General features: G+C 39.2%; 2 protein-coding genes and 4 pseudogenes across 2 annotated transcripts; 3 read left to right on the top strand and 3 right to left on the bottom strand.

The window, feature by feature from the left end:
- The window catches only part of LOC100395695 (testis-specific chromodomain protein Y 1-like), a 12312-nt pseudogene extending 7157 nt beyond the window's left edge, over positions 1 to 5155 (bottom strand).
- A 40634-nt stretch (positions 5156 to 45789) lies between these two features.
- LOC144581313 (THO complex subunit 2-like) lies at positions 45790 to 175827 on the top strand. Its single transcript, XM_078364496.1, has 33 exons — positions 45790 to 45872; positions 64114 to 64172; positions 73330 to 73421; positions 77117 to 77168; positions 83126 to 83196; positions 84016 to 84137; positions 84703 to 84836; positions 102270 to 102436; positions 116300 to 116392; positions 120021 to 120176; positions 121080 to 121252; positions 122513 to 122708; positions 143582 to 143623; positions 144049 to 144179; positions 144282 to 144383; positions 148522 to 148606; positions 150060 to 150153; positions 150932 to 151012; positions 152932 to 153028; positions 155253 to 155370; positions 156273 to 156452; positions 157459 to 157623; positions 161282 to 161557; positions 162599 to 162740; positions 163177 to 163334; positions 164203 to 164331; positions 164677 to 164808; positions 164891 to 165075; positions 165581 to 165759; positions 166001 to 166103; positions 167584 to 168014; positions 168210 to 168268; positions 175570 to 175827. The coding sequence occupies exons 1-33, from the start codon at positions 45802 to 45804 to the stop codon at positions 175696 to 175698; spliced, it is 4404 nt and encodes a 1467-aa protein (XP_078220622.1). The 5' UTR covers positions 45790 to 45801; the 3' UTR covers positions 175699 to 175827.
- LOC144581272 (procathepsin L pseudogene) lies at positions 100276 to 101362 on the bottom strand (annotated as a pseudogene).
- LOC100402839 (testis-specific chromodomain protein Y 1) lies at positions 169326 to 171154 on the bottom strand. The gene has a single exon (XM_002748910.6). It carries the CDS (start codon positions 170668 to 170670, stop codon positions 170011 to 170013), a length of 660 nt encoding a protein of 219 aa, XP_002748956.4. The 5' UTR covers positions 170671 to 171154; the 3' UTR covers positions 169326 to 170010.
- Positions 175828 to 190254: 14427 nt separating the features above from the next.
- LOC118150949 (testis-specific chromodomain protein Y 2-like) lies at positions 190255 to 199679 on the top strand (annotated as a pseudogene).
- Positions 199680 to 230908: 31229 nt separating this feature from the next.
- LOC118150948 (testis-specific chromodomain protein Y 1-like) lies at positions 230909 to 231647 on the top strand (annotated as a pseudogene).
- The last annotated feature ends 56711 nt before the right edge of the window (positions 231648 to 288358 follow it).

The following is a 288358-nucleotide window of genomic DNA, read 5'->3' as shown; positions in this document are numbered from 1 at the left end:
ATAGAAAGGAGTGGGGTGATTGGGAAGGGATAGCAAGGGGAATATTACCTAATGCAGAAGATAGGGTGAGGGATGCGGCAAACAACCACCATACCATGTGTATTCCTATGTAACAAACCTGGACGGTCTCTGAATGTACACCAGATTTTCAAGTAAAAGAAATTTTTTTTCAATATTTTGTGTTTTAATTATTATATGGACTTATATTTATGACTTCAATTATTGGTATAAACTTTAAAAAGTTTAAAGTGAACAATATAAAGTAAGCTGCTCTTCTAGTTTTCCATCCTTCACATTTATATTACTCTCTCAGATTATATCTGTAAACACTGAGTGTTTATTAATTATTTACACTAATTGTAATAGAAATAGCATTTTTTAAGAGATGAGTTAACCACAATTTCTTTTACCTTTAACTTCTCTGGACATTCTTTTTTAAAACCTTATTTTATTTAGATATATATTGTTCAAATACCATTATTTTATCTAGATATTTAGCTGGAAGTCACCCTGTAAGCAAATTATTGAATATTTGTTTTACATGAAACTAAAATCTATTATATAATAAACTTTGCCTCAATTATTTTATATAAAATTTGTAATCTCAGTTAATATAAAGCAAACCAAAACATTTTCTAACATAACCGCGGAAACCAAAAGCTCTCATGTGGTATTCCAAATTGAAAGTGTTTCCAATTTAAGTATTTGAAACAACAGGTTAAATGGACAAAACTGTAAGTCTTATACACAAATTAAAATTTGAAAGGTAAAGAACCAATGCTTCATAGGTAAAAATGAAAACAAAACTACAGGGTAGAGAGCTTTGAACAATTACAAAAAAAGTCAAATCAATCAAGTCATTCTGGGTACGAAAGATCAAGAGTTGATGTCAACTAAGTAGAAACTTAATAAAGGGAGACAATTCCATTATAGTAAGCTTGTTTGTGTATGTGTAGTTTACCATACCACCTCCTAGGGATAGATAACGCCTTTAAAATTGAGATCTATTATTGTTAATGTGAGGACTTGATTCCTGTTTCCAAAAAGTGTCAAGAAGCCATCATATCCTAACTTCGTGTGTTTTTTCTTGTCTTTTGAAGAGATATGTGAAAAATTGGTGAAACACATTTCTGTTTTACCTAACTCCAAACGAACCCTCAGTTGAAAATGCCACAAATTGTCACAAACATTTAAGTTGCTGAGAACGAAAATAAGAGTTATTTTAAACAACATATAAACCACAAACAGGGGCAAAAGGTGAAAAGATCTATAATTGGGAAGATCAGAATATTTAAAAGCAGTTTGATACATTGCAGAATGCACATATTTGATACAAAATATACTGAACAACAAGACAATATGCATTAAGTCCCTAGCTTCAATGTGACAAGAAACTGAAGGCTAAGGCGGCATTATAAACAAGCCCCCTTAACGTTGGAAGAGAGTGCTAATACAGATCCAGTTCTTAAAAGTGACAGTTTTTACATTGTTCTTATTGAAAATGCTAATCAAATGCTATGTAAGTATTTGATAAGTAATAAACTCCTTGGAGAGGCAAAGCAAACCTATAATTCAAAGTTAGCACATTATGACATTTTAAATAGAGTTTTCTGAAAATCAAAAAACACAAAAATTAAAAGAAGCCTATGAGCAATGTAAAGTAAAGACAGAAACTGAATCTGTCTCGAGTTTTACAGACAAAGAACTTAAAAGATCAGTTTTAATTACGCTTAAAGGAAAATGAAAAAGAATGGAAAACAACATGAGAGCATCAGTGACAAGTTTTATATGTAAAAGTTCAGATAAATACCACAGCGACTGAAATAAAATCGGCAATATACAAGTTCAACATCAGATTTGAGCAGCTAAACATTCAGACAATCTGAATAAATGAAAACTGATATAACAAAATCCAAGAATAGAAAAGCAAATTATGTGAAAAAACACCTAACAAATAAATAGAACACCAAGAGGTACAACAATATATGCAACATGGGCATCTCATAAATACAGAAAAGAAGAGGTAAGAAAGTAATATCTGAAAGGTAAAATGGCCAAAAATTTTTCCGAGTTCATTAAGAACCTGAATCTACAAGTTGAAGGACAAAAGTGTTCAACCAGAATAGAGTCTGTAATAGAAACATCAAAAAACGTTATTGTCAATTAAGAGCCAAAGCAAACAATACTGCAAAAGAAGAAAGGTATAAGCAACCTTTTATGTATAAGAATGTCATCATTAAAATTAACACGTGACTGTTCAGCCAGAACCACAGAAGACAGATGGTAGTAGGATATCAGAAAAAATGTTCTGAAACCTGACATCTGTAACTGGCGAAATGATACTTATGCAAAAATGAGTAGATAAAGGAAAGCTAAAAAAGATTGTGAGTAACCATTTTCTAAAATAAAAATGCTATTACAGGTACAGTCCTGGTAAGGTTAACTGTTAATGAATATTCCATATGAACATATGCAACCTGAGACAATACTATACATTGAGAGGAATAAAAAATTTCAGAGAAGTTAGACTCTTATTTTATTGGTTTGAAGTTGCCTGCCCTGCAGTTTTGCTTTTCTTTTTATATATGAAGCAGTAATTTTTTTTTATAATTTCAGAGTTAATTTTTACGTATGAGGTTAATGCTTTTCGTCTCTTAAAAATGTTCTTAATAATATTTGAATCGAATGTTATTATTTTACTTGGGAATCCTACATGTGAGATTTTGGTTTTAGTGGTAATGTTATAAAGATTTTTCTTTACGTTTTATTAACCGAAGTAACTAATTTCATAGGAAAATATGAAGCAAAATCTTCTATTGTAAAATGAATTTAGATTTTATGTAATACAAATGTACAATTATTTTCTTACATAGTGACTTTTAAGTACATGTCTAAATAAAGTAATCAGAGAATAATCAGGGAAGCATCCAGCAAGAGCAACACGTATGGTGATCCCTGGTGGAAGCCTGCTTACCTTATTTAAAATATAGCCAGTTCGCTGTGGCTGGAAAAGACTCTAGAAGGGAAACAATTAGAAATGATGAAGTCCTAGAGGTAACAGAGAGCCACGGAATATTCGAAAGGACACCTAAGGCAGCAAAAGGAAGCAATCTTCATGCTTTCCAGACTGTGTTGGCGACTGCTACGTTTTGGACATTCCCGAAAGATGTGCATCACAGTATGTGGCCAGTTTCCCAGATAATCCAGCAGATGAAAGCATCGCAGAGTTCAACTCACAGACCTTAATGATTTCAGACTCGTTAATGTACGACGACGTAGCAATCTATCATTGTTAGGTATCATCAGAATTCTTTGTCCCTTGGTCAGAAAAAATAAGGAGCATGGTTGCAAACAGCAAGAGCTGTGGAGGCAAAAATTTAAAAGGTGAACGTAAAAAGCTCTTGATGATGCATTTGGCGTTGAGTGGTTTGCCTACTATGAGACTGGTCTTCAGGGTTTCTAGAGATGAAAAAAATATAAAATAAATGTGCAATTCATCATAAGCTGAAGGAATAGATGTGACTTATGTTGGTTGGCCCTTGACTTGGGCCCTAGACCAAACAGCACCTGAAGTGGAAACTTGGCAGGAGAGCTTAGCCTGGGTCCAATCACCAGCTGATGTAATGCCCCAGGGCCAAGATAATTAAGCTTCCTGAACACCAAGTTCAGCTAACAACAGAAGTTTAATAAGCAAAATAAATAGGCTCTCCACAGTAAAAAGGGGGCTCGAGATTTTCCCACTCTACGGCTGAGTCTGGTATTTTTATGAACTGGGAAGAGAGATATGTTTTGAGCTCTTTGTGAGCTCTCTTGAAGAAAGCACAACTCAGTTTGGTTTAGGATGAGAACGAGAACAATTGAGAGGCCAAAGTAAAAGCTTTGTTTTGGGACATTGAGTTGGAAAAAGCAGAAGCTGAAACAATAGTTTATCAGTAATTGGCTCTTTGTTTTCTGATATAGAACTCCTAAAATCTGAAATCTCTAAAGTGCTGGTATTTTATACACTAATGTTGACTGACTGCTTCAGGATGGGATTCGTCAATATAAAGACGAAGGCATAATCAGAGAGTAGAGACTCTTAGGTTCACTCGAAATCATTCTGCAATGGGAGAAGTGCTGTAAGTAATGTTAGCAGTAACCCATTTAAAGTGGCTGCTGTCAAAATGCCAGGTGCAGTGAGGAAGAGAATCCCAGGGCTGTGCCTCACCTACTCAGACACAGTTGTGGCTGTCCAGCCACAGCTGCAGACTCAGATGTAACTGTGTTCTCCAGAAACTGGGATAATCAATCCCAGAAAGTTTCTGAAGTGCCTTCTCTCATTGCCTGGCCTCTCCCAGCCCCCAGCGCCCCCTCTGACATTGAAGCAAATTTACGGCTGAGCCCAGGTACTGTCGTGACCTCACCTACTGTGCTGACAATTGTGGTTATGTTGGAAGAGCAGCCCTCTGCAACCTCAGTTTTCTCTAATTCGTTGGCACCAGTGAGCACAGGAGGCTCCGGGAGTTGGGTAGGACTAAAGGCAGCTTGGCATTGGCCTGGAGGTTTCTCTCTGTAAACAGTATTGGCAGGATGAAGTGTAGCAAGAGACAGACAGGCACCTGGCAGAAAGAAGGAGACTCTCAGTGAACCATTCCTAGAGGAACGTGTAAGTAATGGATTGTCTAAAATCTATGCAACAGGCTGCATGTTCTGGAGATTATAGAGAGAATTTATACCTCCTTCTGTTCCCACTCATAGCCATCCATGGAACATGAGGCACATTCCTTCTACAACATGAAGCCCACATGAACTCCAGACTCAGGCAGATCTTGGAATAACCTGCTTGCAAAGCGGAGCTATTAACTGTGGGTCTCCTCTCCACTGAGAGTTGTACATTTATTGGGATTACAAGTCTGTGGTTAGATACATCTCCTCTCCATGAAGGGCTGTAATATGCATCTACACAATCTTCCTGCATAAAGAAGGTATGCACTATGCATCTCCTCTTAACTGAGGGCTGCAGACATGTCAGCACAACCTACCTTCAAGATTGGAGTTTTCTACTCCGTGTCTCACCTTTATTGAGTGTTGCATAGCAGCAAATATATCCTTCTTTTGAAAAGGAACTACCACTTTGGGTCTCCTGAGATACTTTTCTGTTGTCCACGTACCTCATTCTTACTGAACATGGCACAACGACTCACGACTAAATGGCAAACCTGAATAATGAGTCAAACAAATAGGCCTAAAACACGCAAACTTGCCACCTTTTTGCTTCCCAAGAATAAAAATATAATAGAACAAAGCAGGGCTTCAGCCCTTCAAAAAGTCCAGACCTAAACCTTTCCCAAGCCAGGGCTGCAACATCATTTTGGATGCTCTGCAGTGTCTGATATTTCTAGGCTTCCGGATGTCAGCACATCTGGATTCCCCAGTACCTGCAGGGGAAACAACTAGCGGTATGCCTAATTTAGCCACACACTTGCAGAAATATGACGCCTGTGCTCTCATCTGGACCTAGTCAGATTATCAGCATATGGGCTCTGCTGTATGCAGTGGCTTGACTCAACACTCCCTCATACTCATGCACCTCTTGCTACACTGTGCCTGGCTCGCCAATAGCAGAAATAGTATCTGAGCCTGCAGTGTGAGTCGTAGGCAACCTGCCAACTTGAAAGCGTAAAATAAATCTAACAGCCATTGGAAACATGAGCAAAGGTGCCACCATCCATAGAGATTTTTGTCTGGTGAATCAACACCCTAAAGATCCTGTGACAAAAGTCACACTGATCATCAGTGACCAGTGGGTTATTCAATTATGCCAATGTAATGGAGCCTCCATAAAATATCCGAGAACAAGATTCAGACAGCTTCTGGATAACTAAGCATGGAATGTGCTCTAGAAAATTATGTGCGCATAAAAGAAGACACCAAGCATTACACCTTTATGGAGAAAAAATGATAAATTGTCATTGCAGCATAAAGTCAAATATAAGTTCAGTTTCGGTGAATGAGCATCAGTAAATTTCGTGTTGAAAATGTTTATTCTAAAATGCAAGTCTTTTTATTTAGAATATTATGATTTTGAGGTATTTTTGCCACTATAAAGTAAAATCAATATCTCAGATGTTTCTATGTCTCTGTTTGGAGAAGACAAGCAGAGGCTGCCTCATACCCCATTACACTCTGCATTCTAGGAGATAGAAATACAAGAAACAAACATTATTAAGAATTTTTCTGTCACTCAATTCTAATAAAACAGATTTCTGGTCTTTTATCTAGTAGCAGCAATAAAGTTCCGGGCTTGAAAGAACAGGCTAATGTTCAACAGTCTGCTTTTATGTTGGGGCATAAATGTACATAAAATTATGACATTTGAGAAAAGTTGCCATTTTATTATTGATTTTAAGTCTAGAGTACTTAAAATGCCTGGATTATATTAAATAAATAGCTTAAACATTCTCAGTTCTCCTTCAAAGCCTTAGTTATGACTGAAATTTTAGACATGGATCAGGGCATCTTGCAGTTAATGATGCTTTCCATACAGCCCAGTTATTGTGTCCTGAGCAGATAGACTGACAATTAAATCTAATCAAATTTCTTTTGCAAATACTCTAAAGTGAATTCACAGATTTGTGCTGAGCTCCAAATTTTCTTTAGTACTTCACACGCTCTTTCACTGGCCTGTTCCAATTACATTTAATATTACAGTATACAAGGGCCAAACATTCGTCCAGCATGACTGGATTACATGAGGCAAGCTTCTAGATTTGAATCCAAAGCTTCTGGGTGGAAGTTGAAATCATAAACCCCTGAGAGACCAAGCCTTTGGCACATGCCTTTTATGCTGTCGGCTTTCACCCATCAAACAGCCTGTCCTTGGCAGAGGCTTCACCAATGATATTTGGAAATGTAACACCAGCACAGCCATCTGGATTCTGTCCAAAGGTCTTTCTTTACTATAATGCCTCTGTATCTGCTGGCAATTTCTTTTAGCCTTAGAGGGAAATACATCCTCTTGATAAAAGGCTGGTCTTTATCTTCATCAATATTTCTTTGCCCACTTTTCACTATTCAAACACAATAGTGCCTATTTGCTGTTCCAATGGCTGTTAAGGGATCCATTAATAACAATACACCTTCAATGTTAGTTGAGTTTGTGTCCATGAAGAAGTAACCAAGGCAGACATCTGATATATTAGTGGGTGTGTCTGGCTTCTCTTTCCTATTCCAGGCTGTTGTGCACCAGGATCTGATGAGACTCTGACAGGCTTCTCTTCTGCCACCTTGAACACCTTGTCCTGCTTATCTGGTGCAACAGAATCCGGTTTCTAGGGTTCCTGAAAGGTACTTACTTATTCCTTGCTGTCAAAGAGTATCTAAGGGGCACGTGTCTTGATAGTTCAATTGATCATCTCCACATATTTCAGGTCAGACAGCTGAAGTGCTTTTCTAACGTTCTTGCTGCCAGGAAAACACTGGCTGTTTTTGGATTTTTGATGGCTGCCAGTGAATGGCGTTTTAGGAGAGCTCTTAGAAAACTGCTATTGGCAGATGTGGAAGCTCCATTTTTGGCATTATTTGAAAAATTCTACTTGTTTCAGTCTATGTCCCTTTCTTCTGTTTTTCTGTCTGTCACCTGTTAGAGTCACAAATACATATTTCACAGATCACAAGATTCTGCTCTGGTTCCCAAGTGTCATTCTGTTTGTCATTACCTTTGCACTGAGCTAAATACTCTGTCTCCGTTTTTTTTTTTTTTTGTTTTGTTTTGTCTTTTATCAAGGGTGGATTCCACCTAAAATTCTGGGAAGACATAAAGGAAGAGACAGAATGGAGGCAGTTGCTTCGCTAACTTGCTATCAGTTGAGTCTCCATGTATCCACTTCCTTCTACCTCCAGTTCTTTATTAGGTGTTTCTCCCACTAATAGAGGCTTCAATAAGGCTCTTCCACTTAGTGACCACCTGTGTACTAAAAGTTGTGTGAAGAAGCAGCTATGTTATATCGCTTAGGCTCTCCACACTTACTTTCTGCTGAGACAGCATGCATTTGGTCTCATAGTGCCAGGGTAGCTGGCTAAATGGTCTCAGGTGAGAGTGGCTGAATCCACAGGTCCTGCTCTGTGGTCTACTGCAGTGAGCTTTCTAGCTCCCTGTTACTCTGTCTACTGTGCCTGCTATAAAAATTACATTGAACCTTGTAAAATTATATTTTCAGATTTATGCTAGTTTACGTTCAATAACACACAAAAGGCTTATTCCTGTATAGCTTGACCCATATTATTTCACTTTACGCATTCTCAATATTATACTCTATGCACTGTATGTCAAAACTAAATTAGTAACAGTTTTGAAAAAAAATGTGTGTGTGTGTGTGTGTGTGTGTGTGTGTGTTAAATTATCTAGAGAACAAACTGTAATGGTACACATTTTAAATTTATTTAATTCTTTGTAATTGTCAAAGTGTTTATATTTAACTTGATTTCTTTAATTTATATCCTGTTTTGTGTTTGTTCATTTTACCCTGAAGTATCTCACCAAGTATTTTTTAAAGTGTAGCGTGCTGGTAATAAACTCTATCTGTTATTTGAAAAGGTAATAATCTCTCCCTCACTTTTAACGGAAGCATTGTTTTTACGTGTGTTTGTTTTCAATTTTTTGTTGTTGTTGTTGTTGTTTGTTTGTTTTTAAGACAGAGTTTCGCTCTTCTTATCCAGGCTGGAGTGCAATGGCGCGAATTCGGCTCACCGCAACCGTAGCCTTCTGGGTTCAGGCAATTCTCCTGCCTCAGCCTTTCCAGTAGCTGGGCTTACAGACGCAAGCTCACATGCCCAGCTAACTTTTTGTATTTTTAGTAGTGACGGGGTCTCGCTATGTTGACCAGGATGGCCTCTATCACTTGACCTCGTGATTCACCTGCCTCGGCTTCCCAAACTGCATGGATTACGGGCGTGAGCCACCGCGCCTGGCCCGGAAACATTGTTTTAACACAATATTTCTGTTTGAAATTTTCTTCTTACTTCTCGTGGGACATATTGGTCTACTGCTTTCTGGCAGCTGAGTTTTTAGAAAATAAACCCGCTGGTTTTTATTTATTTATTTATTTATTTATTTATTTATTTATTTATTTTTGATAGTCCTTATTAATGTGTATTCACCTATGTTGCTTTTGCAATTTTTAAAAATTTGTTTTAAAAACTCTAATAATTATTAAGATGTTTAATAATCATTAATTACAAAATAAATTATGTATTCTTAAACTTGGTATTTTATCGAAAATAGTTTATTTCAATCTCAAATGTAAACCTTTTTAAAGCTGTTATTTCTATGTGCTAATCTACGAGCCAATTTCCATGAAATCTTCAGCACAGCCATTCCAACTTTGTCCTGAGTACGATTTATCCACTTCTTCTAGATTTTCTGGTTTAGATGCATAGAGGTGTTTGTAGTATTCTCTAACGGTAGTTTGTATTTCTGTGGAATTGGTGGTGATAATCATGTAAGTTTGAGTGTGTTACTTGAAGTTGCCAGAGCTTCTTTGCTGGTTTTCTTTTCTCAAATTTGTGACATACTTGACCATTTTTTAGTAGTCAAACTGATATTTTGTCTTTTGCACTTTAATTTCCAAAATGCTTTTATATACCTCTTTGACAGTGTTAACATTTTTTAACATACTTCTTCTCTTCCTGACTTAATAATTTCAATTCTTTTTTCACTATGTGTGCTATATTTTTTTTCAACTCTCCTGCCTCTTTCTCCCAAGTAGCTGAAACTACAAAGGTGCACTACCACAAGGCTCATTACTGATAAAGATGTTGTTTTACCATGTTGACCAGGGTGGTCTCAATCTCTTGATCCTGTGTTTTGAATGTCTCAGCCTCCCAATGTACTGACTGAGATTAGAGGCATGAGCTACTATGCCTGGCCCAAAAAATATTCTTTAGTAAGCTTGCAATTTGGGCTGTACAGGACAAATTTCTTGTAGTTACTTATATTTTTCTTTCTTCAATAAACTGTAAATTTCTATTTCACTTTTTGATTTTTTATTTTGTTTTTATTTATGAAGGGCATTTGTATTTTTAAATGCTGTAATATTGAAAGTCAGATTTTCTCTTTCTAGTGTTGACTGGATTTTCAGAATTTATCCTATAGGCTCTTTCTGCATAGAAAATGAGTGTTACTAACCTTCTTCTTGTTTTTGTTTGATTAGTTTTGAGTCTGAGCTGGTTGGGGGCACATAAGGTTAACATCTCAGTTTATTTTAAATTTTCATTTATATGTGTTCACTATTGAAGATTTTTGTTGACAAATTTCAAACCTCTTAAGAGAAATAAAAAAAAATAGAAAATATAATATTCATGTTCTTTAAATCTTCCAAAAGTTGCTTGAGCGGGAGGAGAAAAAGCCTGTAAAAGGTCTAGGAAATGAAACAACGACTACCTCTGTTGGAACCTCCATATTTGAAGCTGAATTCAGTCCACAAGTCCTCCTGAGGTTTGAATCGCAGGGTTCCTTCTTTTGATCATGGCTTTTGCAAGCTTCTCCAGAAGTATCTGTAAGGCAGCATTCCTCAGCAGTGGTTAATAAAGAAGAAGTAAATGCTGTTAATCTGTGCTTAAAGGTAATACAATTTAATTGATGTTTAGTATAAAAATCTTCTTTAGAAAGCTGTTAAACCTTCAGATAGACTCTGGAATTACAGATACTTGCATCATGCTGATTCTGCCACTGCACCTATTGTACCGTTGAAGAGACAGATATGTAGTCTTCTGTAGTCCATTGTCATGCTTTTTCTAGAGCTTGACTTTATTTTACTTTCGGCCTCTGTGTCTTTGCACCTCAGTAGGACTTACATAGATATAATATAAATACATTCTTGTTTTAAAAGTGCATGTTCAACCATCTGTGACTTTTTATGCAAGAACTGACACTTAATAAAAAATGCACTTAAAATATTACTATCTGGCTTTTACTTGCTTGTTTCCTACATTTTATTTCCTTTGTACTTCAAATCTTCCTTCGCTCATTTTAATATTATGGTTAATTTTTAACATATTATCCTGTACTTTCATAGTAAAGAGTTACATTTGAAACTTGAATTTCTACTGTAAATTTAAAATACCCTACTTTGAATGATACTAACTTGTTTGAAAAATCAAATAATTTATTTCAACAATACAAAAATTTACTGCTCTTGTACATTTTGATCCTTCTCAATTTACTGAGTGTCTACTAACTGTTAACTTTGTCATGATTTTAAACCAAATATCATTCTTCTAAGTGAAAAGTTAGTCATTAATTTTTTTACCTTTCTTTTATCTAGACATTTTTGCTTGAGTATTATTTTATCAGATTTAAATATCAGGTTTAATCTTATTTTTTTATTAATATTTGGATATTCTACTATCTTCTAACTTCTTGAGTTTCTACTGAGCAGTAATCTGTTAAGTATAATTGAGACTTCCTTGAACACAACAAGTTACTTATCTCTTTCTGGTTTTACAGTTGTCTTTGTCTTCATTCTTTGCTGACTATATTTCTTGATGTGGCTATCACTGCCTATCTTCCAGTTGAAGAGTTTTGCCTTACTTTTACTGGTATACCAACAAAGTAAATCAACAAAGAAACATGGGTAAAGGTGGAAATTATTATTCTCAGCAAACTAACCGATGAACGAAAAATGAAACAATGCCTGTTCTCAGTCATTAGTGATAGTTGAACACTGAGAACCCATGGACACAGGGAGAAAAACATCAACAACTGGGTCCTGTCGGGGCTGAAGGGGAATGGAGGAATAGCATCAGGAGAAATATCTAATGTACATGATGGGTTAATGTGCAGCAAACCACTATGGCAAGTGTATAACCTTATAAGAAATCTAAAGTTTCTGAACCTGTGACCAAGCATTTATAGCGTGAGTAATAACAATAGTAGTAGTATTAGTAGTAGTAACAATATCACTTTTTAATACTGGATATGTATTAAAAGTCTCCTTAACTCTCAAGGGGATTTGTTTATAATTCTTTCTTGGCTTTCAATTTATTCTCATAGTGGAGCTATAGATAAACTTGAGAATTAACATATATAGTTTTACATATTTTTAGAGAAAGTTTTCTGTCATAAGCATGTGCATGACTGTCTAAATATTTCAGTATATTAAACTGCCTTCGAATATTCAGATTTTTTTCAAATAAAGATCTCTTTGACTTTGTTTCCTGTTCATATTTTTCCTATTTCTATTAAGTAACTGTATTCTTTGTTTTTAGCAACTTAAATATTTGTAACCAATTTCTGGCATTTGCAACCAACAGTGAGTTCTGAATTAGGCAAAGCAGAAATAAATGTGTTTTATTGATTCTTCATGTGTCTCCTGGATAGACTGGCAAAAGAAATATCTGGGCACAGTGGTGGGCATCTGTAATTCTAGCTGCTTGAGAGGCTGAGGTAGGAGAATTACTTGAACCTGGAGGAAGATGTGGCAGTGAGCTGAGAATGCTCAATTGCACTGCAGCCCAGCAAAAGTATGAGACCATTTGGCCTTACAGTAGATTGGAGTCTATAATAGTATAACTTCCATGATATTTCTCTTACAATTTGCCAGCCACCGTGAGTGAATTTCAACAGATTGTGAGAGGCTAGGAGTTTAGGAACTCTACTCATAATACAGTGGAAAATATGTGAAAATCCAAAGAACACAATGAAGCTGCTTAGTAGCTTCAAAGTTCAGTGAACAAAATGATGGGAGAAAAGAATGAATTCAGAAATTCTGTCTTCCAGCTTCTAGAAAAGAATAATCTCAGGAATTCTGTTTCTCAGTTTCAGAATCAGATACCAAGCCCAAAATATGCTAATTTTGCTGTGAACATCTTATCATCTGTAGGAAAAAAAGCCAAAATTAAAGGATCTTATTGTAGGAATGACTGACCTGCAAAGACACATGCGTGCTCAGCTTTGCCACGTGTCTACTGTTATAGTGAGGGCATTGACTGAAAAAGTATTGGACCCTGCAACTTGGTATAGAGACACGTAAAAAGACACCAGTGAAAACGGGGACACAGAGTGTGTCAACTCTAATAAACTACCTGCATCATTAATTAGTACTCTAGCAATTTTCTTTATTTCAGATCTAGCAGCGAGAACTACTGCCTATCAACTACAAAAGTTCCATACCATGAGAGAAATTGGATCCTGAAGTGTAGCAGCCAAGTTGCAGTACTCAACTATCAAACACAGCAGGGGAATAGCTATGAAAGAGTGACAATGAGAATACTTTGACTCCAGGAGATGTCCGGCATTGGCAAATGCATCACCATGGTCCTGAAAGTGAAATAGATTAGAAAAAAAGGCCCACATGCTGCTTTTATATGAACAGAAAACTTTCTGGTAAAGTGGCCAAAAGACTGTTCTGAATGGTAAAAATTCAGTAATAGAGTAAAGTACAGCCCCTCAATCGTTTTCAGATTAGACTCTGTTTAAGGACCCAGAACTTCTTCAATAAACAGGAAGATAAATTCCTGTGGAATGACCCAACTACCTGACTGTAAATTTATCCAATGAGTACCTATCCTATCTGGAGGAAAACTCAGGATTTTGCCAGGGCGACTCTGCATAAGGGAAATGAAAATTATCAAAATTTTCAGAAACGACTGAACACTAGTTCTGAGCTATTATGGGTTGATGAGATTAGAAACAATGGAAAAGAATCTTCTATTTTATATATTGTGTTTTAACAACCGGCTGGCCATAGGCACAGAGCTGAAACTGGATCTCTTTCTTAAACTTTATACAAATAACTCTATACAGATTAAATATTTAAACATTAGGCCTAAAACCAAAAAATATGTAGAAAAACATAGGCAATACCACCCAGGACATAGACATGGAAAAGGACTTCATGACTGAAACACCAAAAGCAATGGCTACAAAGCCAAAATAGAAAAGTGGGATCTATTTAAGGGTTTCAGCACAGAAAAAGAAACTATTAATAGAGTGCACGAGCAACCAACAGCATCGAAAAAAAATTTTGCATTCTACTCATCTGACAAAGGGCTAATATTCAGAATCCCAAAGCACTTAAGCATATGTACAAAAATAAAACAACGACAAGAAAAATAAATTTATCAAGAAGTGGGAAAATGATATGAAACGTTTTCAAAAGAAGACATTTATGTGACCAAAAATCATGTGGAAAAATTGCTCATTATCACTGCTCATTGAAGAAAAAGCAAATAAAAACGACATGAATATACCACGTCACATCAGTTAGAATGGTGATCATTAAAAAATCATGAGACAACAGAAGATGTGGAGAATGTAGAGTAATAGAAGCACTTTTACAGTGTTGGTGGAAGTGAAAATCAATTTAAACATTGTGGAACAAAGTGTGGCATTTCGTCGGAGATACAGATATAGAAATGCTGTTTGACCCAACAATCTCATTACTTGGAATATACCCAAGAAATTATAAGTCTTCCTATTATACTGATACATCCTCAAGTATGTTTATTGCTGTAATGTTTAAAATAGCAAAGACTTGTTGCCAATCCAAATGCCTCTCAATGATAGACTAGATAAAGAAAATATAGCACATATAAACCATGGAATATGTTGCAGTCATTAAAAAAAAAAAGATGAGTTCATGTTATCTGCACAGACATGGATGAAACCATGATTGTCAGCAAGCTTGCACAAGAACAGAAAACCAAACACAGCATGTTCTCACTCATAAGTCCGTGTTGAACAACGAGAACACATGGACATAGGAATGGGAACATCCCCCATTGGGGCCTTTGTGTGAAAATGTAGGGAAAAATAAGAAGTAGTGGGGGAGTTGAAGAAGCATAGCATTAGGAGAAATACCTAATGTAGATGACGGGGCTTCTGATGCAGAAAACCAGTACCATGGCACATGTGTAAGTTTATAATAAATCTGCACGTTCTGCATAGGTACCCCGTAACTTAAATAAATAAATAAATAAAAACCATCTCATTCGATAGAGATATGATAAACTAATTCTATGCCAATATCCATATATCTAAATGCATATGTGTGTGTGTGTGTGTGTGCATGTTTAAATAATCCATAATGATCGTTGTAAAACAATCACTCCAAAAGTACTATGCTTTTCTGTTGTCTACTGCCAATGCTCTTAAAATCAACATCAGAGGAGCTTCTTCATAAATGGTGGCCAATTAGTAAATATCACTTTTTAAAAAATAATATAGATGCATTTTGCCTTTTTAGTAAATGAAAATGTAAACTTTAAGAAAGATTTAGAAAATATTGACTCTGTAATCATCGTATATATGTATCCATAAAAGCTAGGTTTAAATGTAAGTAATCTACAAAGGCTAATTTTCTCAGTGAAAAACTCTTACCAATAAAAAGAATAAAACTGTGCCAGCACTTCAAAAAATCAGTCATCCAACAAAGAATTTCAATATATATACCTCCTTGGCTGCAAGTTTGGCCTGAATGTCTGTGTTTGTACAAATACTGCAGGCTCCTGTACAACACTTAATATCTGCCAATTCTCTGATTTCACATTGTGTGCATTACTCAAAGAATGTGTCTAAACAGCATAGCTCTCCCTTCCTATATTAAGCAAACAAAAACAAGTTTGTCTTTTCATTTTTGCTACTAAATAGCAGTTTGTTAATCGTACAGACAAAGCATCCCCACGGGAAACTCCAGCCTTTTTCGGTGACACGGACCCTAAGAGAACTCCCACGTAGGCATTAGCCCAGGTGTAATTCTTCACCAGAGTACAGCCAGGCAGGATTCCACAGCAGATTTGCTCAAAGAATGAACACTGAGAAGAAACCAGGGCTTGTAGTCCAGATGTTGGAAACTCAGTAGCATTAATGCTGGGAAGCATGACTTGCCCTCCCTTTGTGTGGAAGCCTAACCTGATCAACCATGACATGCCAATTTATTTTGTCACTTCGAATTTTATTTTTGTCTACTTGTAACTGGTTTCAGTAATCTTGTTTTCTCAGAACTTGGATGGTGGGAGGTGTATGCATGTGAGCGTGTGTGAAAGGGTCCTATTAAGCTCACTGGTTATAACGTGTGAGAACTGTAAGTCCATTAAGGTGGACCCTTTATGCCGAGCAAATCGAGGGGCCAGCTAAGAACTGGGGCAATCTTCATAAGACTAAAGAAGGTGCCCCCACTTCCTAGGGAATGTTGGGGGAATAACAAACTCTCCAATGCCAAGAGGTTCTGAAAAAGGGGCGGTCCTATTGATCTGAAGCAAAAGTGCAGAGAGAGTGTGTTTCACAATAAGGGGCTGGGGACTGAGGGCGGAGTGCAGACTGCCAAATTGTAACATTGGGCAGAGTCAGTGAGCAGCCCCTCCCCCTTTTTCAGAGGCTGTTCTTATCCTAACAGAGGTAGACGGGTAAAACCCAAAGTAAATCCACTCTACTGGGAACCATGCAAAGGAAATTCAAGAGAGATTCAGTGGAGATTATGGCACGACAGTGACACTAAAGAGACTCAGAACTCTGTGTGACATAGCCTGGCCAGCATTAAAAGCATATTGGCTCACAGAAGGGAGCATAGACAGGTCCCTTGTTTTCGAAGTATGGCACAAGTTTACAGGTAAGCCAAGACACCTTGACCAATTTGCATCATAGAGCCTCGGTTATACTTAGTTTAACCCACACCCCACAATGTTTAATGAGCCAAGAAGCAGCAGTGTTAGCAAACGAACAGGCCGTTAGGGAAAGATTTTTCTACACCAGCCAAAAGATGCAGGCTTCTAAGATTTCGGCTGACTCAGCACCAAAAGACTCCCTCCAATATTTCCCTCTTCATCCCCAGAGGCATGGCTTCTAGCTCCAAAGCCAAAGATCTCAATGCCTTCCAAAGGTCTGAACATTCCTAGACTACCCAGCATAAAAAGAAAAGGAAGTGTGGCCTCCGTTGGCATCCCTTCCATAGCAGCCCACTTGTCAGGGGGATTCTCTCCCCTGGTGGCTTGTTTGTGGCCAAAGGCTGGAATGTCAATGCCCCTGACAGAGCAGTTATATGCGGGACTAGATAAAAACAGGCATATTGTGGAAAACTGTTTCTTCATATACATACATTTTACTTCATCTCTTCTTAAAAACCGGAAGACTAAAAACCTCTCCTACGCTGACAGCACACAAGCTTCAGGTGGCCTGATTCCACCTGTCATCCTAACTCATAATCCCACTTTGGCTGATTGTCACTGGTTCGTCACGTATTTTTTTAATAGAGGTGAGACGTGGAGGGTGCTACAACAAGAGTCTAAATGGCTAGAAGAGCATGTTCCAATTGATGATCAGAGTCCTCAAGAATATGTGAGGGCTCAAGTACTAAGAACCGGACCCCAGTGGGATCCAAAAACCACTGAAAGCATGGAGAGGCTGACTGAATATACAGAGGTCTTACCTGAAGAATAAGAAAAGGAGAACAGAAGGTCGTAAATATACAAAAGATTACCCACCTTATGCAGGGAAAAGATGAAGGTCCAGCACAGTTTTATGAAAGATAATACTAGGCTACCACATGTATGCTTTTTTTTCATCCTGAGCACCAAGAGAATCAGCACATGGTAAACCTGAATAATTAGTCAGAGGACCGACGACATCAAGAAAAGTTACAGAAATAGGTTGGGTCTGCAGACATGAGCACCATGCAGTTACTGAATATAGCTCATCAAGTATTTGTAAAGAGAGATACAGTAAGCTGCTGAGAGAAGGAATGACACAACTGGTGAAATGCTAACCTGTTAACCACAGCTATCAGAGGAATCCCTTCAAAGGAGCAGGGCAAGGGAGGTCCTGGAAAGAATATCCAGTATGTCCGACCTGGCTTGCAGCACAACCAATGGGCTTATTGTAAAAACGTGGGGCACTGGGAAAATACGTGTCCACACTTGACAGGGAACCAAGGTGAACCCAAGCAGAAAGACTCAGGCAAAGATGGAGATGCCCTCTTTAGTCTGTCAGAATGGCCAATAAACTGAAGGGGACAGAGATCTGATGCCCCCAAAGAGTCCATGGTCAGAATGAAGGTGGAGAGCAAGAACACTAGTTCTTTAATCAACAACCGGGTGGAACATTTCTTGGTAACTCAATCCGTGACCCCTATGTACAGAAGGGCAGTAGACATACTTGGGGCAACTGGAGTTTCAGAAACACAGGATTTTTGCCTACTATTGACCTGCTCTGTGGAAGCCCACAAGATTACGGTCAGTTCTTGTACACGCCAGATTTCCCCTACTCCTCTTTCGAAGAGACTTGAGGAGCAAACTGAGAGCTACTATCATGTTCGCTGGTATGGGCTCCCTGCAGCTCAATTACTGCCTCAGGCAGCACTTATTGTGGCTCTCACAGGAGGAAGAGTGGAAACTCTTTCTGACAGAACCAGAATGAGAAACATCCACTGCACTAGCACAGTGATGGCCACTGGTCAGGGCAGAAGACAACCCCCCCAGTGTTGGCTGTAAACCAACCTAGGTGGTCATCAAAATAAAGTCAAGGACACTACCACCTTACGAGAGGCAGAAGCCAGTACCCAGGAAGGCTCTTGAAGCTGTCCAGGCCAGCACCAAGGGATGTTCTCGAAGGCATCTAGGTCCATCTCAGACACCTGCATATTTATGGCATTATAGTTCCTTGCCAGTCTCCATGGAACACACCTTTCCTGCCTTTCCCCATGCCAGGGACTGAGGACTATAGTCTGGTGGAGCATATCTGCTTGGTCAAACAGGCAACATTGACCTTGCACTCCAACGGGTTCAATCCCTATATGTTGCTAGAACTGTCGCCAGCTAACCTGCGCTGATTTACTGGCTTAAACTGAAAACATGCTTTCTTCAGTATCAGGTTAGACCCTGAAAGCCAAGAGCTGATTTCCAGTAGGAGGATCCAGAATCATGTGTAACAACACAGCACACCTTGACTTGGCTTCCCCAGGGGTTCAGAAAACCCCCAACCTTCTTCAGAGAAGCATTGGCCCAGGACCTGCAGAGGTCCTGTGTTAAGGGCCTTAAGTTGTGTGCTGCTTCAGCATGTGAATGAACTTTTGCTGGGACACCCAGTGGCAGCTGAATGTGCCAGGGGAATTGACTTGTTACTCGAATACCTGGAGATCTGTAAATACAAAGTCTGTAAAAGGAAGGCCCACATTTTCCAATAACAGTCTCACTATCTAGAATTTGCTATCTAGCAGGGACCATGAAGCCCAGTAATAGAAAGAAAGCAGGTCAACAGTAACCTGCTGGTACCTAAGCATTCAAGGCAGCTATGGGAAATGAAAGGCATTTGAGTGGAGCTCAGAGTGGCAGGAGGCCTTCTCACAATTGAAAGAAAAGCCGATGTCTGCCCTGAGACTGGGGCTGCTGGACTTAGCAAAATCTGTTATGCTCTATGTGTCTGAGGGAGATTGAATAGCAGAGTGAGTCCTGACTCGGAACGAGGGCTCATGGCCATGACCTGATGCAAAATTTTCTAAATAACTGGATGAGATTTCCAACTGATGCTCCCCATGTCTACGAGCCTTGGAAACCACTGGCCTACTGGCACAGGAAGTTGACCAGCTAACTGTGGGATAGAATTTACTGACGAAAGCTTCTCCCCATGCCATGGTCACCTGAAGAAACATGAAGTGGCATCACTGGCTCACCAATGTCCACTTAACTAAGTGTTAGAGCCCACTGTATGAGAGTTCATGAATACTCATAAAAGTTTGCAACACTTTAAGCTCAGCCATGTTACTCCCTGTGTCTGAAGACCCGGTAACACATGATTGCCTAAAAGCTCCTCACTCAGTTTATTCCAGGTTGCTGGATCTGCAGGACAAACTACAATCACAAGGTGACTGGGAACTATACATGGAAGAAAGCAGTTTCGTCAACCGTGTGGGGCAAAAATGTGTTCAATACGCTGCGGTTTCTCTGGAATCAAATCTAGAGGCCAATACAATACCTCAAGGCAGCTGAGCACAGAGAGTAGAATTAATAGCCTTAATGTGTACCTTGGAATTAAGAAAAGGATAAACTGTTAAGTCTTTCCTAACTCACACTATGCATTCCTCACTCTACAAGTATGCAGTACACGGAACAAGGAGAAGTTCCTATTTAAATCTGGGGGCAAAGAATAAAATGGCAACGGAAAATTTTGCAGCTACTGTAGTCAATATGGGAGTGCTGAAAGGCAGGTGGCAGTCATGCACTGCCAAACATATCGAGATAACTCCATCACAATCGGCCAGGGAAATGCCTGAACAGACGTGGAGGCCCAGAGGGCCATATTTATTGTGTATGGGGTATCATTTGTGGTCCACCTACTCCCACAGACCCTCAACTTCATACCAGTTAACTCAGAAAAGAAAAGAGACTCTCCAAACTGAAGGTGGTATAAAAATAAAGGGAAAATGGATACACCTACCAGATGGATAGGTAGCAGTACCCCACCTGCTAGGACCTGGAGTGTTCTTGGCTGTCCAGGTAACCTCGCACCTTGGTCAAGAAACTCTTAAAAAATTATTAGGCCACTATTTTTACATCTCTCATTTATCTGCACTAACAGAAACAATGACACAACGTGTTTCATATGCAGAGAGCTCAATGCCAGACAGGGACCTACAATTCCACCAGGAATTCATGCTTTTGAAATCGCTCCTTTTAAAGAGTTGCAAGTGGACCTCACCGAGATGCCTAAGTGAGGAAGTGATTAGTATCCGTTAGTTCTGGCATATACTTAATCTGGGTGGGTAGAACCCTACTCAACCTGAACTGAGAAGGCCCTTGAAATAACTCATGCTCTCTTAAGAGACATCATCCCCAGATTGGGACTGCCTTTGTGAGTAGGCTCAGAAAATGGACCTGAATTTACATCCAACCTGGTGCAGAGTACAGCAAGAATGTTAGGGATAAACTGGAAACTACATGTCACCTATTAGTCTCAGGGTTCAGGCAGAGTGGAATGAATGAACCAAACTGTTGAGAATAGCTTAGGGAAACTGTGCCGAGAAACAGGGTTAAAGGAGGTAAAAGTTGTTTCCTTGGTTTTGTGTAAGATTAGTTGTACACTTTCTAAGGAAATCTACACATGTCGCATATTATATCCCATATCATAGGCTTCCTCCCATTCTATGGGAACACAGGGACTCTGCAGCAATTAGGGGAAACTGAATTATGTTAGCAATTACAAGCTATGAGAAAGGAGACAAAGAAAGTGTCTGAAGTGGTGAATGAAAAATGCCCTGTTAAATTATTCTCTCCAGTTCACCCTTTTCAACAAATGACCAAGTTTAATTCAAGGACTAAAATGAAGCTCCCACATGACCAAAGCAGAAAGCAGCTGGGATTACAGGCGCCCACCACCACGATGGGCTAATTTTTGTATTTTTAGTAGAGACGGGTTTTCACCATGTTGGCCAGGCCGATCTTGAACTCCTGACCTCGTGACCTGCCCGCCTTGGCCTCTCAAAGTGCTGGGATTACAGACGTGAGCCACCGCACCCAGATGACCACATCTCTATTTTAAATAAATAAAGTTTTATTTTATTTACTCTCTCTCTCTTTTTCTTGCTCTGGTTTTCATTTAGCTTTTGCTAAAACCAATACAATAGGAATAATTGTCAGAAAAAAGATCCAGAAATGATCCAACTTTTATTATATTCATAGAAAACCCAATAGATTCTGGTTTTACAAAAGTTTCCAGAACTGTTTTCCTCACAATTTTGGAAAAATTGTTCCACATGGCTGGGGAAGCCTCACGATCGGCAAAGGCAGGGAGGAGAAAGTCACATCATACATGGATTGCAGCAGACAAAGGAAAAGAGCTTGTGTAGGAACACTACCCCTCCTAATACCATCAGATCTTGTGAGACCCACCCACAACCACGAGAACACCAAGAGAAACACCTGCCTCCATAATCCAGTTACTTCCTACTGAATCCCTCCCACAATTCATGAGAATTAAAGATGAAATTTGGGTGGGACACAGCCAAACCTTATCATTGCACCCCTGGCCCCTCCCAAATCTCATGTTCTCACATTTCCAAACCAATCATGCCTTTCCGACAGTCCCCCAAAGTCTTAACTCATTTCAGCATTAGCTCGGAAGTAAGTATACAGTCCAAAGTCTCATCCCAGACAAAGCAAGTTCCTTCTGTCTATGAGCCTGTAAAATCAAAGGCAAGTTAGTTACTTCCTAGATACAATGTGGGTACAGGCATAGGGTAAATACAGCCACTCCAAATAGGAGAAATTGGCCGAAACAAAGGGGCTATAGGCCCCATGCAGGTTCGAAGTCCTGTAGGGTCAAATCTTAACGATCCAAAGTGGTCTCCCTGACTCCATGTCTCATATCCAGGTCACACTGATGCAAGAGGTCAGTTCCCATGGCCTTGGGCAGCTCTGCCTCTGTGGCTTTGCAGGGTACAGCTCCACTCCCAGCTGCTTTCATGGGCTGGCATTGGGTGTCTGTGGCTTTTCCAGGCACATGGTGCAAACTATAGTTGGATCTACCATTCTGGCGTCTGGAAGACAGCGGTCCATAGTAGAGACTCTCTATGGGGGCTCTGACCCCACACTTCCCTTTGCACTGCCCTAGCAGAGGTTCCCCATGAGAGTCCCTGGATGCCTGGACATCCAGGTCTTTCCATAAATGCTCTGAAATGTAGGCGGAGGTTCCCAAACCTCAATTCTTGATCTCTGTGTACCCAAAGCTCAACACCACATGGAAGCTGCCAAGGCTTGGGACCTGCAGCCTCTGAAGCCACCGCCCAAGCTGTACCTTTTTAGTCACGGCTGGAGTGACTGGCACACAGGGCACCAAGACCCTAAGCTGCGCCAGCACAGGGACCCTGGACCCAGCCCACAAAGTCATTTTTCCTTCCTAGGCCCCGGCCTGTGATGGGAGGGGCTGCCATGAAGACCTCTGACAAGCACTGGAGACATTTTCCCCATTGTCTTGGAAATTAATATTCAGCTCCTCACTACTTACACAAATTTCTGCAGCTGGCTTGAATTTCTCCTCAGAAAATGGGATTTTCTTTTCTATCACAGTGTCAGGCTGCAAATTTTTCAAACTTTTAAACCATGCTTCCCTTATAAAGTGGAATGTCTTTAACAACACCCAAGTCACCTCTTGAATGCTTTGCTGATTAGAAATTTCTTCCGTTAGATACCCTAAACCATCCCCTCAAGTTCAAAGTTTCACAAATCTCTAGGGCAGGGGCAAAATGCCACCAGTCTCTTCGCTAAAACCTAACAAGAGTCACCACTGCTCCAGTTCCCAACAAGTTCCTCATCTCCATCTGAGACCACCTCAGCCTGGATCTCATCGTTCATGTCACTAACAGCATGTTTGTCAAAGCCATTCAACAAGTCTCTATGAGGCTCCAAACTTTCCCACATTTTCCTGTCTTCTTCTGAGGCCTCCAAACTGTTCCAACCTCTGCCTCTTACCCAGTTCCAAAGTTGCTTCCACATTTTCAGGTATCTTTTCAACAACAACTAAAACAATTCACTATGTTAATCTGTTTTCATGCCACTGGTAAATACATACTTGAGACTGGGCAATTTACAAAAGAAAGAGGTTTGCTGGGCACAGTGGCTCATGCCTGTAATCCCAGCACTTTGGGAGGCCGAGGCAGGCAGATCACAAGGTCAGGAGATTGAGACCATTCTGGCTAATATGCTGAAACCCTGTCTCTATTAAAGATACAAAAAATAAAAAAAGAAAAGAAAAAACAAAATACAAAAATTAGCCCAGCGTGGTGGTGCGCACCTGTAGTCCCAGCTATTCAGGAGGCTGAGTCAGGAGAATCGCTTGAAGTCAGGAGGTGGATGTTGCAGTGAGCAAGATTGCACCACTGCACTCCAGCCTGAGTGACAGAGCAAGACTCCATCTCAGAAAAAAAACAAAACAAAACAAAACAAAAACCCAAAAAACGAATGAAAGAGGTTTAATATAGATTTACAGTTCATGTGTGTGGGGAAGCCTCACATTCATGGCAGAAAACAAGGAGGAGCACGTCACACCTTACATGGATGACAGCCGGCAAAGAAGAAGAACTTGTGCAGGGACACTCCCCCTTGTAATACCATAAGACCTTGTGAGACCCACCGACAACCATGAGGACGCCATGGGAGAGACCTGCCCCCATGATCCAGTTACCTCCCACTGCGTCCCTCCCACTGGGTCCCTCCTACAACATGTGGGAATTAAAGATGAGATTTGGGTAGGGACAGAGCCAAACCATATCAGATGCATATTCTTGCTTTCCTGCTGCATTGTGTCATTATCCTCGAATAAACTGTACGTTTATAAGCACTCTCATGCTGGGTCTCGTGGGTCTTCTATAGCAATCCAGCCCTGTTTAACTATTGAGAACTTATAGTCGGGGAGTGGTGCCTGATTCTTTTCTGTTATTGATTGATTGATTGATTGAGATGGAGTCTCACTCTGTCACCTAGACAACAGTGCAGTGGTGCATTCTTGGCTCACTGCTACTGCCACCTCCTGGATTCAAGCAATTATTCTGCCTCAGCCTCCTGAGTAGCTGGGGCTGCAGGATCGCGCCACTATGCTTGACTAATTTTTGTATTTTTGTTAGAGGCAGGGTTTCACCATATTGGCCAAGCTGGTCTTGAATTCCTGGCCTCAAGCAATCTGTCTGCCTTGGCCTCCCAAGGTGCTGAAATTACAGGTGTGAGACACTGTGCCTGGTCCTGGCTGATTTTTAATTTTATTTTATAAGCAATACTCTTGTTGGCTTCTATTAGGGGCTGAATTGTGTTCCCCTCAAAATTCATATGTTGAAGTTTTAATCTCCATGTCCCCAGAATATGGCTGTATGTGGAGACAGAACTTTTAAAGAGGCAGTTGAGGTAACAAGAGATCATACAGGTGGACACTAATCCAATATGACTGGATTAGTCCCATAGAGGGAAGAGATCAGGACACAGACAATACAGAGCCCACAGGGCAACCACATTAGGACAGTGAGAAGGAGACCGTCTGCAAGCCAATGAGAAAAGCCCCAGAAGAAACCAAACCTGTCCACACCTTGACTTGGACTTCTGGCCTCCAGAACTGTGAGAAAACACATTTCTATTGTTTAAGCCACTTGTCTGTGGCATTTTGCTATGGCAGCCTTAGTAATTAATATAGCTTCTCCTCTATCCTGTTCCTGGGAATGTCAGTTTATTAACCATCTCTACAGACTCTGGTAGGTCAAAGTTCCATCTTTCCCATTCCAGACTTGCTGTCCATTATGGCTATTACATTCACCTTGACTCTGACAGTTAACTGCTACCACCTGGCCTCTGCTATTTCAGAATCCTATTATCTTCATTGACAGACACGAAGGAGAATAATTACATAGCAATCGCTCCTATCATGAACCTCGACCTATAGAAGACAGTCACCATGGAGTTTTTCAATATTGCTGGTAGCACATTCATTATCGCCTTAACAAAGGAAGTGTCCTCTGAGCCCTCTCAGGGGATGTTGTCCACTGATATGTTTTCTGGTTTTACATAAATAAGTCATGCTATTTGCCTACCTTTCTGAACCTTTTGACCCTTCTCTGAAATCAAGGCAATTCCAACAACTCCCCTTCATTTACTATAGAAGCATTGTTGTTTCCAAGTTTCAAGGAGCCATTCCAGCAGCATACTAGGACTGGCTCCAGATGTCCTTGCCAGGATGCTAAATCCTGAGTCATGGGAGAGTGTTCCAATAACTATAAATTCTCCCATATCCAGCTTTATATCCCTTCCTGGTCCAGCACCCTCAAGCTCTGTTCCCAGTTTATTCTCCTGATTCCTGCAAATACCAGTTTTCCAAGACTGGCAATTATTCAGTGAATAATCTCTTTTCTCCCATAGCAGAAACACTGTTTCTCTTCTTGGCCCATGCTAAGAACCATCCCTTGTTATTTATCTATAGAGGAAATTGTGCTGAGGTGGGGGCAGGTCTTGTGGAAGACAAGCAGCATCCTTCCGTCCACCACTCTCACAGTCAAACCTGGGGTCTATTAGAATAGACTATTCTTTTCTGGAAGAGATTTAAAAAGATACAAGTTCTTATGAAGTCCTTTTGCTTTCACACCATTCTTGTAGAAAAAAAAAAATTTTGAGACAGTGTTTTGCTCTGTCATCTGGGCTGGAGTGCAGTGGCATAATCACGGCTGACTGCAGCCCTGACCTCCCAGGCTCTGGCGATCTTCCCACCTCAGCCTCCTGGGTAGCTAGGACCACAGGCATGCACCACCACGCCTAGCTATTTTTTGTTTGTTTGTTTGTTTGTTTGTTTAGAGAGGGAGTCTCGTTCTGTTGTCCAGGCTAGAGTGCAGTGGCGCGACCTTGGCTCACTGCAACCTCTGTCTCCCGGGTTCAAGCGATTCTCCTGCCTCAGCCTCCCGAGTAGCTGGGATTGCAGGTGCCCAGCTAATTTTTGCATTTTTAGTAGAGACGCGGGTTTCACCATGGCCTAGGCCAGGCTGATCTCGAACTCCTGACCTCATGATCCATCCTCCTCGGCCTCCCAAAGTGCTGGGATTACAGGCATGAGCCACCTTTCCCAGACACGCCTAGCTATTTTTAAAAGTTATTTGGAAGACAGAGTCTCAGTGTGTTGCCCAGGCAGGTCCCAAACTCCTGGGCTTAAGTGATCCTCCCACCTTGGCCTTCCAAAGTGTTAGGATTACAGGCGTGAGTCCCCGAGCCTGGCCCACACTATTCCTTGAGTTAATAGTTGGCTGACCAAACTTATTATTTTCTTCCTTCAGGGTTCCTATGGCCATTAACAACAGGAAACTAACTCCAGATTCCTAAAATTTCCAACTCTCAAGTGCTAGAACTATTGCATAAGCTTCCATTCACTTGTACCCTGTCCTAATCTCAGTAATTGTGAGGCGACCGCGTGCCAGGGATGACCAACTCTCTGCTTACTGTCAGTAATGAGGCTCTTGTTTTCATATGGTCTGCAAGTGATCCAATTCCAGAATTCATCCTGAGGGCCTATTTTAAAGGACCACTTCTAGTACCAAATATCTTACTTTGGGTGAAGCAGACACTGAGGTAATTTTTGAGAGCAAGTGGTTTACTTGGGAGTTAATCCCAGGAAGCAATGGAAGGAAGTGAGATAGGGAAGACATGGAAAACAATACATGGTCTGCCAAAAAGAAAAGAAAAAAAAATGCCAGGTGTGCGGTGCTCACGCCTGTAATCCTGGTACTTTGGGAGACTGAGGCAGGTGGATCACCTGAGGTCAGGAGTTCAAGACCAGCCTGGCCAACATGGCAAAACCCCATCTCTAGGAAAAATACAAGAAACAGCCAGGCGTGGTGGTGGGCACCGGTAATCCCAGCTGCTTGGGAGGCTGAGGCAGGAGAATCACTTGAACCCAGGAGGCAGAGGTTGCAGTGAGCCAAGATCAACGCCACTGCACTCCAGTCTGGGTGACAGAGTGAGAACAAAAACAAAACAAAACAAAAAAGCAATACATGATTTGTTAATGAACAGGTTACACTGGGGCCACTGGGACCGCAGGAAGGGTAAATAAAACATGCATTGAGTTTTCTGCCCAGGGAAGAAGGAAGCTGGGGGTATTTTCCCTTCATTTGTGTCCGTCATTGATTGGAGGTTTCTCTCAAGGGCCTAAACTCCCTGGCACTTCTGGCCTGCCTGGTACACTGGCTAAGCATACCCCTGTGGTCAGAAAGCCCTTAGGCAGAGCGTCACAGGTGCTTGCAGTAAGAAACCAATGGTCTGTACAGAAACACTGAGTGCCCAGAGAATATTGGGAAGAACATTCAGACTCTGTTATGAGGGGGGATGGTAAGGGGAATTATTACGTTTTTTGTTTTTTTTGAGACAGAGTCTTGCTCTGTCACCCAGGCTGCAGTGCAATGGCACAATCTCAGCTCACTGCCACCTCCACTTCCAAGGATCAAGTGATTCTCCTGCCTCAGCCTCCCCAGTATCTGGGACTACAGGCGCCCACTACACCCAGCTGGTTTTTGTATTTTTAGTAGAGCAAAGGTTTCACCATGTTGGCCAGGCTGGGGTCTCGAGCTTGTGCCTGTACACTGGTTGCCATAGAGCAGATAGATGGGAAATTTTCTTTCTTTCTTTTTTTTTTTTCTTTTTTTTTTTTTCTGAGATGGAGTTTCACTCTTTTGCCCAGGCTGGAGTGCAATGGTGCGATCTCGGCTCACCACAACCTCTGCCTCCCGGGTTCAAGGGATTCTCCTGTCTCAGCCTCCCCAGTAGCTAAGATTACAGGCATGTGCCACCATGCCCAGCTAATTTTGTATTTTTAGTAGAGATGGGGTTTCTCCATGTTGCTCAGGCTGGTCTCGAACTCCTGACCTCAGGCGATCTGTCCACCTTGGTCTCCTAAAGTGCTGTGATTACAGGTGTGAGCCACCGTGACCGGCGAAGATTTTTTTGTTTAGATTTTGAAGTAGGAGGTTTGGTACTACAGAGATGTACATACTGGGGGATTTTCTCCCAAATAGGGAGGGGGATTGGATGTTCAACAGCAATCAGTCAATTAGCCAATAGAACAAGAAGAAGAATAAATAAAAATGGAAAAATTCTACTGCCCACATCTTTCATATCCACCAGTCCACGTTTCTGTTATATGCTCTCATAGCCTCATACTTTCACCTTCCTATCACTCAGAGATCTTTTTGCCTGTAGCAGAATATCTAACTACAATGACTTAAAAATACGGATTTCTGGGTTTATTTTCACATGGAACTGGAAGGCTAGAAGTCAGGGGCTGCTGGCATTTGTCCAGCAGCTCAAAAATGTCGGGGCTCATGGCTTTACAGTTCTCTTGGCCTTTCCCTCAATGTCACGAGATGTCTTTTACGGCTGCACTTTAAAGGAAAAAAATAGGAAGTAAGAGGGAGAGACAGTGCCTGTTATCAGGATAACCAAAGTTTTCCTGAAGAACCCCTGCATTAGTTTCCCATGATTGCTATAACAAACTACCACAGACTTAGTGGCTTAGAAGGACACACGTTTAATACCTCACTGTTCTCGATGCTGGAAGTCTGAAATGGGTCTCTCTGGGCTAAAATCACAGTGTCTGCAGGGCTGTGTACCTCCTGGAGGCTCTAGCGGTGTATTCCTTTTCCATCTTCTCAAAGGTGCCCATATCCCTCAATTGGTAGCTCCCTTCCACCATCACAGCCAGCAATCACAATCACATTACTTTTCACCTTATTTTATTTTATTTTTACTTATTTATTTTTAAGACGGAGTCTCACTCTGCCTCCCAGGCTGGAATGCAATGGCCTGATCTTGGCTTACTGCAAGCTCCACCTCCTGGGTTCAAGCGATTCTCCTGCCTCAACCTCCCAAGTAGCTGGGATTATAGGTGCCTGCCACCATGCCCCCACTAATTTTTGTATTTTTAGTAGAGACAGGGTTTCACCGTGTTGGCCTGGCTGATCTCCAACTCATGACCTCAGGTGATCCTCCAGGCGCAGCCTCCTGCAGTGCTGGGATGACTGGTGTGAGCCACCACGCCCAGCCTCCATCACTTTGACTTCTGTTTTCATTACCACACCTCCTTCTCTGACTCTTCTGCCCTCTGTCTTCCACATTTAAGGACCCTTGTGATTATTCTGGACCCACCTGAATAATCCTAGCTGATCTCTCTATTTTGAGATCAGCTGATTTGCAATCCTACCTTTTTTTAATTTTTTTTTTTTTTTTTGAGATGGAGTCTTGCTCTGTTGCCAGGCTGGAGTGCAGTGGCGCGATCTTGGCTCACTGCAACCTCTGCCTCCCAGATTCAAGCACTTCTCCTTTCCCAGCCTCCCAAGTAGCTGGGACGACAGGTGCTTGCCATCACGCCCGGCTAATTTTGCATTTTTAGTACAGACATGGGTTTCACCATGTTGGCCAGGATGGTCTCTACCTCTTGACCTTGTGATCTGCCAGCCTTGGCCTCCCAAAATGCTGGGATTACAGGTGTGAGCCACCGCGCCCGGCCTGCAACCTTACTTCTATTTGCAAACATAATTCCCCTTTGCCATGTAACCTAACATGTTCACAGATTCTGGAGGCTAGGACATGTACATCTTTTGGGGGACCATTGTATTGCCTACCACAACCCACTCTGTCTCTTTGGCCAATATTCCTGCTGGGAGGAGGAGGGGAAAATGGGACTGAGAGTGGGAGTTGGGTTGCTGCACAACAGTGTCTGCCATACCTTGCTAGAACTTTAGACAGTTGTTAGTTATATCCTAATTGTATGATACTCTCCCCAGTAGATCATAGATTCCATAAGAGCAAGAATCATGTCTGTTTTGTTAGTCATTGTATTTTCAGAATATAACACAGTACCAAACACACAATACCTGCTCAATAAATTCATAATGCATAAAGGAATGCATGAACAAGTACACATATACACATACCTGCTACAGCATTTCTTTTCTCTTTTCTTTTTGAGACAGAGTCTTGCTCTGTCACCCAGGTTGGAGTGCAGTGGTGCAATATTGGCTCACTGCAACCTCCACCTCCTGAGTTCAAGCGATTTTCTTGTCTCAGCCTCTTGAGTGGCTGGGATTACAGGGGCCTGCCAACCATGCCTGGCTAATTTTTGTATTTTTAGTAGAGATGGGGTTTCACCATGTTGGGCAGGCTGGTCTCAAACTCCTGACCTCAAGTAATCCACCCACTTTGCCTTCCCAAAGTGCTGGGGTCACAAGCGTGAGCCACTGCACCCAGCCTGCTATAGCCGTTTTGGGGTCATAGCTAAGACCTGGAAACAATTTAACTGTTCATCTGTGGAAAACTGATTAAAGAAATAATTGAGGCCAGGTGCAGTGTCTCGCACCTGTAAGCCCCAGCACTTTGGGAGGCTGAGGCCGGAGGATTGCTTAAGACCAGGAGTTTGAGACCAGCTGGGCCATAGTGAGACCCTATCTCATTTATATATAAAGAAACAAAATTGATTTTTTCCCGAATAAATCCCTAGTGCATTTATACAATGAAATGCTATGCAATTGTTATAAACAATGAGGCAGATCTTAAATGTAGTGACGTGAAAGGATGTTCATGATTTATCATTAAGGGAAAATGCAAGTTGTAGAACAGAGTGTATTGTTTGACCTTATTTATGAGATAGAGAATCAACTGAGCTTATTGTCCCTGGGAGAAAAGAACACAAGGAACCAGAAAGAACAAAGAATCAAATTCTTGGCCTTGAGTTATTCCAGGAACACATACCAAGCATGTTCCTGTCTCATGGGCTTTGCACTGATTTTTCTTTCTGCCTGTAATACTCTTCCCTCACATATTAACATGTTGACATACATTATAATTAGTAGCTTGCTCTTTGTTCATTAACATCTCTGTCCAGTGTTTCCTTCTTACAGGTGCCTGATTTGACCACCTCATCTAAAATAGCATTTCCTATCACTCTTCATCTCCTTGCTTCGCTTTATCTTCATCACATTGCATTTCTATTCGTTTAATTGCTTATTGTCTCTCTTCTCCTTTGGAACGTGCACCCCATGAGGCCAGGGTTCTAGGTGATTTGGATGTGGGTTGCTGGAGTATCTCACTTTGAGAACCACTTCTTTTCCATTTTTTGTTGAGATGGAGCTTTGCTTTTGTTGCCCAAGCTGGAGTGCAGTGGCGCAACCTCTCGAGTTTAAGGATTCTCCTGCCTCAGCCTCTCGAGTAGCTGGGATTACAGGTGTCCCCATCATGCCCGGCTAATTTTTTGTATTGTTAGTAGAGATGGGGTTTTGCCATGTTGGCCGGGCTGGTCTTGAGTTCCTGATCTCAGGTGATCTACCTGCCTAGGCCTCCCGACGTGCTGGAATTACAGGCATGAGCCACCGTGCCTGGCCTTTTAAGAACCAGTCTAATGCTTAGCACAGCACTTCTCAAAATATTGCCTCTAGACCAACAGCATAAATATCACCTGGGTACCTGTTAGAAAGGCAAATTTCAAGCCCCACTCTAGACATACTGAATTAGAAACCCTGAGAGTAGGTCCCAGCAGTCTGTTTTAATAAGCCTTTTAGGGGATTCTGATGCACACTAAAGTTTGAGAACCATTGACTGAATTAAAAAAGTAGCCAGGTGCTGTGACACTCACTGTAGCACCAGCTACTCAGGAGGTTGAGGAAGAAGGATTGCTTGAGCACAGGAGGTTGAGGCTGCAGTGAGCCATGATCGCACCACTGCACTCCAGTCTGAGTGACAGAGTGAGACCCTGTCTCCAAAAAAAGAGCCAGGTGTGGTAGCTCACGCCTGTGATCCCAGCACTTTGGGAGGCTGAGGTGGGCAGGTCACAAAGTTAATAGTTTGAGACAGGCCTGGCCAACATGGTGAAATCTCATCTCTACTAAAGATACCAAAAAAAAAAAAAAAAATAGCTGGGTGTGGTGGCAGACGTCTGTAGTCCCACCTATTCGGGAGGCTGAGGCAGGAGAATAACTTGAACCTGGGAAGCGGAGGTTGCAGTGAGCCAAGATCGCACCAGTGCACTCCAGTCTGGGAGACAGGGCGAGTCTCATATCAAAAATAAAACTTGAAATCCTGTGTTTAACTTAAAGTTTAATTTTTTTGTGTGTCTAGACCTCTGATTACTAATCCTCTTTTCCTTCACGAGTTTTATTTTCCAGTAAACTCCCTGCACGCCTAATTTCTGCTGCTTCTTCCTTAAAGAACGCTATCTGCTAGGTGACCCCTTTGCTAAGGAAAATGGGACATTTTTCATGTGTGGCATGAATTGAATGGTGAGTACTTAAATTATCACCCATGGTGGCTTGAAATGGAATGCAATTGTAGGACAAACCTTTGCACAATCAAATGGTTGGAGCACTTAGTCCCTGTGGCGACAATGGTGATTGCTAACATGGCTAAGGCTGTTTCTGCTAACTGTAGAGAACTTACACTGAAAAGAGGACAAATTGAAAGCCTCGAATGCACACCTCAGACCATAATGGAAAAATCTAAGAACCACAATGCCAGCGTTAAGAGTCTTTATTTTCCTCAAGCTGCAAGACAGATATGCCTGAAAATCACACTTAGGGATTGATTATAAATGTTGTAGATGGGCAGCATAAATTAAAGGTACAGACTTGCCAGGACTCTTAAGTTACGTTAAAGGCACTCCTGGGGAAGCAATAGGACCCTAACACATTGGATAGAATTACTTGGGAATAAACAGATGAAGCTGAGAAAAATTTAACCCCTGACTCGCCTTCCTTGCCAGTAGAAGCAGCCCTATATTCCTTGTCTAAAGGTACCAGGCTTCCCCTGCATAAAAAGCTTTTATGGCCTGGAGCGGTGGCTCATGCCTGTAATCCCAGCACTATGGTGGGGGAGGGGGTGGGGCGAGGTGGACAGATCACCTGAGTTCGAAAGTTCGAGACCAGCCTGACCAACATGGAGAAACTCAGTCTCTCCCTCATTTTTTTTTTTTTTTTTTTGAGAAACTCAATCTCTACTAAAAATACAAAAAAATTAGCTGGGTGTGGTGGTGCATGCCTGTAATTCCAGCTACTTGGGAGGCTGAAACAGTAGAATCGACTGAACCCGGGAGGGAGAGGTTATGGTGAGCCAAGATTGTGCCATTGCACTCCATCCTGGGCAACAAGAGCGAAACTGTTTTAAAAACAAACTACCTTTTATTTTTGTTTGTTTGTTTGTTTATTTATTTATTTATTTATTGAGATAGAGTCTTGCTCTGTCACCCAGGCTGGAGTGCAGTGGCATGATCTCAGCTCACTGCAGCCTCCACCTCCCAGGTTCAAACAATACTCCTGTCTCAGGCTTCCCAGTAGCTGGGACTACAGGCGGAAATATGTTTGTGAGAGGAACATTAGTATTATCGAAAAGCTCCATCCTTTGTAGGCCAGGGATGATGGTGAGAGATGCTTCCATGGGAACAATAGGGTCCAAATGGTACTTAACTTTGAGAACTAAGGTGGGTGCAAGTGACATAATGATGTACAGGGATAGGATGGCAATAGAGTGTTTCTGGCCTCCATCTGTTGCAGTGGTTGATTATTTATGGAATTCCCTTGGAATAAAATAGATGTGACTTTCAGAAACAGAAAAATTCTAGGTCTGGTGGGCAGAAACTTTGCAGACTCCTCGACTCTTACTCTGTTCCCAGATCTACTAAACCAGTTCACCGATCCTGGAGCCCATTGATTAAGAGGGAGGCTGGATTTCTCTGAGAAAGGACTCTGCTGTGATGCTATCACAGATGTATATTGCAAGTCTTCTAAGTCTCCCCGAGACTGGGACTTGTGGCCATTCAGTAGAGAACCATGACCAAGAAAAAGGAAATAGCGGCCAGGTGCGGTGGCTCATGCCTGTAATCACAGCACTTTGAGAGCCCGAAGCGGGTGGATCACACGGTCAGGACTTCGAGACCAGCATGATCAATCAATGGTGAAACCCTGTCTCTACTAAAAATACAAAAAATTAGCTGGGTCTGCTGGCACATGCCTGTAATCCAAGCTACTCAGGAGGCTGAGGTAGGACAATTGCTTGAACCCAGGAGGCCGAGGTTGCAGTGAGCTGAGATGGCGCCGTTGCACTCCAGCCTGGGCGTTGGAGCAAGACTCCATCTCAAAAATAAAACAAATTAAAAAAGGGATTCAGGATGGGCACGGTACCTCATGCCTACAATTCCAGAAAAAAAAAAAAGAAAGAAAGAAAGAAAGAAGAAAGAAAGAAAGAAAGAAAGAAAGAAAGAAAGAAAGAAAGAAAGAAAGAAAGAAAGAAAAAGGAGGCCAGGCGCGGTGGCTCATGCCTGTAATCCTAGCACTTTGGGAGGCTGAGGCGGGTGGATTGCTTGAGGTCAGGAGTTCGAGACCAGCCTGGCCAACATGGTTAAACCCCACCTCTAAAATTAAAAAAAAAAAAAAGAAGAAGAAAAAGGAAATATCCAGAACTTCTTGAAAATGAATAGATTCTGTTTCTAAATTGATGCTACTTCTTACAGAGTTCGCCACTGTTATCCATCATATTCTGCCACATTCCTGGTGGAATCCTGCCACAATCCCTGGTGGAAACACTTCTCCTGCACTTGACTTCCTAACCCACTGAGTCCAATGTGTAGACATAGTTTGCCACTGTCATCCATCACCAGAGTGGGGAATCATTGAGTCAGATGCTAAATAAAGTCTTGGTCTGAGTCCATTTCAGTGGGAACTTGTGGCCATCTTTGCAGAATCACCACACACTGGTTTTCTGACCTACATATCCACAGAGGGAAAGCTCTTATTATAGGGAATTAGCAAGTAGCAACCCTTTCAACTGTACCTCCTCCACCTCTCACCCTTACCCTTAAAGCAAGACCAAATCCCTGAGACAATGGAAGAGACTGGAAACAAAACCAAGGACTTGAAAAACGGAAATGTGAAGATTCCAACTACATACCCCTGTTTAACTGGCCTGTTTGGCCTATGGAAAATGCTGTAGGCATTTGTGGGCTACTGTTTGTCAGGTAATGATGCCAGTCATGGCTGTGGTTCCCATTTACTGGAGCAAATGAACATAGCCTCTGGCACCTTATTCCCTAGCAAATGGTATCAGCAAAGATAATCAGGGACAGTTTATCCTCATTCTCTTACCTTAGGGCTATCTTAAACTAGGCTGTTTTCTGTCATAATCTATTCCAAAAGGAACTGGCTGTCCTTTCGTCCCACAGACATAATGCTGGTCCATTACATTGGTGACAGACTGATAATGATTCCTTTGAGCAGCAACAATCAAGCACCACAATTGAGTTATGGTCACAGGCTAGGAGACAAATCCTATGAAATTTCTGATGTCTGCTAAATGGATGACATTTCCAGGGGGTCCAGTGGTCTGCAGCATGTCAGGCTATCTCCTCCAAAATAAAAGACAAATTGTTCTTCCCTGCATCACCCACCGCAAAGAAAGAAACCAGTCCTCTGTGGGCCTTGTCAGATTTAGGTGGCAATGCATACCATATCTGGGCATTCTGCTCTGGCCTATTTACTGAGTAACCTGTAACACTGCCAGTTTTGAGTGGGATTTGAAGTAAGGAAAGGCTCTGCAGTAAATCTGGGCTGCCCTGTTGCTTGGGCCTTATGACTCAGCAGACTGAATGGTTTTGGAAGAGTGTGGCAGAGATGTTCTGTGAAGCCCAATAAGTCTCACAGCACAGATTCTTAGGGGATTGAATGTAAGGCTATACATCCTCCTTTTTATTTTTTGAGATGGAGTCTGGCTCTGTTGCCCAGGCTGGAGTGCAGTGGTGCAATCTTGGCTCACTGCAACTTCCACCTCCCAGGCTCAAGCGATTCTCCACTCTCAGCCTCCCGAGTGGCTGGTACTACAGGTGCGTATCACTGTGCCTACCTGCTTTCTGTACTTTTTGTAGAGATGGGGTTTAGCCATGTTGCACAGGCTGGTCTCGAACTCCTGAGCTCAAGCGATCTGCCTACTTCAGCCTCCTAAAGTGCTGGGATTGCAGGTGCGAGCCATCACCCCTGGCCAAGAATATACTTTCCTTATTGACAAGTATTCTTCATTTGAAAGGCAGCACCTGGTTTGCTGCCAGGCCCTGGTGGAGACTGAATTTCTCTCCCTTCCTTTCTTCCTTTCTTTCTTTCCTTCCTTCCTTCCTCCTTCCCTCCCTCCCTCCGTCCCTTCTTTCTTTCTTTCATTTTTTTTAAAGGGTCTTGTTCTGTTGCCCACACGGGAAGGCAGTGGTACAATTATAGCTCACTGCAGCCTTGAACTCCTGGACTCAAGGGATCCTTCCACCTCAGCCTGCCGAGGAACAAGAACTACAGCTGTGCACCACCATGCCCAGATAATTTTTAATTTCTTTTTTTGTTTTCGTTTTCGTTTTATGTTTTCTTTTTTGAGACAGAGTTTCACTCTTCTTGCCCAGGCTGGAGTGCAATGGCGCATTCTTGGCTCACCACAACCTCCACCTCCTGGGTTCAAACGATTCTCCTGTCTCAGCCTCCAAGTAGCTGGGATTACAGGCATGTGCCACCATGCCCGGCTAATTTTTTTATTTATTTTTATTTTTATTTTTGTATTTAGTAGAGACAGGGTTTCGCCATGTTGGCCAGGATGGTCTCGATCTCTTGCCTTCATGATCCACCTCCCTTGGCCTCCCAAAGTGCTGGGATTACAGGTGTGAGCCACCGCACCTGGCCAATTTTTTATTTCTTTTGTAGAGACAGGGTCCCGCTATGTTGCCAAGGATGGTCCCAAACTCCTGTCCTCAAGTGATCCTCCTGCCTTGGCATCTCAAAGTGTTGGGAATACAGGTGTGAGCCATCATTCCTGGCCATGACTGAATCCTTTTGGAAGAACTGTTGGCCAGGCACGGTGGCTCATGCCTGTAATCCCAGCACTTCGGGAGGCTGAGGTGGGCGGATCGTGAGGTCGGGAGTTCGAGACCAGCCTAGCCAACATGGCAAAAGGCTGTCTCAACTAAAAATACAAAAATTAGCCAGGTGTGGTGGCAAGCACCTGTAATCCTAACTACTCAGAAGGCTGAGGCAGAATTACTTGAATCTCAGAGGCAGAGGGTTCAGTAGGCCGAAATCACACCATTGCACTCCAGCCTTGGGGACTAGAGCAAGACTCTGTGTGAAAAAAAAAAAAAAGAAAGAAAGAAAGGAAAAGAAACTGGGCACGTGTAGCCCAGTCTTTAACTCTCTATTTAATCTTAGAACAAGAGTAGGTGTTCTGCTCTCTTCTGCTCTCTTCAGTGCTGCATGTCACTTGGTAGGTCAGTCTATTTCAGAAGTTTACTATTAGAAGGTCCAATTGCTCAGAGCTTTAACTACATTTTCCTGGATACTTCATCCCTTCCTCTTTTTTTTAAGTTAATTTAGAACTTGGACGGCTGCAGTGAGCTGAGATCACGACACTGCACTCCAGGCTGGGTGACAGAGCGAGACCCTGTCTTCAAAGGAATAAAACCGAAAGAATGTGGGCTCTGGAGCCTGACTTCATGAGTTTGAAGAGGAAAGTGAAATGGAAGAAAAAACAACAATAAAAAACTAAGAGGAGACAATGAGAGTTTTTATAATCTGAGGCCTACTTACACTTATTTACACCTAGTAGACTGATAGTGCTAACACACTCAGTCACCAAACTATGATCATCTCTTCCCTGCAACCCTGACAAACCTCTCCCTCACAGGGGTCAGGAGCAACCTCTCTGACGCCCCTCCCGGAACACATTTTAAGGAAAATTTAAAATGTATACAAAGCAAACAGAATGATATGGTGAATCTTCATGTACTATCATCCTCGCTGGAAAACTTTGAAGTCATTATTCCAAAGCAGCTTCTCCAATACAAGAAGCACTACCTTGCTATTTATTTATGTAAACCTCTCTGACGGAGAGTTGTGTAATTTATGTAAACCTCTCTGACGGAGGAGCAAGTGATCCTCTTGCCTCAGCCTCCAGTAGCTGGGACTACAGGCACACAACACCATGCTCAACTAATATTTTTCTTCAATTTTTATTTTAAACACTGGGGTACATGGGCAGGATGTACAGGTTTGTTACATAGGTAAATGTGCCATGGTGGTTTGCTGCAGAGATCAACCATCACCTAGGGATAAGTATGTCTGGGTATGGCATGACCCTTCTTCCCACTCTGCCTCTTTTGTGGGATTCCAGTTCCCACCTGAAGGCCTAACTATACCACTTGGCACAGATAATGAAAAGACCTTTTTCTGGCCAGGTGCGGTTGCTCTTGCCTGTAATCTCAGCACTCTGGGAGGCTGAGGTGGGCGGATCACCTGAGGTCAGGAGTTTAAGACCAGCCTGGCTAACAAGGTGAAACCCTTCTCTACAAAAATTAGCCAGGCATGATGGTGGGTGCCTGTAATCCTAGCTACTCAGGAGGCTTAGGTGGAGAATCGGTTGAACCTGGGAGGCAAAGGTTGCAGTGAGCCAAGATCGGGCCATTGCACTCCAGCCTGGGCGACAGAGTGAGACTCTGTTTCGGAAAACAACAACAACATAAAACAAACAAACAAACAAACAAAACAGAAAAGACTTTTTCTCACCGAAGGAGCAGTTTGGACGGAAAGGAGACAAGTAGTTTGGTTTGGCGTAAACAGCCTTAGCATAAAATGCAGAAGTTATCAGGTAGCTTATTCCAAAGAACTTTTCTTCATTTTAAATCTCAAAAAATCCTTTGCATTCCTTCTTTCATTATTTTATTTTGTCCTGTTTTGTTTTTATGTGCTTCCTTTTTGGTCCCATTACCTGTCTTCACTGAGATGGTAAATTATAAGACTGCCTGACCCTACGATAACCTAAAATCAACTTATCATTCCATGCATCAGACTGTCAACATTGAAACTACCCAATCCCTGGCCTCCGCCACAGACCTCGGTCCCTGACTAGCACATTGGTACCCATGAGCTTGTGAGATCACCAGGGAAAAATCCCCCCCATCTGGCTGCTGAGATAATACCAGATGCTGATAGCAAAGAGCAGGCAAGCCAACAACAAGGATGCAGAAGATTTAATAGCTTTGCAATCTTACAGATCAAAAAGCCAATTAGCTCTGAGTCATTCCTAAAGGAGTCATCATACCATGTAAAAATAGTTCTGCAGTTTCTGGGAGAAGGGGAAACCAGGTCTCAAAGGGCACCAGTGTGCTCAGGTCATACCACAAGTGTGACACACTAATTAGTATGCATACGGCACAGTTCAGTGTTTAGAAGAAGAAATCACTGTGATACGTGGCAAGGTAAGCCGCAGTACAGGATAATACTGTAGCTCAGTGGTTCTCAAAAGGGGACTATTTTGCCCTCCAGGAGACGTTTATTAATGTCTGGAAATGTTGGTTGTAACAACTGGTGTGTGTGTGTGGAAGGGGTGGGGGCAGGGCTGCTACTGATATCTAGTGAGTCAAGGCCAGGGATGTTGCTAAGCATTCTACAATACAGAGGACCCCACCCCCTGACCCCCATCTCCGCTATCCCCACAAAAAGTTATCTGATCCAGGTTGAAAGTCCTTCCTGTAGATTACACAGACGAGTTTACATAAATAGCAAGATAGTGCTTCTTGTATTGCAGAAGCTGCTTTGGAATAATGACTTCAAAGTTTTCCAGCGAGGATGATAGTACATGAAGATTCACTATATCATTCTGTTTGCTTTGTATACATTTTAAATTTTCCTTAATAAGGGAAGATGAAAAGATCGGAGGGCACTTCTATATTTGACCCTCCTTGAGATGACAGCAGGTTTTTACAAGCAGAAATCATTGATACTGAAAGGTATATATTTTCTTTATTTCTTAGTATACTTTAAGTTCTGGGGTACATGTGCAGAACATGCAGATTTGTTACATAAGTATACACATGCCACGGTGGTTTGCTGTATCCATCACCCGGTCATCTACATTAAGTATTTCTCCTAATGCTGTCCCTCCCCTAGACCCCCATCCCCCGACAGGCCTTGTTCTGTCGTGTTCCCCTCCCTGTGTCCATGAGTTCTCATTGTTCAACACCCACTTATGAGTGAGAACATGCAGTGTTTTGTTTTCTGTTCTTGTGTCAGTTTGCTGAGAATGATGGTTTCCAGCTTTATCCATGTCCCTGCAAAGGACATGAGGTGTATATTTTCTAGTGGGTGGCTTTAGAACTTCAAAGTCAGACAGGGCACTAGAAGAGTAGATACAGCTGGCCAAAAACTATTACAAACAATGGAGCATTATCTCAGAACCAGTTCTGATTACAGTATATACCTTAAATAGTTTTTCAGTGCAAATGGACCTGGTTCATCTGACTTGCCATGTTTAGAAGATACTAGCTCTAAAGTTCATATGTGGGGTAGGATTTCTTCATTTAGATTGTCTGTATTTTCTGCCAAACGTGCATTTTTTTTTAAACCTGAAGCAGATGCATTTTTTTTCTGTGTGTGTGTGTGTTTGTGGGTTTTTTTTTTTTTTTTTTTCCAAATGTCCGTTTGTTAAAAACACCTTTTATTTTGAAAAGTTGCTGTAGGGGTCAAGGGAAAACTTCCCCTTCATCCTCTGAAAGTCCACTGAAAAATCAACTGCCAAAAGGCAGATTAATTGGAGAAAAGGCATACAAATTAATTTAACGCATATACATGGAAAGAACCACACAGTGATTACCCACCCCGCAATGTGTTCAGAAGCTGACGTACTGTCTTGGTCAACCAGATTCTGGGAGAGTGGAGAATTCTGTTGAGTGGATTACTGGGACAAATGAGTGGATAGGGAAACAGAGATTAAATTTACATTATCTTGTGAAAGGGTCTGTTCAGGTCTGGTTAAATTCTTGGTTGTACAGGGAAAAAAAGAATAGACAATTTTTCTTTTTGGTGAGTCTGAATCTTAGCCAGATAAAGGTTTGGGTGAGACGGTGGCAAATGGAAAAGAAGACTCAGAGACATCTTGAGGCTTCATTAGTTTAGCATGTCAAAGTGCTGTATTTTGGGGTATCAGCTTCTGAGCCCCAACATTGCACAAGTGGAACAGAGAATCCCTGTATGTCCTTCATCCTGCAGAGGAGGGAAAACCTTTCCTTTACCCTCTGAGGTTTCAGTAATTGAGTCTATGAAATAAACTGACAGTAGACAGATTAACAGGAGAAAAGATATAACAATTCATTACATGCATGGAGGTATGTCATGAAAGAAAAGTGAATACCCCCAAACCCAGTGAGAGTTAGAAGCTTATATACCCTTTTCATGGAGGTGAGAAGAGGGAGGATATAGGTAACTTAGGATAGAATGAATGATTTTGGGGAAAGATGAATGGGCCCTCAGAAGAATAGGTGAAAGACTGTGACAGTCTGTCTGGACAGGGCATGGACTTCCAGTCTCCACTCCTGTTAAATTTTCTCTGGTTGATGAGATTCCTGGGGAGGAGATGCATGATAACCGAGTCAGTTTTGGAGCCTCTGTCTTTAGGCAGATGCAGGAAGTTCAGAGAAAGCCTCTACCTGCGTTTGCTCTTCCCCAAGAGTCTTAAGTTTAAAGTCATCAGCATACTAAAACAGCATATTCTGGGGTGGTATTACAGAACTCCTTCAATCCAGATTCCTAAAGTTAATAGTTTACATTTGCTTAATCATCCGATTACTTTTCTCTTTTCCTTCTTTGTTTTTGAGATGGAGGCTCACTCTCTTGCCCAGGCTGGAGTACAGTGGTGCAATCGTGGCTCATTGCAACCTCTGCCGCCCAGGTTCAAGTGATTCTCCTGCCTAAGTCTCCCGAGCAGTTGGGATTACAGGCAACTGCCACTGTGCTTGGCTAATTTTTTGTATTTTTAGTAGAGATGGGGTTTCACCATCTTGGCCAGGCTGGTCTTGAACTCCTGACCTCGTGATCCACCCGCCTTGACCTCCCAAAGTGCTGGGATTGCAGGCATGAGCCACTGCCCTCAGCCTACTTTTTCCCTTTTTTTTTGAGATGGAGTCTTGCTCTGCTGCCCAGGCTGGAGGGCAGTAGCATGATCTCAGCTCATTGCCGCCACCGCCACTGGAGTTCAAGCAATTCTCGTACCTCAGCCTCCCAAGTAGCTGGGATTACAGGCATGCGTCACCACACCCAGCTAATTTTTGTATTTTTGGCAGAGTCGGGGTTTCACCATGTTGGCCAGGCTGCCTCCAACTCCTGACGTCAGGTCATCTGCCTGTCTCGGCCTCCCAAAGTACTAGGATTACAGGTGTGAGCCACCGTGATGGACCCTATTACTTTTTTTCTAAAATATTTTAGAGTAAGTTGTGAAATAATGCCCCATTAACTCTAAATACCCTTCTGTGGTTGTTGTTTATTTAAAAATTTTTAAAGAGACAGAGACAGCCTTGCTCTGTCGCACAGGCTGGAGTGCAGTGGCCAGATCATGGCTCGCTGCAGCCTCTAACTCCTGGGCTCATGGGATCCCGCCACCCCAGCTTCCTGCGTAGCTGGGACCACAAGTGTGCACCACCACTTACTGCTAATTTTAATTTTTTTTTTTTTTTTTTTTTTTTTGTAGAGACAGGATCTGGTGATGTTGCTCAGGCTGGTCTTGAACCCTGGCCTCAAGACATTCTCTTGCCTCAGGGTCCCAAAGTGCTGGGATTACAGGCATTAGCTATCATGCCCAGAAGTATTTTCTTTTTTCTCCTTTTTCTTTCTTTCTCTCTCTCTTTCTTTCTTTCTTTCTTTCTTTCTTTTTCTTTCTCTCTCTCTCTCTCTCCTCTCTCTCTCTTTCTCTCTCTCTCTCTCTCTCTCTCTCTCTCTCTCTCTCTCTCTCTCTCTCTTTCTTTCTTTCTCTCTTTCTTTCCTTTTTTTAGCCTCTCTCTGTCACCCAGGCTGGAGTGCAGTGGTGTGATCTCGGCTGACCACAACCTCTGCCTCCCAGGTTCAAGTGATTCTCCTGCCTCACCCTCCTGAGAAGTTGGTATTACAGGCACGTGCTAACACGCCTGGCTAATTTTTGTATTTTTAGTAGAGAAAGGGGTTTCACCATGTTGGCAAGGCTGGTCTTGAACTCTTGACCTCGTGATCCACCTGCCTTGGCCTCCCACAATGCTGGGATTACAGGTGTGGAACACTGTGCCCAGCACTTTTTTCTTTTCTGAGACAGGGTCTTGCTCTGTTGCCCAGGTGGGAGTGCAGTGGCAGGCTCGCAGCTCACTGCAGCCTCGACCTCCCCAGCTCAAGCAATACTTTTACCTCACCCTCCTCAGTAGTTGGGACTACAGACTCAGTAGTTGGGATTTACCTCAGTAGTTGGTGGAATAATTTTTGTATTTTTTGTAGAGCTGGGGTCTCACTCGGTTGCCCAGACTGGCTGGCCTCTTAACTCTTGAGCTCAAGCAACTCTTGAGCCTCAGCCTCCCAAAGTGGTAGGATTATAGGGGTGAGTCACCACACCCTGCTCCAGAGGGGTTAACTCCAAGTACCTCAGTGGGTGTTTTCCCATCACCATGGCAGCCGTTTACCTATGTAACAAACCTGCACGTCCTGCACATGTAGCGTATGTATCCCAGAACTTTAAATGAAATGAAATTAAAGAAATAAATAAAAAAGAAATGGCCACAGCCACACCAGCCTTCAGCAGCCATCCACATTGAGATGACCCTTCAGCAAAAGATAGTAACTCTCTGAGGTCTAAGATGAGTTACTATTAGCATTTATTAACAATAAAGTATTTTAAATTAGCATTTATTAACATAAAAGTATTTTAAAATTACAAAAAAAGAAAAAGATGGTTTTGCAGTATGCCAAAAATTTGCATAATCTTAATTTTATTATGAAGAAACATCAGACAAACCCATACTGAGGTACAAGCTACAAAATTACTGGCTTGTACTCTTCAAAAATGTCAAGGTAATGGAAGCCAGACTGAGGAATCCTTTCAGATTTATGTAGACGTGATAACCGATCCCCAGTCAGAAAACAATATTATTTTGTTGCTATAACAAGCATTATGGGGGTGGGGTGGGAGCACATGTCCTCAGGACCTCCTCAGACTGTCTTGAAAAAAAAAACAAAAAAGCGTTATTGTGTGGCTCATGCCTGTAATCCTAGCACTTTGGGAGGCTGAGGTGGGTGGATAGCTTGAAGCCAGGAGTTTCAGACCAGCCTGGGCAATGTGATGAAAAACTGTCTTTAGAAAAAAAATATATATATATTAGCAGATCATGGAGATGCGCATGTGTAGTCCCGGCGACTCAAGAAGCGAAGGTGGGAGGGTAGCTTGACTCCGGCGAAGTTGAGGCCGCAATGAACCATGATCGTACCAGTGTACTCCAGCCTGGGTGACAGAGCAAGGCCTTGTCTCAAAAACGAAAAGGAAAGGAAAGGAAAAAAAAGATGAATTTTGAAATATCTGTAGATTAAGGAATAATACTGTATTCATCTTTTTTTTTTTTTTTTTTTTGAGACGGAGTTTCACTCTGTCGACATGGCTCAGTGCAGCCTTCACGTACTGAATTTAAGCGATTTCCCTGCCTCACCCTGCTGAGTAACTGTAATTACAGGCGCGTGCCACCACGTCTGGCTGATTTGTGTATTTTTATTTAAAAAAAAAAAATTGTATTTTTAGTGCTGAAAGGGTTTCACCGTGTTGGCCAGGCTGGTCTTGAACCTGCTGATTTCAGGCGATCCACTTGCCTTGGCCTCCCAAAGTGCTGGGATTACAGACATGAACCACCATGCCTAGCCAATTAGTTTTTTATGGTACTTGCACTTCCTAGTTTAGCCTAAGGTGATAATCACAGCAGGACAACGCTGAGCGTGTCAGAACTTGTGGATCCTTGTTTCACAGGGTTAGGTCATATCCGTCGTATTAATGTAACGCTTGGCACGTAGTCAATGGCTCCCCTCTTCCCAATTATTTCATCTCAGCAGTCAGCAGGAGGTAATGTAATTTATTTGCTTATATTTATGTCTTTCCCAAACACTGTCATACGTTATTTCTGTATCCCCAGTGTCTAGCACATATTAGGTGCTTGAAAAATGCCTATGTGAATGAGTGGTCAGGGGTAAGTATCACGGAAGAAGATAAGGACTACTTGTTGGCCCGTGGAGGGCATTTCTCTATTCTAATGGGACGTAAGGCGGAGGACTTCGGAGCGCACAGCCTGCCTTGAAACTTCGTAAATTTTCCCAGGAGTCTCCTTCACGTCCTTGATTGCTGGGCGTCAGGTTTCCGCTGGGTGCGGAGGAAAGCGGGGCGGGAAATCAAAAATCGAACTCTCAGCTCCCGGCATTCCTCGTGGGCGGCGCTACCCTTTGACCCTTCGCTCGCGTGCTACACATCCGCGACTGTGCTACCAGTGGGAGGAAGATGGCGGCCGCGGCTGTGGTGGTTCCAGCAGAGTGGATAAAGAACTGGGAGAAATCAGGGAGAGGCGAATTGTGAGTGTTCCGGCCGGAGGCAGGCGAACTGCCGGGCCGGGGCAGGGTGTCAGTTTCACTCTTACCTGTGGTGGGAGGTTGAGAGAGTAAGATGTACCCCGTCCCCCACCCGGGCGTCGGGCGTCGATGGTCAGCTAGGAGTTTCGAACTCTGGTAGACGTGCGGTTAACCGCCGCGAACCTCCTTCCTTCCCTGGCCTCCCAAAAATCGCTGCTGCCTGCGGTAGCTTGGCTCCCTTTAGCCTCTTAGTAGAACTCCTGTTCGCCCCTGCGGGTCTCCGCGCTCCCTCTTGGTCTCTTTTTGTGTTCCCCTCTTCGCTTGAGCTCACTTGGCTTCTTTATCCTTATCGGGCTGCGCCGGGGCGATTTGGACTTTCCGTTTCTCTCTGTTCCATTTCTTCACTCTGCATCCGTTCGACTCCGTAGTTTTAGAGCTTGACGCGTCCTCTGCCTGAAGTCCGAGGAGGGCGAACCGTCCCGGACTCCCTCCTCTTCTCTTCGTCCGCTGCCGCGAAGCCCGGGTCTCCACGAAGCACCCAGTTTGGCACCTCTCGTCCTCCCGGGGAGCGGTCTTCCGACTGTCCCGGCTTCGTGTGGCACCGTGGGGAACTGTGACAGGCATGGCCGCTTCCCCTGAAGAACTACCGGCATTTCTGGGCTCTGTCTTTTCACCTTAGAGCTATTGCGGGTTGCATTCAACTTTCGTCATTAAATGTCCCCTAAACCCCATTTTATCCTGGCACTGCAACGAATTCTGGCAACTATCCAAGCTGCTCAAGTACCTAGGATAAGCCGATTGCTTTAGTCGTGAAACTTTCCCCCGGTTACACCGAAAACAGTAACTTGCCATACCCCTAGTCTTCTCGCCCACTAATTAGAGCGCTCCCTCCTTTCCTCCCCCTGGAAAAAGTCGTTTAATCAGCAAAGCAAACAACAGGATTAAGAACAGATATTAATAACAGGGTCTAATTTCCTTCTCTGGATCATTTTTAGATGTTAAAGCTCAACCCTGAATGAAATTAACTCTGCAATTTTTGTCGTCCTTGCCCACCCCCCTCCATTTCTGGTAGCCAGTTTACCGTGGCTCGAACTAAACATTCAAATCTTTGTAACTTCATTACTTGGAACGAAACACGAGGAACGCGTTGCCGGATCCCGCGCTTGTAATATTGCCAGTCTCTGTGGCTTCCTCCCCCGCACCCTCTGCACTGCTTTATGAAGTCTTAACACTGTGCGCTCTACAATTGCCTAAATAAGCGGCTGTCGTAGCCACTCAACTAGCTGAGTGACCTTGGACTGTTTCCCCTTGAATAAATTGGGAATAATAAGTACTCTACTCAAAGGATTGTTGTGAAGACTAAATAATGCCTGTAAAGCACTTGGCTTATAGTAAGTGCTCAAGTGATAGCTATTAAAAGTAATATTATTCCAACCTTTAGATATTTAAACTTCTCAGGACAGCTCTTGCGCTTAAAGTCTGTACCACTCAGGTTAGCAATTAATTCGTCTCTGACTCCTTCACGTGTATTTATTCTTGCACTCGAATGAATTGAGAGGCCCTTGAAAGACAGGGACTATGCCCCAGATTTCTTTTGGTTCAATACACGCCCCGCCCCCTTCAACAGATGCTTAGAATTCTTACTGGTTTATTAATTTCCAGGAAAGACTATTTGATAAACCTTCGTTTTTAACCGTAGTGAACATTTTCCTAATCCTCCTACGTGCTAGTTAACAAATAGCGATCGTGTTTGATAAACTAGTTGACAGCCATCAAGTTTTGGGAAGTGCAGATGGGAAGTTACCCAGCCAGACTGTTAGCTTCATCCGTATTAGGGTAATCCCCCCAAAACTGATAAAGCAGTTCGCTGTTTTATTTACTTTGAAAGCCAGCTCATTTATTTAGGGGCTGTCATCTTTGTAGTTTGCTCAGCTTTTTCCTTTCAGCTACTTTTTCTTTTTTTGAGATGCAGTCTGGCTCTGTCACCCAGGCTGGAGGGCAGTGGTGCGATCTTGGCTCACTGCAACCTCCGCCTCCCGGGTTCAAGCGAGTCTCCTGCCTCAGCCTCCTGAGTAGCTGGAACTACAGGCACATGCCACCACGCCTGGCTATTTTTTTTTTTTGTATTTTTAGTAGGGACGGGGTATCACTGTGTTAGCCAGGATGGTCTCCATCTCCTGACCTCGTGATCCGCTGGCCTCAGCCTCCGTTTTACTATTATTGCTCCCACCTTAGAATGAAAGGTATTAGGGCTACAGGTGAAATTCTGCTTGGCTTCGGACCGTTAGTGGTTGGAGAAAAAGTTACATAGGAGGTCGAAATACCTAGTTTAAATGGAATTTTAGGTTTACATTATGTATATTTACATAATACATGCTACCTGTCATGGTTGCCATGTGTGAAGAGCTGCTTAAAACCTTATTAGAACTTATATGTATGTAGTTATTGCATGATTTGTGGAATGTGTTTTGAATTATGGTAGATCCAAATCAGTATAGCCAGTTTTATGATTGCATTCTGTTACACGAAGATAAAGTTGTGTAACATAATGAGCTGCTTTAGTTAAACACATCACCATCCAGTACTTAGTTTTTGTTTATTTGACCTGTTTTCCCTCTGTGAAAACTTTGCCGCATATAGCATGTCTTGGGAGTTTCCCTATCTTCCTAAGGATAGATGTTACCATTTTCATTTTGTTAGGCAGACTACATGGTGGTGCAAACATATTACAAAAAAACCTTTTTCCTTTGTCTGAAAACAGTTTCTGAAATATAAAACAGCAACTGGAAATGAAGGTAGTATGCCAACAAGTTATTAGTGAATCTGTTTACAGATTTGGCATTTAGAATATGACCAACATTTAAAATTATACCTTGGGTGAATTTTTCCTTTTTAACAAGGTAAATTGGCAGAAAAGCTTTAAGTTGACTGAAAATCATCTTTTTAAAAAATAATACGATGTATTTCATCAGGTTGTTAATTTGTTTCTTGTCTGTCACTTCTTACCAGTGTAAATCTTTCTGGGGATGGTGGTCAACTAGTGTTGAAAGCAACACATGAGATGTATGGGGCATTTTATAACTTTTAGATAGGGCAGATTGTCAGTTGTACCCCATGAAAAACAACTGTCTATTAAATGGAAGGTCTTGTCTTTGGAGAATGTTTTTATTAGGTAATTAAGGAGAAAAGTAAAACTGTTTTTTGCCTATCTGAATGGTCCATCCATCACATACCTAGATACCCCATTATGTTTCCAGAGATACACCAATTAATATTTTAAATGCTAAATTATAGAACTCTTAAAGAGACCTTTTCCAACAGGGATCAGAAGGGCGAAGGAGGACTACCAAAATGTAATTGTCATTTCCAGTAATGCTTTATATCCAAATGTAAACTCTTTCAGATTGTGAAACATATGTGTTTAAATATTTAATTTTGAAATTAGTTTCTTGAAATTAGTCTCTTTATATTAACATAGAACTTGCCATGGTGAAGCGAATAAGCTTGCATGTACTGGTAGATCCAGCGTAGAATTCTGTTTTTAGTAGAAATCATTAACACAGTAAGCTCAGCATTTCTTTTTTACAAGCAACCTAAATGGAGAATTGATCTTAATCTGAAGATGCTAGCCTCATGTTAATACTTAGCCTAATTTTGAAATACTAATGTTTGTTGAGTATCATCTGTTTAAGTAGCTTATTTAGGTATTTCAGTTAGAAAGTTTGGTTAGGTTGCTATCTTATTAATGGTAGTTAAAAAATTTTTAAATTTAATTGTCAAATGTTTTGATTGCTATTTTTCTCCTGCTACTACGCGATTGCTGCTTTTTCTGCTGCTACTACACGATTTTAGACACTCTAGAACTTATTAAGTACATTTGGATGTTCAAAACATGCCATCTGATCTGAATTTCTGGAGGATTCTAGGTAAAGGGATATAATCATTCTAAGAAATTTTAGTCTTGGTGGTTGAGTCTTTTTTTCCTCGCAAAGTTGCTTCAAATTCAGCCGAAGCTTTATGTGAAACCTTTTCTTGATGTCTCAGTTTTCATTTGGTATTTAATTTCCCATTTTGACCTCTATTCATGAGCTAAGTATAAGTCTTAGTCTGTTTTCCTGGGAAGAGAAACATTCTTCAGAGAATGTTGAAGCAATGTCAGGAGGTTGTATAGGCTTTGTTTGTTAAAAAAAAAAAAAAATTATTCTAGAATGCTTTAATGTTAAGGTGGGGTGAGCGCTGTTAATATCCTTCTGCTTTTTGCCTACTGTAAGCATGGCAACTCCTGTTGTCTTTTTTTTTTTTTTTTTTTAAACATTTCCTCTTTCCTTTTCTTTTAAATGCATGTTTCCACAAGATAAAACTATATTGTTCCAGTATTCAATTTTGTGGGTTATGTCTCTGTTCAACAAATGGTAATAGAGGTAGCACTTTGCTTAACCTCATTTAACCTTTTCATTGTCTTGTTTTAAAGAATTAAGTGAAGTGTAAATGAACATCAGCCTTTTATATATGAAAGCCAAATTTGAGATGTGAGCATAATTAAGTAGTTTAAGTTCGTGTCTGTATTTCCTTTTTAATGGAAAAGGGAACAAGTTGGATGAAAAGCTGTATATTCATGTTAAGAAGTATTCACAAAATATCTTTTAAGTCCTTGAAGGAACTTCGGACATTTTATTCAGTTTTTTTATACATCTTTTGACAGAAAATAGAGTCTGTCCTCGTTCTCAGGGACCTGAGACAGCATCTTCATAATAGCAGTAAACTGTTTTAAGAGTAGAAAAAATGAAAGCCTAAGGTGGTGGCATGTGAGGTAGTATGGACTGTGGCACACGCCTGTAATCCCAGCTACTTGGGCAGCTGAATCAGGAGGAAGGATTGCCTGAGCCCAGGAGAGTCCTGGGCAATATAGCAAGAACCTGTCTCTATTTTTATTTTTAAAAAATTAAATTAAAAAAAATGGAAAAATGGTAAAAAGTATCTGAAAGCTCTTAAAGGATTAAAATAACTTGAATTTGGACTGAGACAGAAAATTTGATTATTTTTAAGCCATGTTAAAGTGGGCAACTATTAGAGGTAGTTTTGTTTGTTTCTTTCCCTATACTTTAGGTTAGTGACCTAAAACCATTAGGCAGGTGCATAGTAAGACAGAGGTAACGTTCAGAAACAGTAGTTTCTTTAAGAATCCTTGGTGGTCTTCTATGAGTGAATTACTTAGGGAGAAGAGCACAGATACTTCTACTTGTTGGGGGAAAATTCTTAGTGTTTGTTTTTAGTTACCTGTTATAACTAAGGGATACCTGTTTTATTTCTTAAAAAGTTATTTTTAACTAATTTTACTTTGAGACAGGGTCTTGCTTTGTCACCTAGGCTGAAGTACAGTCATGTGATCACGGCTTACTGCAGGCTTAACCCTGGCTCAAGGGATCTTCCCGCCTCAGCCTCCTGAATAACTGGGGCTACAGGTGCATGCCACCATGTCTGGCTAATTAAAAAGATTTTTATGTGTAGGGATGGGGTTCTGCTATATTGCCCAGGCTGGTCACAGACTCCTGGCTTCAAGTGATCCTCCCACTTCAGCCTCCCAAAGTGCTGGCATTACATTACAGGCGTGAGCCACTGCGCCCAGCCAAAGGAATACCTCTTTTATAGTAGGGAAATATAAGTATCTATTATGCAAGTACATTGCCTTATTGTAATAACCTTTCAATGATTCCATACACAATTTGACCAAATCTTTGAGATTCTAACTAATAGTTCATGATGACATTGTCATCTGTGTCCTAATGAACATGTTTATAGCCTGGTGACTGACAATACAGAATTATATTTCAGTTATTTCTTAAAGTAATATAATGATGACTGTACCGTTAGCCTAGGTAGGAGTTTGGAACACTTGACGCAACCCCTTCCCCCCAGCGATTGGAAGGCTTTTTGCAAAAGACATGCATTAAGATTGTTAAATAGAAATAATGCTATGGAAAATGTGAGAAAACAAATCCATTGTTATATGGAGAATTGTTTTAAAAAAATTTTTTTTGAGACAGAGTCTCACTCTGTTGCTCAGGCTGGAGTGCAGTGGTGTGATCTTGGCCCACTGCAACTTCTGCCTCCTGGGTTCAAGTGATTCTCCTGCTCCAGCCTCCTGAGTAGCTGGGTTTACAGGCATGCGCCACCAAGCCCAGCTGATTTTTGTAGTTTTAGTAGAGACAGGGTTTCACTGTACTGGCCAGGCTAGTCTCAAACTCCTGGCCTCAAGTGATCTGCCCTCCTCAGCCTCTTTAAAGTGCTGGGGTTATAGGCGCGAGGCACTGTGCCTGGCCCCTGGTATTATATTCTAAAGGGAATTGACCCTATAGGGGAAGTGAGAACCCACAGAGGGAATTATTTTAATATTTCAAAGTAAATATTGAAGCAACCTTGATGTACTTATGTATCTCCTCTCCACAAAAGACCTAGATGGCAGACATTTTTAGGTTATATCTTCTGATGCTAGTCTGAAGCAGATGTTATTTCTGTGTTGCCTACTGGAAGATTTTGTTTTATATTCCAGATAAACTTACTGTAGGTTTAACATATTTTGTGAAATTAGAGGCTTAATCAGTGTTTTTGTTTTCTTTTTTTGAGACAGGGTCTCTTTTCCCCAGGCTGGAGTGCAGTGGTATGGTCACCACTCATTGTAGCCTCGAGCTTCAGGCTTAAGCGATCCTCCCAGCTCAACCTCCCAAGTAGCTGGGACTATAGGCAAGTGCTACCACACTTGGCTAATTTTCTTTTCTTTTGTAGAAACGGGGTGTCACTTGTTGGCCAGGCTGTTCTTGAACTCCTGTGCTAAAGTGATCTCCTACCTCAGCCTCCCAAAGTGTTGGGATTACAGGCATGAGCCACCATATCCAACCTTAAGCAGTGTTCTTAATCACTGTTCTCTTCTCAACCCATTTGAAGGCCTGTCTAGTTCTCCAGGGAGGTAGTTGAATGTACTTGGGACCAAACTTAAACCAGCTTACCATTTGTAAGGTACTCTCAGAATTATTTTTCTTTTTTAGTGAGAAATGTTTAATAGCTAAATGACATTTTCTTTTTTTGCTTTTGTTTTTTGTTTTTGAGATGGGATCTCGCTCTGTCACCGTAGAGTGCAGGCTGGAGTACAGTGGTGTGATCATGGCTCACTGCAGTCTCAACTTCCTGGGCTCTGGCGATCCTCCTACCTAAGCCTCCCGAGTAGCTGGGACCACAGCCATGTGCCACCATGCTCTGCTAATTGTGTTTTTGGTAGAGACAGGGTTTCACCATGTTACTCAAGCTGGTCTTGAACTCCTGAGCTCAAGTGATGTTACCAGGTTTCACCATGTTACTCAAGCTGGTCTTGGATTCCTGACCTCAAGTGATTCACCCACCTTGGCCTCCCAAAGTACTGGGATTACAGGTGTGAGCCACCGTGCCTGACCTGACATTTTTAAACGAAATATTTAATTTAGTAAATGCTCTCCATTGCCTTTTTTTTTTTTTTTTTTTTTTTTTTTTGGAGACAGTCTCGCTCTGTTGCCCAGGCTGGAGCGCAGCGATGCGATCTCAGCTCACTGCAACCTCTGTCTCTTGGGTTCATGCGATTCTCTGGCCTCAGCCTGCAGAGTAGCTGGGATTACAGGTGCATACCACCCCACTCACTCAATTTTTATATTTTTAGTGGAGATGGGTTTTTATCATGTTGGCCAGGCTGGTCTCAAACTCCTGACCTCAAGTGATGCACCTATCTTAGCCTCCCAGAGTTCTGGGACTGCAGGTGTGAGCTACAGCTTCCATTGCCCTTTTTTTGAGACGGAGTTTCACTCTTGTTACCCAGGCTGGAGTGCAATGGCGCTGTCTCGGCTCACCGCAACCTCCGCCTCCTGGGTTCAGGCAATTCCCCTGCCTCAGCCTCCCGAGTAGCTGGGATTACAGGCACGTGCCACCGTGCCCAGCTAATTTTTTGTATTTTTAGTAGAGACGGCGTTTCACCATTTTGACCAGGATAGTCTCCATCTCTTGACCACGTGATCCACCCACCTCGGCCTCCCAAAATGCTGGGATTACAGACTTGAGCCACCGCGCCTGGCCTGCATTGCCTTTTTATTCTTTGGTTGTGAACATAATTTTGTGAGACCTAGAAGTGAATTGTTGACCAGCAAAAGTTTACTCTGTTGACTTTTAATAAGCTTACCCCGCTCATCCTGAATGATAGAGTATTGATATAATCATAAGACACAGAGGTGAGCTGCAAGGTTATGTATAATCTGCAAAGTAGATCATCTCTGTGGATGATTGTAATCTGGCATCTTATTTAGCCTTAGATGTGATACATATAAATAAGTCTTAAGTTAAACAATGAAACGGGAATTCCTTAGTTATAACAGGAAACTAAAAACAAACACTTAAGAATTTTCCCCCAACAAGTAGATTTATCTGTGCTCTTCTCCCTACGTAATTCACTCATGGAAGAGCACCAGGGATTCTTAAAGAAACTACCATTTGTGAATGTTACATTTGTCTTATTATACCCCTGCCTAAGTCTTAAATAAATTATTTGTTTCATCGACTAGAAAAAGGACTAATAGATATAAAAGAGTAAGAAACTCTTCTATATGAATTCGTTGGCTCTCTTTACTTTAAAGGCTTTTGCAACTTGGAATAATCTTCCTTCTATATTGCGAAATGTAACAAAAATACAGAGAAGTGCATGAAACCTCAATATAAAATCACTGTAAAATGCACACCCATGTAACTTACGCCCAGGTCAAGGCAACATACCCTCTTTCCGATCAAACCTTTCCCAACTCCCATGTAGTGACCATTATCCTGACATTTATGGTTTTCCTCTTTCTTGATTTTTCTCTTTTTAATCTTGCAGCTTCAACTCAAAGGAAATTTCTTGCTTTTGTTCACAGTGTCATTACCCAATATGTTTAGTTTTTTCCTTGAAATTCGTATAAACGAAATCATTGAATATTTATCTGACCATATCTGGCTGCTTTCACTTGACAATTAGGACTTTAGGATTCATCCATGTTGTAGGTGTTTGCAGTTTATTCATTTTCCTTTTTTTTTTTTTTTTGGTTCATTCATTTTCATAGTTGCAAAATATTCCATTATATACCAGTATTTGTTTATTTTTCATGCTGTTCTGTTGATTTTTATTGCTTCTAGTTTTTTGGCTACTACTAACAGTGCCAATAGAAACATTATACGCCAGTTTTAGTATATACAAGCATGTGTTTTTGTGGAGTATATACTAGGTATAGAATCTCTGGGTTATAGGTTACACATTAGCTCTGTGACATATTGCCAACCTATTTCAATGTATACTCCCACCAGTAGTATTTGAGTTGACCTTGTTTCACATTGTCACTACATTTTGATATTGTCAGACTTAAATTTTTGTAAATATGTATGTAATGGTATTTTATTGTGGCTTATATTTTCATCAGCATCTCTTTATATGTTGTTGGTCATTTGGAGTACTTATTTCTTCTTCTTTTTTTTTTTTGAGACAGTTTCTTGCTTTGTCACCCAGGCTGGAGTGTAGTGGTGTGAGCTTGGCTCACTGCAACTGCTGCCTCCCGAGTTAAAGCAATTCTTGTGCCTCAGCCTCCTGAGTAGCTGGGATTACAGGTGTGTGCCACCACACCTGGCTAATTTTTGTATTTTTAGTAGAGATGGGGTTTCACCATGTAGTGCAAGCTGGTCTTGAACTCCACTCAGGTGATTTACCCGCCTTGGCCTCCCAAAGTGCTTGCATTACAGGTGTGAGCCAGCACGTCCGGCCTGGAGTTCTTATTTCTTTTTGCGAAAGGCCTCTATTATATCTTTTGCCTTTTTTGCTATTGAGGTGCTTGCATTTCCCTCGTTGATTTGTAGGGGTTCTTTATGTAGTCTATATTTGAGTTTTTTGTGGGTTTCACTGTATGCATTACAACTATGTTTTTTTTTTTTTTAAGTTTGCTTTAAGTTCTGGGATACATGTGCAGAATGTGCAGGTTTGTTACATAGGTATATATGTGCCATGATGGTTTGTTGCAGCTATCAACCAGTCATCTAGGTTTGAAGCCCTGCATGCATTAGGTGTTTGTCTTAATGCTCTCCCTCCTGTTACCCCCCAGCCCTCTACAGGCCCCGGTTTGTGATGTCCCCTCCCCGTGTCCATGTGTTTTCATTGTTCAGCTCCCACTTATGAGTGAGAAGATGTGTTTGGTTTTCTGTTCCTCTGTTTGCTGAGAACGATGGTTTCTAGCTTCATTCATGTCCCTGCAGAAGACATGAACTCATTCTTTTTTATGGCTGCATAGTATTCCATGGTGTATATGTGCCACATTTTCTTTACCCACTCTTAATCATTGGTGGGCATTTGGGTTGGTTCCAAGTCTTTGCTTTTGTGGATAGTGCTGTAGTAAACATAGATGTGCATGTGTCTTTATAGTAGAATTATTTATAATCCTTTGGGTATATACCCAGTAATGGAATTGCTGGGTCAAATGGTATTTCTGGTTCTAGACCCTTGAGGAATCGTCACACTATCTTCCACAATGGTTGAACTAATTTACACTCCCACTGACAGTGTAAAAGTGTGTCATTGGCAGCAAATACTCTGCTGGTTTTCCTTTTTTTTTTTTTTTTTTTTTTTTTTTTGAGAAGAACCAATTTTTGAGAAAATTCCTGTGAAAGACCCATGTCTCAATAATCATGGTTTGTCTTTTAGTCATTCTTTCAAGTAAAAAAATTGGTGTTTTCTAATATCAGGCTAGTTCAGCTAGACAGTTTGCCCAAGTGCTTTACCTGTAGACAAATAGGCTGGTTGTATTTGGGTGTGTGGCAGAAATTATGCAAACTTTTAAATTTCATCACATAGGCTATTAAAAGGATGTGTTGTTAAAAAAAAAATACATCTTTGGCCAGGTGCAGTGGCTCGCTCCTGTAATCTCAGCACTCTGGGAGGCTGAGGCGGGCAGATCACTTGAGGTCAGGAGTTTGAGACCAGCCTGGCCAACATGGGGAAACTCCGTCTCTACTGAAAATACAAAAATTAGCTAGGCATGGTGTGCATGCCCGTAATCCCAGCTACTCAGGAGGCTGAGGCAGGAGGATTGCTTGAGTCTGGGAGGTGGAGGCTACAGTGAGCCAAGATCGCACCACTGCACTCCAACCTGAGTGACAGAGAAAGACTTCGTCAAAAAAAAAAAAAAAAAAAAAACAGCAACACCCAAACAACATGTTCTCAGGGCTCAGGATTTGACAAAATGGACAACTTTTCTTTTTTAATGTGGTTTAAAAAAAAAAAAAAAAACCAAAAACATGAGATCTACCATCTTAAGAAATTTTAAGTGAGTGGTACAATATTGTCAACTGCAAGTACAATGTTAGCAGATCTTCTCTTGATCTTTTCCATCTTCTATGAGCTGAACTTTATACCCATTATGCACCAACTCCCCATTTTCCCCTTCCGGCAGCCTCTGACAACCGCCAGTCTACATTTTGCTTCTGAGTTTGACTGCTGTAGATACTTTATATAAGTGGAATCATACGGTATTTTTCCTGCGACTGGCTTCTTACCTTAGCATACTGTCCTTAAGATTTATCCACGTTGTAGCATGTAACAGGATTTTCTTCTTTTTTATGGCTGAATAATGTTTGATTTCATAGATGTACACCATGTATTCTTTGTTCGCTCTTCTGTTGGTGGACATTTAGGTTGTTTCTACCTCTAGGCTATTGTAAATAATGCTGCAGTGAATGTGGGAGTGCAGCTATCTCTTTGAGATCCTGACCTAAATTCTTTTGGATAAATACTGAGAAGTAGGAATGCTGGATCATGTGGTAGTAGTTCTACTTCTAATATTTTGAGGAATCTCTATAATGTTTCCGTAACAGTTGCTTTACTTTATTTTATTTTATCTTTTAGAGAGACAGGCTCTTCCTTTGTCACCCAGATTGGAGTACAGTGGTGTATTCATAGCTCACTGTAGCCTTGAACTCCTGGACTCAAGTGATCCTTTTTCCTCAGCCTCCCAAGTGTCTGGGTCTATAGGCACATGCCACCATGACCTGCTAATTAAAAAAATTTTTTTGTAGAGACGGGGTCTTGCTGGGTTGCTCAGGCTGGTCTCGAACTCCTAGACTCAAGCAGTTCTCATGCCTCAGTCTCCCAAAAGGCTAGGATTACCTGAGCCACCACGCTTTGCAAGAGTGCCCTTTTATCTACTTATTCAACACTTATTTTTTTGGCTTTTTGGTAATAGCCATTTTGACAGGTGTGAGGTGATAACTCATTGTAGTTTAAATTTGCATTTCCCTGGTAGTGATTTTGAGCTTTTTTTTTCTTCCTGTTGGTTACTTGCATGTCTTTTGAGAAATACCTTCTCAAATCCTTTGCCCATTTTAAAATGGGGCTGTTTTCCTGAGTTGTGTTCTTTATATATTTTGGGTATTAACTCCATATTAGACATTTGGCTTGCAGGTATTTTCTCCAAATCCATACGCTGTCTCCATCACATTGTTAATTAATTGTTTTTTTTTTTCCTGTGTAAAGACTTTTTTTTTTTTTTTTTTTGAGATACAATCTTGCTCTGTTGCCCAGGCTGGATTTCAGTGGTGAGATCTCAGCTCACTGCAATCTCTGCCTCCTGGGTTCAAGCGATTCTCCTGCCTCAGCCTCCTTAGTAGCTGGGATTACAGGCATGCGCCACCATGCCTGATGAAGTTTTGTATTTTCAGTAGAGATGGGGGTTTTGTCATGTTGGCCAGGCTGGTCTCAAACTTTTGACCACAGGTGATCTGCCCGCCTCGGCCTCCCAAAGTGCTAGGATTGCAGGCATGAGCCACTGCACCCGGCCTCCTGTGTAGAAACTTTTTTGTTTGATGTAATCCCATTTGTCTGTTTTTCCTTTGGTTACTTGAGCTTCTGGGGTCAAATCTAAAAAATTATAACCCAGGCCAATGTCGGGTAGCTCTCCCCCTATTTTTTCTTTTAGGATTTTTATAGTTCCACGTCTTACATTTAAGTCTTTAATACATTTTGACTTGATTTTTGTATATGGTGTGAAATAAGTGTCCCATTTCATCATTCTGTGTACAGATATTAAGTTTTCCTAATATTCTTTATTGAAGGGACTGTGTTTTTCCCATTATGTGTTCTTGGTACCCTTTGTTGAAAATTAATTGACTGTAAATGCATGTGTTAATATCAGGGTTCTCTATTCTGTTCCATTGGTTGATGCTTCTGTTTTTATGCCAGCGGCATGCTGTTTTAATTACTGTAGCTTTGTAATATACAGTTGGCGGGCCTTATCTTTAGTTTGTTGGCCCCATCCACCAATTCAACCAACTCTAGGTCAAAAGCTGTGGATATGGAGGGCTGACTACGTATTTTCTATCTACAGTTGGTTGCATCCGCAGATGTGGAACCTGCAGATACAGAGGAATGACTGTATATATGCTGTATAAAAGGGACTTTTGAGCATCTGTGAATTTGGTGTGTGTGGAAGATGGTCCTGGAACCAATCCCCTTTGGATACAGTGGGCCAACTTTAGTTTGAAGTCAAATAGGGTGATACTTCTAGGTTTTTTCTTTTTGTTCAATATTGCTTTGGCTATTTGTTTTTAGTTTGTTTGCTTGTTTGTTTTTTAGTTCCAAATGAATTTAAGGATTGTTCTGTTTCTGTGACTAATGTCATCGGTGCCTTGATAGAGATTGTATTGAGTCTTTTTATCTCTTTGGGTAGCATGAACATTTTTTTAAACAATCTTAATTATACTAATTAATGAACATGGCATATCTTTCCATTTTTTTTTTTTTTTGTCTTCAGTTTCTGTCATCAGCATAGTTTGTGGTTTATAGATCTTTCACCTCCATGGTTAAATTTCTTCCTAAGTATCTTATTTTTTGTAGCGCTTTCATATTTATTATTTCTCTCTTTTCGTCATTCTTGGAATGCTATAATGTAGCTCTTTTAAGTGGAATAAAAAGATTTTTTTCAGGTAGTTCATTGTTAGTATATAGACGCGCTGCCTATTTTTGTGTGTTGATTTTTATATCCTGTGACTTTAACCTAATTATTATTTATTTTATTTCTAAATATCTTTTCACCTTGATGGATACAGTGTGTTTATTATTTCTAACAACTTGATGGTGTAGTCATTAGGATTTTCTAAATATAAGATCATTTTGTCAGCAGAGACAATTTTACTTCTTTTCTTGTTTGGATGACTTTGATTTTTTCTTTTTGCCTAATTGCTCTGGCAAGGACTTTTAGTACTCTGTTGAATAGAAGTGGTGACAGTCGGCATGTACCTAATCTTACAGGAAAAACTTTCAGCTTTTCACTGTGGAATATAATGTTACCTGTGGGCTTGTTCTTTATGGCCTTCTTTGTGTGTGTGTTGAGGAACATTCTTTTTATAGTTAGTATGTATATTTTTTTGATACGGAGTCTTGCTCTGTCACCCAGGCTGGTGTGCAGTGGTGAGATCTCGGCTCCCTGCAACACTGTAGCCTCCACCTCCTGGGTCTGAGTGGTTCTCCTGCCTCAGCCTTCCAAGTAGCTGGGATTATAGGCACGTCCCACCACACCCAGCTAATTTTAATATTTTTAGAAGAGGTGTGGTTTCACCATATTGGCGAGGCTGATCTCCAACTCCTGACCCCAAGTGATCTTCCTGCCTTGGCCTCGCAAAGTGCTGGGATTACAGGTGTGAGCCGCTGCACTCAGCCTCTATAGTTAATTGTTGAGAGTTTTATCATAAAAGGGTATTAAATTTTGTCAATTTTTTTTGCCATCTAATGAGATGATGAAATGATTTTTATCCTTCATTCTATTAGTGTGTCACCTTTAGTGTATGTTGTATTATCTTTGCATCCCAGGGATAAAACCATTGTGATCGTAGTGAATGATTTTTTTCCTTTCTTTTGAGCCGGAGTGTTGCTCCGTTACCCAGGCTAGAGTGCAGTGGCGTAATCTCGGCTTGCTGCAGCCTCCACCTGCTGGGTTCAAGCAATTCTCCTGTCTCAGCCTCATGAGTAAGAGGGGTTACTGGTGCATGCCACCACTGGTGGCGGATTTTTGTATTTTTAGTAGAGATGGAGTTTCATCATGTTGGTCAGGCTGGTCTCAAACTCCTGATGTTGTGATCTGCCCGCCTCGGCCTCCCAAAGTGCTGGGATTACAGGCGTGAGCCACTGTGCCTAGCCGGTAAATGATCCTTTTAATATGCTGTTAAATTCTGTTTGCTGGTGTTTGTTGAGGATATTTTCATCTGTGTTTATAAGATACATTGACTTGTAATTTTCTTTTTTTGTAACGCTTTTGTCTGGCTCTGGTATCGTGGTATAGTAGCCTCTTAAATTCCTTTTCTTTTTTTTCTGTGTAATTTGTTGTAATATTTTCTCTTTTTCTAATGTTATTTGAATTTTTTCTTTATTAAATGTCTAGCTAGAGATTTGTCAGTTTTGTAGTTCCTTTTTAAAAAAACACCAACTCTTAATTTTGATTTTTTTTTTTTTCCTTTTCTTCATTTCATCATTGTTTTTAAATTGAGATAAGGTCTCACTTTGTCACCCGGGCTGGAGTGCAGTGGCGCTATCTTGGCTCACTGCAGCCTTGACCTCCTTGTCTCAAGTGATCCTCCCACCTGAGCTCCCCAAGTAGCTGGGACTACAGGCATGGGCCACCATGCCTGGCTAAGTTTTTGTATTTTTTTTGTAGAGACAGGGTTTCACTATGTTGCCCAGGCTGGTCTTGAATTCCTGAGCTCAAGTGATCTGCCAGCTTTGGCCTGTAAAGTGCTAGGATTACAAGTGTGAGCCACCATGCCCAGACGATTTTTGTTTTGTTTTGTTTTGTTTTTTAATTTTTTATTTCAGTTGTTTCTGACCTAATCTTTGTTATTTCCTTCCTTCTATTAATTTTGGACTGTGTTCTTCTTTTTCTACTTCCTTGAAGTTTTGAGGTAGGCAGTTTATTTGAGATTTAAAAAAATAAGGTGTTTATAGGTCAAGCTCAGTGGCTCACACCTGTATTCCTAGAACTGTGCGGGGCTAAGGTGGACAGATTGCTTGAGCTCAGGAGTTCAAGACCAGCCTGGGTAACATGGTGAAACCCTGTCTCTCCAAATACAAAATTAGCTGGACATGGGACATGTACCTGTGGTCCTAGCTACTGGGGTATGGGGGTGGGGGGACCGCTGAGGCTGAGGTGGGACGATCACTTGAGCCTAGAAGATTGAGGCTGCAGTGAGCCAGGATTTTGCCATTGGAGTCCAGCTTGGGTGATAGAATGAGATACTATGTCCAAAAAAAGAAAAAAAAAAAGCATTTATTGCTATAAATTTCCTCTTTTGAACTGCTTTTGCTGCATCTCATATATTTTGGTATTTGTGTTTTCATTTTCATTTATCTCAGGATATTTTTGAATTTCCTTTTTGATTTTGTTCTTTGATTCTTTGGTTGTTCAAGAATGTGTTTAATGTCCACATAATTGTGAACCTTCCAATTTTCCTTCTGGTACTGATATCTAGTTTTATTCTCTTCTGTTTGGAATATTTTCCAATCTTTTAAAATTTGTTATTATTTTGTGATCTAATGATCAGAAGGTTAGATCACATGTTAGAGCCTGGAAAATGGTTTGTGTGTGCTTGAGAAGAATGTAGTCTCCTTATCTTGGGTCACATGTTTTATATATATATATATATATGTCTGTTAAATCCATTTGGCTTGTGGTATTATTCAAGTCTTCTGTTTCCTTATTAACCTTTGTCTGGATAGTCTATGGAAAGCAGTATATTGAAATTTCCTACGTTACTGTGTTGGTGTCCATTTTTTTCTTCAGCTCTGTCACATATATTCATACACTTTTGTACTCTGATGTGGTATGTGTATATATGTATAATTGTTATATTTTCAGAGTGTATTCGTCTAATATAAGCATAGCCACCCCTGTTCTCTCTCGGCTAACATTTGAATGGAGTATCTTTTTTCATCCTTTCACTTTCAGCCTATCTGTGTCCTTAAATCTAAAACTAGTTTCTTGTAGACAGCATACAGCTTTTTTGACAAAACCAGCTCATCTTAAAAAAAAAAAAATCAGTTTAGCCGGGTGCAGTGGCTCATGCCTGTAATTCCAGCAGTTAGGAAGGCCAGGGTTGGTGGATCACCTGAGGTCAGGAGGTCGAGACCAGCCTGACCAACACTGAGAAACCCCCTCTCTACTAAAAATACAAAATCAGCCAGGTGTGGCAGTGCATGCCTGTAGTCCCAGCTACTGGGGAGGCTAAGGCAGGAGAATCACTTGAACCTGGGAGGTGGAGGTTGTGGTGAGCCGAGATTGGGCCATTGCACTCCAGCCTGGGCAATAAGAGCTAAACTTCATGTTAAAAAAGAAAAAAAAAAAACAGCAAAAAACAAAGAGACAAAACAAACCAATTTAGATACTTTGTCTTTTGACATGGAGTTAAGAGCTTACATTTAAGGTACTTAGTGATAGGAAAGGGCTTACTACTGCTGCCATTTTGTTAATTGTTTTTCTGTTTTGGAGCTCTTCTGTTCTTTTCCTCTTTTGCCCTCTTCTTTTATATTTTATTATATTTTTCTATTTTTTCTTGCAATTTGTTCAAGAGATTGGGTCACTCTCTATTAGATTTTCCCGTAGTTTGAATTTTGGTGATTGTATCCCTATGGTATCTCTTAATATATACCCCTGTGAACTTTTTCTGTAAATTGTTAGTTGTATCTAGATGGCTTGATCAGATTTTGATTGGTGTTTCCCTACCCACAAGACAACTTCATAGGTGGGTGATGCTTTCTTTTCTTTTCTTCTTCTTCTTCTTCTTTTTTTTTTTTTTTTTTGGTGAGATAAGGTCTCACTCTGCTGGAATTGCAGGCGTGAGCCACCGTATCTAGCCTGCGTGGTGTTTTCTTTCTCAGAATCTGGAGGCACGTAATGTTTCATAGTCTATTTTTGTAATGTGAGTAGCCATTGGTAGATGCCTAGATTCTTTAATTAGGGATCTTAAAATGGTGATATTCTAATTGCATAATTCCTTCTTTTTTACTACAGAGATATTTCTAATCTTCTATGGGTTACCCAGTGGTACAGTTAGTATATGAAAGGCAGGATAAATGCTTGATTATTTTTTTTTATTTGTCAGTTGATATAATTTGCTCTGTAAGAAGCATCTCTTGTTAGGGTGGAAATTGAAACACATATTTTCTATTTTGTTTTAGTTTGCATTTATGTCGGATCCTCAGTGAAAATAAAAGCCTTGATAGTTCGACATACAGAGGTAAGATTTTTAAAAGTATCTTAGCTATCGTTTTTGGCTTGATTACAGTTGGTAACTATCCTGGTTTCTAGTCATTGTTAGGTATGAAAACAAAAGGTATATAGTTCATTTTAAATGAAGGTTTTACGTGGTTATATTAGAGTCAGGATTAAGATTGTAGTTATGTTAAGACTATATCTCTTACTGTACCAATGTTATTTGATGTGCATTATATTGAGATTATATTGCTTGACTTATGTAATTAGGACTTGGTATATTTAGCTAAATTTCAGCAGTTGTTAGCTGTATCAATCATAAATATGAGAGAAAAGATAGCATGGAAAGAAAAATTGTTCTGATCTTGTTTGCGCTAGAAAATTTCCAGAAACTGAGGTTCAGTGTTTTTACTAAAGCTGGTTATGTTTCGGTGTCGTCTGGGGATCTTGTTAAAGGCAGTTGTCATGAAAAACATTCACACAAAGGAATTGTTTGTTGCATTTCACAAATACGATTTATTAAATAAAATACTTGTAATTAAACAGGACGTCTTACAATTTTCCAGTAACTTTAGTTTTAAAGGACTTTACTATTAACATTTTATTAATTTAAAATTAGACCTGTGGATTTGTCAAAGAGGGCCAAAACTAAAAGCAATTGTGTCTAATAAGTGTAAAGCATTTACATTTGTAGTATTGTGAGGGGTAAAACCCACAGTGTATTTTTAAATTATAAAATATGTTTTTATAACCCATATTCTATTTGAAGCCTAAAATCATTAGATAAAATTAATTATGATCATTTAAAATATGCATTTGTGAATAGAATGTAAAGAATAGAATTATATATATATATATATATATACACACACACATATATATGTATATAAAAATGTGTGTGTGTTTTATTTTTCTTCTACCCAAAATTAATTATGACTTTCATAAGAGAGGAGATATATATGTGTGTATATATATATATATTTTTTTTTTTTTTTTTTGGAGACAGGGCCTCTTTCTGTTGCCCAGACTGGAATGCAGTGGTGTAATCATAGCTCACTGCAGCCTTAAACTCCTGGGCTCAAGCGTTCCTCCCACCTCAGACTCCCAGGTAGCTGGGACTGCAAGTGTGCAACACTGCTCCTTGCTTTTTTTTGATTTTTGCTTTTTTTGTTTTCAAGGCGGAGTTTTACTCTTGTTGCCGAGGCTGGAGTGCAATGGTATGGTCTCGGCTCACTGCAACCTCTGCCTCCTGGGTTCAAGCAGTTCTCCTCCCTCAGCCTCCTGAGTAGCTGGGAATACAGGCATGTGCCACCACGCCTAGCTAATTTTGTATTTTTAGTCGAGACAGGGTTTCACCACGTTGGTCAGGCTGGTCTTTAACTCCTGATCTCAGGTGATCTGCCCACCTCTGCCTCCCAAAGTGCTGGGATTACAGGTGTGAGCCACCATGCCTGGTCTTACTTTGTAAATTTATTTTTTGTAGAAATGAGGGGTCTTGCTATATTGCCCAGGCTGGTCTCATACTCTTGGTCTCAAGCAATCCTTTCACCTCTGGCTCCCAAAGTGTTGGGATGACTGTCATGAGCCACCTTGCACAGCTGAGGATAGACTTTTTAAAGAACATTTGGGCTGGGTGCGGTAGCTCACACCTATAATCCTAGCACTTTGGGTGGCTGAGGTGGGTGGATCACTCGAGATCAGGAGTATGAGACCAGACTGGCCAACATGGTGAAACTCCTTCTCTATTTAAAAAAAAAAAAAAATTAGCTGGGTGTGGTGGCGTGCGTCTGTAATCCTAGCTACTCTGGAGGCTGAGGCCCGAATCGCTTGAACACAGGAGGCAGAGGTTGTAGTGAGCTGAGATCATGCCACTGCACTCCAGCCTGGATGACAGAGTGAGGCCTTGTCTCAAAAAAAGAACATTTTGATGTGTGTGTGGAAAGTGGTTTTTTGTTGTTGTTGTTAAACAAATGAAAAAAGCATTTTTCACCCTGTCATATGGGGAAGACCTGTTTTAAGAGTTAACATTCCTAGCCTGCCATTCCCCAGATTATTTTCTTGTTCATCCTGCTTATAAAATTGCATTATCACTCAAAATATTTTTGAGATTGATAGACAGTAATGTATTCTTGTTGAAGTTAGTTGACTGTCAGAAGTGTAAGAATGTACAAAAAGACTCATTTCTAAAAATACTGGGGTACTTTATCTTTTTTCTTCCCCATGTTTAAAATCGGCTTTTAACATCTCAGTTAACTTTGATCTTGTTTGATAGAAACATTAGGTGGATAAAATAGAAGAATTCTCAATAAACGATAGTGTAGTGTAACAGTTTGACTCTGGAACTTTAATAACTATTAGATTATTGTTTATTTTCATGGTTCTGATTCACATATGAAACAAGAAATAGTTATAAGTGTGGCCTTACTGGCTAAATTGCCAGTGCTCTCCTTCTCTTACCCTTGCCTGCTTCCTTAACACATATAGTCCTTGACTGATCTCTGTTAACAGTCAGGCTTTGGTTTGAGGGCCTCAGTTTGTTGTCCTAGCAGGAAACTGACTGTCGTCATTTCTTCAGAACCTTTTCTGTCTTAGGGGTTTGAGTTTGGTCATTGTTCCTCTGACCTTTCTGTTTCTGCCCCTTCCCTTGAATTAATTTCATTTCAGGCAGGCCGTTTCCCTTGCACACATTGCTTCTCCTTGTTTTTTTTTTTTTTTTTTTTTTTTTTTAAATAAATCACCTTTCCCTGACCCCGGCCACTACCAATGAAACAATATTGCAATGATGGCTAATAAACATGAGTAATTGGGGTACAGTGTGATATTTTCATATGTGTATATCATGTGTAATGATCAAATTAGTGTAATTACTGAATTACCTCAAGCATTTATCATTTGTGTTGGGAAAATTCAAAATCCCTTCTAGCTCTTTGAACATAAACAGTACATTATTGTTAAAATAAAAAACATGAGTCGTACTAGTGATATTAGATATAACCAAGAACTGGTGTCTTCAACAATCAAACACTGCAAAAACTAAGAATCCCTACCTTCTAGTAGCTATTCTTAAAACTGCTCTTTCTGAAGTGTTAGCATTAACATAAAATATTTTATTGAATTTTTTGTGGATAACTATAAGGGTTGTAAGTTTTCCTTCTTATTGTAAATGTGAATTAAAATTTTTCACCTAGGCCGGGCCCAGTGGCTCCGGCCTGTAATCCCAGCACTTTGGGAGGCCGAGGCGGGTGGATCATGAGGTCAAGAGATCGAGACCATCCTGGTCAACATGGTGAAACACCCCATCTCTACTAAAAATACAAAAAATTAGCTGGGCACGGTGGCGCGTGCCTGTAATCCCAGCTACTCAGGAGGCTGAGGCAGGAGAATTGCCTGATCCCAGGAGGCGGAGGTTGCGGTGAGCCGAGATCCCGCCATTGCACTCCAGCCTGGGTAACAAGAGCGAAACTCCGTCTCAAAAAAAACATTTTTTTTCACCTGCAATATAGATTTTACAGGTTTCTATGGAACTAGTATGATAGTTTTAAACCATAGGTAGTGTTTATCGATGGATAAAACACAATAGGAATTCCTAACCATTTTTAAATAGGCATTTAAAAAACTCGTGAATTAGGCTAGGTGTTGTGGTTCACACCTTTAATCCCAGGACTTTGGGAGGCCGAAGTGGGCGGATCATTTGAGGTTAGGGGTTCAAGACCAGCCTGGCCAACATGGTGAAACCCCGTCTCTACCAAAAATATAAAAATTAGCTGGGCGTGGTGGCAGATGCCTGTAATTGCAGCTACTCGGGAGGCTGAGGCTGGAGAATCACATGAACCTAGGAGGCAGAAGATGCAGTGAGCCAAGGTCGCGTGACTGTACTCCAGCGTGGGGAGTGAGACTCTGTCTCAAAATAAAATAAAAAAAGAAAACTTTTGACTTGGGGACTGTCTTTGCTGCTGTGTGGATTACAGTGTGATCGTTTTAATGTCATTTGAGTGTCAGCAAAATGACCCAGGCCACTTGTTCTCTATTTTAATCTCCTTCTGTGATTAAGATTAGACTTCCTTGGTCCCCTATGAGTACCAGAGGACATACTCTCATGGGACCTTAGTTTTAGATAATTGGCTATTTTGTTCTTCTAAGTGATTCCTTTTTAAAAACAACAACAACAACAAAACAACAAAAAACCTTAGTTGTCTGGATAATTTTAAGTAAGTATTATTTGTTGTTTGCCGTAAAGCATTTTATTCATGGAAATACAAAGCATGAAGTTGACCTCTGTTTCCTGCTATACCAAAAAATACAATTTTTTTCCTTGGTCCCCTATGAGTACCAGAGAACATACTCTCATGGGACCTTAGTTTTAGATAATTGGCTATTTTGTTCTTCTAAGTGATTGCTTTTTAAGAACAAACAACAACAACAACAACAACAAAACTTAGTTGTCTGGATAATTTTAAATAAGTATTATTTGTTGTTTGTTGTAAAACATTTTATTCAGGGAAATACAAAGCACGAAGTTGACCTCTTATTCCTGCCATACCAAAAGAGATAAATTTTTCCTTTGTTTTTATATTGCTTATTTATTCAAAAGCACAGCAAGGCCAGGCATGGTGGCTCATGCTTATAATCTCAGCACTTTGGGAGGCTGAGATGGGTGAATCACCTGAGGTCGGGACTTCGAGACCAGCCTGACCAACATGGTGAAACCCTGTCTCTATTAAAAAAAATAAAAAAAGAAAAAGCACAATGAAGGTATAGTTGTGAAGGGGGCAGAATATATTTCATAATGAATTCTTCATAAAGAATTGGAGTAATCTGACTACGTTTCCTTAGCAAATACTTTATTGAACAAGTTAATTTTACTGCAAAATAGTGTTTTCATTAAGGGGGGATTTATATACATTTTGATTTCTATGAATGTTCCTGATTGTGGGCAGTAGTCATAGCAGGGGAGAAGTTTATATTTTTTGAGATTGTCGTGTAGTTACAACTCATTGCTGCTTTGATCTCCTGGGTTCAAGTTCCTGCCTCAGCATCCCAAGTAGCTGGCACAACAGTTGCACCGCCACCACACCTGGCTAATTGTTTTTGTTTTTAAGAGATGAGGTCTCCCTATGTTGCCCAGGCTGGTTTCAAACTCCTAGGTGCAAGCCATCGTCCTGCCTTGGCCCCACAAAGTGCTGGAATTACAGATGTGAGCCACTGAGCCTGGCTGAAAAGATTTTTTAAGTATTTGATTTTTTAACTTGCTGTTTTCTTCTGAAAACAGTTTGATTCTGCTCAAAAGGAGGTTATAAACAGACTTTATTTTACATCAGCATCTTTAAAGCTTCTTGTTTCCCTACTTTTCATGATTGGAAGGAGGTAAATTTTAGTATATGGGACTAAAAAAAAAGATGACCAGAAGGTGTTCACCTGACCACTAACTACCCCCTCCAAAACCAAAAAATACTTCTTCAGGAAAGGGGGCTGTGGTGATTAATAGTGAATGAGGTTATATGTGCTTGACAGTTATCATAGGACAGCCATTTTATACATGTATATATAGATGTATTTTTTGTTTGATTTTTATGGGACAAAGAGATTTAGATTTGGGGAGAAATTTCTCTGACAGTAGGATATGGTTAAAACTCAGTACTATGTTTACTGCTCCTCTTTATCTGGTGTCAGTATCGCCCTGGGATTGAATTGAGTATATATCTGAAGTCTACTGGTGAGGAAAATGATTAGTTTAAATTCACTTGCTAGACTTCATTGAAAATAATTATAGAGAGTAGAGTAGCATGAAAAAAAATGCTTTTAAAAGTGTTTTGGGGAAATCAGAATACTCTATGATGTGCATAGCAAGTTTAAATATGTAAAATCTGAGAGAGAGATCCAAGATGCCTTATTTCTAGCAGCTCAGGATTGTAGCTCCCAGTGAAAGCGCAGAGAACGAGAGGATGCCACGCTTTCAGATGAAATTTTGTTGCTCACAGACCAGGAGATTCCCAGTGGAGGAGCCCCATGGGTCGCCAGCGTGACTCTTGTGGCCGGCGTGGTGGTTCTTGGTGCAGAGTAAACGGGACTGGCTCCCCTTTTTGGTTGACGTTTGGAGCTCTGGGAAGGCAGAGTTGCCTATTCAGCTGATTGAAAAAGGGACTCAAGAAGGAAGCCAGACCAGAGATTCCCGGGCAGAAAAGCACCATGAATCTTTTCTTTTCTTTTTTCTTTTTCTTTTTCTTTCTTTTTTTTTTTTTTTTTTTTGAGACAGAATTTGGCTCTTGTTACCCAGGCTGGAGTGCAATGGCACGATCTTGGCTCATCACAACCTCTGCCTCCTGTGTTCAGGCAATTCTCCTGCCTCAGCCTCCTGAGTAGCTGGGATTACGGGCACGCGCCACCATGCCCAGCTAATTTTTTGTATTTTTAGTAGAGACGGGTTTCACCATGTTGACCAGGATGGTCTCGATCCCTTGACCTCGTGATCCACCTGCCTCGGCCTCCCACAGTGCTGGGATTACAGGCTTGAGCCACTGCACCTGGCCAAAGCACCACGAATCTTAATGCCGCTGTTTTAGCTGGCGCAGTGGGTTGCTCAGATTCCGGTGCTGGGAATCAACAAGTTGGACGTCCACTCAGAGACCTAATTTGAAAGTCCGTAATTACAAAGACGACAGGTGGATAAATTTACAACGATGGGAAGAAACCAGCGTTAAAAAGGCTGAGAATCCCCAACATCAGAATGCCTCTGCCTTTACAGGGGAATCACAGTTCCTCATCAACAAGGGAACAAGGCCTGATGGAGAACGAGTGCGTTCCATGAACAGATTTAGGCTTCAGAAGGTGGATAATAAGAAACTACTGTGAGTTAAAAAAGAACATGTTCTAGCCCAATGTAAAGAAACTAACAACCTTGAAAACAGGTTTGATGTAATCCTGTTTTCAAGGTTGGGAATAGACAATCTAGAGAGGAATATAAGTGAATCGATGAAACTGAAGAATACAATACGAGAACTCTGTGAAGTATGCACAGGTTTAACAGTCGAACTAAGCAGAAGAAAGGATATCAGAGGTTGAAGACCAACTTAATGAAATGAAATGAGAAGACAAGATTAGAGAAGAAAGAGTAAAAAGGAATGAGCAAAGTCTCCAAGAAATATGGGACTATGTGAAAAGACCTAATTTACGTTTGATAGGTATACCTGAATGTCATGAAGAGCATGAATCCAAGCTGGAAAATATTCTTCAGGATATTATTCAGGAAAACTTTCCTAACCTAGTAAGGTAGGACAGTACTCAACTCCAGGTAATACAGAGAACACCACAAAGATATTCCTCAAGTAGAGCAACCCCAAGACACATAATTGTTAGATTCACCAGGGTTGAAATAAAGGAGAAAACTCCAAGGGCAGCTAGAGAGAAAGGTCAGGTTACCCATAAAGGGAAGCCTATCAGACTCACAGCAGATCTCTGAGCTGAAACCCTACAAACTAGAAGAGAGTGGGGGCCAATATTCAATATCCTCAAAGAAAAGAATTTTCAGCCCAGAATCTCATATCCAGCCAAATTAAGCTTTGTAAATGAAGGAAGAATAAAACTTTTCACAAGCAAGCACTCAGAGATTTTTATCAACACCAGGCCTGCTTCACAAGAGCTTCTGAAAGAAGCACTATACACAGAAAGGAACAACCAGTGTCAGTCATCCCAAAAACTTACCAAAAGGTAAAGAGTATCTCCATAATGAAGAATCTATATGCACTAATGGGCAAAATAGCCAGCTAGCATTAAATGACAATATTGAAACTTAGAAATATCGATATTAATCCTAAATTTAAATGGATTAAATGCCCCAATCAAAGACACAGACCGGCAAATTGAATAAAAAGTCAAAACCCATCGGTTCGCTGTATCCAGATCCATCTCTTAAGCAAGGACACACAAAGACTCAAAGGATTGGTGGAAGACTTACCACTCAGATGGAGAGCCAAAAAAACCCCCCAAAAAACAGGAGTTGTAACTTTCGTCTCTGACAAAATAGACTTCAGTAGTAACAAAGACTAGAAGAAACAAAGAAGGAAGGACGTTACATAATGGTAAAAGGATCAATGCAACAACAGGAGTCAGTGATCATAAATATATATGCACCCAATACATAAGATAAGTTCTTAATGACTTATAGAGAGACTTGGACTCCTGCATAATAAAAGCGGGAGACTTTGACACCACATTGTTAATATTCGGTGGATCAACGGGATAGAAAATTAACAGGGACATCTATGATTTGAACTCAGACCTGGAACAAGTAAACTCGGTGAATATTTATAGAATTCTTCACCCCAGGTCCACAGAACATACATTTTTCTCAGTATCACATTACACCTATTTTGAAAGTGACCACATAATTGGAAGTAAATCACTCTTCAGCATTTGCATAGCATTTCACAGACTTAAATGAAATATTGGTTGGCTGTTTGTTATTTTCTTCCCTTATTCCTTCCTGTCTCCACTGTTAAGCACAATTATCGGCATAAAAGAGGTTTTTAACACCTATTTTTAGATTGTATTCCAGCCTGGGCAATACAGCAAGACTCCTGTTCTCTCTCCCCCTTTCTTTTTCTTTCTTAAGAAAAGAAAGAAAGAAAGAAAGATAGAAGGGGTGTCAAAATCGGTAAAGAGGAAGTCAAACTGTCACTTTTTGTTGGTGATATTATTATATATCTAGAAAACCCTAAAGACTCCTCCAAAAAAAGAAAACAAAACAAAAAATAAGACAAAACAGGAAAGCATGACCATGCTATTAAGATGATGACTTTCATTCCAGCTAAAAGTCAATTCATTCTCCCACCCCCTTTCCTTTTTCAAACAAGTCTGAGGATTTCACCTTCTTTCCTTTCCGCTATTCAGCTCCTTCCACCCACTCCATAAAAAGAAAAAAAAATTATGTAAAATCTGTAGATGCCCAGAAAAAATTGGAAAGGAATGCTCAACCTGTGGTTATAGTAGTGGAGGGATGGTTAATATTTTTCTAACCTTTTAATTTTGTGTTTTTGTGAAAATAAAAGAAGTGCTAGAGAAAAAGCACTAGAAATACATTTTTAATTATTGATGTTTATAATAATTCTGAGTAGTAGGAAATATGTAGATTTGTTTTTCATGTTCAAGAGATTGTATCTTTATATTATTTCTCTTATGTTCAACAGATTTCCAGCAAGCTCTCTATGAATTGTCATATCATGTAATTAAAGGAAATCTAAAGCATGAACAGGCATCTAATGTTCTTAATGACATTAGTGTAAGTATATAATACATATATTTTAAGATTTGTTATGTATCTTTTTGCTTTGACACAAAGATCCCTGAAGTGCATAGCTTTTATTTTATTCAAAATTACAGTAGTAGATGGATTTTTTGTTTTTTTGGTAGATGGACTTTTACATTTTTTCTTTTTTTTTTTTTTTTTCCCCTCGAAACTATGGAAGGGAGAAGCGGATGTTTTAAGGTAATATTGGTAAGCCATTTCTGCCAGAGAGGAAGGAATGCAGATAGTTTACTCTCTTTATGTGGTTGTTAGTAAAGTAGGAAATATCAGGTAAGCTGGCAGGGAAAAAAAAAAAAGCCTCTGCTTTAATCAAATTAAGGTATCTTTAATTAAAAACGCTACTCTAAAAAAGTAATTTGGCTAAAATATTTTTCTCCCAATACAGTATAATAAGCCATTTTTTTTGTTTGTAGTTATGTTTAGAAATTAAATATATTTTAAAAATTGAGGATTAAATTATTTTAAATTGTGGTTGCTTGACTCTAAGATTCAGTTGGTGCTAGTTTTCATCTTCTTATGGTTTAAAAAATATTAACTAGATTAAAAAAAAGCTTACATGGTTATTGTTTTTTACTCTTTCATTTATTGGAGAATTTAAGTTAGATTCACACCAAATATTCTTCATAGTGGTGTTTGGCTTTTCAACTGGAAGATGGGCTTTCAAATTTTAAACCAGCAGTTAAGCTTGAGATTTTTACGAGTGGTGTGCTGTTCTTTTATGCTTGTTTTTAAACTTGTATATAAATAAAATTATCTTGTGTGTGTGTGTATGTGTGTGTGTGTGTGTGTGTGTGTGTGTGTGTGTGTATCCATATATAATGATCTTGTATATAAACAGAATTCAGAATAGCTTTTGTAATAGGTTTTATTAAGGTGTGGGACCTGAAGCTTCTTGGTCTCAGTCTGAGCTTCTCTCACTGCGTTTCTTTAATTTTCCGTAGCCTTTTTTTCCCTTTTAGGGGAGGTAATATTTGTATTTTGTTTTGTTTTGTTTTGTTTTGTGCTTTCCCAGGGATAGTCTTAAGGAAATTGTAAGTTTAACTGTTGTGATTTTACACCCCATATTGGGGTGTATTTGAGCAGTAGGAATTCAATGAGTTTCACTTTTGTCTCTAAATTGTCTCCAGATGATAACAACAGCATTAGTTCATGTGGGAGTAGGTCTATTTCCTTTTTTTAACATTAAAAATATTCAGTTGCTACCAGTCTTTCTTAACTAATATTTTGTGTTTGAAAACTCTTGTCTTACTCTATTTCTGATCTTCAGGTAGCCTGAGTACTTGTATTTAAATAGACGTAACCAGATTTCTTAAGAAATTTGAGGCTACAATCTGATTGACAAGGTTATTTCATTTTGTAAATTGAGCATTGGTATAAGTTTTAGTTTGTTTATGGGATGTGATTCTAATCCTCTTTTTGTTTATTGAAAATGAATAATTCAAGTCCATTTTATGTATGTGTATTTCATTCTTACATAACTTCTTCTTTCTTTTGAGTACTTAATGATGTCTTTATAGATACTTTTGCTGCTTGATTGTCTTTGTCATGGCTTTCTCTTAGGACTATACATTGTCCGTCGCCACAGAAGAGTGTCTTATGTGTCTCCTTGCAGCTGCCAGATTTTTCTTCAGAATTTCTTTTAGTCTCTGAAAATAGGCTAATTTTAGTGTTGCTGTACTGCCAGCAGACTATTAATTGCAACAAATGAATCGTGATCCTTACTAATGGAGAACAGTCCTAAAATTGAGTGTGGGAGTGGAAAGTCAAGAGACAAGTCTAGAATAATGCTGAAATTCTTATTCAGAGATGGGAGGATTTTGGGTCATTTTCTTTTTGTTCCCCCCAAGACGGAGACTTGCTCTGTCACCCAGGCTGGAGTGCAGGGGTGCAATCTCGGCTCACTGCACTCTCTGCCTCCTGGGTTCAAGGAATTCTCTTGCCTCAGCCTCCCAAGTACCTGGGATTACAGGCACGCACCACCACACCTGGCTAATTTTTGTATTCTTAGTAGAGACAGGGTTTCACCATGTTGGCCAGGCTGGTCTTGAACTCTTGAGCTTGTGATCCAGCCACCCTGGCCTCCCAAAGTTCTGGGATTACAGGTGTGACCCACCGCGCCAGCCCAGTTTTGGGTCATTATCTCCAAAGGCTACAACAAGAGTGAGTAAAAAAAATAAAGAGAATATTGAGCTCCAAAAAAGGTGGGGGCGAGGGAGGAGGAGGGCTAAGGATTAAAAAAAAAAAAAACTACCTATTGAGTACTGTGTTCACTGTTTGGATGATGGATTCAATAGAAACCCAGACCCCAGCATTACAGAATATATTTACGTAACCTGTATATATATCTCCTGAAACTAAAAAATAACCCCCAAAACTAGCCTTTAGCTTTTTAGCTGGTTTCATATTTTCAAGATTTCTGTTTCTCTCATACCATTATGATTTTTGCATATCAGCGTTTAAAGTCTTCAATGAAGAGTACGCCATTTTTTAAAATTTATTTTTAACTTTTAAAATGTATATTATTATTATCATTATTATTATTTTTCTTTGAGATGGAGTTTCACTCTTGTTACCCAGGCTGGGGTACAATGGTGTGATCTTGGCTCACTGCAACCTCCGCCTCCTGGGTTCAGGCAATTCTCCTGCCTCAGCCTCCTGAGTAGCTGGGATTACAGGAAGATGCCACGGGCCCAGCTAACTTTTTGTATTTTTAGTAGAGACGGGGTTTCACCATGTTGACCAGGATGGTCTCGATCAGTTGACCTCGTGATCCACCCGCCTCGGCCTCCCAAAGTGCTGGGATTACAGGCTTGAATAACCGTGCCCGGCTATATTATTATTTTTTTTAAGAGATGGGGTTTCAGCATGTTGGTCAGGCTGGTGTCTAACTCCTGACCTGGTGATCCCCCTGCCGTGGCCTCTCAAAGTGCTGGGATTACAGGCGTGAGCCACTGTGCCCGGCCAGAATGTACCATATTTAGCAGTCTTCTTTTTAGTTAGGTGTGAGGTACTCTAAATTCCAGTAATTTCTAAAATGAAACTTCACTGGAACAATGTTACTCATTTGTGCTCTTTAGTATTTCCTAAAGTGTTTAGGTTTCTTTTGTTTTCAAATTATTTCATTGTAGACAGTTAAACATTTTTCCTAAACATTATCTTCCTCTTTATATTTCCTCTGTATTAGGAGAGTTAACATGAAGAATTTTAATATTGGTCAATATAATGATGGGGTTTCTGTTAGTTTTCTAAAAAGAAATTTTTCTGCCCTTCTGCAAATCAATTTTTTTCTTTTTTGACGGTTTGCTATGTTGCCCAGGGTGGAGTGCAGTGTTGCGATCTTGGCTCACTGCAGCTTCCACCTCCTGGACTCAAACAATCCTCCCACCTCAGCCTCCTGAGTAGCTGGGACCTCAGGCATGTGTCACCATACCTGGCTAATTTTTTTTTTTTCAGAGACAGTGTTTCACCAGGTGATCCAGGCTGGTCTCAAACTCTTGGGCTCAAGTCAGCTGCCCACCTGGGCCTCCTAAAGTGCTGAGATTACAGGTGTGAGCTACTGCTGCCAGCCAGTTTTTGTTTTTAGGTTTCACAGAAGAATGTTATTCTGAAACCCTAATACTTGCTGTGTGCTTTTCTGGTATTTACTGTTATTATATTTTTAAAATTAGGAATTTCGTGAGGATATGCCCTCCATTCTTGCTGATGTATTCTGCATATTAGGTGGGTATTAAGCCTTTATTTTACCTGTAATGTGTTGTTTGTTAAATTAATGTACTGTGTTAAGTGAGGTGTTTTACTCTAAGAATTTTACAAATGTTTCTGCGAATGTAGAAGTAAATTGATTCTTTATAGAGAACATAGTAATGTAAGTCAAATTTTATAATCAATGTTATAAAAAAGCTTTAGAAGTATAATTCAAATTGAGTTTTTGACAATGTTGATTTGTATAAATTTGAGCTAAATTAAGTCATTTAAAAGGCCACGTTTTCTGATATTTTAGTAACCAAATAATCTTTTTTTTTTTTTTTTTTTTTTTTTGCGACGGAGTGTCACTCTTGTTACCCAAGCTGAAGTGCAATGGTGCGATCTTGGTTCACCGCAACCTCCGCCTCCTGGGTTCAGGCAGTTCTCCTGCCTCAGCCTCCCGAGCAGCTGGGATTACAGGCACACGCCACCATGCCCAGCAAATTTTTTGTATCTTTAGTAGAGACGGGGTTTCACCATTTTGACCAGGATGGCCTCGATCTCATGACGTTGTTGATCCACCCGCCTCGGCCCCCCACAGTGCTGGGATTACAGGCTTGAGCCACCGCACCCGGCCATAACCAAATCATCTTATTCGATGTAGGTTTTTAATGAATGTTGTCAGAATCGCAGACTTAGGACATTCAAGAAATACTTTGCTATTGCACTCTTTGGCTCTTCTTGCTGATTTTAGAAACAGCAAGAAGAGCCAGAGTTAGCAACTTTTTAGTTTTTGCAGAGTAAATAAGGATTCATGTAAGATTAAAAAGGAATGTTTCCTTGACTTAGAAATGTAGTGTCCCATGGCATGGATTTCAAAAATGTTTATTATAATTTTTTTTCTCTAATTTTAGATGTAGATGAAAATAACCGAGCACAGTTTTCCCCATCAGTCAGTTCTGTGCTTTCGTTTATGTTCTTCTCTTTTTTGAGATATGGTCTTGTTCTTTTGACCAGGCTGGACTGCAGTGGTGTGATCTTGGCTCACTGTAGCCTCGACTTACTGGGCTCAAGTGATGCTGCTACCACACCCACCACACCCATCTGATTTTTTTGTTTGTTTGTTTGTTTTGGTAGAGATTGGGTTTCACCATGTTGCCCAGGCTTGTCCGGAGCTCCTGGGCCCAAACAATCTGTCCACCTCAGGCTTCTAAAGTGCTGAGATTATAGGCATGAGCCACTGCACTAGGTCCAGTCTTGTGCTTTTTGTAACTTTGAGTTGAATAGAAGACATACCCAGACATTATCATATTCATTTTATTTATTTAGATCATTTTTAGAGGCAGGGTCTCGCTGTGTTGCCCAGGTTGGTCTTGAATGCCTGGCCTCAAATGATCCTCCCACCTCGGTCTTCCAAAGTGCTGGGATTACAGGTGTGAGCCACTGTACCCGGCCAGTAGTCCCTTTAAAATAAGACATCCTCTGAGGGTTTATGAACCTGGAGTGAATTGTTTTAGCGCATTAATCTTAGTTCTTAGAATTAGATAAATTACTTAAATGTCTTACTGACAATTTAGAATTTGGTCTTGACAAATATAGATGCTGGTGCTTGATCCTTCAGGAAGTTTCCAATTTCATAAGTTCCCAGTAATGTTGGGAGGAGGTCAAAATGTATGTGGACTGGGAGTGATAAATGAAAAGAGGAGACCATTGATGAGATTGACCACATGTCCCAGTTTTGTTTTGTTTTCACTGGCTAATTATTAAAAGTACCCTGTTTTACTTTCAGAACTATCTTGGTTGGATGATAAAAATATATGCTATGTGTTGGATTGATTGATTTAAGGCAACCAGAAAACCTTTTAAGCTAAAATTTTTAGTCAGGCACTAAAGATATTACCTTGTTTTTGGGCAAGTAAAGATAACCCGAAACAAATTACAATTAAAAAAAACTTTTACTATAAATTTATAAGGCTGTAAGACTGATTTGTAGGTAACATTTTGTGGAAGCTATTGTTCCTTGTTCGTATAAGGAGTATATCTTTCTTTGGGTAATCATCAATTAACAGCTTAATTGGTGCAAGTAATTTCTTTATTGACTTATTAGGTTGTATTTTCCCTTCATAGTTATTTAGCAATATGAATGATTGTTAAATTCATTGCCTTTTACTAGTAACATGATTCATGAAGATGATGCTTGGTTGCTCTTGGGAAATTTCTCTTACCTATTCAGTTCTTTTTTTTTTTTTTTTTTTTTTTTGAGATGGAGTCCTTGCTCTGTTGCCCAGGCTGAGTGCAGTGGTGCAATCTTGGCTCACTGCCACCTCGGCTTCCCGGGTTCAGGCGATTCTGCTGTCTTAGCCTCCCAAGTAGCTGGGATTACAGGCATGCACCACCATGCCTAGCTAATTTTTTGTGTTTTTAGTAGAGATGGGGTTTCACCATGTTGGCCAGGCTGGTCTGGAACTCCTGACCTCAAGTGATCCACCCACCTTGGCCTTCTAAAGTGCTGGGATTACAGGCGAGAGCCACTGTGCCCAGCCTATCCAGTCCATTTTGACAAGCAAGATTTTGACAGCAAACTTGGAAAGAGGATTTCCCTCACCTGCCCCCTCACTCACCCACCCTCACCCTTGTCAGAGAAAAGGTGATTCAAGGGTGACCCCAGATCAAGGCTGTGGAATAGGACTAAGAATATGAGCTACCTCTAATAATGAAGCTGATGATGACAATAATTATGATAATAGTAACAATGTATAAGTTCAGCTTTTAGAGTAGCTTCCATGTTCTAGGCGTTGTGTTAAGCATTTAGTTTTTATTTTAATCCTTACATTAACTACTGTAAAGGTGGTAGGTGTTCAGATCAGAAAAATGAGGTTCAGTGAAGCGGTGATTTTTTTAAGGCCATGCAGGCCAGTAAGGCAGAATTTGAACCTGTGTCCCTTTGGCTCCACAGTCTGTGATCTTTTTGTTGTATCATGTTGTCTTTTTAAATGTTAACAGTTACAAGGGAAGTTAGTGCTACACTTTCTTTTTTTTTTTTTTGAGGCGGAGTTTCGCTCTTGTTACCCAGGCTGGAGTGCAACGGCGCGATCTCGGCTCACCGCAACCTCCGCCTCCTGGGTTCAAGCAATTCTCCTGCCTCAGCCTCCTGAGTAGCTAGGATTATAGGCATGCGCCACCATGCCCAGCTAATTTTTTCTATTTTTAGTACAGACAGGGTTTCACCATGTTGACCAGGATGGTCTCGATCTCTTGACCTCGTGATCCACCCGCCTCGGCCTCCCAAAGTGCTGGGATTACAGGCTTGAGCCACCACGCCCGGCCAGTGCTACACTTTCGAGGTTAAGAGAGCATTTTTTTTTTTTTTTTTTCCTGAGACAGAGTTTCACTCTGCTTGCCCAGGCTGGAGTGAAATGATGTGATCTTGGCTCACTGCAACCTCTGCCTCCCAGGTTCAAGTGATTCTCCTGCCTCAGCCTCCCAATTAGCTGGGATTACAGGGGTGTGCCACCATGCCCAGCTAATTTTTTCTGTTTAATAGAGACGGTGTTTCGCCGTCTTGGCCAGGCTGGTCTCGAACTCCTAACCTCAGGTGATCTGCCTGCCTCGGCCTCCCAAAGTGCTGGGATTACAGGCATGAGCTGCTAAGCCCAGCAGGTAGCAACTTTCTTTAACAGGCTAATCATATGAAGGTGAGGGGGCATGAGAGCTATGGAAAGGGTGAGTGTGATGTAAGTTGATATGCTGCTGTGCTGAGGGACCTCTAGGCCGGGGTAGGTAATTGGTGATACTGGGAACTAGAGCGGGAAATAGCTGAGGGCTTTTTATTAAAATGTTTGGGAAAATTAAAGAGAATTTGAGGTAGAGGAGTCAGAAATAAACGAGTTTATTAGAATGCCGTTATGAGTTTGAAACAAAAGAATAAAGAAACCGGGGAAAGTACGGTTGGGATAAAAGAGTCCTGAACTGATTGTTGAGATAGCTCATCTAAGAAATTTACTGAGACCCTAATTCAGCATTTCCTAACATGGTCAGAACCCAAGAGAACGGTTAGATATTTAAGTAATTTATTCAATTCTAAGAATTAAGATTAATGAGCTGGGCCAGGTGAGGTGGCTCATGCCATAATCCCAGCACTTTGGGAGGCTGAGGTGGGTGGATCAAGACCATCCTGGACAACATGGTGAAACCCCATCTCTATAAAAAAAATTAAAAACAAAAGATTAATGAGCTAAAAGAATTCATTCCAAGTTCACAAACCCTCAGAGGATAAGTGTCTTAATCAGGTTAGATGGCTGAGTGGAGAGAGACTTGACTTGAAGAGGATGACTCTGCCATCCGGTGCCCTGATCTTAGAGACCTTGAGGGGAAGATCTTAAGGTCTTTAGTGCCCTGGAGTATAGATAGATGTTGGGTAAAAGGATGAGCCCAGTTTAACCCCAATCCCTTAGAAATCAGCATCCTTAAGAGTTCTAGACTGAGGAGGGACCAGAAAGCCAGATAACAAGGCAACAGTTGGGGATCCCTGAAAAGGATTGGTGAGCTACACATTAATTAAAAGTCTTAATGAGAAATTGAGATTGTACTGTAATTTACATTGCATAAATTACACCCTAAAATTTTGTTAATAAACTTGAACTGACTGTGTGTATAGCTACAGGGGCCAGGATATGTGGAAATGGCAACTGTCCAAGAAGGGAAAGTGAAGAGGGCCAGGAATAATGTGGATATGATTGATGAAAAATCCCCTTCTTTTTGGATTCTCAGTGTTGGCAGTAGAATATGTAGAGGCCAATTTTTATTAGTTTACTAAAACCAGTGCTGCTCTTTATAGCACATTCTAAATTATAATTTGACTTTAAAATTAGGATAATAGTATGTAGTCAGTTAAAGCAGTAATCCTGAGATCAGCTTTGTTTGCAATCCTGCCAATACTGGTTGAAATTTTTGGTGCTTGGCATTTGACACTAATTGTTTTCTTTCTTCCACACTTAAGAACATTTTTTGACAAATTTTCTGAATAACTTAATAAAACTCACGGTCTCAGTTTTTAAATATTTCAGTAGGAAGGTACAATTTTGAATAATTTTTATTTACTGACTAGAATTATAATTCAAGATAAGATGCTAAATTGTTTTTCGGAGACACAGTCTTACTCTGTCACCCAGACTGGAGTGCAGTGGCATGATCTTGGCTCACTGCAACCTCCACCTCCCAGGTTCAAGTGATTTTTCCGGCCTCAGCCTCCCTAGCACCTGCAATTATAGTTGTGCACCACCACGCCCAGCTGATTTTAGAATTTTTAGTAGAGAAGGGATTTCACCATGTTGTGCAGGCTAGTCTTGACCTCAGGCGATCCATCTGCGTTGGCTTCCCAAAGTGCCGGGATTACAGGCATGAGCCACTGCACTCGGCCAAAAATATTTCTAAATACTGCCTTTTCATAAGGTTGGTGGCCAGGTAGCCTGGTTAGAACGTAGTAATTGGACCAGGGTGGCGAAAGTCATGGGTTTGATCTTGAATATTAGAATCTTTAGAGTTAGAAGAAATTTTTGCCATAACCCTGCTTAACTTTCCACCTTAAAGAATCTTTTTTTTTTTTTTTTTTTTTTAGCATCTCTGACAATTGGTCATTTAAACTTTGTTTCAATGTTTCATTTTTTTGCAAACAATATTTTTTTTGAATGTTTGTTGCTTCCAGCTCCGTAACATGTAGCTCCAGTGTAATTGATAGACTGTTTTTGGCTATATCATAGGTCACAGGGTCAATCTCCAGTTTTAGGAGAAATTAAAGCATTCATATACACATGAAGGGCATCTCATGTTACCATAGTTTTGAATTTTTCCAAATTTAGATTGAGGTATTTTTAAATTAGTTTTAAGGAAAGTAGATTGAGGTATTTTAAAATTAGTTTTAAGGAAACTAAATATCTTTCTTTAGTGCTGGGGAGTCCAGAAACATCAAACTTTTGTCTTCTTTATCATTCTAGATATTGAAACAAATTGTTTAGAAGAAAAGAGCAAGAGAGACTGTTTTACCCAGTTGGTATTAGCATGTTTGGTAGGTTTTAAAAAATATTCTTCCCTTTTAAAAATCTGCATTTAACGATTGTAATAGAAGTTAATCATGTTAATGGTGGAGGATATTGACAGTCAGTTGGCTTTTCTCATTATAAGGTGAAATTTGGGTTTTGAAATGGAGTGTTTTGTGAAATTCGACATGCTGTTTCTATGAAATTAGCATGTAACCATATCCATATCACTTAAACTATACATTCAAAACTGGTGATTTTCCTGACCTAGTAAGTTCCTAAGAAAACGGTTAGCATTTATAAAGTAAGTAGAAATGATTGTAGACAGCTTTTAAATGGATTTTTCCCCTCATAACCTGTTAAGGAGAAAAAGAGCAGAGGTAGTTTAAAAATGGTAAATTCGAGACCTTGTCATAATTGTTATCTAGTAAACCATTTTGTGTTCACAAATTTAGAAGCAGGGAAAACTACCATGGCTGAGGCCTGGAAGAAGGTGCTTGTCTTTGCTACACTAGCATTAAAGTAGGAGGCTATAAAGTGCTGTGTTAGGTGAAAATCCAGTTAAGCCAAATGTAATCTGACTGAAAATTTCATCTGTAGTTCTTGTCATTTATAGGTAGTATACAACATGGATATAATTTTGTAGTGAATTTTTTGAAAGCTGTTTATTAAATATTTCAATATTTGGAGTCATGTTTACTAAACTTGCAAGCCTTTTTATAAATTGTAGGTTGTTCTATAGAGAATGTGATTTTTGTATTCTTATTTAGGAAGCTTTAGTTTGAATATATTTAAGGTTGTGGATGCAATGCTAAGGAATAAATGAACTTTAATGTTTTTTAATCCAGCATTTAGTTTCAGCCACAGTCCTGAAGGAACGCCTGGATCCAGAAACACTGGAATCATTAGGGCTTATCAAACAATCACAGCAGTTCCATCAAAAGACAGTTAAAATCAAGACAAAACTCTTGTAAGTAAATGTATCTTACAGTGCAGATCAAGTAGCTGAGTATGTTTTTTTGTTCATGTTTTGAATGCTAGTAGCTTCTTTGAAGATTATTTTTTTTGTTTGTGATTAGCATATATCTTGTGTTTTTTGCCTTCTAAAAGTAGCCTAATATTTTTGAGTCATCAGTGACCTTTACCTGTGTAAAACCAGTGCTACTTTTGTCCATATTCAAAGTTAAAATCATACTCATGCTATCATCATTAGCAATAAAATAATTTATGACTGGCTGTACTTGGGGTATATTCTTAGTCAGAGATGGAAATAGTGGTAAGTTATCATTCCCTTATATTAACAATATCCTTCTCTTGTCTTACTTGTTTTCCCCGTGTAATTAACATTGGGGTTCTCATATGAAGCACTGTTATTTTTTACTCTAAAAGGTACACAAAGAGGTAAACTTACAAAAACTAATATTATGATTGTTGTAGGTTGGAGATAAGAAAATTCGATGAGAATACAGTACTCTGCGGAAGCTTGTTAATTGAAATTAATTTTATCCCCTTAATGGTATTTTATCTGATTTCAGTTATAAGCAGCAGAAATTCAATTTGTTAAGAGAAGAGAATGAAGGTTATGCCAAGCTGATTGCTGAATTGGGGCAAGATTTATCTGGAAGCATTACTAGTGATTTAATGTTAGAAAATATCAAATCTTTAATAGGTAAGATATACATCTGTACAGTATGTGTTGTTAAGATAACCAGTTGTTTTAACTGTTGGCGAATATCCATAAAGACAAAATGAGTGCATTCCGTATACTTTTTTTCTTTTCACTTAAGGAATGGGAGAGGTGTTTAGATTTTACTTTTAATGTTTTATCAGTAATTATAAAATTTAGCGTGATATTTGTGAGAAATCTTTTAGTCACTATTACTTGTGTGTTAATATTAGGTCCTGCTCTGTCTAATCTTTCTTTTGTTGGGGAGGGGATCCTGAGTGGTAAACCAGTGCTTTCAAAAGAGAATGGATGACAAAGAACAGGATGGACTGTTCTGATACAGAATGAATGCCCTATGTTTCTTTAGTATTTCTATTTCTAATTTTTAAGTATTTCTCTATCCTTTATGGAGGACCGAAAAGCAAACATGAAAACTTTAATACAGTAAATCTTCAGTGAACTCTTGAAACCTACAGATGTGTAATTTTGAACTTGATTTTCAAAATAACTTTATTGGGGACTTTGATACATATTTGACTTTATCTTTGTAATAGCCTTTTAAAGTCAGTGCAACAGCGATTGCAAACGTGTAACACATAGCAAAGTTTTATTCTCTCTACCCTTTAAGTAGAATTTCTGTAGCACTACGTTTTTCTTTTCATTTGCATTGATTGTTTGGAGGAAGTAGTTGACTTCTATAGAAAAGATGAATGAGTAGTAGAAAAATAGGGTAATCCAGATTTTCCTAAGGTGGAAAGAGCCTTTTCAAGTATTTGCTAGGTGTTGCACTGTCTTAGGGAAGATTTTGCACCACCTGCCAGAGGAGTCATATTTTGTGCCTCACTTGTTATATCTTTGGGGTGCTTATCCTCAGCTTCCTGGTTCTTTCTGTTTTTTAGAGTTTATATATGACTAAGAAAGCGGGAGAAGGCATCCCAATCCTTATTTCCTTCTTCTAGTGCTTTGTGTAGGAATCCAAATAAAACTGTATTTACTATAATCACCCTTGTTCTTACCAACAAGTAAGTACCTTTTAGTTCATGTTTTAAATTTTTATCTTTATTTTTAAGAGATGGTGTCTCATTATGTCTAGGCTAGTCTTGAACTCATGGGCTCAAGTGATCCTCCTGCCTTGGCCGCCCAAAGTACTGGGATTAAAGGTGTGAGCCACTGTGCCTGACCAAATAGTAGCTTCTAGTTTAAATTTACGCTTTTCTTTGAAGTTTATCTAGTTCCAGCAGCGGATCTTAGTTTCGTTGCTGTTTCTTCCAGTTTTCAATTTAACATCAAGATGGGCAGCCGCCCCATAGGGCTGTGGGACTCTTGCTTACCTGTGTGGCAGTAACCCGTTTTTAAAAACCTTCCTGCGGTGGTCCCTTTCTGTTCGTTTGTTCTTTATTTCCTTCTTTTATTTTTCTTTCTGTGCTTTCTTTTCCTTCCTTCCTTCCTTCCTTTCTTCCTTCCTTCCTTCCTTCCTTCCTTCCTTCCTTCCTTCCTTCCTTCCTTCCTCCTTCCTTCCTTCCTTCCTTCCTTCCTCCTTCCTTCCTTCCTTCCTTCCTTCCTTCCTTCCTTCCTTCCTTCCTTCCTTCATTCTTCCTTCTTTCTTCTTTCTTTCTTTCTTTCTTTCTTTCTTTCTTTCTTTCTTTCTTTCTTTCTTTCTTTCTTTCGATGGAGTCTCACTTTGTCGCCAGGTTGGAGTGCAGTGGTGCAATCTCAGCTCACTGCAACCTCTGCTTCCTGGGTTCAAGCAGTTCTCCTGCCTCATCCTCCTGAGTAGTTGGGACTCGAGGAGCCTGCCATCACACACCGCTAATTTTTATATTTTTAGAAGAGACAGGGTTTCACCATGTTGGCCAGGTTGGTTATGAACTTCTGACCTCAGGTGATCTGTCCACCTTGGCCTCCCAGAGTGCTGGGATTGCAGGCATGAGCCCCTGCACCCTGCCCCTTTCTGTTCTTTCTAGGGTAGGCGCCGGACTCTCCTGAAGTGTTTTCTGATCTAGCTTGAGAAGCTTGTCAGTACTGCTTTGCTGTAAGTTTGACTTTCCCATCATGTACTTAAGATAGCATTCCCCACATAAAAATTCTGTGCTTTGCAAGATCCTTAGACTTTTCTTTTTTTTTTTCCTTTTTTTACTTTAGATCCTTTTTTGTTGACATCTGTTTCTTCTTCTGTTTCTTGTGAGTTTATACCTTTTTATTCCTTTGTTAGTTGGGGAATATTTCAAAGGGATTTTCTTGACAGTGTGCTTTTATCGTACTAGGTAATGTACACTTCTTAGTGTTCTTCAACTTTGCTCTTGGGAGTATAGGCTGCGATCCTGTTTCTGATGAACAGTGTAACAAACACAACTGCAAGTTCATGAGGCGTATGGACAGTCCATGAGTATAAACAATTTGATTTATTGGTCTAAACCTATTTTCTGACCCACTAAGTAGCACTCACATGTCACCTTGTTAGTGAAGCCTTCCCTGCCCACCCCTGTCAAAATTCCCTACTATTCCCTGATTATTTTTCATTTTTTGCATGTATCACCATATAATATACTCTGTACCTCCTCCCTCTCCGCCTGCATCTAAGCGCTGTTAGGACTGGGGTTTTGTTAAGTACCTCATCCTTAATACTTGGTATGTGGGTGATAAATAAATACTCGGTTAAAAGGAATGAATATTTACTCTATTCTTGCTTAGTCTATACTGACTCTTCACATTTTTTTTTCCTGACATGGAGAATTATAGAAAGTTCATCTCTCCGTCTCAATGTTTATTTATCCCTGGCTAGATGATTTCCTCCTGCCCAATTGTCTGATACATTAACTTTTTTTTTCTTGACACAGAGTCTTGCTTCGTCGCCCAGGCTGGAGTGCAGTGGCATGATATTGGCTCTCCGCACCTCTGCCTCCCAAGTTCAAATGATTCTCATGCCTCAGCCTCCTGAGTAGCTGGAATTAAATAGAGGCACGTGCCACCATGTCCAGCCAATTTTTCTTTTTTATGTTTTTAGTAGAGATGGGGTTTCACTAAGTTGGCTGGGCTGGTCTTGAAGTCCTGGCCTCAAGTCATCTGCCTGCCTCAGCCTCCCAAAGTGCTGGGATTTATAGGTGTGAGCCCCTGCACCCAGCCTGAATGAAACTCTTTTCATTGATGTGAAAATAAGAGGTTGAAACTTCAATTCCAGTGAGTATTCTTTCAGTGTTCTTAGCATTTATTGGATTCCCTCTTAGTGCAGACTTCATCCAGGCCTTGTCTCATCTGTCCAGAACAGCTTACTGACCAGCAACCTGTATTTCTTGGCCTCTTTGGATGGGTTTCTCTGTATTTATTCCCATTGTTTTCTGTTTAGGAACAGTCTAGACAGGTAATACCTTCTTCGCCAGCCTGTGTTAGAAACCGATACCTAGTTTGGGCGGTACCTAGGTTGGTGCATGTACATTCAGGGTACTTGGTCTGACCGGGATAGATCCTTACTTATCATCCTTTAGTTAAAAGGCAGTTTTTTGGCTGGATGCGGTGGCTCAAGCCTGCAATCTCAGCACTTTGGGTGGCCCAGGAGGGCAGATCACCTGAAGGTCGGTAGTTCGAGACCAGCCAGGCCAACATGGTGAAACCCCGACTCTGCTGAAACCACAAAAATCAGTTGGGCACAGTGGCACGTGCCTGTAATCCCAGCTACTCTGAAGGCTTGGGCAGGAGAATTACTGGAACCCAGGAAACGGAGGTTGCAGTGAACTGAGATCACGCCACTGGACTCCAGCCTGGGTGACAGACTGAGACACTGTCAAGAAAAAAAAAAAAAAAAAAAAAAAAAAAAGCAGCAGTTATTTGCTCCCAAAAGATTCTGGCACATCAACATTTTTATGTCCTGTCAGGTAGCCTGGGGCTATTTACTACCCATGCAAGCAAGGAAGCAGAACCATTATGCATCTGCATGGTAATTGTTATCTGACAGTGTGAAGGACTTATTAAACAGGAATGAGTAGTGAACAGTAGATTATTGAGCTGCCAAGTCATAGACACCATACAAGTGGCCCTTGCTTGAAGAAGGCAAAAAAAAAAATCTTTTAGAAATTAGAGGAAAGAATGTCACAGGTGGACTCCTTTATTTGCTGAACTAAGCTGTAAGAACTCTACTCTTTTGGATGCCCTTCAAAAAAAAATCAAAGCATGATGCTGTACACTTTAAACGTAGATAATAAAAACACATGATTGCTAAGTGTTCTTTCCTTTCTTCTAAATCAGTGGTCAGCAAGTATTTTCTGTAAAGGGTGAGATAGTAAATACTTTTTGGCTTTGTGGACCGTATGGTTTCTGTTGTAACTACTCAATTCTGCCATTGTAGTGTAAAAATAGCTACTGATAGTACATCTGACTATGTGCCAATAAAATGTTATTTAGAAAAACAGACAGCTGAATGGATTTAACCCACAAGGCATAGTTTGCCTATTCTTGCTGTAAATCAACGTTCTGCCTAAAAACTAATCGTGGAGCTAGGTCATTTGAGCCTGGCTTTAGAGAGGGAAAATAGTTCTTCCTGACTTTGGGTTTTAGTGGTCCAGGACTTTTAAGTCCTATGCTTTAACCCATTTACCTTCTTTTGCAGAACCAGAGCTTGCTTCGTCAAACCTCAGGACCTTCATTTGTTACCTGGTGTTAAAGGGTATAGATTTGTCTAGAGAAGGGTAGAGTGAGAGTCTTGACCTCTTCAGTCGCTCCAGTGACCAGAGTAACATTAAAAACAAAATAAATCCTCTGGCCAAACGATTATTTTCGGATAGATTATGGTACATTTTACCCTTTGACTACATGATTTTGAGTGTACATAGTATTTTATCTTTGGTTCAGTCTGAATATAGGGTTCGTTTAGCCTAGACACTTCTTATTGTGCCAGCTTTCTCCTATCCCTTTGAAAGGGAAGTTGGCTGCCTTCTTTACCTAAATTTTTACATTATTGAAGTTTCTTGGCTATATGTTAGAAGTTTTCCCTTCATAGTATGAAAAAGGAGACAGCAATTGGTGTTTCCAACTATAGGGTTTTTTGGTTGTTATTTATTTTATTTTTATTTTTATTTTGAGACAGGGTCTGGCTCTGTTGCACAAGCTGTAATTGCAGGGCTATAATCTTGGCTCGCTGCAACATTTGCCTTCTGGACTCAGCCTTCCAAATAGCTGGTACTATAGGCACACACCACCATGCCCAGCTAATTTTTGTATTTTTTTTTTTGTAGAGACAGGGTTTTGCCATGTTGATCTGGCTGGTCTCGAACTCCTGAGCTCAGGCTATCCACCTGCCTTGGCCTCCGATATTGTTGGGACTATAGGCGTGAGCCACTGTGCCTGGTCTTGTTACTGTTTTTTACATCATACTTTTATTTTGTTATTCATTACTTCTTGCTTTGAGATATGCAACTTTTTGCAAATAGTGTTTCTTAGAACTAGTCCAGCATAGATTTTTTATTAGCTTGCTTCCAAAGAAATTCTTTCTACATGCTAGGTCATTTCATTTTGTTAAAAACATGCTTTTCTTTGTCTCCTAAGGTCCATTCTCTTAGGAACATGATGATTGAGGCTATAATTCTGTTTTCTTGACTGACTGAAATTTATAGGCTGGACATCTCTCCTAGTTAGGTCTGCAATATTATCTTGGTCTTTTATTTTCCTGTTAACATCTCAATTTGGCCTAATTTCTGCAAGAAAATGTCGCTGTCGCTGTTGCTGTAACATACTGGCCATTTTTTTTCTATCTTTGGGGAGACTCCAGTTGCTTTTTATTGCATTTCGTCAAAGATGTGTCATTCAAAAGGTGTGAACTCTCCTCAAGGGTAGCATATTTATTTTACTAATCACTGTAATTTTTCAGCTTTATTCAGACTTCACTGACATATAATAGAATGCACATACTTAAAGTGTACAATTTGACTTTTAACATACGTATACCGGTGTGAAAACACCACAAACAAGATAATGCACGTTCCTCCCACTTCCCCTGAAGTTTCCTCTTGCCTCTTTGTGTTTATACCTCCTCTCTCCTCTCTTCTCTATTTTTCCAGAGAATCATAAACACCTGGCACATGGTGGGTAATTATTTCATAGTTATTTAAATGAAGGAGGGAATCTATGGGCATTGTAGATCTGCAGTTTCTTTATTTTTTCCACTTACTCTCTTTAAATGTGGTTTCTTGTTCGTTCCTCAAAAGGCATAAAGGTGTGTGTGTGTGTAAATATATATAATGTGTGTGTGTGTGTGTGAATGTAACTGGTGGTAGAGGTAGGGGGCAAGGTTTATGATCTCTCCAAAGATCACATGACTATCAATGCTTGGGCTGGACAAAAGTCTTTCTAAGCTGTTTGCATACAAGACTACTTATATTCTTCTATAGCTGCCATTAGGAAAACATTTTGGATATTCAGACTTACTGATTATTACTAGAGTCTCACTGTGTATGATGAACTAGCTTAAATGTTAATTAAAACACCAAGATTTAAAAAATAATTTTCAGGTGGGCATGGTGGCTCATGCCTGCAATCCCAGCACTCTGGGAAGCTAAGACAGGAGGATCACTTGAGATCAGGAGTTTGAGACCAGCCTGGGCAACATAGTGAGACCCCATTTCTACAAAATGTTGGCTAGGCATGCTAGTGTGCATCTGTTGTCTTAGCCAGTCGGGAGGCTAAGACGGGAAGATCACTTGAGCTCAGGAGTGTGAGGTTGCAGTGAGCTATGAATGCACCACTACACTCCAGTGTGGGCAACAGAGCGAGACCCTGTCTCTAAAAATAATAATAAAAGTAAATGGAAATAATTATCTATAAACTTTCAGTTGGTTGCAGCTACCTTTTCTCTCTTATGGATAACATTGATTGGACTTACGGCACCTGAGATATGTCATGGAAAACTCATGAACCAGGTTTTCTTTAATGAAAGATGCAAAGGTGGTACCTCTTAGAAATAAAAGTACATACCTCTTGTTTCAGATTACGGCCTTAAATTGCACCTAGAAAGAAAATGGGCCATTGACAGTACAGATCACTGATAGAATAGCCTTGATGGAGTAATGCTGTTAAATAAAACATAATGCCCGTGGTTCACATTTCAGCATATTGAAAATGTAAACTTAAAAGCAATGTGAATGAAACACTTAAAAGATTTTCATCTAACATGTTGCTGTTCCATCGTTTATTCATGAGTTTTGTGTATGTAGCCAGCCAGTTTGTCAAAAATTATATTCAGTGTCTCTTTTGTCTTCTATGATACAATGTTAATTCATTTTTATTTAGTGATGTAATTTTTTATATTTAATACAGGAGAAGTTACATGATTGGAGAATTTGCTAGATCTTACTTCCATAATCTATCATCAGTGTTACAGCATTTTGAAGGCATTTTTCATCTATGTTCAGGCTTCATTGACACACAATAAAACGCACATATTTAAGTTGTAGAATTTGAGTTTTAACGTATGTATACATCTGTGAAAACACCGCAAACAAGATACTGCACATTTCTCCTACTCCTCCTCAATTTTCGTCTTCTTGGCTCATTGCAACCTCTGCCTCCCGGGCTCAGGTAATCCTCCCGCCTCAGCCTCCTGAGTAGCCGCGACTACAGGCATGTGCCACCATGCCTGGCTATTTTTTTGTAGTAATGGGGTTTTGCCATGTTGCTCAGGCTGGTTTCAAACACCTGGACTCAAGTGATTTACCTGCTTCAGCCTTCCAAAGTGCTGGGATTACAGGCGTGAGCCGCTGCGCGCCCAGCCTGATCTGCTTTTTGTTACTGTAGATTAATTTCCTTTTTCTAGAATGTCTATAAATGGAATCATACAGTGTGTACTTTTTTTGTTTTGGTCTGGCTTATTTCATTCAGCATATTTTGTGATTCTTTCATACTGTTGCCTGTATCAATAGTTCTTCCCTTTTTATTGTTGACTATGTCCACTGTACCTATCCTTACTCCACTTATACTGCAAATTGTTTATCCATTTATATGTTGATGGACATTTGAGGAGAGGAGTGTTATTTGATACAAATAAACCTGCTGTGAACATTTGTGTACAAATCTTTGTATTGACATAGACATTTATTTCTCTTGGGTAAATACCTAGGCTGGGTCATATGGTAGGTGTAAGTTTACATTTTAAAGAAACCGCCAATTTTACGAACTGGTTGTACCATTCTAAATGCTGCCACCAGCAAGCAGCATTTAAGGATTTTAATTGCTGTTTTGGAATCACGTTTATATTCATAGGCCATACTTTTTGGAAGTATGGGGGAGGTAAAAATATGTAGACATTTTCTTCCTAGAACTTCAGGGAAACGTCTTTTTGGAGAGTTTATGAAAATATGAAGCTTTTTTTTTTCTTTTTTTTAAGTAAGACATGATCGCTGCTTTAGTCCTCCATTTCCTGAGTATGAGAAGCAGAAGAAAATGTGTTCTTAAGTTTGGATCTCATAAAAAGGGAAAACTTGTAGTTCGAGGATTTTGTTTTCTAAGCGATTGCTAAGGTACAAAGAAACATTAGTTTAATAGCATTTAATGTATATAACTATGGAGTTACAAAAAGTACCTGGAGCTATCTCCTTATGAAAGAATTGGGACAGGTTTTATAGGTTATATAAAAATTTTCTTGGAAAAATCCCCTAACTCATCCATAAGGTATAAGTGTTTAGATCTAACATATGTCCCTAAATTGATCACAGTTCTTTTTTCCTCTAGTATTAGAAGAAATCGGTGTTTATTTGTTGGCCCAGTGAAGTGGTTACCTTGCATTTAGGGAGTGTCTTTAATGAAATATACTTATTTTATTTTATTTTGTTACATTTGAAATTACATTTACTTAAACAGGTAAAAATTTACACATCCTTTTTTTTTTTTTTTAGTTTTAACTTTAATTGGCTGTCTGCTTTGATATTTTCATGTTTACACATAATCTTTTATTGCTTGAAAACAATTCTTTTTCCTTTTTTTCGTAATATAAATTTTTTATTGCATTTTAGGTTTTGGGGTGCATGTGCAGAACATGCAAGACAGTGGCATAGGTACACACATGGCAGTGTGTTTTGCTTCCTTTCTCCCCTTCACCCACATTTGGCATTTCTCCCCAGGTTATCCCTCCCCAGCTCCTTTCCCCTGCTGGCCCTCCACGTTTCCCCCCAATAGACCCCTGTGTTTAGTACTCCCCTTCCTGTGTCCATGTGTTCTCCTTTTTCATCACCCGCCTATGAGTGAGAATATGCGGTATTTCATTTTCTGTTCTTGTGTCATTTTGCTGAGAATGATGTTCTCCGGATTCATTCATGTCCCTACAAACAACACGAACTCATCATTTCTGATTGCTGCATAATATTCCATGGTGTATATGTGCCACATTTTCCCAATCCAGTCTATCATCAAAGGGCATTTGGGTTGGTTCCAGGTCTTTGCTATTGTAAACAGTGCTGCAGTGAACATTGGTGTCCTTATAGTGGAACGATCTATAGTCCTTTGGATATATACCCAGTAATGGGATTGTTGGGTCGCATGGAATTTCTATTTCTAAGGCCTTGAGGAATCGCCACACTGTCTTCCACAATGGTTGAACTAATTTACACTCCCACCAACAGTGTAAACGTGTTCCTTTTTCTCCACATCCTCCCCAGCATCTGTTGTCTTCAGATTTTTTAATGATCGCCATTCTAACTGGCGTGAGATGGTATCTCAGTGTGGTTTTGATGTGCATCTCTCTGATGACCAGTGATGATGAGCATTTTTTCACATGATTGTTGGCCTCATATATGTCCTCTTTCGTAAAGTGTCTGTTCATATCCTTTGCCCATTTTTGAATGGGCTTGTTTGTTTTTTTCCTGTTAATCTGTTTGAGTTCTTAGTAAATTCTGGATATCAGCCCTTTGTCAGATGGGTAAACTGCAAAAATTTTTCCCCATTCCGTTGGTTGCCGATTCACTCTAGTGACTGTTTCTTTTGCCGTGCAGAAGCTGTGGAGTTTCATTAGGTCCCATTTGTCTATTTTGGCTTTTGTTGCCAATGCTTTTGGTGTTTTAGTCATGAAGTCCTTGCCTACTCCTATGTCTTGGATGGTTTTGCCTACATTTTCCTCTAGGGTTTTTATGGTGCCAGGTCTTATGTTTAAGTCTTTAATCCATCGGGAGTTAATTTTTGTGTAAGGTGTCAGGAAGGGGTCCAGTTTCTGCTTTCTGCACATGGCTAGCCAGTTTTCCCAGCACCATTTATTAAACACACGGGATCCTTTCCCCATTGCTTTTTTTTTGTCAGGTTTATCAAAGATTGTATGGTTGTAGATATGTTGCGTTGCCTCCGATGCCTCTGTGCTGTTCCATTGGTCTATATCTCTGTTTTCCTACTAGTACCATGCTGTTTTGATTACTGTAGCCTTGTAGTGTAGTTTGAAATCCGGTTGTGTGATGCTGACCCCCTGCCCCGCTGTGTTCTTTTTGCTTAGAATTGACTTGGCTATGCGGGCTCTCTTTTGGTTCCATATGAAGTTCATGGTGGTTTTTTCCAGTTCTGTGAAGAAAGTCAATGGTAGCTTGATGGGGATAGCATTGATTCTGTAAGTTACTTTGGGCAGTATAGCCATTTTCACGATATCAATTCTTCCTAACCATGAACATGGAATATTTCTCCATCTGTTTGTGTCCTCTCTTATTTTGTTGAGCAGTGTTTTGTAGTTTTCCTTGAAGAGGTCTCTTACGTTCCTTGTGAGTTGTATTCCTAGGTATTTTATTGTTTTTGTAGCAATTGCGAATGGCAGTTCGTTCTTGATTTGGCTTCCTTTAGGCCTGTTATTGTGGTGTAGAGGAATGCTTGTGATTTCTGCACATTGATTTTGTATGCTGAGACTTTGCTGAAGATGCTTATCAGTTTCAGGAGTTTTTGGGCTGAGGCGATGGGGTCTTCTAGGTATACTATCATGTCGTCTGCAAATAGAGACAGTTTGGCTTCCGCCTTTCCTATTTGAATGCCCTTTATTTCTTTTTCCTGCCTGATTGCTCCGGCTAGAACTTCCAGTACTATATTGAGTAGGAGTGGTGAAAGGGGGCATCCTTGTCTAGTGCCGGATTTCAAAGGGAATGCTTCCAGTTTTTGCCCATTCTGTATGATACTGGCTGTTGGTTTGTCGTAAATAGCTTTTGTTACTTTGAGATACGTTCCATCAATACCGAGTTTATTGAGGGTTTTTAGCATAAAGGGCTGTTGAATTCTGTCGAATGCCTTCTTTGCGTCAATTGAGATAATCATGTTGTTTTTGTTTTTGGTTCTGTTTATGTGGTGAATTACGTTTATAGACTTGCGTATGTTGAACCAGCCTTGCATCCCCGGGATGAATCCTGCTTGATCATGATGGACAAGTTTTTTGATTGGCTGTTGCAATCGGCTTGCCAGTATTTTATTGAAGATTTTTGTATCTATGTTCATCATGGATATTGGCCTGAAGTTTTCTTTTCTTGTTGGGTCTCTGCCGGGTTTTGGTATCAGGATGATGTTGGTCTCATAAAATGATTTGGGAAGGATTCTCTCTTTTTGGATTATTTGGAATAGTTTCAGAAGGAATGGTACCAGCTCCTCTTTGTTTGTCTGGTAGAATTCGGTTGTGAACCCTGCTGGACCTGGGCTTTTTTTGTGTGGTAGGCTCTTAATTGCTGCCTCGACTTCTGACCTTGTTATTGGTCTATTCATAGTTTCAGCTTCCTCCTGGTTTAGGCTTGGGAGGACACAGGAGTCCAGGATTTTATTAATTTGTTCCAGGTTTACTAGTTTATGTGCATAGAGTTTTTTGTAATATTCTCTGATGATGGTTTGAATTTCTGTGGAATCTGTGGTTATTTCCCCTTTATCATTTTTTATTGCATCTATTTGGTTGTTCTTTCTATCTCTCTCTCTCTTTTTTTATTAATCTGGCTAGTGGTCTGTCTATTTTGTTGATCTTTTCAAAAAACCAGCTCTTGGATTTATTGATTATTTGAAGGGTTTTTCGTGTCTCTGTCTATTTCAGTTCAGCTCTGATCTTAGTTATTTCTTGTCTTCTGCTAGGTTTTGAGTTTTTTTTTTTTTTTTTTTTTTTTATCTTGCTCCTCTAGCTCTTTCAGTTTTGACGACAGGGTGTCAATTCTGCACCTCTCCATTCTCCTCGTATGGGCACTTATTGCTATATGTTTTTCTCTAGAGACTGCTTCAAATGTGTCCCAGAGATGCTGGCATGTTGTGTCTTTGTTCTCATTGGTTTCAAAGAACTTCTTTATTTCTGCCTTCATTTCATTGCTTATCCAGTCAACCTTCAAGAGCCAGTTGTTCAGTTTCCGTGAAGCTGTGCGGTTCTGGGTTGGTTTCTGAATTCTGAGTTCTGACTTGATTGCACTATGGTCTGAGAGACTGTTTGTTATGATTTCAGTTGTTTTGCATTTGCTGAGGAGTGCTTTACTTCCAATTATGTGGTCAATTGTAGAGCAGGTGTGATGTGGTGCTGAGAAGAATGTGTATTCTGTGGATTTGGGGTGGAGAGTTCTGTAAATGTCTATCAGGTTTGCTTGTTCTAGGTCTGAGTTCAAGCCCTGGATATCCTTGTTGATGTTCTGTCTGGTTGATGTGTCTATTATTGACAGTGGAGTGTTAAAGTCTCCCACTCTTATTGTGTGGGAGTCTCAGGCTCTTTGTAAGTCAGTTAGAACTTGCCCTATGTATCCGGGTGCTCCTGTATTGGGTCCATATACGTTTAGGATTGTTAGCTCTTCTTGTTGTATCGATCCTTTTACCACTATGTAATGGCCTTTTTTGTTTCTTCTGTTCTTTGTTGCTTTAAAGTCTATTCTATCAGAGATGAGAATTGCAATTCCTGCTTTTATTTTGCTCTCCATTTGCTTGGTAAATCTTTCTCCATCCCTCTGTTTTGAGCCTTTTTGTGTATCCTTGCATGTGAGATGGGTTTCCTGGATACAGCACACTGATGATGGGTTTTGGCTTTTTAATCCAATTTGCCAGTCTGTGTGTTTTGATTGGTGCTTTTTGTCCATTTACATTTAGGGTTAATATTGTTATGTGTGAATTTGATAGTGCCATTTTGATGCTAACTGGCTGGTTTGCCCGTTAGTTGATGTAGCTTCTTCATTATGTCGATGTTCTTTAGCATTTAGTGTGATTTTGGAATGGCTGGTACTGGTTGTTCCTTCCTATGTGTAGTGTCTCTTTCAGGAGCTCTTGTAAAGCAGGCCTTGTGGTGACAGAATCTCTGAGTACTTGCTTGTTTGCAAAGGATTTTATTTTTCCTTCAGTTATGAAGCTCAGTTTGGCTGGATATGAAATTCTGGGTTGAAAGTTCTTTTCTTTAAGGATGTTGAATATTGGCCCCCACTCTCTTCTGGCTTGTAGAGTTTCTGCCAAGAGATCTGCTGCGAGTCTGATGGGCTTTTCTTTGTAGGTGACCCGATCTTTCTCTCTGGCTGCCCTTAGTATTTTCTCCTTTATTTCAACCCTTGTGAATCTGACGTTTATATGCCTTGGCGTTGTTCTTCTTGCGGAATATCTTTGTGGTGGTCTCTGTATTTCCTGCATGTGAGTGTTGGCCTGTCTTGCTAGGTGGGGGAAATTTTTCTGGATAATATCCTGAAGAGAATTTACCAGCTTGGATTCATTCTCCTCATCACATTCTGGTACACCTATCAAACGTAGGTTAGGTCTCTTCACATAGTCCCGCATTTCTTGGAGATTTTGTTCATTCCTTTTTGCGCTTTTTTTCTCTAATCTTGGTTTCTCATTTTATTTCACTGAGTTGATCTTCGACTTCTGATATTCTTTATTCTGCTTGTTCCATTCGGCTGTTGAAACTTGGGCATGCTTCGGGAAGTTCTCGTCTTGTGTTTTTCACCTCCTTCAATTCTTTCATATTCCTCTCTAAGTTATCCTTTCTTGTTACAATTTCCTCGAAACTTTTTTCAAGATTCTTAGTTTCTTTGCATTGATTTAAAACATGTTCTTTTAGGTCACAGAAGTGTCTCATTACCCACCTACCCACCTTCTGAAGTCTAATTCTGTCATTTCGTCACAATTATTCTTTGTCCGGCTTTGTTCCCTTGCTGGTGAGGAGTTTTGGTCCTTTGTAGGAGTCGAGGTGTTCTGGTTTCAGGTATTTCCCTCCTTTTTTCACTGGTTTCTTCCCATCTTTGTGGATTTATCCACCTGTCGCCTGAGTAGTTGCTGACTTTTCAATTGGGTCTCCAAGTGGATGCCCAGATTGTTGATGATGAAGTATTTCTGTTACTTGGTTTTCCTTCTACCCGTCTAGCCCCTCCACTGTATGACTGCTGAGGTCCACTCCAGGCCCTGCTTGTCTGGGGTGCACCTGTAGCGGCTGCGGAACAGTGAGGGATGCTAGCAGTTTCTTTTTCTGCTATCTTTGTCCCAGAATGATGCCTGCCAAATGTCAGTCTTTTGGATACAGAGGGGTCAGGGAGCTGCTTGAGGAGACAGTCTGTAGTTTATAGGAGCTCAAGTGCTGAGCTGTGAGCTCTGTTGTTCATTCAGGGCTTTTAGGCTGCTACATTTAATTCTGCTGCAGCAGAACTCATTAAAAATCCCCTTTTTCTCTCAGATGCTCTGTCTCGGGGGGTTGGGGATTTCTTTATGAGCGTCCGTTGCTCTGTCCTGCCCAACTAGGAGGCAGTCTAGTCACTATTTGCCTGCCGCGGCTCCACCCTGCTTGTGTGGGGTCTGCCCTGTTGCTGCAGGCTCTGCCCTGCTGCTGCGGTCTCTGCCCTGCTGCCACGGGCTACGCCCTGCAGCGGAGTCTTTCTGTTGTGGCGGGTTGTCTCGGGAATGGCAGGCTGTGTCGGCAATGGGCGTGTACCTCAGTAGGGGTGGGTTCCCTCAGTAATGGCCAACGCCCCTCCCCCCACCGAGCTGCACCGTCCTGGGTTCAGCGGTGCCTGCAGTGAAACTCTCCACCCGGAGCGTTTGGAGTCGCCGTTTTGTTTGTCCCACTGCCCTGGCCCAAATGCCGTTTCCCTGGAGTCTCCTGGCCTGGCTCACTGTCCAAGTTTCGTTCAATCAGCTGGATATGCCGGTCTGCCCTCTCAAGTCTCAGATTGCCAGTTCTACAGGGCACCCAGACCAGTGTGCTTAGTGCGGAGCACTGTGGAGCATCAGCTGCACCAGCCACCAGCTGCACCAGCCAAAACCGCTGCGCTGGTGTTCCGCGTCTCTTTTATACCTGGGAATTTCCCCGTTCTGTGGGCAACAAAGATCCGTCTGGAAATGCGGCCCTGACTCACCCTCCACGCGTTCACCGAGGATTGTTCTGGGTTGTTCTCACCGCGCCGTCTTGAGTCGGTCTCCTACACATCCTTTTAAAAACAAAAATGCAAAGTCAGTAAGTGAATCAACAATATAAACCTATTTATAGCAGTAATTAAAATAGAGGTAACATTTTACCAGTGTAAAAATATCACAGAATTCAAATCACACTTGGGTCTTCAATGATTCGAGTGTGTATCCATCACAGCAGGGGCTGGAAGGTTGAGATGAACTCCCATGCATGCACCATCCCCAGTCAAGTCCTTCCTCATCACTGTCCATCAGCTCATACAGTGGGGCAGCTGGCTGCTGAGGCAGTTCCAGAGTGGCTTTTCCAGTCCTTGGCCATCTTTGTGTAGCCATCCATGCCCCATTCTTCACCCCAGCTGTTCTTCACCAGCCAAATATTTACTGTTCTCTGATCCTGTTCTTTCAAATCCATCGCCAACCACCAGCACACCGTGATCCATGTCTTCACTGCTACATTCTGGCTCCAAATAAATGTCTCCTTTATAAAACTGGAAGGACTCATGACCTGCATCAATAGCAACAGAAATGGTCCCCACAGTTGCAACTGCCTTCATCAGGGTCTTCTCCAGCTCAGGGATGTCCACAAAGCCAGCGTCATTAGCAACAGAATCCTCCGGATTGTACTTACAGGATTCGTCTGTTGCCTCATATGGATAGGATTCCTCAGAGTCCAGGCCTCCATTCTCCTGAACATACTGGAAGGCATAATTCATTAGGCCACCATCGCAGCCCTGATTGCCTTGAGGCCCAGAGCAGTCTACCAGATTCTGTTCACTCAGTGAGACAAGTTTCCCTGTTTTCCGGCACATCTGCCCTTCAAGAGCACCAGTCGCGCTAAAAGCCCAACAAGAACCACACTGACCCTGATTCTTCACAGGAGTCACGTAGCCTCTCTCTCTCCAATCCACAGATCTGGGGGCCTCATGAAACAGAGGTTCCTGGAACACCTTCCCGTTCCTGGGCTTATGGTTTTGAAAGTCATTCATCACCTGCCTGAATTCTTCACTGGTCATGTCTTCAAAGGCATTCACAGCCATTGTGAAGCTGTGTTTCCCGTGGTTGTGTTCGTGATTGTGCAGTGTATCCGTCATCCGTGAAGTGTATTCAATCATCTTCATGTTCTTCTCCCACACTCCTCTCCTCCATTCTTCATGCCGTATAATCTGTTGTGCATCGCCTTCCACTTGATCCACTGTGCCTCTAAACTGTGATCGAATGTTAGAGCAGCTGAGGCTAATCCCAGGCAAAGGGCAGCGACGATAAGTGTAGGATTCACGTTTCAAAACGTCCTCGACCGCGTCCTCTCCTCCATTCCTGGTCGGGCCATGGCAGGGCCTGCCCGGCGGTGCTTTCCTGCTGCGTTAGTAGCTGCGCAGGCGCACTCGCTGGAGGCTGCTCTTCCGAAATGCACATATTTTAAAATACTAGAATCCCATTCAGCTTGATGAAAGGCATGTGGAAACTGACATAAACCAGGAGCCTCCAACTCCCTTGGTATTCTTTGATCTATTAGTATCAGTAGCATACCACTTTTCCCTTTAGAATGTTACTAAAAGCCATGGTTATTAATCAGTGGTATAATTATATTTATAGCTCCGTAGTATATGTAAGATAAAATAAAAAATGACGGTCTACTTTTGTGAACCTGGACTTTTAGCTGTTTATCAACATTCCAAATACTTCTGCCTAAAGCATTTTAAAAAACCCTTTAGTTGCTTAATTTGTAAAATGCATTGTTGAATTTTCATGTTTTTCTAAGAGTTAATAACGTGGACCTGTTTTCACTAGCCTGACTAATCAGGAACTGATGAGGCCAAATGTGGCATAGAGGAACATTTATTTGACTGGCATCACAGGTCTGGACTGTACTGACCCAGATCTGTCATTAACCCATTCTGTGATTCTGGGAAAGTCACTTTCTCATCTGTAAAAATGTGTAGTGGATTTATTTCCCTCTGGGAGAGGGGAAGCAAATTTGTAAAGGAAGTTGTTTTTAAAAATATTTTTATCTTGCTATATGAGTTATCCCTGAAAATTAATGGCTTCAAAATTAATAACAATGATGTATAATCCTTTAAAATTTTTTATGTGTCTCATCTGTTGCAGGATGCTTTAATCTGGATCCCAATAGAGTTTTGGATGTCATTTTGGAAGTGTTTGAATGCAGGCCAGAACACGATGACTTCTTTATGTCTTTGTTAGAATCTTACATGAGTATGTGTGAACCGCAAACACTGTGTCATATTCTTGGGTTCAAATTCAAGTTTTACCAGGTAAAGAAAAATGTGTACATATGTATATTTACAGATTCATTTCTTAATCTTGTTTGTATAATTTCATTTGTAAATGATTGGTCTTATCTCAGACATTCTAGCAGAAGAGATGGATAAATGGATAGCTAAAAATGTAATGTGGTAAGTACTGTATTAGTAGTATGAATGATGTGATGTGAAAGCCTAGAGGAAAGTATTATTAAGTTTTGCCTTGGGAGAGGTGGACTCAGGGAAGATTTTGTAGATATATCCTTATTTTAAACATGGTCCTTGAAGGATGAGTAGGAGTTCATTAAGGTTTTCTCTGCGTAAGTAACAAACAATGTGAGAATAAAGACGTGGCAGTGTGAATATATATAAAAGAAGAAATGGTTCATAGTCTAATGTGGCTGGGTTGTAAGATGGGAAAAGAAGGGACAGGAAATGAAGTTGGGAAGATACGTGTACTTTAGATTGACACAGGCTTTGAATCTGTGTTAAGAGTTAGAATCTTGTTTTTATTTATTTATTTTTCATTTTGAGATGGGATCTCACTGTATTACCCAGACTAGTCTCAAACTCCTGGGCCGAAGTGATCCTCCCACCTCAGTTTCCCAAGTAGCTGGGAATACAGGCATGTGCCACTGTGCTTGGATTAAGAATTTTATTTTGTAAACAATGGCTATTGGAATTTTTTATGGACATGAATAAATATTCAAGGCATATCTTACGTCATTCGCTTAAACCAGTGAAATAGCTGTCAAGCTAATCTGTGTCTCTGATTATTTCTACTTCAGTCCATCTTTCATACTATTGTTACTGTTGCTTTCTAAGAGAGACCTAACTGAGGCACTTCACTGGTCAAAAACCTTTATTTGTAGGATGAAATTCACACTTCTAAATGTGGCAGAGACAGCTCTTCACAATTTGGCACTGTTCTTTCTGGCCTTATCTTCATATTTATTCTTTCTTGTATTCTAGTCATATTAAGTGACTAGCCATTTCCTGAACTTAGGCGTAGATATTGCTATGAATCTTTGTTCCTGAAGTTCCTTATAACTATAAAACTATTCTTACCCAACCTTCTCCTTTTTTCATCTTGTGAACTCCTATTTATTCTTAAAGAGCAAAGGCTACTTGCTCTGTAAAGTCTTAGCTGACTCTTTACCCATGCAGAATTGGTCACTTCTTAATCAGTGTTCTCATAAAACTTGACCCATAACTTCTAACACCCGTCATATTGTCTTAGAATAAACTCTTATCTGTCTCCTTTTCCAGATTGTAATCCATATGAGGCAGGGTCTATGTTACTAATTCCTATGGATTAGTTTACCGGCTAGCCTATAGTAAATGTTCACTAATTGTAAATGAGTGATTTATGTTCCAGGAAGATAATTCTCTTGATAGCATGGAGAATTTTAATAAGGCCTCCTCCATTTACCTTTTGATACAGCTCTGCTAATTTGTTTACTTGCCTGAGATAGTCAGCTAGTCAGAAAGCATTCATTGAATGTTTATGATTATGCTCTTTGCTAGGCACTTAGGTTACTCTGGTGTAGAGGAGTGTCTTTTTCTGTACCATTGGAATGTGAGGTCAGGATAATAAGAGAATTCCTTTTAGTATTCTTAAATTATATAATACCCACTACCTTTGCTCATCTTTTATTATCTATGATCTGGGATGCTTCAGCAGACAGAAGAGAAAGCAGACCAGAGCTTAAAAGCATTTCGCTTTTCAAGGCCAAACAAGAGACCTGGTAGGGATTTTGGGCTGCAGCACAATACCTTCATTTAAAAATGAGCAGTGGCAGCTGGGCTTGGTGACTCGTGCCTATAATCCCAGCACTTTGGGAGGCTGAGGTGGGTGGATCACCTGAGGTCAGGAGTTTGAGACCAGCCTGGCCAACATGGCGAAACCACATCTCTATTAAAAGCACACAAAAAATTAGCTTTTTACTAATTACTGGTGGCAGACACCTGTCATCCCAGCTACTCGGGAGGGTGAAGAAGGAGAATCACTTGAACCCTGGAGGTGAAGGTCACAGTGAGCTGATATCGTGCCACTGTACTTTAGCCCAGGCAACAAAAGAGAAACTCTGTCTCCAAAAAAAGAAAAAGAGCAGCGGCAGCTTTTCCTTTTCTTACCAGCAACCAGAACGTCTAGTCTTCATATTGGAAAAGAGAGATTCAAGCATTTCATCAGATTTTAAGAGCCATCATGATTACTTTGGGTTTGAGTACATGAAGCCAACTGCTTAAGTGACAGGTTGGCTGAAATTTAACTTGTGCATGATTAATTAAAATATAAATTAGGGCTTTGGAGACTGTGGGTTTGAGAGCATATGACAATGAATAATGATGACCTGCTGTATAACATCCAGATAGTCGAATGTGAGTTTAGGAATTAAAAATCTTTTTGTATGAAAACATTCCTTATACGTAATGTAACTTTTGTGAGAATTAAAATATACCTGGGGGTTGATAGTATTTGAGTAATCCATTAGTTTTGTAGACAGTGACCATTTTTCTTATATAAGAGATAGTCAAGAAATTCTTAGTTTAGAAATAACTTGTTCTTGGAATGACTAGCCCTCATGTTGCTCTGTGTAACACCATCCCTTTGTTCATATTGTCAGAACTGTCTTGTCATTGTGAGAATCAGCAGTCTTAAAGTCACTGAGGGTAGGCGAAGAAATGTCAGATATTTCTGAAAAATTGTGGCCTTAAAGGTAAAGTAAGGAAAGCTATGAAAATGAGGAACTGCTTAGGTGATGTAACCTTGGGAGTTGGCTCCCAGGCACCTGTGGTCAGTCTGTGTATTAGTTCCTGGCCTAATTCCACCATCCCCCTTCCTCATCACTACCTGAAAATGTTCACGTCTCCTTTCCCCAACTCGTATTTTGACCAGCTGGGTCTTATTTGGATTAACAGACTTATTTTCCCCTCCGAATGCTAGTGTTATACTATGCTATGAATGACAGTCATGGGTTGAACATCACAAATCCAAAAACCCTCCAAAATCCAAAACATTTTGGGCACTGAATGATGTTCAAAGGAGATGATTGGAGCATTTTGGATTTTGGGTTTTCAGATTTGGGATGGTCACCAGTATGCAGATATTCCAAAATCTTAAAAAGAAAAAAATCCAAAATCTAAAATACTTCTGGTCCCAGGCATTTTAGATGAGGGATCCTCAACTTGTACAATAGAGAATTTGGGAACAGCATGAGAGACAGCACAAAGGACAGGAAGGGACTGCAAGAAAGTGTGAAGGTACCAGAAGACAAACTTGTCTGGAGTTCTTGTTACAGGAGAGGAGGAGGAGGTGATAGCTCTCACCCATATTGCCATTTGATTTCTGGATTCAGAACACAATACTATATAGTAGTAATGGTAGTACCATGGAACAGCCCTGTTGTCCATACTCCAGATTCATTAATTGAAGAAATATAGATTGAGCATCTGTATTTGTGCAAGGTACTGTGCTAGGAGCAAAGGCTACATCTGTAAATTCTTTTTTGATGTTTAGATTCTGAGTAAATTATATATTATGCTAGAAAATGATCAATGAGCTGGGGAAGAATACAGAGCAAGATAAGATCAGGAGTGGTAGCTTGCAATTTTAACTACAATAGTGAGAATACTCATTGAAAACGTGAGATTTAAGCTAGGACATGGAAGATATGAGGATGTAAACTGTGTAGCTGTCTGAGGAAGGGCCTCTAGGCCAAGGAAACAGTCAGTGCAGTGGCCCTAAGGTGTGAGCATGCCTTATGTGTTGAAGAACAGTAAGGAGTTAAGTGTGGATGGATCAGAGTGATTGAGCAGAGCACTAGGAAATGAGGTTAGAGATGCCAGGGATGAGATCACAGCGCCAGTGCAAAGTCTTTGATTTTGATGCTGAGTGAAGCCAGTGGAGGCTTTTGAATAGGGTGGTGATGTGATCTAACTTAGCTCTACGTTCTGTTTCTCTCTTACTCATTTTATCATGAACATTTTCAAATGTAGGAAGGAATGAGTAGTATAATGAATACTTACAACCCCATCACCTAGAATTAAGTTTATTAACATGTTGCCATGTTAAAAATATTAATTTAGGTTACAGATATCGGGAAGGCTTCTTCCTAAATACTATATAGTTTACAGTTTTTAAAAGGAAGGACTTTATTTTTTTCCTTTTGAGACAGCATTTTGGTCTTGTTGTTTAGGCTGGAGTGCAATGGTGTCATGTTGGCTCACTGCAACCTCTGCCTTCTGGGTTCAAGAGATTCTCCTGCCTCTGCCTCCCAAGTAGCTGGGATCACAGGCATACACCACCAAGCCTGGCTAATTTTGTGTTTTTAGTAGAGACGGGGTTTCTCCACGTTGGTCAGGCTAGTCTTGAACTCCCGACCTCAGGTGATCTGCCCGGATCAATTTCATACCTAACTAGATTACTGTCATATAATAAACCTAGGCTGTATTCATATTTTCCAAATTGTCCCCAAAATGCATTTTACGACTGGTCTGTTCAAATGTTGATCTAACCAAGGACCACATGTTGTATTTGATTGTCAAGATTCTTCGTCTCTTTTAATTTAGAATAGTTTCCCACCCTCTCCATATTTTAATGGCATCGACTTATTGATGAGACCATTCCCTAGAAGACCCTATCTTTTGATTTATCTAATTGCTTTTTTGTCTCGCACGTTTTTTTTGTTGTTGTTGTTGTTTTGTTTTTTTTGAGACGGAGTTTCGCTCTTGTTACCCAGGCTGGAGTGCAATGGCGCAATCTCGGCTCACCGCAACCTCCGCCCACTGGGTTCAGGAAATTCTTTTGCCTCAGCCTCCTGAGTAGCTGGGATTACAGGCACGCACCACCGTGCCCAGCTAATTTTTTGTAATTTTTAGTAGAGACGGGGTTTCACGATATTGACCAGGACGGTCTCGATCTGTTGACCTCGTGATCCACCCGCCTCGGCCTCCCAAAGTGCTGGGTCTCACTCGTTTTCTATTTCCTATATTTGTTACATACTTGAAGTTAGGTCTAAAGACTTGATTATGTTCAAGTAAAATATTAATGGCACAAAATACTTCATAGATTGTGGTGTTGTATAACATCTAATGTTTGACTGTCTTTAAATGGTTCACTAAGTTGGTGACAGTCTGATCCTTCAGTTATACAGCGGCATCCCCCTCCCCACCCACTTCCTTTCTCTTCAGTCACAAATTATCTGCAGCTTGATGCTTTGCCAGCCTGTGAATACCCATTTTCTCACCAACTTTACATTAAATGGTTTAGAATCCATGGGTGACCTTTGCTTGAAACAGTTTTCCCCTTAGGGGTTCCAAATTGGTGATTTACTAATTTTATCATGCCCTATATATTTATTATTTGTCATTCTTCTAATAAAGAAGAGTTGTCCCTTACTAACTTAGACTGTTTGCTCTTCCTGAAATACAGTTCCTACGGGAAAGGTAGGACAAACGATTAATATTTTCCCATTGATTGCCAGCTATCAGAGTAAGGAGTTTCTTCAGTAGCAACCTCCAATGGTGACGAGAGAGAGAGAGATTTGCATGTGTATGTGTGTGTGTGTGTGAGAGAGAATGTGTGTGTGTGTGTGTGTGTGTGTGTGTGTGTGTGTGTATTTAGGTTTCCAATGTATCAGTCTGATAGTGTGTGGCAGCAGTGAATGTTAATGGGATTCCGAATGTATTTGAAGATAAACCAGTAGTGTTTGCTGATGTATTGGATACAGAATGTGAGAAAGTAGAGTTAAGGACTATTCTGAAGTTTCTTGGACTTGGAGCAGTTAAAAAGATAGTGTTGTCACCAACTTAGGGAAATTTTCAGGTGGTTGGCTTTGGAATGTTGGGAATCAGAATTAGGAATTCAGTTTGGGCATGTTAAGTTTCAGATGTCTCTTAGACATACAAGTGTAGATAATTGATCTATAGATCTGAGTAAATAATTGGATATATGGTCCTGGTGTTCAAGAGAACAGAGTAGATCAGAAATAGAAATGTGGGTATCAAAAGCATGTAGATGCTATTAAAAGATATGACATTGGATGAAATCACTAAGGTTGTATATAGAGAGGCAAGAGAACTAAGGATTAAGCCCTGGGGCACTCCAGTGTTAAGGGTCTAGGAGAAGACAAGGAACCGGCAAATAAATTAGATGAGGAACAACGTGTAAAGTAGGAGAAAAACAGAGAATGTGTCATTTTGGAAGCTAAATGCAGGAAGGAATGATTAACTCTGTGAAATGCCTCTGATAGGTCATTTAAGGACTGAAAATTGACCATTGGGTTTATCATCAGGGAGGTCAAAACTAGCAGTTTTGGTGGAAGTGGGTGATATTAAGAGAGAATGGGAAGAGTAGAATTGGAGACAGTGACAACTGACAACTTAAGCAGTTGCTACAAAGGGGTGCAGACCAAACAGGGTGATAGATGGCAGGGGAAGTGGGCTTGAGAGATTTTTTTTCAGATGGGCGAGAGACCACATTTGTTTGCTGATGGGTATGACTGAGTGGAAAGGGGAGAATTGGTGACACAGGGGATAGAGGTGAGAATCATTTGGAGCAGTGTTCGTGAGGATAGAGAAAATGGAGTTTAGTACTTAAGTGAGTGGACTAACTTTATATGGGAGGACAGAGAGTTTATCGTAACAGGTATAAAGGAAGTATATGTAGGTATAGTTGGGTAGGTGTGATTGGGCTTTGTAGAAGTCCAGTTGATCTAATTTTCTTACTGAAGTAGAAAGCAAGGGCATCAGCTGAGAAGATGAGAGAGGGGGTATCAGAGGTTAGGAGAGAAGGTAGGGAAGTACAGTTATGTGCTGCACAACGATGTTTCGCTTATAAATAGACCAGATATATGACAGTGGTTGCATAAGATTATAATGAAATAGAAGCACATAGCTGAAGAAGAGGCCCAAGAAAAGGAAGCTACAGGAGAAGAACCCCCAAGGAAATTCACAGGAAAGGGTTTAGCAGAAGTTTTTGCAGACTTCAGCAAGCTCCTTGACAAGTTTGAATACATGGGCTGGGCATGGTGGCTCATGCCTGTTATACCAGCACTTTGGCAGGCCGAGGCGGGCGGATCACTCGAGGTCAGGAGTTAGTGACCTCACCTGGCCAACACGGTGAAACCCCGTCTCTACCAAAAATGGAAAAATTAGCTGGGCATAATGATGCATGCCTGTAATCCTGGCTACCAGGGTGTCAGAGGCAGGAGAATCACTTGAATCCAAGAGGTGTAGATTGCCGTGACCCGAGATAGTGCCACTGTACTCCAGCCTAGGTGACAGAGCAAGACTCCGTCTCAAAAATGAACAAAAACAAAACAGTTTGAAAACATGGACCCCAACACCGACCAAGGTTTTTACTAATAGAAATGGAATGTACATGGTGCATTATCCACTTACAAGCAAATTTGTGATATTGCCCCTAAACATCTTCCAGTGGGACAAGATGTGGAGATGGAAGACAGTGATATTGATGATTCCGACCCTGTGTAGGCCTAGGCTCATGTGTATGTTTGTGTCTTAGTTTTTAACAAAAATGTTTAAAAAGCTAAAATTTATTTATTTTTTGAGACAGAGTTTTGTTCTTGTCGTCCAGGCTGGAGTGCAAGTGGCACGATCTCGGCTCACTGCAACCTCTGCCTCCCTGATTCAAGCAATTCTCCTTCCTGAGCCTCCTGAGTAGCTGGGATTACAGGTGCCTGCCACCATCCCTGGCTAATTTTTTTTTTTTTTAGTAGACATGTTGTTTCACCATGTTGACCAGGCTGGTTCAAACTCCTGACCTCAGGTGATCCACCTGCTTTGGAGTCCCAAAGTGCTGGGATTACAGGTGTGAGCCACTGTGCCTGGCCAACAAATCTTGAAAAAAAAAAAAGTACAGAATAAGAACGTAAAGAAAAAATATTTTGTATGGCTGTGCAATGTGTTTGTGTTTTAAGGTAAGCATTATTACAAAAAGTCAAAAAGCTTAAAAATATTAAAAAGTTTATTAGGCAAAAAGTTACGGTAAGCTAAGCTTATTTTATTGAAGAAATATTTTTCAAAATAAATTTAATGTAACCTATGTATATAGTAGTGTACAGCAATGTCCTAGGCCTTTATATTCACTCACTGACTTATCCAGAGCACCTTCTGTTCCTGCACACTCCATTTGTGGTGGGTGCCCTACACAGGTTTACCATTTTAAATCTTTTATACTGTAATTATTTCTGTTCCTTTTCTCTGTTTAGAGGTTTAGTTGTACAAACGCTTATCATTGTGTTACAATTGCCTATAGTATTCAATATAGTAACTAGATGTACAGGTTTATAGCCTAGGAGCAATAGACTGTTCCATATGGCCTACATGTGTAGTAGGTTATATACCATATAGGTCTGTATAAGTATGCTCTAAAGATGTGTTCCTCAGAATGTATCTCCATTGTTAAGTGATGCATGACTACGGTTGAGTGAATGGCTGAGAGAAATGGAGTATGATTGTCCAGCAGCAGTGGGCTCATTTGAGGTCAGATAGATCAAATTGGCATTATAGAAGGATTGTCACTATTGGTGATAAGAAGATTTGGGATATGGGGGAAGTGGTTAAGTTAGGATAAAGAAGGTCTTCAGAAGAGGAAACGTTCAGGGGAACCAAGAGGCTACATGGTAGAAGGCTCACCTACATGTATTTGAAAGTCTCCAAAAGTTAAGAATTGCAGTCAGAGAGAGTGACAGGGGCTAAGATCGTTGCAGAATGGAGGGCATTTGATTCAAGGATCCATAAATGGCAACAGCAGGACATCACTGAAAATGGCACAGTAGGGAACTCCAGAGCTCTGTCTCTCCACAAAAACAACATAATGAAGTTGAAAAAAAACCTATCGGTCAACTTTGCTGTCGTCTTATTCTTCTCCAGTCATTTCCCTGCTTGGTGTAAGGTTTTTACTATATTCCAGAGCTCTGCAGAGTTGATTGAGAGTGCTGTGGCATTTTAAATTGCCTACCTACTAACCTCCACACCCAGATCCGTGGTGACCATGATGACAGAAGTGCAGGTTGCTAACGCTAGAGGGAGCAAAGAATTGTGTTTGTGGGTTTTACTCTGGCTAGCTGCTCCCTGGACCAACATGGGCCTACCTTTGTATCTTTTGACTGGGAGTATTCCCAGAGCTGGGGTGGCTATTGCCAAAAGCACTTAAAGGCATAATTATTGTCTGCAGTGGCCTGGAGCAAGGGATAACAGTTGAGACAATCAGTAGTGAGACTGAAAAGCCTGAGAAGGAAGACATTAGAAAAGAGATACTTGGGAAAAAGAGCTTTTAAAAACCTGCCATATACACCAGGAGATGAGGAAGGTCATGCACGTGCCCAGAGCTGTGCCCAGAAGAGGTCAACAGAAACCCTAAGCTTTCTCTTCTGGCTCTGAGTAAGCAGGAAGTATAGACTGAGGCAGAGTTGTGAATGGTCTGGCCAAACGTTGAGAAATGTCCTAATGCAGAGCCAGTCTGCAAAGACTAGGAGTGTATTTTCTCTGTTTTCCCATTTATTTTTGCTCCAGGTCTTAAAAAAAAAAAAAAAAAAAAAAACCTTTCAATATGCTAGTTGGTCACCAAGCTAACAGAACATGGATTGAAGTGACCACATGTGATGAAGAATACAGACTTTACAAAAAAGAGTTTATAAAACTCGCTAAACACACATACACAACAATAAATCCACAATAAGCAACATCAACCAACCTCTGGGTATTGGCGGGGGTTGAGAGGAATCTGATTTTTCTAGTTGCCACATAATATTCAATATGTCCAGTTTTTAACAAGAAATAGTGAGGCATGGAAATAAAAAATGAAGTGATTCCTTGACAGGAAAAAAATTAATAGAAACTTTCTTCGAGGAGGTTAGGCAGTGGATTTACTAGATAAGACTTTTTTTTTTTTTTCTTGAGATGGAGTCTCCCTCTGTCACCCAGGCTGACGTGCAGTGGCACAGTCTTGGCTCACTGCAGCCTCTGTCACCTGGTTTCAAGTGATGCTCCTGCTTCAACCTCCCAAGTATAGCTGGGAGTACAGGTGCGCACCATCATGCCTAACGTCTGTCTTTATGGTAGAGACAGGGTTTTACCATGTTGGCCAGGGTGGTTTCAAACTCCTGACCTCAATTGACTCGCCTGCCTTGGCCTTTCAAAATGTTGGGATTACAGGCATGAGCCAGTGTGCCTGGCCTCGATAAGGAATTTAAATCAAGAGTCATAAATTGCTTTATGTGGTAAAGGAAACCAGGAGTGTGCTGTCTCACCAAATAGAGAACATCCATAAAGAGATACCAAATTATAAAAAGGAACCAAACAAATTCCGGAGTTGAAAAGTACAATAACTGAAATTTAAAAAATTCACTGTAGAGGTTCAGCAGAAGATTTGAGCAGGCAGAAGAAGCCAAGACAAAGAAGTAAAAAACACTGGTTAAAGTAACTCTAGGTAAAATATAAAAGCCAGTATTACGTTTGTGATTTGTAACTCCTCTTTTTTCCCCTATATGACTCAAAAGACAAAGACATAAAATAATAATTATAAATGTTTAATAAAACTTTGACTTATAGACTCGGGGTACATTTGCTACCTAGGTCTATTGTGTGATGCTGAGGTTTGGGGTACAATTTATCCCATCACTCAGGTTATAAATCTGATAAATGGAACACTATAAAAATGTAATTTGTTTCTGAAGCCACTTCAAAAAAAAGAAAAAAAAAAAGGTATTCGTAACTAACAATAGATGGGGAGGGTCAGAGATATATAGGTGCAGAGGTTTTATACACTATTGGAGTGAAGTTGGCATTAATTCAAACTAGGTTGTTTTACGTTTAAAATGTTAATTGTTATAGCCAAAGGAACCACTAAGAAAATAATTAAAAACTAAACAGAGAAGAGAAGCAGGGGATCACAATGGTACACACACACAAAATCAAACAAAAAAGGCAGTGATGGAGGAAATGAGGAACAAAAATATGACAAATAGGAAACAGCAAAATGATAAAGGTTCACACTTATCTGTAATTATTTTGAATGTAAATGGATAAAACTCACTAATTAAAAGGCAAGAGTTTGGCAGAATGTATAAAGAAGCATGATACAGCTATGTACTGTGTATATGGAACTCACTTTAGATCTAGAGATACAAATAGTTTGAAACTGAAAGTATGGAAACATATTCTGTGCAAGCATTATGCTGAGGAGGCCTGGGGTGGCTATACTAATATGAAAGTAGACTTTAAGACAAAAATTTTTCACAGTGAAAGACATCATATAATGATAAAGTACATAACCCATTGAGAAGAAATAACAGTTATAAACATACATGTACCAAACAACAGAACCCCAGAGGATTTGAAGCAAACATTGACATAATTGAAGGAAACATAGTTCCATAATTATTGGACATTTTCATACCCTACTTCCATTAGTGGTTAGAATAACCATTACTTGACAAAAGATGAGTGAGAAAATAGAAGACTTGAACAAGGTTATAAACCAATTAGACCTAATATATAGAACGTTACACCCAACAACAGCATCTGCATTCTCAATGCACATGGAACATTCTTTAGAATAGAACATATATTAGGCCACAAAACTAGTCTCAGTTGAAATCATACAAAATATCATCTCTGACCACAACCGAATGAAACTAGATTGCAACGGTAGTGGAAGTAGTGAGTAATATGAAATTCAAAACTGGGAAGATAGAGAGAGAATAGTCTGGAGGTAACCATAAAAAGCAAAAAGAAAACTGCCACATCATCTCCAGGCCCGGTGGTGTGAGGCGTATGAGGAAAACAGCTACCATTTAACTGGGTTACAATGGCAGTGCTGTTCTCGGGGTGAACCAGGCTCTGGGGTGGTGAACGCCACAGTGAAAAGAACCTTTAGATGAGTTTGGATATAGAGAATTTTGCTGAGAATGTCTCATGAATTCCATAAGGTAGGATGGGACAGAACAGGGATTGTGCAAAACAGTATGTGGATGAGAGTGTGGGTCATATAGTGGTGGTTTATTTAAATAAGGATGAAGGGAGTAATGAATGTGGCCCTGGTACATTCAAGTCAGGTAGTGGAGGAGAGGTTGCCAATAAGTTAAATAAGCTTTTGTGAGTTGGCTTTGAAACCCTGGCCACAGTTTGCTTTTGTGGGAAAATGTTTTGATACTAAGTAGCCATTTATAAACATTGAATTTTACATGTTTAAAAAATTTTTTTGAGATGGAGTCTCTCTGTCACCCAGGTTGCAGTGCAGTGATGTGATCTGGACTCACTATAGCCTCTGCCTCCCGGGTTGAAGTGATTCTCCTGCCTCAGCTTCCCAAGTAGCTGGAATCACAGGTGCCTGCCACCATGCCCAGCTAATTTTTGTATTTTTAGTAGAGACGGGGTTTCACCATGTTGGGCAGACTGGTCTTGAACTCCTGACCTCAGGTGATCTGCTCACCTTGGCCTTGCAAAGTGCCAGGATTACAGGTGTGAGCCACCGTGCTTGGCCTATACACAAACATTTAGAATTAGGGAACTATTGTTACATTGAAGACATCTCATCTGTTTTATTTATTTTAATTTAATTTTTTTTTTATTTTTGCATTCTTTTTTTTTAGCTACTGCAAATCAACATCTCATCTGTTTTTAAAAAAATAGAGTGAAACAATGCCTTCTATAAATGATATGCATTCGTTTGGTTGGCTGTATTTTATTTGCGTAATATCATAGTTGTGGGAGGAACCTTGCATACAAAAGGCCTCGTTTTCAGTATTGAGTATAAACAGAACATAGTGTATTGTCACTGTTTGCTTTTTATTTGCATTTGGCCAGTTAGTTATTGCCAGTTATTCTCACTTCACTGTTCCATTCATCTGACCTCAGCGTGTAAAAATTAGCTTTGAAAATTGATAGCATTGAAAGACTCTGATGTTTCTATGTAGGGTCCCCGTGGCCGGCCTGAAATTGACTTTGCCATTCTGTATTTTAAGATATCAATGTATTAATCTGTAATATTTATGTACACCTGCTTTGTGGGGAATGTCAGCTGACATCCCGATATACTTAGCATAAAACCCAAGAAAGCAAATTATAGGAAGAAAAATATAAAGCAAATGCTGATGGTTCTTCTGTACTTCTCAGTGTGTCTGCATCTCCACTGAGAACTAATTTGAAAAAGCCAGTTAAGAAAACATACATATATCAGCCAGGTGTGGTGGCTCTTGCCTGTAATCTCAGCACTTTGGGTGGCTGAGGTGGGAGGATTGCTTGAGCCCAGGAGTTCAAGATCAGCCTGGGCAATAGAGTGAGACCCTATGTCTACTTAAAAAAAAAAAAATAGTCATTTGTGGTGGCATGTACCTGTAGTTCCAGCTACTCGGGAGGCTGAGGTGGGAGGATCACTTGAGCTTGGGAGGTCAAGGCTACAGTCAGCCACGATCATGCCGTTGCATTCCAGCCTGGGTGACAGAGTAAGACCCTGTCTCAACAAAACAAAACAAAACAAAACCACAAACCAGAAAAGAAAACACACATGTAAACAGAACTGCAGACTAAATCTTGCATTATGAAATCTCACTTATTCTGTTTAATTGTCAGATTTTATTTAAATGTTAACATGCGCTGTAAATTGTGTTCATTTTTGAAATTCCTTTCCTTGTGTTCTTTAGAAGATGTTCCAATGTGATGAAAGGGGATGTTGGGATAATCTTGTCTTAAATTCAGATGTTTGGTAAGATAAGGAAGAGCAGTGAACGAGTTATTTGGCCTAGAGTATCTTATCTAATTGTTCTTAATTATTGGTAGGTGAAGGATATTGCTTTAATTATGCTTTCTGCACTAAGTGGAAACTTCTTTTTCTTTTAATATTTCTAGAAACCAAATGGCGAGACACCACCATCTTTATACAGAGTTGCAGCTGTACTTCTACAATTTAATCTTATTGATTTAGATGATTTCTATGTACATGTAAGTCTAGTGGGCTGCTAAGAATATTTGGTTGTCTGTCCCAAGGGTGGGGAAGAGGAGTGAGTAGCCACATAGCAGCCCCAGGGTTGGGTTGGTTCTAGGTTCTCAAGTTTTACTCTTTGAAGCCCCAATACATTGTTGCTTTGTGTTTACTCAATAAAGCGAATGAGTTTAGTTCTTTTCTTTGGCAGTCTATGAAAATTACCTTTTTGGTCACTTTTACGAAGTTGCAGTTTGGATATGAAGTTCAAGTTCTTAACTGTCATCAAGGCATATCTCGTGGGGAGAGAGGCCAAGTTCTAACCAATGTGTTTTTAAGCCTCTTTATTATCTACAAATGATGGGAAATGTAGGGTTACCTATACACTGTTTCTTTCTCTCTAAAATATTAATTTTAGGCATTCAGGATGAATGGGGAAATTTGTTAGTGTATTTTTATTTTTAGTACATTTTAAAAATATATTTCTTGTGTTCTTCCTGTGTACTAAATGAGTATTATGCTTTTACTGCTGTGACAGATGACCTCTAGTTTAATAACAATTTAGCCATCAGCTTGAAAATCTAGGCTAATAGTATGTAAATTCCTCTTCTATTAGGTTTTGCATTAGGATATCAATTAATTATTTTTTGAGATGGAGTTTCCCTCTTGTTGCCCAGGCTGGAGTACAATGGCGTGATCTCTGCTCACTGCAACTTCTGCCTCCCGGATCCAAGTGATTCTCCTGCCTTAGCCTCCCAAGTAGCTGGAATTACAGGCGCCTGCCACCATGCCTGGCTATTTTCTTTTTTTATATTATTAGTAGAGATGCGGTTTTGCCACGTTGGTCAGGCTGGTCTTGAACTCCTGACCTCAGGTGATCTGCCTGCCTTGGCCTCCCAAAGTGCTAGGATTACTGGCATGAACCACCACATCTGGCTGATATCTATTAATTTAAAACAAATACGTCCAAAGGTGATATCATCTTCAGTGCCTTTGAAATCACTTTATTAACGTCATTGCCTATTTTTGTATACTGTGGCTACAGAGTTAAGTAAAACTTGGTCTCTACCTTGGAAACAGTCATAGTCTAGCAAAGGACAGAAACGTTTTTCATTATTTAATAGGTACTCCATTGGAGACATTCACAAAGCTCAGAATAGACAGTGACCATATCTGTGGGGGCGGGAATTTGGAAGACTTTCCCAAACTAGTGATGTTGAACTGGGATCTTGATAGACAAGTAGGGTCATCTAGGCTGAAAGGGCAGGAAACTTTGTAGGTAGAATGAACTGAGTAAAGGCAGGAGATTTTAAAAAATACTTACTTATTTATTTACTATTTTGGCGGGAGAGGGGAGACGGAGTCTCATTGTCGCCCAGGCTGGAGTGCAGTGGCACAATCTTGGCTTACTGCAACCTCCCCCTCCTGCATTCAACCTATTATTTGGCCTTAGTTTCCCGAGTAGCTGGGAGGTGCATGCCACCATGCCTGACTAATTTTTGTATTTTTAGTAGAGGTGGGGTTTCACCATATTTTTAGTAGAGACTGCGTTTCACCATGTTGGCCAGACTGGTCTTGAACTCCTGACCTCAGTTGATCCACCTGCCTTGGCCTCCTAAAGTGCTGGGATTACAGGTGTGAGCCGCCATGCCTGGTCAAGGTGGGAGATTTGAAAAGGCTTTTTTAATCCCTTTATGGGACTGTCAGGAAGCTCAGAGTAGTTGGAGCCTAGGGTGATATACAGGGGGAATGAGGGTGGAATAGATAAGAGCTAAACTGTTAAGGACTTAAGTGACATAGGAAGGAGTCTGGATTTTTCTCTTGGGAGTGGAGAACCATTTAGTATTTAAAGGAGAGATATGATATACAAACGGAATATGGAAAATTGGCCAGAAAAGGGAGAATTTGAAAACAGAGGTATGACTTTAGAGGGAGGTATAGACTGGCATATGTGGAAAGTACAAAATTGATGATAGATTTATTACTGATATGATTGCATTTAACGGTAAATGTAAGCAGACCAAGTGCTCCTGTTAATATGACAAGGATTGTCAAATGGGATTAAAAATTAGTTTGTTATTTGATAAATAGCTGAAACCTAAGGACAATAAAATGTTGATAGTAAAAGGATGAGAAAATATATCAGCAAACTTACTATTGTTGGACAGAATAGACTTTTTGGCAAAAGAAGATAAAGAGGGCCACTTCATAATAACAAGATTGTGTTCACTAGAAAGGCAAAACAGTTCTAACTGCACATGTACCTAATGACATGTTCTCAAAATATACAGAAATAAAAGTTGAGAGAACTATAAGAAGAAACAGTTTGCCCATTGGAGTTGTAATCGTCTGGGTAAAAGATAAGGACCTATGGCTGGGTGCGGTGGCTCACACCTGTAATCTCAGCACTTTGGGAGGCAGAGGCAGGCAGAACACCTGAGGTCAGGAGTTTGAGAGCAGCCTGGCCAACACGGTGAAACCCCCTCTACTAAAAATGCAAAATTAGCTGTGCGTGGTGGCACATGCCTGTAATCTCAGCTACTTGGGAGACTGAGGCAGGAGAATCACTTGAACCCAGGAGGCAGAGGTTGCAGTGAGCCAAGATAGCACCATTGCACCCCAGCCTAGGCAACAAGAGTAGGGGTGGGGATAAAAAAGGACCGGTGTCAGGTGTATAAGTACAGCAATAAAAATGTGTTTGATTGCCAGGGGAGAACATACAGAATGAGAAAAGGTTTTGCTTACTTTCTTGGCACCAGTCCATAGCGCCTTTCCTCTCCTCCTCTTCTTCTTCTTTTTTTTTTTTTTTTTTAATTAATGGAATGAAATCTATAATGTTTACTGTTTCATTATTTTCATTTACTGTTCACATTAAATCTAGTTAATGAAATAGATTATGCATTTGTAGGGGGTAGGAACACTTACAGCTTATAGTGACTAGCAGAAACTACTAAGTAATGGTTTGTTGGCTGAATTTTTCTTTCTGTCAGGGTTATTTTATATATGTCTGCATTCATTATCTTCCACTCGTACAAGGTGACTGTACATGAGATACTTGAGCCTTTTTCATAATGGAGGGTTGACTATGCACATAGTAATTTTTATTTTGCAGTAAACTAGTAACTAGCTTGTGACTTGAGTTAAATAAGCTCCCAGAAAAAGTGAGATGTCCAGTTACTAATACTTTTTCTACTTGAAAATTTTCATTTAGAGGATTTAAATTTACCCCTTTGTGTTATTCAGCAGCTCACTTCTCCAAAATTGGATCTATATTGCAGTGCTCTATTTAATTTGGAGTTTAGCCTGTAATGGGGGAATTTGTAATGTTTTTAATGGAACTTCTGTATATTTTCTTGGGTAAACTAATAAACTTAATGGTAAACATCACTGTTGTGGTATTGTATTACTTTAGGGACTATCAGAAGATGTGAAACTTTGAGATGCGACTTGATTTTAAAAGAGGTTTAGAATTCAGGTACTCAATTCTGTCAAATAATAAGAAAATAACTGAAATTTACTTAGAAGACAAATAGTCATAAATAAGTTAGACTTCTTATTTATAGTTTCGTCAGTTGAAAATAGTTTGCTTGTTATATGAGCAAGTAGTAGGATTAGCTGTTTTATGAAAATTTAATGAACCATTTTTAGCTTATTCCAGCTGATAATTGCATCATGGATGAACACAAACAAGAAATTGTGGAAGCTAAGCAAATTGTTAGAAAACTTACGACGGTTGTGTTGTCTTCTGAACAAATGGATGATCGAGAGAAAGAAAAGGAGAAAGAAGAGGAGAAAGTAGAGAGGGTATGTAATTCATTCTAGTAAAATTAACCCTGTCTTTTGGATTTTGAGTTACGAAATTTAACTTCTAAATAGTCAATTATGAAGAATAAATAATTTCTTAGTTTTCATTTTGCTGAAACCTCATTTCTGAATAATTTGCTACAGTGATTTTATTTTTAATCGGAATGACACCTTTTTAAGAGAAGCTGTCATAGTTTTTTCTTGTATAAATTTCAAAATGTTTTCTAAGTAAAATCACAAGATGTATTGACTTTATCCTTTTTGTATTAGTGGCCCTCAGATCCTAAAGGGATTCTCAAACATGCTGAATTCTGGTTTCCTGTGGCATGCCATAACATTAAGTAGAACTTAATTCCAAGTCTATAAACTGTAATGCCTGTGTCTGCTAAGTGAGAAAGCAGATTCTGTTTTTTATTTTTTATTATTACTTTTGAGACACGATCTCACTCTGTAACTTGGGCTGGAGTGCGGTAGCATAATTACAGCTCATTGCAGCCTTCTACCTCCTGGGCTCAAGTGGTTCTCCCGCCTTAGCCTCCTGAGTAGCTGGAACTACAGGCATGTGCCACTATGCCTGGCTGATTTTTGTTATTTTTTGTAGAGATGGGGTTTCGCCGTGTTGCCCAGGCTTGTCTCAAACTTCTGGGTTCAAGTGATCTGCCCACCTTGGCCTCTCAAGTTGCTGAGACTATAGGTGTGAGCCAATGCATCTGGCCCTGATGTTTTCTCAATAGCTAAAAATTTTGATTGTACTTTCAGGAAAATACTGTTCAAATTCCCATGAATAGCAAATATTTTTTTTTGACATGTTGTGTTGCTTAGCTCAATTTTTTAAGTGAAAAAGTACTAAGAGTTCTAAATGTCTGTATCCTGTGTATCTTAGTTTTGACTATTCATTTTTAGCCACCTGGTAACCAAAAACTTGGCTTGTTGGAAGCCTTATTAAAGATCGGTGACTGGCAACATGCACAGGACATTATGGATCAGATGCCTCCATACTATGCAGCTTCACATAAGCTAATAGCACTTGCTATTTGCAAGCTCATTCACATAACTACTGAACCTCTCTACCGAAGGTATGTAACTATATACTTTACTAATCATTGAGGTAGAAATAGTTAGGACTACAACAGAATCTATATGTGTATTGATCTTATCTCCTCAAACCAAGCCTGTATTTTAGTACCTTTTATCAAAAGATAAGAACTGGTCACAGAATGTATCAGTCTAATACGTATAAATCAGTGACTTGTCTTCTAACGTCTAGACCAGGGGTTTTAGAATTTGTGCTGCTGTGTAGTCTAAAAACTATAGGTTAGACTTCTAGGTTAGGTTAGTTCCATTGAGAGTTGAAACTGCATTCTTCTGGTTTTGACTCTTCCTCCTCTCAGTGGGTGGGAGGGGCAAAGAATTTCTGAGTTTTTTTTCTTAGTATAATTTTTCTCTATCCTGGCTGAGTGGCTCTGAGTGAGGACGTTGCTTCTCTGATTCTCTTATCTTTCCTGGCATATAGGCTGCTGTTCCAGAAATTACTAGTGCATCCTCTCTTACCACCCCCAGTTATTGTGTCGTCTAGTCCTTTAGCTTTCTGCCTACTTACAGGGTACTTAGGAGCAGTATTGACAGCAGCTCTGGCTGCAGCCCCATAGATGAGAGCCTGCCTCAAAAGCCTCAGCCTTGTGACTTTTGTGTAGCTGCTGGTTGCTGCCTTCAGTGTCACCTCATGGGCTGTGGACCATGCAGGCTTCTTAGAGGGCGACCCCTGTGAGTCCACAGTGGGACACCTGCTGAGCAGGTGAGAACTCTGGGTATGCTGACCTAAAGTGACCCTCTTTTATTACACAACTGACTTTCCCTACCACCCACCCCACTCTGCATACTCTCGTTTGTGGAATCCAGATTCAGAAATGTCCGTTGACTTGAATCAGTGTTGTTACATCCATATTTTTCTGTTTCATCTCCCGATGTATCTTAGGTCCATTCCTTGTTTCCCATTCCCTTATCCAAGTTCCCAATACTGGCCAAGTTTAAAAACAAGAGTCAGATGGTGTATGTTAAACATTCCCTGAAATCTGCACTTCTCGGAGTAAGCAGTTAGTTTGGAACATTCTCCTCTGAGCTCTGATTTTTCTTTTTTTTTCCTTAGAGACTGTTGTTTTTATGTGTTCCTACCAGTTGAGAATTATCTGGTATAATAAAGTTAGGCACAATTGAAATGTAGAAAGCAAATATGATCAAGAAAAATTTCACTGATGAAGATAACTGTGTTAAATTGGTAGGCATTTTAGTATGTGTGTATGTATACTTATATATATTTATTTTACTTTTTATAATAGAGTTGGTGTTCCTAAAGGTGCTAAGGGCTCACCTGTTAATGCTTTGCAAAACAAGAGGGCACCAAAACAAGCTGACAGTTTTGAAGATTTGAGGAGAGACGTGTTTAATATGTTCTGTTACCTTGGTCCTCACCTTTCTCATGATCCCATTTTATTTGCAAAAGTGGTGCGCATAGGCAAGTCATTTATGAAGGAGGTAAGTAAGATTTTTCTTAAACAAATATAAATTTTGAATTGAAAATGTTCTGAAAATACTTGTGTTATGAGTATCTTTAGAAATAAAAATGAACCCCATTTAATAAAGGGTTATGCTGAGTGAGGTTTGTGGAAAAGTCCAGTGTGTCCTAACCATATACAGTCAAGGGTTGCTTAATGACAGGTGAGAAATGCATCATCAGGTGATTTCGTCATTGTGCAGACGTCATAGAGTGTACTTAAGCAAGCCTACATGATGTGACCTACTACATACCTAGGCCATATGGTATGGCCTATTACTCCTAGGCTACAAACTTGTACAGAATATTACTGTATTGAATGCTGTCAGCAGTTGTAATACACTGTTAAGTATTTGTGTATCTGAACATATCTATACACATAAAACCTTGCACTAAGATGTTAGAACAGCCGTGATATCTAGGCAATAGGAATTTTTTAACTATTATAATGTTATATGACCCTGGTTGTATATGTGGTCCATCATCAACCAAAACATTGTTAAATGGTACATAACTGTATATATTAATATAACCCAAATCTAGCTAGATTATTAGTCAAGTCCCTCACATAGGAAAATATACTTCAGACAAGTGGCTACTTTTTGAATTCCCTTATAATTAGTGGTTACTTAGCATTCTCTTCCTTTGCTTACCTTCTAGTCATTTTCTTGGCTGTAGTTTTCAGTCATTGCTGCTATGTGTAAGAAGTCTTTTCAGCCTCAGACTCTTGAGGACCCATTCTTTTATTTTTATTTTTTAGTAAGCTTTTTATTGAAATAAAAAATACATGTGGAAAAATACAGCCCAGTGACTTTCCCCAAACTAAGCATCCATGTGTCCACTACCCAAATCAAGAAATAGAATAGTACCAGCAACCTGGAGTCTTTCGTATACTCCATTCTAGTTACTGTCCTAACCATAACCATTTATACTTTTTTTTTTTTAACAAAATCAGCTTTGAGGTATAATTTAAGTACAGTAAACTTCTACAATTTTAAGTGTACAATTTGATGAGTTTTGACAAATGTATGTTCACCACCACAATTAAGATGTAGAAGTTCCCTCCTTCCACTGGTGTTCCTGGCAACCTCTGATAGGTTTTCCATCACTATAGTTTTGCTCTTTCTACAACTTAATTAATAAATGGAATCATATGGTATATACTCTTTTCTGCCTAGTTTCTTCCACTTAGGCTTTTGAGATTTATCCAAGTTGTATGTGTCAGTAGTTCCTTTATTGCCGCATAATATTTTATTATATAGATGTACCAGAGTTTAGCCACCAGTTGATGGGCATTTGGGTTGTTTCTACTTGGAGGCTATTATAAAGCTGCTTTGAATATTCTTGCACAAGGCTTTTGGGAGACATGTGTTTTTGTGTCCCCAGAAGTGGGATTGATGGGTCATATGAGTAACTATATGTTTAACTTCATAAGAAATTGCCAAAGTGTTCCAAACTGTCTGTACCGTCTTGCATTCCTAGGAGCAATGTGTGAGACTTCTAATTGTTCCGCATTACCACCAATACTTGGTGTTTCTGCTCTTTTAAGTTTTAGTCATTCTAGTAGGTATGTAGTGGTATGTCATTGAGCTTTTAATTTTGTTACGGTGACTAGGGAAGTTGATCATTTTTTCATGTGCTTATTTGCCATTTTTAGTTATCTTTAGTGAAATGTCTGTTTATGTCTCTTGCCCGTTGTTAAGTTGGGTTATTTGTCTTTTTTATTGCTGAGTTCTAAGAGTTATTTATATATTCTGGATGCAAAGCCTTATCAAATAGGCGATTTTTGGAAATTTTTTCTGTAGTCTGATTTGCCTTTTCATTTTGTTAACTATCTTTTGACAGCAAAAAATTTTAACATTTGATTAATTCCAATTTAGTGGTATTTTTGTTTTATAGTTTGCTTTTCATGTTATAAGAAATCTTTGCCCAGCTCAAAGTTTTAAAGCTGAAAAGAATTGTACATAGTTTCTTTAAAACTGTAAAACATGGCAACCAAGAAACATCTAGACATTGTTATAAGCACAAATGCAGGGTGTCTTCGGTGTTTTGTGATTATATCTAATTTAATTTTAGACAATAGCAACTGTATAGACATAGTAACAGCGATTATATATTAATTTATTGAGATCTGAAATATTCTACGTGGCTTTTTATACTTAGCTGGTAGGTTTTTGCTTTGTTTTTGAGATAGGGTTGCACTCTCATGAAGGCCAGACTGTAAGTGGCACCACCATGGCTCACTGCAGCCTTGATCTCTTAGGCTGAAGTGATCTTCCCACTTCAGCAGCACAAGTAGCCTGGATCACAGGTGTATGCTGCCCTGCCTGGCTAATTTTTAAAATAGTTGTAGAGACAGAGTCTCCCTATGCTGCCTAGGTAGATTATTTTTAATGCTCACAAATTTACATTATGTAAAGGTACTCTAAAGAAGTCTGTTAAGTAGTTACTTATTGCTGTATTGTTTATTATATAACATGAAATGGAAATATATCATTTCTAAATGCTGGGAACATTCTAAGTCCTCTATTCTAGCTATTTTGAAATATACCAATACATTGTTGTTAACTGTAGTTACCCTACTCTGCTATTGAACACTGGAATTCATACCTTCTATCTAACTGCGTATTTGTGCCTGTTAACCAACCTCTGTTTATTCCCCCTCACCCCCAGCTTCTGTTATCTGTCATTCTGTCTTCTCCCTCCATGAAACCACTTTTTTTTTTTTTTTTTTTTTTTTTTTAAGGCAGAGTTTCACTCTTGTTGCCGAGGCTGGAGTGCAACGGTGGTGTGATCTCGGCCCGCTGCAATCTCTGCCTCCTGGGATCAAGCAACTCTCCTCTCTCAGCCTCCCGAGTAGCTGGGATTACAGGTGCCTGCCACCACGCCCAGCTAATTTTTGTATTTTTAGTAAAGACAGTGTTTCACCATGTTGGCCAGGCTGGTCTTGAACTCCTGACTTCAGGTGATCTTCCTGTCTCGGCCTCCCAAAATGTTAGGATTACAGGCGTGAGCCACCACCCCCGGTCATGAGACCACTTTTTTTAGCTCTTGCACGAGTGAGAACATATGATACTTGTCTTTCTGTGCCTGGCTTGTTTCACTTAAAGACCTCCAGTTCCATCCACATTGCTACAAATGATAGGGTTTTATTCTTTTTTATGACGGAATAGTATTCCATCATGTATATATACACCGCCTTTGCTTTATTTACTCATGCATTGATGGGCACTTAACAGATTGATTCCATTATCTTTGCTATTATGAGTAGTGTTGCAGTAAACATGAGAGTGCAGGCACTGTTTTGATACACTGATTTCTTTTCCTTTGGATAAATACCCAGAATAGGATTGCTTGTAACAAATTATCACATGCGTCCCATAAATATGTACAAATATTCGTACCAACAAAAAATTTAAAGAAATTTAGAAAGGAAGTATGATAATGTTTCACTCTTGATTTTTATTGTCTGAAAAGGATGATTCATGTTAGCTAGTAGCCTGCTCAAGAAACAAAAGGCCTGTATTTTTTCTAGTGTGTCATATCAGATGCAAATGAAGTCACTTTGTTCGATGCTGGTGATATTAACTATCATTTGGTTAAGGTGATCTCTGCCAGGTTTTTCCACTATAGGGTTACTATTTTTTTTCTTTGTTATTAATGTATGTCTTGTGGGAAGTTAGAATACTTTGAGACTAAAAACAGCCTCTTTGTCCTCCTATTTTTCCCTACCTAATGCTGCTCTTTTTAGTTGAAAATCTTAATGTTCACATCTGTTGTTCTGAAATTCTTGGTTTGGTTACAGATATCAAACTTGTGAGCAGGAGACCAAACCTCCAACCCATGGAAGTCCTGTACATGATCACGTACAATATTGTTACCAAGATACACACTTGCTAGAGCTGTCACACTTCCCCTCTTGCCTTCTCCATTGCATTCATCCTGTATACCCATTCTTCCCTAGTTGTGCCAGCTTCCTGCATCAACTCCACTCTATTCTTGCAGAGATGGGGGGTAGAAGGGAAGAGAAAAATGTTAATTTTTCCCGTAGAGGTCAATGTAAGAAGAAATTTGCAAAAGGCCGGGCGCGGTGGCTCAAGCCTGTAATCCCAGCACTTTGGGAGGCTGAGGCGGCTGGATCACGAGGTCAAGAGATGGCGACCATCCTGGTCAACATGGTGAAACCCCGTCTCTACTAAAAATACAAAAAATTAGCTGGGCATGGTGGCGCGTGCCTGTAGTCCCAGCTACTCGGGAGGCTGAGGCAGGAGAATTGCCTGAACCCAGGAGGCGGAGGTTGCGGTGAGCCGAGATCGCACCATTGCACTCCAGCCTGGGTAACAAGAGCGAAACTCCGTTTCAAAAAAAAAAAAAAAAAGAAGAAGAAGAAATTTGCTTTTTTCCATTACTAGGTTTGTGATGGAAAAGTGAACCATTCCAGTTATTTGAGTTAGAATTTTGATCTGTTTTTACCCATTACCCACGGAAGATTTTGCTGTGACAAATCTTTTGTATTGTGTTTAAAAGGCTTTTTTTTTTTTTTTTTTGATCTATCTTGGCATTCAAGCAATCTTACAAAGCAATCAATTTGTGAGATTCCTTCTAAAGGGTGAATATGACCTTAGTTCCAAATAATGTATTTACAATTATACTTCTTTAACAAATCTCATTTATAAGCTTGGGGTTGCTTTTATATACAAATTATGCTTATTTTTAAAAAGAGGCTTATATACTTACACCGGATATCACTTAACAGAATAATCTTCCAGCCCTAAAGTTATTGGTAATTTATTTATCTGATTATATGGATATATGTTTCTTAAATTTGAGGTATGTAGTGTAGGGCTAACACCTCGTACAGTGATTCTCAAGCTTCGGCATGCATCGTAATCACACAGAGGACTTGTTAAAATAGATTGGTTGGGCCCCATCCTTGGAGTTTCTGATTCAGTAGGTCTTGAGATGGGACCTTAGAATTTGCATTTCTAACAAGTTCTTTAGTGATGTCGATGTTGCTGCCCAAAGACCAAACTTTGAGGATTCTTGTTCTAGGTTTAAGAGGTGGAAGAGTGTGGTGGCTCTAGAATTGTCTCATATAAAAGGACACATTTTGCTATAATATTTTCTTTAATTGTAGAGCACTAACATGCTCACCTGACATATGTTTTTGATAGCACCTATACATTTTTTCAGACTTTACTTTTTCTGAGATGGAGTCTTGCTGTGTCAACCGGCTGGAGTGCAGTGGCATGATATCGGCTCAGTGCAACCTCTGCCTCCCAGATTCAAGCAATTCTCCTGCCTCAGCCTCCTGAGTAGCTGGGACTATAGGCACATGCCACCCAACCCAGCCAATTCTTGTATTTGTAGTAGAAATGGGGTTTTACCACGTTGGCCGGGCTGGTCTCGATCTCCTGACCTCATGATTCCCTTGCCTCGGCCTCCCTAAATGCTGGGATTACAGGCGTCAGCCACCACACCTGGCTAGATTTATTTTTTAGAGCAGTTTTCGGTTCACAGCAAAATCCAGAGGAAGGTACAGAGATTCGCCATTATACCCACTGTCTCCTTATGTGCATAGCCTCCGTGGTAATCAACATCTCCCAGCAGAGTGGTGCATTTGTTACAAGGGATGAATCTACACTGACACATCACCCAAAATCAGTAGTTTGTATCAGGATTGGCTTTGTGTTGTACATACTAGGGATCTCGACAAATGTGTAGAATATTTTCACTGCCCTCAAAAGTCCTCCTGCCCATTTATCCTTCTCTTCCCACAACCCCTGGCAACCACTGAGCTTTTTATAGTCTACATGGTTTTGCCTTTTCCAGAAAGGCATATAGTTGGAATCATACCGTATGTAGACTTTTCAGATTGTTTTCTTTCACTTAGTAAAATTATACACATTTGGGTTTCCTGTTTGACGTTTCATGGCTCGATAGCTCATTTCTTATTAGCACTGAATAATATTTCATTGCCTGGATATACCACAGTTTATCCATTTTACCTACTGAAGGACATGTTGGTTGCTTCCAAGTTTTGGCAATCAAGAATAAAGCTGCTCTATGCATCTGTGTACAAGTCTTTGTGTGGACTTACGTTTTGTTTTTTTTTTAATCTACTCTGACGATCTATGTGTTTTAATTGATATATTTAGGCTATCAATGTTCAAACTGATTATTGATATATTTGGATTAATATTAACTTATACCATTTTTCTTACTCTTTTCTGGTTTTTGCCCCTGTCTTGTGTTCCTGCTTTTGTCTTCCATTCTTTACCTGCCCTTTCTGGCCTTTTTTGGTTATGTCTTTAAATGGTTACCCCAGTATGCAATGTACATTCTCATTGATCCAAGTCCACTTTCAAACACACTATATTGCTTCATGGGTAGAGGGAGTACCTTAACAGTAACTGCATAATCCTAATTCTTTCCTCCTGACTCTTTTATCACTGAAGTCATTCATTTGCTTACACAAGTCACACTCACAGATACATTGTTGCTATTGTTATTTTGAACAAACATTTAAAAATTATATTTAAGAATAAGAAAAATAAACGTTCTTATTTTACCTTTACTTAATCGTATTTCAGGGTTTCTTTTTTTGTTTGTTTGGATATATCCAAGTTTCTGACGTATATCATTTTCTTTCTCTCTAAAGAACTTACCTAGTATTTCTTGCAAGGCAGGTCTACTGGCAACAGATTCCCTCAGTTTTTGTTCTATTTAAAGTCTGATTTCACAGGGTCCGGAATTCTTGGTTATTTATTTTATCTCAGTGCTTTAAATATTTCACTCCACTCTTGCTTGCATAGTTGCTGAGAAGAAATGTGTTGTAATTCTTATCCTTACTTCTTTATAGGCAAGATGTTCTTCCCCACCCAGCTTATTTTAGGATTTTTTCTTTATCTTTGATTTTCTGTGGTTGTGACATGATATGTCTAGGCGTAGTTTTTTGTTGTTGTTGTTGTTGTTGTTGTTGTTGTTGCTGTTTTTTTTTTTTTTTTTTTTTTTGCTTTTTTGGCTTGTTTGTTTGTTTATTTATTACATCTGTCTTACTTGGTATTCTCTGAGTTTCCTGCATCTGTGTTTTGGTGCCTGATACCGGTTTGCAGAAATTCTGTCATCGGTGCTTCAAATATTTCTTCTCTTCTTTCCTTTTTCCGTTATTTCCATTATGCTTATGTTACACTTTTGTAGTTGTCCTGTGGTTCTTGGATATTCTGTTCTGCCTCTTTTTCGCCCTTTTTCTCTTCGCTTTTCAGTTTTGCAGGCTTCTGTGGAGGTATCCTCAAGCTCAGAAATTTTCTCACAGCTGCGTTGTCTCCTAATAAGCCCATCCCAGGTGTTCTACATTCTGTTACTGTGTTTTTGATCCGTAGCATTTCTTTTTCTTTCCTGAAATTTCCTTCTCTCTGCTTATGTTTCCCATTGCCTTTTTTTGAGGTGGAGTTTATCTCTTGTCACCCAGGCTGGAGTGTAATGGTATGATCTTGGCTCAGTACAACCTCTGCCCGCCCCCCTACCCCCAGCTCAAGTGGTTCTCCTGCCTCAGCTTCCCTAGTAGCTGGCACTACAGGCATGCACCACCATGCCCAGGTAATTTTTGTATTTTTAGTTGAGACGAGGTTTCACCTTGTTTGTCAAGCTGGGTTTGAACTCCTGACCTCAGCTGTTCTGCCTGCCTAAGCCTCCCAAAGTGCTGGGATTACAGGTGTGAGCCACCACGTCGGGCACCCCTGCCTTTTGTTTTTTCCAGACAGAATTTTGCTCTGTCACCTAGGCTGGAGTGCAGTGGCATGACTTCGGCACACTGCAACCTCCACCTCCTGGGTTCAAGCAATTCTCATGCCTCAGCCTCCCGAGTAGCTGGGATTACAGGCACGTGCCACCATGCCTGGCTGAGTTTTTAAATTTTTAGTAGAGACGGGTTTTTGCCATGTTGACTAGGTTGATCTAGAACTCCTGGCCTTGAGTGATTGACCTGCCTCGGAACTCCCAAAGTGCTGAGATTACAGGTGTCAAACACTGTACCCAGCCAGTAGCAGAATCTTGTTTCTCTTTTTTCCCTTCATGAAATAAATAGCATAGGTTCCTCTTTTACTGCTTGCTTGCTGGTGGTGAATTCTGGGCATTAAACATATTTTATTTATTGTGTTAGGAGTTGGGGGAGAGGGATTCTGTGTTTATATTTTACTCTGCCATTAGAATTTATTTGTTTAGAAAGACTATCTATGTGGCTACCTCATATGTTGGCCCTTGGTAAAAGCCAAAGTGCTCTAAATTGATTTACAAATAAAGCTTAGTAAAACCTGAAATTAGGCAGGCAGAATGTACCCTAGACTGGGTATTAGACGATACTAGCAAATAGGTGAGATAGTGATCTTGTGGTAATATGGAAGAACGTCCTTGTTCTTTGGAGACATCCGGAATTATTTTGAGAAAAGTATGCCTGCAAATTTTTTTGGTCTGCCAAAAAAAGGGCAAAATGTTAATTGTTGAATTTAGAAGGTAGGTATATATAGGTGTTTAGTATACTGTACTTTCAGTTTTTATGTAAATTTGAAATTTTTCATAATAAAAATTTGGATTTCTCGGAGGAGAATGTACCTTAGACCAGTATTTCCAAAATTGGAGTTTATGAACCAACTGCTTTAGAACTTTGTGGCTGATGTTTATTACTTTTTTTTTTTTTTTCTTGGCAGCTATTACAGGAGGGAGAGTCTGTGATTCTGCTTCATTCTACTTAGTTGCTTTCAAAATTGAAAATCTATTCTGTTGTGTAGCTTAAAGTCCAAGATTATTCATAGAGCCGTTTTAAGAAATAAATGCGAAAGTTTTAGTGTGTGCGTGGCACCTAGTGAGTAGTAAATAAATGCTGGTAAGAATGAGAAGGAGGGGAAAGTTGACAATAGTGTTTTAATTCATGCAGATTCAGCTTCAGTCTCTTAAAAAATCTTGTGTTTCTTCTCTCTCTGAGATATAGTCCTGAATAGTGTTTGAAATGTTCAAGGGGTAGAGATGCTAAAAATAGGTTATTAGTAATAAAAAATTATCTGGTTACATCTATAACTTTCCCATTTATTCCTTGATTCTCCAAAAACCCTCCTCCTAATAAGCATATATATTTTTTGTGTGTCCTGTACTGTTATGCAGCCTGTACTGTTAGCTACACTGTCTTTCTAGGGCAATTTTGGGACTTGTTTTGAGCCATTCAGTTAATGGCCTATGTAGGCATAATTGTGTCTAGTTTTATTCAAGCTTAAAAATTCAGTTGCTGTGTTCCATTGGTCTATTTCTCTGTTTTGGTAACAGTACCATGCTGTTTTGATTACTGTAGCCTTTTTATTTCTTTGAAGTCAGATTGTCTTTATTTGCAGACCAACACAGTTGTATATTTAGAAGACCCCATTGTCTCAGCCCAAAAAGAAAAAGAAAGAAAGAAAGAAAAAAAAAAGAAAAAGAAAGAAAGCGAGAAAGAAAGAGAAAATGAAGGAGAGGAAGGAAGAGGGAGAGAGAACGGGAGTGTTGCTTTATTGCCCTGGTTAGAATGCAGTGTAAAAATGGGTATGGAAAACCTCTTTTATGCCAATAATTGTGCTTAGTAATGGAGACAGGAAAAAACGAGGGAAGAAAATAAAAAATAAGTAGCCAACCAATATTTCATTTAAACCTGAGAGTAGGTGTGATTTGGTACTGATAAGAGCGTATATTTTGTGTATTTAAAGTGGAGAGTTATATAAATGTTTATTAACTTGTTCCGGATTTAAGTTCAAGTCCTGGATATCCTTGTTAATTTTCTGTCTCATTGATCTATCTAACATTGATGTTGAAGTGTCCCACTATTATTGTGTGGGAGTCTAAGTCTCTTTATAAGTCTTATCTATCTGGGTGTTCCTGTATTGGGTACGTATATATTTAGGATCGTTACAGTGCTTTTTTTCCAGTTCTGTGAAGAGGGTCATAGGTAGCTTGATGGGGATAGCATTGATTCTATAAATTACTTTGGGCAGTGTGGCCATTTTCACAGTATTGATTCTTCCTAACCATGAGCATGGAATGTTTTTTTTATCTGTTTGGGTCCTCTCTTATTTCCTCGATAAGTGATTCATAGTTCTCCGGGCCTGGGAGGCCACACCACACATCTCCAACCATCTGATCTTTGACAAACCTGACAAAAGCAAGTGATGGAGAAAGGATTCCCTGTTTAATAAATGGTGTTGGGATAACTGGCTAGCCATGTGCAGAAAACAGAAACTTGACCCCTTCCTGACACCTTACACTAAAATTAACTCCAGATGAATTGAAGACTTAAACATAAGACCTAACACCGTAAAAGCCCTAGAAGAAAACCTAGGCAAAACCATTCGGGACATAGGCATAGGCAAGGACTTCATGACTAAAACACCAAAAGCATTGGCGACAAAAGCCATGAATAGACAAATGAGACCTAATTAAACTCCACAGCTTCTGCATGGCAAAAGAAACAGTCATTAGAGTGAACCGGCCACCAACAGAATGGGAAAAAAGTTTTGCAATGTACCCATCTGACAAAGGGCTAATATCCAGAATCTACAAAGAACTCAAACAGATTTACAAGAAAAAAAACAAATAAACCTGTTCAAAAGTGGCAAAGGATATGAACAGACCTTTTCTTAAGAAGACATATATGAGGTCAACAAACATGAAAACATGCTCATCATCACTGGTCATTAGAGAAATGCAAATCAAAACCACATTGAGATACCATCTCACGCCAGTTAGAACGGCGATCATTAAAAAATCTGGAGAGAACAGATGCTAGAAACAGGAACACTTTTACACTGTTGGTGGGAGTGTAAATTAGTTCAACCATTGTGGAAGACAGTGTGGCGATTCCTCAAGGACCTAGAAGTAGAAATTCCATGCGACCCAGCAATCCCATTACTGGGTATATATCCAAAGGATTATAAATGGTTCTATTGTAAAGACACCATGTACACATATGTTCATTGTGGCACTGTTTACAAGAGCAAAGACCTGGAACCAACCCAAGTGCACATTGATGATAGACTGGACAAGGAAAATGTGGCACATATGCACCATGGACTGCAGTGCAGCTACAAAAAACAATGAGTTCATGCCCTTTGTAGGGACATGGATGAATCTGGAAACCATCATTCTCAGCAAACTGACACAAGAACAGACAAACACCGCATGTGCTTACTCATAGGTGGATGTTGAACAGTGAGAACACATAGACACGGGGAGGGGAGAATCCCACACTGCGGTCTGTTGAGGAGAACTAGGGGAGGGATAGCCGGGGGTAGGGGGGTTGGGGAGGGATAAGATGGGGGGAAATGCCAGATATAGGTGACGGGGGATGGAGGCAGAAAACCACATTGCCATGTATGTACCTATGTAACAACCTTGCATGATCTGCACATGTACCCCAGGACCTAAAGTACAATAAAAAATTCAGTTGCTCACAGGTAAGTGATTTTTTTTTTAATTAAATTCTGGGATACATGTGTAGAATGTGCAAGCTTGTTACGTAGATATACATGTGCTATGGTGGTTTGCTCTACCCATCAACCCGTCATCTACATTAGGTACTTCTCCTAATGCTCTCCTTCCCTGAGGCCCCCACACCCGACGGGCCTCACTGTGTGACATCCCCCTCCCTGTGTCCATATGTTCTCATTGTTCACCTTTCATTTACCAGTGAAAACCTGTGGTGTTTTGTTTTCTGTTGTTAGTTTTGTGAGAATGATGGTTTCCAGCGTTTTCCGTGTCCCTGCAAAGGAAATGAGCTCATCCTTTTTATGGCTGTATAGTCTTCCATGGTGTACATGTGGCACATTTTCTTGATCCAGTCTGTCATTGATGGGCATTTGGGTTGGTTCCAACTCTTTGCTGTTGTGAATAGTGCTGCAGTAAACATACGTGTGCATTTAGAATGATTTATAATCCTTTGGGTATATACCTAGAAATGTGATTGCTGGGTCAAATCACATTTGGTATTTCTGTTTTTGCATTTGTCTAATGACCAGTGATCATGAGCTTGTTTTTCATGTTTGTTGGCCACGTAAATGTCTTCTTTTGGGCTGGGCGTGGTGGTTCATGCCTGTAATCCCAGCACTTTGGGAGGCCGAGGTGGGCAGATCGCAAGATGAGGAGTTCGAGACCAGCCTGTCCAATATGGTGAAACCCCATCTCTTAAAAAAAAAAAAAATTTTTTTAAATGTTGTATTTTGAGAAGTGTCTGTTCATATCCTTTGCCTACTTTTTGAAGGGGTTGTTTCTCTTTCATGTAAATTTGTTTAAGTTCCTTGTAGACTCTGGATATGAGCCCTTTATCAGATGGAGAGATTGCAAAAGTTTTCTCCCATTTTGTAGGTTCACTCTCATGATAGTTTCTTTTGCTATGCAGAAGCTCTTTTTTTTTTTTTTTTTTTTTTTTTTTCTTTCTAGAAATGGAGTTTCACTCTTGTTGCCCAGGCTGGAGTGCAATGACATGAGCTCGGCTCACCACAACCTCCGCCTTCTGGGTTCAAGTGATTTTCCTTCCTCAGCCTCCCCAGTAGCTGGGATTACAGGCATGTGCTACCACATCTGGCTCATTTTGTATTTTTAGTAGAGATGGGTTTCTCCCTGTTGGTCAGGCTGGTCTCAAACTCCTGACCTCAGGTGATCCACCTGCCTCGGCCTCCCAAAGAGCTGGTATTACAAGTGTCAGCCACCACACCTGTCCCATCTCCTTAGTTAATTAGATCCGATTTGTCAATTTTGGCTTTTGTTGCCGTTGCTTTTGGTGGTTTAGTCAAGAAGTCTTTGCCCATGCCTATGTCCTGAATGGTATTGCCTAGGTTTTCTCCTAGGGTTTTTATGGTTTTAGGTCTTGTATTCAAGTCTTTAATCCACCTTAAGTTAATTTTTGTATAAGATATAAGGAAGGGGCCTAGTTTCCGTTTTCTGCATTTGACTAGCCAGTTTTCCCAACACCATTTATTAAATAGGGAATCATTTCCCCATTGCTTGTTTTTGTCTGGTTTGTCAAAGGTCAGATGGTTGTAGATACGTGGCATTATTTCTGAGGCCTGTGTGCTGTACCATTGGTCTTTATATCTGTTTTGGTACCAGTACCATGCGGTTTTTGTTACTGTCGCCTTGTAGTATAGTTTGAAGTCAGGTAGTGTGATGCCTCTAGCTTTGTTCCTTTTGCTTAGGATTGTCTTGGGTATGTGGGCACGATTTTGGTTCCACATGAAATTTAAAGTAGTTTTTCTAATTCTGTGAAGAATGTCGATGGTAGCTTGATTGGGATAGCATTGAATCTATAAATTACGTTGGGCAGTGTGGCCATTTTCATGGTACTGATTCTTCCTATCCATGAGCATGGAGTGTTTTTTCATTTGTTTTTGCCCTTCCTTATTTACTTGAGCAGTGGTTTGTAGTTCTCCTTGAAGACGTCGTTCACATTCCTTATAAGTTGTATTCCTAGGTATTTTATTCTCTTTGTAGCAATTGTGAATGGGAATTCACTCATGATTTGGCTCTCTGCTTGTCTATTATTGGTGAATGAGAATGCTTGTGATTTTTGCACGTTGATTGTGTATCCTGAGACTTTGCTGAAGTTGCTTATTAGCCAATGGAGATTTTGGGCTAAGACGATGGGGTTTTCTAAACATACAGTCGCGTCCTCTGCAAACAGAGACAGTTTGACTTTCTTCCTTCCTGTTTGAATACCCATTATTTCTTTCTCTTGACTGATTACCCTGGCCCAAACTTCCAATACTGTGTTGAACAGGAGTGGTGAGAGAGGGCATCCTTGTCTTGTGCCAGTTTTCAAAGGGAATGCTTCCAGCTTTTGCCCATGCACTATGATATTGGCTATGGGTTTGTCATAAATATGTCTTGTTATTTTGTGAGATGTTCTATCAATACCTAGTTTATTGAAAGTTTTTTACATGAACGGTGTTGAATTTTATCAAAGGCCTTTCTTGCATGTGTTGCGATAATCATTTGTTTCTTTGTTTTTTGTTGTTTTTTTTTTTGTTGTTGTTTTGTTTTTGCCATTGGTTGTGTTTCTGTGATGGATTACATTTATCGATTTGCATTTGTTGAACCAGCCTTGCATCCCAGGGATGAAGCCGACTTGATCGTTGTGGATAAGCTTTTTGATGTGCTGCTGGATTCGGTTTGCCAGTATTTTATTGAGTTTTTTCACATCGATGTTCATCAGGGACATTGGTGTGAAATTTTCTTTTTTTGTTGTGTCTCTGTCAGGTTTTGGTACCAAGATGATGATGACCTCATAAAATGAGTTTGGGAAGAGTCCCTCTTTTTTTGTTGTTTGGAATAGTTTCAGAAAGAATGTTACCAGCTCTTCTTTGTACCTCTGGTCAGATTTGGCTATGAATCCATCTGATCTTCGGCCTTGTGTGATTGGTGGCCTATTAATTACTGGCCAATTTCAGAACTTGTTATTGGTCTATTCAGGGATTTGACATCTTCCTGGGTTAGTATTGGGAGTTTGTATGTGTCCAGTAATTTATCCATTTCTTCTAGATTTTCTTGTTTATTTGTGTAGAGATGTTTATTGTCGTCTCAGATGGTAGTTTGTATTTCTGTGGGATCAGTGGTGATATCCCCTTATCATTTTTTATTGCATCTATTTGATTCTTCTCTCTTTTCTTCTTTGACTGCCGGTCTGTTTATTTTGTTGATCTTTTCAAAAAACCAGCTACTATCGGATTCATTGATGTTTTTTTTTTTTTTTTTTGAGGGTTTTTCTTGTCTCTGTCTCCTTCAGTTCTGCTCTGATCTTAGTTATTTCTTGTCTTCTGCTAGCTTTTGGATTCGTTTGCTCTTGCTTCTTTAGTTCTTTTCATTGTGATCTTAGAGTACTGATTTTAGATCTTTCCTGCTTTCTCCTCTGGACATTTAGTGCTATAAATTTCCCTCTAAACACCGCTTTAGCTGTGTCCCAGAGATTCTGGTACATTATGTCTTTGTTCTCATTGTTGTCAAATAACTTACTTATTTCTGCCTTAATTTCATTATTTATCCAGTAGTCATTCAGGAGCAGGTTGTTCAGTTTCCATGTGGTTGTGCAGTTCTGAGTGAGTTCCTTAATCCTGGGTTCTAATTTGACTGCACTGTGGTCTGAGAGACTGTCTGTTATTATTTCTGTTCTTTTACAGTTGCTCAGGAGTGTTTTACTCCCAATTGTGTGCTCAATTTTAGAATAAGTGTGATGTGGTGCTGAGAAGAATGTCTATTCTGTTGATTTGGGGTGGAGAGTCCTGTAGTTATCTATTAGGTGTGCTTTGTCCACAGCTGAGTTTAAGTCCCGAATATCCTCGTAAGTTTTCTGTCTTGTTGATCTGTGCGATACTGACTGTGGGGTATTAAAGTCTCCTGTTATTATTGTGTGGGAGTCTAAGTCTCTTTGTTAGTCTCTAAGAACTTGCTTTATGAATCTGGATGCTTCTGTATTGGGGGCATATATGTTTAGGGTAGTTAGCTCTTCTTTTTGCATTGACCTTTTAACCATTATGTAATGCCCTTCTTTGCTTTTTTATCTTTGTTGGTTTAAAGTCTGTTTTATCAGAGACTAGGATTTCAACCCCTGCTTTTTTTGCTTTCCGTGTGCGTGGTAAATCTTCCTTCATGTGTGTCTTGGCGCATGAGATGGGTCTCCTTTATACAGCACACTGATGGGTCTTGACTCGTTATCCAGTTTGCCAGTCTGTGTTACTTAATTGGGACATTTAGCCCATTTACACTTAAGGTTAATACCATTAGGTAAGAATTTGATCCTGTCATTGTGATGCTAGCTGGTTATTTTGCCTGCAGTTCCTTCATAGTATCAGTGGCCTTTACAATTTGGTATGTTTTTGCAGTGGCTGGTTCCGTGTTTTGCTTTCCATATTTAGTGCCTCCTTCAGGTGCTCTTGTAAGGTAGACCTGGTGGTGACAAAATCGGGTTCCGGGTTTTGCTTTCCATATTTAGTGCTTCCTTCGGGTGCTCTTGTAAGGCAGTCCTGGTGGTGACAGAATCTCTCAGCATTTGCTTGTCTGTGAAGAATTTTATTTTTCTTTCACTTACGAAGCTTAATTTTTCAGGATATTAAATTCTGGTTTGAAAGTTCTTCAAGAATGCTGAATATTGGCCTCATTCCCCTCTGGCTTGTAAGGTTTCTACAGAGAGATCCACTGTTAGTCTGATGGGCTTCCCTTTGTGGGTAACCCGACCTTTCTCTCTGGCTGCCCTTAACAATTTTTTCTGCATTTCAACCTTGGTTTATCTGATGATTGTGTGTCTTGGGGTTGCTCTTCTCGAGGGGTATGTTGGTGGTGTTCTCTTTATTTCCTTAATTTGAATGTTGGCCTGTCTTACTAGGTTGGGGAAGTTCTCCGGGATAATATCCTGCAGAGTGTTTTCCAATTTGGTTTCATTCTCCTCATCACTTTCGGGTATACCAACCAAATGTGGGTTTGGTCTTTTCACGTAGTCCCATATTTTTGGAGGGTTTGTTTGTTCCTTTTCATTCTCTTTTCTGTAATCTTGTCCTTACGCTTTATTGCATTATGTTGATCTTCACTCTCTGATATCCTTTCTTCTGCTTGATGGATTTGACTGTTGATACTTGTGTATGCTTCACGAAGTTCTTGTGCTGTGTTTTTCAGCTCCATCAGGTCATTTATGTTCTTCTCTAAACTGATTGTTCTATTTAGCAATTTGTTTTACCTTTTTTCAAGGTTCTTTGCTTCCTTGGATTGGGTTAGAAAATGCTCCTTTAGCTTGGAGGAGTTTGTTATTACCCACCTTCTGAAGCCTACTTCTGTCAATTTGAGAAACTCATTCTCTGTGCAGTTTTGTTTTCTTGCTGGCATGGAGTTGTGATCCTTTGGAGGAGAAGAGGCATTCTGGTTTTTGGAATTTTCAGCCATTTTTGGACTGGTTTTTCCTATCTTCGTGGATTTATCTACCTTTGGTCTTTGATGTTGTTGGCCTTCAGATGGGGTTTTTGTGTGGACGTCTTTTTGTTGATGTTGATGCTATTCCTTTCCGTTCGTTAGTTTCCTTCTAACGGGCCCCTCTGCTGCAGGTCTGCAGGAGTTTCCTGGAGGTTCACTCCAGATGCTGTTAGGCTGGGTATCACCAGTGGAGGCGGCAGAGCAGCAAAGATTGCTGCCTGTTCCTTCTTCTGGAAGCTTTGTCCAGAAGGGCACCCGCCTGATGCCAACCAGCGCTCTCCTGTATGAGATGTCTGTCAACTCCTGCTGAGGAGTAAGTCTGTCCCTTACTTAGTAGAGCTCGAGTGCCATGCTGGGAGATGTGCTGCTCCCTTCAGAGCTGGCAGGCAGGAACGTTTAAGTCTGCTGAACCTGCCTCCACAGCCATCCCTTCCCTCAGGTTCTGTGTCCCGGCGAGAGGGGAGTTTTATCTATAAGCCCCTGACTGGGGCTGCTGCCTTTCTTTCAGAGATGCCCTACCTAGAGAGCAGGAATCTAGAGAGGCAATCTGGCTATGGAGGCTTTGAGGCACTGCAGTGGGCTCTGCCCACGTTGAACTTCCCAGCAGTTTTGTTCACGCTCTGAGGGGAAAACTGCCTCAGTAATGGGAGATGCTTGTCCTCCCACCAAGCTTGAGCATCCCAGGTTGACTTCAGACTGCTGTGCTGGCAACAAGAATTTCAAGCCAGTGGATTTTAGCTTGCTGGGCTCCATGGGGATGGGATCTGCTGAGCTAGCCCACTTGGCTCCCTGGCTTCAGCCCCTCTTCCAGGGGAGTGAATGGTTCTGTCTCGCTGGTGTTCCAGGCGCCACTGGGGTATGAAAAACTTTTGTGGCTTGCTCAGTGTCTGCCCAAATGCACCCAGTTTTATGCTTGAAACCCAGGGCCCTGGCACCCGAGGGAATCTCCTGGTCTGCGGGTTGCAAAGACTATGGGAAAAGCTTAGTAACTTGGCGGGAATGCACTCTTCCTTATGGCACAGTCCGTCATGGCTTCCCTTGGCTAGGGGAGGGAGTTCCCCCACTCCTTGTGCTTCGCAGGTGAGGCAACACCCCACCCTGCTTTGGCTCTCTGTGGGCTGCACCCACTGTGTAACCAGTCCCAATGAGATAAGCTCGGTTCCTGAGTTGGAAATGTAGAAATCACCCGCCTTCTGCATTGATCTCGCTGGCAGCTGCAGACCAGAGCTGTTCCTCTTTGGCCATTTTGCCAGCCACCCACCAAATCTATGATTTCTGAGAGTTCATAGAAGTGACGCTGATGAAATTTAAACATGTTGCCAGGTTTCGGCAATTCTTACAGCTTTTCTTAACTTCCCCTTGACCTTCATAGACTGCAGTTTTTATTTTCGGTTTTCAAAGTCTTTTTTTTATTTTTTTCCTTTTTTTGAGCCGGATTTTTGCTCTGTTGCCCAGGCTGTAGCGTAGTGGTGTAATCCTGGCTCACTGCAGCTTCTGCCTCCAGGGTTCAAGAATTTCTCCTGCCTCAGCCTCCCGGGTAGCTAGGACTACAGGTGTACGCCACCACAGCCAGCTGATTTTTGTATTTTCGGTAGAGACAGGGTTTCACCATGTTGGTAAGGCTGGTCGTGAACTCCTAATCTCGTGATCTGCCCACCTCGGCCTCCTGAAGTGCTGGGATTACGCCACCACGGCTGCCCCAAGTACAGTTTTTGACCTTCAAGAGGTGTCAGCTTCTCAATGATAGGAACTCTTTTCATATTTGAATTCTCAGTGCCTGGAATGTAGTCAGTGAATGAGTGAATGCATGAATGTCTCTTGTTGGACCCCACCCCCGACCCTGTTTCTGTTTCCTTCCCATTTCTAGGTGAGTTTCAGTAAAACCTGGAGTATTATGTGAAAGGGGAGTCTTACAGTTCCTTCGAATTAAAAAGCAAATTAAACCAAAAGCATCAAGGGAGTAGAATGTATTTATTTTCCTACCAAACAAAAGAAAATTGCTTTTATTTGCATTTACCTCTTGATTTAATTTTGTACATTCTTGCTATAAATAGACTTTGATAGGAAGGCCTTTTATTGTTCTTGTAGGTGGTTTTATTTTGCTTCCCATATTTCTTTCCCCTTTTCAAATTTTCTTGCTTATGAATTCTCGAGAATTGACACATAGATGCTTGAAACTCATGAGGTACCTAGAAAGGGAATTAAGACAGCTTAGTAACTAAGAGAATGTTTCATTTCTGTGGGAACAAACTGTGTTTTGCTTTATTAGGTTTGTTTAAATTACAGTATACCAGGTAAGGATGAGCTTAACTGTCTTTATCCCTGACATAATGTATAATAAACCTAGTTTTTCCAATTAGAGGATACCTGTATTTTTGCTTCCCAGTGTACACCCAGTGTGCCACCAGAATTATGTGTGTGCCACGTCACCACCCCCAAACCAAACCACACCAAACCATCTGGCTTTTTTTCTGCCAGGCCACTCCTCTATAACCCAGTTCCTTCTTTACTTACCAGTATATATGTTGACTTAATAAATTGCTTCTGTGAAAGGAGTGATACCTTTCTAATCTGCCAATTAAAAACAAATTTAGAATATGTAGTTTCCCATAAAGGTAACATGGCAGGGCCTCAATTAGCGTTATGTGAAAATGTAGCATAACAGTTAGACTTTTCCTATGGTAACATCTACATGTTACAGAAATGTGAAAACGTATGCATACACAAAACACCCTATCTACCAAGAAAATAAGAAGCTTGTTATCTGCATATTAACTTTTCCCCTTTCTCATCTGTTACTAAGCTAAATCCTTGCCAGAAATCTAGATTGTCAGTAGTTGTCAGTACTTCGGTTGTCGTTTTGGCCTCAGCAGACTCCACCAACGGTCTCTCTGCTTATATTCAACCAAGTGTCATTCACTGTTTTTATTTTGAATTAACAGTCATCTTTGTCAAACATCACCTGAGGGGCCCATCTACAAATCTGCAAATTGTTTATGTACTATGGACCCAGGATTTTTCATTTAGTCTGTACAATTTAGGCAATGGTTTTATCTTTGTTAGTAATGCTTTTCATATTTTCGGCTTATCTTTCAGTCAGGACTTTGGGAGTGGTGAATTAAGAGATAGATTTAAATTTCTTCATGTTTAATTTGGGCTTTGTTTTTGCATATTTTTTTGCTTTAATGTTTGATTATACTAATTCTGTAGAAGAAAAATAAAAATCTCTGGATGGAAAAATGCAAATGTGTTATAATGAGGTTATGGTGCTGGCCTCAGTTTTTTTTTTTTTTTTTTTTTTTTTTTGAGTGAGAGTTTTGCTCTTGTTGCCCAGGCGGGAGTGCAATGGCACGATCTTCGGCTAATTGCAACCTCCGTCTCCTGGGTTCCAGCAATTCTGCTGCCTCAGCCTCCCGAGTAGCTGGGACTACAGGTGCCCACCACCACACCGAGCTAACTCTTGTCGTTGGAGTAGAGATGGGGTTTCGCCACGTTGGCCAGCCTGGTCTTGAACTCCTGACCTCAGGTGATCTGCCCACCTTGGCCTCCCAAAGTACTGGAATTACAGGCCTGAGGCACCACACCCGGCCCTGGCTACAATTTTACAATACATACTTAGATCAATTTTAGGGGGCTTTGGTTTGATAGATTGAGAAAATAATTGGTCTATAAAAATTGACATTTAAAATTCATGGATGTTAATTATGATTTGGAGGTTAGAAACAAAAGTTAAAAGGTTAACAGGCTATATTTAAAATCTACATATTTCTAAAAATAAGAACAATTTACAACCATGTGCAAATTAAATTTTTTTCAAATTAGAAACTAAATTGTGACAGCGTAATGTTAACCTTTTTGCATTTTATTAATTTCTTTTTTTAAATTGTAGTTTCAGTCTGATGGAAGCAAACAAGAAGATAAAGAAAAAGCGGTAAGAGATTAGAAAAATCCAATAATGTGTCTAATGTTAGGCTTGGTACAGTATACTACAAGTTTTACTGTGAACAAGCTTTAATTATCTGAGTAATTGTTTTATACTGTAGATGCTGATTATAGCTTTTGGCAGCTTATGCAAAGTTATCTTTTAAGATTAACATTTCTTTCCCCTGAGGATCAGTATATTGAAAAAGGAAGAGAGATAAAAGTTCATCATTCCTTTGCTACCCCTTTCTTTATCCCATTGATGTCTTAGATGAAGAAACATAGATAAGCATTGTGAAAAGGTTGGGTGAGGAATGGGATATTGTGTGTTATGAGATTAAGAAATGGTAATTTTCCCAAGGCTGTCATAAATTTATTGTTGGATCCTATTAATATGGGCCTCTTACTGAAATAACTTTTCCTTTTTTCTTTTAGGAAGTTATCCTTAGCTGCTTGCTTAGCATTACTGACCAGGTACTACTTCCATCTCTTTCTCTGATGGACTGCAATGCCTGTATGTCTGAGGAACTATGGGGAATGTTTAAAACATTTCCATATCAGCATAGGTAAATACATATTATTTTCGTATTTTAAACTACTAGTAATTCTAGTATGCTAACCTCTAAGTGTTTAACTTTCCCTAATTCTTCATCTCATCATTTTTTAAGATACCGTCTGTATGGCCAGTGGAAGAATGAAACTTATAACAGCCACCCACTTTTAGTAAAAGTTAAGGCTCAAACAATAGACAGAGCCAAATATATCATGAAGTAAGTTTTTATTTATTTATTTCTTATATTAATCTAATTTATTTCTGGCTCTGATTTACTTTCTTTCCGCTAGCTCATCTGAGCCTCATTTTTGAGAAAGCCTATGTGTTGTGAGTGGTATAGCTGATTTATGTACTATAGACAGAATGACTATTAATTGTGGTTTTAGCTATATTTGACTACCAAGTTTTCATTGTTGTCATGTTTGCATATGGATAAAAATCTAATGAAAATCCCTTTTAATGCATGCATCATATTATAGGATGAGAGTTTTGTTTTGTTTTTTCCTAAGGACAGCCTGCTGTGGTCTTTGCTCAATACATTTAGTGATTTGTGCAAGATAGTCAAAGTTCTAGCAATTTCTTCTGCTGAAAGTTACCATAATATTTTTTAATCTGTTAGGAAGAACTAATGCAATTATGCAGAATTATTTCCATAGGGAGTCAACTTTTGAGAAATTAAAAATATATATATATTGTATGCTTTTATTTTCATATCATTAAAAATATGAGTGATGTTCTACTTCCCAGTAGATTATTTGAAGTTTAATTATGAAAATCATATACTTCAGATTAGTATCAGTTTAGATACTTAATTACACTGCTGTATTGAAAGTGTTTTCAACGAGGGTAATGTCAGTTGCCATTCCTTTTGTAAATTCATAGCAGTGGTATGGTTACTCTAATTAAAAGTAGTTCGATTTCTAGTTTATCTATATTTAACAGTGTGTAATGTCTGTTAAATGCTGTCCTTGCCCAGTGATAATGTTTCTGGTCACAGTCTACTGGGAAAACAGACATGTGCATAATTACAATCTAGTTTTTTTTTTTTTTTTCTGTGAGCGTATGGATTATATTGAAACAATCTAGTACAATAGGTGCTGTTACATAGGATGAATAAAGTGCTGTGGGAGGATAGATGAGAGTAAATGATTTTACTTGGGGGATTTTTGGCAGGAGACGATATTAGATATGAAAGAGTTTCTGGACTAAAGAGTTCTCCAGGTACAGTTTCTAGCTTAACCACAACAGCTAATATTTAGGGAGCTATTACTATACGTGCCCAGTATTAAGCTAAGTGCTCTACATGGATTGTTTGATAATAATATTTAAGCATTATTGAATCCCTTGAATCTGTCTCATCTACGATCCCTACCACCAGTACCTTAGTTCTTTTATCTGGTGCATTACAGTGATTTGTATATTCTCATACTAAAAATCATTTGGTGACTGACTTTACCTGAAGGTTTATGTTAAGCTTTATGACATAGTGGTTGTCCCTGATTTGTCTCTCCCTGCATCTAACCTCCTTTCCTGCCAATTCTACTTCCAGATGTACTGAGTCTACTTATGTTTCCCTGACTGTACCACTGTCTCCTTAGCTTTCTTCCCTTGTGTGTCCTTTTTGTTTCCTCTGTTTGTACAGGTCTTCCCTTCCCTTCCTTTCCCGCTTTCCCTCTGGTGACCTCATTCTTGGAGAGTGAGCTCCAGTGTTACTTCCAGTGAAGGCTCCCCTAGCATATACTGCCAAACACAATGGATCTTTATTTCCACCACTATTCTTTGTTCATATAGTGTTATCATACCTGTAGGTACATTGCTGCATTGCTATTATTATTTTTCTTTTTTAACTATCTAATATTTTGAAGAGTTTATATGATTACATGGTTTAAATTTCAGTAAATAAGGTATACAATACATACAGCAGAAAGTCTCACCCCATCCTACAGCTACTCAGTTCTTCCCCCCACCCCGTAAAAAGTAGCCATTATTTAGTCTGTTATATATCCTTCCAGATATTTTTATGTACATACATGCCAATACAAATATATTATCCCCCTCTTCTTCTTATTATTATCATTATGTTAATATTGTTTATTCCTTGTGAAGTTGGGACCTCACTCTGTTGCCCAGGCGGGTTTCAAACTCCTGGCCTCAAGTTATCCTTCCACCTTGATCTCCCAGTGTTTGGGTTACAGATAGGAGCCACTACATCCCAGCCACCTTTTATTTATTTATTTTTATTTGTTTGTTTGCTTATTTCTTTATTTTTGAGATGGAGTCATGCTTTGTCACCCAGGCTGGAGTGCAGTGGCACGATCTTGGCTCACTGCAAACTCCGCCTCCCGGATTCAAGCAGTTCTCTGCCTCAGCCTCCCAAGTAGCTGGGATTACAGGTGCCCGCTACCATGCCTGGGTAATTTTTGTATTTTTGGTAGAGATGGAGTTTCATCATCTTGGCCAGGCTTGTCTTGATCTCCTGACCTTGTGACCCACCCGCCTTGGCCTCCTAAAGTGCTGGGATTATAGGCGTGAGCCACTGCACCCAGCCTCATCCTTGTATTTCCATGCTTGACCTTAGCCAGAAGACTGATACACAGTCGTCCTTGTATTTCTAATGCTTAGTCCTTTGACTGTCATCGTAGGCATTAATATGAATGAATGAATGAATAAAATATAATTTACTATAGAATAATATGTGCAGAATTTTTAATATATTTGGATTTTTGTTATATTTGTAACTATTTTACCAGGCTTAAACAACACGATTTTGTTACTGTTCAGAGTTTTTAGATTGAGCATATAATGTATTAATTTATCACTTGAAGAATTTTGTGAGTTTTGAATACCATTTAAAACGAGCTTGCTATAGGGCATTTAATAATTCTCTCCTTGTTTTTTTGAGACCGAGTTTCACTCTTGTTACCCAGGCTGGAGTGCAATGGCGCGATCTCGGCTCACTGCAACCTCTGCCTCCTGGGTTCAGGCAATTCTTCTGCCTCCGCCTCCTTAGTAGCTGGGATTACAAGCATGGGCCACCATGCCCAGCTAATTTTTTTGTATTTTTAGTAGAGGCGGGGTTTCACCATGTGGACCAGGATGGTCTCGATCTCTTGACCTCGTGATCCACCCGCCTCGGCCCCCCAAAGTGTTGGGATTACAGGTGTGAGCTACTGCGCCTGGCCTTTTAATAATTCTTTCTACAAATATTTATGGTATTCCATATGGCAGACACTGGTAGCCTGAGGAGAAGGCAAAGACAAGAAAATATTTCTTTCTTTTTTTTTTTGTTTTGTTTTGTTTTGTTTGTCTCTCCAGGGGATGGAGGCAGAAGGGAATGGAATAAAAAACAGAGAGGAGGGGTTGGCCTTGGCAAGTAGAGGGTAGGGATCTGAAATACTGGGGTTAGAAATAGGGACAGGTAGTGATAAGTTGCAAGTTTGAACAAAATGCTGTATAGCTAACGTTTAGTGGTCTCTCTTTCTGTGAAACAGAAGAAACTGGGATATGGAGAGCTGGAAAGAGAAACAGTTGACGATGAAATAATTTTGATTGATGGGGCCAGTTTTGTCATAAGAAATTAATTATAGCAAGTTTGTGACTTGGAGAATGGTCACATTTCCTGAATTGTAAACTGAATTTATAATTTACTTCATTATATTTTCATCCTAGAAAGCTTCCTTACTGTCACTAGTAGCCATTTCAAGTCTCTACATTTATTATGTATTAATCTCATCACAGGCATTTAGGATTCGGTGTAATAATTGTTTTGAACTGTAATAATTCATAGATATAAATTTGAATAATGAGCAAAGGAAGAAATAAAAAGAAAGGAGTAGAATTTAGCTTCAAACTAATTGTTTTCCTTGACTATGAAAAGCAAATAACTTTACATATTGAGGAATGCAGCATGAGCTATTACTCTGTTCAAGTCACTGAGCCAGATGGCATGAGGCATTTCATTGCATGACACCAAATTTGATCTCTTAATCCCTAAACTGATAAATGAGTCCTCCTAAATCTGAAATAATTTTGATCGTTTGTAAGAGGAGTTATATGTACTTATAGAGTACATTAAGAGTTTTACTGATTATTAGACTATTACTATAAAGTTGAAATGTGTATTTTGTAAATGGTAAGCATTTAATATAAAGTCTCAATACTCTCGGGGAGAATCTCTAACCAAAATAGCCCAAACCCTGCCATAAAGGATATGATGAATGTGGTCATTTACATGAATCCATTTTGAATAGTTGGGGAATAATTGGTTTTTTCCTCCACTATGATGTAACACAGCCATCTGCATTACAAGGAATGTTACTTAAGATGATCCCTGCCACCTGTTTCTTCCTTTGTAGGCGCCTAACGAAGGAAAATGTGGAGGCTTCTGGAAGACAAATTGGGAAGCTGAGCCACAGCAATCCAGCTATTTTGTTTGATTATGTATGTTTTGAGGTTAATATTATTTTAAGGGATTTTTCTTTTTGTTGTCTTTAAATCAGCATGAGTGGAAGTTAGAAAATGTAGTATTGTAAGGTTATGCTAAAAAGAAAATTATTTAACACATGGTGTATTTAACACATTGATCTATATTTTCTATTAATAGTAGACAGTATAAGCTTATTTTGTACACCACATTGTGATTTCTAGAAGCCTTACTTGTTGAATTTAGTTTTTAGAAACATTCAAATAACATTTCATTGTGATTGATACATAATACTAGTACTTAAATATTTAGACATTTCTTTTTTTTTTTTTTTTTTTGAGATGAAATCTTGCTCTTGTCACCCAGGCTGGAGTGCAGCAGTGGCATGATTTCAGCTCACCACAACCTGCACCTCCTGGGTTCAAGCAATTCTCCCACCTCAGCCTCCTGAGTACTTGGGATTATAGGTGTGTGCCACTGCACACGGCTAATTTTTTTTTGTATTTTTCGTAGAGAAGGGGTTTCACCATGTTGGCCAGGCTGGTCTTGAACTCCTGACTTTGGGTATTCTGCCTGCTTTGGCCTTCTAAAGTGCTAGAATTAATAGGCATGAGCCACCACGCCTAGCCAATATTTAGAGATTTCTAAAACACATGAGAGAGACTATACTCTTTCATTCCAGAATTCAGTTTTGGACCAACTGGAATGATTTCCTTTTTTAACTTTTCCTTTAAGCTTCAGGGGGTACATGTGCAGGTTTATTACATGTATATATTGCATAATGCTGGGGTTGGGGCTTCTATTGAACCCTTCACCAAATAGTGAGCATAGTACCCAATAGGTAGTTTTCAAACCTTGCCCCACTGCCCCCCTTACTTTCAGAGTCCCCAGTGTCTTTCTGTCTTTATGTGCGTGCATACCCATAGTAAAGTTTCAGGATACAAAATTAACATACAAAAATCAGTAACATTCTACACACCAAATAATGTTCAAGTTGAAAACCAAATCAAGAGCACAACCTATTAACAGTAGCCACAAAAAAGGTACCAGGAGATACATCTAACCAAGAGGTGAAAGATTTCTACTAGAACTATAAATCACTGATGATAGAAATCATAGTAATACAAGCAAATGGAAAGACATTTCATGCTCTTGGATTGGAAGAATCAATATAGTTAAAATATTCCATGCTGCCCAAAAGAATCTGCAGATTCATTGCAATTCCAAATTACCACTGTCATTTTTTTCATAGAATTGGGATTTTTTTCCTAACTGAAAAATGTAGCCTAAGAAAATGTTCTCTAAGGCAATGACACAATAGTAATTTCTGTATAAATATGAAGTGATCGGAAACCACTTTAATTATAAACATTATTTCTTTTGAAAAATGAAGCGTAGCTGTTACTTAGTTGGTACAGTAGAAATCCTCTGATTAGTTAATGCCTTCTATTGTTTGTCGCCATTTTCCAGATCTTGTCGCAAATACAGAAGTATGATAACTTAGTAACACCTGTAGTAGTTTCATTGAAATACCTCACTTCATTGAATTATGATGTTTTGGCCTGTATCCTTTAAATTGAAGTAATATGTAGATTTCATATTTAATATATAGTGTGGTAAATGTTTTATTTTCATTCTGTTTTCCTTTAGTAACCATCTGAGGTTGATTCAGATGGCTGATCTGAAGTTTGATCAGTCTGTGTGTGTGTGTGTGTGTGTGTGTGTGTGTGTGTGTCTGTTTGTCTTTGTGTTGTATAAAGGGAGACATGTTAGGCTCACCAAGCATTGTTTTTTTTTTTTTTTTTGTGAGACAGAGTTTTGCTCTGTCACCCACACTGGAGTGCAGTGGCACGATCTCAGCTCACTGCAACCTCTCCTCCCGGGTTCAAGCAAGCCTCAGCTTCCCAAGTATCTGGGATTACAGGCGTGTGCCACCGCACTTGGCTAATTTTTGTGTTTTTAGTAGAGATGGGGTTTCGCCAGGTTGGCCAGTGTGATGTCGAACACCTGACCTCAAGTGATCCACCCACCTTGGTCTCCCAAAGTGCATGAGCCACTGTACCCAGGTGGCTTACCAGACATCTTGTTATTGATGGAATCTATCTTGATTGCTGAAAGATGGAAAGGAGGCTAAAGAAGAGATGTTGGTACTACAGTGAGTGTATTTTTCAGTAATTTGTTTTAGCAACATCCCTGGTCTTAAAAAAAAAAAAAAAAAAAAAAAAAAAAAAAGAACAGTAATTTGTAACGACCAACAGTTTTGCCCCTAAGATGTGGCATATTTGTTTTAAGGGTCTTTATTAGAGATGTAATGACTTAGTTTTTTTCTTAATATATGAAAGATTGTATCATTGAAGCTTTAGCTAATCCAGAAAAGGAAAGAATGAAACATGATGACACAACCATCTCAAGCTGGCTTCAGAGTAAGTATTTTTATTTTTTGAAAGATGAAATTATCATCTGTGGTAACTGCCATGTTATGTATTTTATTATCTATGCGTAGAGACTTTTATAAGCCTATTTGTCAAGAGTTGTTGAGAATATCCAGCTACTAAGCTCGTTCTTTAGAGCCCTCGGCTATGTAAGGAGGTTGATACAGTTCTTATTTATTTTCCTAACTTGATAGACCGTTATTGACTCTGCTATCAGAGTCAATTTGGATAAGCATTACTGGTGAGGTAAAATCTCCTTCATTTTATTTTATTTTAAATTTATTTTATTGTTTTGAGACGAGGTCTCACTCTGTGGTCCAGGCTAGAGTGCAGTGGTGCTATCTCAGCTCACTGCAGCCTCTGCTTCCCAGGTTCTAGTACCTCTCCTGCCTCGGCCTTCTGAGTAGCTGGGATTACAGGTATGTGTCACCACACCCAGCTAATTTTTGTATTGTCAGTTGAGATGGGGTTTCACTATGTTGGCCAGGCCAGTCTTGAACTCCTGACCTTAAGTGATCTGCCTACCTCGGCCTCCCAAAGTGCTGGGATAACAGGCGCGAGCCACTGCACCTAGCTGAAAATCTCCTTTCTAACTAACATTATTTTATAGAAGTTGATCTTACGGGAGTTAGTCTCATTTCTTCCCATTCCATCCTGAGGTTCCAGTCATCTTAAAAGAGCAAAAACTTGACTTAGTTTAACCAAAAAAACTAACCACATTTCTTTTAAATTGTTGTACCTTTGGTTTCTAGCAGCCAGTTCCCTTCCTTTCGACTTATTGTATCTGATAGTGGAGTCTTGCAGTGGCTCCCCATTGTCCTTTAAAGTCCGAAATGTTTAATAAGTCATACAAGTAAGTTCTTTTGAAGTCAGGTCCTTTTGCACTATTCTAGCCTCATCTTTTCCCTGCTTCCCGATATTCTGGATTTCATTAATGCTGAACTTCTTGTACTTTCCATGACCTTTTGCCCATTATTCACTTGACTTGGAATACCCTTCATGGCCCACTCCATGTTCTGTTTATTCTTTAGATTTCAGCTTTGAGGTCACTTCCTCTGGAAAGCTTTTTCTGTTAATGCTCCCACCCACCAGTCTGAATTAGGAGCTCCACTTTTGTATTCCCATGGAGCCTTTTGCTCATCATATCTATTTGTCTACTTTTTTGTATCTTCCTTTAGACTCAGCTCCTTGAGGGCAGGACTTGCGTTTTTGTCCAGGATCATTTAGGTGCTTAACAGATAGTTGTGGAATAGGCTGCGGAGTACTTGACTTTACTAGAATCTCCTGCTCTTGTATTGGCTGGGGTTCCCTCCCTATTCATACCTATGAACAAGTTACATGGTATGATAAGGACCGTTGGTTAAAATTGGTCTCTTGTCTGCTTCTAGGTCTGGTAATACTTTACTTATTTTCTTGCACCTCCACAACTAGTAGCATGTTCCTAGAAAAAAAAGAGATTTTTTTTTTTCTTGACTCACATTCAGGGGACTGGCGTTTTGTCATTTATTCAAGCTTACTGAGTGATCTGCAAGATTTTCTTATGTCTTAGTTTCACAAACTCTGGAATCAGGCTGTAAAGATTTGACTTACTGCTCTACTTCGTACTATGTGACTGTGAGCAAGCTACATGACATATCTGTTCTGAATTTGCCTCATCAATAGGTTATACCAACCTGAGATAATAGTTGCAAGGGTTAAATGAGATAACCATTATAAAGTGCTTGGTACAATGCTTGACATATATCTATGCTCAGTAAATACTGGTTATTGTTACTATTATGAAACTCCATTCAACAGCATCAGCAATACAATTATTCCTACCTCATTTTGTTTTAGAAGTTTAGTTGAAGAACTGATATTTGTGCATTTTGTTTTATGACTTGTTTGTACTCCTTTTTTATTTCATATAGGTCTGGCTAATTTCTGTGGTGCAGTTTTTCATAAATATCCAATTGATCTTGCCGGCCTTCTTCAGTATGTTGTCAATCAGCTAAAGGCGGGTAAAAGGTATTCATAGCAAATTATACTTACTAAAATTAAATAGAGTACTTTTATTGGTTTGGGAGTATTGAGACTCCTATTATCCTGAAAGACTTCCTACTTGTTGGTTGTAGGCTGAAGTAGAATAGTTGCTCACTTATTTACATGAAATTCTTTAGTTAAATGATAACTTAATACATAGACACCTTTTTTCATGAATAAATATAATATTTGGCTATATAAGTTAACGCACTAAAAGTATACTTTGATTTTTTTTTGACTGCCTATTAGGCTTTTGAGTAAATGGCTAATGTAATATATTGTGTGTCTTGTATGACAAAACATACTGCACGAGGTCTGTATGCAGTAATTGACCTGCATATCATGTTGAGCATCTAGTAGGAACATATTTATTTGAGGGTGTACATAATACTTTTAAAGCATAATTTTTGAATTTGGGTTTTAGAGATACATAAGACTTCCGTATCTTTTGGACGGTGTCTTCTTTTCTTTATAAATACTGAAGTTTATTTTATTTTAAGCCAATATCAGTGCTTAGAGTTTGAATTAGTATGTGTGTATGTTAAACCTCATGAGAAGTAGACTGACTTGAATCAAAGAACCTAAAATCGTTTTCAGAAAAATGAGAACACATGGACACAGAAAGGGGAGTACTAAACATTGGGGTCTATTGGGGGGAAAAGGGGAGGGCCAGTGGGAGGGGGAGGTGGGGAGGGATAGCCTGGGGAGAAATGCCAAATGTGGGTGAAGGGGAGAAGAAAAGCAAAGCACACTGCCATGTGTGTACCTAAGCAACTGTCTTGCATGCTCTGCTCATGTACCCCAAAACCTATAATCCAATAAAAAATTAAAAAAAAAAAAAAAGCTTTCTGGTAAAAAGCAAACAAAAAATTAAAAACTATTTATTGACAGACTCTTACTGTGGCATATGGAAAACTTAAAAAAACATTTAAACTTAAAATTGTATCGGCACATCCCTTATGCTCATCTCTCTGCCATTTCTATATATTTTTATTCTTCTTTGTCTTTAGGCCAGCAGAACATACATTATTTTTTAATCTATAACTCAGCTTTCTGTACTGTGAGTACAGTGTTTGTGGCCATCTAAGTGAAACACAGTTTAAGGGAAAAATAAACTTTCATTGGTACTTATATACTACTTTTCATCAGGGCTATCTTAAAAAAGAAAAACTAAGGAAAACAAGGGACAAGGCAAGTTGAGAGAACACTTAGGAATCTTAGAAAATGGTTCCTTCATCTGTTAGCTTGTGTGATGAGTATGTCTAACTTTACCTTTGGAAAAACATCTGTATTTTTTAGGAAAGAATGTTTTTACTTTGTTTAGATTAACTAAAGAAGATCTTAGAGGACATAAGGTATTGTTTCCCTTGGTAGTCCTAAACTTTGAAGATTAAAAAACATAACTGTTGGCATATTACTGAAAACTGTGCTTCAGACTGGCCACTAAATTGTCATCTTTGGCTCAGATACTACAACTTAGAACTTCTTTTTTTCCTTCCTTCCCTGCCTCTCTTCCAATGTATGTAGATGTATGTGGCCATGCTGCATCTTTGTCCCTTTTTAGTAAGCGGATTATTAAGAAATGGCTCTATGCCATCAAAAACACTTTGGCCCTCCTGTATTGGAGGAGAAAAACCATGCTATGAAGGACTTTATTGGGTCAACGAATAAAATGAAATATGAATGGTAGAGTAAAGTATTGTATCAGCGTTAGATTTATTAAAATCGATAACTTGTGGTTATGTAAGAGAATAGCTCTCTTAGGAAATGCAGTCTTAGAAATTTTAGGGGTGCAAGAGGCCATGATGTAAATAATTTTCCCTCAAATGATTAAAAAATTCAGTGTGTGACTATGTATGTAGAGAGGGGCTTCAGAGAGGGAGAGAAAATGCAAATGATAAAGCAAGCAGGATTAAAAATGTTACTAGGTGAAGTTGAGGTAAAGGATATATGGGTGAGCTTTATACTGTTTTTATTTTTCCATCCTATTAGTAAATTTGAAATTATCTCCAAGTAAAAGTTAAACATACACATCAAATATTTGAAAATATAGTTCTCGGAATGTGGTTCCTTAAAAACTGCTTCAGCCTCTTCCCCTATATTCGTATGCAAATAATTTAGGAATTCTCAGTATTTTAATTACAGTATATTATTTTTTATATTTGAAGTTCTAACTGTAGACTGTTTTTCTTTTTTTCTTTTTGAATAGTTTTGACCTGCTTATATTGAAAGAAGTCGTGCAAAAAATGGCAGGAATACAAATTACAGAGGAAATGACGGTGGAGCAACTAGAGGCCATGACTGGTGGAGAGCAGCTAAAAGCTGAGGTAAGAATTGCTATTTTTGTTCATCAGCTTTTAGAATTCATAATGTATGTGTGATCATAGTAAATAATCCAAACAATATGTAAGTTAATAAAACCAAATGTCAAAGCCATACATGCCTTCCTTTCACAACCACCCATACTCCGTTTTAGAAATTGAGATACAGTAGTTACTTTAACTTTTTTAAAAAGCTGAAACAAAATATAAAAGTAAGTAATGCATCTGTAAGGAAAGTAATTACCAACTAAGTCCAGGCACGGTGGGTCATGTCCTGTAATCCCGGCACTTTGGGAGGCCGAGGCTGGTGCATCACCTGAGGTCAGGAGTTAGAGACTAACTTGTCCAACATGGCGAAACCCTGTCCCTACTAAAAAATTGAAGAATTAGCTGGCTGTGGTGGCTGGCGCCTGTAATTCCAGCTACTTGGGAGGCTGAGTCAGGAGAATTGCTTGAACCCAGGAGGCGGAGGTTGCAATGAGCCAAGATTACGCCATTGCCTGGGCAATGAGAGCAAGACTCTGTTCCTCCCCCTGACAAAATAATAATAAATAAATAATTACCGAATAATTACTAAGTCTTCTGTGATTCTTGATATCCTCACTCCGTTAAATCTTAGTTGCTCTGTTGAATCTGTGCCACAATGAATAATTTAATAATCCTTTATGAGGGTGCAAGGTGGAAAATGGAAAATATGCAAGAATTTAACTTCAGCTGATGTTTGTCTTTAAGCCAGTGACCGTAGTCAGTAATAGCCACTAAAATAAATTTGTGTAAGGGAAGGAATGTGTAATGTAGGGGTTTTTTAGGTTAAGGATTTAAACTCAACTTTTTGCTATGTCTTTATCAAATTAGACAGCATGGGTTATATACTGTACATTAGTAAATTTGTGTCTTCTCTTGTGCAGGGTGGTTATTTTGGCCAGATCAGAAACACTAAAGAATCCTCTCAGAGATTAAAGGATGCTCTTTTGGACCATGATCTTGTCCTTCCTCTCTTTCTCCTTATGGCTCAGCAGAGGAATAGGATAATCTTTCAGGAAGGTGGAGAGAAACATTTGAAACTTGTGGGAAAGCTCTATGACCAGGCAAGTTAAAGAGGCTTTTATGTTTACATACATTTTAAAAATCTTGTTAAAGGAAGATGTTATAATTTGAAAAATGTCATTTTTGCACATCATGTGAATATGAGACATCCTAATCTAATGTGAAATAGATATTCATGAAATAGAGCCTATTTCTATGTAAATTATGATATTTAAGAGTTAGCTCCAAGCGGTGTTATATGTAAGACTGTGAATTAATTAAATATTACATCATTAAATTTCTACATATTCAAGTTGTTTGCATGTATATCTTTCCTGGTGTCTGGAAATCTCAGTCGTAATAGAATAGATGCTTGTTTGCACTCGTGCACGCTCTCTCTTTTCTTTTTCTTTTTCTTTCTTTCTTTTTTTTTTAGGCAAGGCCTCACCCTGCTACTCAGGTTGGAGTGCAGTGCATGATCTCAGCTCACTGCAGCCTTGACCTCCCTGGCTCAAGTGATCAGCCTACCTCAGCCTCCCAAGTAGCTGGGGACTATAGGCGTGCACACCTCGCCTGGCTGATTTTTGGATTTTTTTTTTGTAGGGTCGGACTCTGCCATGTTGCGCAGGCTGGGTTGCTCTCTCTCTTTTCTTTGTGTTATCGTTGATGATAGGTAAACACATTTTGTGGGCTAATCTTAGGTTTTGGTACTTGATATTTATAACTACATTCTGTAAATAAAGTTTTCTTCTTTTAAGGGCAAAGGAATTGACTTCGGTTTGCCTATGGTTATTATCTTATTTGATTTAGGTAAATATATTCCACTAAAAGTGATGAAATACAGCTTGGCGTTTAAGAGACCTAGTTGGCTAGTAAAGCCTTGGATCAGTCAACCAGTCAGGGCCTTGGCATCTTTTTTGTAAAATGATTATGTGATTATATTTGAAGATGGCCTCTAAAGTCTTTTTAAGTTATAAAATTTGGATTCTTAATTTTTAAAATGTTCCTAAAATGACTTCTTACTCACTTTGGAAAATATGTTGATTTTGTCTTATTTTTTAAATTTAGTGTCATGATACCCTGGTGCAGTTTGGCGGGTTTTTAGCATCTAATCTGAGCACAGAAGATTATATAGAGCGAGTGCCTTCAATTGATGTACTCTGTAACGAATTTCATGCACCCCATGATGCGGCATTTTTCCTGTCTAGACCAATGTATGCCCGTCATATTTCGGTAAGTACAAGTGCCTTTGCTGCTGCTTAAGAATGATCCAAATTATTTCTTAACGGTTTTATCTGTACGTACATTTCACTACATATTTTGGGGGAAGGTCTTGGCCCTTAAACTGGGATCCCTTCTTTGTTTCCGGTAGGGACACAGAGCTGTGTAGTAGAGGTATACAAAAAAGGTGATGAGAAATTTGGAGTGTAAGTGATCATTTAATCAGACATCTGCTGTTAGTTTTTAACGTATCAACTGCTACAGTTTCCCACTTCTTTTCTAACTGTTACTTGATTTAATTATCGCTTTATTAGCGCCATGCAGAAATTCTTGTGTTACGTATACACTCTGAAAGGGAAAAGACAATAAGAGAGTGGTGTTAGGCTGCTTCTTCCCCTTCAGATCCTCTCAATCCAGAGAATTGTATGCTGTCTTTGTGTAATGTCTTATTGTTGTCACACCCCATGGTAGCTCAGACTCAGCTATACAAGAGGGTACCTGATTTCTTGATGGACTGAGGTGAGAGAATTGCTTCATCTTAGGAATTCTGACCTGCTCTGTGCTAAGCGAACACACTAATCAGCATTACGGAACCCTAGCAAACAGGAACACCTGGTTGTCTGAGGTTGGCTGAACTTTGCCAGGTCAGAAAATGGAGCAGGCCGTTCAAGCTACCGTATCTCTCTTACTTGTGTAAAATACTGTCTTTGTCTTTTAAGAGATAACAAAAATCTAAACAAAGAAAGGGCATTTCCTTCTCAGGCTTATAAGAAAACAGAAAACTATATGGAAGTGGCTGTATAGCCAAATTGGAGATAAGTCTTTCATCTGTAAGCAACATGCCACTCTCTGGAAAAGGGGTTTCCCAGCAACCTTGGTTTCACTGGATGGGCATCCAAGCTGCCCCGAGGATCCTTGCTTTTGCTTCTTGACTGAAAGCCTCTGTTGAGGAACCTTCATTGAGACAATGAAAATGTATATTAGATGACTGCTGTGTCCCCTCTATAAATTGACTATCGGCAGGCTCTCTTGAGGATAATTCAGCCAAATGTTGCTCAGATTTTTTTTTTTTTTTTTTTGAGATGAAGTCTTGCTCTGTCTCCCAGGCTGGAGTACAGTGGTGCAATCTCAGTTCACTGCAGCCTCTGCCTCCTAGATTCAAGCAATTCTCCTACCTCGTGCTCCCAACTAGCTGGGATTACAGGTGCCTGCCACCACACACAGCTGAATTTTCTATTTTTAGGGGTTTCGCTATGTTGGCCATGCTGGTCTCAAACTCCTGACCTCAGGTGATCCAGCTGCCTTGGCCTCCCCAAGTGCTGGCATTACAGGCGTGAGCCACTGGTCTGGCCTGCTCAGATTCTTGAGGCGAGATTTTTGAACAATAGAAGTACAGCAATAATTGTGGATATCAGTTCTATTCCGTAAGTCTAGTTCCCTAGGTGATTTGAGATGTAGAACTATTATGTCTCTTCATTAGACTGAAGATGTGAACTTGAAGTGGGAGTGAAACTGACTTTAGACAAGCACATTCTCATCCTGGGTAACTATGCAGTATAGCCGTCTTTTCTGACCAAGTCTGTTTTTCTGACTAGATCGCGACTATGAGGTGACTAGCAATAGAAATCATAGATTCAGACCCAGAGGACTGGGGAGACGGGAGCTATCATGTAACCCCCTCATACCTATAAACTAATTTTTAGTTTTAATTGTTGAAGTTGAGGTCCACCTGGAGGCACAGGTCTGAAAGATAACGCTTTTACCTAGTTCATATTCTGGATTTTGCCCAGAACAGGTAACTGGGCTCTCTTATGCAGATAACATCAACCCTTTTTTATCCTGTTTTGTTAGAACCTTAGCAGAAGTCATTCTGCTCATCTAGATTAATATTATTTACCTTCAATAAGACCTGTCCTCTAAATTAAACTGTTTTCCCAACTGTTAATCCCTCTGGTTTCTGATGCAATTGGGACTGCTCTCATAACTAATGTTCTTTATAACTTTGTCACTTATGTGGTCTTAGTAGTTGTCAGCATGCTCTCTAAAATGGGGATGACAACATAAATCTTTGGACTTCTAAAACAATTGTCAAATTCTCAGGTCCTGTTTAAGAACCCTCCTTGAAGAAAGAGAATGTTGTGTACTTTTAGTGCCGTGAGCCTGGGAGCATAGCAGCACCCAGGGCACTCAGGAAGGAAGAAGGCAGGTAACTGAGCTGTAAGGAGCTGAGACTCTTTTGCCTGCCATAGTGTAGAACTGGAAGCAGAAGCTTTGATCATCTTGTTTTCAGTTACGTGTTTAGCACAAATAGAATGATTTAAGTTATATTCTAACATAAAGAGGAAACTAGTTTTAGGACTTCCCTTAGGTTATATTAAGGCTGATAACTAACCCAAACAGAATTATCTGGACGAGAGCCATTTCATCCTAAAGGGACTGAGGGACATGAAGCAATAGCAGCAACTGTGTGTGTGTGTGTTTGTGTGTGTGTGTGTGTGTGTGTGTGTGTGTGTAGAGAGAGAGAAAATATATTTGGCACACACACATCCCTGCAGCCCCTCCCATTGTACTAACATTCTTTCCCCCATACTATTAAGAATATGGCCTTCCTCTGACTTTTCCCCAAAATTAGGATAACCAGTCAGGTGAAAGAAGCTGCAGCATCAGTTCTCACATGCTTTAAACTTCAATATACCGCAACTTTTCACAGAAAAAATTATTTGGCTAAGCAGCAGGGTAATGATTTGATCCTACTTTGCCTGGGACTTTCCCAGTTTTAACACTAAAGTCTTATATCCTCAGAAACCCCTAAATCCCCAGGGTCACCCTACTTAGCAGCCTTAAAACAAATTTCTCATAGCTTTTCTTAATGTTGATTCAGCTTTTTTTTTTTTTTCTTTTTTCTTTTTTTGAGACAGTCTCCTTCTGTCACCCAGGCTGGAGTGCAGGGGTGGGATCTCAGCTCACTGCAACCTCCGCCTCTAGGGCTCAAGTGACCCTCACACCTCAACCTGGCACGTAGCTGGAATTACAGGCATGTGCCACCACACCCAGATAATTTTTTATATTTTTTGTAGAGATGGGGTTTGGCCATGCTGGCCAGGTTGGTCTCGAACTCCTGACCTCAAGTTATCTGCCCACCTCAGCCTCTTGATCTAGCATTTTAATTGACACATTTTAATAGTTGGTAGGGACTACATGTAGTGATGTGTCAACTACATCCTGTCCTAGTTGGCTGTTACTAGTTGCATTCTTCCTCTTCTCTCATGTTAAGACCTTCTGTTTGTTCGCTTGACTATCTCAAAAGCAGGATCGGAAACCCTTCATGTTCAATCCCTGATACAGGAGCCAGAGGGAGTAGGGTGGGGGAATGGAAGAGGGTGATATGCATATACCCTATTCACTTTACTCCACAGGTTAGATAAGAATCCTCTGAAAAATCTCCTAGTTATCACTCAGTCCTAAAGATTGGAATAGCTTCCAGGGATGATTTGTCTTAAAATAAATGTGGTTGGGAGGAAACTAGAATTTCTATAACAGTTTTGAGATTGGCCATCTTTTGATTCTTTAAAAGGGAATACAGATTTTTATACCATGAAAGTCAAAGCTATAAATTATGTCATGTGTGTATGTATGTATGTATGTATGTATTTGTACTTTTTACCTCTAGTCAAAGTATGATGAACTTAAAAAATCAGAAAAGGGAAGTAAAGAGCAACATAAAGTTCATAAGTACATAACATCATGTGAGATGGTGATGGCTCCTGTCCATGAAGCAGTGGTCTCCTTACATGTTTCCGAAGTCTGGGATGACATCAGCCCTCAATTCTATGCCACGTTCTGGTCATTGACAATGTATGACCTTGCAGTTCCACACACCAGCTATAAACGAGAAGTAAATAGACTTAAAATCCACATGAGAGCAATTGATGACAATCAAGAAATGGTAGGTTTTTGTTCTAGTACTTCAAGTGCAATAACTTTATGATATTCAGTGTTACCTATATTTCGAAATTGTTTTAGCTCTGGTTCCTTAAAATGGTGGTCTTGTTGCTATATAATATTCTTTTAAATGGGGTTTAATAGTTACTTCTGAGTGGAGGGCCAGGAGATTGGTGACTAGGTGGAGGTTATGATTAATCAAAAATTATTTGAGGGTCCTTTTCTACTGATGACTGTGCTGATAACTTAAAACGATTCATGTGACTAATAGCAAGAGCAGTAGTTCTTAAGAGGAGAGTCCTTCAGGAGAAGATTATTGAAAAGCTGAATCCTGAGCTGAACAGGCCTTGAAGGTAGATTAGGTTTGGAAATATGGAAGCAAATAGGATGGTCACCATAGGGTTCCAGCAAAGATAGGAAGTAGGTTGAGGTTTAGGGAGACCACTTTTACTGATTCACTTTCATGTAGTCAATGTACTTAGTGATACGTATGGAGAGTTATGATGGGGCCAGATTGTATAGGGCATTGAAAATCAGGGAGAAAAGTAGGCTTGGTACAACTGAGAGCTATTTTAGTTTTCTGAGCAGGGGAGTAATAATGGTAAAAAATGGTACTTAAAAATGATTACTCATGACAGCAGTATGAAAGATGCTTTTGACAGGGGAGAGGACTAGCATTAGGCTAAAGAGCAGCTAGGTGGCTTTTTAGGCAATCTATTGTGAGAGCATAGACTGATGGAGGTAGTGGCCTTGTACAAGACTTGTAAACAAGTCTTGGTATAAAGGAAAAGGAAGAGTCAAAGATTTCTCCATGCCTGAGACTAGTAGTAGTATTAGTGTAGCAAATTTAGCTGTTTTGATGGTGTATGAAGCCTCCATGACAGTGTTATAAATGTGTTGAATGAAGATTAAAGTAGGACATTCAAGTGGACCTATATTCATATTGAATTATAAACTATCAGCCCTTATCTCTGTAAACTTTTCAGTTGAAAGAAGAAAGGTAATGTGCATATGGTTAGAAAAGTATCTAATTTATTCCTTGTAGCCCCCAAATAAAAAGAAAAAAGAGAAGGAGCACTGTACTGCTCTTCAGGACAAGCTTCTTGAAGAAGAAAAGAAACAGATGGAACATGTACAGAGAGTTCTACAGAGATTGAAACTGGAAAAGGACAAGTGGCTTTTAGCAAGTAAGTTATTGGAATTGTTACATTCCTGATGCTGGTAAATGACAGAAAACAAAACGTCAGAATTTTAGAGATGTTAAAGTATATTATGTTTGTGTTTCAACTCAGTGTTCCCAATCTCATTCTTTCATTATTCGTTGATGCAGAATGAACTTCACATTCACTGGAGGAACTGATACATTTTAACTGCAATATTGACAGCTTGTCATTCAGTTTTTCTGTACAAAACATATTTTTGGAGAAGTCATAGGTAGAAAAAATGTCCACAGCATAAAAATGATAGTCTTATCTCAGGCATGAGCTTTGGTTACAAACTATGAGTAGTTTGTGGTTTTATCGTATTCTCTGCACTAAAGGTAAATAATATTGTCATGTTCAGTGGCTTTGAGGCCCTTGAGGAAGAATTTTACAACTTAATATATCCTTCCTTTATTTACAGAATCTAACAAAAATGAGACCATCACAAAATTTCTACAGCTGTGTTTATTTCCTCGATGTATTTTTTCAGCAATTGATGCTGTTTACTGTGCTCGTTTTGTTGAATTGGTACATCAACAGAAAACTCCAAATTTTTCCACACTTCTTTGCTATGATCGAGTAAGTTCTTTTTATTGCAACCTTAAAAAAATTCTCACACAAAGATAGCTAACATTATAATCTATAGAGGTATTATTTTGTGTGTGGTTAGAAAGCATGAACTCAAGAGCCAAGTGTCTAAACTTGAATCCTAGCTTTACTATTTTCTAGCTGTATGATCTTTGGCTAGCCCTTTAACCTCTCTGTGACTGTTTTCTTATCTGTAAAGCATAAATAACCTGCTTCATGATGAAATGAGCCACTCCACATTAAAAAAGCACCTGATATGTAATAGGCACTCAAGGTTAAACTATTAACTGAGTTTACATGTATTATCATAATTGGTAGAACTCTTTTCTCCACTCTTAACCTTCAGTTCTCAAAAAAAAAATTTACACCTTCACACACACATAAAAGCAGGGAAGCTTTTCAATATGGTCATATTCACATTTTGTGTTTAGCTTTTTTCTTATATTACTGCATTTTGTGTTTTAAAAACATAATGTATGTTCCAGCACGTCAGCTGCCTGTTTCTAATTTACATCCGCATTTCCTCTGTTTACTCTCCCCATAAACCCAGTCATATGTGTGGCTAAGTCATTAAGAAACTATTATATAATAATAATGATAGGTTTTTGTTTTTTTTTCTGTCACTGTAAATCAGCTTTCCTTATAAAAATTGTTTTTCTGGGTATTTGCTTTATGAATGCACTATTTCCCCACAAAAGCCAAACTCTCCAAAGGTCTCTGGAGTGTCAGTATATAAAGGGAATATACGTTTTTGACTAAGCTTACCTGTTTATTATGACTTGCTATAAGAGAATCTTCTAATATTTCAACTGATTTTGACCTTGATTTGTTTATATTTTTAAAACATTTTTTCCTGTAGGTTTTCTCTGACATAATTTACACAGTTGCAAGCTGTACTGAAAACGAAGCCAGTCGCTATGGAAGGTTTCTTTGCTGCATGTTAGAGACTGTGACCAGGTGGCATAGCGATAGAGCCACATATGAAAAGGTATCACTAATAGAAACCCTTACATTTTGCCTGTGTATATAATGACCGCACCCAGTAATGTCTAGATTGTTGAGTTTTAAAAGAGGAGCTGAGTTTAAGATTCAGTTGTAACACCATGTTTATAAGCACAATGAATTCGTTAAAAAGTGCTGTATACCTTTTTATTCTATCTCAAACTGACATTCCAAATTAATATCTTTATATAAGTTGAACTTTTTATGACTATCCAAATACACATGATGGTTTTATGTGGAAACATTGATCTAGTCTACTTAAGTTTCCATTTCTGCTATTTTGTGGATCACAATTTTTTTTCTTTAAACGTGACAAACATTGTTTCCTTAGGAATGTGGAAACTATCCAGGATTTTTTGCCACATTACGGGCAACTGGATTTGATGGTGGAAATAAGGCTCATCAATTAGACTATAAAAATTTTCGACATCTTGTACATAAATGGCATTATAAACTAACCAAGGTAAAAAAAAAATTAAATTTTTCAAAGGTAAATTTTTCTCTTTATACCTGCATAATAATGAATCTTAAAATGTTTGTTGTAGGCATCGATACATTGCCTTGAAACAGGCGAATATACTCACATCCGGAATATCTTGATTGTGCTAACAAAAATACTTCCTTGCTACCCAAAAGTTTTGAATCTGGGTCAAGCTTTGGAAAGAAGAGTACACAAAATCTGCGAAGAAGAAAAAGAGAGGAGGCCAGATCTATATGCATTGGCTATGGGGTAACAAAATTATATTTTAATGTGATTTGTAAGACTAGATGACAGAAGGATTCTGAAGACTTTAAAATGTTTTACAGTGTTGAAGTTTATCTTCTGCCTTCAGGAGATTATGGGAGATAATGGGATCATGTTCCCACAGGCTGGTGAGAGTTACCATTTCTGATGATCAACTTCCGGTCTATACTGGATGATAGTTTCAAAAGTCATATATAATACTTCTTGATTGGGAGGAAATATAATTTTATCATCAAAGTTACCAGATCTTCAAGAATAAAAGAAAAAAGCCATCTTAGTTTTAGGATTAGTTTATAGTGAAATTGTTATTTTTAAGAAAGTTGGGCATTCTATAGGAACCTTCAAGAACTTACTAAAAATTCGTATTTTTTTTTTACTTCCCTAGAACCACAGAGTAGAATGAATAACTTGCTAATTCTATTCTTATAAACCTCATGTTTGTGTTTTTTGATTTGTGTTTGTACATTTAAACACTTTGTGTGACTTTCAGCTACTCTGGGCAGTTGAAAAGTAGAAAGTCATACATGATATCTGAAAATGAGTTTCATCACAAAGACCCTCCTCCAAGGAATGCAGTTGCCAGTGTGCAAAATGAGCCTGGTGGTGGGCCTTCTTCATCATCAACAGGAAGTTCATCTAAATCGGATGAAAGCAGTACTGAGAAGACTGGTATGCTTACTTGTAGAAGCTTATAAGTAATATATTTTACCTCAACAAAGTGAAATGTTTTGTATCACAGAACAAGTACAATGCTGGCTTAGTATTACTTTTTATTCCCTAGATAGGAGTATATAAGTGTTAAGTATTCAGCCTGCTCCTTCTTTCTAATTATTCTCTAATCATTTAGCTGTGAAACTGTAGTTTATTTACATCTAAGGGCTTGTTAAATAAAACCTTACTTTTATTTCAGATAAATTAAGGGAGAGATCTCAGTGTGGTGTGAAAGCTGTTAATAAATCGTCTAATACCACACCTAAAGGGAATTCAAGCAATGGAAATAGTAACTCTAACAGGTAGGAACACTGTGCCATGTGTCATTATTCTAAATTCTTTTTTAAAATGATTTTTACGTATTTTTTTTTTTTTTTTGAGACGAGGGTCTTGCTATGTTGCGTAGGCTTTTCTTGAACTTCTGGCCTCAAGCAATCTGCCTTGCCTTGGCTTTCTATAGTGCTGGGATTAGAGGCACGAGCCACTGCGCCTGGCCCTCATAATTCTGATTTCGTATGTGGACCCGCATGAGTAGAAGGGGAGTGGTTGTTGAGTAATGTGAAAAGTCATTTATGTTGGACTTTGAAATTTTCTTTTTACCCTATTTTGCTGATATGCTTTACATCCTAATTATGTTTCATATCGTTATGCTTTGTATAACAACTTTGTTTCTCCTGGTGGGATATGCAGGGGAATATAGATGTGAAGTTAAAAAAATATTTTAGGATAGAGTGATTGCTGTGAACAATCTGAGTAAGGGCAGACATAAGAAAAGCCTACACTAATTTAAGTAGTGCTCCATCCAGCGAAGTAATCCGTTTCCTGATGGTATTTCCCTTGGTTGGTTTGTGAGGTATATATTTGGTTTTTACCATGTTATTCTGATAGGTTACGAATGTATTCCAAAAGAGAGGCTGACATTATTTTAATAATAATTTTCTTTTTTTTTTTTTTTTTTTTTGAGGCAGAGTCTCTTTCGATCACCCAGGCTGGAGTGCAGTGGTATGATCTTGGTTCACTGAAACCTCCGCCTCCTGGGTTCAAGTGATTCTTATGCCTCAGCCTCCCCGGTAGCTGGGATTACAAGCTACAAGCATGTGCTACCACACCTGGCTAATTTTTTGTGTGTTTTCAGTAAAGATAGGGTTTTGCCATGTTGACCAAGCTGGTTTCAGACTCCTGGCCTTGTGTGATCTGCCTGCCTTGGCTTCCTAAAGTGCTGGGCGTGAGCCACCATGCCTGGCTAATAATTATTGTTAATATGCAATTCATGAATTTGTTTTTCATTTACTGGATAAAGAAATAGTTTTTTTTTTTTTTTGGAGACGGAGTCTTGTTCTGTCACCCAGGATGGAGTGCAGTGGCCTGATCTTGGTTTGCTGCAACCTCTGCCTCTCAGGTTCAAGCGATTTTCATGCCTCAGCCTCCAGAGTAGCTGGGATTACAGGCGTGTGCTACTTTGCCCAGCTAAGTTTTTTATATTTTTAGTGGAGACGGGATTTTACCATGTTGGCCAGGCTGGTCTCAAACTCCTGACCTCAAGTGATCCACCCTCCTCAGCCTCCCAAAGTGCTGGGATTACAGGCGTGAGCCACTGCACCTCGCCATTGTTTCTTCCTTTTTACTTGTCTTAAAGTTGTCCTTTAGTTTTCAAAGGACACTACCTTAGTTCTAGTATTTTTTGAACTTAGTAAGAAAGCCTTTATGATATATTTTATCATAAATCAGACGGGATATGTTTTATGATTATTTGTCTTAAAATCCCATGTTTTTATTTTTAAGCAACAAAGCTGTTAAAGAAAATGACAAAGAAAAAGGGAAAGAGAAGGAAAAGAAGAAAAAAGAAAAGACTCCAGCTACTACTCCAGAGGCCAGGGTACTTGGTAAAGATGGTAAAGAAAAACCAAAGGAGGCGCGGCCAAATAAAGATGAAAAAGCAAGAGAAACCAAGGAAAGAATGCCAAAGTCTGACAAAGAAAAAGAAAAATTCAAGAAGGAAGAAAAAGTTAAAGATGAGAAATTCAAGACCACTATCCCCAATGCAGAATCAAAATCAAGTCAAGAAAGGGAAAGAGAGAAGGAGCCATCCAGAGAGAGAGATAGAGAAAAGAAAATGAAATCAAAGGAAAATGTTAAAGGAGGAGAAAAAACGCCAGTTTCTGGGTTTCTGAAGTCACCCGTTCCCCGATCAGATATTCCAGAGCCTGAAAGGGGCAAGTTTACCTTTCTATCTGTGTGCTTACCTTATCTTATTTTAATGTATAGTTGGTTAGTGTCTCCTTGTTTTGGTAGGTTACGTAGGGTTTTTGCTAGGGGAACGTGATTGCCTTACAAGTTGATTTTTTTTTAAGTGTTTAGAAAACAAAAAAAATATATCTTATTCTGACTGTTTCTTTTTGTCTTAACAGAAAAAAAACGCCGCAAAATTGATACCCACCCTTCTCCATCACATTCCTCCGCAGTAAAGGTTAGTATAGCCTGGAAAAGGCAGCATCCACTTTAGGCTCACCTGTTTGGAATACCAGTGTCCTGACTTCCTTCAAGTCTTATGCCAGGCATTCACTGGAGCCACTGGAGGTTTATATTGCATTACAAAATGAATTTTTCTATACTGGTGGACTGATTTTTCCTTCCCATTATTTTTATAAAAATGTTCAAATTTCAAGGACTTGGCACTAATTTTGGAGTGTTTCAAAATGCAAGAGAAGTTCTACCCAGAAGTGCCTCAACTGCTTTAAGCAGACTTTTTTGGAGTGCAATGGTAGCTACAGGCAAACAAATCTTTTCAGCAGAATGAAGCCTATTTTGCAGCATGAATATTGCTTACCGTAATTAAAATAGAAATCTGCTAAGCATGATTTCTTTACTGGTGGACCAAATGAAATTTTGAAACAGAGCCAGTTGACCATTACTAACTGATTTATGATGAAATGTCTGTGGGTATTAGGTAAATAAGCACTAATTTTTAACAGTTTATGTCAGCCAGTGTACCTGCATCCTAAAGTTGTGCCATTGTTTTTAGAATATATTGTATTAATCAAAAGTCTCAGCTGTACTGGGAGAACTTGCATGTACTTTTATTTTTTTCTGATTTGAATGGATGTTTTACTTGAAGTAGATATTGGGATTATTCTGAAATATGCCATTGAAGAACAAGTCAAAATAACACAATAGACACATCAGCTTAATATTTTTGAAAATTCTAAACATTCAACTTGTTTTTGTTTTTTGGTGTTAGCTATAACGTCACAATACTAATGAGAGTTTTCAATACCTGAGGTATTTGTGCCACTACAAAGTCAAAGGCAATATCTCAGATGTTATTTGGGCGAGGGGAGCAGAGACTGACACTTACTTACCTCATTTGACTCTGCATTCTAGGATATAAAAATAAGAAAAACAAATATTATCACAAATTTTCATGTTACTTAAATCTAATAGAGCACCATTCTCACCTTACTTCCAGTACTGATAACAATTAGAACATGAAAGGAAAATTTAGTGCTCAAAAGTGTGCTTTGAAATTTCAGCTCTTGTGTGCATAAAATAATGATATCTGAGCAAAAAGTTGTTTTATTGTTTATTCTAAATCGACAGTGTTCAAAAATTTGATACTATTAAATAAAGATCTTAGATGTTTTCAATTCTTTCTCCAAGACTTAGCTATTATTGAAATTATGATGGGTTATGAAGATGAATTAGGGCATCTTCCGGTAATAATATATTCTGCTAAGCTCCGTACTTGTGTCCTAAGCAGACAGACTGGTTATTAAATCTCATCAATTTTTGTTTGACCGTACTTTAACATGGATTCCATCCCTTCTGCTGTGCTGCAGATTTTCTTCAGCGTTTTACACTCTCTCTCATTGGCCTGTTCCAACTCCATCTTAATATTACAGCATACAAGGGCCTTACACTTTTCCAGTATAACAGGATTACAGGAGGCAAGTCTGTTAATTTGAATCATCACCTCTCGGGTGAAAGTTGAAGTCAAGAACACCTGAGAGACCAGGCCTTTGGCAGATGCCTCCCGTGCTGGCAGCTTTCACCCACCAATCAACCTTCCATTGGCGGATGCTCCACCCATGATTCTTGGAAATGTAACAGTAGTACAGCCATCTGGAGTCTGTCCAGAGGTCATATATGCGGTTTGAAACCAAGCCTATTCATTAGCCCAAACCAAGTCACAAAGAGGTAGTATAGTTGCACCTAGTTTAGTGGCTGGGCCGTTGACAGATACGACAGTAAGTTTTTAAAAAAATGAATGAAAACATTCACAAAGCTCTTAATGTCCACCATTTCAGGGCTCATTCTGTTTCTGTCATTCCTTAAATTCTTCACAATGTACCCAAAATCAAGACCAGCGCGAAAGACACTGCCAGGGGCGCTGAACAACACAAGCTTGCTGTCATCCACAGTAGCCCTTTCCAGAGCATTCATGATTTCTTTAATAACTTCCGTGTTCAGTGCATTTTTCTCTGTTGATATAGTGGATAGCAATATGTGGGTGAATCTCTCGTCTTTCTTGACTGCAATGTCTCTGTATCTGTTGTCACTTTCTTTTAAGCTTATGAAATACATCCTCTTGGTAGAAGGCTGGTCTTTTCTCTCATCAATAATCTCTTTTGTCCCACCTTTCACTCTCCGAACAGATGTATGCCTGTTTGTTGTCCCATTGGCTGTTGAAGGGTCCATCAATACCCCTATACTTTCTTTGTTATCTGACTCTGTGGCCATGGCAGCAGTAACTGAGTCAGACATCTGAGACACTGGTGGTTGTGTGTGGGTCCTGTTTTCTATTCCATCCTGTTCTGTGTCAGGATCTGCTGAAATTCTGATGTGTTTGTCTGCTGCCGCCTTAAACGCCATCTTGTCCTCCTGAACTGGTGCAACAGGATCTAGTTTCAGAGGTTTCAAAACGGCACTGTGTTCTGGCCGTTAACTGGGCTCTCTGAGGTACAGGTGTCTTGATAGTTGAATTTATGTGCTCCAAATGTTTTGGGTCAGTGAGAAGTGCAGCAGTGTTTATTCTAATGTTCTGTCTGGCAGCAAGCAACTGGTTGTTTTTGGATTTGTTGTGGTTGCCAGTCGATGGCCTTTTAGGAAAGTTCGTAGGGAAGCTGAATGTGGAAGTTCTGAAAGTTCGTTTTCTGACATTGTTTGAAGAAGTCGTCCTTGTTCTGATCCACGTCGATTTTTTTTCTGCTTTTGTGTCTGTCGTCTGTTAAAGTCACAAATACATTGTCCACAGTTTGTGAGGTTCTGCTCTGGTTCCCAAGTGTCATCCCGTTTGTCTTAACCTTTCCACCGAACCAAATATTCTGTTTTCCCATTTCTGTGTTGTCTTTTGTCAATAATAGCTTCAACCTCAATCTCCTGGGTAGCCATGAAGAGAGGGACACAATTGAGACAGTTGCTGTTTTAAGCTTTTCTCAGTTGTGTCTCTTCATAGCCACTTCTTTTGGCCTCTGGTGCTTCACCAGGTGCTATGTATGGATGAGCCTCTTCCTCTTCGTGGACACTGCTGTAGTAAAACATGTGTGAAGAAGCAGTCAAAGAGCCTTAGCCTCTTCACACTTAAATCTTTGAGGGACAGCTTGGACTTGGTCTTATCATGCCAAGAAATCTGGCTAGGTAGCTTTCGGTAAGATTGGCTAAATCCACAGCTTTGACTCTTCTATAGTGCACAAAGTATTCTACATGCCTGTTACTCTCTTTTTTTTTTTTTTTTTTTTTGTTGCCTTGGTAATTATATTTAACGTTCTAAAGTTATAACATTTTAAAAGTCATACTGGCTTACCTGCAACAGCATGAAAACCCATACTTTATATGTTGGTCCTTCTTATTGTTGTTATTCATTTCTCAAAATTATATCTGTAATTATTGTATGTCAAAAACCCATACAAAATTTTAGTGACAACTTTTTATTAAATGTATTAGTTCTGCAAATTATTTGTAGAACAGATTGTGGAGCTACACGTTGTAAACTTTTTTATCTTTTATAATTGTTTATATATTTGTCTCTATTTTAACTCTTATTTATGTATACTGTTATTCAGTGTCTGTTTGTTTTACCCTTAAGTATTTATAACGCATTTCTTAAAAAGCCATCTAATAGGAAAAAGCCCCAGATTTTATCTGGGAATATTATGCTTTCTTTCTCACTTTTGATGGACAATTTTTTGCACAAAAGTTTTCTGTTTGAAAGTTTTTCTTACATCACTTGAATTGTGCTAGTCTGCTACTTTGTGGTCTCTGAGTTTTCAGATAAAAAAATTATTGATTATATTTGAGAGGTTTTTGTACATAACTCATCATTTCTTTTGCTGCTTTCAAGTTTGTTTTTGTTTTAAATGGCTAAATTATCATGTAAGTTTATGTGTGTGTCTTTCAGTTTATCACATTCGAAATTTTTTGGGGGTTGAGATGTTCATTTATTTCCCCATATTTATACAATTTTTGACCACTGCTCTTTAAGTCCTTGTTTTGATTTTCTGTCTCTTACTTGGAACCTCCAAAATGTGTAAGTGTGGCCGCCTGATGACTTCCCACAGGTTTCTAGGCAGTGTGGACGTACGTTCAACTCTTATCTTGTTTCCTTCTTGACATAATAATTTCAGTTAATTGTTCTTTAGGTTTTCTGATATTTTGGCTTTTCCTCTACTTAAGCCTACTTTTAATATTCTATAGCGAATTTTTGTTTCAGTTGTTTTACTTTTCTCTTTATGATTGTTCAGTTATTAAAATATTATCACTCCCTTTTTAAATTTATTCATGAATTTTCTGTGCTCCTTTAGGTTATTTTGTTATATTCCTATGAACATTAATTTCAAAAATTATTTTTTAGTAAACCTGCCATTTGAGCTGTCTAGGAGAACCTTGTGTTTCATATTATTTTTTGTTCCTGGAATGAGCTGTAGTTTTCTTTTTTACTTAATGTACTGTGATTTCATTAATGGTTGACAAGGGCAATTAAATTTTAAAATGCTGTTACCTTGAAAATCAGGATTTATTTTTCTGCATTGCTTGAAAGCGTTTTGTTCAGTCATCATGTCGGCTCTATCTGTATGGAAAATCAGTCGTACCAAATTTATTTTTGGGTCTTCTTTAATCCTGCACAGTTCTGGGGTACATGGCCTCATCGTAACAATTTATTTATCTATACTTTCATGCATACGTATTTATTTTGAATATTTTTATACACCAATGTCTGACTTCTTAAAAGGAAAAAAATAAGAAAATTAAAAAAAATAGAAAAAAATGTGTTGTGGCTCTTTACAATTTATTCTGAATGTTGGTTGAACAGGAGGAGGGAAAGTCTACACAGGGTTTGGAAATGAAACCATGACTATTCACCTCTGTCAGTACCTCTGTTATAAGAAGCACCATTCATTGCATAAGTCATTTTGAGAGTTTTAAGGCACAGTGTTTTCTGTTTTTCTGACTCTTGCCAGCTGCTTCAGAAGGTTTTCCAATTGGCATGCCACGGAGATGGTTAATAACAAATAAATAGCTATTGTTGATCTGTTTCATAAAATTGATAACGTTTAATTATTTTTTCCTATGGTAATTTCCTTTTGAAGCTGTAAACTTTCAGATGTAGTCTGGAATTCCAAAAAAAATTGCAGTATGTTTATTTTTTACTGTATCTAGTTTTGACTTGAAGAGCCACACATAGAGTACTCTGTAGTCCATTGTCATGCCTTTCCCAAAATTGGTATTATTTTACTTTTGGCCCCTGAGTAATTTCACCTAAAATAAGACTAGCATAGTAATTATATAAATGAATCCTTTTTCTAATAATGCATTTGCACTTGTGTGTGCCTTTTTATGAAGGAGCACATGTTGAAAGAAATTAAAAGTATAACATTATTACAAGTGTAAAATTAACTATGCTAATATTTACGTTCTTGTCTTCCATGACGATTATCTTATTTGATCCTTACGTTTTCTTTCATTTAAAAATAATTGGTAATGTACTTAACACAACATGGTACTGGTACGAAAACAGAGATTAGAAAATTGCAACTGGGCAGATACCTCAGAAAGAATACCTCACAGCTATAACCATCTGATCTTTGAGATACCAGACAAAAACAGGCAATGAGAATAGAATTCCATATTTATAACATGGTGTTGAAAAAAACTGGTTAGGCCGCGTGCTGTCGCTCGTGCCTGTGGTCCCAGGACTTCGGGAGGCTAAGGCGGGTGGATCACAGGGTCAAGAGGTCGAGACCATCCTGGTCAACGTAGTGAAACCTGTCTCTACTAAAAATACAGAATGTTCGCTTGACATGGTGGCCCGCTTCTGTAACGGTAGTTACTCAGAAGGCTGAGGCAAAAGAATTGCCTGAATCCAGTAGACAGAGGTAGCGGTGAGCCAAGGTCATGCCATTGCACTCCGGCCTGAGTAACAGGAGTAAAACTCTGTCACACAAAAAAGGTAAATAAATAAATAAAGAGAAAAGACTGGTTAGCCGTACTTAGAAAGCTGAAACAGAATCCCTTCTTTACAAATTATTCAAAAAATAACTCTAGATGGATTAAAAATTAATCATGAGGCCTAAGACTATAAAAAACATGGAAGAAAACCTGGAAAATACCATTCAGTACCGAGGCATGGTCAAGGACTTTACACTCAAGCACGAGAAGCAATGGAAACAAATAGACAAGTGTGACCTAATTAATCCCAAAAGTTTATGCACAGCAAAAGAAAACATGAATAGTGTGAACTGGCAACAAAGAAAATGTTAATATACTTTTGTAATCTACCCCTCTGAAAAGAAAGATATATCCAGAATCTACAAAGAACTTAAACAAATTTACACGATAAAAACAATCACCGGCATAAAAAAAGTGGACCAAAAATATATTCAGACACTTTTCAAAAGAGAACTTTCATGCAGTCAAGAAACATGTTTAAAAAAAAACCCATCATTACTGGTCAGTGGAGAAATGCAAACCCAAAGCATATTGAGATACCACCTCACCTCTGTTAGTATGTCGATAATTAAAACAATCAAGAGACAGGAAATGCTGGAGAAGATATGGAGACAGGAATCCCTTTACAATGTCGGTAGGAGTGTAAATTAGATTCACCACTGGAGAAGACGGTGTGGCAATTCGTCAAGAATCCAAAAATAGAAATGCAATTTGATCTAACAATACCATTACTGGGTTTACACCCAAAGGTTTATAAATCATTTTATTATAAAGAGACATGCACACATATGTTCATTGTAGCCGTGTTTACAAGAGAAAAAACTGGGAACCAACCCAAATGCCCATCAGTGATAGACTAGGTAAATAAAACATTGCACATATATGCCATGGAATACTATGTTACCATCAAAAAACATGAGTTCATGTTTCTTGCTGGGATATGGATAAAACTGGACACCATGATTCTCAGCAAACAGACACAACACTGCGTATGCTCACTCATAAATGAGTGTTCAACACTGAGAACATATCAACACTCGGAGGGGAACATCACACACTGGGGCCTGCAGGTCAAAGGGTTTAGAAAAGAAATAGAAAGGAGTGCGGGGATTTGGAACAGATAGCAAGGGGAACATTACCTAATGCAGATGATAGGGTGAGGGATGCAGAAATCAACCACCATACCGTGTGTATTAGTAACCATGGGAACAGCAAGGCTTGGGCCTGGAATTTTCTGGACACATTATAACCTGAAACGTACTGACAGGTACTTTCACTAATACATTTTGGGACCATCTTACCTATTCAGTTTTCCTCATTACTCAGGTGAGAAGGCATAAAGCGGGCACAGGGGTGACATGGCTTGGAAACGGATTATGTCAGATTCCAGGAAGAAGAAAGCAACCAGCAAAGACCCCACATCAGGAACCAGGGTTGTGTAGCAGCTTCTTTTGACCACCACCCTTACCCGTGCACCCTGACTCATGACCTAAGTTTGTATCTATTTTGGAGAATGAAAGGCACAATTTTAGAAGACACACAAAACCTTGCCATCTAAAGACAAACCAAGCTGTCATTGTGGTGTTTATTTCTAGCATTTTGTCTGTTTTGTTTCTTCATATTTCTGCTACATTGCAGTGATTTCTGAGCACGCTCCCTGCACTCTATGATCTTCCTCTGGTGAGGAGGATTTTGTCAAGAGAAGAAAAGTGCAGGGTGATCAGCTGTGGACCTGGGTACACGTTGGGCTGACCCATATCTTGTCTGGCCCTCACAGTATGTGCACATTTGCTCCTTATTTCCATCTACCTATGACATCAGCATCTCTCTTAAACTACCGGTGCCTACTTATATGTAGGTCTCCCACTACCCAAGTGTGTAACTCTAGACAAATTCGTGTAACCTCTTACTTGCAGAATAGGGATCCTGCTAGGAACTGCCATCGGGACTCCTGCTAAGGTTAAGTGGGAGTGGTTAACAACCGCCTAGGTGAGCACTCTGAGCATTCATGAAATATTAATTTTTTATTATCAACTGCTGCCTAATCGTCTTCTAGGATTGATCATCATATTCGCTTAACTACATTCATCTTGATAGTTATTATTTCTATTTTCAAAACTGGAGAAATATACTTCATTGAAAGCACTATAAATAACCTGCTAAAATTGTTTAGATTTTTAATAAGTCTTTATTAAGGCCTCAAGGGCCAGGCCAATCACAGACTAACCTCAGCCTTTGCAGCCTCAGGAACAATAATAAAGTCCTTTCAATTAGTTATATTCTGGGGTCCAAAATCTCTAGTGTTCAAGCAGAATCCAGATTGGCTTTAGTCTCCCCCAAGACCCCACAGATTCAGCCTGAGAGAGCCTCATCCTATTAAAGATGGTGTCATCTCTTTCCCCGACATGGTGTCCTGAAAGGTGCTGAGATGAACCAGTATGGGTCTTCCCAGAATTCTGACACACTCTCACTCATTTTCTCTGGCCCTGGCTTCTGCCTTCTACCTTTTGACCATCTGGTTCTAAAATGTGGCCATTCCACTTCACCGACTCCTGAGTCTACCTTTGTGAGGCACACTCATAGACATCTGAAAAAGTTGAAAAAAAAATTTTCAGCATACACTGAAGAGGTGAGGAGGGTCGCGATGACGACACAACCATTGTTAAGTTAAAACACAACAGGCATAACAAAAAGGAGGAAAACTAATTTGAAACAGACAAAAATCAATGACTAAAACTGAAACTCTGTCCTTCAGCATCCTAGAGTGATGACACAGTCATGAGGAAAGACTTCTGCCAGGGTCATTTTCCTCCCAGAAAGACAGAGACAGATCTCACTAACCTTCACAGACTGAGATTGATGACACAGGATTTGTATTTTATTGACGACGCTGGTTGTGATCTGGTCCCCTACAGGAGGCAGTGGCCTATAGGGTCCTGAAAAGTCTCAGGAAGCTCCTGCCGCATAGTCCCCAATTAGTCCAGGAGAGCTTAGAAGGATTGTGTTCCTCTATGGATGGCGATCTTCCTGCCACTCCCACGTGTTATATTCAAGCGAGTCAGAATAAAAGCACCACACTCTGAGTTCTAATTAGGAGTTTTGTATTGCTGGCAATTGAGAGGTGGCTCAATCACATTCTACAATCTCTCAGCCCTGACAGTGGCGTGTGATTTGCTTTTATATCTATTGTAGTAATGTGGGGAGGGCTAGTCTCACTGAAGCAGAATTTTACAGAAGCAGAACAAGCAGTTAGAAGAGCAAGTTGGTCACCAGAGAACTGGAGGTTCCCATAGTTGTTGGTTACCAAAAGGGGTGGGTATTCACAATACGTAGGGGACTTGGCAAGCAGAATGCTGTTGCACTGGCTACAAAGTTCTGGTTACAGCGTGATCCAACTGTGCACCCAAAGGAGAGAACTGCAGGAAGGGAGAGTCTATGAAATCTGTCTGATTTACATCATTGGATATGTAACTATGGGAACATATGGGCACTAAGAGGTGAACATAACACTCCGGGGTCTTCTGAAGGGTGAGGTCATAGGGGAGGTACAGTGAGGAGTGGGGAGGTTGGGAAGGTTTAACACTGAAGGAAACATCTGATGTAGGTAACAGCAGGGGATGGAGATAGGAAAAAACCATGGCATGTGTGAATCTGTGCAATCATCCTGCGAGATCTGCACATGCACCCCAGAACTGAAAATACAATTAAAAATAAAAACAGGTTCTGCATCTTATAAGTAGGAATCCCTAAGACAGAACAAATCCAATTAACATCCCCTCATGATTTTGTATAATCCTTCATCAGTGTATGTAAGTTGTTAGTATTTAATTTACCATTGAAGGTCTTACTGATCAGGAAGTCAATGTCTATCCAAGATATTCAAGAGTGAGTATATTTGTACTTTCTCGGGTGCAATGAATAAACCTACTCAATGTGCATTCCTTGCATGACAGAGGAATACAAAGTTAAAAGTACGGGCTATTTGGAGCTACCAGTAAAATCGTATACATAAAATGAACATATCTTGGAATTGCAAATTTTTTATCTACCGGGAGGTAAATCTTTGTTTCCAAAATACATGGTAACACTGTTCAGCATTACTTAAGGATGCACATATTTTCCAATAAAAGTGGGAAGCCAGTTATTATTTTATTAGTAATAGCTGTTAGGGTAAATGCAAATTTTCCCGTGTTCTGCTAGAGAAGTGGTATGAAAATATTGTTTTAGGTCTATGAAAATTATAGGCCAGTCCTAAAATATCACTGTATGGATTCTGAGTTGCAGAAGCCCCATAGGTTACAATTCAGTGTTAATAGCACATAAGTTATACAAAGTCTCCTCTTGCCAGGTTTTTTAGGGATGATGAAAATGGGCAAGTTCCAAGGACTTGCTGAAGTAGAATATGTCTGGTCGGAAATTGTTCAGTCACTAACTCATGGACTATCAGTAATGTATTCCCCTTTAGGGGTTATTCTACCCAGAGAGCATCTTGAGATGGGCACATGATGGTAGGGTAGAAATAACAACAGTGGCCTTTTCTAGAAAGAGGTCTGCAGAGTGACCACTGTTGGGCTACTGGATCCCATCCCCATAGCTTAACAGGGATGTTCATGATGAGAGGTTGTATGAATGACTTTCTTGCTTCTGGATAACAGCACATCAGGAGGGGTGTGCTCTAATTTGTTATATGTGCTTTTCCAATGCCAACAATTTTTCATTCCTAAGTGACATGAGGCCACGTTGTCAGCCAGTTTTGAGGACTGATAATTGAAATATTCACTCCTGTGTCCAGAAAGCCAGTCACATTTTTATTTCCAATTTTTAAGGTAACCATGGGTCTCTGATGAATGATTACTTGATTCCAATAAACTCCTGTGGCCCCTGTGATTCGAAAACTTCCCTTGCCCCTTATGTTTTCTTCGGCATTAGGAAAGCAGTATGGTAAGATCAGTAACCTATCTATCTTTGACCCAGGGGTAAGAATATTCAATCATTTACATTCCATCAGCACAAATACTTCACCTTGATAATCACTATCAATAGCCTCTGGGAGCTCCTTAATTCCTTTTCTGGATAGGGTAGACCATCCTGGGCTTAATTACACTGCTACCAAAGGCAGTAGCTCTCAGATTCTGGTCGTGACTCTTTTGGGTTCTCTTCTTCTTTTAACACTAACTCACGTGGGCAGAGTAATTCTAGCCCTGTGATCCCAGTGGTGGCTGCTCTTCAAGAGAGAACTGTGAGCTGTCTCTCTGGCTGAGGAAAGCTGTTAGCATGGGCCCCAATTTGAAACAGTGCTCAAGGTTGGCCCCTCATAAGTTTTTCTTTTTCATTACTTATGAGTTTACCATTTTCATTATATTTGGATCACCATTGTTTTGCCAGTGCTTTTTCTTTTGACATCAAAGACATACTGAAAAAGATGTAGTCTCCCTCTGTATCCCAGGCCAGAGGACAGAGGCTCAAACTCGGCTCACAGAAACCTTCACCTCCCAGGTCCTTGTCAAAGAAGTTCTTCTGCCTTACCTTCCTGAGTAGCAGGAATAACATTCACACACCGTCGTGCCCAACTGTGTTTTTTTTTGTTTTTTTTTTGTTTTTTTTTGTTTTTTTTTTTTGTAGAACGAATGGGTTTTATCACGTTGGCCATGCTGGTCTTGAATTTCTGACCTTGTGATGCACTCACCTCATTCTCCCAAAGTGTTGGGATTACAGGTGAGAGCCACACTGATCAGCCAGAATCAAGTTCTTTCTCTGTTTTACCTTTTTTTCTATTATTTGGGCAGTGCCTTCTCATATGACCCGACTCACCCCTGGAAAAACAATTAGTTTCCCTTTCTCCTCATTCTAGGAGTCCTTAATGTCATAGCCAAAATTTTGGCATTATGTTTTCACTAGTTTGCTTGGTTTTATAATTTCCCACACTGTGGCTGCTTTTTACCTAACTGCGTTCAATCCACACTGGTGTTTTCACAAGTCAATTGCAACAATGAAATTTCAGCAGACTGATTGTGAATAATTTGTCTTTTATATGCCAGGTTTAAATGATCAATAAATTCAACAAAAGGCTCCTGAGGTCCCTTAGGGAGATTTACAAAAAGATGCCTCTGAGCTATTCTCTGAGAAATTTTGTTTCAGGTTCAAAGAGCACAAAAAGAAATTTGATTATATACCTGGTGACCTAATCTAATTTTGGTAGTTAACATGGGGACTCTTCTCCTGGAACATAGCAGCTATGAGGACTTTCCCTGTCACCTGATTACTTTTATCTTATTTTTCACACAAGTCAACATATTTTGCACTCCAAAAGAGGCTGGGCTTCAAAGTTGCTTGAACTAGCGTTGACTAGTTCCAGGGGTTCATTTGAAAGTTGTCTACTAAAGCCTCAATTATTTCTTTCATAATTGGCTAGAAGCGCCATTTTTCTGAATGCTGTCTCTAACCTCATTAGAAGTGCTAAAGGAGATGTGTCCATGTGTCTGACTGTCATGCTGATCTTCAATTTTCGGTCAAGGAAAGAAGCTTACCTTCCAAAACTGCTTGTTTAAAACAAGAAGTCATACCTGCAGAATTATTTTAATTCTAAAAATTAAAGAAGTCATACCTTTTTCTTTACTGATTGGAGGACCAGGCACAGGAAAAACCTCTGTTTTCTTTATATCTTTACCTCATGATAGCTAGGTTGAGGAAGAGGCTGAAGGTAGTAAGAGAGATTATGGCACCTCCTTCCCCTCATTGGACTCTTGTACATATAATAGGACTCGGGCAACCCTTATTAATGCTCATGATGTTATTAGAGAAGTTACAGCAACCTGTTTCCCTTTGATGTAATTCTGTTTTAGAATACTTCCCACTTTCACCCAGCTATCTAGATCTAAGCTGCTCTCTGCTGGTGACCAAGGATTAGGAGAGAAATTAGTTTGTATTAAATGTCTTAATTCATGTTGTAGGATTAAACTCTCAGTAGCCTAAGAACATTTTCCAGCCCTTCATATGCTGCCCTTGCTGTGCTGATAACTGTTGTCTCATGATGAAACCCTAGTTTGAAACATTGTCTCACCATGATTGGTAATCCTCATTGGAAACCAATGGCTTACTGATTTCCTTACTTGACGGTTGTCTTCTTTCCTTTCCATTCTGTGTAATTCACTGTTCCTTTTTTTCTCTCTTTTTTTGCATTGGTGATTACATTAGTTCGCTCTGTGAGCATCTGCTTTAACAGCTATCATGTCACCTTTCCTCGCATGGAGCACCACTTGTGCCCTTGATCACGTTGAGATCACAAACTGAGACGTGTGTACCACCACTGCAGAAATCTGACCTGCAGATTACGGCTCCGTGGTGTATGAATGAATGCACTGTCTCACCACTACACTGTTTCAAGTGGCCTAGGATATGGCTGTTGTCTGCCTTCAGAGAGCAAAATGCAATCAAGCAAACCAGATTCCCTGACTCATCAGCACGTTTAGATTGTAGACATTACAATAGAAATTCTAAGATAACACTCTTGTGGATAATGGACATGGTTAGAGGTCTGACTTTAAAACTGAGGCAACATTTTGGTTTTGGGCCCCAGAGTAAATGCAATTGATGGGTAATTCTTTTTGATTCTTCAAGAGAGACCACCGAGAACAAAATTGACATGAATAAACAGTTAGACTGGAGACATATGCGTGTGGGTTAAGACCTCTCGATCGTTGTCTAATCTTGTTCTACACTCATGTTTTCGAGGCAGCTGCCATCAACCTGCCCCAATATAAACTCGTGGACTTCCAAACAATTTGAGATGACAATTTATATCTTTTCCAACAGTTCATGTCTGTAATACCTAGCCAGCAAAACTGAGTGAATAGCAACAGATTTAAAAATACCAAATTGTCAGACACTAAATTATAAGCATTTCAAGATGCAATAGAAGTAAGACATCTAAATACAAGCAGCTAGGCTTCTTCTATCAGAAAATTCTGGGGACGTCATATTGACAGTTGAAAATATTTGTGGGCAGTTGCCCCGTTACCTGAATTTTCTCTGGCTTGTTAAGCTTATTCTATCTACTCTGTATGACAGAATGCACTCAGATTGGATTACAGGCCTGGACTGGACAACTGCCATGGGAAAAAATGACATAGAAAATTGAGGCATGTAGGAGCGTCTTTGGAATCCAGCTAATACACACGATCAGGCATGTCAGCTGGGGCAAAGTGGAAGTTTTTCAGTGCAAGCTAGAGTTTCATTTCATTGAGTAACCGAAGCTGGACCAGGAATACTGCAAGAAGATTCTCCGTTGATACTGAGATTTGTAGTGGAACCGAGAAGCTTGACGGTACCAGGAACAACAAAACCCTAACAAGCGTATTATAGATCTGGTGTTAGAACCCCTATGTCTGTACACCCTGAAGAGCCAGAGCTCTCATTATATCTTTGTCTTCCACAATGTGATAGGCAAGAGATATTTTTACTCCTGTTTTGGTTACAGATCTTTCCATTCAAATATTCAGTAAATCTCAAATAATTCTTCTGCATTCAGGAAGAATGAGGTACCTGTAAAGGTGGAGTGTGAACAATGTAAAGAGCCTTCCTGAGTAACACAGCTCTGAAAAGGGTCCCATAGGTTAACTCCTCCCCACAAGCAGATGAATGTCCTGAATATTCAGCTCTGAGCAGAGAGAAGATCTAGAGTGGGTGGCTTTTTTCCCTGCAGGCAGGTTGTTGATCGTGATCGTCACTTAAAAGACCAAAGACCATAGAATGGGTACCATCTTCATCCAGCTGATCATCTTATTAGGTATATAGGTCTCCATGGAGAGAAGACCCTGGAGTGGGTAGTTCCTCTTCACATCTGATGGTAACAATATCTGTTACGTCTTCAGCTGAGAGGACACCCTAGAGTGGGTAGCTTTTCTCTCCAGCTGGCCATCCTGTCATCTCCCCAGCTCTCATCAGAGCCTGTTGCCCAAAAGAGATCCAGCGCAACAATGATAGATAGTTTTTAAATCTTGTCGGGTTTTGGCAGAAAGAAAGATTTTGAGGGAGTAACTGTTCTCCACAGCTGATAATCTAAAAAGTCTTTTAATCTGGCCGACCACAACAAAGGTATGTGCTTCAAGGAAAATAGAAACTGCTTGCTAATTACATTATTCAGCAATAATGGGTGAAATGAAGAAGAAAAGACCCTATTAGTTTCCATTCCTGTACATCCATCTAGCACCTGGAATTCTATCACTGGCTAATAAGTGAAGCAACAATGGAAACGTTCAAATATATGACCAGGAGCCTGCAATGGTTGTATTGAAATATACAGATTATTAATTCTGAATTTCTCTCTGTACGTGGCACCCAAAAGAGATTAACATTTGAGTCAGTGTGCTACAGATGGCAGATCCACCCTTAATCTGGGTAAACATAATCTATTCAGCTCTAGGAATTTAAAATAGGCAGAAAAACATGGGAAAAAAAGGTAAGATGGGCTTAGCCTTTTAGCCAATATTTTCCTCCTGTGACAGATACTCTCTATCCTCACATGTAGAACTTTAAGTTGTTCAGTTTTGGGACTCGCACTGATTTTCTTTCTGCTCCACTTGCAGACGGCCTATTGTGGAATATTGATATTTTGTAAGTTAACACTTAATAAACTCACCACTATAGGTTTTTTTTTTTTTTTTTCTGAGAGAACCCTGAGGAATACACAAGTTAGTACTAGAAGTGGTTGTAGAGAAATATAATATTGAAAGAAAAGTTTCATTTAATTTGCAGTTTCTGGAGTTGGGCTACTTAATATAATCTGATATAATGATTCCAAGTAAACTATTTCCAATCATATGAAGAACACTGATAGTCTCTGGTAGGAACAGCTTATAAAGTTATACAGAATAAATACATTTGACATTCCTGATGCATCCGTTGTTATGGCATTAACCACATCAAGAATAGGAGCCAAGTTGCAGTACTCAACCATCAAGCCCCAAAGGGGAATAGCTAAGAAAGAGTGACAATGTGAATACTTTGACTCCAGGAGAACTCTGGCATTGGTAAATAAATCACCATGGTCCTGGAAGTGAAATCCATTACAAAAAATGGCCCTCATACTGATGTTATATGAACAGAAAACTTTCTGGTAAAGTGGACAAAAGACTGTTCTAAATGGTAAAAACTAAGTAATAAAGTAAATTCCAGCACCTCAATCAATTTTCAGATTCGAGTCTGTTTAAAGACCCAGAACTTTTTGAATAAGGAGGAAGATAAATTCCTGTGGAATTACCCGACTATATGTCTATAAATTTATGCAATGAGTGCTTATCCTATCTGGAGGAGAACTGAGAATCTTGTCAGAGTGACTCTGCATAAGGAAAAGGAAAATTATCAAAATTTTCAGAAACTACTGGATACTAGTTGTGAGCTATTATAGGTTCTGTGAGATTAGAATAAATGGGAAAGAATCCTTTATTTTATAAATGGTGTTTTAAAAACCAGCCAGCCATAAACACAGAGCTGATACTGGATCCCTTTCTTACACTTTATATAGAAATTAACTCTATACAGATTAAATATTTAAACATTAGGCCTAAAACCATAAAATCTGTAGAGAAACATAGGCAATACCATCCAGGACATAGGCATGGAAAAGGACTTCATGACTGAAACACCAAAAGCAAGAAATACAAAGGCAAAATAGACGAGTGGGATCTAATTAAGCATTTCAGCACAGAAAAAGAAACTATTAATAGAGTACATAGCGTCCAACAGCATCGAAAGAATATTTTGCATTCTACTCATCTGACAAAGGTCTAATATTCAGAATCAGCAAAAAACTAAAGTAGATTTACATAAAAGAAACACACAAAAAAGAAACTTCATCAAGGAGTGAGAAAAACCATATGAACCGTTTTTAAAGAAGACATTTATGTGACCAAAAACTATGTGTAAAAATGCTAATTATCACTGCTCATTAAAGAAAAGCAAATAAAAACTACATTGATATACCACCTCACATCAGTTAGAATGGTGATTATTAAAATATCATAAGGCAAAAGAGGATATAGAGTAATAGAAGCACTATTACACTGTTGGCGAAAGTGAAAATTAATTTAACCATTGTGGAATAAAGTGTGGTGTTTCCTTAGAGATATACAAATAGAAATGCTGTTTGACCCAACAATCCCATTACTTGAAATATATCCAAGGGATTATAAATCTTTCCATTATAAAGATACATCCTCACGTATGTTTATTGTTGTACTGTTTACCAAAGCAAAGACTTCTTAAAACCCCAAATGCCTGTCAATAATAGACTAGATAAAGAAAATATAGCACATATACACCATGGAATATTTTGCAGTCATTTGAAAAATGATTAATTCATGTTTTCTGCACAGACATGGATGAACCCATTATTACCAGGAAGCTTGCACAGGAACAGAAAACCAAACACAGCATGTTCTCACTCATAAGTTTCTTTGGAACAAGGAAAACACATGGACAAAGAAATGGGACCATCTTCCATCGGGCCTTTGTCTGAAAAATTAGCAAGAAATAAGTTTGAGTGTGAAGATTGAAGAGGCATAGGATTAGAAGAAATACTTACTGTAGATGACGGGGCTACTGATTAAGAAACGCAGTACCATGGCCCATGTGTAAGCTTGCAATAAATCTGCATGATCTGCATAGGTACCCCGTAACTTAAAGAAATATAAATAAATAACAATAAGTGGTCTCATTCGATAGAGATATAACAAACTTATTCTATAGAAATATACATATATCTACATGCATGTGTGTGTGTGTGTGCATATTTAAATTATCCATAATAATCTTTGTAAAACAATCACCTTGAACGTACTATGTTGTCATGTTTAGCTACTGCCAATGTTCTAAAGTCAACATCAGAGGAGCTGCTTAAGAAATGGTAAATTAGTAAATATCACTTTTAAAAAAATTATATAGATGCATTTTGCCTCCTTATTAAATAAATATGTAAGCTTTAACAAATATTGAGAAAATATTGGCTCTGTATTCATTGTATATATGTAGTCATATAAGCTAGGTTCAAATGTAGGTAACTACAAAGTCTCATTTCCTCAGTGAAACACTGTTACGAATACAAAGAAACAAACTGTGCCAGCACTTCAAAAAATTAGTAATCCAACAGCGAACTTTAATAAATATACCTCTTTGGCTGCAAGTTTGGCCTGAATGTCTGTGTTTGTACAAATACTGCAGGCTTCTGTACAACACTTAACATCTGCCAATTCTCTGATTTCACATTGTGTGCATTACTGAAAGAATGTGTCTAAACAGCAGAGCTCTTTCTTTCTATATTAAGCAAACAAAAACAATTTGTTTTTTTCATTTTCTGTATTAAATAGCAGTTTATTTATCGCAGAAAAATGCATTCCCATAGGAGACTCCAGACTGCTTCAGTGACACGGAGACTAAGAGCACTGCCTCGTAAGCATTAGCCCAGCTGTAATTCTTCACCAGAGCACAGCCAGGCAGAATTCCACAGCAGACTTGCTCAAAGAATGAACACTGAGAAGAAACCAGTACTTGTAGTCTAAATATCAGGAACACAGTAGCATTAATTCTGGGATGCTTGACTTGTCCTCCCTTTGTGTGGAAGCCTGACCTGATCAACCATGACATGACAATTTATTTTGGCACTTAGAATTTGATTTTTGTCTCTTTGTAACTGTTTTGAGTAATCCTCTCTTCTCAAAACTTGGATGATGGGAGGTGTACGCCTGTGAGTGAGTGTGAAAGAGCCCAATTAAGATTACTGGTTAAAACTTGTGGGAACTCTTAAGTCCATTACAGTGGACCCTTGATGTTGAGCAAATCAAGAGGCCAGATTGGACCAGGGGCATTTTGAATAAGACTAACAAAAGTGCCACCACAATCTAGGGAATGTTGAGGGAATAACAAACTCTCCAATGCCAAGAAGTTTCTGAAACAGGGGCGGTCCTATTCATCTGAAGCAAAAGTGCAGAGAGAGTGTGTTTCACCATAAGGGGCTGGGACTGAGTGTGGCGTGCAGATTGCCAAATTGTAATATTCAGCAGAGTCAGTGAGCAGCTTCTCTCTTTTATTCAAAGGCTGTTCTTATCCTAAAAGAGGTAGATAGGTAAAACCCAAAGTAAATTCACTCCACTGGGATCCATGCAAAATAAATTTAAGAGGAATTCAGTGGAGATGATGGCACGACAGTGACACTAGAGAGTCTGAGACCTCTATGTGACGTAGCCTGGCCAGCATTAAGAGCATATTGGCTCACAGAAGGGAGCATAGACAGGTCCCTCGTTTTCAAAGAATGTCACAAGTTTACAAGCAAACCAAGACACCTTGACCAGTTTACATCATAGACCCTTGGTTATGTTTAGTTTAACCCACACCCCACAATAATTAACGGGCCAAGCAGCAGCAGTGTTAGCAAACGAACAGGCAGTTAGGGAAAGATTTTGCTCCACCAGCCAAGGGATGCAGGCTCCTAAGACTTGGGCTGACTCAGCACCAGAAGATTCCCTCCAATATTACCCTCTCTTTCCCCAGAGGCATGGCCCCTAGCTCCAAAGACAGAGATCTCAACGCCTTCACAGGTTATGGACATTTTTAGACTACCCAGAATAATAAGAAAAGGAAGTGTGGCCTCCCTTGGCATATTTTCCATAGAAGCCCACTTCTCAGGGTGAAACTCTTTCCTGGTGACTTGTTTGTAGCCAAAGGCTGGAATGTTAATGCCCCTGAAAGAGCAGTAAATTAGAACAGACATATAGTGAAAAACTGTTTCTTCACCTACATACATTTACTTCATCTCTTCTGAATATCCGAAAGACTAAAATCCCATCCTACACTGGCAGCACACAAGCTTCAGGTGGCCTGATTCCACCTGTCATCCTAACTCACAATCTCACTTGGGCTGATTGTCACTGGTTGTTCACGTATTTTTTTAGTAGAGATGAGAGGGGTAGGGTGCAACAACAGGAGTCTAAATGGCTAGAAGAGCATGTTCCAGTTGATTATCAGAATCCTTCAGAATATGTGAGGGCCCAGTTACTGGAAACTGACCCCAGTGGGATCCAAATACCACTGAAAGCATAGAGAGGCTGACTGGAGAGAGAGAAGTCTTACTTGAGGAATAAGGGAAAAAGAAGAGAATGTTGCAAATATACACAAGATTACCCAAATTATGCAGAGAAAATATGAAGGTCCAGCACAGTTTTATAAAAGATTATATTAGCCTGAGCACCTAGAGAATCAGCACATGGTAGACCTCATTAATTAATCAGAGGACCAATGACATCAAGAAAATTTACAGAAATATGTTGGGTTTGCAGACATGTCTTAGGTTCACATTAACATGCAGTTACTGAAAATAGCTCATCAAAAATTTGTAAAGCGAGGTACAGTAAGCTGCTGAGAGAAGGAGTGACACAACTGGTGAGATGCTAACCTGTTTACCACAGCTATCGAAAGAACCCCTTAAAAGGAGCAAGGCAAAGAAAATCCTGGAAAAAAATACCCAGTATGACCGACCTTGCCTACAGCACAACCAATGGGCTTATTGTAAAGCAGTGGGGCACTGGAACAATATGCTTCCACACTTGACAAGGAACCAAGGTAAACCCAAGCAGAAAGACTCAGGCAAAGACGAAGCTGCCCTCTTTAGTTTGTCAGAATGGAAAATAAAGTGAAGGGGACAGAGCTCTGATGCCACCAAAGAGCCTTTGGTCAGAATGAAGGTGGAGAGCAAGAACATTAATTTTTTAACCAACACCAGGGTGGAGGATTTGTTGGTAACTCAATCTGTTACCCCTTTGTTCAGAAAGGCAGTAGACCCACTTGGGGCAACTAGAGTTTCAGAAACACAGGATTTTTGCCTACTATTGAAGCCCACATTATTATGGTCAGTTCTTGTACACACCAGATTTATCCTACTCCTCTTAGGTAGAGACTTGTGGAGCAAACTGAGAGCTACTATCGTGTTCGCTGATAAGGGCTCCCTGCAGCTCAATTACTGACTCAGGCAGCGGTTATTATGGCTCTCACAAGAGGAAGAGTGGAGACTCTTTCATATTGAACCAGAATGAGAACCAGCCACTGCACTAGCAAAGTGATGGCTAGTGGTCAGGGCAGAAGACAACACCCCAGGGTTGGCTGTAATCCAATATAGGGGGTCATCAAAGTAAATTCAAGGGCACTACCAGTTTAAGAGAGGCAGAAGCCAGTACCAAAGGACACTCTTGAAGGTGTCCAGGCCAGTACCAAGGGATGTTCTTCAAGGCCCATCTAGGTCCATCTCAGACACCTGAATATTTATGGCATTATAGTTTTTTGCCAGTTTCCATGGAATACACCTCTCCCACCTTTCCCCATGCCAGGGACCAAAGACTATAGCCTTCTGGTCAAACAGGCAACTGTGACCTTGCAGTCCAATGTGTTCAATCCCTATATGTTGCTAGAACTGTTGCCAGCTAACATGAGCTGCTTTACTGGCTTAAACTGAAAACATGCTTACTTCAGTATCACGTAAGTCCCTGAAAGCCAATAGCTGATTTCTAATGGGAGGATCCAAAATCATGTGTAACCACACAGCACACCTGGACTTGGCTTCCACAGGGGTTCAGAAACTCTCAAACCATCTTCAGAGAAGCATTGGCTCAGGACCTGCAGAGGTCCTGTGTTAAGGGCCTTAAGTTGTGTGCTTCTTCAGCATGTGAATGAACGTTTGCTGGGACACTCAGTGGCAGCTGATTGTGCCAGGGGAATTGACTTGTTACCCAAATACCTGGATACTTGTATATACAAAGTCTCTAAAAGAAAGGCCCACATTTTCCAAACAACCGTCTAACTATCTAGAATATACTATCTAGCAGGGACAGTAAAGCCTAGTAAAAGAAAGAAAGCAGGTTAACAGTAACCTGCTGGTACCTAAGGATTCAAGGCAGCTATGGAGAATGGAAGGCATTTGAGTGGAGCTCAGAGGGGCAGGGAGCCTTCTCACAATTAAAAGAAAAGCTGATGTCTGCCCTGAAACTGGGGCTGCTGGACTTAGCAAAATCTTTTATGCTGTATGGGTCTGAGGGAGATAAAATAGCAGAGCGAGTCCTGACTCAGAGAGGTAAATAGTAGGCAAAAATCCTGTTCTTCCGAAACTCCAGTTTCCTTAAGTATGCCTACTGCCTTTCTGTATAAAGGTGTCGGTGAAGGTTAGTGAGATCTGACTTTGTCTTCCTGGGAGGGAAATGAACCTGGCAGGCTTCCTCTTTTATGACTGTGTCATTACTCCAGGAGGCTGAAGAACAGAGTTTTAGTTTTAGTCATTGATTTTGTCTGTTTTTGTTTAGTTCCACTCCTTTTTGTTTTGTCTGTTGTGTTTTAACTCAACAATGGGTATGTCTTCATCACGACCCTCCTCACCTTTTCAATGTATGCTGATAAAATTTTTCTCAAGGTTTTCAGATGTCTACAAGTGTGCCTCACAAAAGGTAGACTCAGGAGTCTGTGAAGTGGACTGGCCACATTTCAGAACCAGATGGCCATCAGGTAGAAGGCAGAAGCCAGGGCCAGAGAAAATGATGCCAAAGGAGACCACACTTTTTTTACTTTTTATACTGGGTATTCTAGAAATTTTCAGACCTTGTGAAGGCATTAATATCTCTGGCTTTGGAGCTATTGGCCATGCCTCTGGGAAAGGCCAGGGTAATATTGGAGGGAATCTTCTGGTGTTGAGTCAGCCAAAATCTTAGGAGCCTGCCTCCTTGGCTGGTGGAGCAGAATCTTTTTTTTTTTTTTTTAAATAAGTTATTTTTTATTTTGAAGTCCTCAAATATGTAGTCAGAGTTATCAATGAGTTAATTTACTAAATTTCATATTTATAGTGTAAATTTTTATTATCTCTATTCTTTTTTTTTTTAATTTTTTATTGGATTATAGGTTTTGTGGTACATGAGCAGAGCATGCAAGACAGTTGGGTAGGTACACACATGGCAGTGTGCTTTGCTTTTCTTCTCCCCTTCACCCACATTTGGCATTTCTCCCCAGGCTATCCCTACCCACCTCCCCCTCCCACTGGCCCTCCCCTTTTCCCCCAATAGACCCCAGGGTTTAGTACTCCCCTTTCTGTGTTCATGTGTTCTCATTTTTCATCACCCACCTATAAGTGAGAATATGCGGTGTTTCATTTTCTGTTCTTGTGTCAGTTTGCTGAGGATGATGTTCTCCAGATTCATCCATGTCCCTACAAACGACACGAACTCATCATTTCTAATTGCTGCATAATATTCCATGGTGTATATGTGCCACATTTTTCCAATCCAGTCTATTATCAATCGGCATTTGGGTTGATTCCAGGTCTTTGCTATTGTAAACAGTGCTGCAATGAACATTCGTGTACATGTGTCCTTATAGTAGAAGGATTTATAGTCTTTTGGATATATAACCAGTAATGGGATTGCTGGGTCAAATGGAATTTCTATTTCTAAGGCCTTGAGGAATCGCCACACTGTCTTCCACAATGGTTGAACTAATTTACACTCCCACCAACAGTGTAAAAGTGTTCCTTTTTCTCCACATCTGTTGTCTCCAGATTTTTTAATGATCGCCATTCTAACTGGCGTGAGATGGTATCTCAATGTGGTTTTGATTTGCATATCTCTGATGACCAGTGACGATGAGCATTTTTTCATATGATTGTTGGCCTCATATATGTCTTCTTTCGTAAAGTATCTGTTCATATCCTTTGCCCACTTTTGAATGGGCTTGTTTGTTTTTTTCCTGTAAATCTGTTTGAGTTCTTTGTAAATTCTGGATATCAGCCCTTTGTCAGATGGGTAGACTGCGAAAATTTTCTCCCATTCTGTTGGTTGCCGATCCACTTTAGTGACTGTTTCTTTTGCCGTGCAGAAGCTGTGGAGTTTCATTAGGTCCCATTTGTCTATTTTGGCTTTTGTTGCCAATGCTTTTGGTGTTTTGTTCATGAAGTCCTTGCCTACTCCTATGTCCTGGATAGTTTTGCCTAGATTTCCTTCTAGGGTTTTTATGGTGCCAGGTCTTATGTTTAAGTCTTTAATCCATCTAGAGTTAATTTTAGTGTAAGGTGTCAGGAAGGGGTCCAGTTTCTGCTTTCTGCACATGGCTAGCCAGTTTTCCCAACACCATTTGTTAAACATGGAATCCTTGCCCCATTGCTTGTTTTTGTCGGGTTTATCAAAGATTGTATAGTTGTATGTATGTTGTGTTGCCTCCGGTGCCTCTGTTTTGTTCCATTGGTCTATATCTCTGTTTTGGTACCAGTACCATGCTGTTTTGATTACTGTAGCCTTGTAGTATAGTTTGAAATCCGGTAGTGTGATGCCCCCCAGCTGTGTTCTTTTTGCTTAGAATTGACTTGGCTATGCGGGCTCTCTTTTGGTTCCATATGAAGTTCATGGTGATTTTTTCCAGTTCTGTGAAGAAAGTCAATGGTAGCGTTGATTGTAAGCGGTATCCCCCAAAGATGGGGATAGCGTTGATTCTGTAAATTACTTTGGGCAGTATAGCCATTTTCACGATATTAATTCTTCCTAACCATGAACATGGAATGTTTCTCCATCTGTTTGTGTCCTCTCTGATTTCGTTGAGCAGTGGTTTGTAGTTCTCCTTGAAGAGGTCCCTTACGTTCCTTGTGAGTTGTATTCCAAGGTATTTTATTCTTTTTGTAGCAATTGCGAATGGCAGTTCGCTCTTGATTTGGCTTTCTTTAAGTCTGTTATTGGTGTAGACGAATGCTTGTGATTTTTGCACATTGATTTTATATCCTGAGACTTTGCTGAAGTTGTTTATCAGTTTCAGGAGTTTTTGGGCTGAGGCGATGGGGTCTTTTAGGTATACTATCATGTCGTCTGCAAATAGAGACAATTTGGCTTCCACCTTTCCTATTTGAATACCCTTTATTTCTTTCTCTTGCCTGATTACTCTGGCTAGAACTTCCAGTACTATATTGAATAGGAGTGGTGAGAGAGGGCATCCTTGTCTAGTGCCAGATTTCAAAGGGAATGCTTCCAGTTTTTGCCCATTCAGTATCATATTGGCTGTTGGTTTGTCATAAATAGCTTTTATTACTTTGAGATACGTTCCATCGATACCGAGTTTATTGAGGGTTTTTAGCATAAAGGGCTGTTGAATTTTGTCAAATGCCTTCTCTGCGTCAATTGAGATAATCATGTGGTTTTTGTTTTTGGTTCTGTTTATGTGGTGAGTTACGTTGATAGACTTGCGTATGTTGAACCAGCCTTGCATCCCTGGGATGAATCCTACTTGATCCTGATGAATAAGGTTTTTGATTTGCTGTTGCAATCGGCTTGCCAATATTTTATTGAGGATTTTTGCATCTATGTTCATCATGAATATTGGCCTGAAGTTTTCTTTTCTCTTTGGATCTCTGCCGGGTTTTGGTATCAGGATGATGTTGGTCTCATAAAATGATTTGGGAAGGATTCCCTCTTTTTGGATTGTTTGAAATAGTTTTAGAAGGAATGGTACCAGCTCCTCCTTGTGTGTCTGGTAGAATTTGGCTGTGAACCCGTCTGGACCTGGGCTTTTTTTGTGTGGTAGGCTCTTAATTCCTGCCTCAACTTCAGACCTTGTTATTGGTCTATTCATAGTTTCAGCTTCCTCCTGGTTTAGGCTTGGGAGGACACAGGAGTCCAGGAATTTATCCATTTTTTCCAGGTTTACTAGTTTATGCACATATAGTTGTTTGTAATATTCTCTGATGATGGTTTGAATTTCTGTGGAATCTGTGGTGATTTCCCCTTTATCATTTTTTATTGCATCTATTTGGTTGTTCTCTCTTTTCTTTTTAATCAATCTGGCTAGTGGTCTGTCTATTTTGTTGATCTTTTCAAAAAACCAGCTCTTGGATTTATTGATTTTTTGAAGGGTTTTTTGTGTCTCAATCTCCTTCAGCTCAGCTCTGATCTTAGTTTTGAGTTTTTTTGATCTTGCTCCTCTAGCTCTTTCAATTTTGATGATAGGGTGTCAATTTTGGATCTCTCCATTCTCCTCATATGGGCACTTATTGGTATATACTTTCCTCTAGAGACTGCTTTAAATGTGTCCCAGAGGTTCTGGCACGTTGTGTCTTCGTTCTCATTGGTTTCGAAGAACTTCTTTATTTCTGCCTTCATTTCGTTGTTTACCCAGTCAACATTCAAGAGCCAGTTGTTCAGTTTCCATGAAGCTGTGTGTTTCTGGGTCGGTTTCTGAATTCTGAGTTCTAACTTGATTGCACTATGGTCTGAGAGGCTGTTTGTTATGATTTCAGTTGTTTTGCATTTGTTGAGCAGTGCTTTACTTCCAATTATGTGGTCAATTTTAGAGTTGGTGTGATGTGGTGCTGAGAAGAATGTGTATTCTGTGGATTTGGGGTGGAGAGTTCTGTAAATGTCCACCAGGTTTGCTTGCTCCAGGTCTGAGTTCAAGCCCTGGGTATCCTTGTTGATTTTCTGTCTGGTTGATCTGTCTAGTATTGACAGTGGAGTGTTAATGTCTCCCACTATTATTGTATGGGAGTCTAAGTCCTTCTGTAAGTCATTAAGAACTTGCCTTATGTATCTGGGTGCTCCTGTGTTGGGTCCATATATGTTTAGGATCGTTAGCTCTTCTTGTTGTATCGATCCTTTTACCATTATGTAATGGCCTTCTTTGTCTCTTTTGATCTTTGTTGCTTTAAAGTCTATTTTATCAGAGATGAGAATTGCAACTCCTGCTTTTTTTTGCTTTCCATTTGCTTGGTAAATCTTCCTCCATCCCTTTATTTTGAGCCTTTGTGTGTCCTTGCATGTGAGATGGGTTTCCTGGATACAGCACACGGATGGGTTTTGGATTTTTATCCAATTTGCCAGTCTGTGTCTTTTGATTGGTGCATTTAGTCCATTTACATTTAGGGTTAATATTGTTATGTGTGAATTTGATACTGCCATTATGATGCTAAGTGGTTGTTTTGCCTGTTAGTTGTAGTTTCTTCATTATGTTGAAGCTCTTTAGCATTCAGTGTGATTTTGGAATGGCTGGTACTGGTTGATTCTTTCTATGTGTAGTGCCTCTTTTAGGAGCTCTTGTAAAGCAGGCCTGGTGGTGACAAAATCTCTGAGTACTTGCTTATTCAAAAAGGATTTTATTCTTCCTTCACTTCTGAAGCTCAGTTTGGCTGGATATGAAATTCTGGGTTGAAAGTTCTTTTCTTGAAGAATGTTGAATATTGGCCCCCACTCTCTTCTGGCTTGTAATGTTCCTGACGAGTGATCTGCTGTGAGTCTGATGGGCTTCCCTTTGTGGGTGACCTGACCTTTCTCTCTGGCTGCCCTTAGTATTCTCTCCTTTATTTCAACCCTGTTGAATCTGACGATTATGTGCCTTTGGGTTGCTCTTCTTGCAGAAAATCTTTGTGGTGTTCTCTGTATTTCCTGCAATTGAGTGTTGGCTTGTCTTGCTAGGTGGGGGAAATTTTCCTGGATGATGTCCTGAAGAGTATTTTCCAGCTTGGATTCATTCTCTTTGTCCCCTTCAGGTACACCTATCAAACGTAGGTTAGGTCTTTTCACATAGTCCCACATTTCTTGGAGACTTTGTTCATTCCTTTTTGTGCCTTTTTCTCTGATCTTGGTTTCTCATTTTATTTCATTGAGTTGGTCTTCGACTTCAGATATTCTTTCTTCTGCTTGGTCAATTCGGCTATTGAAACTTGCGTTTGCTTCGCGAAGTTCTCGTATTGTGTTTTTCAGCTCCTTTAATTCATTCATATTCCTCTCTAAGGTAACCATTCTTGTTATCATTTCCTCGAATCTTTTTTCAAATCTTTTTTCAAGGTTCTTAGTTTCTTTGCATTGATTTAATACATGATCTTTTAGCTCACAAAAGTTTCTCATTATCCATCTTCTGAAGTCTAATTCCGTCATTTCGTCACAGTCATTCTCCGTCCCGCTTTGTTCCCTTGCTGGTGAGGAGTTTTGGTCCTTTCTAGGAGGCGAGGTGTTCTGGTTTTGGGTGTTTTCCTCCTTTTTGCACTGGTTTCTTCCCATCTTTGTGGATTTGTCCGCTGGTCATCTGCGTAGTTGCTGACTTTTCGTTTGGGTCTCTGAGTGGACACCCAGAATGTTGATGATGAAGTATTTCTGTTGCTTTGTTTTCCTTCTACAAGTCTAGCTCCTTCACTGTACGACTGCTGAGGTCCGCTCCAGACCCTGCTTGTCTGGGGTGCACCTCTAGTAGCTGTGGCACAGCGAGGGATGCTACCAGTATTTTTTTCTGCTCTCTTTGTCCCAGGATGATGCCTGCCTAATGTCAGTCTTTTGGATATAGAGGGGTCAGGGAGCTGCTTGAGGAGACAGTTTGTACTTTATAGGGGTTTAATTGCTGAGCTGTGCACTCTGTTGTTCATTCAGGGCTGTTAGGCTGCTATGTTTGATTCTGCTGCAACTGAGCTCATTAAACCCCCCCCCCTTTTTTTTTTCTCAAATGCTCTGTGTTGAGGGGTTTGGGCTTTATTTTTGGATGTCCGATCAGGTGTCCTGCCCAGCTAGAAGGCAGACTAGCCACTGTTTGGCTGCCGAGGCTCTGCCCTGCTGTTGTGTGATTCGCGCTGTTCCTGCCGGCTCTGCTGTGGTCTCCGCCACGCCCTGCGGCGGAGTCTCTTTGTTGTAGCGTGTTGCCTCAGCAACAGCAGGCTGCGTGAGCAGTGGGTGTGTATCTCAGTAGGGACGGGTTGCCTCGGCAACGGCTGGCTGCGTCAGCAATGGGCGTGTATCTCCGTTGGGGTGGGTTGCCTCGGCAATGGCTGGCTGTGTCAGCAGTGGGCGTGTATCTCAGTTGGGGCGGGTTGCCTCAGTAGTGGTGGACCCCCCTCCCCCACAGAGCGTCTCGGACTGTCTGCTCAGGATAGTTTGAAATCGCGGTTTTGTTCGTCCCACTGGGTATCCCAATTCCTGCAATCCCCTGGGCTGGGCTACTGTCCAAGTCTCATTCAGTCTCAAGTCCAGCCCTCTCAAGTCTCAGGTTGCAGGTTCAACAGGGCACCGGGACAAGCGCGCCCTGTGGGGATTGCTGGGTAGGGCCGGCCGCCGCCGCCTCGGCTGCCGGCTTCGCCAGGCAGACCTACTGCCTGGCGTCCTGTGTCTTTTTTATACTTGGGAGTTTCCCCATTCTGTGGGCAACAAAGATCAGTCTGGAAATGCAGCACTGACTCACCATTTGCAGATTCAACGAGAAGAGCTCCAATCCTGGGTTGTTCTCACAGCGCCATCTTGAGTCCTCCCTCCTCTATTCTTTCAAGAACTGTGCAGGATTAAAAAGATTACAAAATAACTTTTGTACGACTGATTTTCCATACAGATAGAGCCGACATGATGACTAAACAAAACCCTTTCGAGCAAAGCAGAAACATAAATTCTGATTTTCAAGGTAACTGCATTTAAAAATTTAATTGCACTTGTTAACCATTTATGAAACCATTTGTTAACCATTTATGCAACCACAGAAAATTAAGTGTAAAAGAAAACTACAGCTCATTCCAGGAACAAAAAATAATATGAAACACAAGGTTCTCCTGGACAGCTCAAATGTCACGTTTACTAAAAAATAATTTTTGAGATTAATGTTCATAGGAATATAAATGAATAACCTAAAGAAGCACAAAATATTTATGAATAAAATAATTATTAATGAAGTGTGTGATATCATTTTAATGACTTAACAATCATAGAGAGAAAAGTAAAACAACTGAAATAAAACTTTGCTATATAAAATTAAAAGTAGGCTTGAGTAGAGGGAAGACCAAACCTAAAAAAGAATTAATCAGCAAACCTAAAAAAAAATTAATTGGAATTATTATGTCAGGACAAAAAAAGATAAGGGTTGATGATAAGTGCACACTGTTTAGGAACCTATGGGAAGGCATCAAGTGGCCATACTTACACATTTTGGAGGTCCCAAAGAAAAGAAAGAAAATCAGAAAAAGTATTTAAAAAGCAGTGGTCAAAAATGTCACTGATGTTGGAAAATAATTAAACATTTCAAAGCTCAACAAACGTCAAATGTGATTAACTCAAAGACACACACATAAACTTACATGAAAATTTAGCCATTTGAAACAAAAAAAGAGAATCTTGAATACCACAAAAGAAATGACTAGTAATGTACAAACACCTCTCAAATATAATCAATCATTTTTTATCTGAAAACTCGAAGACCACATAGCAGCAGACTAGCACAATTTCAAGTGATGTAAGAAAATATTTCAAACAGAAAGTTTTGTGCAAAAGATTGTCCATCGAAAGTGAGAGAGAAATCACAATATGTCCAGATGAAATCTGGGTACTTTTCCTAGTAGACGGCCCTTTAAGAAATGCTTTATAAGGCACTTTACGGTAAAACAAAAAGACACTGAATAACAATATAAATAAATGGAAATTAAAATGAAGACAAATATATAAACCATTATATATATTTATATATATAAGGACGACTTGTTTAAACAATGTGAGAAAACGACCTTTCAGAACTTCCACATCCAGCTTCTCCAAGAACATTTTTAAAAGGCCATTGACTGGCAACCACCTCAAATCCAAGAACAACCACTTGTTTGCTGCCAGACAGAACATTAGAATAAACATTGCTGCAATTCTCACTGACCCAAAAGATTTGGAGCACATAAATTCAACTATCGAGACAACGGTACCTCAGAGCTTAGTTAACAGCCAGAACACAGCTAGCACCATTTTGAAACATGAGAAACTAGATACTGTTGCATTAGTTCAGGAGAACAAGGTGGTGTTTAAGGCGGCAGCAGAGAATCCCATCAGAATTTCAGCCTATCTTGACACAGAACAAAATAAAATAGAAAACAGGACCCACACACAATCACCAGGGTCTCAGATGTCTGACTCAGTTACTGCTGCCATGACCACAGAGTCAGATAACAAAGAAGGTATAGTGGTATTGATGGACCCTTCAACATCCAATGGAAAAACACACAGGCATACATCTGTTCCAAGAGTGAAAGCTAGAAAAAGACCAGCCTTCTATCAAGAGGATGTATTTCACCATAAGCTTAAAAGAAAGTGCCAACAGATATAGAGACATTGTAGTCAAGAAAGACGAGGGATTCACCCACATATTGCTATCCACTATATCAACAGAGAAAAATGCACTGAACACGGAAGTTATTAAAAAAATCATGAATGCTCTGGAAAGAGCTGCTGTAAATGACAGCAAGCTTGTGTTGTTCAGCGCCACTGGCAGTGTCTTTCACTCTGGTCTTGATTTTGGGTACATTGTGAAGAATTTAAGGAATGACAGAAACAGAATAAGCACTGAAATGGTGGACACCATTAAGAGCTTTGTGAATGTTTTCATTCATTTTAAAAAACTTGTCATCATATCTGTCAACGGCCAAGCCATTGGACTAGGTGCAACCATACTACCTCTTTGTGACTTGGTTTGGGCTAATAACAAGGCTTGGTTTCAAACCCCATATATGACCTCTAGACAGAGTCCAGATGGCTGTGCTACTGTTACACTTCCAAGAATCATGAGTGAAGCATCGGCCAATGAAATGTTGGTTGGTGGGCGATATCTGACAAAATGGGAGACATCTGTCAAAGTCCTGGTTTCTCAGGTGTTCTTGACTTCAACTTTCACCCGAGAGGTTATAATTCAAATTAAGAGGCTTGCCTCCTGTAATCCTGTTATACTGGAAAAGTGTAAGGTTGTAAGGTCCTTGTGTGCTGTAATATTAAGGTCGAGTTGGAACAGGCCAATGAGAGAGAGTGTGAAATGCTGGAGAAAATCTAGAGCACAGCAGAAGGGATAGAATCCATGTTAAAGTATGTTCAAACAGAAATTGATGAATATTAACAAGCAGTCTGTCTCCTTAGAACACAGGAACGGAGCTTAGCACAATATATAATTACCTGAAGATGCCCTAATTCATCCTCATAACCCAACGTAATTTCAATAATAGCTACCACTTGGAGGGAGAATTGAAAACATCCGAGCTTCTTATTTAATAATATCAAAAAATTGTTAAACACTGTAGATTTAGAATAAACCATAAAACAACTTCTTTGCTCACATATTATTATTTTTTTTTAATTTTTTATTGGATTATAGGTTTTGGGGTACATGAGCAGAGCATGCAAGACAGTTGCGTAGGTACACACATGGCAGTGTGCTTTCTTTTCTTCTCCCCTTCACCCACATTTGGCTTTTCTCCCCAGGCTATCCCTTCCCACCTCCCCCTCCCACTGGCCCTCCCCTTTTCCCCCCAATAGACCCCAGTGTTTAGTACTCCCCTTTCTGTGTCCATGTGTTCTCATTTTTCATCACCCACCTATGAGTGAGAATATGCGGTGTTTCATTTTCTGTTCTTGTGTCAGTTTGCTGAGGATGATGTTAGATCTGTCTAGTATTGACAGTGTTAAAGTCTCCCACTATTATTGTGTGAGAGTCTAAGTCCTTTTGTAAGTCCTTAAGAACTTGCCTTATGTATCTGGGTGCTCCTGTGTTGGGTCCATATATGTTTAGGATCGTTAGCTCTTCTTGTTGTATCGATCCTTTTACCATTATGTAATGGCCTTCTTTGTCTCTTTTGATCTTTGTTGCTTTAAAGTATATTTTATCGGAGATGAGAATTGCAACTCCTGCTTTTTTTGCTTTCCATTTGCTTGGTAAATTTTCCTCCATCCCTTTATTTTGAGCCTTTGTGTATCCTTGCATGTGAGATGGGTTTCCTGGATACAGCACACTGATGGGTTTTGGCTTTTTATCCAATTTGCCAGTCTGTGTCTTTTGATTGGTGCATTTAGTCCATTTACATTTAGGGTTAATATTGTTATGTGTGAATTTGACACTGCCATTTTGATGCTAAGTGGCTGTTTTGCCTGTTAGTTGTTGTAGATTCTTCATTATGTTGAAGCTCTTTAGCATTCAGTGTGATTTTGGAATGGCTGGTACTGGTTGATCCTTTCTATGTCTAGTGCCTCTTTTAGGAGCTCTTGTAAAGCAGGCCTGGTGGTGACAAAATCTCTGCGAACTCAAAAGCCGAAATTTCAAAGCAGACTGATGAGGACTATATTTTCTTTTCAAGCTCTAATTGTTATACTACTAGAAGTAAGGTGAGAATCGTGCTCTAATAGATTTAAGTAACATTAAAGTTTATAATAATGTTTGTTTTTCTTATTTTTATATCCTAGAATGCAGAGTCAATTCAGGTAAATGTCAGTTTCTGCTCCCCTCACCCAAATAACATCTGAGATATTGCCTTTGACTTTATAGTGGAACAAATACTTCAGAGAAACAGAATTCCAAATTAAAAAGACGTAGGTATGTTTTGGAATAAGAATTTCCAACATATATTTCACTCGTGATAATTCTTCCACACTGAACATATGGTTAGAATTTATGCTGAGATAATAATTAAGTTTTGTTATTACTCAGTTAACATAAATAAAACTTTATTTTTCTTAAGTAAAATTTTTTGTACATTATTAGTGAATTATGGATTCATTTAAATAGAGATATCCAAGTTTTATGATGTGTAGCTTTTTTCTCCCCAGAGAGAATTCAAGTTTATAAAGAACATAAGGTGGTGATGAAAAGAAAGCTGTTCTGTAAACAGAGTAAGACGTTACTGAAAGTAAGAGGAGGAATGCATCCTCCCTATGTACGGTGGTTATATGTATGGGGTGATGGGCTCTGCAGCAGGGATTGTAATAAAGGATTAATTTTCTTAATGATTTTTTAAGAATAAATATTATCTTCTTTTTCTGTGGAGGTATCTTTATTTGTTTCACTTCCTTCTAATTCTATATAAAGTAAGTGAGAGAAACTCATTAACTGGAAGCATATTATTTTCATCTACTGCAAATAAGCTTATCATACAGTGCTCTTTGCACACAGCATTGAAGTTGGGCTCTGACTTTAGGATATTTAGCAGTGTTCTCCCACAGTCAGCCAAAGAGAACTTAAAGAAGAGGTCATAGCTCAGACACTATCAAAGGAAAACCGTCCTGTGAAAATTAAAGAGTACCAACCTTTTTTCAACTCTCTTCTTTTACATGCTTTAACCCACATATTTTACAGTTTTCCTTTTGTGCACAGCTGTATAACTCCCTGTCGTTGGAAAGATAAGAATAATGAACTTCAGAGAGTCACCCTGTATTAGGCTTGATGGATTTCAAAAGGAAATGGATTCTTCTTTGTAATTGCATTTTAGCTTTTGGTGTATATGTGAAGAACATGCAAGGTTGCTGCATGGGTTCATCCATAATAGTGTGATTTGCTCTTTTCCTATTAGTTGGCAGAGGTGTTTTCAGAAGGAAGTCTGGGTTGTGTAAACATGGGGAATGTTACCCAAAGTTGGGCTCCAGCAGGTAGTGATAACATGCATTTCTAAGTCTTTCAAGGGTAATGCATAGCAGACATGCTGGAAACCGAAAGGAAAGTCACCTTCCCAGTCTTTAGACCTCATTATGGCCCAGACATTGGTGTCAGGAAGACGCCTGCAAACAGGTTTATGCTCTTTTCTATTTTATTTATTTTCCACCCTCCTTGCTATCCAGAAGGGAGGAAAGGTAGGACATGAAAACAGATAAGTGGAATGCCCTCATTTGAGAATTTTGCATATCACTTTTTAAAGAATGTTCTTACTCTCACCTTCTCTTTCACTGTCAGGGTTTTCTCGTAAGACATATTGCTACTAGATCATGTAATAAGACTGAGTTAATGTTTTTTGTTTGTTTGTTGATCTTTTTGATTTTTAAAACCCAACAGTAATAGTTCTTTAACCACTTGAAAAACAAAGGGCATTTATCAGGAAAGCCATATGCATGCTGCTATTATAAGTGACACATTATGACAATAGTTTTGTATTCTCCTGAAGGAAACCAATTTCAAAACATTGATTCAGAGTCAAAACCATTGGACACCTGCACAGATATATGTAACAGTTTTCTTATGTCTTTCATAAATTTTTACATCCTTACCCTGACCCTGGTTATTTATTTGCAGGAAAAAGTTGGTAAAATTGAATTATCCACACTTTCCTTTGTCAGCTGCTAATAAGTGATATAAACACATTCTCTTCTGGTAGATGACGTTTCTTATCTTGTTCTTTTGCCATGTAAGAGTGGTTGGAGCTTGGCCACTATGTTTGCCAGGATTTCTAAAACAGTTGGAAACAAAATTATTCAGTTCAACATATATATCATTCTCTGCCACCCTGCTGGCACAAATTACTGTATTTTTACCAGGGTTTGAATATAATTCATTTTAGTTATCTATACCTAGGCTTTGCTTGTCTCACACAAAGTAGACAGAAATACCTAATGAAACTGCACTACTTATGACTAACAGGAAGGAAGATGGTATCATGGTGCCAGAAACAGAACTGCCTACACACTATACACTTGTCTGGCAGTTTGGTTTAGGTTCTGTGCCCACATAACCAGTACAACACAGGAGGCATTACCGGGTTTTGATGGAGTTCTGGGTGCCTTCGAGGACATTTGGAAAATTGGTCGCTGTCCTATTTAAACTCCACCACTGATTGTTTCACTGCTTCCATTATATAACTTTGGTCACACAATGTTTAGATTTACCACCAGGATCATCATACCCTTTTCTATTCTAGTCAGGTAGCATTGTACAATAATGAAAGTTTATGAGATTCAGAAGCTGGTATTCAGGTTCTATTACACATAAGTCTCATTAGCAACAGGGTCAGCAGGCACAGGCTCCTGTGTTTTCCATGGCCACCAGTCCCCCATATTATTTCCACCACACATAATAAGAATGTATTTCCAAAACTTGGCCACATTCACAGCTAACTGAAAGAACAAGTTTTTTATTTCTGGGAGAGTTCTGAAAGTGGTTAATTTAATATATCATAAGAAGTTTGAAACACTGTGTAGGGTGATTGTCTCTGTATACTTCCCCCATTAGAGTGGCAACTCAGGAGTCCAGTTGTTTTTCACTGATTTTCATTATTACATATTCACCTATCCTCTAACAAAGATCCAGGGGATTACAATGGCCAGAGGTGCAGGAGGAGTTACTTCTCCTCTTTTGGAGATGAACTGACTTATTTTTATTATTTTTTCAGTGGCCCAGATGACATATGTCAACTTGTTATAATTACTGGTGCATGGCAAATATTCATGGCAGATTTACTGATGCTCTGCCCTATAGCCTCTTTCTCAACTGAGATAACCACACTATCCGCCTGTATTGATGACTGTACAAACATCAAATTTTAAGATAATTTGCTTGGGTATCCCCTTCTTCTCAGTTCTGAAAAGTACTTTACTCATATTTCCAAAAAGATGTCCAGTCCTCAGCTTCATTTTGAACATGGTAAGCAAGTCCATCTCAGATGGGTTATAACACACATCGGGTTGGTTTTCCCCTCGGTTGCACAGCCAGGACTTGGTAGCACTACATTGAGAAGTTCCTTTGATTGTTCTAGTGCATTAATGGTAACTTTCAAATGAGAGAACTGTGGTAAGCTTTTTTTCTGCCTTAGTAATCTTGCATATTAACCAGAAACAATTATTGGATCAAAGGTTTACATCTACGGGGGTAGAAAAGATACAAGTTTATAGTACAAAAAAATTATCTAACAGGGGTAACCCTCAGGCTTTTGTCATGAATAAAGCCGTTGGCTTCTGGGATGTGACTGGAGCAGGGCTCTTGTCAGTTCCCCTTAATGCGATCTTACTTGGGTTGCAGAGATCTGGTTTTACTTTTCAAGTGTCTGATGCTTCATGTTTAGCATGGCTGTGAAGGAACCATGCAAGAACTCTCTTGATCTTCAAGACAGTTGGAGTTGTGATAGAGAGAGTTTGGGGTTGTTTCTGCTTTGGTCATGTGGGAGCTTCATTTTAGTCCTTGAATTAAACTTGGTCATCTGTTGAAAAGTGTGAACTGGAGAGAATAATTTAACAGGGCATTTTTCATTCACCACTTCAGACACTTTCTCTGTCTTTGTTCTCATAGCTTGTAATTGCTAACATAATTCAGTTTCCCGTAATTTCTGCGGAGTCTCTGGGATTCTATAGAATGGGGGAAAGCCTATGATACGGGATATAATATGTGCAATGTCTAGTTTTTTTAGAAGGTGTACAACTAATCTTACACAAAACCACGAAAACAAACTTTACCTTCTTCAACCCTGTTTCTTGGCACAGTTTCCCTAAGCTATTCTCAAGAGTTTGGTTCATTCACTCCACTTTGCCCGAACTCTGAGACTAATAGGTGACATGTAGTTTTTAGTTTATCTCTGACATTCTTGCTGTACTCTGCAAGAGGTAGGATGTAAATTCAGGTCCATTTTATGAGCCTACTCACAAAGGCAGTCCAAATCTGGGAATGATGTCTCTTAAGAGAGCAGGAGTCATTTCACAAGCCATCTCAGTTCTGGTTCAGTAGGGTTATACCCAACCAGATTAAGTATCTACCAGAACTAACCAATACTAATTACTTCCTCAGTTAGGCATCTCGGTGAGGTCTACTTGCAAGCCTTTAAAAGAAGGATTTCAAAAGCATGAATTTCTTGTGGAATCGTAGGTCCCTGTCTGGCATTGTCCTCTCTGCATATGAGACACGTTGTGTCATTGTTTGTGTTAGTACAGATAAATCAGAGATGTAAAAATAGTGGCCTAATAATTTTTTAAGAGTTTCTTGACCAAGGTGCGAGGTTTCCTGGACAGCCAGGAACACTCCAGGTCTTAGCAGGTGGGGTACTGCTACCTATCCTTCTGGTAGGTGTATCCATTTTCCCTTTATTTTTATACCACCTTCAGTTTGGAGAGTCTCTTCTCTTTTCTGAGTTAACTGGTATGAAGTTGGGGGTCTGTGGGAGTAGGTGGGCCACAAATGATACCCCATACACAATAAATATGGCCCTCTGGGCCTCCACATCTGTGCAGGCATTTCCCTGGCCGATTGTGATGGAGTTATCTCGATATGTTTGGCAGTGCATGACTGCCACCTACCTTTCAGCACTCCCATATTGACTACAGTAGCTGCAAAATTTTCCATTGCCATTTTATTCTTTGCCCCCAGATTTAAATAGGAACTTCTCCTTGTTCCGTGTACTGTGTACTTGTAGAGTGAGGAATGCATAGTGTGAGTTATGAAAGACTTAACAGTTTATCATTTTCTTAATTCCAAGGTACACATTAAGGCTATTAATTCTACTCTCAGTGCTCAGCTGCTTTGAGGTATTGTATTGGCCTCTAGATTTGATTCCAGAGAAACCACAGCATATTGAACACAGTTTTCCCCCACAGGGTTGACAAAACTTTTGTGCATGTACAGTTTTAGTCACCTTCAGACTGTAGCCTGTCCTGCAGATCCAGAAAACTGGAATAAACTGAGTGAGGTGCTTCTAGGCAATTATGTGTTACCGGATCCTCAGACACAGGGAATAACATGGCCAAGCCTAAATTGTTTCAAACATCTATGATTATTTATGGACTCTCATACAGTGGGCTCTAGTACATAATTAAGTCAGCATTGGTAGGCCAGTGATGCCACTTCATATTCTTTAGGTGACCATAGCATGGGGAAAAGCATTTATCCGTAAATTCTGTCCCACAGTTAGCTTGTCAACTTCTTGTGCCAGTAGGCCAGTGGTTTTCAAGGCTCATAGACATGGGGAGCATCAATTAAAAATGCCATCCAGTTGTTTAGAAAATTATGCATCAGGTCACGGCCATGAGCTTTCGTTCTGCATCAGGACTCACTCACTATTTTACCTCCCTCAGACACATACAGCATAAACGATTTTGCTAAGTCCAGCAGCCCCTGTCTCAGTGCAGACATTAACTTTTCTATAAATTGTGAGATGGCCTTCTGCCACTCAAATTGAGTGGCATTGAGCTCCACTCAAATGCCTTTCATTCCCCATGGCTGCCTTGAATCCTTAGGTACCAGCAGGTTACTGTTAACCTGCTCTCTTTCTATTACTGGGCTTTATTGTTCCTGCTAGATAGTAAATTCTAAATAGTGAGACTGTTGTTGGCAAATGCGGGCCTTCCTTTTGGAGACTTTGTATTTCCAGGTCTCCAGGTATTCGAGTAACAAGTCAATTTTCTGGCACACTCAACTGCCACTGGGTGGTCCAGCAGAAGATTATTCACATGCTGATGAAGCACAGAACTTAAGGCCCTTAACACAGGACCTCTGGAGATATTGGGCCAATGCTTCTCTGAAGATGGTTGTAGAGTTTCTGAACCCCTGTAGAAGCCAAGTCCAGGTGTGCTGTGTTGTTACACATGATTCTGAATCCTCCTACTGAAAATCAGCTCTTGGCTTTCAGGGTCTAACCTGATACTGAAGAAAGCACGTTTTCAGTTTAAGCCAGTAAATCAGTGCACATTAACTGGCAACTGTTCTAGCAACATATAGGGATTGATCACGTTGGAGTGCAAGGTCACAGTTGCCTGTTTGACCAAGCAGATATGCTCCAGCAGACTATAGTTCTTGGTCCCTGGCATGGGGAAAGGCAGGAGAGGAGTGTTCCACTGAGACTGGCAAGAAACTATAAAAACATAAATATGCAGGTGTCTGAGATGGACCTAGATGCCTTCAAGATCATCCCTTGGTGCTGACCTGGAAGGCTTCAAGACCTTTCCTTAGTACTGGCTTCTGCCTCTCTTAAAGTGGTAGTGCCATCGACTTTACTTTGATGATTACCTAGATTGCTTTACAGCCAACACTGGAAAAGGTTGTCTTTTGCCGTGAGCAGTGGCCATCACTTAGCTAGTGCAGTGGCCGGTTCTCATTCTGGTTCTGTCAGAAAAAGTTTCCACTCTTCCTCCTGTGAGAACCATAATAAGTGCTGCCTGAGGCAGTAATTGACCAGCAGGGAGCCCATATCAGCAAATATGATAGTAGCTCTCAGTTTGCTCCTCAAGTCTCTATTAAAGAGGAGTAGGGGAAATCTGGCGTGTACAAGAACTGACCGGAATCATTTGGGCTTCCACAGAGCAGGTCAATACTAGGCAAAAATCCTGTGTTTCTGAAACTCCAGTTGCCCCAAATATGTCTACTACCTTTCTCTACAAAGTGGTCACAGGTTCAGTTACCAAGAAATGTTCAACCTGGTTGTTGATTAGAAAATTAATGTTCTTGCTCTCCACCTTCATTCTGAAGATGGGCTCTTTGGGGGCATCAGAGCTCAGTCCCCTTCAGTTTATTGGCCATTCTGACCGACTAAAGATGGCATCCCCATCTTTGCCTGAGTCTTTCTGCTTGGGTTCACCTCGGTTCCCTGTCAAGTGTGGACACGTATTGTTCCAGCACTCCACTGCTTTACAATAAGCCCATTGGTTGTGCTGTAGGCAAGGGCGGTCATACAGCATATCCTTTACAGGACCTCCCTGTCCTTCTCCTTTGAAGAATTTCTTCTCATAGCTGTGGTTAACAGGTTAGTATTTCACCAGTTTTGTCACTCCTTGTCTCAGCAGCTTACTGTATCTTTCTTTACAAATACTTGATGAGCTATTTTCAGTAACTGCATGGTACTCATGTCTGCAGAGTCAACCTATTTTTTTTTTTTACGTCATTGGTCCTCTGACTAATTTATCAGGTTTACCCTGTGGTGATTCTCTAGGTGCTTAGGATTATAAAAAGAATACATGTGGTAGCCCAGCATTACCTTTCATAAAACTGTGCTGAACCTTCATGGTTTCCCTGCATAAGATGGGTACTCTTTATATATTTGTGACATTCTGTTCTCGTTTTCTTATTCTTGAAGTAAGACTTCTCTGTATTCAGTCAGGCTCTTCATGCTTTCCTAGGTTTTTGGATCCCACTTGGGGCGAGTTCTTAGTAACTGGGCCATTGCATATTCTTGAGGATTCCAATAATAAACTAGAATATGCTCTTCCTGCCATTGAGACTCTTTTAGCACCCTCCAACTTTCATCATTACTAAAATAATACGTGACCAATCAGTAACAATCAGCCCAAGTCGAATTATGAGTTAGGATGACAGGTGGAATCAGGCCACCTGAAGCTTGTGCGGTGTCAGCGTAGAAGTGGTTTTTCGTCTTCTAGTTTTTAAAAAGAGATGAAGTAAAATTTATGCATGCTAAGAAACAGTTTTCCACAATATGCCTGTTTTCATCTACTCCCGCATATAACTGCTTATTCAGGGGTATTGACATTCCAGCCTCTGGCCACAAACGAACCACCATGGGAGAGGATCCCCCTGAGAAGTGGGCTTCTATGGAAGGGATGCCAACGGAGGCCACACTTACTTTTCTTTTTACGCTGGGTAGTCTAGGAATCTTCAGACCTTGTGAAGGCATTGAGACCTCTGGATTTGGAGCTAAAACCATGCCTTTGGGGAAGGAGAGTGCAATATCAGAGCGAGACTTTTGGTGCTGAGTCAGACAAAATCTTAGAAGCCTGCATCCCTTGGCTGGTGGAGCAAAATCATTTTTTAACTGCCTGTTCATTTGCTAGCACTGCTGCTTCTTGACCCGTTAAATATTGTGGGGTGTGGGTTAAACTAAGTATAACCAAGGGTTTATGATGCAAATTGGTCAAGGTGTCTTGGCTTACCTGTAAGCTTGTGCCATACTTTGAAAACAAGGGACCTGTCTGTGCTCCCTCTGTGAGCCAATATGCTTTTAATGCTGGCCAGGCAATGTCACACAGAGTTCTGAGTTGCTTTAGTGTCACTGTCGTGTCATAATCTCCACCTAATTTCTTTTTCATGGTTCTCAGTAGAGTGGATTTACTTTGCGTCTTACCTATCTACCTCTGTTAGGATAAGAACAGCCTCTGACAAGGGGAGAGGGGCTGCTCACTGACCCTGCCCAATGTTACAATTTGGCAATCTGCACTCCGCCCTCAGTCCCCAGCCCCTTATTGTGAAACACACTCTCTCTGCACTTTTGCTTCAGATCTATGGGACCGCCCCTTTTCCAGAACTTCTTGGCTTTGGAGAGTTTGTTATTCTCCCAACATTTCCTAGATAGTGGGGGCACCTTCTTTAGTCTTATGGAGATTGCCCCAGTTCTTAGCTGGACTCTCGATTAGCTCGGCATAAAGGGTTCACTGTAATGAACTTACAGTTCTTTCACATTATAACCAGTGAGGTTAATAGGGCTCTTTCACACATGCTCAGATGCACACACCTCCCAGCATCCAAGTTCCAAGAAAACAAGATTACTAAAACCAGTTACAAATAGACAAAAATAAAATTCGAAGTGACAAAATAAATTGGCATGTCATCGTTGATCAGGTCAGGCTTCCGCACAAAGGGAGGGCAAGTCATGCTTCCCAGCATTAATGCTACTGAGTTTCCAACATCTGGACTACAAGCCCTGGTTTCTTCTCAGTGTTCATTCTTTGAGCAAATCTGCTGTGGAATCCTGCCTGGCTGTACTCTGGTGAAGAATTACACCTGGGCTAATGCCTACGTGGGAGTTCTCTTAGGGTCCGTGTCACCGAAAAAGGCTGGAGTTTCCTGTGGGGATGCTTTGTCTGTACGATTAACAAACTGCTATTTAGTAGCAAAAATGAAAAGACAAACTTGTTTTTGTTTGCTTAATATAGGAAGGGAGAGCTATGCTGTTTAGACACATTCTTTGAGTAATGCACACAATGTGAAATCAGAGAATTGGCAGATATTAAGTGTTGTACAGGAGCCTGCAGTATTTGTACAAACACAGACATTCAGGCCAAACTTGCAGACAAAGAGGCATATATATTGAAGTTCTTTGTTGGATGAATGACTTTTTGAAGTGCTGGCACAGTTTTATTGTTTTTACTGGTAAGAGTTTTTCACTGAGAAAATTAGCCTTTGTAGATTACTTACATTTAAACCTAGCTTTTATGACTACATATATACAATAATTACAGTGACAATATTTTCTAAATCTTGGTTAAAGTTTACATTTTTATTTTCTAAAAAGGCAAAATGCATCTATATTATTTTTTAAAAAGTGATATTTACTAATTGGTCACCATTTATGAAGAAGCTCCTCTGATGTTGATTTTAGAGCATTGGCAGTAGACAAAAGAAAAACATAGTACTTTTGGAGTGATTGCTTTACAAAGTTTATTATAAATTATTTAAACAAGCACATACACACAAAGATGCATGTGGATATATGTATATTGGTATAGAATTAGTTTACCATATATCTAATGAGATTACTTATTTTTATTTATGTATTTTATTAAGCTACGGGGTACCTATGCAGAACGTGCAGATTTATTTCAAATTTACACATGTGCCATGGTACTGGTTTTCTGCCTCAGTAACCCCGTCATCTACATTAGGTATTTTTTCTAATGCTGTGCTTCCTCAATCCCCTCATTACTTCTTATTTTTCCCTATGTTTTCACACAAAGACCTCAATGGGGGATGTTCCCATTTCTATGTCCATGTGTTCTCGTTGTTCAACACGGACTTATGAATGAGAACATGCTCTGTTTGGTTTTCTGTTCTTGTGAAAGCTTGCTGAGAATAATGGCTTCATCCATGTCTGTGCAGATAACATGAGCTCATCTTTTTTTTTTTAAATGACTGCAACATATTTTATGGTTTATATGTGATATATTTTCTTTATGTAGTCTATCATTGACAGGCATTTGGATTGGTAAGAAGTCTTTGCTATTTTAAACATTACAGCAATAAACATACGTGAGTATGTATCATTATAATAGAAAGATTTATAATTTCCTGGGTATATTTCAGGTAATGAGGTTGTTGGGTCAAACAGCATTTTTATTTCTATATCTCTAAGGAAATGCCACACTTTATTCCACAATGGTTAAATTGATTTTCACTTCCACCAACACTGTAAAAGTGCTTCTATTACTCTACATTCTCCACATCTTCTGTTGTCTCATGATTTTCTAATGATCACAATTCTAACTGATGTCAGGTGGTATATCAATGTAGTTTCTATTTGCTTTTCTTTAATGAGCAGTTATAGAGCATTTTTCCACATGTTTTGTTGTCACATAAATTTCTTCGTTTGAAAATGTTTTATATCATTTTTCCACTTCTTGATACATTTATTTCTGTCGTTGTTTTCTTTTTGTAAGTATTTTGGGATTCTGAATATTAGTTCTTTGTCAGATGAGTAGAATGCAAAACTTTTTTCGATGCTGTTGGTTGCTCGTGTACATTATTAATAGTTTCTCTTTTTGTGCTGAAACCCTTAAATAGATCCTACTTTTCTACTTTGGCTTTGTAGCCATTGCTTTTGGTGTTTCAGTCATGAAGTCCTTTTCCATGCCTATGTCCTGAGTGGTATTACCTATGTTTTTCTACATACTTTATGGTTTTAGGCCTAATGTTTAAATATTTAATCTGTATAAAGTTTTTTCTGTATAAAGTTTAAGAAATGTATTCAGTTTCAGCTCTGTGCCTATGGCCAGCCGGTTGTTGAAACACCATATATAAAATAGAAGATACTTTCTCATTGTTTCTTATCTCATCAACCCATAATAGCTCAGAACTAGTGTCCAGTAGTTTCTATAAATTTTGATAATTTTTATTTCCCTTATGCAGAGTAACCTTGGCAAGATCCTGAGTGTTCTTCCAGAAAAAATAGGCACACGTTGAATAAATTTACAGTCAGGTAGTCGGGTAATTCCACAGGAATTTATCTTCTTGTATATTCAAAAAGTCCTGGGTCCTTATACAGACTCTAATCTGAAAATGATTGAGGGGCTGTACTTTACTCTATTACTGAAGTTTTACCATTCAGGACAGTCCATTTGCCACTTTACCATGAAGTTTTGCGTTCATATAAGATCAGTATGAGGGCCTTGTTTTCTAATTGTTTTCACTTTTAGGACCATGGGGGTTCATTTGCCAATGCTGGACTTCTCCTGGAGTCAAAGTATTCTCATTGTCACTCTTTCATAGCTATTCTCTTGCTGTGTTTGACAGTTGAGTACTTCAACTTGGCTCCTACACTTCAGGATCTAATTTCTCTCAGGGTATGGAACATTTGTAGTTGGTAGACAGTAGTTCTCACTGTTAGATCCAAAATAAAGAGAATTACTGGAGTACTAATTAATGATGCAGTTAGTATTAGAGTTTACACACTCTGTGTCCCCCGTTTCATTGGTGTCTATTTTAGTGTCTCTATACCAAGTTGCAGGGTCCAATTCTTTTTCAGTCAATGCCCTCACTATAACAGAAGATGCGTGGCAAAGCTGAGCATGCATCTGTCTTTGCACGTCCGTTATTCCTACAATAAGATTCTTTGATTTTGGCTCTTTTCCTACAGATAATAAGACGTTCACAGCAAAATTAGCATATTTTGGGCTTGGTATCTGATTATGAAACTGAGAAACAGAATTTCTGAGTTTATTCTTTTCTAGAAGCTGGAGGACAGAATTTCTGAGTTCCTTCTTTTCTCCCATCCGTTTTTTCACTGAAATTTGGAGCTACTAAGCAGCTTCATTGTGTTTTTTGGATTTTCACATATTTTCCACTATATTATGAGTAGAGTTTATAAACTCCTGGCCTCTCACAATCTGTTGAAATTCACTCAGGGTGGCTGGCAAATTGTAAACAAAATATTATGGAAGTTATACTATTATTGACTCCAGTCTATTGTAAGGCCATATAGTCTCATGCTTTTGTGGGCTGCAGTGCAATTGTGCATTCTCAGCTCACTGCCACATCTTCCTCCAGGTTCAAGTAACTCTCCTACCTCAGCCTCTCAAGCAGCTAGAATTGCAGGTGCCCACCACCGTGCCCAGATGTTTTATTTTTGTATTTTTAGTAGACACGGGGTTTCACTATTTTGGCCGGGCTGGTCTCGATTCCTAACTTGGTCATCCACCCACCTCAGCTTCCCAAAGTTACAGGTGTGAGCCACTGTGCTTGGCCCAAGGCCAAAAGTTTTATGAAACTTGTCAAAACAATCAGTTTGTATGTTAGAGCATTAGGTCATAGAGTACAGATTAGGTATAATAAAAGTATCCCCAGCGAAGTATGTCAACACCCACATTGGTTCTCTATATCCTAAGTGTTACTCATGTAAACTTTGTGCTGAATGACCATCTCATGCAGAGGTCAAAAAGGATTAACCATTAATAATGTTGATTCTGGGCCCAAGATCCAAAACCTTATATCATTGTGTAATCACTATTTTATTAATATTAAAAGAGATTAACAATAAACTAAGAAATTATGGAACACAGTACATCAGACATAAGAGTTTCATAGTCACTCTTATAGCATTTATAGTCCCAGTCATAGTCATTTTGGCAACCACCAGTATTGTAGTGGAATCTATTCCCGAGGCAGTACAAACTAAACGGCAAATGTAAGGTAACTTGAGACTGAAATTTTAAAGTCTTTTCATGCTATAGATTTACAGTCCCAAGAAATTGCTACATGGAGAGGTGTTTAGATCATTGTTCCTAGTTAAAACCCCGTTTCTGGGAGTCACTATTTCACCAGAAAAGAATGTTTGCTGTTTGTATTAATAAACGTCTCATGTTATTCATCTATACTAGGATGCAAAGCTGAAATAAAAGCAAGGATTTTCTCACTTGAGAAACTAATGGCTGAACTCAATGTCATTAACTTTTATAGCTGCAAAATATTCTATTATGCATATGTAGCATATTTTCTTCATCCAGTCTATACAGTTTTCTGTCTAAATTGGGCATTTGCTTTGATTCCATGTCTTTGCTATTGTGAATTATGATGCACTAAACAAAACTCATGCATAAAATTTTATAATATAATAATTTATATTTTCTAGCATAAATCTACTGAGGTGTAACATACTAGAAAATCACATTGGCTGTCTGTTACTGCTACGAGCTCAAAATGTATAATTGCTCTCCTTCCATCGTGTGCTTGAGTCACAGTGACTTGGCTAATTTGTAATCAATTTAAGCAGCGTTTCACCAGAAATCATTATACTTGAGGATCTTGCTGCATGCTAACACGAGTATTCACTTATTATTTCATTTAGATATTTATTTTACCATTACTGTTTAAGCAAATTTTTGTATATTTGTTTTACAGAAGCGAAAATTTATTTTGTAATGGAGAATCTTGCCTAATATATTTTATACAGAATTGATCATCTCAATTAATTAAAAGCAAACATAAAATCTTACAGCATAACGATTACAACAAGAAGCGAACATTTAGAATCCTAAAGTGGAACCAAGCTTTGCGATGGAAAAACAATCGGTACTTCATAGATAAAATAAAAGCAAAACGGTAAAACAGGTAATTTCACACCATACAAAGAAACATTAAACCAATCATAAATAGTCTGGATCCTGAAATATAATTTATATCACTCAATTAAACATTTAAAAGCGACAATGGTAAACTACTCTTCTCCATGAATTGCCATACTACTTCCTAGGCACAGATGAAGTCTTTATAATTGAAATCTTCATTTTTCATGCAGGGCCCTGATTCCTGCTTCTAGAAAATGTAAATAAATGTTGTTTGCTAATTTATTTTATTATTTTATTTTATTTATATATTTTTTGCCAGTCTATTTAGGAGAAACATGAAGAATCAATAAGTCACATTTATTTATGATTTGCATTTTCCAAAACTCACTGTTGGTTGCAAATGCCAGAAATTGGTTACAAATATTTAAGTTGCGAAAAACAAACGATACAGTTCCTTCACAAAATAAAAGAAATATGAACAGGAACAAAAGTCAAAGAGATCTTTATTTGCAAAAATCTGAATATTCAAAGTTTAATATACTGAAATGCTTAGACCGTTATGCACATGCTTATGACAAAAAACATTCTCTAAAAATATTTAAAACTATATATGTTAATTCCCGTTTATGTACAGCTTTACTATGAGAATAAATTGAAAGCCAAGAAAGAATTATAAACAAATCCCCTTGAGAGTTAAGGAGACTGTTAGTACATATCCAGGATTAAAGTGTCATATTTTTATTATAACTACTACTATAATTATTATTATTTTTATTACTCATGCTATAAATGCTGGGTCACAGGTTCAGAAACTTTAGATTTCTTATAAGGTTATCCACCTGCCATAGTGGTTTGCTGCACATTAACCCATTATGTACATTTGATATTTCTTTCAATGCTATTCTCCATTCCCCTTCAGCCACGAGAGGACCCAATTGTTGATGTTTTCCTCCTTGTGTCCATAGGTTCTCAGTGTTCAACTATCATTAATGACTGAGAACAGGCTGTTTTTAGTTTTCTGTCCATTGGTTAGTTTGCTGAGAATAATAATTTCCACCTTTACCCATGTTTCTTTGTTGATTTACTTTGTTGATATACCAGTAAAAGTAAGGCAAAGCTCTTCAACCGAAAGATAGTCACTGATAGCCACATCAAGAAATATAGTCAGTAAAAAACGAAAACAAAGACAATTGTAAAACCAGAAAGAGATAAGTAACTTTCTATGTTCAAGGAAGTCTCAATTATACTTTACAGATTACGGCTCAGTAAAAACTCTAGAAGTTAGAAGATAGTAGAATATCTAAATATTAATGAAAAAAATTAGATTAAAGCTGATATTTAAAACTGGTAAAATAATACTCAAGCAAAAATGTCTAGATAAAAGAAAGGTAAAAAATTAATGACTAACTTTTCACTTAGAAGAATGATATTTGGATTAAAAGCGTGACAAAGTTAACAGTTAGTAGACACTCAGTAAATTGAGAAGGATGAAAATGTACAACAGCAGCAAATTTTTGTATTGTTGAAATAAATTATTTGATTTTTCAAACAAGTTAGTATCATTCAATGTAGGTTATTTTGAATTTACAGTAGAAATTCAAGTTTCAAATGTAACTCTTTACTATAAAAGTACAGGATAATATGTTAAAAATTAACCATAATATTAAAATGAGCGAAGGAAGATTTGAAGTACAAAGGAAATAAAATGTAGGAAACAAGCAAGTAAAAGCCAGATAGCAATATTTTAAGTGCATTTTTTATTAAGTGTCAGTTCTTGCATAAAAAGTCACAGATGGCTGAACATGCACTTTTGAAACAAGAATGTATTTATATTATATCTATGTAAGTCCTACTGAGGTGCAAAGACACAGAGGCCGAAAGTAAAATAAAGTCAAGCTCTAGAAAAAGCATGACAATGGACTACAGAAGACTACATATCTGTCTCTTCAACGGTACAATAGGTGCAGTGGCAGAATCAGCATGATGCAAGTATCTGAAGGTTTACAGCTTTCTAAAGAAGATTTTTATACTAAACATCAATTAAATTGTATTACCTTTAAGCACAGATTAACAGCATTTACTTCATCTTTATTAATCACTGCTGAGAAATGCTGCCTTACAGATACTTCTGGAGAGGCTTGCAAAAGCCATGATCAAAAGAAAGAACCATGCGATGAAAACCTCAGGAGGACTTGTGGACTAAATGCAGCCTAAAATACGGAGGTTCCAACAGAGGCAGTCATTGTTTCATTTCCTAGACCTATTACAGGCTTTTTCTCCTCCCGCTCAAGCAACTTTCGGAAGATTTAAAGAACATGAATATTATATTTTCTAATTTTTTAATTTCTCTTAAGAGGTTTGAAATTTGTTAACAAACGCCTTCAATAGTGAACGCATAAAAATAAAAATTTAAAATAAACTGAGATGTTAACCTTATGTTCTGCAAATCAGCACAGACTCAACACTAATCAAACAAAACAAGAAGTTTAGTAACAGTCATTTTCTATGCAGAAAGAGCCTATAGAATAAATTCTGAAAATCTAGTCAACACTAGAAAGAGAAAATCTGACTTTCAATATTACAGCATTTAAAAATACAAATGCCCTTCATAAATAAAAACAAAATAAAAAATCAAAAAGTGAAATAGAAATTTACAGTTTATTGAAGAAAGAAAAATATAAGTAACTACAAGAAATTTATGCTGGACAGCCCAAATTGTAGGCTTACCTAAAGAATAATTTTTGGGCCAGGCATAGTAGCTCATGCCTCTACTCTCAGTCAGTACTTTGGGAGGCTGAGACATTCAAAACACAGGATTATGATATTGAGACCACCCTGGTAAACATGGTATAACACCATTTTTATCAATAATGAGCTGCATGGTAGTGCATCTTTGTAGTTTCAGCTACTTGAGAAATTGACGCTGAAGAGTTGAAAAAAATACGGAAAACGTAGTGAAAGATGAATCGAAATTATTAAGTCAGGAAAAGAAGAGGTATGTTAAAAATGTAAACATTGTCAAAGAGGCATATAAAAGCATTTTGGAAATTAAACCACAAAAGAAAAAATATCAGGGAGACAACTGAGAAATGGTCAAGTATGTTACAAATTTGAGAAAAGAAAACCAGCAAAGAAGCTTTGGCAACTTCATATAAAACAAACTCAAAGCAAAACACTCAAACTTACAGGATTATCACCACCAATTCCACAGAAATAAAAACTACCGTTAGAGAATACTACAAACACCTTTATGCATCTAAACCAGAAAATCTAGTGGAAGTGAATATATCGTACTCAGGACAATGTTGCAATTGCTGTGCTGAAGATTTCGTAGAAATTGGCTAGTAGATTAGCACATAGAAATAACAGCTTTACAAATGTTTACATTTGAGATTGAAATAAACTATTTTTGATAAAATGCCAAGTCAAAAATACATAATAATTTATTTTGTAATTAATGCTTATTAAAAAGTTTAATAATTATTATAGTTTTTAAAACAAATTTAAAAAAATTACAAAAGCAAAATAAGTGAATACACATTAATAAAAACTATCAAAAAAAAAAAAAAAAACCAGCGGGTGTATTTTCTAAAAACTCAGCTGCCAGAAAGCCGTAGACCAATATGTTCCAGGAGAGGTAAGAAGAAAATTTCAAAAAGATATATTGTGTTAAAACAATGTTTCCGGGCCAGGAGCGGTGGCTCATGCCCGTAATCCCAGGAGTTTGGGAAGCTGAGGCAGGTGAATCAGGAGGTCAAGTGATATAGACCATCCTGGTCAACATGGTGAGACCCAGTCACTACAAAAAATACAAAAAGTTAGCTGGGCTTGGTAGCTTGCATCTTTAAGCCCAGCTACTGGAAAGGCTGAGGCAGGAGAACTGCCTGAACCTGGAAGGCTAGGGTGGCGGTGAGCCGAGTTCGCACCATTGCACTCCAGCCTGGATAACAAGAGCGAAACTCTGTCTTAAAAACAAAAAACAAACAACAACAAATAAAAATGAAACAAACACACATAAAATCAATGCTTCCATTAAAAGTGAGGGAGAGATTATTACATTTCAAATAATACATAGAGTTTATTACCAGCACACTACACTTTAAAAAATACTTTGTGAGATACTTCAGGGTAAAATGAACAAACACAAAACAGGATATAAATTAAAGAAATCAAGTTAAATATAAACACTTTGACAATTATGAAGAATTAAATAATTTTAAAATGTGTACCGTTACAGTTTGTTCTCTAGATGATTTAGAACATACCCAAACACACACACAAACACATATACTTTTTTTTCAAAACTGTGACTAATTCAGTTTCGACATACAGTGCATAGAGTATAATATTGAGAATGCATAAACTGATATAATATGGGTCAAGCTATACAGGAATAAGGCTTTTGTGTGTTATTGAAGGTAAACTAGCATAACTTTAAAAATGAAATTTTACAAGATTCAATGTAATTTTTATAGCAGGCACAGTAGACAGAGTAACAGGGAGCTAGAGAGGTTGCTGCAGTACTGCACAGAACAGGAGCTGTGGATGCAGCCACTCTCACCTGAGACCATTTAGCCAGCTACCCTGGCACTATGAGACCAAATGCATGCTGTCTCAGCAGAAAGTAAGTGTGGAGAGCCTAAGCGATATAACGTAGCTGCTTCTTCACACAACTTTTAGTACACAGGTGGTCACTAAGTGGAAAGGCTTATGGAAGCCCTATTAGTGGAAAAATCACGTAATAAAGAACTGGAGGTAGAAAGAAGTGGCTACATGAAGACTCAGCGGATACCAAGTTAGCAAAGCAACTGCCTCCATTCTGTCTCTTCCTTCATGTCGTTCCAAAATTTTAGGTTGAATCTACCCTTGATAAAAGACAAAATTAAACAAAAAAAATGGAGACAGAGTATTTAGTTCAGTGAAAAGGTAATGACAAACAGTACGACACTTGGGAACCAGAGCAGAATCTTGTGATATGTGAAATATGTATTTTTGACTCTAACAGGCGACAGACTGAAAAACAGAACAAGAGGACATAGACTGGAACAAGTAGAATTTTTCAAATAATGCCAAAAATGGAGCTTCCACATCTGCCAACAGCAGTTTTCTAAGAACACTCATAAAACCCCATTCACTGGAAGACATCAAAAATCCAAAAACAGCCGGTGTTTTCCTCTTTCTGCTATTGGTGAGCCAGGCACAGTGTAGCAAGAGGTGCATGAGTGTGAGTAATACTAAGTCAAGCCATTGCATAGAGCAGAGCCCATATGCTGATAATCTGACTAGGTCCAGATGACAGCACAAGTGTCAGTTTTCTGCAAGTGTGTGGCTAAATTAGGCATACCACAAATTGTTCCCCCTGCAGGTACTGGGGAATCCAGATGTGCTGACATCCGGAAGCCTAGAAATGTCAGACACTGCAGAGCATCCAAAATGATGTTGCAGCCCTGGCTTGGGAAATGTTTAGGTCTAGACGTTTTGAAGGGCTGAAGCCCTGCTTTGTTTTATTTTATTTTTATTCTTGGGAAGCAGAAACGTGGCAAGTTTGTGTGTTTTAGGCCTATTTGTTTGACTACGTTTTTAGTTTTGCCATTTAATTGTGAGTCATTGTGCCATGTTAAATAAGAATGAGGTCCGTGGACAACAGAAAACTATCTCAGGATACCCAACGGGGTAGTTCCTTTTTAAAAGAAGGATACATTTGCTTGTATGCAACACTCAATAAAGATGAGACACGGAGTAGATAACTCCAATATTAAAGGTAGGTATTGCTTACATGTCTGCAGCCCTCAATTAAGAGGAGATGCATAGTGCATACCTTCTGTATGCAGAAAGATTGTTGAGATGCATACTGCAGCCCTTCAAGGAGAGGAGGTCTATCTAACCACAGACTTGTAATCCCAATAAATGTACAGTCTCAGTGGAGAGGAGACCCACAGTTAATAGCTGCACTTTGCAAGCAGGTTATTCCAAAATCTGCCTGAGTCTGGAGTTCATATGGGCTTCATGTTGTAGAACAAATGTGCCTCATGTTCCATGGATGGCTATGAGTGAAAACAGAAGGAGGTATAAATTCTTTCTATAATCTCCAGAACATGCAGCCTGTTGCATAGATTTTGGACAATCCATTATTTACACATTTTTCTAGGAATGGTTCACTGAGGGTCTCCTTCTTTCTGCCAGGTGCCTGTCTGTCTCCTGCTACACATCATCGTGCCAATACTGTTTACACAGAGAAACCTCCAGGCCAATGCCAAGCTGCCTTTAGTCCTACCCAACTCCCGGAGCCTCCTGTGCTCACTGGTGCCAAAGAATTAGAGAAAACTGAGGTTGCAGAGGGCTGCTTTTCAAATATAACCACAATTGTCAGCACACCAGGTGAGGTCACGACAGTACTTGGGCTCAGCTGTAAATTTGCTTCAATGTCAGAGGGTGCAATGGGAACTGGGAGAGGCCAGGCAATGAGAGAAGGCACTTCAGAAACATTCTGCGTTTGATTATTCCAGTTTCTGGAAAACACAGGGACATCTGAGTCTGCAGCTGTGGCTGCGCAGCCACAACTGTTTCTGAGTAGGTGAGGCACAGCCTTGGGTTTCTCTTCCTCACTGCACCTGGCATTTTGACAGCAGCCACTTTAAATGGGTTACTGCTAACACTACTTACAGCACTTCTCCCATTGCAGAATGATTTCGAGTGAACCTAAGAGTCTCTACTCTCTGATTATGCCTTCGTCTTTATATTGACAAATCCCATCCTGAAGCAGTCAGTCAACATTAGTGTATAAAATATCAGCACTTTAGAGATTTCAACGATTTTGGGAGTTCTATATCAGAAAACAAAGAGCCAGTTACTTATAGATTATTGTTTCAGCTTCTGCTTTTTCCAACTCAATGTTCCCAAACAAAGCTCTTACTTTGGTCTCTCAATTGTTCTAGTTCCGGTTCTAAATCAAACTGAGTTGTGCTTTCTTCAAGAGAGCTCACAGAGAGCTCAAAACATATCTCTCTTTCCAGTTCATAAAAATACCAGACTTAGCCATATAGTGGAAAAATCTCCAGCCCCCTTTTTACTGTGGAGAGCCTATTTATTTTGCTTATTAAACTTCTGTTTTTAGCTGAACTTGGTGTTCAGGAAGCTTAATTATCTTGGCACTGGGGCATTACATCAGCTGATGATTAGACCTAGGCTGAGCTCTCATGCCAAGTTTCCACTTCAGGTGCTGTTTGGTCTAAAGCAGAAGTCAAGGGCCAAACAATATAAGTCACATCTATTCCTTCAGCTTCTGATGAATCGCACATTTATTTATTCTTTTCATCTCTAAAATCCCTGAAGACCAGTCTCATAGTAGGAAAACCACTCAACCCTAAATGCATCATCAACAGCTTTTTATGTTCACCTTTTAAATTTTTGCCTCCACAGCTCTTGCTGTTTGCATCCATGCTCCTTATTTTTCTGACCAAGGGACAAAGAATTCTGATGATACCTAACAATGATAGATTGCTACGTCGTCATACATTAATGAGTCTGAAATAACTAGGGTGTGAGTTGAACTCTGTGATGCTTTCATCTGCTGGATTATCTGGGAAACTGGCCACACACTGTGATGCACATTTTTCAGGAATGTCCAAAATGTAGCAGTCGCCAACACAGTCTGGAAAGCATGAAGATTGCTTCACTTGCTGCGTTAGGTGTCCTTTCGAATATTCGGCGGATCCCTGTTACCTCTAGGACTTCATCATTTATAATTGTTTCCCTTCTAGAGTCTTTTCCAACAACAGTGAACTGGCTATAGTTCCAATAAGGTAAGCAGGCTTCCACCAGGGATCACCATACGTGTTGCTCTTGCTAGATGCTTCTCTGATTATTCCCTGATTACTTTATTTAGACATGCACTTAAAGGTCACTATGTAAGAAAATAATTGTACATTTGTTTTACATAAACTCTAAATTCATTTTATAATAGAAGATTTTGCTTATTTTTTATAAAATTGACTACTTTGGTTGATAAAATGTAAAGAAAAATCTTTGTAACATTACCACTAAAACCAAAATTTAGCATGTAGAATTCCCAAGTGAAAGAATAACATTCGATTCAAATATTTTTAGAACATTTTTAGGAGACAAAAAGCATAAATCTCATACAGAAAATTAACTCTGACATTTAAAAAAAATTACTGCTTCATATATAAAAAGAAAAGCAAAACTGCAGGGCAGGAAACTTCAAACCATTAAAATAAGAGTCTAACTGCTCTGAAATTTTTAATTCTTCTCAATGTATAGTATTGTCTCGGGTTACATATGTACATATGGAATATTCATTAAATGTTCACCTTGCCAGGACGGTACCTATAATACCATTTCTATTTTAGAAAATAATTACTCACAATTTTCTTCAGCTTTCCTTTATCTACTCATTTTTGCATAGGTATTATTTCGCCACTTACAGATATCAGGATTCAGAACATTTTTTCTGATATTCTACTACCATCTGTCTTCTGTAATTCTGGCTTAAAAGTCACCTGTTAATTTTAATGATGACATTCTTATACATAAAATGTTGCTTATACCTTTCTTCTTTTGCAGTATTGTTTGCTTGGGCTCTTAATTTACAATAATGTTTTTTTTAATGTTTCTATTACAGACTTTATTCTGGTTGAACCTTTTTGTCCTTCAAATTGTAGATTCAGGTTTTTAATAAACTTGGAATAATTTTTGGCCTTTTTACCTTTCAGATATTACTTTCTTACCTCTTCTTTTCTGTATTTATGAGATGCCCATATTGCATATATTCCTAATATATTCTTAGGAAAAAACACCTAACAAATAAATAGAACACCATCAGGAGAACACCTCATGGTGTTCTATTTATTTGTTAGGTGTTATTTCACATAATTTGCTTTTCAATTCTCAGATTTTGTTATTTCAGTTTTCATTTATTCAGATTGTCTGAATGTTTAGCTGCTCAAATCTGATGTTAAACTTATATATTGCAGATTTTATTTCAGTCGCTGTGGTATTTATCTGAACTTTTACTATTTTCTACTATAAAACTTTTCACTGATGCTCTCATGTTGTTTTCCATTCTTTGTCATTTTCCTTTAAGTGTAATTAAAACTGATCTTTCAAATTCTGTGTCTGTACAACTCAGGACAGATACAGTTTCTTTTTTTACTTTACATTGGTCATAGGCTTCTTTTAATTTTTGTGTTTTATAATTTTCAGAAAATTCTAGTTAAAATGACACAATGTACTAACTTAGAATTATAGGTTTGCTTTACTTCTCCAAGGAGTTTTTTATTTATCACATACGAATGTAGCATTTGATTAGTATTTTCAATAAGAACAATGTAAAAACTATCACTTCTAAGAACTGGATCTGTATTAGCACTCTCTTTCAACGTTAAGGTGGCTTGTTTATAATGCCGCCTTAGCCTTCAGTTTCTTGTCACATTGAAGCTATAGAATTAATGCATATTGTCTTGTTTTTTAGTATGTTTTTTTATCAAATATGGGTATTATGCAATATATCAAACTGCTTTAAAATATTCTGATCTTCCCAATTATAGATCTTTTCACTTTTCACCCCTGTTTGTGGTTTATATATTGTTTAAAATAACTCTTATTTTTGTTCTCAGCAACTTAAATGTTTGTGACGATTTGTGGCATTTTCAACTGAGGGTTCATTTGGAGTTAGGTAAAATGGAAATGTGTTTCAACAATTTTTCACATATCTCTTTAAAAGAACAGAAAGAAAACACGAAGTTAGGGTATGATGGCCTCTTGACACTTTTTGGAAACGGAATCAAGTCCTCACATTAACAATAATAGATCTCAATTTCAAAGGCTTTATCTATCCCTAGGAGGTGGTATGGTAAACTACACATACACAAACAAGCTTACTATAACGGAATTGTCTCCCTTTATTAAGTGTCTACCTAGTTGACATCAACTCTTGATTTTTAGTATTCAGATTGACATGATTGATTTGACTTTTTTTGTAATTGTTCAAAGCTGTCTACCCTGTAGTTTTGTTTTCATTTTTACCTATGAAGCATTGGTTCTTTACCTTTCAAATTTTAATTTGTGTATAAGACTTAAAGTTGTGTCCATTTAACATGTTGTTTCAAATACTTAAATTTAAAACACTTTTCATTTGAAATACCACATGAGAGCTTACGGTTTCCATGGTTATGTTAGAAAGTGTTTTGATTTGGTTTAGGTGAACTGAGATTACAAATTTTATATAAAATAATTGAGGCAAAGCTTATTATATAATAGATTTTAGTTTCATGTAAAACAAATATTCAATAATTTGCTTACAGGGTGACTTCCAGCTATATATCTAGATAAAATAATGGTATTCAAATAATAAATATCTAAATATAATACGGTTGGAAAAAGAATGTCCAGATAAGTTAAAGTTATAAGAAATTGTGGTTAACTCATCTCTTAAAAAATGCTATTCCTATTACAATAAGTGTTAATAATTAATAAACACTCAGTGTGTACAGATATAACCTGAGAGAGTAATATAAATGTGAAAAAAGGAAACTAGAAGAGCAGCTTACTTTATATTGCTCACTTTAAACTTTAGATAACTCAAACAATTTGTATCATTTATAGTAGTCTTTTAAAAATTTATACCAATAATTGAAGCCCTAAAGATAAGTCCATGTAATATTTAAAATACAAAATATTGAAAAAATATTTCTTATACTTAAAAGTCTGGTGTACATTCAGGGACCGTCCAGGTTTGTTACAATGGAATACACATGGTATGGTGGTTGTTTGCTGCATCACTCACCCTATCATATGCATTAGGTAATATTTCTTCTGCTATCCTTTCCCAATCACTCCACTCCTTTCTATTTCTTTCCTAACCGCTTAAACCTGCAGGCTTCAGTGTGCAATGTTCCCCTCCGAGTGTCGATATGTTCTCAGTGGTGAACACCCACTTATGAGTGAGCATAGGCAGTGTTGAGTCTGTTTGCTGAGAATTATGGCTTCCAGTTTTATTCATATTTTTGCAAAAAACATAAACTAATTCCTTTTAATGGTTGCATAGTATTCCATGGTATATATGTGTAACATTGTCTTTATCTAGTCTTTCACTGATTGGCATTTGTTTCCAAGTTTCTGCTCTTGTAAACACGGCTACAATAAACATGTGTGTGCATGTGTCTTTATAATAAAATGATTTATAAACCTTTGAGTATATACACAGTTATGGTATTGTTAGACTAAATTGTATTTATATTTTTGGATCTTTGAGAAATTGCCACAATGTCTTTTCCAGAGGTGAAACTAATTTACACTCCCCCCGACAGTGTAAAGGCATTCCAATGTCTCCATATTTTCTCCAGCATTTCTTGTCTTTTGATATTTTTAATTATCAACATTCTAACAGAGGTGAGGTTGTATCTCAGTATAATTTTTATTTGCATTTCTCCACTGAAGAGTAATGATGAGTTGTTTTACATGTTTCTCAACTGCATAAATATTTTCTTTTGAAAAGTGTTAGAATATATTTTTTCTTTACTTGATTTATGTGGCTGACTGTTTTTATCTTGTAAATTTGTTGAAGTTCTCTGTAGATTCTGGATATATGTTTCTTGTCAGATGGGCAGATTGCAAAATATTTTCACATTTTCTGTGTTGCCAGTTCACACTATTAATGTTTTCTTCTGCTGTGCAGAAGCTGTTGTGTTTGATTAGGTCTCATTTGTCTATTTGTTGCCACTGCTTTTTGTGTTTGAGCATAAAGTTCTTGACCATGTTTATGTACAGCATGGTGTTTCCTAGGTTTTCTTCTAGAATTTCTATGGTCTTAGGCCTCATGCTTAATATCTAATCTATCTAGAGTTATTTTTTATATAATTTGTAAAGCAGGGATTGTGTTTTAACTTTCTAAGTACTCTAACCATTATTTTATTTTATTTTATTTTTGAGACAAGGTTTTATTCCTGTTACTGAGGCTGGAGTGCAATAACATGATCTTGACTCAATGCTTTCTCTGTCTCCTGGGTTCAGGCAATTCTCCTGCCTCAGCCTTCTGAGCAGCTAGGACTACAGGCACAGGCCACCATGTCCAGCTAACAATTGGTATTTTTAGTAGAGGATGGGTTTCACTGTGTTGACCGGAATGGTCTCCATCTCTGGACCCCATGATCCACCCGACACATCCTCCCAAAGTTCTGGGACCACAGGCATGAGCTACCTCACCTGGCCTAACCAGTTTTTTTCAACACCATGTATTAAATATAAAATTTATTTCTCATTGCCTGTTTCTGTCAAAGTTTCTCAAAGATCAGATGGTTCTAGCTGAAAGGCATTTTTTCTGAGGTATCTGTCTTGTTTCAATTTTCTAATCTCTGTTTTCCTAACAGTATCCTGTTGTGTTAAGTACATAACCAATTATTTTTAAATGAACAAAACAGAAAGTAAAGATCAAATAAGATAATCATCATAAAAGACAAGATAGTAAATATTAGCATAATTATTTTATACTTGTAATAATGTTATACTTCTAATTACTTCAAACATGTGCTCTTGCATAAAAAGGCACAGACTGGTGCAAATGCATTATTAAAAGAATGATTCATTTATATCATTACTATGACAGTCTTATTTTAGGTGAAAATACCAGGGGTCCAAAAGTTAAATAATGCTAACTGCTGGAAAAGGCATGACCATGGACTACACAGAACTTTATGTGTGGCTCCTCAAGTCAAAAACAGATCCAGTAAAAAAAATTAATATAGTGGAATTCTTTGGGAATTTCAGAGTTCATCTAAAAGTTTACAGCTTCAAAAAGAAATTTCCATAAAAAAAAATTAAATGTTATCAATGTTATGTCACAAATCAACAATAGCTATTTATTTCTTATTAGCCATCTCTGTGGCCTGCTAATTGGAAAACCTTCTGAAGCAGCTGGCAATAATCATAAAAACAGAAAACACTCTGCCTTAAAACTCTCAACGTGACTTTTGCACTGAATGGTGCTCCTTGTAACACAGGTCCTGACAGAGGTGAATAGTCATTGATTCCTTCCCAAACCTTGTGTAGACTTTCTCTTCTCCTGTTCAAGAAACATTCAGAATATAATTGAAAGAGCCAGGACACATTTTTTTCTGTTTTCTTTTTTAATTTAATTGAATTTCCTCGCTTTTTTTTTCTTTTAAGAAGTCAGACATTGATAGACAAAAATATTCAATATAAATACATATGCATAAAAATATAAATAAATTGTTATGGTAAGGCCAGGTACCCCAGAACTTGAACAGGCTTAAAAAGACCCAAAAATAAATTTGGTAGGACTGATTTTCCATACAGAAAGAGCCTAAATGATGACTAAACAAAACCCTTTCGAGGAATGCAGAAAACTAAATTCTGATTTACAAGGTAACGGCATTTTAAAATTTAATTGCACTTGTTATCCATTAATGAAATCACAGAACAGAAAGTGAAAAAGAAAACTACAGCTCATTCCAGGAACGAAAAATAATATCAAACACAGGGTTCTCCTAGACAGCCCAAATGGCAGGTTTACGAAAAAATAATTTTTGAAATTAATGTTCATAGGAATATAATAAATAACCTAGAGAATCACAGAAGATTCAGGAACATAATAATTATAAATAAAGCATGTGATTTTTTTAATGACTTAACAATCTTAGAGGGAAAAGTGAAACAACTGAAATAAAAATTCGCTATAGAAAATTAAAAGTAGGCTTGAGTAGAGAGAAGACCAATACATCAGCAAACCTAAAGAACAATTAATTGAAATTATTATGTCAGGAATAAAAAAGGTAAGAGAGGAAGATATGAGAACACTGCTAGAAACCTGTGGGAAGCCATCAAATGGCCATACTAACACATTTTGGAGGTTCCAAAGAAGAGACAGGAAATTAGGAAGAGTATTTAAGAAGCAGTGGTCAAAAAAGTCACTAAATGGGAAAATAAATAAACATACCAACACTCAACAAACTTCCAATGTGATAAACTCAGAGACACACATGTTAACTTACATGACAATTTAGCCATTTAAAACAAAAACAAAGAGAACCTTGAAAGCAACAAAAGAAATGACTAGGTATGTACAAACAACTTTCAAATATAATCAATAATTTTTTGATCTGAAAACTCAGAGACCACAAAGCAGTAGACTAGCAGATTTCACGTGATGTAAAAAAAACTTTTAAACAGAAACTTTTCTGCAAATACTGTGTATCGAAAGTGACAAAGAAATTATGATATACCCAGACGAAATCTAGGGCCTTTTCCTAGTAGACGGCCCTTCAGGAAATGTTTTATAGGCACTTAAGGGTAAAACAAAGAGACACTGAATAACAGTATACATAAATAAAAATTAAAATAAAGAGAAATATATAAACAGTTATAGAAGATTAAAAAAATTGACAATGTGTAGCTCCACAATCGTTTCTACACATAATTTGGAAAACTAATACGTTTAATAAAATGTTATCACTAAAATATTGTATGTGTGGTTGACATACAATAATTACAGATATAATTTTGTGAACTAAATATGTAAAATAACAAACACCAACATATACTGTATGGGTTTTCATGCTGTTGCAGGTAGGCTCGTATGACTTTTAAAATGTTATAACTTTAGAACGTTCAATATAATTGCCATGACAATGAAAAAAGAGAGTAACAGACATGTAGAATGCTTTGTGCACTATATAAGAGTCAAAGCTGTGGTTTTAGCTAATCTAACCTAAAGCTACCTAGCCAGCTATCCTGGCATCAAAAGACCAAGTTCAAGCTGTCCCAGCAAAGACTAAGTGTGAAGAGGCTAAGAATCTTAGACTGCTTCTTCAGATATCTTTTTCTACAACAGTGTTTATGAATTGGAAGAAGCTCATCCATACATATCACCTGATGAAGCACTGGAAGCGGAAAGAAGTGGCTATGAAGAGACACAACTAACAAAAACTTGGCACAGCAACTGCCTCAATTCTGTCTCTCTCTTCATGGCTTCCCAGGAGTGTGAGGTTGAAGGTATTATTGACAAAAGACAACATAGAAATGGGACAACAGAGTATTTGGTTTTGTGGAAAGGTTATGACAGACAGGATGACACATGGGAACCAAAGCAGAACCTCACAAACTGTGGAAAATGTATTTGTGGCTTTAATAGATGACAGATGCAATAGGAAAAAAAAATCGACATGGATCAGAACAAAAAAGACTTCTACAAACAATGTCAGAAAACAAACTTTCAGAACTTCCATATCCAGTTTCCAAAAAAAAATTCCTAAAAGGCAATTGACTGGCAACCACCACATATCAAAAAACAACCAGTTGTTTGCTGCCAGAAAGAACATCAGAATAAACACTGCTGCACTTCTCACTGACCCAAAGCATTTGGAGCACATAAATCAACCATCAACACACCTGTACCTCAGAGCTTAGTTATGCGCCAGAACACAGTTAGTGCCGTTTTGAAACCTGAGAACCTAGATCCTGTTGCACCAGTTCAGGAGGACAAGGTGGTGTTTAAGGCAGCAGTCGAGAAACCCATCAGAATTTCAGCAGATCCTTACACACAACAGGATGGAATAGAAAGCAAAAACCACACACAATCACCAGTGTCTCAGATGTCTGACTCAGTTACTGCTTCCATGGTCACAGAGTCAGATAACAAACAAGGCATACTGGTATTGATGGATCCTTCAACGGTCAATGGAACAACAAGCAGGCATGCATCTGTTCCAAGAGTGAAAGCTGGGAAAAGAGAGATTATTGATGATGGAAAAGACCAGCCTTCTATCAAAAGGATGTATTTCACCATAAGGTTAAAATAAAATGCCAACAAATACAGAGACATTGTAGTCAAGAAAGACGAGGGATTTACCCACATATTGCTATCCACTATGTCAACAGAGAAAAATGCACTAAATACGAAAGGTATTAAAGAAATCATGAATGCTCTGGAAAGGGCTGCTGTGGATGACAGCAAGCTTGTGTTGTTCAGTGCCGCTGGCAGTGTCTTTCGCTCCGGTCTTCGCTTTGGGTATATTGTGAAAAATTTAAGGAATGACAGAAACAGAATGAGCACTGAAATGGTAGACACCATTGAGAGCTTTGTGAATATTTTTATTCATTTTAAAAAACCTATTGTCGTATCTGTTAATGGCCCAGCCACTGGACTAGGTGCATCCATACTACCTATTTGTGACTTGATTTGGGCTAATGCATAGGTGTGGTTTCAAACCCCATATATGACCTTTGCGCAGAGTCCAGATGGCTGTGCTACTGTTACACTTCCAAGAATCATGGGTGAAGCATTGGCCAATGAAATGTTCATTGCTGGGCAAAAGCTGCCAGCACGGGAGGCATCTGCCAAAGACCTTGTCTCTCAGGTGTTCTTGACTTCAACTTTCACTGAGAGGTTATAATTCAAATTAAGAGGCTTGCTTCCTGTAATTCTGTTATACCGAAAAAGTGTAAGGCCCTTGTGTGCTTTAATATTAAGATGGAGTTGGAACAGGCCAATGAGAGAGAGAGTGTGAAATGCTGAAGAAAATATAGAGCACAGCAGAAAAGATAGAATCCATGTTAAAGTATGTTCAAACCAAAATTGATGAGTTTTAGTAAGCAGTCTGTCTGCTTAGGACAGAAGAACGGAGCTTAGCAGGATATGTAATTACCTGAAGATGCCCTAATTCATCTTCATAGACCAACGTAATTTCAGTAATAGCTACGACTTGGATGGAGAATTGAAAACATGTGAGCTTCTTATTTAATATTATCAAAAAATTGGTAAACACTGCAGATTTAGAATGAACAATAAAACAACTTCTTTGCTCAAATATCATTATTTTATGCACACAAGAGCCGAAATTTCAAAGTATGCTGGTGAGCACTAAATTTTTCTTTAAGTTTTAATTATTATCACTGCTAGAAGTAAGGTGAGAATGAGGCTCTATTAAATTTAAGTAACATGAAATTTTGTGATAATATTTGTTTTTTATATTTTTGTATTCTAAAATGCAAAGTCAATTTAGGTAAGGGTCAGTCTCTTCTCTTATCGCCCAAATAACATCTGAGATATTGCCTTTGACTTTATAGTGTAACAACTAACTCAGAGAAACGAAATTCCAAATCAAAGAGACGTGGGTGTGTGTCAGAATAAGAATTTCTAACATATATTTCACTTATGATAATTCTTTTAAACTGAACATATGGTTAGAATTTATACTGAGATAATAATTAAGATTTATACCTGTGTAGTTATTATGCAATTAACATAAATAAACCTTTGTTTTTCTAAAGTATAATTTTTTGTACTTTATTAGTGAATCATGAAATAATTAGGTAGAAATATCCAAGTTTTTGATGTGTAGCTTCTTTTTCCTTCCCCAGAGCAAATCCAAATTTATTAACAAAGTAAAGTCTGATGAAAGGAAAGCTCTTCTGTAGACAGAGTAGGACATTACTAAAATTAAAAGGAGAAACGCATCTGCCCTATGTACAGTGGTTGGTTGTATGGGGTGAAGTGCTCTGCTGCAGGGTTTTGTGGTAAAGGATTAATTTTATTAATGATTGTTTAAGAATCAACATTATTTTCTTTTACTGTGGAAGTATCTTTATTTGTTTCATTTCTGTCTCATGCTTTATAAAGTAAGTGAGAGAAACTCATTAACTCGAAGCATATCATTTTTATCTACTGCAAATAAGGTTATCATACAGTGCTCTTTGCACACAGCTTTGAAGTTGGGCTCTGATTTTGGGTGTTTAGCAGTGTTCTTTCACAGTCACCCAGAGAGAACTTACAAAAGAGTTCATAGCTCAGACACTACCAAAGGAAAACCTTCCTGTGAGAAGTAAAGAGTACCAAACTTTTTTTCAACTCCCTTCTTTTACATACTTTAACTCACATATTTTACAGTTTTGCTTTTGTGCAAAGCTGTATAACTCCCTGTCTTTGGAGAGATAAGAATAATTTACCCCAGGAAGTCACCCTGTATTAGGATTGCTGTATACTGAGTAGAAATGGATTCTACTTTGTAATTGCATATTAGCTTTTGGGGTTCACATGAAAAACATGAAAGATTTCTGCATGGAAAAACCCCTGGCAGTATTATTTGCTCCCTTTTTATTAGTTGGCAAAGGTATTTCCGGAGGTAGTCCGGGTCATGTGAACATGGGAAATGTAATCGTCTTCAGCCGGTAGTGATAACATGCATTTTCAAGTCTTTCGAGGGTAATGCATCACAGACATGCTGGAAACCGACAGGAGAGTCACCTTCCCAGTCCTTGGACCTCATTATGGCCCAGTCACTGGTGTCAGCAAGCCGCCTGTCAACAGGTTTATGTTCTTTCCTATTTTATTTATTTTTTACTCTCCTTGCCATCCAGAAGTGAGAGGAGGAAAAAGGTTGGGACAGTTAAGTGGAATGCCCTCATTTGGGAATTTTTCATACCATTTTCTAGAGAAAGTTCTTACTCTCACCTTCAGCCTCACTGTCAGGATCTTCTCGTGAGACATAGTACTACTAGTTCATGTAATAAGACTGAGTTGATGTTTCTAGTTTGTTTGTTTGTTTGTTGGTTTCTTCAATTTATAAAATGGAACAGTCGTTTATTTTTTAACCACTTTAAAGAACTAAGGGCGTTAAGTAGGAAAGCAATATGCATGCTCCTATTATAAGTGACACATTATGACAAAAGTCTTCTGTCCTCCTAAGGCAGGAAACCAATTCCAAAACATTGATTCAGAGTCAAAATTATTAGACACCTGCACAGATAAACGTACCGGTTTTCTCATGTTTTTCACAAATTTTTACCACCTTACCCTGACCCTGGTTATTTATTTGCAGGAAACAGTTGGTAAAGTTGAATTTTTCACACTCCCGTCTTTCAGCTGCTAATAAGTGATCTAAACGCAGTCTCTTTTGGTAGATGGCATTTCTTGTCTTGTTCTCCTGTCATGACAGAGTTGTTGGAGCCTGGCCAGTTATGTTTGCTATAATTTTTAGGAATGTTTGCAGCAAAATTATTCAATTCAGCAAAGAGCCCATGGTCAAAATGATGGTGGCAAGCACAAACATTAATTTCTTAATCAACACCAGGGTGGAGCATTTCTTGGTAACTCAATTGGTGACCCCCTTGTACAGAAAGGCAGTAGACATATGTGGAACAACTGGCATTTCAGAGAAACACGATTTCTGCCTACTATTGTTCTGCTCTGTAGATGCCCAAAAGATTACAGTCAGTTTTGTACATGCAAACTTTTCCTACTCCTCTTGCGTAGAGCCTTGCTGAGTAAATGAGAGTTAATATTTTGTTCGTTGATAAGGGCTCCCTGCAGCTCAGTTACTGCCTCAGGCAGCAATTATTATGGCTCTCACAGGAGGAAAAGTGGAGACTCTTTCTGACTGAATCAGAATGAGAACCAGCCACTGCGCTAGCAAAGTGATGGCCACTGGTCTTGGCAGTAGACCACTCCCTAAGGTTGGCTGTAAACCAATCTAGGTCATCATCAAAGTAAAGACAATGGCACTAGCACTTTAAGAGAGGCAGAAGACCATAGCAAGCGAAGCTCTTGAAGGTACCTAGGCCAGCACCAAGGGATGTTCTTGAAGGCATCTAGGTTCATCTCAGAAACCTTAAAATTTGTGGCATTATAGTTTCTTGCCAGTCTCTATAAAATACAACCCTCTCACCTTTCCCCATGCCAGGGACCAAGGACTATAGTCTTATGACAAATATTTGCCTGGTCAAACAGGCAATTTTGACCTTGCACTCCAGTGTGTTCAATCCCTATATGTTGCTATAACTGTTGCCATCTAACCTGAGCTGCTTTACTGGCTTAAACTGAAAACATGCTTTCTTCAGTATTAGGTTAGCCCTTGAAAACCAATAGCTGATTTTCAATAGGAGAATCCAAAGTCATGTGTAACAACAAAGCACACCTGAACTTGGCTTTCATAGGGGTTCAGAAACTCTCCAACAATCTTCAGAGAAGCATTGGCCCAGGACCTCCAGAGTTTCTGTGTTAAGGGCCTTAAGTTGTGTGCTGCTTCAGCATGTGAATGACCTTTAGCTGGACACCCTTTGGCAGCTGAGTGTGCCAGGAAAATTGACTTATTACTCGAATACCTAAACACCTGTAAATACAAAGTGTCCAAAAGGAAGGCCTACATTTTCCAACAACCGTCTCACTATCTAGAAGTTTCTATCTAACAGGAACAAGGAAGCCTAGTAATAGAAATAAAGCAGGTTAGAAGGAACCTGCTGGTACCTAAGAGTTCAAGGCAGCTATGGAGTATTAAAGTCATTTGAATGGAGCTCAGAGTGGCAGGGGGTCTTCTCACAATTAAAAGAATAGCTGAAGTATGCCCTGAGCCCCAGCTGCTGGACTTAGCAAAATCTTTTATGCTGTATGTGTCTGAGGGAGATAAAATAGCAGAGTGGGTCCTGATGCAGAACTTGGGCTCATAGCCATGACCTGATGCATAATTTTCTAAACATATGTATGGCATTTCCAAAGAATGCTCCCCGTACCTTATAAGCCTTGGAAATGACTGGCCTACTGGCACAGAAAGTTGACCAGCTAACTGTGGGAGAGAATTTACTGATGAAATCTTCTTCCCATGCCATGGTCACCTGAATAAACATGAAGTGGCATCACTGCCTCACCAGTGCCCACTTAATTACATACTAGAGCCCACTGTATGAGAGTCCATAAATAATCATACAAGTTTGCAACACTTTAAGCTCAGCCATGTTACTCCCTGTGTCTGAAGACCTGGTAACACATGATTGCATAAAAGCACCTAATTCAGTTTATTTTAGTTGGCTGGATCTGTAGGACAAACTACAATCTCAAGGTGACTGGAAACTATACATGGATAAAAGCAGTTTTGTCAACCTGTGGGAAAAGATGTGTACAATACGCTGTGGTTTCTCTGGAATCAACTCTGGAGGCCAGTACAATACTTCAAGGCAGCTGAGCACAGAGAGTAGAATTAATAGCCTTAATGTGTTCCTTGGAATTAAGAATAGAGAAAACTGTTAATGTCTTTACTAACTCACACTTTGCATTCCTCACTCTCCAAGTATGCAGGATACTGCACAAGAAGAAGTACTTATTTAAATCTGGGGGCAAAGAATACAATGGCAACAGAAAATTTTGCAGTTACTGTAGGCAATATGTGAGCCCAAAAAAATAGGAGCTAGTCATGCACTGCCAAAAATATAGAGATAACCCCATCACAATTGGCCAGGAAAATGCCTTCACAGATGGTGAGGCCCAGAGGGCCATATTTATTTTATATGGGCATTATTTGTGGCCCACCTACTGCCTCAGACCCTTAAAGTTGTACCAGTTTTATAGGAGAAGGAAAAGACTTACTCCAAATTGAAGGTGGTAAGAAAATAAAGGGAGAATGGATACCCCTAAAAGATGGAAAAGTAGCAGTACCCCACTTGCTAGGACCTGTAGTGTTATTGGCGGTGCAGGAAACCTCCCACCTTGGTCAAGAAACTTTTAAAAAATTGATAGGCCAGAATTTTTACATCTCTCATTTATCTGCACTAACAGAAACAATGGCACAACGGTGTTTAACATGCAAAGAGCTTCATGCTAGACAGAAACCTGATTCCACCAGGAATTCATGCTTATGAAATCACCTTTTTTAAAGGCTTGCAAGTGAACCTCATCAAGATGCCTAAGTGAAGGGAGTAATTAGTATCGGTTAGTTCTGGTATATACTTACTCTGGGTGGGTAGAACCCTAATCAACATGAACTGAGACGGCCCATGAAATAATTCATGCTCTCTTAAGAGACATCATCCCCAGGTTTGGACTGCCTTTGTGAGTAGGCTCAGAAAATGAAACTGAAATTACATCTGACCAGGTGCAGAGTAAAGCAAAAATGTTAGGAATTAACTGGAAAATACATGTTACCTATTAGTCTCAGAGTTCAGGCAAAATGGATTGAATGAACCAAACTGTTGAGAATAGCTTAGAAAAACAGTGCCAAGAAACAGAGTTGAAGAAGGTAACGGTTGTTTCCGTGGTTTTGTTGTACACCTTCTAAGAAAACTAGACATTTTGCATACTATATTCTGTTAGCAATTACAAGCTATTTGTAGAGAGACAAAGAAAGTGTCTGAAGTGCTGAATGAAAAATGCCCTGTTAGATTGTTCTTTCCAGTTTACCCTTTTCAACTAATGACCAACTTTAATTAAAAAATGAAAATGCAGCTCCCCTATGACCAAGGCAGAAAGGATCCCTAACTTGTTTTTATCATAACTCCAACTGCCTTGAAGATCAAGATAGTTCTTGTATTGGTCCATCACAGCCATGAAAATCAGGCAGCATCAGACACTTGGGAAGTAAAGCCAGATCTCTGCAACCCAAGTAAAATTATTTTAAGGGGAACTGAAAAGAGCCCTACACCAGTCACATCCCAGAAGCTGACGGGTCTATGCATGACCAAAGCATGAGGGCTAACCCATGGGACACTTCTTTTCTTTGTACTATGAACTTGTATCTTTGCTATTCCAGTAAATGCAAACCTCCCATCCGACAATTGCTTCTGGTTAATATGCAAGATTGCTAAAGTAGGAAAAATGGTTACTAAAATTCTCTTGTTTTACAGTTATCATGAATGCACTAGAACCCCCAGAGGAACTGCTTGATGTAGTGCTATGTGTACGGGCTGTGCAACCTAGGATACAACCAACCTGATGTGTGTTATAATCCATCTGAGACTAACATGCCCACCATGTTCAAAATGAAGCGAGGACTGGATGTCTTTCTGGTAATACGAGTAAAGTACTTTCCAGAACTGGAAAGAAAGGGACTCCCAAAAATATTACATTAAAATTTAATGCTTGTACAGTCATCTAAACAGGTGGATGGTGTGGTTATCTTAGTTGACATAGGGGCAATAGGACAGAGCATCAGTCATTCTGCCATAAATATTTGCCATGCACCAGTAATTCTGGCATGTTGACATTTGTCATATGGACAGCTGAAAACGTAATAAAATATGCCAATTCATCTTTTAAAGAGGAGAACTAACTCCTCCTGTGCCTCTGGCTATTGTAATGCCCTGGATCCTTCTTTGAGGAAAGATGAATATGTAATAATGAAAATTAGTAAAAACAAATAAAGACTGGACTTCTGAAATGCCACACTAATTTGGGGGAGTATCCAGAGACAATGACCCTACCCAGTGTTTCAAACGTCTTAGGATATATGAAATAAACCACTTTCAGAACTCTCAAGGCCTTAGAAATAGAAATTCCATTTGACCCAGCAATTTCATTCCTGCGTATATATCCAAAGGACTATAAATTATTCTACTATAAGGACACATACACACGAATGTTTATTGCAGCACTGTTTACAATAGCAAAGACCTAAAACCAGCCCAAATGCCCATTGATGATAGACTGGATTTGGCAAATGTGGCACATATACACCATGGAATATTATGCTGCAATCAGAAATGATGAGTTCGTGTTTTTTGTAGGGACATGGATGAATTCTCAGCAAACTGACAAAAAAAAAAAACCAGACAATAAAATACCGCATATTCTCACTCATAGGCGGGTAATGAAAGATGAGAACACATGGACACAGGGAGGGGATTACTGTGTAATCCAACACTGGGGTCTATTGGAAGCAAAAGGGGAGGGCCAGCAATAGGGGGGAGCTGGGATGGATAGCCTGGGGAGAAATGCCAAATGTGGGTGAAGGGGAGAGAGACAGCAAAACACACTGCCCTGTGTCTACTTATGCAACTGTCTTGCGTGTTTTGCACATGTACTTCAAAACCTAAAATGCAATAAAAAATTTTAAAAAAGAACTCTCCCAGAAATATAGAAACTTGTTCTTTCAGTTAGCTGTCAATGCGACCAGGGTTTGAAAATGCATTCTTGTTTTGTGTGGTGGAAATAATATGGGGGACTGGTGGCCATGGGAAACACAGGAGCCTATGCCTGCTGACCCTTTTGCTAGTGAGACTTATGTGAAAAAAAATCTGAATAACAGCTTCTGAATCTCAGAAACTTTCATTATTGGGCAATGCTACCTGACCAGAATAGACAAGGGTATGATGATTATGGTGGTAAATCTGGACAGTCTGTAAAAGAAGTTATATAATGAAACCAGTGAAACAATCAGTGGTAAAGTTTAAATAGGACTGAGACCAATTTTTTCCAAAAGTTCTCGGAGGCACCCAGAACTCAACCAGGAATGGGTAATGTCTCTTGTGTTGTAATGGTTATGTGGCCACAAAACCTAAACCAGACTGCAAGACCAGTGAGTAGTGTATAGTCAGTTGTGTCCATGGCAACAGCATGCCCTTTTTCTTTCTATTAGTCATAAGTAGCGGAAATTTGTTAGGTATTGCTGTCTACTCTTTGTGAGACAAGCAAAGCCTAGGTATAGGTAACTTAAAAAATTATATTTGGTCCTGGTAAAAATACAATATTTTGGGCCAGCAAGATGGCATAGAATGGCTTCTGGGGCTATTGTCCACTGATATATATGCTTAATTAAATAATTTGGTTGCAAGCTGTCCTAGAAATCCTGGACAACATAACTGGCCAGGCTCCAACTACTCTGTCATGGCAGGAGAACAAGATAAGAAATGCCATCTACCAAAAGAGACAGCGTTTAGATCACTTATTAGCAGCTGAAAGATGAAAGTATGGAAAACTTAACTTTGCCAACTCTTTTCTGGAAATAAATAACCAGGGTCAGGGTAAGGTGGTAAAAATTTGTGAAAAACATGAGGAAACTGGTACATATATCTGTGCAGGTGTCTAATGGTTTTGACTCTGAATCAATGATTTGGAATTGGTTTCCTGCAGTAAAAGGACAGAAGACTTTTGTCATAATATGTCACTTATAATAGGAGCATGCATATTGCTTTCCTACTTAATGCCCTTAGTTCTTTAAAGTGGTTAAAAAATAAACTACTGTTCCATTTTATGAATTGAAGAAACCAACAAACAAACAAACTAGAAACATCAACTCAGTCTTATTACATGAACTAGTAGTACTATGTCTCACGAGAAAACCCTGACAGTGAGGCTGAAGGTGAGAGTAAGAACTTTCTCTAGAAAATGGTATGCAAAATTCCCAAATGAGGGCATTCCACTTAACTGTCCCAACCTTTTTCCTCCTCTCACTTCTGGATGGCAAGGAGAGTAAAAAATAAATATAATAGGAAAGAACATAAACCTGTTGACAGGCGGCTTGCTGACACCAGTGACTGGGCCATAATGAGGTCCAAGGACTGGGAAGGTGACTCTCCTGTCGGTTTCCAGCATGTCTGTTATGCATTACCCTCGAAAGACTTGAAAATGCATGTTGGAGAGGGGACTCAAGATGGCGCTGTGAGAACAACCCAGGATTGGAGCCCGCGTTGAATTCGCAAACGGTGAGTCAGTGCTGCATTTCCAGACTGATCTTTGTTGCCCACAGAACGGGGAAACTCCCAAGTATAAAAAGACACGGGACGCCAGGCAGTAGGTCTGCCTGGCGAAGCCGGCAGCCGGGGCGGCGGCGGCCGGCCCTACCCAGCAATCCCCACAGGGCGCGCTTGTCCGGGTGCCTTGTTGAACCGGCAACCTGAGACTTGAGAGGGCTGGACTCGAGACTGAACGAGACTTGCACAGTAGCCCAGCCCAGGGGATTGCAGGGACAGATCGCTTGGGATACCCAGTGGGACGAACAAAACCGCGATTTCAAACTATCCCGGGCAGACGGTCCGAGACGCTATGTGGGGGAGGGGCGTCCACCACTACGGAGGCAACCTGCCCCAACTGATATACACGCCCACTGCTGAGGCAGCCAGCCGTTGCCGAGGCAACCCGCCCCAACTGAGATACACGCCCACTGCTGACGCAGCCAGCCATTGCCGAGGCATCCCGTCCCTACTGAGATACACGCCCACTGCTGACACAGCCTGCCGTTGCTGAGGCAACACACTACAACGAAGAGACTCCGGCACAGGGCATGGTGGAAATCACAGCAGAGCCGGCAGGAACAGCGCGAATCACACAACAGCAGGGCGGAGCCTCGGCAGCCAAACAGTGGCTAGTCTGCCTTCTAGCTGAACAGGACACCTGATCGGACATCCAAAAATAAAGCCCAAACCCCTCAACACAGAGCATTTGAGAAAAAAAAAGGGTTGTTTAATGAGCTGTGTTGCAGCAGAATCAAACATAGCAGCCTAACAGCCCTGAATGAACAACAGAGTGCACAGCTCAGCAATTAAACCCCTATAAAGTACAAACTGTCTCCTCAAGCAGCTCCCTGACCCCTCTATATCCAAAAGACTGTCATTAGGCAGGCATCATCCTGGGACAAAGAGAGCAGTAAAAGAAACTGGTAGCATCCCTCGCTGTGCCACGGCTACTAGAGGTGCACCCCAGACAAGCAGGGTCTGGAGCGGACCTCAACAGTCGTACAGCGAAGGGGCTAGACTGGTAGAAGGAAAATCAAGCAACAGAAATACTTCATCATCAACATTCTGGGTGTCCACTCAGAGACCCAAACGAAAAGACAGCAACTACGCAGACGACCAGCGGACAAATCCACAAAGATGGGAAGAAACCAGCGCAAAAAGGAGGAAAACACCCGAAACCAGAACACATCGCCTCCTAGAAAGGACCAAAACTCCTCACCAGCAAGGGAACAAAGCGGGACGGAGAATGACTGTGACGAAATGACGGAATTAGACTTCAGAAGATGGATAATGAGAAACTTTTGTGAGCTAAAAGATCATGTATTAAATCAATACAAAGAAACTAAGAACATTGAAAAAAGATTTGAAAAAAGATTTGAGGAAATGATAACAAGAATGGATACCTTAGAGAGGAATATGAATGAATTAAAGGAGCTGAAAAACACAATACGAGAACTTCGCGAAGGAAACGCAAGTTTCAATAGCCGAATTGACCAAGCAGAAGAAAGAATATCTGAAGTCGAAGACCATCTCAATGAAATAAAACGAGAAACCAAGATCAGAGAAAAAAGCACAAAAAGGAATGAACAAAGTCTCCAAGAAATGTGGGACTATGTAAAAAGACCTAACCTACGTTTGATAGGTGTACCAGAAGGGGACTAAGAGAATGAATCCCAGCTGGAAAATACTCTTCAGGACATCATCCAGGAAAATTTCGCACACCTAGCAAGACAAGCCAACACTCAATTGCAGGAAATACAGAGAACACCACAAAGATATTCCGCAAGAAGAGCAACCCCAAGGCACATAATCGTCAGATTCAACAGGGTTGAAATAAAGGAGAGAATACTAAGGGCAGCCAGAGAGAAAGGTCAGGTCACCCACAAAGGGAAGCCCATCAGACTCACAGCAGATCTCTCAGCAGAAACACTAAAAGCCAGAAGAGAGTGGGGGCCAATATTCAACATTCTTAAAGAAAAGAACTTTCAACCCAGAATTTCATATCCAGCCAAACTGAGCTTCAGAAGTGAAGAAAGAATAAAATCCTTTGCGAACAAGAAAGTACTCAGAGATTTTGTCACCACCAGGCCTGCTTTACAAGAGCTCCTAAAAGAGGGACTACACATAGAAAGGATCAATCAGTACCAGCCATTCCAAAATCACACTGAATGCTAAAGAGCTTCAACATAATGAAGAATCTACAACAACTAACAGGCAAAACAGCCACTTAGCATCAAAATGGCAGTATCAAATTCACACATAACAATATTAACCCTAAATGTAAATGGACTAAATGCACCAATCAAAAGACACAGACTGGCAAATTGGATAAAAATCCAAAACCCATCAGTGTGCTGTATCCAGGAAACCCATCTCACATGCACGGATACACAAAGGCTCAAAATAAAGGGATGGAGGAAGATTTACCAAGCTAACGGAAAGCAAAAAAAAGCAGGAGTTGCAATTCTCATCTCTGATAAAATAGACTTTAAAGCAACAAAGATCAAAAGAGACAAAGAAGGCCATTACATAATGGTAAAAGGATCGATTCAACAAGAAGAGCTAACGATCCTAAACATATATGGACCCAACACAGGAGCACCCAGATACATAAGGCAAGTTCTTAATGACTTACAGAAGGAATTAGACTCCCACACAATAATAGTGGGAGACTTTAACACTCCACTGTCAATACTAGACAGATCAACCAGACAGAAAATCAACAAGGATACCCAGGGCTTGAACTCAGACCTGGAGCAAGCAAACCTGGTGGACATTTACAGAACTCTCCACCCCAAATCCACAGAATACACATTCTTCTCAGCGCCACATCACACCTACTCTAAAATTGACCACATAATTGGAAGTAAAGCACTGCTCAACAAATGCAAAACAACTGAAATCATAACAAACAGCCTCTCAGACCATAGTGCAATCAAGTTAGAACTCAGAATTCAGAAACCGACCCAGAACTGCACAGCTTCATGGAAACTGAACAACTGGCTCTTGAATGTTGACTGGGTAAACAACGAAATGAAGGCAGAAATAAAGAAGTTCTTCGAAACCAATGAGAACGAAGACACAACGTGCCAGAACCTCTGGGACACATTTAAAGCAGTCTCTAGAGGAAAGTATATAGCAATAAGTGCCCATATGAGGAGAATGGAGAGATCCAAAATTGACACCTTATCGTCAAAATTGAAAGAGCTAGAGGAGCAAGATCAAAAAAACTCAAAACCCAGCAGAAGACAAGAAATTACTAAGATCAGAGCTGAGCTGAAGGAGATTGAGACACGAAAAACCCTTCAAAAAATCAATAAATCCAAGAGCTGGTTTTTTGAAAAGATCAACAAAATAGACAGACCACTAGCCAGATTGATTAAAAAGAAAAGAGAGAACAACCAAATAGATGCAATAAAAAATGATAAAGGGGAAATCACCACAGATTCCACAGAAATTCAAACCATCATCAGAGAATATTACAAACAACTCTATGCACATAAACTAGTAAACCTGGAAGAAATGGATAAATTCCTGGACTCCTGTGTCCTCCCAAGCCTAAACCAGGAGGAAGCTGAAACTATGAATAGACCAATAACAAGGTCTGAAGTTGAGGCAGCAATTAAGAGCCTACCTCACAAAAAAAGCCCAGGTCCAGATGGGTTCACAGCCGAATTCTACCAGACACACAAGGAGGAGCTGGTACCATTCCTTCTAAAACTATTTCAAACAATCCAAAAAGAGGGAATCCTTCCCAAATCATTTTATGAGACCAATATCATCCTGATACCAAAACCCGGCAGAGACCCAACGAGAAAAGAAAACTTCAGGCCAATATCCATGATGAACATAGATGCAAAAATCTTCAATAAAATATTGGCAAGCCGATTGCAACAGCAAATCAAAAAACTTATTCATCAGGATCAAGTAGGATTCATCCCAGGGATGCAAGGCTGGTTCAACATACGCAAGTCTATCAACGTAATTCACCACATAAACAGAACCAAAAACAAAAACCACATGATTATCTCAATTGACGCAGAGAAGGCATTTGACAAAATTCAACAGCCCTTTATGCTAAAAACCCTCAATAAATTCGGTATCGATGGAACGTATCTCAAAGTAATAAAAGCTATTTATGACAAACCAACAGCCAATATCATACTGAATGGGCAAAAACTGGAAGCATTCCCTTTGAAATCTGGCACTAGACAAGGATGCCCTCTCTCACCACTCCTATTCAATATAGTACTGGAAGTTCTAGCCAGAGCAATCAGGCAAGAAAAAGAAATAAAGGGTATTCAAATAGGAAAGGTGGAAGCCAAATTGTCTCTATTTGCAGACGACATGATAGTATACCTAGAAGACCCCATCGCCTCAGCCCAAAAACTCCTGAAACTGATAAACAACTTCAGCAAAGTCTCAGGATATAAAATCAATGTGCAAAAATCACAAGCATTCGTCTACACCAATAACAGACTTAAAGAAAGCCAAATCAAGAGCGAACTGCCATTCGCAATTGCTACAAAAAGAATAAAATACCTTGGAATACAACTCACAAGGAACGTAAGGGACCTCTTCAAGGAGAACTACAAACCACTGCTCAACAAAATCAGAGAGGACACAAACAGATGGAGAAACATTCCATGTTCATGGTTAGGAAGAATTAATATCGTGAAAATGGCTATACTGCCCAAAGTAATTTACAGAATCAACGCTATCCCCATCAAGCTACAATTGACTTTCTTCACAGAACTGGAAAAAACCACCATGAACTTCATATGGAACCAAAAGAGAGCCCGCATAGCCAAGTAAATTCTAAGCAAAAAGAACACAGCGGGGGGCATCACACTACCGGATTTCAAACTATACTACAAGGCTACAGTAATCAAAACAGCATGGTACTGGTACCAAAACAGAGATATAGACCAATGGAACAAAACAGAGGCACCGGAGGCAACACAACATACATACAACTATACAATCCTTGATAAACCTGACAAAAACAAGCAATGGGGCAAGGATTCCATGTTTAACAAATGGTGTTGGGAAAACTGGCTAGCCATGTGCAGAAAGCAGAAACTGGACCCCTTCCTGACACCTTACACTAAAATTAACTCCAGATGGATTAAAGACTTAAACATAAGACCTGGCACCATAAAAAACCCTAGAAGGAAATCTAGGCAAAACTATCCAGGACATAGGAGTAGGCAAGGACTTCATGAACAAAACACCAAGAGCATTGGCAACAAAAACCAAAATAGACAAATGGGACCTCATCAAACTCCACAGCTTCTGCACAGCAAAAGAAACAGTCACTAGAGTGGATCGGCAACCAACAGAATGGGAAAAAATTTTCGCAGTCTACCCATCTGACAAAGGGCTGATATCCAGAGTTTACAAAGAACTCAAACAGATTTACAGAAAAAAAAACAAACAAGCCCATTCAAAAGTGGGAAAAGGATATGAACAGATACTTTACGAAAGAAGACATATATGAGGCCAACAATCATATGAAAAAATGCTCGTCGTCACTGGTCATCAGAGAGATGCAAATCAAAACCACACTGAGATACCATCTCACGCCAGTTAGAATGGCGATCATTAAAAAATCTGGAGACAACAGATGCTGGAGAGGATGTGGAGAAAAAGGAACACTTTTACACTGTTGGTGGGAGTGTAAATTAGTTCAACCATTGTGGAAGACAGTGTGGCGATTCCTCAAGGCCTTAGAAATAGAAATTCCATTTGACCCAGCAATCCCATTACTGGGTATATATCCAAAAGACTATAAATCGTTCTACTATAAGGACACATGTACACGAATGTTCATTGCAGCACTGTTTACAATAGCAAAGACCTGGAATCTACCCATATGCCCATTGATAATAGACTGGATTGGGAAAATGTGGCACATATACACCATGGAATATTATGCAGCAATCAGAAATGATGAGTTCGTGTCGTTTGTAGGGACATAGATGAATCTGGAGAACATCATCCTCAGCAAACTGACACAAGAACAGAAAATGAAACACCGCATATTCTCACTCATAGGTGGGTGATGAAAAATGAGAACACATGGACACAGGGAGGGGAGTACTAAACACTGGGGTCTACTGGGGGGAAAGGGGAGGGCCAGTGGGAGGGGGAGGTGGGGAGGGATAGCCTGGGGAGAAATGCCAAATGTGGGTGAAGGGGAGAAGAAAAGCAAAGCACACTGCCATGTGTGTACCTACGCAACTGTCTTGCATGCTCTGCTCATGTACCCCAAAACCTATAATCCAATAAAAAAAAAAAAAAAACAAAAAAAGAAACTGCATGTTATCACTACCGGCTGAAGACGATCTATGGGTTACATTCCCCATGTTTACAGGGCCCAGACTATCTTCTTGAAATACCTCTGCCAACTAACAAAAAGGGAGCAAATAACACTGCCATGGGTTTACCCGTGCAGCAATCTTGCATGTTCTTCATATGTACCCCAAAAGCTAATATGCAATTACAAAGTAGAATCCATTTCTACTCAATATCCATCATTCTTAATACAGGGTAACTCTCTGAGATCAATTATTCTTATCTCTCCAAAGACAAGGAGTTATACAGCTATGTATGAAAGCAAAACTGTAAAATATACAGGTTAAAGTATGTAAAAGAAGAGAGTTGAAAAAAGGTTGGTACTCTTTAATTCTCACAGGAAGTTTTTTCTTTGATAGTGTCTGAGCTATGACCTTTTTTGTAAGTTCTCTCTGGGTGACTGTGAAAGAACACTGCTAAACACCCTAAAGTCAGAGCCCAGCTTCAAAGCTGTGTGCAAAGAGCACTGTATGATAACCTTATTTACAGTAGATGAAAATGATATGCTTCGAGTTAATGAGTTTCTCTCACTTACTTTATAAAGCATGAGACAGAAATGAAACAAAGATACTTCCACAGTAAAAGAAAATAATGGTGATTCTTAAAAAAATTATTAATAAAATTAATCCTTTACCACAAAACCCTGCAGCAGAGCACTTCACCCATACATGCAACCACCGTACATAAGACGGATGCATTTCTCCTCTTAATTTTAGTTATGTCCTACTCTGTCTACAGAAGAGCTTTCCTTTCATCACCACTTTACTTTCTTATTAAATTTGGATTTGCTCTGGGAAAGAATACAAATGCTCCACATCAAAAAACTTGAGTATTTTTACCTAAATGAATTCATGATTCAGTAATAAGGTACAGGAAATTTTACTTTAGAAAAAATAAAGATTTATTTATGGTAACTGCATAATAACTACACTAAAATAAAATTTAATTATTTTCTTAGTATACATTTTTAAAATTTTTTTATTTAAGTTTTTTTTTAATTTTTATTTTTTATTGCATTTTAGGTTTTGGGGTACATGTGCAGAGCATGCAATACAGTTGCATAGGTACACACAAGGCAGTGTGTTTTGCTTCCTTTCTCCCCTTCACCCACATTTGGCATTTCTCCCCAGGTTATCCCTCCCCACCTCCCCCTCCCACTGGCCCTCCCCTTTTCCCCCCAATAGACGCCAGTGTTTAGTACTCTCCTCCCTGTGTCCATGTGTTCTCATTTTTCATCACCCGCCTGTGAGTGAGAATATGCGGTGTTTAATTTTCTGTTCTTGTGTCAGTTTGCTGAGAACTATGTTCTCCAGATTCATCTATGTCCCTACAAACGACACAAACTCATCATTTCTGATGGCTGCATAATATTCCATGCTGTATATGTGCCACATTTTCCCAATCCAGTCTATCATCAATGAGCATTTGGGTTGATTCCAGTTCTTTGCTATTGTAAACAGTGCTGCAATGAACATTCGTGTGCATGTGTCCTTATAGTAAAATGATTTATAGTCCTTTGGGTATATACCCAGTAATGGGATTGCTGGGTCAAATGGAATTTCTATTTCTAAGGCCTTGAGGAATCGCCACACTGTCTTCCACAATGGTTGGACTAATTTACACTCCCACCAACAGTGTAAAAGTGTTTCTTCTCCACATCCTCTCCAGCATCTGTTGTCTCCAGATTTTTTTAATGGTAGCCATTCTAACTGGCGTGAGATGGTATCTCAATGTGGTTTTGATTTGCATCTCTCTGATGACCAGTGACGATGAGCATTTTTTCATATGATTGTTGGCCTCATATATGTCTTCTTTCTTAAAGTGTCGGTTCATATCCTTTTCCCAATTTTGAATGGGCTTGTTTGTTTTTTTCTCGTAAATCTGTTTGAGTTCTTTGTAAATTTTGGATATCAGCCCTTTGTCAGATGGGTAAACTGCAAAAACTTTTTTCCATTCTGTTGGTTGCCGATTTACACTAGAGACTGTTTCTTTTGCTGTGCAGAAGCTGTGGAGTTTGATGAGGTCCCATTTGTCTATTTTGGCTTTTGTTGCCAATGCTTTTGGTGTTTTTTTCATGAAGTCCTTGCCTACTCCTATGTCCTGGATGGTTTTGCCTAGATTTCCTTCTAGGGTTTTTATGGTGCTAGGTCTTATGTTTAAGTCTTTAATCCATCTGGAGTTAATTTTGGTGTAAAGTGTCAGGAAGGGGTCTAGATTCTGCTTTCTGCACATGGCTAGCCAGGTTTGCCAGCACCATTTGTTGAACAGAAAATCCTTTTCCCATTGCTTTTTTTTGTCATGTTTATCAAAGATTGTATGGTTGTAGCTATGTTGTGTTGCCTCTGATGCCTCTATTCTGTTCCATTGGTCTATATCTCTGTTTTGGTACCAGTACCATGCTGTTTTGATTACTGTAGCCTTGTAGTATAGTTTGAAATCCGGTAGTGTGATGCCCCCCGCTGTGTTCCTTTTGCTTACAATTGACTTGGCTATGCGGGCTCTCTTTTGGTTCCAAATGGAGTTCATGGTGGTTTTTTCCAGTTCTGTGAAGAAAGTCAATTGTAGCTTGATGGGTATAGCATTGATTCTGTAAATTACTTTGGGCAGTAAAGCCATTTTTATGATATTAATTCTTCCTAACCATTAACGTGGAATGTTTCTTCATCTGTTTGTGTCCTCTCTGATTTTTTGAGCAGTGGTTTGTAGTTTTCCTTGAGGTTTCTTATGTTCCCTGTGAGTGGCATTCCAAGGTATTTTATTCTTTTTGTAGCAATTGTGAGTGGCAGTTCGTTTTTGATTTGGCTCTCTTTAAGTCTGTTATTGGTGTAGAGGAAGGCTTGTGATTTTTGCACATTGATTTTATATCCTGAGACTTTGCTGAAGTTGCTTATCAGTTTCAGGAGAGTTTGGGCTGAGGTGATGGGGTCTTCTGGTGTACCATCATGTCGTCTGCAAATAGAGACAATTTGGCTTCCATTTTTCCTATTTGAATACCCTTTATTTCTTTTTCCTGCCTGATTGCTGTGGCTAGAACTTCCAGTACTATATTGAATAGAAGTGGTGACAGAGGGCATTCTTGCCTAGTGCCAGATTCCAAAGGGAATGCTTCCAGTTTCTGCTTATTAAGTATGATATTGGCTGTTGGTTTGTCATAAATAGCTTTTATTACTTTGAGATACGTTCCATCGATACCGAGTTTCTTGAGGGATTTTAGCATAGAGGGCTGTTGAATTTTGTCAAATGCCTTCTCTGCATCAATTGAGATAATCATGTGGTTTGTGTTTTTGGTTCTGTTTATGTGGTGAATTACATTGATAGACTTGCATATGTTGAACCAGCCTTGCATCCCCGGGGTGAATCCTACTTGATCATGATGAATAAGGTTTTTGATTTGCTGTTGCAATCGGCTTGCCAATATTTTATTGAAGATTTTTGCATCTATGTTCATCTGGATATTGGCTTGAAGTATTCTTTTCTTGTTGGGTCTCTGCTGGGTTTTGGTATCAGGATGATATTGGTCTCTTAGAAAGATTTGAAAAGGATTTCTTCTTTTTGGATTATTTGGAATAGTTTCAGAAGAAATGGTACCAGCTCCTATTTGTGTGTCTGGTAGAATTCGGCCGTGAACCCGTCTGGACCTGGGTTTTTTTCTGTGTGGTAGGCTCTTAATTGCTGCCTCGACTTCTGCCCTTGTAGTTGGTCTATTCATAGTTTCAGCTTCCTCCTGGTTTTCGGCTTGGTAGGGCACATGAGTCCAGGAATTTATCCATTTCTTTCAGGTTTAATAGTTTATGTGCATAGAGTTGTTTGTAATAATCTCTGATGATGGTTTGAATTTCTGTGGAATCTGTGGTGATTTCCCCTTTATCATTTTTTATTGCATCTATTTGGTTGTTCTGTCTTTTATTTTTAATCAATCTGTCTAGTGGTCTGTCTATTTTGTTGATCTTTTCAAAAAATCAGCTCTTGTATTTATTAATTTTTGGAGGGGTTTTCGTGTCTCAATCTTTTTCAGTTCAGCTCTGATCTTAGTTTATGAGGCACACTTGTAGACATCTGGAAAAGTTGAGAAAAAAATTTTCAGCAGACATTAAAGTGGTAAGGAAGATTGCAATAAAGGCATACCCATTGTTGAGTTAAATCACAACAGACAAAACAAAAAGAAGGAAAACTAAATTAAAACAGACAAAGTCAATTGCTAAAACTGAAACTCTGTCCTTCAGCATCCTGGAGTGCTAACACAGTCATGAGAGAGGACCCCTACCAGGGTCATTTTCCTCCCAGAAGACAGAGTAAGATCTCACTAACCTTCACAGACTGAGATTGAAGACTCAGGATTTGAATATTTGGGGGGCATGCTGGTGGGGATCTGGTCCTCTTCAGAAGGCAGTGGCCTATTGGACACTGTAAAGTCTCAGAAGGCACCTGCTGCATAGTCCCTAATTAGTCCAGGGGAGCTTAGAAAGGGTGTGGTTTTTATGGATGGTGATCTTCCTGCGTCTCCCAAATGTCATTTTCAAGCGAGTTAGTCAAAAACCACCATACTCTGAGTTTCAATTAGGAGTCATTTATTGCTGGCAACTGAGAGGTGGCACACATTTCATAATCTCTCAGCCCTGACAAGTGAGTGTGATTTGCTTTTATATCTATTCATGGAGAGTGGGGAGAAATAGTCTAACTGAAGCAGAATTTTACAGAAGCAGAACAAGCAAGTTAGAAGAGGAAGCTGGTATCCAGGGGGCTGGAGGTTCTTGTAGTTGTTGGTTACCAAAGGGGATAGGTATTCACAATAGTTTGGGGACTTGCAAAGCAGAATATGTTTGCAATAGTTACTAAGTTCTGGTTGCAGTGTGATCCAACTGTGCACCCAAAGGAAAGAACTGCAGGCAGGGAGAGGCTAAGATGAAGTCCGTCTGATTTACTTCATTGGATATTTAACAATGAGAACATATGAGCACAGAGAGGTGAACATAACACACTGTGGTCGTTTGCAGGGTGAGAGCATAGCCTAGGTAAAGTGAGGAGTGGGGAGGTGCAGTGACGAGTGGGGAGACTGGGAAGATTTAACACTGAAAGAAACATCTGATGTAGGTAACAGGAAGGGATCGAGATAGGAGAAAACCATGGACTGTGTGAATCTGTGCAATCATCATGCAAGACCTGCACATGTACCCCAGAAATTAAAATACAATTAAAAATAAAAACAGGTTATGCATCTTATAAGTAGGAATTCCTAAGACAGAAAAAATACAATTAACATCCCCTAATAATTTTGTATAATCATTCATCAGTGTATTTAAGTTGCTAGTATTTAATTTACCATTGGAGGTCTTACTGACCAGGAAGTCAATGTCTATCCAAGATACTTTTGGAGTAGTATATTTGTACTTTCTCAGGTGCAATGAATAAACCTCTTTGATGTGCATTCTCTACATGACAGAGGAATACAACTTTATAAGTACAGGCTATTATGGAGCTACCAGAAAAATTGTATACATAAAATGAATATATCTTTACATTGTAAATTTTTTTTTTATTAAGAGGTACACCTTGATGTCCAAAACACTGACACGTAGTAAGACTGTTGAACATTCCTTAAAAATGCAAATATTTTCCAATGAAATTGGGATGCTAGCTTTTCATTAGTAACAGCTGTTAGGGTAAATGCAAATTTTTCCATGTTCTGTCCTGCTAAAGAAGTTGTATGAAAATATTATTTTAGGTAAATGAAACTATAGGCCAGTCCTAAAACATCAGTGCCGGGATTCTGAGCTGCAGAAGCCCCATAGGTTACAATTTAGTGTTAATAGCACATAAGTTATGCAATGACTCCTCTTGCCAGGTTTTTTAGGCATGATTAAAATGGGCGAGTTCCAAGGACTTGCTGAAATTGAATATGTCTGCTCAAAAATAGTTCAGTCACTAATTCATGGACTATCAGTAACCTATTTCCCTTCAGGGGTTATTGTTCTACCCAGACAGCATCTTGACATGGGCACATGATGGTAGGGTAGAAATAACAACAGTGGCCTTTTTTAGAAAGAGATCTTCAGAGTGACCACTGTTGGGCTACTGGATCCCATCCCCAAAGCTTAACAGGGATGTTCATGATGAGAGGTTGTATCAATGACTTTCTCCCTTCTGGATAACAGCACATCAGGAGGTGTGTGCTCTAATTTGTTATATGTGCTTCCCCAATGCCAACAATCTTTTGTTCCTAAGTGACATGAGGCCACGTTATCAGCCAGTTTTGAAAACTGATAATTGAAATATTCACTCCTGAGTCCAGAAAGCAAGTCACATTTTTATTTCCAATTTTTAAGGTAACAATGGGTCTCTGATCAATGATTATTTGATTCCAGTAAACTCCTGTGGCCTCTGTGATTCCAAAACTTATGTTCCCTTTTTCTTTTTCTTTTTTTTTTTTTTTTTTTGGTATTAAACAAGCAGTATGGTAAGATTAGTTACCTAGCTATCTTTGACCCAGAGGAAAGAATATACAAGAATTTACATTCAATCAGTACAAATACTTCACCTTGATAATCACTATCAGTAACCTCTCTGAGCTCCTTCATTCCTTTTCTGAATAGGGTAGACCATCGTGGGCATAATCCCACTGCTCTCAAAGGCAGCAGCTTTCAGATTCCTGTCATGACTCTTTTGGGTCCTATTTTTGTTTGAACACTAAATCACATGGGCAGAGTAATTCTAGCCCTGAGATCCCAGTGGTGGCTGCTCTTCAAGAGAGAACTGTGGGCTGTCTCTCTGGCTGAGGAAAGCTGTTAGCATGTCCCCAATTTGAAACAGTGCTCAAGGTTGGCCCCTCCTAAATTTTCCTGATTACCCATGAGTTTACCATTTTTATTATATTTTGTTCACCAATGGTTTGCCAATGCCTTCCCGTTTTACATCAAAAATATACTGAAAAGGGTCTCTTTTGTCTTTTTGAGATTTACTCTCTCTCTGTATCCCAGAATGGAGGACAGAGGCTCAAAAAGAGCTGGGCTTCAAAGTTGTTGGAGCTAGCATTGACTAGTCCCATGGGTTTATTTGAAGGTTGTCTGCTAAAGTCTCAATTATTTCTTTCATAATTGACAGAAGCTCCACTTTACTCAATGCTTTCTCTAACACTTTAGAAGTGCTAAAGTAGATGTGTTCATGTGTCTGACTGCCATGCTGATTTTCAATTTTGAGTTAAGACAAGAAGTTCACCTTCCAAAACTGCTTGTTTAAAACAAGAAGTCATACCTGCAGAAAGTCTTGTGTCTTTTAGTTTTACTGATTGGAGGACCAGGCTCAGAGAAAACTTCTGATCTCTTTATATTTTTACCTTAAGATAGCTGGGTGGAGGCAAAGTCTGAAGGGAGTAAGGGAGATTATGGCTCCTCCTTCTTCTCATTGGACTCTTGTACATATAATAAAACTGGGGCCACTTAATCTAATATGCACATGATGTTAGAGAGGTTACAGTAACCTGTTTTCCTTAGACATAATTCTGTTTTAGATTAGTTTCCTCTTTCATACAGCTATCTAGATCGAAGGTGCTCTCTGCTAGTAACCAAGAATTATGAAAGACATTAGTTTGTATTTAACTTCTTGATTCTTCTTGTCAGATTAAACTCTCACTAGCCTTAAAAACCTTTTTCCAGCCTTCATATGCTGCCCTTGCTGTGCTGATAACTGTTGTCTCATGATGAAACCCTAAGCTGAAACATTGTCTCACCATAATTGGTAGTCCTCAGTGGAAACCAATGACTTACTAATTTCTTCACTTGACTGTGGTGTTCTTTACTATTCATTCTGTGTAATCCACTGTTCCCTTTCTTCTTCTTTGCAGTGGCAATTACATTAGTTCACTCTGTGTTTTAGCATCTGCTTTTAAAGCTATCATTTCGCCTTTCTTTTCCTGGAGCACCACATGTGCCATCACAAACTGAGACGTGTGTACCACCACTGCAGAAATCTGACCTGCAGATTCTGACTCAATGGTGTATAAATGAATGCACTGTCTCACCATTACACTGTGTCAAGTAGCCCAGGATATGTTTGTTGGCCGCCATCAGAGAGAAAAATGCAACCAAGCAAACTAGATTCCCTGACTCATCAGCACGTTTAGTTTGTAGACATTACAGTAGACGTTCCAAAATAACACTCTTGCGGATAATGGACACGGTTAAAGGTCTGACTTTAAAACTGTTGAAATATTTTGGTTTTGAGGCCCAGAGTAAATGCAATTAATGGGTAATTCCCCTTCTATCCTCCCATAGAGACTACCCAGAACAAAATTGACATGAATAAACAGACTGGAGATATATGCCTGTGGGTTAAGGCCTTTTGATCGTTGTCTAATCTGGTTCTATACTCATGTTTTTGAGGCAGCTGCCTTCAACCTGCCCCAATAAGAATTCTTTGTCCTCACAACAGTTTGAGATGACAATCTATATCTTTTTTAATAGTTCATATTTGTAATATTTTGCCAGCAACACGGAGTTAATAGCAACATATTTAAAAATACCAAATTGTTGGACACTAAATTATAAGAACTTCAAGATCCAATAGAAGTAAGACCTCAGTTATGTTTCCTCTATCAGAGAATTCTTGGAATATTATCTTTCCAGTTGTAAATATCTGTGGGCAGATGTCCCTTTGCCTAGGTTTATCTCCGGCTTGTTAAACTTATTCTATCTACTCTGTCTGACAGAATGCACTCAGATTAAATTACAAGCCTGGACTGAACAACTGCCATGGGAAAACATGGCATAGAAAGTGGATGCATGTATGAGTGCCTTTGGGGTCCAGCTAATACACAAGATTAGGCATGTCAGCTGTGGCAAAGCAGAAGTTTTTCGGTGCCAGCTAGAGTTTTATCTCATTGAGTAACCAAAGCTAAACCAGGAATACTGCAAGAAGATACTGCTGATACTGGGATGTGTAGTTGCACCCAGAAGCTTGAGGGTGTCAGAAACGGCAAAACCCTAACAAGAGAATTACAGCCCTGGTGTTTGGAGCTGCTATGTCTGTGCACTCTGGAAAGCCAGAGCGCTCATCTTATTTTTGTCTTCCACAATGTGACAGGCAAGAGATATTTTTACTCCTGTTTTGGTTACAGATCTTTCACTTCACATATTCAGTAAATTGCAAATAATTTTTTTGCTTTCAGAAATCATGAGGTACTTGTGCAGGAGTAACCTGAACAACATAAAGCACCTTACTAAAGTGACAGAGCTCTGAAAAGGGCCTCATTTGGTAACTCCTTTCTATGAGCCGATACATATCCTGAATATCCAGCTCTCAGCAGAGAGAAGATCTAGAGTGCGTGGCTTTCTTCCCTGCAGGCAGTGTGTTGATTCGTGATTGTCACTTAGCAGACCAAAGAGAATGAGTAGCATCTCTATTCAGCGGATCATATTATTAGGTATAAAGGTCTTCACGGAGAGAAGACCCTGGAGTGGGTAGTTCCTCTTCACATCTGATAATCTCAATACCTGCTACGTCTTCCGTAGAGAGGACAGCCTAAAGTGGGTAGTTCTTTTTTCCAGCTGGTCATTCTGTCATCTCCCCAGCTCTCGTCAGAGCTTATTGCCCAAAATAAATCCAGCGCAACAATAATAGTCCTGAAATCTTGTCGGGATTTATCAGAAAGAAGGATTTTGAGTGAGTAACTGTTCTCCACAGTTGATAATCTAAAAAGTCTTCGAGTCTGGCTGACTACAACAAATGTGTGTACTTCAAATAAAAAAAAGTGCTTTTTACTTACTTTATGCATCATAAGTGGGCGAAATGAAAAACAAAACGCTATTAGTTTCCATTCTTGTACATCAATCTAGCATGTGGAATTCTGTCTGTCACTGGTTTACAGGTGAAGCAACAATGGACACGTTCAGATTTATGACCAGAAACTTGCGATGGTTGTATTGAGAGATACAGATTATTAATTCTGGATTTGTCTGTGTAGGTGTTGCCAAAAAGAGATCAAGATTTGATTCAGTGTGCTACAGATGGCCGGTCCACTCTTAATTTGTGGAGGCATAAACGATTCAACTCTCTATGAATTTAAAATAGGGAGAAAAACACGAAAAACAAGGTAAGACGGGCTTAGTCTGTTAGCCTATATTTATCTCCTGTGATAGATATTCTCTATCCTTATATGTAGAACTCCAAGTTGTTCAATTTTGGGACTGGCACTGATTCTCTTTTCTGCTCCTCTTGCAGACAGCCTATTGCGGAATATCGATATTTTGTAAGTTAAGTCTTTATAAACTCACCTCTATATATTTGTTTTTTTCCACTCAGGGAACCCGGAGGAATAAACAAGTTGGTACCAGAAGTGATTTTAGAAAAACATAATATTGAAAAAAAAAAGTTTCTTCACTGAATTTGCAGTTTCTGGAGTTGGGATACTTAATAAAATCTGATATAATGATGCCAAGTAAATCATTTCCAATCATATAAAGTACACTGATAGTCTCTAGTAGAAACAGTTCATGGAGTTATACAAAATAAATACATTTGACATTTCTGATTCATCAGTTTTTATGGCATTAACCACATCAATATTATCACCTGAGATGTTTGTCACCACCTGTGGAAATCTTTCTTACTTACCGTGACTCAATGATGGATGAATAAAATACTTTCTCACAGGCCACACTAGAGTAAAAGTGTTTGGCTACAAGACTGTCAACTGCTTTCAGGGGCTAATTGCCATTAACCAACCCACACTTCCCATTTCTCCTCACATTTCTTTAGTATATATTTAATAAGGGATTCTATGTCAAAACATCTGTGAATAGTTAATATGGCTAATATGGTTAAAATTTTGGTTTTAAAAATGATTAAAGGTTTTGGTTCCCAGATCCAGAGAAAACCACCATTAATGTACAATTCTCTTTGATCACTGACTGAGAGTCCATCTAGCACAAAGCCTATTTGCATGAGTAAACAGAGTATAGAGAAAAGAATGTGTGGTAAAGAGATCAACTGGGAAAGCTTTTATTATCTTTTAGGTTTACTCCATGACCTAATGCTTTCATGTAAGAACTGGCTACTTTCAGTCAGCCATATTAAAGCCATTTTGCCTTCCAAGAATTTGTGACTATACTATTATATCTTCCCTAATATTTGCCTTAATATTTCATCAGCCACCTCAAGTAAATCCCCACATCTACACCTTCTGTGTTATGAACATAACCGTCTGTTCTCTTGAGGCCATCGCTGTGTTCAACCATAGGCCTGTCAAGTGAGTTGGTCCTTGCTCTTATTTCATATTTGCATTCTAGTATTAACGAATAACATGAAACCTTTATTAATACAAGCAAACATTCTTTTCTGGTCAAATTGTGACTCTCAAAATTGAAGTTTTAACTAGGAAAGATGATCTGAAAACCTTTCCATATAGCTATTTCTTAGAACTGTAGATCTATAGTATGAAGGAACTTTAAAATTTTAGTCTCAAGTTGCCTTACATTTGCTGTTTTGTTATTACTGACTCAGTAATAGATGCAACTACAATACTGGCAGTTGCCAGGATGACTATGACTGAGACTATAAATGCTATTAGAGTAACTATGAATCTCTTATGTCTGATCTGTAGTGTTATCTGATTTCTTAGTTTATTGTTAATCTTCTTTAATATTTGTAAAATAGTGATTACACAATGATAAAAAGTTTTGGCTTTTTGGTCCAGAATAAACACTATTAATGGTTAACTCTTTTTGACCTCTGCATGAGATATCCATTCAGCACAAAGTTTACATAAGTAAAAACTTATAATATAAATAACAAAAGTAGTGTTTACATACTTTGCTGGATAAACCTTTATTATACCTAATCTGTACTCTATGACCTAATGCTCTTACATACAAACTGGCTGCTTTAATGAGTCTCATTGAAACTTTTTGGCCTTGGGGTCAGCACAGTGGCACACACCTGTAAATTTGGGAGGCTGAGGTGTGTAGATGACCAAGTTAGGAATTTGAGATCAGCCTGGCCAAAATAGTGAAAACCCATCTCTACTAAAAATACAAAGGAAATATCTAGGCATGGAGGTGGGCAATTGTAATTACAGCTCCTTGGGAGGAGGAGGCAGAAGAATTACATAAACCTGGAGGCAGATACAGAAGTGAGCTGAGAATGCACAATTGCACTGCAGCCCAGCAAAAGTATGAGACTATTTAACCTTATAATAAATTGGAGATGGTAATAGTATAACTTTCATAATGTTTCTCTTACAATTTGCCAGCCACCCTGAGTGAATTTCAACAGATTGTGAGAAGACAGGAGTTTAGAAACTCTACCCATAAACAGTGAAACATATATGAAAATCCAAAGTACACAATGAAGCTGCTTAGTAGCTCCAAAGTTCAGTGAAAAAATTATGGAAGAAAGGAATTAACTTAGGAATTTTTTCTCCCAGCTTCTAGGAAAGAATAAACTCAGGAATTCTGTTTCTCAGTTTCAGAATGATATACCAAGCCCAAAAGCTGCTAATTTTGCTGTGAACATTTTATCAGCTGTAGGGAAAGAGTCAAAATCAAAGGCTTTTATTGTAGGAATGACTGACCTGCAAAGACAGATGCATGCTCAGCTTTGCCACATGTCTTCTGTTATCGTGAGGGCAATGACTAGAAAAGTATTGGACCTGACAACATGGTATAGAGACACATAAAAAGACACCAATGAAACTGGAAACAGAGTGTGTTAACTCTAATAAACTACCTGCATCTTTAATTAGTACTCTTGTAGTTTTCTTTATTTCAGATCTAACAGCGACAACTACCATCTATCAACAACAAAAGTTCAATACCATGAGAGAAATATACCCAAGGGATTATAAATCTTTCTCTTATACAGATAAATATTCACGTATGTTTATTGCTGTGCTGTTTACAATAGCAAAGACTTGTTAAAAATCCAAATGCCCATCAATGATAGAATAGATAAAAAAATATATATCACATATAAACCGTGGAATATTTTGCAGTCATTTTAAAAAAAGAAGAGTTCATGTTATCTGCACAGACATGGATAAATCCATTATTGTAACCAAGATTGCACAAGAACAGAAAAACAAACACAGCATATTCTCACTCATAAGTCCGTGTTGAACAACGAGTACACATGGATTTAGGAATAGAAACATCCCCCATCGGGGTCTTTATGTGAGAAATTAAAAAATAAATAAGAAGGAGTGGGGAAATTGAAGAGGCATAGCATTAGAAGAAATACCTAATGTAGATGCCGGGGCTACTGATGCAGAAAACCAGTATCATGGCACACGTGTAAGTTTGTAATAAATCTGCATGATCTACACAGGCACCCCATAAACTTAAAGAAATATAAATAAATAAAAGTAAGTGATCTCATTCGATAAAGATATAATAAACTACTAATATACAAATGCACATATATCTACATGCATGTGTGTGTGTGCATGTTTAAATAATCCATAATGATCTTTGTAAAAATATCACTCCAAAAGTACTATGTTTTTATGTTTAGCTACTGCCAATGTTCTAAAATCAACATCAGAGGAGCTGCTTAAGAAATGGTGGCAAACCAGGACATATCACTTTAAAAAATATATATAGATGCATTTTCCCTTTTTAGTAAATAAAAGTGTAAGCTTTAATAAAGATTTAGAAAATATTCACTCTGTAATCATTGTATATATGTAGTCATATAAGCTAGGTTTAAATGTAAGTAATCTACAAAGGCTAATTTTCTCAGTAAAAAACTCTTACCAATAAAAAAATAAAACTCTGCCAGCAATTCAAAAAATCAGTCATCCAACAACGAACTTCAATATATATACCTCTTTGGCTGCAAGTTTGGCCTGAATGTTTGTGTTTGTACAAACACTGCAGGCTTCTGTACAACACTTAATATCTGCCAATTCTCTGATTTCACATTGTGTGCATTACTCAAAGAATGTGTCAAAACAGCATAGCTCTCCCTTCCTATATTAAGCAAACAAAAACAATTTTGTCTTTTCATTTTTTATATTAAATAGCAGTTTGTTAATCGAAGAGAAAAAGCATCCCCACAGGGGACTCCAGTCTGCTTCATTGACACAGATCCTAAGAGCACGTTTACGTAGGCATTAGCCAAGTGTAATTCTTCACCTGAGCACAGCCAGGCGAAATTCCACAGCAAATTGGCTCAAAGAATGAACACTGAGAAGGAACCAGTGCTTATAGTCCAGATGTCAGAAACACATTAGAATTAATTCTGGGAAGCTTGACTTGCCCTCTCTTTGTGTGGAAGCCTGACCTGATCAACCATGACATGCTACTGATTATAACGTGTGGGAACTGTAAGTTCCCATTATAGTGGACCCTTTATGCAGAGCAAATCGAGAAGCCAGCTAATACCTGGGGCAATCTTCATAAGACTAAAAAGGTGTCCCCACGATCTAGGGAATGTTGAGAAAATAACAAACTCTCCAATGCCAAGAAGCTTCGGAAACAGGGGTGGTCCTATCGGTCTGAAGCAAAAGTGCAGAGAGAGTGTGTTGCACCATAAAAAGCTGGGGACTGAGTGCTGAATGCAGATTGCCAAATTGTAACATTGGGCAGAGTCAGTGAGCTGCCCCTCTCCCTTTTTCAGAGGCTGTTCTTATCCTAACAGAGGTAGATAGGTAAGACCCAAAGTAAATCCACTCCACTGGGTACAATGCAAAAAAAATTCAAGAAAGATTTAGTGAAGATTATGGCACGACAAAGGACTCAGAACTCTGTGTAATGTAGCCTGGCTAGCATTAAAAGCAAATTGGCTCACAGAAGGGAGCAAACGAATAGGCAGTTAGAGAAATATTTTGCTTCACTAGCTAAGGGATGAAGGCTTATAAGATTTTGACTGACTCAGCACCAGAAGTCTCCCTCCAATAATACTCCCTCCTTCCCAGAGGCATGGCCAATAGCTCCAAAGGCAGAGATCTTAATGCCTTCACAAGGTCTGAACATTCCTAGAGTACTTAATATAAAAAGAAAAGGAAGTGTGGCCTCCGTTGGCATCATTTTTTCTGGCCCTGGCTTCTGCCTTCTACCTGCTCGCCATCTGGTTCTAAAATGTGGCCATTCCACTTCACAGACTCCTGAGTCTACCTTTTGTGAGGCACACTTGTAGACATCTGAAAAACTTGAGAACAATTTTATCAGCATTCATTGAAGAGGTGAGGAGGGTCGCGATGAAGTTGAGTTAATTGTTGAGTTAAAACACAACGGACAAAAAAAAAAAGGAGTGAAACTAAATGGAAACAGACAAAAATCAATAAATTTACTAAAACTTTGTTCTTCAGCATCCTGCAGTGATGACACAGTCATGAGGGAGTACCCATGCCAGGGTCATTTTCCTCCCAGAAAGACCGAGTCATATCTCAGTAACCTTCACAGACACCTTTATACAGAGAAACAGTAGACATACTTTAGGAAACTAGAGTTTCAGAAAAACAGGATTTTTGCCTCCTATTGACCTGCTCTGAGTCAGGACCCGCTCTGCTATTATATCACCCTTAGGCACATACAGCATAAAAGATTTTTCTAAGTCCAGCAGCCCCAGTCTTAGGGAAGACATTAACTTTTCTTTAAATTGTGAGAAGGCCCCTGCCACTCTGATCTCCACTCAAATGCCTTTAATTTTTCATAGCTGCCTTGAGTATTTAGGTACCAGCAGATTACTGTTAACTTGCTTTCTTTCTATTACTAGGCTTGTCCCTTCTAGGTAGTAAATTATAGATAGTGAGACTTTTGTTGGCAAATGTGGGTCTTCCTTTTAGAGACTTTGTATATACAAGTCTCCAGGTATTTGAGTAACAAGTCAATTGCCCTGGCACACTCAGCTGCCACTGGGTTTCTCAGTAAAAGTTCATTCATATGCTGATGCGGCACACAACTTAAGTCCCTTAACAGAGGACCTCTGGAGGTCCTAGTTCAATGCTTCTCTGAAGATGGTTTGAGAGTTTCTGAACCCCTGTGGAAGCCAAGTCCAGGTGTGCTGTGTGGCTACACATGAGTCTGGATCCTCCTACTGGAAATCAGCTATTGGCTTTCAGGGTCTAACCTAATACTGAAGAAGGCATGTTTTTAGTTTAATCCAGTAAGGCAGCTCATGTTAGCTGGAAACAGTTCTAGCAACATATAGAGATTGAACACGTTGAAGTGCAAGGTTACAGTTGCCTGTTTGACCAAGCAGATATTCTCAACCAAACTATAGTCCTTAGTCCATGGCATGGGGAAAGGCAGGAGAGGTGTGTTCCATGAAGACAGGCAAGGAACTATAATGCCATAAATATTCAAGTATCTGAGATGGATTTAGATGCCTTCAGGAACATCCTTGGTACTGGCCTGGACACCGTCAAGAGCGTCCCTTGGTACTGGCTTCTGCCTCTCTTAAAGTGGTAGTGCCCTTGACTTTACTTTGATGACCACCTAGATTAGTTTACAGCCATCCCTGGGGTGTTGAATTCTGCCCAGACCACTAGCCATCACTTTGCTAGTGCAGTGTCTGGCTCTCATTCTGGTTCAGTCAGAAAGAGTCTCCCCTTTTTCTTCTGTGAGAGCCATAATAAGTGCTGCCTTAGGCAGTAATTGAGCTTCAGGGAGCCCTTATCAGCGAACATGATAGTAGCTCTCAGTTGGCTCAACAAGTCTCTATCCAAGAGGAGTAGGGGAAATCTGGCGTGTACAAGAACTGACCATAATAATGTGGGCTTCCACAGAGTAGGTCAATAGTAGGCAAAAATCCTGTGTTTCTGAAACTCCAGTGGCCCCAAGTATGTCTACTGCCTTTCTCTACAAAGGGGTAACAGATTGAGTTACCAACAAATCCTCCAGCTTGCTGTTGATTTAAAAATTTACGTTCTTGCTCTCCACCTTCATTCTTACCATGGGCTCTTTGGGGGCATCACAGCTTAGTCCCCTTCAGTTTATTGGCCATTCTGACAGACTAAAGAGGGCAGGTTCATCTTTGTCTAAGTCTTTCTGCTTGGGTTTACCTTGGTTCCTTCTCAAGTGCGGACAGGTATTGTTCCAGTGCCCCACTGCTTTACAATGAGCACATTGGTTATGCTGTAGGCAAGTTCTGTCATACTGGGTATTTTTTTTTTCAGGATTTTCTTTGCCCTGCTTCTTTGAATGGGTTCTTCTGATAGCTGTGGTTAACAGATTAGCATCTCACCAGTTGTGTCACTCCTTCTCTCAGCAGCTTCCTGTATCTCTTTTTACAAATACTTGATAAGCTATTTTCAGCAGTTGCATGGTAATGCCAACCCAACTCATGTCTGCAAACCCAATCTATTTCTGTAACTTTTCTTGATGTCATTCATCCTCTGATTAATTAATTAGGTTTACCATGTGCTGATTCTCTAGGTGCTTAGGCTAATATAATCTTTCATAAAACTGTTCTGGACCTTCATTTTTCTCCCTACATAAGTTAGGTAATCTTGTGTATATTTTCAACCTTCTGCTCTCCTCACCTTATTTCTCAAGTAAGACATCTCTGTATCCAGTTAGCCTCTCCATGCCTTAAGTGGTATTTGGATCCCACTGGAGTCAGTTCCAAGTAACTGGGCCCTCACATATTCTTGAAGATTCTGAAAATCAACTGGAACATGCTCTTCTAGCCACTTAGTCTCCTGTTGCAGCACCCTACACCTCTCCTCTCTACTAAAAAAATACGTGAACAACCAGTGACAATCAGCCCAAGTGGGATTGTGAGTTAGGATGACAGGTGGAATCAAGCCACCTGAAGCTTGTGTGCTGTCAGTGTATGATGAGATTTTAGTCTTTCGAATTTTAAGGAGAGATGAAGTAAATGTATTTATGTGAAGAAACAGTTTTCCACAATATACCTGTTCTCATTCCCTGCTATGTCAGGGGCATTGACATTCCAGCCTTTTGCCACAAACAAGTCACCATGGGAGAGAATCCCCCTGAAAAGTGGGCTTTTATGGAAGGGATCACACTTTCTTTTTTTATTCTAGGTAGTCTAAAAATGTTCATACCTTGTGAGGGCATTGAGATCTCTGGCTTTGGAGCTAGGGGCCATGCCTCTGGGGAAGGAGAGGGTAATATTGGAGGGAAATTTCTGGTACTGAGTCAGCCAGAATTATAAAAGCCTGCACCCCTTGGCTCTTGGAGCAAAATCTTTCTCTAACTTCCTGTTTGTTTGCTAACACTGCTGCTGCTTGGCCTGTTAATCATTGTGGGGTGTGGGTTAAACTAAGTATAACCAAGGGTCTATGATGTAAACTGGTCAACGTGTCTCGGCTTGTCTTCAAACTTGTGACATTCTTTGAAAACGAGGGACCTGTCTATGCTCCCTTTCTGTAAGCATATATGCTTTAATGCATACCAGGTTACATCACACAGAGTTCTGAGACTCTCCAGTGTCACTGTCGTGCCATAGTCTCAACTAATTCCCTCTTGAATTTTATTTGCCTGGCTCCCAGTGGAGTGGATTTACTTTGGGTTTTACCTATCTACCTCTGTTAGGATAAAAACAGCCTCTGGATAAGGGAGAGGGGCTGCTCACTGACTCTGCCCAATGTTACAATTTGGCAATCTGCCAATCTGCACTTCACACTCAGTCCCCAGCCCCTTATGATGCAACACATTCTCTGTGCACTTTTTCTTTAGGCCGATAGGACCGCCCCTGTTTCAGAAGCTTCTTGGCATTGGAGAGTTTGTTATTTCCTCAACATTCTCTATATTGTCACGGCACCCCCTTTGGTCTTATTCAGAATGCTCCTGGTTCTAGCTGGCCTCTCGATTTGCTCAACATCAAGGGTCCACTGTAATGGACTTAGAGTTCCCACACGTTTTCACCAGTAATCTTAATTGGGCTCTTTCACATTCACTCACATGCATACACCTCCCATCATCTAAGTTTTGAGAAAAGAAGACTACTCAAAACAGTTACAAAGAGACAAAAATCAAATTTCAATTGCCAAAATAAATTGGCATGTCACGGTTGATCAGGTCAGGCTTTCACACAAAGGGAGGGCAAGTCAAACATCCCAGAATTAATGCTACTGTGTTTCTGATATTTAGACTACACGTACTGGTTTCTTCTCAGTGTTCATTCTTTGAGCAAGTCTGCTATTAAATTCTGCCTGGCTCTGCTCTGGTGAAAAATTACACCTGAGCTAATGCATACATGGAAGTGCTCTTAGTTTCCGTGTCACCGAAGCAGTCTGGAGTCCCCTATGGGAATGCATTTTTCTGCCAATAGATAAACTGCTATTTAATACAAATAATAAAAAGAACAAATTTTTTGGCTTCCTTAATACAGAAAGTTTAGACACATTCTTTGAGTAATGCACACAATATGAAATCAGAGAATTGGCAGATATTAAGTGTTGTACAGAAGCCTGCAGTATTTGTACAAACACAGACATTCAGGTCAAATTTGCAGCCAAGGAGGTATATTTATTGAAGTTTGTTGTTGGATTACTAACTTTTTGAAGTGCTGGAACAGTTTTACTATTTCTATTGGTAACAGTGTTTCACTGAGGCAATGAGCTTTTGTACTAACCTACATTTAAACCTAGCTTATATGACTACATATATACCATGATTACAGAGCAAATATTTTCTCAATATTTATTTAAGTTTACATTTTTATTTACTAAAAAGGCAAAATGCATCTATATTTTTTTTAAAGTGATATTTACTAATTTACCATTATTTAAGCAGATCCTCTGATGTTGATTCTAGAGCATTGGCAGTAGCTAAACTTAAAAACAGTACTTTTGGAGTGATATTTTTACAAAGATCATTATGGATTATTTAAACATGCACACAACCACATGCCTGTAGATACATGTATATTTGTATAGAATTAGTTTATCATATCTCTATCAAATGAGATCACTTATTGTTATTTATTCATTTTTCTTTAAGTTATGGGGTACTTATGCAGACCGTGCAGTTTTATTACAAGCTTACACATGGGCCATGGTACTGGTTTTTTTGCATCAGTAGTCTTTTCATCTACATTAGGTATTTCTCCTAATGCTATGCCTGTTCAATCTCCACACTCAAACTTATATCTCCCTAATTCTTCACATAAAGACCCCGATGGCATATGGTCCCCTTCCTATGTTCATGTGTTCTTCTTGTTCAACAGGGTGAACTTATGAGTGAGAACATGCTGCGTTTGGTTTTCTGTTACTGTGCAAGCTTCCTGGCAATAATGGTTTCATCCAGGTCTTTTCAGATTACATGAATTCATATTTTAAATGTCTGGAAAATATTGCATGCTGTATATATGCTATATTTTCTTTATCTAGTCTATCATTGATGGGCATTTGAATTTTTAACAAGCCTTTGCTATTGTAAACAGTACAGCAATAAACATACCTGAGGATGTATTTTTATAATTGAAAGATTTATATTCCCTTGGGTATATTTCATGTAATGATATGGTTGGGTCTAACAGCATTTCTATTTATATATCTGTAAGAAAATGCCACACGTTATTCCACAATGGTTAAATTAATTTTTACTCCCACCAACAGTGTAAAAGTGCTTCTATTACTTTACATCCTCTTTTGTTTTATGATATTTTAATGATCACCATTCAAACTGATGTGAGGTGGTATATCAATGTAGTTTTTATTTGCTTTTTTTTTAATGAGCGGTGATAATGACCATTTTTACTCATGATTTTTGCTCACACAAATGTCTTCTTTCAAAACGGTTTATATGCTATTTCCACTCCTTGATAAAGTTTCTGTTTTGTGTGTGTTTCTTTTTGGTAAATCTACTTTAGTTCTTTGCAGATTCTGAATATTAGACCTTTGTCAGATGAGTAGAATGCAAAATATTCTTTTGATGCTGTTCGTTGCTCGTGTACTCTTATTAATCATTTCTGTTTCTGTGCTGAAACTCTTAATTAAATCGCACTTGTCTATTTTGGCTTTGTAGCTATTGCTTTTGTTGTTCCAGTCATGAAGTCTTTTTCCATGCCTATTTCCTGGATGGTATTGCCTCTGTTTTTCTACAGATTTTATGGTTTTAGGCCTAATGCTTAATACTTAATCTGTATAAATTTAATTTCTGTATAAAGTGTAAGAGAGGGATCCAGTTCCAGCTTTGTGCCTATGGCAGGCCGGTTTTTAAAACACCATTTATAAATTGCGGATCCTTTCCCATTGTTTCTGATCTCACAGAACCCATAATAGCTCAGAACCAGTATCCAGTAGTTTCTGAAAATTTTGATAATTTTGATATTTTTTATGCAGAATAACCCTGGCAAGATACTCAGTTTTTCTCCAGATAGAGTAAGTACTCATTGCATAAGTTTATAGACATAGAGTTGGGTCATTCCACAGAAATGTATCTTCCTCCTTATTCAAGAACTTCTGGGTCTCTAAACAGACTCTAATCTGAAAATTGATTGAGGGGCTGTACTTTACTTTATTAATGAGGTTTTACCATTTCGAACAGTCTTTATTCCACTTTACCAGAAAGTTTTCTGTTTATAGATCATCAGTATGGGGGCCTTTTTTCCCCCATATTATGGAGGTTATACTATTATCGATATCACTTCCAATTCCATGGTGATTTATTAGCCAATGTCAGCGGTCTCCTGGAGTCAAAGTATTGTCATTGTCACACTTTTATAGCTATTTCCCTGTCGTGTTTGGTGATTGAGTACTGCAACGTGGCTCCTACACTTAAGGATCTAATTTCTCTCATGATATTAAATTTTGTAGTTGATAGACTGTAGTTCTCACCATTAGATCCAATATAAAGAAAATTACTTGAGAACTAATTAAAGATGCAGGTAGTTTATTGGAGTTAACACGCTCTGTGTTTCCAGTTTAATTGGTGTCTTTTTAAGTGTCTCCATACCAAGTTGCAGGGTCCAATTCTTTTTCAGTCATTCCCTCAGTATAACAGTAGACATGTGACAAAGCTGAGCATGCATCTGTCTTTGCAGGTCATTCATTTCTACAATAAGAGCCTTTGATTTTTGGTGATTTCCCTACAGACGATATAATTTTCACAGCAAAATTAGAAGCTTTTGGGCTTGGTATATCATTCTGAAAATGAGAAACAGAATTCCTGAGTTTATTCTTTTCTAGAAGCTGGGAGACAGAATTTCTGAGTTTATTCTATTCTCCCATGATTTTGTCACTGAACTTTGGAGTTACTAAGCAGCTTCATTGTGTACTTTGGATTTTCATATATGTTTCACTGTATTATGGGTAAAGTTCCTAAACGCCTGTCCTCTCAAAATCTGTTGAAATTCACTCAGGGTGGCTGGGAAATTGTAAGAGAAATATTATGGAGGTTATACTATTATAGTCTGCAATCTATTGTAAGGTCAAATAATCTCCTACTTTTGCTGGGTTGCAGTGCAATTGTGCATTATCAGCTCACTGAAACATCTGCCTCCAGGTTAAGGTAATTCTCCTGCCTCCTCCTCCCAAGCAACTGGAATTACAGGTGCCCACCATCATACCAGATATTTCCTTTGTATTTTTAGTAGAGATGGGATTTCACTATTTTGGCCACGCTGGTCTTGAATTCCTAACTTAGTAATTTACCCATCTCAGACCCCCAAGATACACGTGTAAGCCACTGTGCTTGGCCTATGGCCAATAGTTTTAATGAGACTCCTTAAAGCAGCCAGTTTGTATGTAGAAGCTTTAGGTCATAGAGTACAGATTAGGTATGATAAAAATATCCCCAGCAAAGTATGTAAACATTTACATTTGTTCTCTATATTCTAAGTTTTACTCATGTAAACTTTGTGCTGAATGGCTATCTCATGCAGAGGTCAAGGAGGATTAACCATTAATAGTGTTTATTCTGGGCCCAAAAGCCAAAACCTTTTATAATTGTGTAATCACTATTTTACCAATATTAAAAGAGATTAACAATAAACTAAAAAATCAAGTAACACTACAGTCAGACATAAGATATTCATAGTTACTATTATAGCATTTACAGTCTCAGTCATAGTCATCCTGGCAACTGCCAGTATTGTAATGGTATCTATTACTGAGTCAGTACAAACAAAACAGAAAACGTAAGGCTAAATTTTAAAGTCCCTTCATCCCATAAATCTACATTCCTAAGAAATATCTATATGGAAAGGTTTTTAGATCACCTTCCCTAGTTAAATCCCCATTTCTGGGAGTCACTACTTGACTAGAAACAATGTTTGCTATTTGTATTAATAACGGTCTCATTTTATTCGTTAATACTAGGATGCAAAGCTGAAATAAGAGCAAGGACCACCTCACTTGAGAGAACTATGGCTGAACACAATGGTGACCTCAAGAAAAAAAAGGGTAATGTTAATAACACAGAAACTGTAGATGTGGGTATTTACTTGAGGTGGCTGGTGAAACCTTAAGGCAAATATTAAGGAAGATATAATATTACAGTCACAAACTTTATGGAAGGTGAAATGGCTTTAATATGACTAACTGAAGGTAGCCAGTTTATACATAAAGGCATTAGTTCATGGAGTAAAGATAAGGAATAAAAAAAAGCTTTCCCAGTTATGTATCCTTACCACACATTCCTTTCTCTATACTCTGTTTACTCATGCAAATAGTCTTTGGGCTAGCTGGACTCACAGTCAGTGGTCAAAAGAATTTTACATTAATTCTGGTGGTTTTCTCCGGGCCAGGGAACCAAAACCTTTAATCATATTAAAACCACGATTTTAACCATATTAGCCATATTCACAACTCACAAATGTGTTGACATAGAATCCCTGTTATTAAATATATACTAAAGAAATGTGAGAAGAAATGGGGAGTGGGTGTTGGTTAATGACAATTAGCCCCTGAAAGCAGTTGACAGTCTTGTAGCCCAATTCTTTTACTCTACTGTGGCCTGTCAGAGAGTATTTTATTCATCTATCACTGAGTCAGGTTCTGTAGGAGCGACCTCCACAGGTGGTAACAAACAACTCCGGGGATGAACTTGATGTGGTTAATGCCATAACAACTGATGAATCAGGAATGTTACATGTATTTATTTCGTATAACTTTATAAACTGTTTCTACCAGAGACTATCGGTGTTCTTTATGTGATTGGAAATAGTTTATTGCAATTATTATATCAGATTATATTAAGTAGCCCAACTCCAGAAACTGCAAAGTCAAGGAAACTTTTCTTTCAATATTATGTTTTTCTACAACCACTTCTGGTACCAACTTGTGTATTACTCAGGGTTCTCTCAAAACAAACAAACAAACAAATATATAAAGGTGAGTTTACTAAGTGTTAACTTACAAAATATTGATATTCCACAATAGGCCATCTGCAAGCGAAGCAGAAAAGAGAATCAGTGCGAGTTCCAAAACTGAACAACTTGGAGTTCTACACGTGAGGATAGAGAGTATCTGTCACAGGAGAAAAATATAGACTAAGAGGCTAAGCCCATCTCACCTTTATTTCTATGTCTTTTGGTCTGTTTTAAATTCATAGAGAGTTTAATAGATTATGTTTACCCTGATTAGGGGTGGATCGGCCATCTGTAGCACACTGACTTAAATGTTGATTTCTTCTGGGCATCACTTACACAGTCAAATTCAGAATTAATAATCGGTATTTGTAAATACAACCATCGCAGGCTCCTGGTCATAAATCTGAACGTTTCCATTGTTCCTCCACCTATAAGCCACTGACAGACAGAATTCCAGGTGCTAAACTGATGTACAAGAATGGAAACTAATACTGTTTTTGTTCTTCATTTCACCCATTTATGCTGAATAATGTAATTAGCAAGCAGTTTCTATTGTCTTTGAAGCATATACTTTTGTTGTATTCAGCCAGATTAAAAGACTTTTAGATTATCAGCCGTGGAGAAAAGTTCCTCACACAAAATTCTTTTTTCTGCTAAAACCCGACAAGATGCCAGGACTATTATTTTTGTGCTGGATCTCTTTTGGGCAACACGCTCTGATGAGAGCTGGGGAGATGACAGGATCGCCAGCTGGAGAGAGGAGCTAACCACTCTAGGGTATTCTCTTTGCTGAAGACGTAGCAGATATTGTTGCCATCAAATGTGAAGAGGAACTACCCACTCTAGGGTCTTCACTCCCTGGAGACCTATATACCTAATAAAATGATCAGCTGGATGGAGATGGTACCCATTCTATGGTCTTTGGTCTGCTACGTGACGATCACGAATCAACACGCTTCTTGCAAGGACAAAAGCCACCCACTCTAGATCTTCTCTCTGCTGAGAGCTAAATATTCAGGACATTCATCTGCTTGTGGGGAGGAGTTAACAAACGGGACCCTTTTCAGAGCTCTGTTACTCGGTAAGGTTCTTTACGTTCTTCACGCTGCACCTGCACAGGTAACCCATTCTTTATGAATGCAAGAAAATTATTTGAGATTTACTGAATATTTGAATGGAAAGATCTGTAACCAAAACAAGAGTAAAAATATCTGTTGCCTATCACATTGTGGAAGACAAAAATAGAATGAGAACTCTGGCTTTTCAGAATGTACAGAATAGGGGCTCCAAATACCAGGGCTGTAATACTCTTGTTAGGGTATTGTTTCTTTTTTGGCACGTTCAAGCTTCTGTGTGCCACTACAAATCTCACTATTGGCTGAGAATCTTCCTGCAGAATTCGTGGTCCAGCTTCGGTTACTCAATGAGATGAAACTGTAGCTTGCACTGGAAAACTTCTGCTTTGCTACAGCTGACATGCCTGATCGTGTGTATTAGCTGCACTCCAAAGATGCTCCTACATGCCTCTACTTTTTATGTCATGTTTTCCCAATGCAGGTGTTCAGTCTAGGCCCTTAATTCAATCTGAGTGCATTCTGTAAGACAGAATAGAAAGAATAAGTTTAACAAGGCAGAGAAAATTTAGGCAAAAAGACAACTGCTCACAAATATTTTCAACTGGCAATATGACATCCATAGAATTCTTTGATAGAAGAAGCCTAGCTGGTTGTATGTAGATGTCCTACTTCTATTGGATCTTGAAATGCATATAATTTAGTGTCTAACAGTCTGGTATTTTTAAATCTGTTGCTATTCACTCGGGGTTTCTGGCAAGATATTACAGATATAAACTGTTGAAAAAGAGATAGATTGTCATCTCAAATTGTTTGGAAGACCACAAGTTTCTATTGGGGCAGGGTTATGGCAGCTGCCTCCAAAACATGAGTATAGAACAAGATTAGACAACAATCGAAAGGCCTTAACCCACACGCATATGTCTCCAGTCTAACTGTTCATTCATGTCAATTTTGTTCTTCGTGATCTCTCTGGGAGGATCAAACAGAATTACCTTTTAATTACCTTAACTCTGGGGCCCAAAACCAAAATATTTTCTCAGTTTTAAAGTCAGACCTTTACCCATGTCGATTATCCACAAGAGTGTTATCTTAGAATTTCTATTGTAATGTCTACAAACTAAACGTGCTGATGAGTCAGAAAATCTAGTTTGCTCGGTTGCATTTTTCTCTCTGATAGCAGCTAACAGCCACATCCTAGGCCACTTGAAACAGTGTAATGGTGAGAGAGTGCATTCATTTATACACCATTGAGTCAGAATTTGTAGGTCAGCTTTCTGTAGTGGTGATAAACCTGTCTCAGTTTGGGATCTCTACATGATTGAGGGCACAAGTGGTGCTCCATGCGAAGAAAGGCAACATGATAGCTGTTAAAGCAGATGCTCAAACACAGAGTGAACTATTGCAATCACCACTGCATAGAAGAAAAAAGGGATCAGTGGATTACACAAAATGGAAAGTCAAAAAGAACACAGTCAAGTGAAGAAATTAGTAAGTCATTCGTTTCCACTGAGGATAACCAGTTATGGTGAGACAATGTTTCGAACTAGGGTTTCATCATGAGACAACAGTTATCAGCACAGCAAGGGCAGCATATGAAGGGCTGGAAAAGGTTTCTTAAGGCTACTGAGAGTTCAATCTTCCAAAATGAATTAAGAAATTTAATACAAACCAATTTCTGTCATAATCCTTGGTCACCAGCAGAGAGCACCTTAGATCTAGATAGCTGGGTGAAAGTGGGAAGTATTCCAAAACAGAATTACATCAAAGGGAAACAGGTTACTGTAACTTCTCTAACATCATGAGCATTAATAAGAGTTGCCTGAGTCCTATTCTATGTACAAGAGTCCAATGAGGGGAAGGAGAAGGAGCCATAATCTCTCTTACTACTTTCAGCCTCTTCCTCAACCCAGCTATCATGAGGTAAAGATATGAAGAAAACAGAGGTTTTTCCTGTGCCTGGTCTTCCAATCAGTAAAGAAAAAGGTATGACTTCTTTAATTTTTAGAATTAAAATAATTCTGCAGGTATGACTTTTTGTTTTAAACTAGCAGCTTTGGAAGGTGAACTTCTTTCCTTGACCCAAAATTGAAGACCAGCATGACAGTCAGACATGAACACATCTCTTTTAGCACTTCTAAAGAGCTTAGAGACAACATTGAATAAAATGGAGCTTCTAGCCAATTGTGAAAGAAATAATTGAGGATTTAGTAGACAGCTCTCAAATAAACCCATGGGACTAGTCAATGCTAGCTCGAACAACTTTGAAGCCCAGCCTTTTTTGGAGGGCAAAATATGATGACTTGTGTGAACAATAAACCAAAAGTAATCAGGTGATGGGCCAAGACATCATAGCTGCTATGTTCCAGGAAAAGAGTTCCCATGTTGAGTAGATCAATTAGATTTTGGTCCCCAGGCATATAACCAGATTTATTTTTGTGCCGTTTGCACCTGGAACAAAATTTCTCCAAGAATAGCTCAACAGGCATCTATTTGTAAATGTTTCAGAGGGACAATAGGAGCCTTTGTTGAATTTATTGATCATTTAACCCTGGCATATAAAAGACAAATTATTCACAATCAGTCTGCTGATATTTCATTGTTGCAATTGACTTGTAAAAACACCAGTGTGGATTACAGGAACTTAGGTAAAAAGCAGCCACAGTGCGGGAATTTATTAAACCAAGCAAACTGGTAAAAACATAATGCCAAAATTTTGGCTATGACATCAAAGACTCCTAGAATGAGGAGGGAGAAAAACTAAGTGTTCTTTCAGTGGTGATTCAGGTCATATGAGAAGGGACTGCCCAAAGAATAGAGACAAAGGTAAATCAGAGAAAGAACCCAATTCTGGCTTGTCAGAGTGGCTCTCATCAGTAATCCCAGCAGTTTGAAAGAATGAGGTCGGTGCATCACAAGGTCAGAAATTGAATACCAGCATGGCCAATGTGATAAAACCCATTTGTTCTAAAAATTAAAAAAAACCACACACACAGTTGGGCACGACAGTGTGTGCCTGTTACTCCAGCTACTCAGGAAGTTGAGGCAGAAGAATTTTTTGGACAAAACCTGGGAGGTGAAAGTTTCAGTGAGCCGAGTTTAAGACTCTGTCCTCCAGCCTGGGTTACAGAGGAAGACTTCATCTTACACAGACAACAGAGACTTTTTTCTGTACGTCTTTGATGTGAAAAAAAAGGCATTGGCAAACCAATTGTGATCCAAATATAATAAAAATGGTAAACTCATAGGTAATCAGACAAGATAATTTATGAGGGGCCAACCTTGAACACTGTTTCAAATTGGGGCCATGCTAAATGCTTTCTTCAGCCAGAGAAATAGCCCACAGTTCTCTCTTTAAGAGCAGCCCCCACTGGGATCCTAGGGCTAGAATTACTCTGTCCACGTGAGTTAGTGTTAAAAGAAGAAGAGGACCCAAATGAGTCATGACAAGAATCTGAGACCTGCTGCCTTTGGAAGCAGTGGGATTAAGCCCAGAATGGTCTTTCCTATCCAGAAAAGAAGTTAAGGAGCTCAGAGAGGTTATTGAGAGTGATTATCATGGTGAAATATTTGTGCTGATAAAATGTAAATGATTGTATATTCTTCCCCTGGGTCAAAAATAGCCAAGTTACTGATCTTACTTTACTGCATTCCTAATGCCAAAGAATAAATAAAAGATAAGGTAAGTTTTTGAATCACAGGGGCCACAAGAGTTTATTGGAATCAAATAATCATTGATTGGAGACCCATGATTAACTTAAAAATTGGAAATAAAAATGTGACTGGCTTTCTGGACATGGGAGTGGATGTTTCAATTATCAGTGCTCAAAACTGGCTGATATCTTGGCCTCATGTCACATAAGAACAAAAGATTCTTGGCATTGGAGAAGCACATATAACAAATTGGAGCACACACCTCCTGATGTGCTGTTATTCAGAAGGGAGAAAGTCATTGATACAACCTCTCATCATGAACATCCCTGTTAAGATTTGGAAATAGGATCCAGTAGCCCAAAAGTGGTCACTCTGCAGACCTCTTTCTATAAAAGGCCACTGTTGTTATTTCTACCCTACCATCATGTGCCCATATCAAGATCCTGTCTGGGTAGAACAATGACCCCTAAATGGGAATGAATTACTGATAGTCCATGAATTAGTGACTGTACTCTTTCTGCCCCGACATATTCAACTTCAGGAAGTCCTTGGAACTTGCCCATTTTTATCATGCCTAAAAAACCTGACAAGAGGAGACTTTGCCTAAGTTATGTGCTATTAACACTAAATTATAATTTATGGGGCTTCTGCAGCTCAGAACCTTCACAGTAATTTATTAGTAATTTTCGTTGACCTAAAAGAATATTTTCATACAACCTCTCTAGCAGAACAGAACACGGGAAAATTTGCATTTACCCTAACAGCTATTACTAATAAAAAACTGGATTCCCAGTTTTATTTGAAAATATGTGCATCCTAAAGTAATGCTGAACGGTATTACCATGTGTCAGTATTTTGGAAACCAAGATTTACCTCGCAGTATAAAAAAATTGTTTCAATTTCAAGATATATTTATTTTATGTATACGTTTTCACTGGTAGCTCCACTTTTAAAGTTGTATTCCTCTGTCATGTAGGGAATTCACATTGACGAGGTTTATTCAGTGCACCTGAGAAACTACAAATATATTCACTCTGGAATATCTTGGATAGATATTGACTTCCTGTTCAGGAAGATCTCCAATGGTAAATTAAATACTAACAGCGCACATACGCTGATGAGTGATTATACAAAATTATGAGGGGATGTAAATTGGATTTGTTCTGCCTTAGAGATTCCTACTTATAAAATGCATAACCTGTTCTTATTTTTAATTGTATTTTAAGTTCTGGGGTACATGTGCAGATCTTGCAGAATGATTGCACAGATTCACTCATGCCACAATTTTTTTTTATCTCCATCCCCCGCTGTTACCTATATCAGATGTTTCCTTCAGTGTTAAACATCCCCAACCTCCCAGTCCTCACTGTACCTTCCCACTCCTCACTGAACCTCCACAATGCCCTTACCCCCCAAAAGACCCCAGAGTGTTATGTTCACTTTTCTTTGCCCATGTGTTCTCATAGTTAAACATCGAATGATATAAATCAGACAGATTTCATCTTAGCCTCTCCCGTCCTGCAGTTCTCTACTTTGGATTTGCAGTTGTATCATGCTGTAACCAGAACTTTGTAGCCATTGTAATTGCATTCTTGCAGTGAGAAAGTTAGGCAAGTCCCCTGACTATTGTGAATACCCACCGCTTTTGGTAACCAGCAAGTATGGGAACCTCCAGCTCCCTGGGTACCAGCTTCCTCTTCTAACTTGCTTGTTCTATGTCTGTAAAATTCTGCTTCAGTGAGACTAGCCATTCCCACACTACTACAATAGATATTAAAGCAAATCACACCCCTTTTTCAGGGCTGAGAGGTTTTGAAATGTGAGGCACCTCTCAGTTGCCAGCAATAAATGACTCCTAATTGAAACTCAGTGTGCGGTTCTTTTCGTCTAACTCGCTTGAATATAACATTTGGGAGCCACAGGAAGATCGTATTCATCAAGGACAACACTCATTCTAAGCTCCCCTGGACTGATTAGGGACTATGTGGCAGGTGCCTCCTGAGACTTTTCAAGGCCCCTTTGACCACTGCCTTCTGGAGTGGACCATATTACCACCAGTGTGGCCAATAAAATACATATCCTGAGTCCTCAATCTCAGTCTGTGAAGGTGAGTGAGATCTGACTCTGTCTTTCTGGGAAAGAAATGACCCTGGCAGGGGTCTTTTCTCATGACTGTGTCATCACTCAAGGATGCTGAAAGACAGAGTTTTAGTTTTAGTCATTGATTTTGTCTGTTTCAAATTAGTTTTCCTCCTTATTGTTTTGTCTCTTGCGTTTTAACTCAACAATGGGTGTGTCTTCATTGCGACCCCCCTCACCTCTTCAATGTATGCTGAAAAAAATATTTTCAAGTTTCTCATATGTCTATGAGTGTGCCTCACAAAAGGTAGACTCAGGAGTCGGTGAAGTGGAATGGCCACATTTTGGAACCAGACGGTAAAATGGTAGAAGGCGGAAGCCAGGGCCAGAGAAAATGAGTGACAGTGTGGCAGAATTCTAGGCAGACCCATACTGGTTCATCTCAGCACCTTTCAGGACACCCTGTGGAAGACAGAGATGACACCATATTTAATAGGTTGAGGCTCTCTCAGGCTGAAGCTGTGGGGTCTTGTGGAAGACTAAAACCAATCTGGTTTCAGCTTGTTCACTAGAGATTTTGGACCCCAGAATATCAATAATTGAATGAACTATATTATTGTTCCTGAGACTGCAAAGGCTGAGGTTAGTCTGAGATTCGCCTGGCCTTTGAGGCCTTAATGAAAACTTACTGAAAATCTCAACAACCTTAGCAGGTTATTTATAGTGACTTTCAATGAAGGATATTTCTCCAATTTTGAAAATAGAAACGAAAATTATCATGACGATTGTAGTTGGGTGCATATAATGGTTAATCCTAGAGGACAATTAGGCATCAGTTGATAATAAAATATTAATATTTTATGATTGCTCAGAGGGTTTGTTAACGTAGGCGTTTGTTAACCACTCCCACTTAACCTTTGCAGGAGTCCCAATGGCAGTTCCTAGCAGGATCCTTATTCTGCAAGTAAGAGGTTACACGAATTTGTCTAGAGTTACACACTTGGGTAGTGGGACACCTACAAATAAGCAGGCACTGGTAGTTTCAAGAAAGATGCAGATGTCATAGGTAGATGGTAATAAGGAGCCAGTGTTCACATACTGTGAGGGTCAGACAAAATATGGGTCCACTTCACATGTACCCAGGTCCACAGGTGATCATCCTGCACTTTCCTTTCCTTTACAGCATCCTCCTCACCAGAGGAAGATCATAGAGTGCCGTGAGCATGCTCAGAAATCACTACTATGCTGCAGGAATATGAAAAAACAAAACACACAAAATGCTAGAAATAAACACCACAATGACAGCTTGGTTTGTCTTTAAATGGCAAGGTTTTGTGTGTCGTTTTCTAAGATTGTGCCTTTCATTCTCCAAAATCGATATAAATTTAGGTCATGAGTCAGGGTGCTGGGGCAAGGGTGGTGGTCAAAAGAAGCTGCTACACAACGCTGGTCCCTGATGTGGGGACTTTGCTGGTGGCTTTCTTCTCCCTGGATTCTGACATAATCCCAGTTTTTAAGCCATGTCACCCCTGTGCCCACTTTATGCCTTGATTCGCAACTGAATAATGAGGGAAACTGAATAGGCAAGATGGTCCCAAAGTTTAATTAGTGAAAGTACCTGTCAGTACATTTTATGTTATAATGTCTCCAAGAGAGATTAGGCCCATGCCTTGTTGTTTCCATGGATACTAATACACATGGTATGGTGGTTGATTTCTGCATCCCTCACCCTATTATCTGCATTAGGTAATATTCCCCTTGCTATCCCTTCCAAATCCCCGCACTCCTTTTTATTTCTTTCCTAACCCCTTTAATTTGCGGACCCCAGTGTGCGAAGTTCCGCTCCAAGTGTTGATATGTTCTTAGTGTTGAACACTCATTCATGAGTGAGCATATGCAGTGTTGTGTCTGTTTCCTGAGAAACATGGCTTCCAGTTTTATCCATATCCCAGCAAGAAACATGAACTTACTCTTTTTGATGGTAACATAGTATTCCATGTTATATATGTGTAACATTGTCTTTATCTAGTCTATCACTGATGGGAATTTGGGTTGGTTCCAAGTTTCTTCTCTTGTAAACACGGCTACAATGAACATATGTGTGCATGTGTCTTTATAATAAAATAATTTATAAACCTTTAGATATAAACGCAGTAATGGCATTGTTAGATCAAATTGTATTTCTATATTTGGATTCTTGACGAATTGCCACACTGTCTTCTACAGTGGTGAAACTAATTGATACTCCCACCGACAGTGTAAAACCGTTCTTAAGTCTCAATAATTTATCCAGCATTTCTTGTCTCTTGATTTTTTAAATTATCGACATACTAACAGAGGTGAGATGGTATCTCAATATGGTTTAAATTTGCATTTCTCCACTGACCAGTAATGATGAGTTTTTTTTTTACATGTTTCTTGACTCCATAAAAGGTTTCTTTTGAAACGTGTCTGAATATATTTTTTACGCTGGTAATTTTTTTTATCTTGTAAATTTGTTTAAGTTTTCTGTAGATTCTGAAAATATGTTTTTTGTCAGAGAAGTAGACTGCAAAAATATATTCACATTTTTTTATTGCCTCTTCACATTATTGATGTTTTTTTTCTTTTGCTGTGCAGATACTCTTGTGTTTAATTAGGTCTCACTTGTCTATTTGTTTCCATTGCTTCTCGTGTTTGAGTATAAAGTCCTTGACCATGCCTCTGTAGTGAGTGGTATTATTAAGGTTTTCTTTTAGGGTTTTTATAGTCTTAGGCCTCATGATCAATCTTTAATTTATCTAGAGTTATTTTTTCTATCATTTGTATAGAAGGGATTCTGTTTCAGCTTTCTAAGTAAAACTAACAAGTATTTTCTTTTTCTTTTTTTTATTTTACCTTTTTTTTTTTTAAGATGGAGTTTCACTTTTGTTATTCAGGCTTAAGTGCAATAACATAATCTTGGCTCACCGCTACCTTTGTCTGCTGGGTTCAGGCAAATCCCCTGCCTCAGCCTTCTGAGTAGCTAGGACTACAGGCACAGACCACCATGTCCAGTTAACATTCTGTCTTTTTAGTAAAGACTGGGTTTCACTCTGTTGACCAGGACGGTCTCCATCCCGTGACCCCGTGATCCAACCGCCTGAGTCTCCCAAAGTGCTGGGACAACAGGCATCAGCTACCGCACCCAGCCTAACCAGGTTTTTCAACACCATGTATTAAATATAAAATTCTTTTTTCATTGCCAGTTTTTGTCGAAGTTTCTCAAAGATCAGATGGTTCTAGCTGTGAGGCATTCTTTCTGAAGTATCTGTCCTGTTGCAATTGTCTAATCTCTGTTTTTGTACCAGTATCATGTTGTGTGAAGTACATAACCAATTATTTTTAAATGAACAAAAGAGAAGGTAAGGATCAAATAAGATAATCATCATGGAAGACAAGTTAGTAAATAGTAGCATAATTATTTTATACTTATAATAATGTTATACTTCTAATTACTTTAAACATGTGCTCTTGCATAAAGAAGCACAGACTCATGCAAATGCAATTTTAAAAGAATAATTCATTTATATAATTACTATGCCAGTCTTATTTTAGATGAAAATACTAACGGTCCATAAGTTAAAATAATGCAAACTTGTGGGAAAGGCATGACAATGGACTACAGAGTACTCTATGTGTAGCTCTTCAAGTCAAAAATAAATCCAGTGAAAAAATTAATATAGTGAAATTCTTTGGGAATTCCAGAGTTCATCTGAAAGTTTACAGCTTCAAAAGGAAATTTCCATAGTAAAAAACAATTAAATGTTATCAATGTTATGGCACAGATTAACAATAGCAATTTATTTGTTATTAACCATCTCTGTGGCATGCTAATTGGAAAACCTCCTGAAGCAGCTGGCAAAAGTCAGAAAAACAGAAAACACTGTGCCTTAAAACTCTCAAAATGACTTTTGCACCAAATGGTGCTCCTTATAAAACAGGTCCTGAGAGAGGTGAATAGTCATTTCCTTCCCAAACCTCGTGTAGACTTTCTCTCCTCCTGGTCAAGCAACATTAAGAATATAACTGAAAGATCCAGGATGAATTTTTCTGTTTTATTTTGTAATTTAATTTAATTTTCTCACTTTTTTTTTAAGAAGTAAGACATTGGTAGACAAAAATATTCAAAATAAACACATATGAATAAAAGTATAAATAAATTGTTATAATGCAGCCATGTACCCCAGAACTGTGCAGGCTTAAAGAACACCCAAAAATGAATTTGGGAGAACTGATTTTCTGTACAGAAAAAGCCTACATGACGACTAAACAAAACACTTTCGAGCAATGCAGAAAAATAAATTCTGATTTTCAAGGTAACGGCATTTTAAAATTTTATTGAACTTGTTAACCATTAATGAAATCACAGAACGGAAAGTGAAAAAGCAAACTACAGCTCATTCCAGGAACAAAAAATAATATCAAACACAGGGTTCTCCTCGACAGCACAAATGGCAGGTTTACAAAAAAATAATTTTTGAAATTAATGTTCATAGGAATATAACAGAATAACCTAAAAAAGCACAAAAAATTCAGGAACAAAATAATAATTATTTTTTTATAACTTTTTATTGCATTTTAGGTATTGGGGTACATGGGCAAAAGGTGCAAGACAGTTGGTACACATATGGCAGTGTGTTTTACTTCCTTTCTCCCCTTCACCCACATTTGTCATTTTTCCCCAGGCTATCCCTTTCCAGCTTTCCCCCCCACTGGCCCTCCCCTTTCCTTCCAATAGACCCCAGTGTTCAATACTCCCGTCCCTGTATCCATGTGTTCTCGTTTTCCATCACCCTCCTATAAGTGAGAATACGCGGTATTTCGTTTTCTGTTCTTGTGTCAGTTTGCTGAGAATGATATTCTCCAGATTCATCCATGTCCCTACAAACGACACGAACTCATCATTTCTGATTGCTGCATAAGATTCCATGGTGTATATGTGCCACATTTTCCCAGTCCAGTCTATCATCAATGTGCATTTGGGTTGGTTCGAGGTCTTTGCTATTGTAAACAGTACTGCAATGAAAATTCATGTACATGTGTCCTCATAGTAGAACAATTTATAGTCCTCTGGATATATAGCCAGTATTGGGATTGCTGGGTCAAATGGAAATTTTATTTCTCAGGCCTTGAGGAATCTCCACACTGTCTTTCACAATGGTTGAACTAATTTACACTCCCACCAACAGAGTAAAAGTGTTCCTTTTATTCCACATCCTCTCCAGCATCTGTTGTCTCCAGATTTATTAATGATCGCCATTCTAACTGGCGTGAGATTGCTATTTCAATGTGGTTTTGATTTGCATCTTTCTAATGACCAGTGATCATGAGCATATTTTCATATGATTGTTGGCCTCATATATGTCTTCTTTTGTAAAGTGTCTGTTCATATCCTTTGCCCACTTTTGAATGGACTTGTTTGTTTTTTTCCTGTAAATCTCTTTGAGTTCTCTGTAAATTCTGGATATCAGCCCTTTGTGAGATGGGTAAACTGAAAAAATTTTTTCCCATTCTGTTGGTTTCTGATTCACTCTAGTGACTTTTTCTTTTGCCGTGCAGTAGCTGTGGAGTTTGATTAGGTCCCATTTGTCTATTTTGGCTTTTGTTGCCAATGCTTTTGGTGTTTTGTTCATGAAGTGCTTGCCTACTCCTGTGTCCTGGATGGTTTTGCCTAAATTTACTTCTAGGGTTTTTATGGTGCCAGGACTTATGGTTAAGTCTTTAATCCATCTGGAGTTAATTTTAGTGTAAGGTGTCAGGAAGGGGTCCAGTTTCTGCTTTCTACATATGGCTAGCCAGTTTTGCCCACACCATTTATTAAACACGGAATCCTTTCCCCATTGCTTTTTTTTTGTCGGGTTTATATAAGATTGTATGGTTGTAGATATGTTGTGTTGCCTCTGATGCCTCTTTTCTGTTCCATTGGTCTATATTTCTGCATTGGTACCAGTACTATGCTGTTTTGATTACTGTAACCTTGTAGTATAGTTTGAAATCCGGTAGTGTGATGCTCCCCGCTGTGTTCTTTTTTGCTTAGAATTGACTTGGATATGCGAGCTCACTTTTGGTTCCATATGAAGTTCATGGTGGTTTTTTCCAGTTTTGTGAAGAAAGTCAATGGTAGCTTGATAGGGATAGCATTGATTCTGTAAATTACTTTGGGCAGTATAGCCGTTCCCAGGATATTAATTCTTTCTAACCATGAACATGGAATATTTCTCCATCTCCACAAACAATAAGCAATGAAACACTGCTTATTTCATTGAGCAGTGTTTTGTATTTTTTCTTGAGGAGGTCCCTTACGTTTCTTGTGAGTTGTATTCCTAGGTATTTTGTTCTTATTGTAGCAATTGTGAATGGCAGTTCGTTTTTGATTTACTTTCTTTAAGTCTGTTATTGGTGTAGAGGAATGCTTGTGATTTTTGCACATTGATTTTATATCCAGAGACTTTGCTGACGTTGCTTGTTTATTTCAGGAGATTTTGGGCTGAGGTGACGGGGTCTGCTAGGTATACTATCATGTCATCTGCAAATAGAGAAAATTTGGCTTCCACCTTTTCTATTTAAATACCCTTTATTTCTTTTTCTTGCCTGATTGCTGTGGCTAGAACTTCCAGTACTATATTGAATAGGAGTGGTGAAAGATTGCATTTTTGTCTAGTGTCAAATTTCAAAGGGAATGCTTCCAGTGTTTTTCCCATTCAGGATAATATTGGTTGTTGGTTTGTCATATATAGGTTTTATTACTTTGAGATACGTTCCATCGATACCGAGTATACTGAGGGTTTTTAGTATAAAGAGCTGTGGAATTTTGTTGAATGCCTTCTCTGCGTCAATTGAGATAATCATATGTTTTTTGTTTATGGTTCTGTTTATGTGGTGAATTACGTTTATAGACTTGCATATGTTGAACCAGCCTTCCATCCCCGGGATGAATTCTGATTGATTATGATGGATAAGTTTTTGATTTGCTGTTGCAATCAACTTGCCAATATTTTATTGAAGATTTTTGCATCTATGTTCATCATGGATATTGGCCTGAAGTTTTCTTTTCTTGTTGGGTCTCTGCCGGGTTTTGGTATCAGAATGATGTTGGTCTCATAAAATGATTTGGGAAGGAATCCCTCTTCATGGATTATTTGGAATAGTTTCAGAAATAATGGTACCAGCTCCTCTTTGTGTGTCCGGTAGAATTCGGCTGTGAACCCATCTGGACCTGGGTTTTTTTGTGTGTGTGTGTGATAGGCTCTTAATTGCTGCCACGACTTCAGCCCTTGTTATTGGTCTATTCATAGTTTCAGCTTCCTCCTGGTTTTGGCTTGGGAGGACACAGGAGTCCAAGAATTTATTCATTTTCTCCTGGTTTACTAGTTTATGTCCATAGAGTTTTTTGTAATATTCTCTGATGATGGTTTGAATTTCTGTGAAATCTGTGGTGATTTCCCCTTTATCATTTTTTATTGTCTCTATTTGGTTGTTCTCTCTTTATTTTTATCAGTCTGTCTAGTGGTTTGTCTAATTTATTGATCATTTCAAAAAATCCTCTCTTAGATTTATTGATTTTTCAAGGGTTTTTCGTGTCTTTATCTTCTTCAGTTCTTCTCTGATCTTAGTTATTTTTTGTCTTTTGCTAGGTTTTGAGTTGTTTATATCTTGCTCGTCTAGCTCTTTCAATTTTGACGATAGGGTGTCAATTTTGGATCTCTTCATTCTTCTCATATGGGCCCTTATTGCTATATATTTTCCTCTAGAGACGGCTTTAAAAGTGTCCCAGAGATTCTGGCATGTTGTGTCTTCATTCTTATTGGTTTTAAAGAACTTCTTTATTCCTGCCTTTATTTCATTGTTTACCCAGTCAACATTCAAGAGACCGTTGTCTAGTTTCCATGAAGCTATGCGGTTCTAAGTTGGTGTCTGAATTCTGAGTTCTAACTTGATTGCACTATGGTCTGAGAAACTGTTTGTTATAATTTCAGTTGTTTTGCATTTGCTGAGGAGTGCTTTACTTCCAATTATGTGGTCAATTTTAGAGTAGGTGTGATATTCTGTGGATTTGAGGTGGAGAGTTCTGTAAATGTTCATCAGGTATGCTTGCTCCTGGTCTGAGTTCAAGCCCTGGATATCCTTGTTGATTTTCTGTCTGGTTGATGTGTCTAATATTGACAGTGGAGTGTTGAAGTCTCCCACTATTATTGCGTGGGAGTCTAAGTCTCTTTGTAGGTCATTAAGAACTTGCCTTATGTATCTGGGTGTTCCTGTATTGGGTCCATATATATTTAGGATCATTAGCTCTTCTTGTTGTATCAATACTTTTACCATTATGTAATGGTCTTTTTTGTCTCTTTTGACCTTTGTTGCGTTAAAGTCTATTTTATCAGAGATGAGAATTGCAACTCCTGCTTTTTTTTGCTCTCCATTTGCTTGGTGAGTCTTCCTCCATCCCTTTATTTTGAGCCTTTGTGTATCCCTGCATGTGAGATGAGTTTTCTGGATACAGCACACTGATGGGTTTTGTTTTTTTATACAGTTTGCCAGTCTGTGTCTTTTGATTGGTGCATTTATTCCATTTATATTTAGGGTTAATATTGTCATGTGTGAATTTGATACTGCCATTTTGATGCTAACTGGCTCTTTCTCCCGTTAGTTGATGTAGATTCCTCATTATGTTGATCCTCTTTAGCATTTAGTGTGATTTTGGAATGGCTGGTACTGGTTGTTTCTACGTGTAGTGCTTCTTTCAGGAGCTCTTGTAAAACAGGCCTGGTGGTGACAACATCTCTGAGTACTTGCTTGTTCACAAAGAATTTTATTTTTCTTTCACTTATGAAGCTCAGTTTGGGCTGGATATAAAATTCTTCGATGAAAGTTCTGTTTTTTCATGATGTTAAATATTGGCCCCCACTCTTTTCTGGCTTGTAGATTTTCTGCTGAGAGACCTGTGTGAGTCTGGTGGCCTTGCCTTTGTGGGTGACCCGACCTTTTTCTTTGGCTGCCCATAGTATTTTCTTTCTTATTTCAACCATGTTGAATCTGACGATTGTGTGCCTTGGGGTTTCTCTTCTTGTGGAATATTTTTGTGGTGTTCTTTGTATTACCTGAATTTGAGAGCTGGCCTGCCTTGCTAGGTGGGGGAAATTTTTCTGGATAATATCTTGAAGAGTATTTTCCAGCTTGGATTCATTCTCTTCGTCTTATTCTGGTACACCTATCAAACGTAGGTTAGGTCTCTTCACATCGTCCCACATTTCTTGGAGACATTGTTCATTTTTTTGTGTGCTTTTTTCTCCAATCTTCTAATTTATTTTTATTGTGTCAATATTCGACTTCTGATATACTTTTTTCTACTTGGTCAATTCAACTTTTGAAACTTGTGCATGCTTGGTGAAGTTCTTGTATTGTGTTTTTCAACTCCTTCAATTGATTCATATTCCTCTCTATGTTATCCATTCTTGTTGTCATTTTCCCAAATATTTTTTCAAGGTTCTTAGTTTCTTTGCATTGATTTAGAACATGTTCTTTAGCTCACAAAAGTTTCTCATTACTTACCTTCTGAAGTCTAATTCCATCATTTCATCACAGTCATTCTCCGTCCAGCTTTGTTCCCCTGCTGGTGAGGAGTTTTGGTTCTTTGTAGGAGGTGGGGTGTTCTTGTTTCAGGTGTTTTTCTGCTCTTTTCGCTGGTTTCTTTCCATCTTTGTGGATTTATCCACCTGTCGTCTGAGTATTGCTGACTTTTTGATTGGGATTCTGACTGGACGCCCAGATTGTTGATGATGAGGTCTTTCTGTTACTTGGCTTTCCTTCTACCAGTCTAGCCTCTCTGCTGTATGACTGCTGAGGTCCACTCCAGGCCCTGCTTGTCTGGGGTACACCTGTAGCAGCTGCAGAACGGTGAGGCGTGCTATCAGTTTCTTCTTCTGCTGTCTCTGTCCCAGAATAATGCTCACCTTATTTCAGTCTGGTCAGTCCTTTTTGAGGTGACTCTGGATATACAGGGGTCATAATGCTGCTTGAGAAGACAGTCTGTAC

This window comes from Callithrix jacchus, chromosome Y (genome assembly GCF_049354715.1).
Source record: "Callithrix jacchus isolate 240 chromosome Y, calJac240_pri, whole genome shotgun sequence".
Lineage (NCBI taxonomy): Eukaryota > Metazoa > Chordata > Mammalia > Primates > Cebidae > Callithrix > Callithrix jacchus.
Note: the sequence above shows the minus strand (reverse complement) of the source record. Positions and strands in the feature narration are given on the sequence as shown.

Excerpts from the sequence above, each read along its gene's own strand:
- LOC144581313 (XM_078364496.1), top strand. The coding sequence starts at position 45,802 with ATGGCGGCCGCGGCTGTGGTGGTTCCAGCAGAGTGGATAAAGAACTGG. Across the intron at positions 84,837-102,269 it reads AAATATCAAATCTTTAATAG|GATGCTTTAATCTGGATCCC; the intron begins GTAAGATATACA and ends CATCTGTTGCAG. Across the intron at positions 120,177-121,079 it reads AAGAGGAGAAAGTAGAGAGG|CCACCTGGTAACCAAAAACT; the intron begins GTATGTAATTCA and ends ATTCATTTTTAG.
- LOC100402839 (XM_002748910.6), bottom strand. The coding sequence starts at position 170,670 with ATGGCGTTTAAGGCGGCAGCAGACAAACACATCAGAATTTCAGCAGAT.